General features: G+C 37.7%; 7 protein-coding genes and 1 long non-coding RNA gene across 18 annotated transcripts in view; 5 read left to right on the top strand and 3 right to left on the bottom strand.

The window, feature by feature from the left end:
- The window catches only part of pop4 (POP4 homolog, ribonuclease P/MRP subunit), a 14,458-nt gene extending 8,513 nt beyond the window's left edge, over positions 1-5,945 (bottom strand). For both annotated transcript variants that reach the window (XM_030162280.1, XM_030162271.1), the window contains exons 1-5: positions 5,796-5,945; positions 1,628-1,683; positions 774-1,003; positions 536-613; positions 383-444 (exon numbers count right to left, since the gene is read on the bottom strand). In XM_030162280.1, the coding sequence (XP_030018140.1) occupies positions 383-444; positions 536-613; positions 774-1,003; positions 1,628-1,683; positions 5,796-5,802 (433 nt within the window). In that variant the 5' untranslated portion in view covers positions 5,803-5,945. The remainder of the gene's footprint in view (positions 1-382; positions 445-535; positions 614-773; positions 1,004-1,627; positions 1,684-5,795) is intronic.
- A 470-nt stretch (positions 5,946-6,415) lies between these two features.
- rab8b (RAB8B, member RAS oncogene family) lies at positions 6,416-42,155 on the bottom strand. 2 transcript variants are annotated; one of them, XR_003938114.1, is made up of 9 exons: positions 41,837-42,155; positions 28,451-28,511; positions 22,867-22,927; positions 22,635-22,712; positions 21,185-21,274; positions 19,261-19,326; positions 18,581-18,631; positions 17,462-18,069; positions 6,416-6,434 (listed from the first exon to the last, which is right to left on the bottom strand). XR_003938114.1 is itself a non-coding variant. In XM_030162322.1 (8 exons), the coding sequence occupies exons 1-8, from the start codon at positions 41,958-41,960 to the stop codon at positions 17,980-17,982; spliced, it is 621 nt and encodes a 206-aa protein (XP_030018182.1). In that variant the 5' UTR covers positions 41,961-42,155; the 3' UTR covers positions 17,028-17,979. The 2 variants fall into 2 exon arrangements, 1 of the variants encoding a protein (XP_030018182.1); XM_030162322.1 differs by lacking the exon at positions 6,416-6,434 and having other exon boundaries at positions 17,028-18,069.
- A 2,270-nt stretch (positions 42,156-44,425) lies between these two features.
- LOC115438552 (isocitrate dehydrogenase [NAD] subunit alpha, mitochondrial) lies at positions 44,426-60,283 on the bottom strand. Its single transcript, XM_030162235.1, has 11 exons — positions 60,167-60,283; positions 58,335-58,397; positions 55,861-55,944; positions 53,941-54,055; positions 53,678-53,865; positions 49,615-49,748; positions 48,457-48,559; positions 48,265-48,329; positions 48,106-48,190; positions 46,434-46,586; positions 44,426-45,060 (listed from the first exon to the last, which is right to left on the bottom strand). The coding sequence occupies exons 1-11, from the start codon at positions 60,191-60,193 to the stop codon at positions 44,977-44,979; spliced, it is 1,101 nt and encodes a 366-aa protein (XP_030018095.1). The 5' UTR covers positions 60,194-60,283; the 3' UTR covers positions 44,426-44,976.
- A 5,382-nt stretch (positions 60,284-65,665) lies between these two features.
- hdgfl3 (HDGF like 3) lies at positions 65,666-78,752 on the top strand. Of its 4 annotated transcripts, none has more exons than XM_030162301.1 (6): positions 65,666-65,961; positions 68,133-68,209; positions 69,081-69,219; positions 71,465-71,617; positions 75,190-75,319; positions 78,191-78,752. In XM_030162301.1, exons 1-6 carry the CDS (start codon positions 65,878-65,880, stop codon positions 78,229-78,231), a joined length of 624 nt encoding a protein of 207 aa, XP_030018161.1. In that variant the 5' UTR covers positions 65,666-65,877; the 3' UTR covers positions 78,232-78,752. The 4 variants fall into 4 exon arrangements, with proteins under 4 accessions (XP_030018161.1, XP_030018169.1, XP_030018147.1 ...); XM_030162309.1 differs by having other exon boundaries at positions 71,468-71,617; XM_030162287.1 differs by having other exon boundaries at positions 65,670-65,961; positions 71,456-71,617.
- Positions 78,753-85,098: 6,346 nt separating this feature from the next.
- Positions 85,099-104,311, top strand: LOC115438548 (histone-binding protein RBBP7). Its single transcript, XM_030162220.1, has 12 exons — positions 85,099-85,259; positions 87,767-87,911; positions 89,012-89,157; positions 92,857-93,033; positions 93,128-93,243; positions 94,450-94,610; positions 94,724-94,850; positions 98,200-98,277; positions 99,073-99,149; positions 99,880-99,937; positions 100,892-101,002; positions 103,320-104,311. The coding sequence occupies exons 1-12, from the start codon at positions 85,244-85,246 to the stop codon at positions 103,386-103,388; spliced, it is 1,281 nt and encodes a 426-aa protein (XP_030018080.1). The 5' UTR covers positions 85,099-85,243; the 3' UTR covers positions 103,389-104,311.
- A 2,850-nt stretch (positions 104,312-107,161) lies between these two features.
- Positions 107,162-119,541, top strand: txlng (taxilin gamma). Of its 5 annotated transcripts, none has more exons than XM_030162184.1 (11): positions 107,162-107,239; positions 110,024-110,132; positions 110,971-111,118; positions 112,091-112,182; positions 114,210-114,380; positions 115,594-115,788; positions 115,884-116,003; positions 116,096-116,170; positions 117,265-117,357; positions 117,450-117,545; positions 118,367-119,541. In XM_030162184.1, exons 2-11 carry the CDS (start codon positions 110,040-110,042, stop codon positions 118,715-118,717), a joined length of 1,434 nt encoding a protein of 477 aa, XP_030018044.1. In that variant the 5' UTR covers positions 107,162-107,239; positions 110,024-110,039; the 3' UTR covers positions 118,718-119,541. The 5 variants fall into 5 exon arrangements, with proteins under 5 accessions (XP_030018044.1, XP_030018067.1, XP_030018050.1 ...); XM_030162207.1 differs by having other exon boundaries at positions 110,971-111,085; XM_030162190.1 differs by having other exon boundaries at positions 107,187-107,234; positions 110,021-110,132.
- Positions 119,542-127,283: 7,742 nt separating this feature from the next.
- ccdc102a (coiled-coil domain containing 102A) lies at positions 127,284-236,203 on the top strand. 2 transcript variants are annotated; one of them, XM_030162163.1, is made up of 10 exons: positions 127,284-127,392; positions 184,174-184,624; positions 185,456-185,860; positions 193,976-194,211; positions 195,293-195,401; positions 200,036-200,152; positions 200,234-200,443; positions 228,018-228,188; positions 230,267-230,370; positions 234,692-236,203. In XM_030162163.1, exons 2-10 carry the CDS (start codon positions 184,271-184,273, stop codon positions 234,822-234,824), a joined length of 1,839 nt encoding a protein of 612 aa, XP_030018023.1. In that variant the 5' UTR covers positions 127,284-127,392; positions 184,174-184,270; the 3' UTR covers positions 234,825-236,203. The 2 variants fall into 2 exon arrangements, with proteins under 2 accessions (XP_030018023.1, XP_030018031.1); XM_030162171.1 differs by lacking the exon at positions 127,284-127,392 and adding an exon at positions 138,044-138,179.
- Positions 236,204-240,106: 3,903 nt separating this feature from the next.
- LOC115438616 (uncharacterized) lies at positions 240,107-240,995 on the top strand. Its single transcript, XR_003938115.1, has 2 exons — positions 240,107-240,549; positions 240,593-240,995. It is a non-coding gene; the product is annotated as an uncharacterized LOC115438616 (long non-coding RNA).
- Positions 240,996-288,358: the final 47,363 nt, after the last annotated feature.

Here is a 288,358-nt window from a genome sequence, read left to right on the forward strand (position 1 = left end):
TGTGGTTATAATGAGGACGTATGTAACAGTTATGAAAGTGAGCAGAACTAGATTATCATCAACACTTTGTCTTTTACTGAGTGTCCATTAGAGGCTGATTTTTTGAAGAAACTTTAGTTAAAAATGCACTCGTTTCATAATCTGTTATTTTCTTTATTAGGTTTATATGTTGAACCTGTGTCTGTTTTTAGTTTGTACTGTTTATTAACTGTGTTTTATATGTTTTTTGGTCATTTTACAGTTTATTATTCTTTGTCTTTATAATACCATACTATTATAATACTATTATAATACTATAATGACACTACAATAATACCATAATAACACTATAATAATACTATAATAATATTATGTAAAACTCTGTAGAATACTAAACCGGTACCTGTGATGATGGCTCCATGGAAGTCGGCCTTCACAAGCTTCTGCTGCACAAACTGTGGATTACTTCAAAAACATCAGAAACAGTTAAAGTATGAATGTCCAACTAAAGGTGTCACTGTGTCACTGTTAGGGGGGGGTGGTCACAGATATTTACCAGGAGGCTTTTAATCCACCACACAAATCAATGATGTATTGTCTCCAGAGGTTGTGAAGAGGTAAGAAGAGTTCATATCTACGACAGAAAAAACAGAAACATAATGAGAAGAACAGGGTATGATTAAAGGTTCAACACAACTGTAGATTATATGTGTTTAATATGGGAACCTTTACCTGGACTCAGGGGGTAAAGGGTTCAAGGGTTAAAAAGTTAAAGGGTTCAAGTCTGGACTGACCTCTGGTGTTCAGGTCTGATGTGGAACACCTTCATGGCCCTTTTCTGATGGGCGTTCAGCCCTTTGGCCTTCTTCCTGCTCCTCTTGTCCTGGTCCTGGGTGGTCCTGGCGTAGTTCAGGATCACGGCCTTATGGGTCAGCATGGCCTTCAGGTCTTGGCGGGTGTTCCATGGGACGCTGTTCTCCAGGAAGGCTTGGGTGAAGGCCTCGGCTTTAGACCTGGACTGGGACTGAAATGGACCCAGATGGAGGACATGTGAAACAAATGAAAGGAAAAACCATGAAACACCTTCGCGTCTAAAACAGGGACAACCAACTGACTTCAGTTCAGGTTCTACATTCAGCCCAATATGATCTGAAGTGGACCGGACCAGGAAAAGAAGAACAGAATAAACTATAGAGATTAGGAATGAATGATAACTATCAGCACCAATAATTATCGGTCCGATATTGAAGAAAATGACATCATTCAGATAATTCCCTTAATTAAAGTTTTCACTGATAAATGCAGCCCATAATAATAAATCTAAATTGCTTAGATTTGGTGCATTTCACCAGTACACAGTGGACGTTCTCGCCTTGGCAACCACCATAAAAACCACGAAGAAGAAGAAAAAGAAGGAAAAAGAAAAAGCAGAAGCAGAAGTCTGGGTCAGTCCACTGTTTGTAAGTCAAAGGGTTTTCAGTTCCATGAAATAATAATACAAGAGTTTGAAGAATGGAAACTATTGGTATTGGTTTTGAGAAGCAGGAGGTTATTGAATATAGATAGTAAATATAAACATATTATATATATTCTACAGGTGGATAATGGACATTCTATGTGTCATGTGACCAGTGAAACAGCTGCTCACCTCAACACCCAGGACCTTGGACAGATGTGGAGGGATGACGGTCTGGACCAGAGCTTCTGTCAGAGACAAAACAAACGACATGAACCATGACATTCACAGAGGAACCAAACCCTGAGTCTGAGGAACACAACTGAAAACAGTAACGTTCTGAACCAGAAACAGTTCATTACAGCTGCTCTGAGTATGAGCTCATGTTCCTGTTCTTCAGTTCTTCTGCTTCACTGTGTGTTTTAGGACATTAAATATTTACCAGTGGAACAACATTATTTTTTCCTTGTGTCTTTTTTTTTTTTTTTAACACTTTTTATTTATAAGCATTTTAATTCTTACGAATCAAGAACAAGAAAGTGAGGTCTGGGGATGACAATTATAACATAAACATGCATACAGCCTCAGCTGTTTTTAATTAGTATTGTCACAGTTTGTAAAGACTGTCCATTTTCTCCAGCTCCTCCTGGAGCCGCAGAGTGAAAGTCATGTGTTCCATAAGTCTAATGTTTTCTACAGTTGAAATGAAAAGTTCCATTGTGGGTGTTTCTTTCTGCAGCCAACATTTCGTTATGGCTTTTTTAGCTGATGTCAACAAAATCTTTAGGAGGTAAACATCATCTGAATCCAATTCATCTGGGAAGAAACCAAGATACAGTACTGTAAAAAAGCAGCTGATGGTAAAGCCTAGCATTTTTGATATTATTTTGGATACCTCCGACCAGAAGGGCTGAATAAGTGGGATCCTCATGTCTTTTTGTTATAATTAAGGCTGAAAATCAATACAAAATGGTGATTAAAGTGGTGATATTTTTCATTTTTCAATGGAATTCTTCCTTTTCCCACATTTCCCTGTGGTCTCCATAAACTGTAAATGCTCTGCTTGGGTCTGAATTCTTCATTCATTCAACTCCACAGGTCCATCTTCAACCCTATTTCTGAGTAATGACACCAGAAAGGTGGTTTGGAGCGCTGGCCCTTTAAATGCACATGAGCCACTTCAGGCCCCGCCCCCTCCAGGTTGTCAGCTGTGCTGTTCTGTCCCGTTCAACCAACAACTGAATATTTTAGGTAATGCGCTAAAGTTTGGACATATTTTCAGTCTGGACTACAATCGCTGCTGCTGACAAACAATTATGGAGAAATACTGGAGAAATGTTCGTCTGAAGTCTGGACCTTATATGTGCAAATGTGGAGACGGAACTAGTTATAGATGCAACTAATTAAGAAGGAATTCAAACAGGTTGGAGAAATCCACTGAATTTTTGTCCAAATGAATATAAAGATGGTTTTGCAGCAGCTGGAGGGTTCAGATTCAAACTGTATGAACTATTAGGGTCCAAATACACAAAGAAATGAACCACAGACTTAAAAAAATGGGTTTAGACAAATATGAACCATTTAACTGTTTGAACCAGTTCAGGATAAGCTGAATCTGGTCACTGTTTCCATAAAACCCACCAGAAGTCATAATTTAAAGGGTTATTTTGCAATAGTTTTCGGTCAAAACACAGTGATACCCCGTAAGAGAGTGAACTTTAATTGATTGCCATTCCAACATTTATTTCAATATAAAGTAGCTCCTTGTTTTGGATAATCCCTTATGGTCCAACTAAAGCAAAAATTAATTTAAAAGTAAAAATGTGAGTCATTTAGCAACACTAATCTGTCAAATTGTCTCTAAAATGTCCTGTCAGAGAGATTTCTAATAGCGTGTTTTGACTCTTATTGCAACAGCCCCCAGACCCCCCTAGTGTTGCTAGGTTACCAAAACAGCACTCCTCAATGCATTCTTCAGATAATATGATTATGTCATTGAATGGAAAGACGGACAGACGGATGACAAAACAGTTAATAACTAGAAAAGAACTTGGAGAGTGCAGACCCCCGCCAAGGCAGATCAGCCCCCCCTCGTTGTGCCAGTATCAACATTTCCTGACAATTTCATCCAAATCCGTCCATAACTTTCGGAGTTATTTTGCTAACAAACAAATAGACCCTGATGAAAACAGAACCTCCTTGGTGGAGGTAATAAAACCCTCTTTGACCAGACGTTGGCTGAGGTGTAAACATGTCTACCCGAGTGTGTTCATGTTGGGTTTCTCTGACATGTTCCTGTTCTACTATACAGGTTCTTCCTCCTTCCCCTCTGTCATAAATGTTCTGTATATTGTTTCCAAACAGCTCAGATTCTACTGTTACAGGTTCCACCTCCATCACCTCAAGGCTGTAATGAACTCAGATGAAGGTTCTGAGGCCTGAGGGCAGGAACGGTACCAGACTGTTGTTCCAAGTATCAGGACTGAAAAAGAACATCAAACCATCCCCGGGGGTCAGTGGGCGGGTTTATGACAGACCAGTCAGACCAGTTCAACAGGATTCAACTGGAAATTATTCAGTTCAATGAAGCGGAGCTTCTTCAGACGCAACACCTCCTCACAAAGACACTGCAACGAACACAACCTCATTAAACTGGTCCTTTAACCCGCTAACTCCTGAGCCCTGATTCCAGGTAAAGGTTCACATATTAAATACAGTGGTCCGTCCTGGTGCTCTTTCTGTTATATCTGTATTTTAACTGTGTCCTTGTGAATATTGTATTAATAATGTTAACTTATTGTAGTGTTTTTGCTGTTTGTATCTTATTTTTGCTCCTTCGATAGCCTCTGTCTTTTGCCACAGTTGTAAACTAGAAGCACTCGGAGAGCGCAGACCTCCGCCAAGGCTGATCAGTGGCCCCCCCCGTGGGCCTCCCCACGCCAAGGAGGTTATGTTTTTGCCAGGGTTTGTTTGTCTGTCTGTCTGTCTGTCTGTTTGTCTGTCCGTTAGTGTGCAACATAACTCAAAAAGTTATGGACAGATTTTGATGAAATTTTCTGGTCTGCGCCCCCCCCGTGGGCCCCCCCACCCCCAATCACCACCAAAATTTAATAATTTCTTCCTTATCCCATTTCCAACAAACCCTGAAAATTTCATCAAAATCTGTCCATAACTTTTTGAGTTATGTTGCACACTAACGGACAGACAGACAAACAAACAAACAAACCCTGGCAAAAACATAACCTCCTTGGCAGAGGTAATAAGAAGGTTTTTTAATCTGTCTTGGATGATTAAATAAAGGTTAAATAAAATTAAAAAATAACAAGCAGTTGAAAAACATCTTTTTTTTTAACCACCATTATTTTTGAAGTTAGCCACTGAAACTGAAACAATTCAGAGCAAAAATCTGAAAGAAATGATTAAATGATTTCTTTTTAAATGTTATCATTGGTTAATTATCATAAAATATTTAATATACTGTAGCAGTTAATGTTCAATATATTAGGTATTCAGTCGTGTCTATTGATTATTGCTATTTACCAATAAATGTTAAAAACTTGTTGCATATATTTCCTTTTATTATATCTTTATATTCTTATATATTTCTTATCTACAGTATAGAGTTAGCTTTTCACACATATTTAATATTTTGTCTTTGTAGTTTTTGTATATGGCCAATATTTCTAAGTATTTTGTGTGATTTTCCTTTCTTTTTTTTTTTTTTGGTCTTTTTGCACTTTAAGAGTTTGCAACTAAACAGATTTTCATTGTTCCTGTAACTGACAGTAAAGATCTATTCTATTCTATTCTGTGTTTGTTTTAAAGGTGGTAAAGGTGGTTTTAAAGGTTCATTAATCCTGCTCTGTGCAGAACCTGATCCTACCTGGACTCCCTGACCCTGATGGACATAATGGTCAGGAATTTTAGATTAGGGTTTTACACAGTTTTTGATTTTTTTTTGAAAGAAAAATTGTTATTATTTTGCAGCTAGTTGATTGTATTTTCTTTTATTTATTTATTTGTCATTTGTTTTTTCCCCATGTACATTGTCAGTGTTAATACTTCTGAACTTCTGCCTCTGGTCGTTTTTGCTGTAGTTGAACTTCTTCTAAAGTTGTTTCTCCAACACTGACTTTAAGTGGAAAATATTAGACTTTATGGATAAAACAGACGCTAACGGGTGAATGAATCTAACAGCAGCTGCATGAATGAAATTCAGAACAAACCGAGTGGATTTACAAGTGTTAAATGGGATTATAACATAAAGAGTATTTAATGATGTAATATTTGAGGTGCAGACCCTCAGATGAACAGGAAACTCACATTTATCTCTATTTAAGGAAACAGAAACACAACTCACCGTCCATTTGTCCGTTTCCGTTGGAACACTGAAGATAAAAGGACTAAACTGAAAACCTTTTACTGAAAAGAACAACTTCAATAAACTAAAACACGTGAACTAAACCTAAAAATGTTGGACTTCCGTCCTAAACAGGACTGTTACGTCACTTCCGCCGTTTATCTTCTTCTGCTTCTTCTTCTCCTTCTCTGGAGAGCTTCCGGAACTTTCTGGTTCTTCCCCCTGCAGTTTAAAACATGAATTACAAGTCACTGTAAGTAAGTAAGTAAGTAAGTAAGTAAGTAAATAAGTAAGTAAATAAATAAATAAATAATTTTTTGCTCGAAAAAATCTACTTTAACACTTTTTATTCACATTTTTTCTGAATATAATCTTCAGGTTTTATTTATCTGTACATTTATTTGCAAAAGCTGGATATTTATAGTCTCATGTCATTTATAATATGGATTTTTAATATACATTAAATACATCATTCTAATACTATAACCATGTATCTGTCTGTACTGCTGCTGTTTTTGACCTCTGTAGTTACACACACACACACACACACACACACACACACACACACACACACGCGCGCGCACACATACACACACACACACACACACACACACACACACACACACACACACACACACACTATCATCATCAAAGTGTTAAGATGCAGATTAAAGATGATATATTTTCCAATAACATTTATAATATTTTCATCTGTTCATCTATAAAAGATGAAGACAGGAACGTTTATGAATGTTTACATTTGACCTTCCAATAATTAAATGAATAAATTAATTTGAATAAACAAACAGTTGTTATTGTGAAAAATATTGATTGAAATCTATTTTAGAATCATTTTTATACATAATTTCCAAAAGTACAGTGTCAGTTTCATACGTTCCAAACCCAATAATACATTCAGAACATTTACTAAACAGACTTTTTTTACACAAACATACATTTAAACTGTTCAGTAACATTTGTTTGTATTTTGTCTCATTTACAACAAAGAAAATAAGTCAAAGAAGTGAGTCTGTCCAGAAAACATCTTCATTATATAACTTTGTTCATTTTTGGCTGAAGGCCATAAACACAGTGTTTTTACTGGAAGTTCTCAGTATGTTCTTGATAACAGGTTTATTTCCTGATTCCTGCTGAATCTTTGTCATTCCACTTCAGATGAAACAATAATCAGAACACGTTCAAGAATGTGTCACATCGTACCATCTCTGTCATCAAAGCCCTGCTGATGTGGTTGTCTAACCCAGTTCTGTCAAACTCATGTTAGTTCAGTTGCACATTCAACCAAATTTGATCTGCAGTGGGCGGGGCCAGTGAAATAATAACATAATAACACATAAATAATGTCAACTCCAAACTTTCTTCAATGTTTTAGAGCAAGAAAAGTAAAAATTATGTGATGAAAATGTTTACATCTATCAACTATCCTTTAAAACAATGTGAATAACAAGAACGAACTGAAATTTCTTAAGAAAACTAAGTGCAATTATAACAATATTAATCCTCAGTTTATCATTTATACATGTTCATTCTATCGTACAGATACAGTGGATCTACAAATACACACAACATTTAATAACAGATATAATAAACTTACACTTCAAACATTTCCAAATGTTCATATTTGCTCAGGTTATTCACATTTTTGTGAAATAATAGTTTGTTTTAGTGTAAATACAGTAAAATTACATGAAAACGTTTATATTTACACAGAGAAACATTTGGAGTTATGAGTATCTATAGATTATTATGACGACAGTATTTGACTGATCCCACCCACTGCAGATTAAATTGGTCTGAATGTGGAACCTGAACCAAAATGATTCATATTCTACAAAAACGATACATATTATTAATAAAGCCGGTTACTATGAACAGACTAATCAATTGTTTATGAGATTTACTAATTTGGTTTACTATAAAATAATGCAAATAATGTATAAAACCAAATTAAAGTGACTTCCTGTCTGTGTACAAAGGTTCTTCTCAACACATGAGTCTAACTGTGATTTGTGAGATGTTTGTACATTTGTTGGACAAAAAACTGTTGTTGGAGTTAAACTATGGATTTACAAATGTATAGCTCATTATTGTTTTTTAAAAAGATGGTATGTATGGCAATTTTGGAAGGATACAGTTGTTAAGATCTAATTATTAAGAAGTAAATCATTTATTTTCCACTCTATATTAAATTAACATTAATTTGGTTGGTTATGTTTTCTGTTTTTCTGGTTTAGTTTCACATCTTTATGTTTTTGTTTGTTTGTTTGTATTTTTCTTTTTCTTTTTCCTATATTGAACGCTGGGTAACTTCATTTGTCATGTAGGAGGCATTAATATAAACATTCTGCTTCTGCCTTTTCAGTCTCTAACCTGTTGGTAATGTTTGGAGTGTTAACAGTGGGTGGATTGTGGGATGAATGAGTAAAAGATTTCATCATCATCATCATCATCATCATCTTTTCAGTGTTATTTTTGTATTTCACACATTCATCCCAGACGGGACCCTTTGGGGGGTCAGATATGGCCCCCAGACCACATGTTTGACACCTCTGTTGCAATTATTGGCCAGATGTTTTCTTCACTCTATCTACAGTCTCAGGTTTATCGGTTCCACTAAGTCTGTTCACAGCTGTTTTTGGGTTCTGCTGCCCCCACTCTGCTTCTGCTCCTAAAAAAACACACCCCAGCCTTTTCCACCCTTCTACATGTATAAGGCCCAGTCCAGTTCACTGCTAGGCCAGGTCTGGGTCTGGGTCTGGTCGAGATCCAGATCTGGGCCTGGTCTGGGGCCAGGTCTGGGTCTGGTCCGGGTCTGGTCTGGGTCCAGGTCTGGGTCCGGGTCTGGTCTGGGTCCAGGTCAGGTCTGGGTCTGATCTGGGTTCAAGTGTGGGTCTGGTCTGGGTCTGGGTCCGGGTCCAGGTCCAGGTCTGGTCTGGGTCCAGGTCTGTGGGCCCAGTGGCATCCCTCAGATCTGTAGAGGAACATGAAACTCTGCTCCCATCTGGTGGAGACAATGAGTACAACAGTTTATAATAATAATAATAATAATAATAATAATAATAATAATAATAATAATAATAATAATAATAATAATAATAATAACAGTTTATAATATCTGCCCAATGGAAAAGCCACTAATGTTATTTAATCTTGTCCTTTTTTAAATTTCCATTTAAAATAAGAACAAACTTCCGACACACTCTTTGTTTCTTTTCTTTAAACTTTAATGTGATGGAAATGGTTGTGTGGCTCAGTCGACGCCTGCAGATGCTTTGAATACATTCAAACATGTTCAACTCCACCACCAGTGGAACTCACAGTGGCTCTGTTTACACTCACACACTTTCATTGGTTTGAACTTTAAGTTCACACTGAAGGGAAATGTGTCCAAATGTGACCTGGATCTGATCTGTTACAGACAGACTGAACAGCGCTAATCTGACCCAGACCACCTTCATATGTGGTCCTAAATCTGACCCAGACCACTTTCATATGTGGTCCTAAATCTGATCCAGACCACTTTCATATGTGGTCCTAAATCTGATCCAGACCACTTTCATATGTGGTCCTAAATCTGATACAGATCTGATATTTTCCAATGTGACTTCAGGCTGAATGTCCAGGTCGCATTTATCCGACCTTTATGTCATTGAAATGCGACAAACGTCACAGTTCTGCGTCCTCCATATTTCCTTCTGTAAGCACAGTGTGTGTCTGCGTGGTCTCGTATTCCATCAGGACCTCTTTAGTGCATGGGGGTCACTTCAGGGTCACATTCAGTTCAGACTCAAAACTGATAGAAGTCGTATTTAATGTGGAATATGAACCAACACACAAAAAAAATCAGATTTCACAAAAACTCCAGATAGTGCATTAGACCTGCTGTGAACAGAGCCTCAGTCACTGCACTGAAAAAAACTTTAAAATAGACGTTTTATTTTGAGCCTCATTTTGAGCAAAAAGACAAACTGAAAAGAACAGGCCCCGTTTAGGTCGTCGACATCTGTGAAAACAACTCAGACAGAAAACATAAGATTTTTACACTTTCATAAAATGATGTTTGTGAACAGAAACTTCTGCTGCCGCATCTGTGGAGAATTTACACCAAAACAGAAACAAACTGAAGATTCTCTGTAAACAGATTCTGATGCACTGACAAACACTGAGTCTGTTTACATGAGCAGAAAAAGACGATAACTGGGAGTACTCTGATAACTGAGAGTAATCTGATAACTGGGAGTAATCTGATAACTACGAGTAATCTGATAACTGGGAGTAATCTGTTAACTGAGAGTAATCTGATAACTAGGAGTAGTCCATTAACTGGGAGTAATCGATAACTGAGAGTAATCTGATAACTGATAGTAATCTGATAACTGGGAGTAGTCCGATAACTGGGAGTAATCGATAACTGGGAGTAATCTGATAACTGGGAGTAATCTGGTAACTGGAAGTAATTTGATAACTGGGAGTAATCTGATAATTGTTGCAGTCAGATCTGATGCATTTACAGTCACTTCATAAATGCGACAATCGTAAACTCTGGTTTACATGTTTACGTCCATTATTTGATTTCTTTCAGAGTTCGTACATACGTTATGACGTCAGACGTCATATGTCATTTGCCAAACATCCGGTCTTGTCTTGTTACCACGGCAATGCCTATGGTGTCAGCGTGAGCTGTCCTAATGTGGGAGGAGCTAATAAGACGACAGAATAGGTCACATGTTGGGGCTATGCTTCATTGTCTGTTTATGTTTTTCCTTTGACTCACAGTGTCGATGTGTAACTTTATATGATTAATTTAATGTAAAAAAACTAAATAAATCAGATGAACCTGTTTCCATGTGTGAAGACATCAGAGTATTGGGGACAAATCTAGGTGTGTTCATCTGAGTTATTATAATCAGATTACTGCTGTTATCTGATAGAGACGACCAGATTATCCTGTCTACATGATCAGTAGTAATCTGATTACTCCAGACATCAGATACTGATGGGAGTATTGGTGTGGATGTAAATGGACTCAGTGTGATTTGCAGGTAGTTGTTCGGTTACGTTTTGTGTATTTTGTTTTAACATAAAAACTGATCCATTGTTGTCACGGCTTCAGCCAAAAAAATATTAATAAAAAAACGAACTTAACAAACATCAACAGAAGAACTGAGTTATTAGTTTTCATACAACTGAAATGTCAATTATTCATATTTATTTTGAATTGAGTCAGTATTTTCCCAACATTTCCATTTTCCCGAGCTGTGGAGGAACCTGAATGCAACACTGAATAAAAAAAACCCACACAGTGAAATGAATAAAACTGTACGACAGCGTATTAGGCTACATCGGAAAAATTAAAACCCCTGTTATTACGAGAATAAAGTCGGAATATTCTGAGAATAAAGTTGTAGTTAAAAAAAAACCTCATAATTGAACGAAAATATTGTTGCAGTTTTATGAGGTTAAAGTCATAATATTTTGAAAATAAATCCACAATAGTATAATAAAAAGCCGTGATTTAGAAATCGTAAACCTTAAACCTTGTTGATGACAGTTTCCGGTTACAGCGCTAGCCCTTCAGCCGACTACTTCAGTCAGTTCCACCAACACAAAAGACGTAATTTGAATCCGTTCGGTTCTTACAATGAAACAAACCCAAACGTGTGTGAACGTGTCCTTTGACTAATGCTAATGTGTTGATGGTGGGCGGGGCTAATAGGCTCAGTATTTGGCCATAAGTTCTCTATTATGCGACAAGTGGGTACAAATTTGTTCTTGGAAATTATATTTTTCTGCCTGTTCTTAAATTATGACGTTATTCTCCTAATTTTATGGCTTTATTCTCAAAATATGACGACATTATTCTGATAATACTCTGATTTCCTTCTCGTAAAATTATGACTCTTTTTGTATTCGCTTCATTCTCATAAAATTATGGGTTTCATCTGGATATTTTACGACTTTATTCCTGTAGTGACAGTTGTTTTTATTTTCTTATGTGGCTTTAATATGCTGTCATAAAACTGAGCTCAAAAGCACATTTGGCAAAAAAAACAAAACAAAAAAACAGCAACGTTATGGTTCATCAGTAGAAGCACAAACAGGATGAGAAGTGCAGCCAGAGTCGATAATAATAAAATAATAATACTGTAATGAGTCTGTAAACACAACACACAGTTATTTCATCTATTTTAAACGCTGGGAAACCCTTCATATGCAACCGTTTCACTGCAGGAAAAACAGACTTTAGATGTAAAATAATGACTTTTTTTTACATAATAATACTGTATTTTTACTGTTGAAGCCTCTTAAATCTAATTTTATCTGAATATCTTCGGATTCAACTCAGTTTTAATCATGTTGGACTAATAATAATAATAATAATAATAATAATAATAATAATAATAATAATAAAAACAGATTGATAATAAATGCTTTCCACAGAATTGCACATGTAGGAACAGTTTTAGTACAAAATGAACACAGAAAGAAGTCAAAATAACATTAATTCAGAATAAACAAGTGAAAAACACCAGATTATCTTAACGTTAAATGTTTCAGAGCAAATAAATCCTCCAGATGCAAAAACACATTTGTCTTAAACCTTAAAGTTACAGATAAGACGCTTTTCCTTCAGACGTAAAAACACTGTTATCGTCTGGTTCAGAAATATAAAAATACAGTTATTTTAAGACACAAATGTAATGACGTGGGTCAAACTGGTGTCTTTTCCATCGTCCATCTGTGCTAAACTTTGCCCATATTTCCTAAATGTGTTCAAAACAGAAGTGTGTAATGTTTTTGGTCATGTGACTCTAGTTGGACTAAAAGGTCTTTCCATTACAGTTTTACGACAAAAAAAAACAAAAAACAAAAACACCTCTTGCCAGTGCAAAAATTTTTAATCAGAAATCAAGTTTTGGTGAAATTGTCGTTTTTCCATTTGACAAATTTTTATGCATAAGTTATATTCATGTAATTTGAGGGAAAATGGAAAAGAAACTAATGTTATCATCTGGTTTAAAAACATAAAAATACTGTTATTTTAAGATGTGAATGTAAGGACGTGGGTCAAACTAATCACTTTTTTTCTTCTCAAATTGCATGAATATAACTTGAGCATAAAAATTTGCCTAATGGAAAAACTCTTGTTTTCGATGAAAAGCTTTTGTTATTGTTACAGGTGGTTTTTCAGGTGTAGTTATATTGGTATATCATACAAAACTGTAATAGAAACTAAAAAATTTAAACTAAAAAATTTAGTTTAATTTTTTATCTAAAATATAATATAATAACAAGTGTTCAGAGAACACAAACCTCCGCCAAGCACACCGAAAGGTGTGCATGCGTGGATCGACTATTTCTTTTTAAATTAAACAGTTTCAAGGTTGTTCCATACAGCAGAAAAAGTTGAAGCTTGGTACCAGTCATGTGTCTGTCAAATTATATTCAATTTCAATCAATATTTGTTGAGTTATAATGAAAAATGTGTCATAAATTGGATTTTCAATGTTTAATTCAAATGTCCACAGAGTCCACATTCCACAGTGGATGTGGACAATTTTGTGCCAGATACAAGATATTGTTATAAGCTACGGGTGGATTAAATTGGAGGCTAATTGGAGTCGTTTTGATTTTTTTATGAATTTTCGAGAATTGCTCAATGAGAGGAAAATTGTAGATTTTGTGACCTTGCTGTGACCTTGAATTTTGGCCTACTTGGCCCAAAATTTAATGGGTTGGTCCCTGGGCCTAGGCCTATCTATGGGTAAATTTGGTAAAGATGGTTGGAAGAGTTTTCCCATAAAGTTGCTTACAAACACACAAAGCAAAGTGATCACAATACCTCCTGGCGGAGGTAATAAAATATAATTAAAAATAATTTTTTAAATTTAAAAATGTAATTTAGTTTAAAAAAAAAAAACCTAAAAACTAAAAAATGCAAACTAAAAACCTTTGAGTCCAACTAGAGTCACATGACCAAAACAAACAGATGTTGATGGATGTTAGAAGAAGAAGAAGAGTTTAAACCAAATGTGTGTATGTGTGGACACACCAAAAAACCACATCATTTTAGAATTTAGTAGGAGATAGAGGGGGAACGATCATTCTAAATTCAGAACAACACAGATTTCTGTTCATGTTTATGGAATGACTTCTACTGACATCTACCACAAGAAAGAAACTAATCAGCACATTTGGGATTGAATGGAAAAACCAACATTACACACTTCTGTTTTAAACACATTTATATAAATATGGGGACAGTTTAGCTCAGATGGACGATGGAAAAGAGACTAGTGTTTCCCGTGTCTTAAATAAAACCGAAAAATCTTTGCGGCTCAAAAGCAAAAATGACGCATTAAGTGGTTTTAACCTGAAGTGGTTTTAAATCAGAGAAAAAATAACAGTAAAAACAGAAAAACAAACACTGTTCAGTCTGTTTCACTCAGTTTGTATCAGATTCTTGTAGAAAAAAACCCCAAAAGTGTTTGCTTCATTTCCTCATATTTATCTGATGTTACAGACGTGGGTTCAAACACAGCGTACGTTTGAATATTTGAACATTAAATCTGTTTAAGTATTAACTAATGTTTACGACTGAAATAAACCTGTTTATCAGTTTAATCTGCATTTTATTAATACTAACGATGATTAAGTTTTCAATTTATAGGAAACATCAAACTGATTGGATTCATACAAGCAGCTTCATAAGATCAAATGTTAAGACATGGGTGTTAAACATACGGTCTGTGGACCAAAAAAGGGTCCAATCCGACCCCTGGGACAAACATATGAACAATAAATGAGGTTAAAATCCTGTTAGTTCAGACCAATATGAGCTAAAGTGGGTCAGAACCAGTCCAATAATAACAGCATTAACTATAAATACAGACAAATACACAGAAAAATGACCTGAAATGATCTACATTCATAAACTATCCTAATCTGAACAAATATGAACCTGAAAAAGAGAAATAAGTGGAATTTGAACAATATCTCGCCTCTTATTAATGTTTTGTGTCTTTGTGCATTTTAACGTCCAATAAACTGAGGCAGAATATTAATAAAATTCACTTATTTTTCACATTTTTAATTAAACTTTGTCGACGTGAACATTTTCATGATGTAACCGTCCTTTTCTCACTGGTATTATTTTCCTGGTTTTGGTCCGTTTCAGGTCATATTGGACTGACTGTGGGTTTTTATAGTCCTGGGTTCAGACTTAAAGGATCAGTCCAGGGTTTTTGGGATTTTCTTCGCTATACATGAATTCATCTTCATTTGATTGATCTGAAAACTATGAAAACTCAGGATTGTCGTTTCCAGTGACACTAAAACCTAAAGTACTCAGATACGAAACTGGAGGATGAAAAAAGAAATGGATGGGTTTTCTTCTCTTTCCACAGGATTTTTTTTATATAATAAAAGCACTGAAACTGACCAGAGTTTAACCCATAAAGCTTAAATTTAGATTTAAAGGTTTTACTCTGAATGACGTATGAATATCTGACGTTAAATTTAAGGCGTAGGATTAAAACCTTGTAACTGCAGATGCATTTAACACATTTAAAACATTTAACGTCTCCACAAACTGAATCCAGAGTCAGAATACATTTACACATTATGACAAAAATCAACCATGTTTCAAACACGTGGACGATAAATAAACTAAAATAACAGGAATAACATTGGACATTTGGATACACAATTAAAATGTAAATATATGAATATATTTTAAAATATATTTTATCTTCTGTTGTGTTTTTTTGTGTGTTCTTCAGGTTTAACAGGGAACATTCAACCTGTATGTTGAATTATTGATGCATTATCCGTCTGTTAAACCTTCAGGGAAAATAAAACTAAAAATAACTCATTCCTATTTCTGTTTAAGAATGAAATAAACATTTCATACAGATGAAGTTTATACCTAATGTTCAACTGTTTTATCAAAAAGCTCTGATGGATGTAAACTGTTTTAACATGACAATTAAAAGATTTTATATTAAGTCATAAGTTTATTGAAGTGCAGTCAAATAATACTAATATATATCTGTCGATATTTGGTGAACTGCACTTACCTTCATGAATAAGTATCTAATATCGTTCTCTTCATATTCATAATTATCTCAAACACATATGGACCAAAGTCTGTGGACCCGTTGAATCCAGGTGTTTCTTCTCTAACAGGGGTCTGAGATCCAAAACAATGACTAATGTCAGAATATAGTTTTATATAATGGGATAAATATCCTATTGATTATTAATACTGATGTTTCTGTGTCCAATCCTCATAAACAGGACATCTGACAGCTGGAGATGTAGATGTTCTTCCTTATTAAATTACCTATAAGATGCATGTATAAGGTGAACGGTATTGGTCCAAGAACTGAGCCTTGAGGAGCTCCATGACCAACTGTGGTGCACTGAGAAGATTCATCATCATGCTGTCAATCAATATTTCATTGTAGTTCAATGGTAGATTTTTCTTCCTCAGTCAGATGTGATGAAAGTAGATGGAAATTATTATTTACAGTCAGAGCAGGAAAAATATTAGAAACATTTAGAGGAAGAACATTTAAAATCAGTCAGGTGGAAAAAATTTAGGGTTGTTTAAGATGGTTTTTGGGTCGTTTTTGGGTGATATTTGGGTCATTTTTGGGTGATATTTGGGTCGTTTTTGGGTAATTGGGTAGTTTTTGGGTGATATTTGGGTAGTATTTGGATAATATTTTGGTAGTTTTTGGGTGATATTTGGGTAGTATTTGGATAATATTTTGGTAGTTTTTGGGTGATATTTGGGTAGTTTTTGGGTGATATCAGGGTCATTTTTGGGTGATATTTGGGTAATTTCTGGGTAATGTTTGGGTAGTTTTTGGTTGATATTTGGGTAATATTTTGGTACTATTTGGGTAGTTTTTGGGTGATAATTTGGATAATTTTTGGGTAATTTTTTTTTGGGCGGGGGGGAGGGGTGATTATTGAGTTGTTTTTGGGGAAATTTTTGGGTGAATATTAAGTGGCTTTTGGGTGATCATGAAAGAGCACAAAAATATTTTAAAAAATTTAGAGGTAGAACATTTAAAATCATACTCATCGATACAAACCCCCCCCCCAAAAAAAAAAAAAACAAAAAACAAAATCAGTGTTGATATAAATTCAGTCCAATCCATCTGTGAGTCATTTTGGAAACAAAGATAATAATTTAACCCAAACTAACCAATGCACTGATATTTATTCCATAATATAAAACTATATTCTGACATTTATCATTATTGTTTTGGATCCCAGACCCCTGTTAGAAAAGAAACACCTGGATTCAACGGGTCTACAGACTTTAGTCCATACGAGATTAACGATATGTAACTGATAAGAACATGTAGATTTACACAAACCTACACGTGTTGATGCGTAAATACTGAGTAAACATATAATATCTGCTACATTTGATCGATACTGAAGAAAATCTCATCATCTGTTTCTTTAAAGGCTTCAGTGTTTGGAAGAAAACACCTGATTGGTTTTCTCTAAACTGCACTGAACTGTTGGAACATTTTATCGACTCCAGACACTTTAAGAAGAAAGATATGCAAACACAAACACACACACACACCAGGATAACTGACCGATAAATCCTGCTTTGGTACAAATGAAATGTGATGGAAAGTCTTGTTTGCGTTAAAGTGTCTCAGCTTCTGCCTTTCTGTCGCGTTTCACCGTGACGTTGAAGTCTTCATTACTAAGACGTTCTCCTTTTCCTTCTTTAAACACATGGATTAATACGCTGCGTCTGCCGGAGTCTCCTTCATGACGGCAGTAAAAATGTAAAAAAAACAAAACAAAGCAAAAACTCAGAGAGAAAAAGGAAGGCGTGAAAAGTCTGAGGTGACAGAGGCAGTTGGAGCTGAAAGCAGAAGGCGTTTCCTGGAGAAGAACCAAGAATATGATGGAGAAGAAGAAGAAGAAGAAGAAACAGGAACGTTTGTTTGGTTCCTTCTGTCGGCTTCCACTGTGGTTTTCTGTTGAAGCAGGACAGTTGGACACATCGTCCCTCTGCTGACGTCCTCTCCGTGTGTCGGCGTCCGTCCGACCGTCCGTTCGTCCTGGCGGCAGGAGGTTTGAGGACGAGGACAGGGAACTAGGGGCGGTCCCACACAGGCTCCGCCTACAGCAGCGTACACCTGAAGAAGCTCTTCTTAGGACGGGATTCAGTGATTTTGACCTGACCGCCACCACCGGACGGGTTGGTGTCATTCTGGAGGAAGAAAGGAAAAAAACAAGACAAAAATGACAAATGAACCACACATGAACAAGAAATGAACGACAAATGCACCTGTGAACATCAGACTGATCAGACAAACCCGCCAACAGATTCAATCATTATCAATGAGTTGGATCCATTCATAGACATTTAGTTTATTGGATTATATTATTATTTATCTTTAGTGCATGTGGGTCACTTCAGGGTCACATTCAGTTCAGACTCAAAACTGATAGAAGTCATATTTAATGTGGAATATGAACCAACACACAAAAAAAAAATCAGATTTCACCCCAAAAAAATCTGTGTATGTGCATTAAAACCTGCTGTGATCATATTCTGTTATAACTGCACTGATGCCCAAACTGTCAGACTGAAACTGAAACTGAAACCTACTGAACACTATCATCAATCTGAGTCTGAACACTTCAATCAGTGTCACATATAAACTACATCTATCTTCACCTGTTGTTGTCGGACTGTTTCTGTTTGTGTCTAAACTCACCATTTTCCGGTTCAGTCTGGTCATGATGTCTCTTGCGAGTGTGAAAAAGGCCTGAGGAGTAAAAAACACACCAGCTTTAACCCACCGTCCTACACACATCCGCTGTTGTACTGCCACTAGTCACTTGTCCATCGTCCATCTGAGCTAAACTGTCCCCATATTTATAATACATTTGTTCAAAACAGAAGTGTGTAACGTTGGTTTTTCCATTCAATCCCAAATGTGCTGATTAGTTTCTTTCTTCTGATAGATGTCAGTAGAAGTCATTCCATAAACATGAACATAAATCTGTTGTTTTGAATCTAGAATGCTGGTTCCCCCTCTATCTCCTACTAAATTCTAAAATGATGTGGTTTCCTGGTGTGTCCACACATACACACACGTTTGGTTTAAACTCTTCTTCTTCTTCTAACATCCATCAACATCTGTTTGTTTTGTCAACATCTGTTTGTTTTGGTCATGTGACCCTAATTGGACTCAAAGCTCTTTTCATTAAAGTTTTGTGTCATATACCTACAAAAAAACACCTCTAACAACAACAACTATTCAGAGAAAAATGAAAATTTGGGCAAAATTGTCATTTCTCCATTAGACAAATTTTTATTCTTTAGCTATATTCCCACAGTTTGAGGGTCAGTGGAAAAGGTTGTAGTGTTAAAGCAGTAGATGTTTCCACTCACCTCTTCCACGTTGATGCTGGACTTGGCGCTGGTTTCCAAGAACTTGATTCCATAATCTATGGCCAACTGGACGACAACACAAAGACAAGAGAAGACAAGCTGCAGGTGAAGGACACAGCCTGAACATCTGTGGTCCAGGTATCTTCAGATTATCCACAGTGGAACCAGTTAAAGGATCTGATCTGATTTATATGTCATTAGCCCTTTAACCCCTGACGTATCAGTGGTGACATGTTCTGAATGTCTGATTTATTTAAATATAAATGCAACCGTTTGTTCAATAGTTAAATTTCCAGTCGTGCTGATAGAATAAACCTTGATCTTTCCATAGACATCTGAGCATGCTCAGTTCACCCCCCACCCCACTGTGGAATGGGGGGGTAAAACACAGAGCAGTGAGTGAGACCAACTCACTATAAAAATAGATGGTTTGGGCTTTTTTTTTTTTTTTTTTAACACCGTTTTCCTTGGGTTTTTTTGTTTTTCCTGTCATTTCCAGTGTTGTGGTGATTTTCCTTTATTTTTTTACTGTGTTTTTACTGAAATTTGACCGTGGAACTGATGTATGGAGTTAAACAGGTGTCAAAAAGCAGCTGGACTGATTTAGAAAAAAAACAGCCCCATATGATAAAAGTTTAATCTCCTCATTAAAAATATTTCAAGTCTCCATAAATCTGCTTCAAACAGGATCTCTACCTAAGGCGGTGCTAAATATATGGCCTGAGGACCAGAACCGGTCCTCCTAAAGGGTCCAATCCGACCCATGAGAGGAACATTAACACCCAAGGACGTTAAAATCCTTCTAGTTCAGGTTCTACATTCAGACCAAAATGATCTAAAGTGGATCAGAACCAGGAAAAAAATAACAGAATATAGAAATCATGACAACTCAGAATTTTCTCTTGGTTTTAGTGTAAAAAAAAAAAAAAAAAAAAAGGGAAATTACATGAAAATATTTACATTTACAAACTATTCTTTCACAAAAAATAGGAATAAACTGAAAAACTATGAATAATATGAAATGTCTTCATATAAATCAATGTATTTGTACCAATATTCTGTCTGTTATTAAATGTTTTGTGTATTTGTAGATCCACTGTATCTGTACGATATAATGAACATGTATAAATGATAAACTGAGGCAGAATATTGGTAAAATTACACTGATTTTTCAAAAGAAATAGTTTTTTCATGTTTGTTCATTTTTCTATAGGAAATTTTGTCGATGTCAACGTTTTCATAATGTAATTTGACTTTTCACTGTTATTATTTTACTGGTTATTATCGAAAACTAACAAAATGACGAAAACTAGAATTGAAAAAACACTTTCGTTAACTGAAACAAATAAAAACTATAATCAAAAGAAAAAATGAAAACTAACTGAAACTGAATTCTGTGTTTACAAAATTAACTAAAACATATGAAAATTATGGATAAAATTCCCTTCATTTTCATTTTTGTCAATGTCAGAATAATACGAAATCGATTTATTTCGCTTGAGCAATTTTAGCTGAACCACGGTCCGACACTTCACGGTCCGACACTTGTGGTTTAGAGTCAGCTTCTCGTTCCCACTTAAACTGGAAACATGAAGACTGAAGTCGTATTTATGTGAATACGATAGCGAATAAGATAAAAGATATGAAAAAACTAAAACTAAACTAAAACTAAGCATTTAGAAAAAAACAAAAACTAATAAAAACTAGTAACCCTGCTCTAAAAACGAATTAAAACTAAATGAATTAAAGAAAAAAAAGTCCAAACTAAATAAAGCTAAACCATAATGAAAAATCCAAAATTATTATAACCTTGGTTCTGACCCAGTTCAGACCCTATTGTACTGAATAATGAACCCGAACAGGAGTTGGACCGGTTCACAGATTAAACTGACATTAAACAGGACTCATGAAGACACACACACACCTTCTCTCCTTTCTCTTTGGACACTTGTCTCTTGTCGTTCATGTCACATTTGTTTCCCAGAATCATTCTCTCCACGTCTGATGAAGCATGCTGAAAAAAGACACAGAACAAAAACACACACTCAGGTTTTTCTTTATATTCTTTAACATCCACAACAGAAATAAGTCACCAAATATAAATATACGATCAGCTATTGATGATTATAATAAACACACCTGACCTGTTACACAAACCCACAGCTTTAACATAATCAGAGCTAAAAGGGTTCAAATATATAAGATATATAGAGAGATAGATAGACAGACAGAAAGATAAAAATTAAGAAAATAATAAAAATTTTACAAAATAAAAAAAATAAACAGAAATTAACAGAGATAAACAACAAAATGAACACAATAATAAACAAAATGAATATAAATGGACAAAATAATAAAAAAAGTCATATTGATGGATAATCAACTAAATGAATCCAAATTACAAATATAAGCAACAAAATTATTTTTAAAAACCCAAAAATGAACAGAATGAGGAGCAAAATGAACTAACATAAGCATCAAAGTGAGTAAACATTAAAAAAAGCAGCAAAATCTATGAAAAATGAACAAAATCAGACAAAAAACAAAACAAAACAAAACTACCATATAGGCAAGAAAAATTAAGAATGGCTGGATGAAAAAAAAAATTAGGCAAGAAAATGAACAAAATAAACAAATAAGAAACAAAATGAACAAAAAGAACAAAATAAGGAACAAAATGAATAGAAATGGACAAAATAATGAAAAAAGTCAGATTGATAAATCATCAACTCAGTGAATCCAAATTACAAATATAAGCAACAAAATTATATTTTTAAAAAAATGAACAGAATGAGAAGCAAAATGAACAAATATAAACATCAAAATGAGTAAACATAAAAAAGCAGCAAAATCTACGAAAAATTAACAAAATCAGAAAAAAAAACAAACAGGCAAGAAAAATGAACAAAAATGAACATAAATAAACAACAAAATGAACAAAAAGAACAAAATAATAAACAAAATTAATAGAAATGGACAAATAATTGGAAAGAATAAAAGTTAAAAATAGAAGGAACAAAAGGAGTAAAAAAAATTTAAAAAAAGAAGTGAGTAAGGAACAAATGGACAAATATAAACATTAAAATGACTAAAAGAAAGGTGAAATATTCAGTCTCATATATATATAAACGGTGCTGTGTTCATACTATAAAACTTATTTAAAGTCTAAAACCTGTTTAAAGTCTGTTTGTGCACTTTCAGTTTTTGCTTTTATTCTAAGGATTCTAAGGATTATTCCAACGTGTACCTCCACCCTCCGACCACCTGAGGGCAGCACCGACACACCCATGTGAGCTGTGATTGAACCACCCACATGAGCTCTGCCCATATGTGTACGGAGGCCGTCCCCTTGTGTCATGTGACGTCACACTCACCTCCTCGATGTTGCGGATCCAGTTCCTGATGTTGTCGAAGGACTTTTCGTTGGTGATGTCGTATACCAGCATGATGCCCTGAAACAAAAGACAGGAAGTGACATCAGCACAGGAAGTGACATCGGCACAGGAAGTGACCGCCCGCTGGTGTTCAGCTGTACTCTGACTGAATCCATCAGTGCAGTTGTAGACAGTGTGTGTGTGTGTGTGTGTGTGTGTGTGATGGCGTTACCATGGCGCCTCTGTAATAGGCTGTGGTGATGGTTCTGAACCTCTCCTGACCCGCCGTGTCCCTGAAGGGAAAAAAAACACAAAACACAAAATACACATGTTCACTATTTTTAACATTTTATAAGTCATTTATCACTATTTATTCTAATATTATCCTCTGTTTTTAGCATTTTTTCAGTATAAATCCTGTGTTTTCTTATATTTAATTCACTGATCATGTAGATGTTTAATAAAGCTCAGATTAAAGTTGATGGTTTTTCTATCAGAAACAGATCAAACTGAATAAACAGTGTCTTTTTCAGTCCAATCTGTCATTAATTGAACATAAACCCAGTGTGTCCATCCACTGTCATTGATCCAACTCCATGGGTTTTACTGGTCAATCAATATTTACATTTCTATTTATTTTGTTCAATTTGTTGCTTATTTTCTCTATGATGTTTAATATTTTGTACATTTTCATATTTCCTTTTCTTCATTTTGTTCATTTGACTTATTATTTTATTTTTATTCATTTCATTTATTATTTTACCTGTTTTTGTTCATTTATTATTCATTTTTCATTCATTATTTTGGCTGTTTTTGTTAATTTTGTTTCTTATTTGATCTTTTTTTTTTATTTACTTTTTTGTGTTTTACTTTTAGTACATTTTTGGCTTATTTTGTCCACATTACTTATGGTCCATGGACTCTGTAGAGAGTTTTAAAAAACACTTCAAAACACTTCTGTTCAAATAGGCTTTTTAATTTCCCGCCTGACTCAGGGCCACCACAAACTGATTACACTTTATGTATTCATCATATTTTAAACTGTTTTAATGGTACTTTATTGTGTTTTACGGGCATTCTAACTGTATTCTACTTGCACTGTTTTATTCGTTTCTCGCAATGTAAAGTTGCTACTTTACAGTGTTACATGTACTCCATGTGTCTCCCCCTACCTCCCCCCTCTCCCCCAGTCTCTCTATATCTCTATCACACTCTCTTTTCTCCTCCTCTACTCTCGCTCTTTAACCCCAACTGGTCAAGGCAGACGTCCATCCTTCAGGAGTCTGGGTCTGCTCGAGCTTTCTGCTGTTAAAGGGAAGTTTTTCCTCGCCACTGTCACCAGTCACAAGTGTTTGCTCCAGGAGGATTCTGTTGGGTTTCTGTAAATTTCATTTGATTTTGATTTGATAAAGCACTTTGTGACTCTGTCTGTGAAAAGTGCTCTATAAATAAAATTTACTTACTGTTTAGTAGATTTTTTTTTTTTGTTCATTTTATTTATTAACATATATAAACCCAGTGTGTCCATCCACCGTCACTGATCCAACTCCATGGGTTTTACTGGAGAATCAATGTTTACATTTTTTATTTATTTTATTCATTTTGTTGCTAATTTTCTCCATGATATTTAATATTTTGTAAATTTTCTTATTTGCTTTGGTTCATTATGTTCATTTCATTTATTATTAGGGACCGAGCAGAAAGGTAAGGCCCTCTCACACAGTGAGAGGCCTTGCCTGCAAGCAAGGCCCTATTGTTTTTCGTTCGTTTTTATTAGGGACCGAGCCGAAAGGTAAGGCCCTCTCACGCAGTGAGAGGCCTTGCCTGCAAGCAAGGCCCTATTGTTTTTCGTTCGTTTTTATATTATTATTATTATTATTCACACACCACTTTGACCTGGATTTTGACCCCCTAAACATGCTCGAAAACTCATCAAATTTGGCACACATGTCAGGCCTGGTGAAAAATTTGATAAAATGAAAAAATTAACCCAATAGGTGCCAAAATGGGCTCTCTGGCGCCACCTATGTGAAAAAAAACGGAAATAGGCCTAGTGGCCAGTAGGAATGTCATAGAGACATGGAACCACTGCCAAAATATTTGTTGGATCAAGCACTAAAAGTGATACACAGATGACCCTACTCTAACTCCAACAGGAAGTTCGCAATTTGCCTTTCAAAATAAAATTTCTAAAACTAACTCCGATGACACCGTTTGTTGTATTGACTTCTAAATAGCGCCAAAAGATAGAGTGAACCCTCCTTAATACAACGATTTCACACCTTTTCCATAACTGTCTTAGTTTCTTTTTTACAAGCCAGCAAAGTTGCGATGTTTTGAACTCATTTTTCATTTTGCAGTTTTTCCCAACATGTAACATATCTACACGTTCACGGGACTCACCACAACGCTCACATGCAAAAAATTTTGGGATATTATGTACGGTTATTGATTTATAACAATTTGTTAATTTTCATACTTTTTCGGCTTTAGACTGCCATTTGACCCCCTTAACATGCTCCAAAACTCACCAAATTTGCCATGTATGTCATGGCTGGTGAACACTTTGATTCAGTATCAAAATTAACCCCTTGGGTGCCAAAATGAACTCTTTAGCGCCACCTATGTACTAAAAAACACACAAAATCTGCCCTAGCGGCCAGTAGGAATGTTGTAGAAACATGAAACAAATGCCAAAATGTTGGTCTGATTGAGCCCGACAAATCATACACTGACACTCATGAGCTAACTCCAACAGGAAGTTGGCAATCTGCCTTTGAAAGTTACTCTACGTTTCTGCAATTACTGCTTATTCATTTCAGATTTTTGAATAAAAAGTTATACCTCATTAAGTTCCCAAAAGTCTGCAGAATCCAAAAGTGAAAGAATTTTTCAGATACGACCTGCGGTTATGGAATTATGGCGATTTTTTGAAGACTAAGTTTAGTTTCACTTTTCACAATGACAAAGATCCCTATTTAAAGCACACTACTGCCATCTGGTGGGTGTCTGACAATATACCAGTGGTTACAGAAGTGTTCTGTTATACAGGAGTCCTGGGTTCAAACCCCAGGCAGGGAAATAGCTTTTTTTTTGTTTTGTTTTATTATTCTTCCCTCCATCACATTTTAAAACAGGTTTTGCTGCATAATATTGTGGATATTGAACATTTTGCACACATTACAAAGTACACACAGTACATTTTTTTCTAAATAAAACCCTTATTAAACATAATACATACTGTCTGTTACATAACTTCTTTTCATTTTTCTGACCAAATGCTCAACTGTTTGTACAATGTTTCTTCATTCAAAAGTACTCTTTCTCACAGACACACATGCTCACACAATAGGGTTTTTCCAAAATAAAAGCCTTAAATGTGATAAATCATCACTTTTATGCTCAATTATTCATACAATTTCAATTCATTTTTCTGACTGATTCTTTCTCTCACATACAAAACAAATGCACATACACACAATAGGGTTTCCAAAATAAAAGTCTCATTTAAAGGTGATGGTGGTTTCAGCAGAGGGTCGCTGGTGTTCTGTACAGATGTAAGGAGGACAGACACTAAAGGGTGGGAACTGGTATGGGGACGGAGAGGTGTGAGTGGAGCTGAGGTGTGGACGGTCACGGGAGGCGGATCACGGGGGAGGCGGATCGCCCGGTGCGAGGTCCCGCCCAATGCTGCTTGCAGCTTTAATATTATTATTATTATTCACACACCACTTTGACCTGGATTTTGACCCCCTGAACATGCACGAAAACTCACCAAATTTGGCACACATGTCAGGCCTGGCGAAAAATTTGATAAAATGAAAAAATTAACCCCATAGGTGCCAAATGGGCTCTCTAGCGCCACCTATGTGAAAAAAAACGGCAACTGCCCTAGTGGCCAGTAGGAATGTCGTACAGACATGAAACCAGTGCCAAAATTTTTGTTGGATCATGCTCTACAAATCATCCACTGACACTCATGACCTATCTGCAACAGGAACTTCGCAATATGCCTTTCAAAATAAAATTTCTAAAACTAACTCCGATGACACCGTTTGTGGTATTGACTTCTAAATAGCGCCAAAAGATAGAGTGAACCCTCCTTAATACAACGATTTCACACCTTTTCCATAACTGTCTTAGTTTCTTTTTTACAAGCCTGCAAAGTTGCGATGTTTGGAACTCATTTTTCACTTTGGAGTTTTTCCCCACATGTGACATATCTACGCGTTCACGGGACTCAGCACAACTCTCACATCCAAAAATTTTTGAGATAGGATGTACGGTTATTGATTTATAACAATTTGTTTCTTTTCATACTTTTCCACTTTAGACTGCCATTTGACCCCCTTAACATGCTCCAAAACTCACCAAATTTGCCATGTATGTCATGACTGGTGAACACTTTCATACAATATCAAAATTAACCCCTTGCATGCTAAAATGGACTCTGTAGCGCCACCTATGTACTAAAAAACACACAAAATCGGCCCTAGCGGCCAGTAGGAATGTCACAGAAACATGAAACAAATGCCAAAATGTTGGTCTGATTGAGCCCGACAAATCCTACACTGACACTCATGAGCTAACTCCAACAGGAAGTTGGCAATCTGCCTTTGAAAGTTACTCTACGTTTCTGCAATTACTGCTTATTCATTTCAGATTTTTGAATAAAAAGTTATACCTCACTCAATTCCCACAAGTCTGCAGAATCCAAAAGTGAAAGAATTTTTCAGATACGACCTACGGTTATGGAATTATGGCGATTTTTTGAAGACTATGTTTACTTTCACTTTTAACAATGACAAAGTCCCTACAAAATTCTTCTTGGTGGGCAGCTGTCTATGGCTGTCCTTAGTGTAGTGGTTCATGTAGCTGCCTATGGAGCAAGAGGACCTGGGTTCAAGTCCCAGACAATCCAAACTTTTTTTTTTTTTTTTTTTTTTTTCTCCATCTTAAAACAGGTTTTACTGCATTGTATTTTGGATACTGGAAATTTTGCACACATTCAAAAGTACACGGAGTACATTTTTTCAAAATAAAACCCCAAATACCAATAATACAAAATTTCTATTACATAACTTCTTTTCATTTTTATGATCAAACGCTCAACTCTTTGTACAATGTTTCTTCATTCAAAAGTACTCTTTCTCACAGACACACATGCTCACACAATAGGGTTTTTCCAAAATAAAAGCCTTAAATGTGAGACATCATCACTTTTATGCTCAATTATTCATACAATTTCAATTCATTTTTCAAACTGATTCTTTCTCTCACATACAAAACAAATGCACATACACACAGTAGGTTTTCCAAAATAAAAGTGTCATTTTAAAGGTGATGGTGGTTTCAGCAGAGGGTCGCTGGTGTTCTGTACAGATGTAAGGAGGACAGACACTAAAGGGTGGGAACTGGTATGGGGACGGAGAGGTGTGAGTGGAGCTGAGGTGTGGACGGTCACGGGAGGCGGATCGCGGGGGAAGCGGAACGCCCGGTGCGAGGTCCCGCCCAATGCTGCTTGCAGCTTTAATTTTACCTATTTTGTTAATTTCATTGCCTTTTTTTAAATTCTTTTCTTCATTTTACTTCAGTTTGTAGTGTATTTTGTTCATGCTACTTATTATCTTTGTACCAATTTTCAGTCTGTTACTAATGTTGTGTGTATTTGTAGATCCACTTTATCTGTACGTTAGAATGAACATGTATAAATTATTAATTTCTCCAACTGCAGATGTTGATCTTCACCAACAGATTCATCTGTATGAACGTGGTAAAAACAGGTAAAAACAGGTGGAGGTTGGAGTCAGACTCACCAGATCTGCAGTTTGATTTTCTTTCCGTCCAGTTCTATCGTTCTGATTTTGAAGTCGATTCCTAAAAGAGAACAAACATTAAAACTTTAGATATAATAATAGATACACACTTTTCACACACTTTAAATCTTATTCAACCCTTAAACACAGAAATACTTTTGTAGTAACTTCTATTTTTCTATACTTTCCTGTATTTATTATTTATCCTCTTCATTATTCAGCGGTTTTCTTATATTTAATTAACTGATCATTTAAATGTTTATTAAAACTCAGGAAACTGAAGAAAAGATGAATTTTAATACAAAATGCATCATTCATTGAACACAAAAACAAGCATCTACCACCAAACTCCACAGGCTTAATCTATGAATCAATGTTGTAGAAGATGACAGTGTTTCCACGGTAACTACGGAGCCTCTGAACGTCCAAATGGGTCATATCTGATGGCCATGAAAAGATAAAGAACTGTATTTTACTGGAAATATTTCTATATATTAATCGGATTAGTGGTTGAACACTTTAGATCAGTGTTTGAAAACAGGTCTATGAGGGTTAAAGGGTAACAGCTCCAAACTTCAATCAATTTAAACCGAAAATCAGTTTAGATCGTCCAGTGAACGGTCCGAATTCTGGCTCCGACTCTACATGTCAAAGTGTCCTCGAAGTGACACTGAACCCTAAACTGTTCCTAGTGTGTGCATGAACAAGTGAATATGAGGCTTTGTAAAGTGCTTTGGTGTAGAAGAAGGTGCTGAAAGGGTGCTATATACCATTACCATTTGAATCTGGAGTGACAGTAAACAAATAAATAAATAAATAAATACTGTATATATACACACACACATATATCCTCCTGAGACCCGACAAAGTGTCTCCTTTTGTAGGGGGACAAGACTTTCAGAGCTTCATTGAAAAAAAAAACAACAACAAAGAAAAAAAAAAACCGCTGCAAAGGACATTCCATAAAAAAAAACTAGAAAAGTACTTGGAGAGCGCAAACCACCGCCAAGGCAGATCAGCCCCTGCCCCCAAATCATCACCAAAATTTAATCATTTGTTCCTTGTGCCAGTATCAACAATTCCTGAAAATTTCATGAAAATCTGTCCATGACCTTTCGAGTTATCTTGCTAACAGACAGACAAACAAACAAACAAAAAAACAAACCCTGATGAAAACATAACCTCCTTGGCAGAGGTAAAAATGCATCTGAAAAAACTGTTGCATCGTGCTGTTTCCAAAAAAGGCAATTATTTAATGTACAAAAGCCCAAATGTGTACTTTCCTGGGTCTCAGAGAGTAACAGCAGTTATTCCATTTTCCAGGTAAACCTGTGTCCACAATAAAACTGTCTATCCATACAGAATTACATTTAATACAAAATAAAGATTAGACAAAATATGAATGTATGTAAATATGAAATAAAAACCTTCATGAACATGAATATTTATTCCAGTCAAATACAAATTATAATTAATTCCACTGGACAGATTTAATGTCTGATCCACTTTTAACTTTAGAATCTGTTCAACATCTACAGATTAAAGGTTTTCTCTATTTTTAAAATAATCTTTAAAGTCATAGAAATGTCACAAATTATAAAAAAAAATAACCCCTCAGAGTTTAAAATTATTTGTCCTGAATATTCATTCCTGTTGTTGTGAGTAAAACCCAAAGGTGTTTGTGTGGTTTGTACCAAATATAAAACAGAGCATCTTCAACTTTAAGAAAGAAGAATCCAAACATGTTGCACAGAAAATGAGTCGTTCTAGATAAACGTTCGACTCCTTGGTTTAGTTTTCATTTGTTTCAGGAGGGTCCGAGGTCTGGGCTACATCTGGGTGAAGGTTCAAGTGCCTTGCCAAATGACACTTCAACAGGAAGACAAAGTGCTGACCACAAACTTCCATCAAGGTCCTTTAAAACACTCCGAATCCTTCTCCCTGCAGAGCACAGAAATGTGTAAACCCCACCCATGTGGGCATCCGAAGTGACTGAAATGAACACTGGGAGGACTGGGAGGACTGGGCGTGTCCCTGTGCAGCGTCAAAAGGATGTGAAGGATATTTATAACCAATTGGAGTGACCGAACGTTCCTTCCTGCTGCTGAGGAGGAAAAAAATAATAAATGTTTTTTGTTGAAGGTGTGGACGTGAAAGTCTGAGCGCTGCATTTCCTGTTCAGAGCTGAGGCGGAGGTCAGAGGGGTGGAGCTACGTCAGGACCAGGAGGATGCTGGTTCAAGTCCCTGCAGCCGGACCACGGGTTCTGTTTCCTCATGTCATCATCTGGAGGTCACTGGGACCCTCTGGGACGCTCAGACCGGGATTGGACGGCAGTTATTAGAGGGAGGAGCTAATGATGAACCAATCAGCCATAAGCAAAGTGGACTTTAACCCTTTAACCCCCGATGTGTCTGTGGTGAGCGTTCTAAATGGATGATTTATTTAAAATATTCATATAAATTCAACTGTTTGTTCAATTGGAAACATTTCTAATGGTGCTGATAGTACAGTGTTTTTACTGAGGTTTGACCGTGGAACTGCGTCATGGAGTTCAACCAGGTATTAAAACATTTAAATGATAAAAACTGAAAAAAGAAAAAAAAGAAAAATAAACAGAATCAAACAAATGTTATCAGAATATTTCAGATATACAACAAACTCAACAAAAATAATCAGCAAATGAATGAAAATTAGCAAAAAAAAAAAAAAAGAAAATGAACATAATAACGCAAAAAAAAATAATGAAATCAACAAAATTGACAGAAATAAACAAATACGAACCAAAATCAACAAAATGAGTGAACAAGAACAAAAAAAGTAAAAAAAAAAAAAAAATCAACCAAATCTACTGAAATGAACAATTACAGATGTTCCAGTTCATGTTCAACATTCTAGTGTTTTCAGGATTTTCCTTCAACCAGTTCAACCAGGCATCTAAAAACAGCTGGATTTGGAAAAAAAAAAAAAAAGAGCCCAAAACTAATACTAAGCTAAACAAAAACTGAACTAAACTAAACTAAAACTAAACAGACTAAACTACAACTAAACTAAACTAAACTAAAACTAAAGGGACTAAACTAAAACTAAACTAAACTAAAACTAAAGGGACTAAACTAAAACTAAACTACACTAAAACCAAAACTAAACTAAACTAAAACTAAACGGACTAAACTAAAACTGAACTAAACTAAACTAAAACTAAAGGGACAAAACTAAAACTAAACTACACTAAAACTAAACTAAATTAAACTAAAACTAAACTAAACTAAACAGACTAAACTAAAACTAAACTAAACTAAAGGGACAAAACTAAAACTATACTAAACTAAAAGGACTAAACTAAAACTAAACTAAAACTAATACTAAAATGAACTAAACCTAAACTAAAATAAAACTAAAGTGACTAAACTAAACTAAAACTAAAACGGCTCAATCCAAATCCTAGTTGCTTATTCTAGTTAATTTTTGCACATTTTATTTATTATTTTATAATTTTTGTTTTTGTTCATTTAGTTGCTTATTCTATGTAATTTTCAACCTAACTTGGTCTGAATTCAACCCATAGTTTTGCTGCTAAAGTCTTAAACAAACACACCCCTTGGCTCTCCTTTGGGGGGTGGGGTCATAAATAAAAGTCCAGGTGTGAAGGTTCTAGATAACAGTTGACAGTAGAAGGGTCTGTATTCATTCAGATCAGATTATTACTGGAGACAACCTGCACTGATGATCACTAAGACGAACGATGACATGGATGTAAGTCACATGATCAGATGTGTTCGGCCTCAGTCTGTGAAGTACAAACTGTTATTTTTCCGTCTAATCTGTCGTTTCCACCAGTCCACTGCCTCTCCTCTTCCCTCCATTCTTTACCAGCACCACGCCTCCCTCTGTCTCTCTCTCTCTCTCGTTCTGTCACCAGGAAGTGAAACCAAGTTGGCGCTGGTTGTTACGGAAACGTGCAGCTCAGTAGGTCAGTGACCCCCCCCCTCCACAGTTACCACAGTTCAGACGCTTTAACACCACACTGCAAAAAATGATTTCCAAAGTAAAAAAGCCTTATTTTCTAGAACATTTGTCTAATTTTTCATCTAAATAAAAAAAAAAAAAGTTTGCTTTAAATAAATCTATCTCCTTTTTTCTTCCTCCTATTTACCATCTAATATCCAGCTGGATTTTCCCCGTACCAAGGTTTATTCATATTTTAAGTGATCCCATCAGAGGATCCTGATAGTTTCCCTTATTTTAAACTGAAACCACTGGAACAACTTCTACATTTAAGAATAGAATTTACAGAATTAACTGTTGAAACGGTCATTTTCACCTCCATCAGCACAATCTACTGTTTATTTTAGAATGTTTTCCTCCTTGTTCCTCTTCTTTTCAGACTTAAATTCAACATTTAAACTCATTCTGTCTTAAATTAGTGGAATTTTAATTATTCTACTAACCACTGTTTGATTTCATTTTTGTCTACTTTTAAGACATATTATGGTTTCTTTTTAGTCCATAGACTTTTTTTTGCTTGTTTTTAGAATTCTACCCAGCTTTGGAAACCACTGGAACAACTTCTACATTTAAGAATCTGAACTAATGACCCAAACTAACTTCACTGACCCATTTATTGTTCTTTACACTGAAAAAAATGTCCTGCTGGAAATCAGTCTAATATTCCTAAATCTGGTCCACTTGTTTTACATTAAATAAAACAAATGTGTCAATGGGGTCAGAAAAACACTGGGTAGAATTCTAAAAACAAGCATAAAAAGTCTATCAAGTAAAAAAAAACATAATGTGTCTTAAAAGTAGACAAAAATGATAGAACTGGATCAAACAGTATTTAGTATAGTAAATAAAATTCCACTGATTTAAGACAGAAGGAGTTTAAATGTTGAATTTAAGTCTGAAAAGAAGAGGAACAAGGAGGAAAACATTCTAAAATAAACATTAGATTGTGTTGATGGAGCTGAAAATGACCGATTCAACAAGTTAATTATTTAAATTCTATTCTTAAATGTAGAAGTTTCAGTTTAAAATAAGGGAAACTATCTGGATCCTCTGATGGGATCATTTAAAATATGAACAAACCTTGGTACGAGGAAAATCCAACTGGATATTAGAGGGAAAATAGGAGGAAGAAAAAGGTAGATCTGTTTAATTTAAAATAAGAATATTTTTCTTATGTAAAAATTGGTTAGCTTTTTGTTTCTATTTAGAAACCAGTTCAGTCCCAGACTCACATTCAACAGTTAAACTCATTCTGTCTGAAATCAGTGGGATTTTAGTTCTTCTACTAAACATTGTTGGATCAAATTCACCATTTTTGTCTAGTTTTCAGGCACATTATGTTTTTGTTTTTTTTTAGCTGATAGACTTTTTTGCTTGTTTTAAGACCTCTGACCCCTTTGACAGATTCTTTTTGTTCAATATAAAATAACTGGATCAGATTTAAGAATATGAGGCAGATTTCAAACCAGGGCTGTGTATTGGCAAGAATCTGGTGATACGACACAAATCACAATACTAGGATCACGATATGATATATTATGATATATCATGATACTATTAAAAAGGCAATTTTTTTATTGGTTGTGTTTTTTTGTTTTTTTTAAGATTTTTTCCTGGAAGAATTGAGTTACACCAGAAATATGCACAAATACTAAACACATTTTTATTTGATCAGAACAGGATCTAATGCTATATCACCAAATGTTCCTGTGTTAAAACTGAAATTCTGTTTTTCAGACATTACAGTTTAAGATCCTGTTCAAATGTTCATATCGTATTAGTTCAGAACTAACATCAGAACATTATTTTAGTTCAATCCCAACAAAGGAACTACCATGATTGAATAAAAGAGTGTTAAGTAATAATGAATAAAAGAAAAACAAAAAAACAAAACAAAAATAAACCTCCACAATATCTGCATTTGAATAAATACCTACAAATATTGATACAGTACTTTTTAATATAAATACAGTATTGTGAAATGAAATATTGTGATATATTGCAGAACCGATATTTTCTAACACCCCTACACATAAGGTTTTTTTTTTTAGCTGATAGACTTTTTGCTTGTTTTAAGACCTCTGACCCCTTTGACAGATTCTTTTGTTCAATATAAAATGATTGGACCAGATTTAAGAACATGAGGCAGATTTCTAACAGGACATTTTTTGCAGTGTAGCAGCTCTCAAATATCCGTCCGCCACACGTCAGCTCTGATTTCTAGACGTTCCCGTGTAATTACAGGCCGTGTTTGATGTCATGTGCATTGACATGGCGTCTAATTCTCTAATAGAACATGTTTACACGAAGCAGAGACGAGGCGACAGTTCATCTGCCGCTTGGTGACATTTAGACTGAAACTGAGACAGGAAAACACGTTCCACTCACTAATGGATTACACAGCATGAAAACGAAGATGTCTGAAATGTTCCACTGATCAGACACCGTTGGACATGTCCTGAGCATGAAGACCAGTTCAAAACCACCACTGAAGAGTCTTTAACTCCATTTACATCCACTTCTCAGGTTTTCATAGTCAACAAGAAGAACTCAGACTGCACTAGTTTGAACCAAAATAAACAGAAATCACCAAATCATGTCTCTGATGTTTCAACTTGTTGCTTTTTTTTTTTTTTTTTTTTTTTTTTTTTTACAGTTTTCACATTTTTGCAACTTTGAGGAAAATTTCAACTAGAGGTGTTACAAAATATCGGTTCTGCAATATATCGCGATATTTCATTTCACAATACTGTATCAATATTTAAAAGTACTGTATCGATATTTTTAGGTATTTATTCAAATGCAGATATGGCGGAGGTTTATTTTGGGTTTTCTTTATTGTTCATATCTTATTTATTATTATTTAACACTGTTTTATTAAATAATGGTTATCTGAAGCATCCTAAAAGCACTTTTGACTGAGAGGCAGATGGTAGTTCCTTTGGAAACTAAGAGAATTAGAAAAAAATTGAGATATAGCATTAGATCCTGTAGGGGTCAAATACAAATGTGTTTATATTTGTACATATTTCTAGTGTAATTCAATTCTGCCAGAAAATAATCCTTAAAAAAAAGAAACAAAAAAATTTGCCTTTTTAACAGTGTCATATGTCATAATATATCGTATCGTGATCCTAGTATTGTGATTTGTATCATATTGCCAGATTCTTGCCAATACACACAGCCCTAATTTCAACCACAGATATCTTTTTGACTTGTTTAACTTTAACTCAGGACCAAAAAATAGCCTTTAAACAACAATTATCATGATAATTATTGACTTCAACTGAACATTTTGGCCATATTTTTGGCCCAATCTTCATTATTTCTTTTTTTAACCCTTTAACCCCTAAGCCCTGATCCCAGGTAAAGGTTCACATATTAACCCTTTAACCCCTGAGCCCTGATTCCAGGTAAAGGTTCACATATTAATCTGATGTTCATATTTTAGACACTATGACTGAAAACTGAATATTCACATCATCAGTACATTTGAACTGGTTTTAACTGGACTTAACAGAACCACTGGCCTTCGTTTTCATTGTATTCACCAACAACACAGTTTCATTCTTTCACTAAACTCAGTAAATTATCCACATGACACAAATCTGTTTCCAGTGTGAACCGTTTCTTTGTGTTTTTCTGTCAAATGTGCCGTTAAATCCATTAAATCAACTCAAGCATCACCCTGACACACTCTTCATACATCTGGACTGAATGGACACTTCCCACTTTATGACACACGCACAGACACAGAAGGGTCAGCTGACACTCACGAGACCCCTGGCAGCGTGGTGACAGTGCGGCCTCTGTCCGGCCACAGCCCCAGAGCATCATGGGAGCTCATTTCATATTCACCCAACAGATGGAAGTGGATGAAGACCAGCAGTAGGACCTGGACTGAGGCCAAACATCTGACACTTATAGAAGAAGGAAGACTTCACCTGCAATAAAAGCTTTATTTAAATTTTTAACAGATTAATGTAAAGCTTTTATGTAACGTTTTATGGTTGATATTGAAAAGGTTTTATCTGTTATATTTGATTTATTTGAGCACTTTACCTTCTATACCTTTGTATTGTCTGTGATTGATGTTGTGTTCATTGCTTTAATGTACTTTGACATGCACTGATTTATTTGACAGGTGAATATGAATTAAATTTGATTGATTGATTGACTGATTGATTGATTGATTGATTGATTGCCCTATGATGAACTGGTGACATGGTGAACCCCACCTTCGCCCATAAGTAGCTGGGATAGGGTCCAGCAACCCCCGCGACCCTAGTGAGGATAAAACAGGTTCAGAAAATGAATGAATGAATGATTTATCGATATGTGAAGATAAACACTGATGAAGTAGATATTTGACTAATTCAGACGTTCTCACACTTTTTCAATGTAAAACTGTAAATAGGACCAAGGCTCCTGTAGTCCAACAGCATATTTAAAGATATTAACTGACATTAGTTTGACCTTTCAAAGTCAGTCAAGATCAAAGGTCATGGCACCAAATGAAAGCCCATATGTGACTTCCTATCTATTACCAATAGTAATTATATCAACATCTTCAACTGTTTTGCAGTTACAGCACTTTGAAATGTGTCCCATTATAAACCAATGGGATTTAAACATTTTTAAAAATTCATAAAAAAATCATAAATCAATATTTCCCAATTCTTTGAACAAACCTGGTAGATGTTACCCCAAAGGCGTTCCACAACAAATATCAAGTAATTCTGACTGACGGTTGAAGAGAAGACGATTCTGGAAAATCATCTGCAGACCATATCTATGTCTATTAGCGGTGTAACGGTATAGAAACATTTCAGTTCGATACATTTTTGATTGGTTTTCAGTACAGTGAAGAAGACCAGTGAACTGGGGGGGGGGGGTATGGGCTCTGTAATTACTGAAAACTGAAAGTGGAAGTTAACAAGCTTTGAACGTCCAACCCGACTTCTGTGTCTCTGTTATAGACTCTGTTGTCATGTGTTCAACCCCCCCCTCCCAGAATAAAGTGTTTTGGGTTTAGACCCACCCTTTGTTTTCTTCAGTTTCTTGTTCATTTTAATACCTGGTCCAACTAAATGTCCATTTGTTTGGACAAATATAATGATACCAACAAAAATGTCTCATAGTAGTTTAATTTCAGAGCTGATATCTATCCATTTAACATGTTTTCTTGATAATAACCAAAATCACTTCAGTTCTTCCATCAGTATCTATGTCATCGTACTGACAAAAACAGTGGTTCTAGACATTCCATGTTTTCTTTTCTGTCTGTTTTAGTCACATGACACACAGGAGTTAGAACTGGATTAAAGAACCATTGTTTTGGATGACTTTGGATGGACTAAGAATTTTGTCTATGAATGAATAAATGAATGAATGAATAAATGAATAAATAAATCACTCACTCACTATCTATCTATCTATCTATCTATCTATCTATCTATCTATCTATCTATCTATCTATCTATCTATCTATCTATCTATCTATCTATCTATCTATCTATCCTGGTGCCTCCTCCTCCTCCTCCTCCTCTGTTTCCGTCTTCATATTTGTGTTTATTATTTAGACTAAACCTGAAAAGTGAAAACCCTGATGTGCACCAAACAGCCCAGCAGACCAGCGCAGACTGAAGACAGTACCCACTTCCTGTTTCCACTAGGAAGACAGATGAGCAGCGTTCGCTCTGACGCACCGGAAACACACACTTCTGTGTTTGGGCCTATGTTTTGTTAACCTTATGAGGACGTAAATCTGTTTACAGACACTTGTGGGGACTAAATACAGGTCATTATTCAGTATTATATTAAAAATGTTTAGTTTACAGTGGTTTTAAGGTCAGAGCTGATGTTAAAATAAGTACAATTTGGCTAATGTTAGTGTAGATCTGAAATAAATAAGTCTGAGTTAACATACTGTCCTCTGTATGTGTGTGTTATTGTGGATCAACTGTTCAACAAAGACACTATAAACTGGTTAATGATGGCGTTTTCTACTCACTGACTCCACTTTAGCTCCTCCCATCAGTGCAGGACGACAGACTTTAGCTGCATTTATAAAAATATTCATTGTGGAGCTGGTCTGAGGTGAGTCTGATGACAGAACTCCACCTGAACTGTTTACATGAACGTTAAATAAACTGATGTGTGTTTACAGGCCCTGAAGTATTTAATCTGAATTCAACATGTGAACGGACTCTGAGCATCCACAAACAGAACAGACACACTGGGTTTGAATCCACCTTCAGGGTTCTAGAGTCTGAACTGGTCACATTGGACTGGGTCAGTTTAACCCATACAGACCCAGTTCTACTTTTATGTCAGTTCACAAATGAATTATTCGCTAATTTTAACTTTTCTTAAGTCATTTATCACCATTTATTATAATATCTTCTGTATTTTGCATTTTTCACTGTAAATCCTGTATTTTCCTATATGTAGTTTAAATGTTCATTAAAACTCAGAGTTAATTCAAAGGTTATTATTTCAAAATAGATCAAACTGAATAAACAGTGTCTTTTTCAGTCCAATCTGTCATTAACTGAACATAAACCCAGTGTGTCCATCCACTGTCATTGATCCAACTCCATGGATTTTACTGGTGAATCAATGTTTACATTTATTATTTATTTTATTCAATTTGTTGCTTATTTTCTCTATAAAATTAATTATTCGGGAAATATTCTTATTTACTTTTGTTCATTTTATTAATTTCATTTATTATTTTACTTGTTTTTATTCATTTTCTTGCCCTCTGTTTATGTTACTTCTTATTTTGTTGATTTATTATAAATTTTAGTTTATTTTATTTATTACTTTGGCTGTTTTTGTTCATTTTGTGACTCATTTTATTCTTTTTAAATTTATTTTAGTAAATATTTTTGACAAATTCTATTACATTATCTATTATTTTGTAGGTTTTTTATTCATTTTTGTGCATTTTCTCCACTGTCATTGATCCAACTCCATAGGTTTAACTGGTGAATCAATGTTGTAGAAGATGATGGTGTTTCCACGGTAACCATGGAGCCTCTTAACATCCAAATATGGTCATATCTGATGACCATGGAAAGATGAAGAACTGCATTTTACCTCAATTATTGACATGGATTGATAGGATTAGTGGATCAACAGGTATTAAACAGTTTAGATCAGACAATGGTTTAGGTTAAAGGCGGACGTTTGGGTCTTTAAGGGTTAAAGGCGGACGTTTGGGTCTTTAAGGGTTAAAGGCGGACGTTTGGGTCTTTAAGGGTTAAAGGCGGACGTTTGGGTCTTTAAGGGTTAAAGGCGGACGTTTGGGTCTTTAAGGGTTAAAGGCGGACGTTTGGGTCTTTAAGGGTTAAAGGCGGACGTTTGGGTCTTTAAGGGTTAAAGGCAGATGTTTGGGTCTTTAAGGGTTAAAGGCGGACGTTTGGGTCTTTAAGGGTTAAAGGCGGACGTTTGGGTCTTTAAGGGTTAAAGGCGGACGTTTGGGTCTTTAAGGGTTAAAGGCAGATGTTTGGGTCTTTAAGGGTTAAAGGCGGACGTTTGGGTCTTTAAGGGTTAATATATAAAATAATACAGAAACTGACCCTTTTACTTTCACTTTGCCTGTTGTTCTCTACAGTGTTGCATAACTTTTTACTTCAACATATTAAAAAAAAAAGAAGTAAAAGCTGAATGAAGGAATGAAATCAAATGACAAATGGTTGCTAAAACACAAAAAAGTGAAAAGTAAACCTAAAGTCAGAGCCAAATTAAGACTGTTTTTCACTTTAAATATAGGCTACTTATACTTAAGTTAAAGTATAATTATTCTTATGCATAAAATTCAAGGAAATCCACAGTTAAATTCAACACATAATCCTAATCATGATCTAAAAAGCTGACATAAATACCCTTGTATATAATTTGTTATTAACGATCATATCAGGAACGTCACTCAAAATAGACAACAGTGTATCTGATCACCACTGAGGGTTCAGACAAACCCAGATTTACACTATTATTTGTCATTTAACAGGTACAAACAAGTTATAGAAGATGATGTATTCAGTTTATAAAGTCCTTTAAATGAGCTCAACCTTCACCATCCACAGCAGAAAACTAAAACACACTAATGAACGCAGCAGTGAAATGACTCAGACACCTCAGATAGTAGAATAAAACTACTGTGACTCCCCTTATTTACATACTTTTATTTAACTGAGTAACTTTTACTTACAGTGGAGTACTTTTACAGTACAGTAGTAGTACTTTAACTGATGTAAAGGTCATGAATACTTCTACATTAACTGATTATCCCTGGTATTAGTTGCAGATATGCACTAGAGAAGCAAAGAGAACAGGAGGATGTTTGGTGGTTTTATTTGGTTTAAAGCACAGGTGTCAAACACGTGGCCCATGGGCCAAAGTGGCCCACCAAAGGGTCCAATCAAGCCCATTGGATGAATTTGCAAACAGTGAAAATTACACTAAATATATTAAGCTTCAATGGTGTGGAACGCATTTTAGTTCAGGCTCCACATTCAGACCAATGTGATCTACAGTAAAATAATAACCTATAAATAATGACTTCAAATTTTCTTCGTGTTTAATGTGAAAAAAACATTACATTATGTCTATAAATAATGACAATTCAGTGTCAGTGGGAAAAAATAATATTAAATTCTGAAAATATTTACATTAACAAACTATCCTTTACTGATAAAATGTGAATAATCTGAACAAATATGAACATGAAATGCCTAAAGAAAATTAAGTCCAAAATTGACAATATTTTACCAGTTATTAAATATGTTGTGCCATATATTATTTTATTTTTTTACAGCTGTACAATGTCTTTTAATCTATTCTTGTATTTTACTGTTATTTTGGTTTTTATTTATTTTTATGTACTGCACTTTGGTCCACTGTGGTTATTTTAAGGTACTTTACAAATAAAGTTGGATTGGATATATTGAGTTGAAGCAGAATATTAAAATTGCACTTATTCTTCTGAAGAAGTTTCAGTTTTTCAGGTTATTCACATCTTCTTTGTTTGGATAGTTTGTAAATGTAAACACTTTTATAATTTAATGTTTTGGGGGGGTTTTGCATTAAAACAGTAAAACTTGTAGTTGTCATTATTTATAGTTTATTCTGTGTTTATTTTACTGGTTCTGGGCCGAATGTGGAACCTGGACTAAAGTCAGCTGGGCAGTTGTGGACCTATGGGTTCGAACTGATCAGGGGTCAGTGTTTTCTTCATCTGGGGTCAAAGGTCAGCTGCTCTGTGGAGCTTTGCTAACTTTCACTTTCCCCGTTAGCTTCGTTAGCATTAGCCGGTGTGCAGCCCCGTTAACCGGCGACCGTGCCCCGGTATGAGTGTCCGGACCGGACTCACCGATAGTGGAGATGAAGGTGGTGTTGAAGGCGTCTTCGCTGAACCGGAACAGGAGGCAGGTTTTACCGACGCCGCTGTCACCGATCAGCAGCAGCTTGAACAGATAGTCGTAGGTCTTCGCCATGTTTGAACCGGAACTCCCGCTGATTTGAGCCGAACCTCCGGCCTCCTGCGTTCTGCCGGACCTGCCAACACCGTCCTCTGGGTGGTACTGGGTTTACTGGGTGCACGGCTTCAGGACAGGGTTTTCCCGAAACAGTGCGGAGACGGAGCAGGAAACGGTCCGACATGAAGCTGAACTGGTTCAACACAGTGACTTCCGGTGTGAGACTTTCACAATAAAAGACGTTCAGAACAGAGGTAGTGTTTTATATTAAAGGTCGAACCTGGTGTTTTCAGCGCTTGAACGCAGGCCAGGGGTTCCAGCCTTTTTTGACTCATGACCTCATTTTTACATCACAAATTTCTGTTGACCTCATATTCAAAACGGAGACCTTTTTTGTTAAAATTAATTTGTTTTGGAGCATGTTATAGTTTGCTATATGTTGGAAATAAATGTTAATTTTAGATGACATTTAGTCTATATAATGTATATTATTCTGGACGGAGGCAGAAAAGCCAGGTGTAGATTACTGCACAAAGGGAGAATTGGATTTTCCTTGGTCAGGATATGTACAGTTAGTCCAGCTTGGATTTACAAGGCTGACAGTTACTACTGAACAAACAAGAACTCAAACTATGAATTATGAAAGAGCTGCAGCATCTGAAACTGACCACAATGAACATTTGACAGATAAACAGTACTACAGTGCTTCAGTTTCAGCTTCACAGTTTGTCATGTCTTCTATGGATTGGGATTGTCTCTGTCAACTCACTATATGTTTTTATTTGTAAGTTTTTTTTGTTTATTTATTGTAATTTGTTTTTTCAATTACTAGAAATTTCAGGTAACCCCACGTGGAGTCCCAACCCCAAGGTTGAAAAACACTGACCCAGGGGTTCCCAAAGTACCCCCAGGGGTGTTTAGAAGAAGCCAAGGGGGTACTTGACATTTAATGGGAAAAATACATAAACTACTACTGCTTAATATTTGTATTCCATTACATATTCCTGGTAAATATTGTACAGATAAATCAACTCCATTTATTCAACACTTTTGTAAAATAAAAAATGTAAGATATGATGCAGTACTTCTACTCTTCTTTCTTCTCAGTAACATTTAAAACAGGCTCCAAGTCCATAAGCTACTGCAGTAAATGCTCATCCATGTATTTTTTTTTAGTAATATAACATACTTCGTACTATAATAATCTGAAACGAGCTATTTTGCAAAATAAATACTTGTTGCACAAATTGATCAGTTTTAATTGTATATTAATTTGTTTCTTTACCCCTTTCATTCAACTGTATCCACCATTTATTAATGTCAGTCTACATCTTTTTTTCCCTCAGACTGACAGAAGTTTTATTCTGAAGCTGAATGTGTAGTTGTTTCCAGGCTGTAATTTCCTGCTTGACTCTTGGGGGCGTGGCCTGTGACGTGAGTAGGCTGCGCGGGGCGCGTCCTCTCCTGTGGGTTGCCTGTTTGAGTGAACATCCTGCCCCTGTACTTCCCATGTAGTACAAGTACACTGACTTTTACACAGTTGGACAAAAGACTTAAGAGGATTAGGTTCAGTTTAAGACATGAATTCATTAAATAACAATAAAAATTTAGCTTTTTAAAAAAATAATAAAATAAATAAATTTAAAAAATGTATATGTATATATATATGTGTGTATTTGCACTGATATTCTGTATTTCCATTGAAACATTGAAAATAATGTTAAGTTTCCAGTTCCAACCTTAACTCTGTCACTTTTTGCAACATTATAGATCAGACTGTGACTTTTTTTCTGGGGGGGGTCCCAGTTGTTAAACACTGTCACATTTTGAAGGCATTTCCTTTTTCATTTAGTTGCAACTTCAGAGTTAGATTTAGATGCATCGTCATCATGGAGAACCTCACCCATATGATGTTCATTTATTTTTTATCTGTGTTTGAAGTTGCATTATTGGTTCAAATTATGCAGATTCATCACTTTTAAAACTAAAAACAGGACCAAGGCTCCTGTTGTCCAATGGCATATTTAAAGACATTAACAAACATTCATTTGACCTTTGAAGGTCACTCAAGGTCAAAGGTCATGGCACCAAATCAAAGCCCATATGTGGCTTCCTATCTATACCCAATAGTAATTATATCAATATCTTCAACTGTTCTGAAGTTAAAACACTTCGAAATGTGTCCTATTATAAACCAATGGGGATTTTTAAAATTTAAAAAAATTCATAAATTCAAAAATCAATATTTTCCAAATCTTTTCTTTCTCGTAAAATGACTCATTTTGTATTCGACTTTATTCTCGTCGTGACAGTTGTTTTTATTTTCTTACGTGGCTCTAATACGCTGTCATAGTGTAGTTACAGATCATAGACTTTGAGTGGTTTTTCCCTGTTTATCTGTTTACATAAAAGGCCTGTTATTACATATGTTTGTCTGTATTTTAAGGCGTCAGTGACAGAACGGAGGCTCCAGGACACGTTGCGCTCTGACTTCCTTTATATATTTTCAGTCATACTTTTAAATCTGGGTCTTTCAAACTGAAGAGAGCAGCATAAGACAGTAACAGGAAGTAGAAACAATAAATAAAGAGGACATTTAAAGCGGTAAAACATGAGTCCACCGTTGAAAAAATAGCAAATATCCAAACTGTTCTGACAACACAAGCGGAGTGATGATAGACAAATATTTAAGATACTTTTGGTAAGAAACTCTTTGAAATGATTCCTTTCCAACTTGGTCATGTGATGGAAAAATTGTGCGCATGTTTCTGTGAATGTTTCATCATTGTCCGAAGCTGCACTCAACAAACAACTCAAACTAAACAGGAAGCCACCGCAGAAGCCCCGCCCCCTTTCCCTTTGACATCCTAGAATACGTGTTACAGAGGACAAAAAATATATATATGTAGATATGCTGGTGGGAGGTACAAAGCTGTGATGGCGATGGCAGCGGTGGACAGAGGCAGCAGTATAGAGGTTAGATGTCAGGGGTCAGAGGTCAGGGGTCACAGTGACTCTGCTACTGATGGCGATTTCATTCCAGGTCCTGAACACGACGGCAGATCTCCGCTGTGAACTCTGAACACTTGGAGTTTCCGCCCAGATCTTTCGTCAGCACCTGAAGAACATATTCAACATCAGCACGTGTGTTTCCATGGTAACAGACACACAATCGTGACATCATCACGTGTTTCCATGGTAACAGACACTTTATCTGCTGTCAGTAGTCACTTTTCCAGTGGACACCTATGCAAAACTTTGCTAATATTTACTAAATGTCAAAAAAAAAGAAGTGCGTAATGTCAGTTTTTCCATTAAAGCAGTGATATTATTCTTTCTTAAATGTTATTCTTTCTTTTCCCACATTTCCCTGTGGTCTCCATAAACTGTAAATGCTCTGCTTGGGTCTGAATTCTTCATTCATTCAACTCCACAGGTCCATCTTCAACCCTATTTCTGAGTAATGACACCAGAAAGGTGGTTTGGAGCGCTGGCCCTTTAAATGCACATGAGCCACTTCAGGCCCCGCCCCCTCCAGGTTGTCGGCTGTGCTGCTCTGTCCCGTTCAACCAACAGCTGAACATTTTAGGTAATGGGCTCCAAGTTTGGACATATTTTCAGTATGGACTACAACCGCTGCTGCTGACAAACAATTATGGAGAAACAGTGGAGAAATGTTTATCTGAAGTCTGGACCTGATATGTGCAAATGTGGAACTAGTTATAGACGAAAGTAATTAAGAAGGAATTCAAACAGGTTGGAGAAATCCACTGGATTTTTGTCCAGATGAATATAAAGATAGTTTTGCAGCAGCTGGGGGGTTCAAATTCAAACTGTATGAACTATTAGGGTCCAAATACACAAAGAAATGAACCACAGACTAAGAAAAGTGGGTTTAGACAAATATGAACCATTTAAATCCCAAATGTGCTGATTAGTTTCTTCCTTCTGGTAGATGTCAGTAGAAGTCATTCCATAAACATGAACATAAATCTGTGTTATTTTGAATCTAGGATGCTTGTTACCTCCTACTAAATTCTAAAATGACTGGGTTTCCTGGTGTATCTGATATGTGTCGGATTTTTGAGTTACTTATGGAATCAGACAGAGGAGTTTAGGGTCAGTGAAGGATGGACTAAGGGGGCGGGACATTATAAATTAAACTTCATGCCACTCTTTTTCAAATGGTTTACTTTCTTTTTTATATAATTCTTTGGTGGTTTGACTTTATTGCAAATATTCAAAATAAAAAAAAAAAATCATTGTGACGCTTCTGACGAAGGCTACAGGAAGTAGCTGAAACTAGTAAAGCAGGTAAAACAACTACCCCTGTTTGATAAATGAGCCATCTACAATAATTATGTTCGGAAGACAGTTGTTGACTGAATTGAGCAGTGATCACATGTTTCTGACCCTTTTCCTCAACACTGTCCAGACATCAATTGTTTTACTCCAGTTTCTTTTTTTATTATTCTAATATTCAGGACTCACCTTCTTGTCTCTGATGGTGTCGAAACAGGCCATCTGGATCTTGTGGGCGTGGTCATGCAGGCCCATGTGACGCAGCATCATGACGGCGCTCAGCAGGAGGGCAGTGGGGTTCGCCATGTCCAGACCGGCGATGTCAGGGGCGGTGCCGTGAACCTGCAGGGGGCGGGCCAAAGAAGTAAGGTTAGACACCTCAGGACACACCAAATACACCAGGATGAACCATCGGACTCAGAAGAACATCAGATTAAAGGGACGATCAGGTGAGAAAATAGAAAAACCTGGAAACTGTCACTTTGGCCTGTCCTACTTTTAACACCTCATTAAAATCAAACATATGCTACATTTACTGTGTTCTTGTTGCGTTTTCTCTCTATCCTTCACTATTTTTCTTCTGTTTTATTGTTCATTGTGTATCATGTTTGTGTTTTATATACTTTGGACCTTGTCTGTCTGATACTCTGACCAGGTCTCTACTACAAAACACATTTCTAATCTCAGTGGGACTTCCTGGTTAAATAAAGGCAAATAAATAACTATAATTTTCAAAAAAGGTAATCCTTATAGACATGGGTCGTATAATGAACTACATACATCTGAGTAAAACTGGATTCAGCTGTGTCATAAAAACACACTCCTGAGTCCTGAAGCAGACAAAGTGTGATCTAGTGAACAAAACAAACACCTATGTGGCACAAACAACTGTGGTTACTTGAGTATGCTAACATCTCCGCTACCTAGCAAGCATCCAGGCATCGTTCATTAAATGAGTTCATAAATGAGTTCATAAATGAGTAAACTTCTAAGTGTTGTATTCGACCCTAGTGGGAAGGAGGAGAGCCTCCATTGTGAGGCTGCAGGTACAAAGGGACATCAGCATTTATTTTGTTTGAGGAAGTTCTCCCACTTTCATATCAAGAAGACAATGATGACCCTCTTATCAAGCTTTTAATGAATCTGTTTTAGATTTTTCTTGTGTCATAGTTTGGACATTTGTCTCTCAAAGAACAGAACTCACTCAACCAGATAATTAAGAGGTCCAGTCGACTGATTGGGCAGTCACAGCTGAGTCTGGAGTCACTATACTCTAGGGTTGTCCCGATCCGATCTACAGATTGGTATCTGCTGCTGATCTGGCATTTTTAGAAGATCTGATCGGATTTAGTCACAAGATTGGGCTGATTGGGGGTAGGGGGTGGGGGACAAATGTCCTGCCCCCTCAAATTAAAGTTTCCGAAGGTAGGGAAGAGCTGCACAACAGCGGGGGGCTCAGAGGAACTAGGTAAAGCATCTATTACTTTCACTTTCACTCCAGTTGTGATGCGCGAGTGTTGTTGTTCTTAACCTTTTACTGAGGTCCTCTAGTGACTGCAGTTTGACATTTTCTTCGTCCTTGTATCTTAATCTGATATTTTATTTTTATGACTCCAGATTAGTGAGCCTCTATCAGTACTTGCCCATGTGTATTTGTATTGTCCTGTGTGTTTTGTTTTAATGTGATCTAATGCTGATGTCCTCTCCTGTTATTGCAGAACTAACCCACCTACAGCTACAAATAAAGTTACCTTGACCATTGTCCCCCAAAAGACATTTAACCATCACTATCAGTTTGAAGCTATTTAATGAAGGTAAAAATCTTGCATAGTTCCCCTTTAAGTGAAAAAAGAAGACGAACCGATTCGAAAATGGCGACGCCGTTGGCGCCGATGTTCCCACTGGGTGTGACGCCCAGTCCTCCGATCAGACCAGCACACAGATCACTGCAACACAAACAGGAACTCAGACTCATATTCAGCCCATTCTGTCTTTAGTCAGCTGTGGGATCGGACTTTACCTGAGAATGTCTCCATACAGGTTGGGCATGACAAGGACATCAAACTGGGTTGGATCCTGCACCATCTGAACAAACCAGAGCATCAGGACACGTCAGAGCAGAACCACCACAAGACAACCGACAGGAGAGGAAATAAAAACACACATGAACACAAAACAACCGACAGGAGAGGACATAAACATGTGAACTCACATTGAGGCAGACAGTGTCCAGGTACATCTCTGTGAACTTGATGTCTTTATAGTTCTCAGCGACCTCACGACACTTTCTCAGAAACAGACCATCGGACATTCGCCTGGACAGACAGAAAAGGACAGACTCATATAGGATGTAGGCCAAGATAGAAATATATCATTTGAAATGGAGCAAATACCTGTAATCTTTAGATCTCAAAGACTAAGAGCATTCACACTGAAAAAACAATGATCACAAACCTTATGTATGCATGTGTGTATAATATGATTAGACACCTCTGTGTAGATATTTATGGTGTATGTATAGATTATATATTATACACATGAATACTCAAAGTTGATGTGTGTGGGATAAAAGCCACAATATCAATATGAAGACCCCTTCTGGTTACAGGTCGGTAATTTACCAATGCTCTAATGTTAATATTTGATGTGTGATGATGGAATATGTTTGGAGAAGGTTAATAAAAACGCAAGTCAAAAAAAAAAAAAGAAAAGAACAGACCCAGTATATGTTCTGCATCTTTAACCCTTGAGCCCTGATTCCAGATAAACGTTAACATATTAAGTGGCTTTTTTATATTCAACTCTAACTGTGGAACAACTTTCAGAAAAGTAAGACGGTAATTTTAATAAGCCTCTACATTCACATCTCAGTTTATTGTGTTTTGGCTCCACTGGTCTGTAACAGTATGAATCTATTAAAAAGACCTGTTAGTCATGTTATGACACATTCAATATTCAGCAGGGAAAACTAATTAGTGTCAGAATTGGGCGGGGGGGGGGGGGTTTCACAAGAAAGTTCAACAACCTTTTTTTTTTATTAATAATTTCTTTCCTTCTACTTTTTAAAATCATACTGTAGCACAATCATTTTCTTCTTAGATTAATAAAGTACTCAGATTCTGATGAAACCAGCTCATTTTTTCAGGAGCTGTTTTCATAAATCCGAATCAAAGTATTAAAACGGTACTTGTCAACTCTGAGTATTAGTGTGTCCAAATGAAGGACAATCAGTTCCAAACATGGACAAACAGGAAGTGACACTCCAAATCCCACATCCTCCTTCAACGTACAACTGGAGGACCAGTTGCTATGACAACAGATGATGCACGTGTCAATGGGGCAGCGGTGCAGCAGACGGCGTCGCACTCACATGATATTTGCTTTGTGTACGGCGGTCACACTGTTTCTTTGGTTGTTTCTGGCGTATTCGAAGGCGTACTCTGCGATGCGTCTGCTGGCCTCCTCTGTGATCAGTTTGATGCTCTGAACGACACCATCGACAATCTGCAACCACAACAAAAGATGCTCAGAAATGGAGGATTCTAGTCACATCAACACCACAAATGCATTTATACGACAGCCTGCCATCAGGGTTTCACCTGTTTAAATATAAAAACTACAACAGTCTCTAATGGACTAAGTTTAGTTGTAGATCAGACATTTATCATCAAACACAGAAAACATGACAATTTCAGTTTAATCTTGACATGGTTTGGAGGTTTTCACACATCCATCCATCATGAATTTGATAAATAACTGATGAAGAAAAAGGAGGGGGAGGAAAGGATCATGGGGGTTTGGAGTGAGTGAAAACAGTCATTTACGTTGGGAATGTGCAGGAAGTGACATCACACACAGACTGGGACGTCAACTGCCAGCTGATAGATCCATACTGATAGTTTGGCATCATTTCATTCATTTAAATGGAAGTTAATGGAGGGTTTATTTTTCTTCAGATGCTGCTGTGGTAATAGTTCCTCGCTGCTTCCAGTTTTTTGAACTGGACACAGATTTAACCTACGCCTCTGATCCAATGGGTCCAAATATGAACAGTCAGAGTCCAGATTAGAGCTGACAGTGTGAACCTGGTATCCAGGCTGAACACACATCAGGGATGTGCTAGGTCAACGGCACATTCAGGATCTGAGGAAGCTCCAGTGTGTGTATGCACCACTGAACAGCTTCCTCCTCTGTCTTACCCTGAGGACGACAGGGACCAGAGCGTCCTGTCCCAGCAGCTACAGCCTACAGGAACACAGGTCAAAGTCAAACACCGTCATCACTGCAGGTCACATGACCAACACACCTGATCAGACTTAATACACCTACATCATTTACAGCTGAAGGTTCTGATCATGGCCCCTGTAGAGATATCAGAGAGACGGATCTGGATCAGCACTGACCAGATGAGCTGATGTCAGTCGCCAAAGGATGCTGGGACTCATTAATACCTAATTAAATTACATTATGGATAAAATATGTGCATTTACTTATTATTATTAGGCCTGAACATAGCTGAAGCCGGCGAGGGTCTACTAAAACTGCATGGTTCCGATATTATTATCATCCTTTCACCCCTTTGAACACAAATTTGACCCCCTCAACATTAATGAAAAGTAAATTTTATTCGACCAAATAAAAAAAATTTCACCAGGTTTGAATTTTTGAAGTCCCAAAGAATAAAACATTGAAAATGACTCGGCTCCGCTCCCTCAAAAATCTAAATGCAATACACAGATGGGAGCCCACACCAAACTATTTTCCACCTACAAAAATAAAATTTGGTACAGACATAGCCCATGATTGGAGAAGTAAAAAGTTATATTATGGTCCCGCCCTAAACCCAACAGGAAGTCAGCCATATTGGGCACAAGTGTGGACCTATAAAATCATACCCCTCATACTTTCAACATCTCCTCCTGGGGTTTCTTCCAATTTGCACCAAACTTGGTGAAATTCACCTACACGTGTGATCAAAAGTTATCAATGACATTTTTGATCAAATGATGGGCGTGGCTGTGATGAGCTCACAATGACGCAGCCATTTTCAGAAGTATAAAAGTGTGTGTATCTCACACATAGTGTTGGATTGAGTGTATGATATGGGGTCCTCTCACTGTCAGGTGGCCTCACTGGTCGCAAGAGAGGGCGAGGCCCATTTTGTTCCACATGTCATATGTTGAATGACAATAAAGAATCTTGAATATCTGCAAACATGTAAGGTATTAATACTTATCTGTGGAATCCATCTGTCTTCCCACCACCCATAATATGCTTGAAACATTACATTTATCATAAAATTATGTCAAATTGGACTCAATTTGAACTGAAGGATGAACTGAAACACCACAAACCTGATTCCTGACAGAAACCTACTGTTGCTATGGTTACAAGGTCACTTCCACATGACTTGATTATTCATAGGCAGATACTCTAAGTTATGATTGGTGAAATACGACTGCTGTTGGCTAATGAAGTAAGCATTATCCTCAGGTGATAATGTGGTTATTTAAAATTCTGAAGAGGATTTACCAAAATAAAATATACTTGAACATTTTATCAACAATTTTAAAGAGTTCCTCGATCCATCTGCATCACCAACACTCAACGTGAACAGGTCAGAACCCAGAGCGTCATCAGAGAACAGTTGTATATTAGAAAGGCCCACAGCCTGACAGATGAGGAAGTTATAGCCAAACTGTTTATAGAAACATCCACCCAGTTCCTATTAGCAGAACAGAAGAGGGTCATGTGACTGGGATGGGTTTTAGTTTGAAGCTGCATCAGAGACATGAAAAAATGTCCAGACGTTAAATACTCAAACAAAATAAATGATGAGGACGATCAGTTCCATCATAAGAACATGTTAATCCTTCATAAATAAAAAGTCCCAGTGTCCCTGAACATCAGTGTCTGTTCTTCTGTGTGAAGTTGTTAGGTTCTGTTCTATGTTTCAGTCCTGTGGTCTGGATGTACATCAATCTAACAATAGAAGTGGACTTCTATGACTGGAGGAGAACTGAACTCATCCAGTCACAGTCCATATATGACTTCTATCAGCGATCAATAGGAACTAGACTGATATCTGGAACCATTTACATGTTCTAAACCATCAACATATGGACCAGTAGAAGGAAAGAAACAGAATATTTACAAAAATTGGCAAAAACTCAAAAATCTAAATTTCTCAAAACTGTGAACACACTTTATCGACATTGTCCTACAGATACATAAACATAACGTACTGTTCACTTTTAATCCCCTTCAGACAAATCTAGTGTCAGATTCAGTTAAAGTTCCTGCCCAATAATTTAGATTAAATTGTCTTTGTGTAAAACTTATTCCATACATATTTATTTGAAAGTACTCAGATATTATAACTGCACATGGACTTGTGACCGGGAAATAGTAGGTCAAAGGTCACCTATGTTCAATATTCTTCTGCTCCAGGACAAGATGCATCCACAGGATAAATGAGGAGCAGATATCTGAATGAATTCTACAGATAACGTGATTATGTCGTTGAATGGATGGATGACAAAATGATTAAAATACCCCTTCAGCCTGGAGTTGGCCAAGGGGTAAAAAATTAGAAATGAATCAGACCAGTAGTTTCAGAGAAGATGTTTGAAGAAATGGCAAACGAGAACGATGACAACGCCGTCACAGTGTCTCATGGCCGACTGGCTGGTGACATAAAAAGGTGTCGTCTGAGAGTTTTACTAATATCTTTGAGTTTGAAGGTTTGGGGAGATGGAAAAGATGAACATCTAAAGGTTCAACTGTTTTCAACCTAAAGGACTGTAAGCGGAAAAAAAACAAACAAGCTATCCAGCAGTTTGGTAGAGGATGCTGGGAGCTGTAAACACTGACAGACTTCAAACAGGTGCTACCAGAGCAAAATCAGCTGTCAGTGATTTCAAATTCAGGCTATGTTTAGACGGTAACAATCTGAACTGAAACACAAAAGTGGTGTTGTGTCTTCACTTTTAATTCTGTGTTTAGACATGCGTTTTGGGAAAAAAGCTGCATGCACACGGACACGCACAAGTGTGTGAAATGTCCTGTTTATGGTTGTAGTATGTACACCAGGCGGCATCAGCACCACCAACACCAAGCACCTGCCTCGAACCGTTCTAGTTCTCTTCCTGTTCTCTCCTAGCACCAAATACAATCACAGAACAGGAAACAGAACATGACATGACTCTTGGATGTAAATTAGAGCGGCTAGGGCAACTTGAAGGTCTGTCACAGGGAAATAATCCCACATGTTGTCGTTTTCCTGTACAGGTGCGTGCCTGTGATGGAAACTACGTGACAAGAAAATGCAGTTTTGCATTTTCAACTGTGGGGTCGCCTGAAATTTTTGGTAGCTGATAAAAAAAAACCTAATAAAGAATACTTTTTATTGCTGTAGCCACGCCTCCACTCACCACATGTTCGATGCCACTGTACTCGCCCTCCGTGTTCTCGCGGATGGTCACCAAATTGACGTCGGTGTAGGGGGTCTTGTAGCCCTCGATGGAGATGCAGGGTCTGACGTTGGCGTACAGGTCGAAGGTCTTCCTCAGCAGCAAGTTCATGGAGGGGTGGCCTGCAGCGATGGGGGTCTTCAGGGGCCCTGAGGATGATGGGAAGGTTAGTATTCTGCTAAGCCCTAAAGACGCATCAGTTCAAACATAAACGTTAACCAGACCTTTGAGTCCGATTTTGCTCCTGTCCATGGACTCTTTAGCGTCAGGTGGAATCATCCATTTGCCACCAGGTCCTTTTATGGCTGTGACGTTACGCTCCTCCCATCTGATTGGAGCCTGAAGTTATAAAAAAAAAAAGAAAAAAACAACAACTATTAACATGAAGGAAAAGGTCAGGCTTGAATTTTAACCCTTTAACCCCTCAGCCCTGATTCCAGGTAAAGGTTCTGCTGTGAATCTGTGTCTGTTTCAGGTTCATTAAAGCTGCTGTGAGTATGTACCTGTGTTCCTTTTCTTCAGTGGTTTTGTTTTACTATGTGTTTTAGGGTCAAAAAAGGTGGAATAACAGAAAAAGACAAAGAGAGGAATTGAAGTTTGACAGGTTTGGACTAAATAAGGCACTAGAATGTACATCAGTAAGAGATTTAGGAGGATGAACATCAATTGGGAACTGGAACACACTGGACAACAACAAGGATTTGAATTTGGTCCCAGTAGTTTTAGCTTTGGCTCCATCCATCCATCCATCCATCCATTCTCTTCCGCTTATCCGGGGCCGGGTCGCGGGGGTAACAGTCTAAGCAGGGATGCCCAGACTTCCCTCTCCCCAGACACCTCCTCCAGCTCTTCCGGGGGGATCCCGAGGCGTTCCCAGGCCAGCCGAGAGACATAGTCTCTCCAACGTGTCCTGGGTCTTCCCCGAGGTCTCCTCCCGGTGGGACATGCCCGGAACACCTCCCCAGGGAGGCGTCCAGGAGGCATCCGAAACAGATGCCCGAGCCACCTCAGCTGGCCCCTCTCGACGCGGAGGAGCAGCGGCTCTACTCCGAGCTCCTCACCCTATCCCTAAGGGTGCGCCCAGCCACCCGACGGAGGAAACTCATTTCGACCGCTTGTATCCGGGATCTTGTCCTTTCGGTCATGACCCAAAGCTCATGACCATAGGTGAGGGTAGGAACGTAGATTGACCGGTAAATCGAGAGCTTCGCCTCTCGGCTCAGCTCCTTCTTTACCACAACCGACCGGTACAGCGACTGCATCACTGCAGACGCTGCACCAATCCGTCTGTCAATCTCACGCTCCATCCTTCCCTCACTCGTGAACAAGACCCCGAGATACTTAAACTCCTCCACTTGGGGCAAAGACTCCCCACCGACCCGGAGAGGGCAAACCACCTTTTTCCGGTCGAGAACCATGGCCTCGGATTTGGAGGTGCTGATCCTCATCCCGCTCGCTTCACACTCGGCTGCAAACCGCCCCAGTGCACGCTGAAGGTCCAGGTTCGATGAGGCCAACAGGACAACATCATCTGCAAAAAGCAGAGATGAAATCCTGTGGTCCCCAAACCGGACCCCCTCCGGCCCTTGGCTGCGCCTAGAAATTCTGTCCATAAAAATTATGAACAGAACCGGTGACAAAGGGCAGCCCTGCCGGAGTCCAACATGCACCTGGAACAGGTCTGACTTACTGCCGGCAATGCGAACCAGGCTCCTGCTAGCTTTGGCTCTTTTTTTCTAAATCAGTTCAGGTGCTTTTTGACATCTGTTTAACTCCATACATCAGTTCCACGATCAAAACTCAGTAAAAACATTTTTTTAAAAAATAAAGGAAAATCACAACACTGGAAACGACAGGAAAAATAAAAAAAAAACCTCAAGGAAAACGGTGTAAAAAAAAGTCCAAACCATCTATTTTTATAATGAGTTGGTCTCACTCACTGCTCTGGTTTTTACCCCCCATCCCACAGGGGGTGGGACTTGAACTGAGCATGCTCAGATGTCTATGGAAAGAACAAAGTCTATTTGCTCAGTATGACTGGAAATTTAACTATTGAACAAGCAGTTGAATTTATATAAATATTTAAAATAAATCCTACATTCAGAACATGTGAGGGGTTAAAGGGTTAAATCATCTTTAATCACCTTTGCAGCCTCAAAGATTTTCATGACGGCGGTGGAGATCTCTGGTCCGATACCATCTCCAGGGATGAGTGTGACCGTCTGCATCTGTGGAGTCGACACAAACATGCAGATGAACGAAGACTCACACTGACCACAGATTACACCCATTCACCTTTGACCTTTTATACTCAACAGGTCATTGTCAACTTCAGATTAAAACCCAGAGACATGAACATGGAGCTCATCACCCTTACAGATACAAACTAACCTGTATACATTAACACTGAACAGATCAGATTTATGTATTTCATACATACACATAATGACAGAACAAGTACCACATGCATCATTTAGCACCAAATCCAAACACCTGCCCACAAAAGGGTTTAAAAGATAGAAAAAAGGAAGGGCAACAAAGAAGGAAATACAGATGGAAATAGAATACATGTAAATAAGACACTACAGTCTAAGTAGGAGGTTTAGATGTGAGCAGAATGAGTCTGTCATAATTAACACCTCTAAAACCAACACAGTCCTACTCTACTGGTCAGCTGGTGTCTACAAACCCATTCTAATGAATCTAATCAACCTCTCAAATGTTCAGAGGCTCCGTAGTTACCATGGAAACACCGTCATCTTCTACAACATTGATTCACCAGTAAAACCCATGGAGTTGATTCAATGACAGTGGCTGGACACACTGGGTTTATGTTCAGTTAATGACAGATTGGACTGAAAAAGACACTCTTTATTCAATTTTTATCTCTTTTTATATAATAACCTTTGAATTTGCTCTGAGCTTTAATGAACATCTACATTTTGGAGTTTTTCTTTGCAGAGAAGGAGGGTCTAAGGATAGGGGATGACCGGGACATGGCTCCATTTGCTTCACCGACTGTTTACAAACTGATTACTTCACTGTTTGCTCATTTTCATTGTGTTTTGTTTTTTTGTTGTTTTTTTTTAAATCAATTCAACAATTTCTGTGAAGCCCTGTGAGGCAACTTTGTTGTGATTCTGGGCTCTATAAACAAAATTGAATTGAAATAATTTTCTGACATTCAGGCTGGATATCCTTGGTGTGAATGTGATACCGATCCCCCTTTAACACCAACACCTGTGACCCCAGAGGGAAGAACCCTATCGGTTTGGAGTGTTCCATCAATATTATCACTTGTCCAAATGGGGGCGCTTCTGCTGAAAAATCAGGTTTGTTTTTCACATTATTAATAGATATAGTAGGACAATCAGACTCGATTTGGTTCATATTGATCACCCAAAATTAAGTTGGTATCTTTTGTACATTGTCCTTTATTTGCTTTATTATATGGATGCTTCTATGAAACTGGGTACATTTTGGTACCCGTCACTTTTCCATCTTTTTAGACCCAATAATAAACAGCAAATGTAGACATATTTCCCCCCAGGATGAACCTAATGATGACCTCAAATAAATGCACAAAAATAGCCTCTTGCTCTGAACCATCCCATAATTAATGAATTTATCATCAAATATTGGGTCCAAAAATAGGACCCAAATATGGACATTAAATCTCCCTAAGTGTCAGTGCATTACATGTGAAAACGTGTGTAAATGGTCTTCTATAGACTATAAATAAAGACAGTGTGTTAAATGTGTCGATCCTAGTGGATTTTCTAATCCACACGTAAGTTTTTCATCAATCTCAGTCTCATTCCAGGTTTGATGTGGAACCCATTGTGTCCACTGGTGTTACATACAGAACCTGAACATTTAAACACAAATAAATCGCAGATGATTTTTCAACAGTGGTCATTTTTGTCAAACACTCTGCCTTGAATAATTAGTTAAATTCCCAAAATGTACCTGTGAGAGAATAAAAAGATATTCAAAAAAATAGTAGTGTGCACTTTTGTGCCCTTTTTACTGTGTTACATACAGAGATTTTTGTATTAAATATAATGTAAAATAATATAAAAATGTGATTTTATCTGAAAAATAGTTTCTCTTTTATCTCAGTAAGTATTTATTTTTAAATAGACCCAAAGTGCTTCCAAACCTGCTTCATAACATTCATCTACATCTGGTTTGAATGTTTAGCCCCTCTATCCTGTTTTTAGGACCAGTTTCAGAAAAGAACCCATATGCAGAGGATTGGGGGGATTTCAGAGGTATACCCTTGCTGTTGACCCCTTACAGCGCAAGCCTCATTTACGGTTGACATGGACTACATTTTTACATTACCCCTCCTCAGAGACATTCTGGCTGAGTTGTTATCCCCATTATAAGTGGAATATCAGCGTCTGTGCCAGTTAACTACCCAGCTATGAAGAGCTTTTAATCTGAACAATGAGCTGAAATCAATACGGCTCTCTGTCTACAGAGTCTGTGATGGTTCTGTATGGTTCCACTGGTTGTCTTCTGTGTTGGTAAACAGGCTTGGCTGCAGGACTGTGTGTGTCAGAGGAGCTATTGTCAGTGTTGGTGTCAGGTTTGTGTCCTCTCCACTACTCACCCCTCTGGAAAAGGACACTGAAGACAGAGCGGGTCTCTTCACCGCCCCCACCACCTGGGACAGCTGAAAGATGACGTAAAGGTCAAAGGAAATTACAGACTCAACACAAACAACGCCAACCTGCATCAACTCACAAAGACGACTCAGAATAGTTCAAATAATGACAAAATAACCATCTGTACATATTTTAGATTCAGCAGAATTTAAAACAATAAACACTTTCATCTCATCTTTACTGCACCCATTTAGCAATCCTGACCTTTGTGTTGTTTGCAATGTACTTATGGGCATGTATTTTATTTGTTCTTTCATACAACTCAAGCAAATATTTGCTCTCATCCAGATAACCCTGATTTATGTCTGTGTTTTATTCCTGTGCAGCAATTTAGCCATTGCTTCTTGTTTTTCAATGCACATCTTACTGTAATTTTCTATAGATTATTCAGAGGAGTGATGTGATCTTTAAACATAAATTAAAATTATTTCATTTATTAAATCCTAATCACCTATGGTTGGATAAAACCTAAACTAAATTAAACACTTTCAGATTAAATCCCTGTCATGCTATTTCAACAATTCACTGCACTGAACAACAGCCTCTTAACTCATTTGACCTTAGCTAAATCCCTTTGCACTGAACACATTTAAATACCCTATTACTTTTCCATTTTTATGTCCATTTTTTAAAGGCAGTTGCAGATGCAGTGAATCATCTCTTTAACCTCCTGAAACCCGAGAAAGTTCAGATTTTAGCTTCTGTTAATTAAATAATTGCCTATATTGGAAACATCATCATACAACCATTCTTTCAGAGGCATTTTTAAAACATTTTTATGGAATGTCCTTTGCAGTGGACAGTTTTTGGGTTTTGTTTTTTTTTTTTGTTATATAAAACTGTGAAACTAAAACCCATAGCTGGGTCTTAGGAGGTTAAAATGCAGGGCTGAGCATGAGAGAAGCTCCTCCATCTAGACCTCAATCAGACTTTACAATACGTGACAGACTGATGACTGCAGTTTGATTTTTTTTTTTTTTTTTTAGTTTTTCTTTAACTGATGGAAAAGTTAATTTCTCCCTTTGGTTAAATGCAGCTTATGGGTATGTGTAACTGTTTTGGCTAAAAAAGCAACACTGTAACTATGTGAACCAAATTCAGAAGTAGCCTTTTGGATTTTAGAAGCATTTATTATATTTTCTATTTATTATGTCCTGGTAAAGATAAATATAAAATATTGAACCTCACATTTTTATATTACTTCTATAATAATAATAATAATAATAATAATAATAATAATAATAATAATAATAATAATTGTACTCACATAACTGCTTGTTGGCTTTCATAGATACAGAATAAACACATGAGTACTGAGATGATTTATCAGATTTCATTTTGTTTTCTATCTCTGTGTTATTTGGTTTGTTAACTTTAAATAAATGATTCTCCAACACAGATTTGTTCACGTGAGCCAATTGAATGGGTGTTATACGCACAAAATAATGTGTTTCTATGGAATAAAAAAAACACATAAGGGCTTCTTAAACAGTGGAAGTAATATGGATACGTGTCTAAAGTCTTAGTTTTTCTAGTGTCCACTGACTGTGTGAAGAAACATGTTACTTAGTGAGTTAAGAACATTAACTGTCATCCGCTGAAGGACACTGCTAACCGGCTAGCTGACGGGCTAAAGGCCGCACAAAAAAACACTTCTGAGGGACTTCAAGACACATAACAGCGGTGAAAGGTTTGAGCAAACACTGCGGACGCTGTTCGGGAAGAATACAAACACAGACAGGACGTTTTAATTGAATATCAAACTAATTTTTCTTACCATTGACCTCCACGCGCTGCCTGCCATGCTACTGAGGTAAAAACGGAAGTGGATGTACAGCCGGCGGAAGTGGAAACAAAGATCCTCTACGGAGAAGAGCGACCACTCTGCACACACAGCTCATGTATATAGGCTGGTTAGAGCGGGGGGGGGGATCAAAGTTACGGCCCATGGACCAAAACCGGCCTCTGCAGTAGATTTCTGAAATGCAAACGTTACACTGAAGGTATTAATAATCATTAGTGTCACAGATTTTTACAGGTTCTTGCAGTTGAGAAGTTATCTGATGCCAAATAAATAATAGACCTTTTACACAACTTCTGTTTTTGTTTTTTTTCACAACTTTATTTATCATTTTTCCTTTTTAACAACATTGACATCATTAAAGAATTTCTTACAAAAGTTGTGAACTCCCCCCCAAACCAGGTGGCATCCCCACAAATACATCCACATAAACACAAGTGTATCAAATGTGAATGTGAACGTAGCAAATGTGAAAAAAGGTCTACAGCCTTTTCTTGAGATGCAACCTTCTGACCTGGAACTTTTCTTTATTAAGAAAAATGTGAAAATTTTGTATGACATCTGTATAAATGTTTACGGACAACTGTTCAGGGAACACTCTAGAAATAAAGGAGAAGTGGGAATTAGAGATAAGTGTTGTGATTGAAGACCAAATGTGGGAACAAGTCTCTGAGAATGGATATAAATTGACCAATAGTTCAACATGGAAAGAATTTACCTTGAAAATGAACCTCTGATTTTTAAAACTCCATTTATCGTCTCTAAATTTGACAAAACTAAGACTAATCTTAATGTGGACAAATTGTTGACCACACCAAGGTTATTATCGTTAACGAAAACTAACGAAATGACAAAAACTAGAATTATAAAAACATTTTTGTTAACTGAAATAAATAAAAACTATAATTAAAAGAAAAAACAATAACTAACTGAAACTGTATTGTGAGCTTACAAAACTAACTAAAACGGATAAAAATTCTGGATAAAATTCCCTTCGTTTTCGTCTTTGTCAATGTCGGATTGATATAAAATCGATTTATTTCCCTCAAGCAATTTTAGCTGCTGGCACCATATGATATTTAAGGGTCCGTCACTTCTCATCACTTGTTGTTTAGTCGTCTTCTGGTCCCCACTCTACCTGGAAACATGGAGACTAAAGTTGGGAGAAAGCAGCAGAGTCCTGTCTGGGATTTATTTGAATATGACAGAGAAGATGTGAAAAAAATAAAACTAAACAAAAACGAAACGAAAACTAAGCATTTAGAAAATAACGAAAACTAATAAAAACTAGCAAACCTGCTCTAAAAACGAATTAAAACTAACTGAATTAAAGAAAAAAGAAAAGTCAGAACTAAATAAAACTAAGCTATGATGACAAATCAAAAACTATTATAACCTTGGACCACACACACATATCTTCTTGGATTGTTCTAAATTGAGGGTGTTTTTTGAGGGGATCTGGGTACAACTTTCTAACATTTCACAAATGAACACAGGATGGGATCCACTGGTCTTTATTTTTGGAGTGCTTCCTTGCAACATTTTGTGTAAAAAAAACAACAACATTTATTTATTCAAAATTCTTGTATCAGTGACAGAAATGATGATAACTGTGTGTTTGTGTGAGCCAGGGCCCCCTACTGTTGGTCAACGGAAAGAGCGACTCATCAGAGTAAATACAATGGAAACAGTAAGAGCAGAGTTCCACCTGAACATGGACTGATTTCAGAAGAGGAGGAACCCAAGGACTTATTCTGAACTGACTTTATAGCACATTCAGAAGGTTTTGTATCATATGGACATTTATATGTTTGGATTTATTATGGCTGGGGCTGTTTCTTGTTTTTTTTCCTTGGCTCCGCCTCCTGTTTGGCTGATGGACAACACCTGCCAGTAATACCACAGCCTATAAATCCAGGAGCCACCACAATGAAGATGACCTGTAGGTCCATCGCTGCAGTGTTTTGTTTGTCTAATTTTCTGTTAGTTTGTTAGTAATTCGACTGTATACAACTGTTGGCTTTTCTTTTTTTAATTCTACTATATAATACACGTTCTGTGTCCGATCGATCGATCGATGTTGCAGCACAAGAGGGCGTTTGTACAGATTTTCCTCAGTCTTCACAGGCCCGATCGCCGCCAAATGAATAGAAACATTACCTGACTATCTACTAGGCACAATTTATGTCCGTATTCAAATGTTGTGAGGTATGCGGGGCCATTTTAGCCTCTCTCTACTTTGAATTCTTCATCCCTGCCACCATACTCCATTTTCAGAAGTGGTTATCCTGCCGTTCATGAAATTTCTACTGCTACCAGACAATGCTACACTGTGAAGGCTGCATTTACAATAATGTATAGGCACTTTTCACACACAATGGCACCACGGGTACAATGCTGCTAGTGTATAATAAATTCCAAATCTTTTTTGTTACAAGCGACCTGCTCTCCAAGTGTTTCTTTTTGGTCTTCACCTGGAACATCCTTCTTTGTTCTCTTGTCAGCACCCTAGACCTCTTGGCACGCAACAGGATTTGTGAAGTAAAAGGGTGTGTTTCTGCACAATTATCAAACACTGTTGTCAATTTATTAATTTAAAAAAATTTTTTAAATTTATTTTCTGATCCCTGACACTGTCATAAGAGTAAGATACCACTTTTCAGAGGGTTAGGGTTAGGGGGAAGAAACTGTTCCTAAATCTGGTGGTGTGGGGTTTGATTGAGCTAAAGCGCCGCCCAGAGGTCAGCAGGTCAAACAGGTGATGGACAGGGTGGGAGGGGTCTCCAGTGACAGCCTTGACTTTGCTGAGACAGAGGGACTGAGACACGTCCACTAGGGAAGGCAGAGGACAGTCCATGAGTGTTTGGGCTGTTTATGACCCTCTGTACAGACTTCCTGTCCTCAGCCGTGGAGCCGGCAGCCCCCCCCCCCCCCCCACACACACACACACATATATAAATATTATATATATATATATATATATATATATATATATATATATATATATAATAAAACTAGAACATTATCTGCTCCTCAGATGTATGTCTAGATCTGTAGATGAGTTCAGAAAGGGCGGGAACATTTACAGATCCAGACATTAGAACCTTCCACCACATCTACCGACTGAACATTCAGATGTATCCAAAGCATCCACATCATTTCAATTATTTTTAACAGAATTGAAAATCTATGTTGAGTCTCTAAAACATATTAAATTTAATAATTATTTAAAAAAAAAAATGTTTATCACCACTTCAGTTTTACTACAATTACCTTAAGTAAACTGGTCTACCACTTCATATTGTAATATTATTTTTATAAACTGTACCTTTACTTATTGTTGGATCTTCATTTTTATTCTCTTTAATTTATTTATTATTTACTTTTATGTTGTCTATATATGGTTAATTTTATTTATTCTTGTAGTTTTCATGTCTTATTATTAGTTTATGGTTATTATGGCTTGGAGTTTTGTATATTCTTGTTATATTCTACTTTTTGTATGTTCTATTGATGAATAATAAAGAAGTTCTTGGGAAAAAAAAAAAAAAACCCTGTCCATTCATATGTGGTGCAGAGGCAGAAACACAGAGGAACAGCGCCCTCCTGTGGTTCAATAAGCTCATATACAGGATCCTACTGTGAACCAAGATGATGTGGAATTATTGTTTCAAATTTCTGCTAAAAATATTTCCATTAATCTCTGGTAGTTAATATTTAACTTTTAGGTTAATCTAATAGAATAACCTGAACATAATAAGCAAAGTATCCAAAGGCAACAATAACATGATATCTGAGAAATAAATATGAGATATACTACTGTTACACATCCTTTACATTTATCCAGACTGAATCTTAAAACAGAGATTAAGACATTATTATGAGTGGACATTAAAACTTTACTAAACCAACAGACATAATGTTGGACTAGGACTATTTGAGGCTAAATGTGCTTTTTATTGCAAAAAGTTTTATTTTAAACTATTGACCAGGTATTAATATAAATGTCAGAAATGCCAAACTTTTAATTATTTTTTTCCCCAACTTTATTGAAAATATATGTGTATACAAAACATGAAGAAATTCTGAACAAACATCAAGATGCAACAGGAAAAATGAACCAAACAAATAAATTAATATAATGCACAGACTTACAGAAGCAAAGAAGAAAGGACAAATAATAATAATGATAATAATAATAATAATAATAATAATAATAATAATAATAATAATAATAATAATTTAAGACATAAAGATCTAAGAAAAAAAATACATCAGAGAGTAAATTTAGTCCATTTTTAGTCCAGTGATTTAATATATTTTTCAAATTCATAAAAAGTCATAAAGACTTTAACATGTGGGCTGTTTTGACATATTTACTTTTGTGTATGTGATCATTTTATTTGGAAAATTCCAAATAAAATGATCAAATTAACAATAAATTCAAACTTATGTATGTCATTAATTTTGTTTGTCTTCAACCAGATGCGTTTTTTCCCCTTATTTTCTTTATTTTTATTCATTGATGTTGAAGCCAACAAACTTAATTAACAGTGAAAACAATGAATGAGGTGATAATTACTGTTTTGGACATGAGCAACGTTATAACCCTTCTAGAGATAAAACATTTAAAAATATATAAATAACACAATAATAATGTTCAACATCAAAATATGAAAAAGTAAAAATAAGTGAAACAAGACATTTTGCTTTGATGACATAAACTAAATATAAACTTTTTGTTATGTCTGATATTTCGCTGCTCAAATGCACATCTCCACCTTTGAACTGTTTTTCCACTGTGAGGAAATAGAATACAAACAGACAGTTTATAAAATGGAACAGAAACTAATAAACATGTCAAAAGATCTTGAGAATATATTCTCTGGTGCACTTTTTTTATTGAACAATGAACAATTGAACAGTATATATACATAATAACATTACATCAAAATAGGATTTTAAAAAAAGTCACAGTTCACAAAATATTTTACATTTCCAATACATAGATACTAGAAATAAAAGCCTAACTGACACAAATATGAACATCTGTTTTTGGTTTTTTTTTTTCACCTACATTTGTATCCTACGACTGCGTATTTGGGCCACATAAGAAAATAAAAACGCTTGTTAGTACGAGAATAAAGTCGTAATATTTCGAGACTAAAGTCGTAGTTAAAAAAAACTTTTTTTTTTTTTTCAAAACTACGACCTTATTGGCATTAGATAATGACTTTATTCTCGTAATGGCAAGCGTTTTTATATTTTTTATGTGGCCCTAATACGCAGTCGTAAGATAATAATAAATAAAATAAAATAAAATAAAATAAAATAAAATAAAATAAAATAAAATAAAATAAAATAAAAACCCAGATGCTCATTTTTGCGTCAGTTAGGCTTTTATTTCTACAACCGGATGTTTGCTTTTTCCCTGCTCGTGCCGTTTCTCACAGGTACCTACGTTAACTTTGGCCATTCTCGACTGCGTTTACGCCTGATTTCGTGCGTAACAGGATCGCCGTCTCCCAGGCCCCGTTTTCCGCGTCTTTTATTTATTTATTTCCGTGTAAACTGCAGTCTTGATATAAAAACATTGATGGTCAATAATTTATCCGTGCGTTGAGGGCCCCGGTGTGAACGGTAAAGGACTGTAAACCCACTCGAACCCCCGTGAATCCTCCTCCGACATGGCTCGACCACGGCCGCGGGAATATAAGGCGGGAGACCTGGTTTTCGCGAAGATGAAGGGATACCCGCACTGGCCGGCGAGGGTGAGTCTGGATGCGGCCGGGCTGGGAGCGCAGGGAGGCGGGGTTCAGTCCCACCGTACAGCCGCTGCTTCACCGGAGGAACCGGACGGATGCGACGGTGCATTCACGGCCGCGTTTACTGCGCATTTATTCCCACCATTAAAACCCTGCGTGGATGACTTCAAAGAATAACAATAATACTAATAATTATAATAATAATTATAATAATAATAATAATAAAAAGTGCGGAAAGGAGAAATAAACGTGACACACTGTGGTCTCCATTTGCTCATTTCTGCTCTTTTCCGTCTTCACTGAGTTCTAACGTATTTTAATCTTTATTTCAACATGATGCCATTTTAGTTCAAAGTGCGTTTTGGATGAGATGTTTGCGTCGGATGAAATGAGCCGTGGTTGACCTCAGGTAACCCGCAGCGGCTCTTCCATTATTAATACACTGCCTTAGAATAAAACAGAACACGGTGATGTAATATTTGTATTTGTTTATGAATAGGAGACAGTGAAGGGGTTCTGCTGAGTGTCCACTGGGGACAGAAGTCCATCTGTCAAACCCATGTTAGTCCAGTTCCACATTCAGCCCAAATATGACCTGAAGGAAAACAACAACAGAAAAAAAGTACAATTACATTATAATCATGTTTACATCTAAAAAAAGTTTCATTAAAATGTGAATAACATGAACAACCTGAAATGAGTTAATAAATATATGGGTATTTTTAATAATATGATGCCTCTGTTTATCATTTACACATGAAAATTGTATCTTACAAATACACAAAATATTTAATAACAGGCAGAATATTCAGGTTGTTCATATTTGTTTAGATTTTTCATATTTTTGTGGAAGGAAAGTTTCTAAATGCAAACATATCTATATAATTTAACTTTTTTATACTAAAACAAAGAGAAAAATGTGGAATTGTCATCATTTATAGGTTATTTTAATATTTTACTGGTTCTGATCCACTTTAGATTCATTTGGTCTGAATGTGGAACCTAAACTAAATGATAGTCCAAATAGGTTCATACTGTCTACCAGAACTTATACAGATTTCCTTTTTCCATTCCACAAATCCACCCCATGTTCCAGATCAGACCTTCTGGTGGACCGGTTTTGGTCCATGGACCATATGTTTGACATCTGTGTTCTATAACTTCTTGCTGTTCTGTATCAGTTCCATCACACAGGTGTCACTGGCTCAGTCATAAGTGTTTTTTGTACTTTTATTTGACTGAATATCTGTATATTTATGACTTGGACTAAAGTTCATAGTCTGTAAAAGTGGAATCCAACCTTTAACTAAATAGTTTAATCCAAATGAATTCTATATCAGCTGTTTACTGACGACTACATTTTGGTTATATTAACTATAAATGCATACAATATTAATTACTTTTCTTTCTTTTTTTTCTTTTATGAGTATTTTCTTATCTGCATTAACTTAGACCATTAGAGTAGTTTAGCTAACCATTTTTATTATTTGTAAGTTAGTTAATTCATGTACTGTTTATTGCAAAAACCCTTTTTTTTCTCTTTGCTCTTCTTTTTTTTTTACTGAATATATTCATTATTAGTGCTGTCAAATGATTAAAATGTTTAATCAGATTAATCACAGAGTTGCTGTGGATTAATTTTGATAAATCATGATTATATATATATATATATATATATATATATATATATATATATATATATATATATATATATATATATATGCCTCTTTGAGTGTCCAAAAAAGCGCTATATAAGTGTGATGTGTTATTATTATTTATTATTAAATGTCATTCATTGTTAATCAATATTAATCATGTTTCATGTGCCATGTCAACTATTAGCTGATTGTTTGTTCACTAGCTAACAGTTACTGATGCTAAGTAACTCTACTACCAACTGAAACATGTGGTGTTTAAAGGGTTTTAACTAATAAACTGACTACTGTTATTTTGCACTTATTAATTGGTGTATGATCCATATTTGACTGTTTTTCTTTAAATAACACATGTATATATTTGTACTTGATGATATACTTACACTGTATGTCTTATATGTGTATCTGTAGAAGTATAAATACTTCACTGGGGGTCACTGGTCTATTTATAATGAATATTAACAGACATAAACATTGTGAATATTAAAAACACAGTTGTTGAACCTGTTCTTTGTTCCTCAGATCGATGAGCTGCCTGAAGGAGCTGTCAAACCACCGGCAAACAAGTACCCCATCTTCTTCTTTGGAACCCATGAAACGTACGTTTGAGAACGTGAAAGAAAAAGTAAAGAAAGAAAACAGAAAGAAACGTCAAATGAATATGAAACTGTACAAACTGTTGACAGTGTCTGACTCTGCTGACACATGAAGATGAGATGATTTTAACAGTAATAGAAACACAAACACAGATAAGGTTTTTAATGTTAGTTAACCCTTTAACCTCTGGGACAGGGTTGTCCCCCTTTCACAAACCTGGTTAAATAAAGGTTAATAAACCCCTGAGCCATGATAAGATAAGATAAAGTTAGACTAAGATAAGATAAGGTAAGATACAGTAAGATATGGTAAGGTAAGATAAGACAAGACTAAGGTTAGACTAAGATAAGATAAAACTAAGGTAAGATAAGATAAGACAAGATTAAATAAGATAATATAATGTAAGACAAGATAAGAAAAGAAGAGATACGATAAGATAAGAAAAGGTAAGATAAGAAGACTAAGGTTAGACTAAGAGAAGATAAAAGTAAGATAAGACAAGATAAAATAAAATAAGATAAGGTAAGGTCAGGTAAGACAAGACTAAGGTTAGACTAAGATAAGATAAAAATAAAATATGACTATTTAACCAAACATGGGGAAATTTCACAGTTAACAGAAACATTATAATAATCAAGTGCAGAAAAAAAGACAGAAAAAACACAAACGAGTGAAAAATGAAAATATAAAGAGAAAAATAAGACATTTGATATTTATATGAATATTTATATAAATATAGAATAGAATCAGACTTAAATTGAATATTATTTCCATATGACCACAGTAGTTGCACATGGTCTGATGTTTCCCCCTCAGTGGTTTGTTCAGACTTTTTTGCTGATTTTAAATGTTTCTTCTTTATCTTTTCTTCAGTGCGTTTTTAGGTCCAAAGGATCTTCTTCCATATAAGGAGTATAAAGACAAATTTGGGAAATCCAACAAAAGGAAAGGCTTCAATGAAGGTCTGTGGGAGATCGAGAACAACCCTGGAGTCAAGTTCACAGGTTATCAGGTCAGTGGGTGTCGACCACCACTGTGGCTCACACACAAACACACAAACGCACTAAACATTACACAAACACACACTAGTCCCTTTTCCATTGTCCATCTGAGCTAAACTTTCCCCATATTTCCTAAATGTGTTCAAATCAGAAGTGTGTAATGTTGGGTTTTCCATTCAATCCCGAATGTGCTGATTAGTTTCTTTCTTCTGGTAGATGTCAGTAGAAGTCATTCCATAAACATGAACAGAAATCTGTGTTGTTTTGAATCTAGAATGCTGCTTCCCCCTCTATCTCCTACTAAATTCTAAAATGATGTGGTTTCCTGGTGTGTCCGCACATACACACACATGTTTGGGTTCAACTCTTCTTCTCTTGTTCTAACATCCATCAACATCTGTTTGTTTTGGTCATGTGACTCTAGTTGGACTCAAAGGTCTTTCCATTACAGTTTTGTGTCATATACCAATTTAACTACGACAAAACACCTCTAACAACAACAACTACTTTACATCGAAAAACCAGAATTTTAGCAAAATTGTTGTTTTTCCATTAGACAAATTTTTATGTGCAAGTTATAGTCACACAGTCTGAGGGCCAATGGAAAAGAGACTAATGACACTGAAAACCCAAACCACTGTTTACAGCTGATCACTGACTTACACTGGAAATGGAATAAACAGTCAAACTTTTTTTTTTTTTTTTATAATTTTATTTGTGGATTTTCAACAGAATAACATGGATGCATCATACAATGTGTTCATTTTTACTGTCTTTCTAAACATAAGTCTCCATCCCCAACTCAAACATAAACATGTAAATATATCTACGAAAAGACAACAGTTGAACATTTAACCCTTAAAGAACCACAGATATTTTCATATCAGTTCACAAATGAATTTTACTCTATATTTAACTTTTCTGAAGTGATTTATCACCATGTATTGTAATATTATCCTGTCTATTTTGTGTTTTTTCAGTGTAAGTCCTCTATTTTCTATATTTAATTCACTGATCATGTAGATGTTCATTAAGCTCAGATTACAGTTGATAGTTATTCTATCAGAAACATCAAACTGAATAAACAGTGTCTTTTTCAGTCCAATCTGTCATTAACTGAACATAAACCCATTGTATCCATCCACTGTCACTGATCCAACTCCATGGGTTTTACTGGTTAGTGTTTACATTTTTATTCATTTTGTTCAGTTTGTTGCTTATTTTCTCCATGATATTTATCATTTTGTCCATTTTCATATTTGCTTTTGTTCATTTAATTTCTTATTACCTCCGCCAAGGAGGTTATGTTTTTGCCAGGGTTTGTTTGTTTGTTTGTTTGTCTGTCTGTTTGTCTGTCCGTTAGTGTGCAACATAACTCAAAAAGTTAAGGACAGATTTTGATGAAATTTTCAGGGTTTGTTGGAAATGGGATAAGGAAGAAATTATTAAATTTTGGTGGTGATCGGGGATGGGGGGGCCCACGGGGGGGGGGCATTTCCAACAAACCCTGAAAATTTCATCAAAATCTGTCCATAACTTTTTGAGTTATGTTGCACACTAACGGACAGACAAACAAACAGACAGACAAACAAACAAACAAACCCTGGCAAAAACATAACCTCCTTGGCGTGGGGGGGGCCCACAGGGGGGGCCACTGATCAGCCTTGGCGGAGGTCTGTGCTCTCCGAGTGCTTTTCTAGTTTATTATTTATTTTTGTTCATTTTATTCATTATTTTGGCTATTTTTGTTCATTTTATTTCTTACTTTATATTTTTTTACTTTATTTTAGTAAATTTAGTATTTTTTTTTCCACATTATTTATTATTTTGTAGATTTTTTTAAATCCTTTTTTGTTTATTTTATTTATTATTTATCATAAACCCAGTGTTTCCATGGTAACTATGGAGCTTCTGATCGTCCAAATGGATCATATCTGATGACCATGAATGGATGAAGAACTGCATTTTACACCAGTTATTTCATCGTATTAATAGTTTTAGTGGTTCAGAGGTTATTAAACAGTTTAGATCAGTAGATGGTTTTGGTTTCCAGTGTGTGTTTGGGTCTTTAAAGGTTTCAGTGTCAGTGTCAGTGTGTTTACAGGCAGTTTTTCCTGCTGTTGTTTCTGTTTAAAGTTGTCTTTCTTTGTATTTCCTGTCGATAAACCACAGTGAAACCTTCCTTTTTATTCAGCCTTAGATGCATTTACTGACCTCCGTTAAATTGAAGTGTGTAAACATGCACAGGTGGTCCAGCAGCAGAGTTCATCAGAGACAGAAGACGGAGGAAACGCCGCTGACGGCAGCAGCGAGGGCGAGGAGGGCGACTCTGTGGAGGAGGAAGAAGATAAGGACAAGCTGAAGGAGGACAAGACGGGCTCCAAAAGGAAAAAGACTGCCTCCTCCAAGGTACTGGACCTGACTGGACCAGGGTCTGCAGGGTCCTGGTCTAAAACTCAGTCTGTGTCTGTGGGGAACATTCCACTGACTTTAAACCAACACCATGGAATTTCTGCTGGAGGGGTCCTCCTAAAGCAGGGGTGTCCAAATCTGGTCCTCCAGGGCCGGTGTCCTCCATGTTTAAGGTGTTCCCTCTTCAAACACACCTGGGTCAGTTAAGGATCAGCTCAGCATCATGTTCTGCAGAAGAATGATAATGATGTAAAGGCCCCCAGGTGTGAAGAGGGAAACATCTAAAACAGGGGGGGCCAATCCTGGTCCTCGAGATCTACTATCCTGCATGTTTTAGATGTTTCCCTCTTCCAGCACACCTGAAGGTTATTATCAGGCTTCTGCAGAGCTTGATGATTGGCTTATCATTTGAATCAGGTGTGTTGGAAGAGGGAAACATCTAAAACATGCAGGATAGTAGATCTGGAGGACCAGGATTGGTGACCCCTGCCCTTCAGCCATGACCAGAGTGGAACTGAGCCTATAGGGAGTTGTTGTTGTTCCACCAAAATGACCTGAAAATAGAGTTTGAAGGCTGAAAAACTCCATGGTGTTGCTTTAACACCTCTTATATCAGAGTCTGTCCACACCTGAAGTCACCTTATAGGTTTGAAAACGTGTCGTATGCACTGGTTTGTGTTTGACTTTCCATCTGAACTCGTGTAAAAACCCCAGAGTCAGGAGGAGGCATCTGCACAAGTGTTCCTATTGTTGGGTCAGTCTCACTGATCTGAAAAGCACTTCAGGGTTCCAGTTACCGGGCAAAACAAGAGTGGATGAGGGATGAACGGATGACAAAAAGGAAATGAAAAGAAGTGACTATGGACATACACTTATACTAGTACTGCATTTAGGAGATAAAGCCAATAAAAACAGACCATCATAGTCTTAGACTCATAGTGGAATGACCTAAGAGTCATCCACAAACAGGCTAAAGTATGTGGACACGTTGAATCCAGGTGTTTCTTTCAGCAGGGGTCTGACTAATGTCAGAGTATAATTTTATATTGGGATAAATATCAATTGATTATTAATATTGATGTTTCTGTCAGATCCTCCTTGTTTTTGGATGATTTTTGAGTGATATTTGGGTAGTTTTTGGGTGATATTTGGGTCATTTGTGGGTGATATTGGGGTGGTTTTTGGGCTCATATTTAGGTAGTTTTTGGGTTATATTTGGGTAGTTTGTGAGTGATATTTCAGTAGTTTTGGGGTGATATTAGGTTGGTTTTTGAGTGATATTTGGGTAGTTTTTGGGTTATATATGGGTAGTTTTTGAGTGATATTTGGGTAGTTTTTGGGTGATATTTGGGTAGTTTTTGGGTGATATTTGGGTAATTTTTGGGTGAGATTAAGGTGGTTTTGGGTGATTATTAAGTGGTTTTTGGGTGGTTTTAGATTGATTTTTGGGTGATCATGAAAGAGCATAAAAAATCTTTTACAAATTTAGAGGCAGAACATTTAAAATCATAGTCAATGTTGCTATAAATTCAGCCCAAACCATCTCTGAGGCATTTTGGAAGCAAACATAACAATTTAACCCAAACTAACCAATGCACTGATATTTATCCCATAATATAAAACTATATTCTGACATTAGTCCTTATTGTTTTGGATCCCAGACCCCTGTTAGACAAGAAACTACTTTAGTCCATTTGTGTGTGTGTAATTATTCTGTGAGGTTAACGATGTGTGTTTGGTGACATATTTCAGTGAATCCCAGCCATGAACACACAACTGGACTCACACTTCTTCATGTATTTCACTGCATCTGGAAACATTTGGAATAAAACCAGCATCCCAGAGTCACTGTTCATGGACTCAGCCTGTGTTTTCATTGCCCTTTTCTGTGTCACCCTGCTGAGAATGCGTCTGTTTCTTCGCTCTGTGCAGCTTTCATTGATCCAAACACACATCAGTATCGATGACAACCTCTGCTCCTTCACTGTGTTCATAACGGCTGCTGCACAGTCCTGTGTTACTGTATCAGTGCTTGAGCCGTCGCTGCTGCTGTAAATGGAAGCAGGTTGAAAAAGTCACACGCATCTCCCTCCTCGCTTAGCAACCGCTGTTGCCTAGCAACTGGGCTCCATTACGCACTGCACATGTGGTGCATCTGAAGGAATGTGGCGGAGCTGTGGAGTGGTGTGTGTGTGTGTGTGTGTGTGTGTGTGCGCGTGTGTGTGCGTGTGTGTGTGTGTAGAATAAGAGGATAGAACAGTTCTTCTGTAACATGTATGAGCTGCTTATCACTGATGCTTTTCTGAAACATACTATTCCCCAGAAAACACTTGAACTGCACCACTAAACACTTCAAATACGACGGTACATGATTCTACTCTTAATGCATATCATCTTTTATTGTAATTTTACACCGATTATTGGCCTCGGCAGTTATCACACTGGACTTGTTTAAGATTCACTGCATTTACACTTTACATTTAAGTCTGTTAGGAAAAAATAAATAAATGAATTAGGCCTAAATCAAAGGTCCAGTGTGTATGATTTATTGATGTTCAGGGAGATCTAATTACATGGGATTTAATATTCATATTAATTCAGAAGTTTCCTCAAAGTATAATCACCTTATACTAACTGTTATGTTTTCATGAACTTAGAATGAGTTGTTTATACAGAGGGAATAAGAAGATAGATAGATAGATAGATAGATAGATAGATAGATAGATAGATAGATAGATAGATAGATAGATAGATAGATAGATAGATAGATAGATAGATAGATAGATAGATAGATAGATAGATAATCAACCAAATGAATCAAAAACACAAATATAAGCAACAAAATGAGTAAAAAATAAAAGAAAGAACAGAATAAGGAACAAAATGGACAAACCTAAGTGTCAAAATTAATTAAGACAAAAAAGCAGCAAAATCTATGAAAAATGAACAAAATCAGACAAAACTAAAAAACAAAACAAAAAAAACCCCTCAACAATATAGGGAAGAAATGGATGGATGGATGGATAACATACAAATTTTATGAAATAGGACAAAATGAACAAAAAATAAACATAAATAAGCAGCAAAATTAATACAATTGGACATAATAATGAAAAAAGTCGTATTGATACATAGATAATTAACCAACAGTAATTACAATAGTGACTTCAACCAATGTTCTGCTTCTGTTTTTAGTTTTATGTCTGTTTGCATTAATAATTCAAACCTTAAATCCATTGTTTCTAAATACAAACAGTAAATGAACCAGTGTGTTCATGAGTCAGATCAACAGCAGCTGTGTGTTAAATAAACTGTTAAATCTGATTACACTGTTAAATAGACAAAGACATTGAATGAAACATTAGTAAATGAGCTGAAGATGAAATAATAATGAACTGGATGAATCCACTCAGAGTGATCCAGTAAACAACTGTAAACTTCCGTAAATGTCAGTAAACTTCAGTAAACATCAGTAAACGTCAGTAAATATCAGTAAACAACAGTAAACGTCAGTAGTAGATGTGGCTCTGATATCTCTGTTCAGTGTTTTTTCATGTTTGTCGTTGTAGAAATCATCTAAGCTGTCGAGGATCTCATCTGGAGAAGACGACCTGGAGAAGGACGGGAAGGAAGAGGACCAGAAGAGCGGATCAGAGGGAGGAGACCCAGACAACGACATCATCCAGAACACTACCGACAGTAAGGTCAGACACACCAACCAATGGCACAACACACACACACATTTATTTATCACCGACCAACACCACAGTCTAGTATATTCAATCATTTTCTGAACCCGCTTTATCCTCACCAGGGTCACAGGGGTCACAGGGGTCACTATGGGCGAAGGGCTGACATATAGAGACAATCACTGTCACACCTATGGACAATTTAGATTAATCCTTTATTGGGGAGATTAACGACTGGATGTGCCACAACTTTCTTCAGCTGAACAAAAACAAAACTGAGGTAACTGTCTTTGGAGCCAAAGAGAAATGACTTCAGGTCACCACAGAGCTTCAGTCTACAGACCTAAAAACCACCAACCAGGCCAGAAATCTGGGTGTAGTGATGGACTCAGACCTAAATTTTGGAAAGCACATCAAGGCAGTCACAAAATCAGCCTACTATCACCTTAAGAACATCTCAAGGATAAAAGATCTGATGTCTCAGCAGGACCTGGAAAAACTGGTCCATACATTCATCTTCAGTCGGCTTGATTGTTGTGACAGCGTCTTCACAGGTCAACCTAAAAATTCCATTAGAGAACTGCAGTTCATTCAGAACTCTGCTGCTAGAGTCCTCACTAAGACCAGAAAAGCGGACCACATTAGTCCAACTCTGAGGTCTTTCCACTGGACCACATTAGTCCAACTCTGAGGTCCTTCCACTGGCTGCCTGTCTGTCAGAGGACAGACTTTAAAGTTCTGTTGCTGGTCTATAAGCTGTGAATGGTTTAGGACCTAAATACATCACTGATCTCCTGACCCAGTATGAACCCACCAGACCCCTCAGGTCATCTGGATCTGGTCTGTTGTCCTTTTCCAGAGTCAGAACCAGACATGGAGAAGCTGTGTTCAGCTTCTATGCTCCACATGTCTGGAACAAACTTCCAGAAAGCCTCAGATCAGCTGAAACACTCAGTTTATTTAAATCCAGGTTAAGGACCCACCTGTTCTCAGCTGCATTTGAATAGAGTTGTTATTCATCAGTTCAGATCTGCACTGTTCCTTTCAAGATTAAAGCAGTGTTTTTCAACCTTGGGGTCAGGACCCCATGTGGGGTCGGCTGAAAGTTCTAGTAATTGATAAAAAAAAAAATCTTACTTTTAAAAAATATATGTTGAGTTGACAGAGCCAATCCCATACAAAAAGACATGACAAACTGAGTGTGAAACTGCTGCAGCACTGTGGTTCTGTTTATCTGTCAAATGTTCATTGTGGTCAGTTTCAGATGCTGCAGCTCTTTCATAATTCATAGTTTGAGTTCTTTTTTGTTCAGTATTAATTGTCAGCCTTGTAAATCCAAGCTGGACTGACTGTACATATCCTGACCAAGGAAAATCCAATTCTCCCTTTGTGCAGTAATCTACACCTGGCTTTTCTGCCTCCGTCCAGAATAATATAAATTATATAGACCAAATGTCCTCTAAAATTAATGTTTATTTTGCAACATGGTATAGCAAACTATTCCATGATCAAAAGCAAATTAATTTTAGTAAAAAAAAAAAAAGTCTCCGTTTTGAATGTCTGGGGTCGCCAGAAATTTGTGATGTTAAAATGGGGTCAGGAGATAAAAAAAGGTTGGAACCACTGGGTTAATAGGTCTTATTTATTTTATTTGTTTTATTTCTCTCTTTATATCTCTCTCCTGCCTTCATCATCATCACTCACTTATCCTCAACTGCCTCCATGTGTCTCCCCCTACTCCCCCCTTCTCCCCCTCTCCCCCAGTCTCTATCTCTATCACTCTCTCTTTTTCTCTTTCTTTACTCTCTCTCTTTAACCCTAACTGGTCAAGGCAGACAGCCATCCTCCAGGAGTCTGGGTCTGCTCCAGGTTTCTGCTGTTAAAGGGAAGTTTTTCCTCACCACTGTCACCAGTCACAAGTGTTTGCTCCTGGAGGATTCTGTTGGGTTTCTGTAAATTGGCTGAGAGTCTGGTTTTGACCAACTCTATATGTAAAGTGTCATGAGATAACTGTTTTGTTGTGATCTGGCGCTATATAAATAAAATTTGATTGATTGAATGATTTGATTGGTTTTCCCCTGTAAGTCGCTTTGGAAAAAAGCGTCTGCCAAATGCATAAGCATTTTATTGGAATTTTTTGGTTGTTTGTGTGTTTTTTTTCCTCTCTTCTGCCCACTTTACTCAATTCTGGTTCTAGTTACTGATACGATTATAATTATCACCATGGTTGGTATTGTTGGTACTGTTGATGGTTTCTTGTGAGGGTCTTCACCACCTTCTTCTTCCTTTTTCTCCCCTCTTCACTCTTTCCTTCTCTTCTCTCCCTTTCTCCCCCTCCCCCCTGTTCCTTCATGTCAGGTCCGGCATCGAATTGTGGTTCAAAAAAGTCATAATAAAGACAGTAGAATATGAAGGATAGCCTCATATACTTTAGGAAGTTTCCTTTGGCAAAGTAAATGTGTTCAGCACCAAAAGGAGCCAGACTACCATTCTACTGTTAGGATGGTGGACAAGACAAGGTAGAAAGAAAGAAAGACAGAAAGAAAGAAAGAAAGAAAGAAAGAAAGAAAGAAAGAAAGAAAGAAAGAAAGAAAGAAAGAAAGAAAGAAAGAAAGAAAGAAAGAAAAATTGGTCTGAATGTTGAACCTGAACTAAAATGATTGTTAATTTCTTCAGTGTCATTTTTTCATTTTACAAATTCATCCCACGGGTCGGACTGGACCCTTTGGTGGGTCGGATTTGGCCCCTGGACCTCATGTTTGACGCCCCTGCCCTCAGTTTTTCCACCCTTTTCTCTCTGTTCCCTGCCTTTCCCTGCTGTCGTCTACTGTTAATAAATAAAACTGTGTCTGTTTCTTTTTCCTTTATTTTTTTGTCACAGAACCAGCTGCTCATAGAGGAGCATTAAGTGATGAAGCATGAAATCATCCTCTGCAGCTGAGATGTTTCAAGGCTGAATCTATGACATGACGTCTCATCACCGCCACCTACTGGTTGCCATGGTCACCTCCATTTCTCTGTTGGACTTAAGCGGTGTGTGTTTGTCTGACAGATGCACCCATACTGATACTGGTGTCTGTTATCAGGGTAAGAGCGGGCATTAAGTCACTGCTTTGTTCAGCACTTACATTTAAACACCATTCAGAAACCACCCGGAAGACACGCCCCTTTTCCCCCATTTCACCATGAACTTAATTAAGTGGGTAAATTAAAGTTTTTAATGTAGAATCTGTTTTATCCAGTGACTGTGAAGGGTTGTAGGTTTTTATTGTATAAGTCTAGATTATTTAAAAGGGCATTAAGTATTTTAAAAGTTCATCCACTGTTTAGACAAATGATAATCCAAACCAGTAGTAAAGTAAGTCTGTAGGACGGGGGGGAGTTCAGGGGGTTCAGGGGCCACATACTGACCAATGTGATCTAAAGTGGGCCGGACCAATCAAATAAAAGCCAAGTTTATTTGTATAACACATTTCATGTACAGGACAATTCAAAGTGCTTTACATAAAACATAAAAGCATCACAGGAGAGGCATAAAAATACATTTAAGATGAGAGAAACTTGAAATATAAAAACATTAGAATTAAAATAGACATTAAAATCATCAACAATAAAATGTGATTTTAAAGTTTGTTTAAAAGACATTATTTAAAAGAGTTTAAGGGAACGCTGCAGTAAACACTAATGTTTTCAGGCCTGATTTAAATGAGCTGACAGTTTGAACAGACCTCAGGTGTTTGGGAAAAGCATAAGAATCTAGAAATAAAGTCAACTCCAAGTTTTTCTCTGTTTTAGAATGGGAAAAAAGGCAAATTAAATTAGGCAAATGTTTAAATTTACTAACTATCTTTTAAAAAAAATTGAATAACTCAAATTTCTTTAGAAAAATAAGGGCCGATTTTACAATATTCTGCTTCAGTTTATCATTTATGCATACTGTATGCATTAAAACATACAGATCACAGTGGATCAAGTACAAATACACAAAGCATTTAAGAACAGGCAGAATATTGTCAAAACTGCACGTTTTTCAGGTTTTTCACATTGTTAGCACGAGAGTAGTTTGTCTTGTAATTTTACTTTTTTACACTAAGAAACAAACATTTGGAGTTGTCATTATTTATCAGTTTTTATTAAAGCGTTTTACATTAGATCCTTTTGTTCTGTATGTGGCCTCTGAACTAAAAAGACTACCCCACGGTCCAGTTTTGGCCCATGGGCTGCATGTTTGACCCCCCCTGCTGTAGGTCGGACCCCCTCCTAACCTGTAAATACACACCCTTAAAAGTTTGAACTGTTGGTGTATCAGCTCAGTAACTCTCACCTGTTCCATCATTGTAGTAAAATGCCCAGGTTCTTTAGTTTGGATCATTCCAACGCCACCAAAACTATAAAAGAGAAGCAACTTTAAGGTCTGGTGTGTGATGTAGGAAGATGGAAATGACATGTAAAACTGATATATGTGTTTTCGATAGTGTATAATCAGCTGAACATTAGACTGAGGATGTGTTTATTACCTTAGAATGAGTTCATATGTCCAGAGGGAAGGGGGTGGTCGGGTGGGGGGCTTCTGCTGTAGTGACTCCATTACCATCACCTTAGGTTGGTACAGACTTTATATTTGAGCATGGAAAATGAATAGGATGTTTGGTTTTTGTACGGTTTTGAAGCTGACTCTGTAGTAGATGTGTTTTCTCTACGGTCTGGTTCAGTGGTAGACACATGTCCATGACCCACGAAGACCCACACGGACTTCTATGTACGACACCAAATACATTTATACGTCTGTTGAACCTTTCTTTTTTTATTTTATACTTTATTTTTGACAGATTTTACATTTGTAAACAAACAGACAATAAAACAAAAATGCAGAGACATATAAGAAGCAACAGATGTCACCAAGCACAGACAGGGCAAGATCAAAATTTAAAGTACAACGGAAAAGAAATGGGTCAGTGAGTCACAGTATGATCCCATCATGATCAGAGGGTTGAATTAGCGTAGGTACTGTCCTGTTTTAGTCCATGTCAGATCATACAGATATATTCCCATGTTGCATCAGATCATGTCCAGGTGTGCGAAGTGGTTCCTCTGTGACATCACTTTGTATTCATTAAGGAGTTTCATACATTTTGCTATTACATGTAATTAAGAACATACATCCACCTACAAGTCAACAAATATAAGCATATAAGCACCATCAGTAGATTCCTGTGGTTCCGAGGGGCTGTTTGGGTCTTTATGGGTTAACTGGACTTAACTATCGAGCTGTTGCAGTTCTGTAATTCCAGTGTTTGTCTGAACTGAATGTATATTTGGAAAAGGATATTCTCTGGATGTTGATGCAGATTCAGTCACAGATATAGTGTACTGCGTCTGTGGAAAGCAAAACAAGCACTTACATGGACAGGCTTATGGTTAGAATAATAATGTGAAGACATGATGTTTAATGGTTTGGACTGAACTGGTGATAAGCACAGGCCTGTTAAAGGCATCTGGACCTACAGTTCGTGGGTTCTGTTTGTCCTCCTGCAGGTGTGTTTCATACAGAACATTTAAAAACAGGACAATTAACCCTTTAGTCTGTACTGAAAATAACCCCCACTGAAGTCCATTTGCTGTGTCACAGAATTAACACAGTTTAAACACAGTATTAACACAGTTTAAACACAGTATAAACATAGTATTGGTGCATCTCTGCTCTGTTTGTGACATGTGTGGTGGTAAACGTCAGGTCTGGGGGTCGACAGGTTTTAACAGCTGATTATTGTTATTATTATTAAATTCGCAATTAATGAAGTAACTAGGTGTTTGTTGGGTATGTATCATATATGATACAAGGGTCATTGAAGGGTTAACATCCACAGATTAGTATGAGGGGGGGCATCAGGTCTATGTGTAAAGATGGCCCTGGGTGGAACACCAGATAAAGTGTAGACATGTAATCAGATTACCTCAGACTCCAACACAAACATCATATAAACACATGCAGATCAAACAGAAAACCTTTAACAGCTTTTATCAGGTAACAACAGCGCCTCCTCGTTTCTGTTTCCTGACTTTTTAAAATGATTGACAGCTGATGCTCTGCAGTGATTGGCTGGTGGTGTTTGGCCATCTGATGACCAGTCGACCTGTACCCGTGTTAACCCCTTCCATGTGTTCCAGATGAAGCAGAGGGTCCTGGGGTTTCTACCCACACAGTGTAGATAGACATCAGTCAGTATTTGTACTGGTCTGTGCATTTATCTGTAATCTAACACTCATCATCACCTGTCACTGTGTACAAATGCTTTGATAAGACCTCCATATATTCATATATATATATATATATTCATATATATATGTGTATATATATATATATATATATATATATATATATATATATATATATATATATATATGTATATACTCTCCTACTGTCTATGATATATGTTGGGTATTGCAACGTGCGGATCACTCTAGGTGTAGCTAGAACTAGCTTTTTTACAACGGTAATTATGGGCGGGGCTTATGGAATCTTCAGTAAGTATCAAACATTACCCATCACTCTATATGTTACTCTTTTTATGTAACCAGAAAAGACGAATGGAATACATAGATACATGTATGAAGTGGTGTGCACAACTGGGTTACACATTGTAACTCAATATTAACTCTATCTGTATATTTTCCTTCCATCGTAGACACTAGGACCACAGTTGTACTTGGACTGCTCTAGAAAACAGCTCATCTTTTTATGGACATGTGATCCATCTGTTCCTCTGTGTATCTGTGAAATAGAACACTGTATATTTCAAAGCTTTTTATAGTGGCATGCTCTACTGTTGTACTTTAATATGTTCCTTTAGGAGTGTCCACTGACCTTTAGGCTACGTTCACACTGCAGATACTGTAAATGTGGCCCAAATCGGATTTTTCACCCATATGTGACCTGTATCTGATCTGTTAAAGGGCTCATATTTGTCTAAACCCACTTTTCTTAGTCTGTGGTTCATTTCTTTGTGTATTTGGACCCTAATAGTTCATACAGTTTGAATTTGAACCCTCCAGCTGCTGCAAAATTATCTTTATATTCATTTCGACAAAAATCCAGTGCATTTCTACAACCTGTTTGAATTCCTTCTTAATTAGTTCCGTCTCTAACTAGTTCCGTCTCCACATTTGCTCATACAAGGTCCAAACTTCAGACGAACATTTCTCCAGTATTTCTCCATAATTGTTTGTCAGCGGCAGCGGTTGTAGTCCAGACTGAAAATATGTCCAAACTTGGAGCCCATTACCTAAAATGTTAAGTTGTTGGTTGAACGGGACAGAGCAGCACAGCCGACAACCTAGAGGGGGCGGGGCCTGAAGTGGCTCATGTGCATTTAAAGGGCCAGCGCTCCAAACCACCTTTCTGGTGTCATTACTCAGAAATAGGGTTGAAGATGGACCTGTGGAGTTGAATGAATGAAGAATTCAGACCCAAGCAGAGCATTTACAGTTTATGGAGACCACAGGGAAATGTTGGGAAAGGAAGAATAACATTTAAAAAAGACTAATATAACTGTTTTAATGGAAAAACCCCGTTTACGCGCACTTGTGTTTTTTCGACACTTAGTAAATATCGGTCAGTTTGAACAGCACTTATCCGACCCAGACCACTTTCATATTGGTCCTAAATCTGATACGTATCTGATATTTTCCAAAGTGACTTCTGTCTGAATGTCCGGGTCGCATTTATCTGATCTTTACATCATTGAAATTCGACAAACGTCACAGGAGTGTAACTTCCATAAACACAGTGTGTGTCTGCGTGGTCACATATTCCATTAGGACGTCTTTTGTGCATGTGGGTCACTTCAGGGTCACATTCAGTTCAGACTCAAAACTGATAGAAGTTGCATTTAATGTGGAATATGAACCAACACACAAAAAAATCCGATTTCACCAAATAAAATCTGAATTGTGCATTCAGACCTGCTGTGTGAATGTAGCCTAAGTCTTTAATCACATGTCTGTATAAAACCTGGAGAAATAAGAAAAACAAGATCCACTTTTGTTTATGTTACAATGATTCAACCTGGAAATAAAAATGAAGCTCTGCTAACTTTCACAGAGACTGAGAGCTTGTGAGGTTTTCATATGACATTGTCAGTTGTATGTGAATGCCTTTTAAAGTCGCCAAACCTATCGTTAAATTGCATCTTTGGGTTTACTGACAGATTAAAGATGTCACCAGATGGCTCTTTTTTTGAACTTCTGTGCCAGTTGCCTTTACTTTGCTTCCACTATTTACATGAAATATAGACTTATTTATTTTTTGATGATACCGTCCGTATGTAAATCATGCTGTACTTTATTTTTCCTTTTTAATTTCCTTCAAATCTTTGTTATGCTCGTATTTGGAACATGTTTTGCATTTTCAAGGTTTGTAATTTACTGTAAACTGTTTTTGCTGTTTATGTACAAGACTTTTACAAAATAAACTAATTGGAATGCATTCGTTAGGCTGAAAAACTCATTTACACCTTATTTAATGAGTGATGTAGTCATTCATTCATGTTCTTAATTGCTTAGGCCTCGACAGAGTTTAACCCTTTCATCTGTGACGTCCACACAGTTCAACTGACTTTCTAAAGGGTTCTGAAGGTAATATTCTCCAAACCACATGGGAGCAGTCTATATAGACCCTCAGCAATACAGTGAATAAAAGGATCATCTTTGTAGAATTTGGACTGATCTGTGATCAGCTAAAGTTAACCTCCTAAGAGTTTCACAGCTTTGTAGAAAAAAACAGCTGTCCACTGCAAAGGACATTCCATAAAAATGTAAGAAAATGCATGTGAAAAAATTGTTGCATTATGATGTTTCCAATACAGGCAGTTATTTAATAAAAAATAGCCCAAACTTGACCTTTCCAGGGTCTTGGGAGGTTAAATATCTTCTTAATAAAACCATATCTAAAAAAAAAATTGAAAATGCATTTCAACTTTAGCCTAATTTTGAGGAATAAAATCAATCTTTAAAAAAATAGATACTTTTTTTTCATAATTCATGCATAAAAGGGTTAGTAAAATAATAAAAATTGAAATTAATCAATGACTGGAAATGAAGAGAGGCAAGTGACAAAGGAGAACACAAGGGCCAGAGGGTGTTACTCGGAAAAGAACCTAAAAAGGACCCCTAAGTCTACAATTACATCAACTTTAAAACAAGTATTTAGGTAGAATTACTATTCACCCAGAGAGTGACTAGATATATGTGTAGATATTTAGATTTTGTATTAAACCTTTATTAATTTTTAATACTTTAATGAAGCTGTTTATGTTATGGAGGAATCTGAAGAACTGAACCTAAAGAATATGATATTTACCATTAGTGTGATTAGACTAAGAAAATTAAAGGTTTATTACAGCATTCAAATGTAGTTATTATTTCCCTTGGAGATATTGAAATGTGTTTTTTGATTTTGTTAAAATAACTATCTCCAGTTCCCTCCAACACATGCTAGATGAGGCACAGTCACTGTAAAAAAAAAAAGTGCAAAATTGTTTCTGGTTTTTCATTTTTACAGAAGGTACAATTTGAGGAAGGAACTGCAGGAGTAGATGTGATGTAAAATATGAAAAAAAAATCTCTAATTTTTTTGGAGATACAAAATTGAAAGGGATTAAGCCACGATAGACGCTAATTTCTATTATTAAACTTTGAATTCCAAATAGATATGCGTTTAGAGTTTCTGCGCAGCTCTGACGCAGTCTTGGCTCTCGTCGGGAGTCTTAGGTGAACGCATGCGCAGTGTGTCCGGACTGATTCCGCGCTGAAAAGGAAGAATCCAGGTCTAGCTGTGATTCAACAGCTAAAGCGACTGGACAAACACAGTTTAGAACAACAACGAAAACGAGTTGCTTTGCTTCCGAGCATCGTGGCACTGCGCCGAAGCGGGAACATGGCTGATAAAGAGGGTAGGTGAAGTAGACGGAGCTTTTAAAAAGATGGCCCGGTTTCCTCGTGTGCCACGGCCGGCGGTGTTAGCATAACACAGAGTTAGCATCGGCTAAGCTCCATCAGATCAGGAGGGTTAAAGCATTCAAGCAGCCTGGTGACCCCAAAACCTGACCCACTGTACATAGTCTGTTTCAACTTAGTCAACTATTCACCTAGGTATAAATATGAGGGGATTTAGCCTCAGTCTGTGGGTCTCATGTGTTATTAGCTCCGTTACATTAGAGACACTGTTAGAACTGCAGGATGAGCGGAAATTTAAACATTAGATCCATGAAGGCTGGGCTGTCAAAGTCAGCTTAGTCCAGGTTCTACAGTCAGACCAATATGGTCTAAAGTAGGCCAGACCTGTAAAATAATAACCTGTGAATAATGACAACTTTTCCTCTTTGTTTTAGTGCAATAAACAACATTAAATTATGGAAAGATTTCCATTTACAGACTCTCACAAAAAATATCTGAAAAAACTGAAATTTTGTAAGAAAAATAAGTGCAATTTTAACAATATTATGCTTCAACTCATCATTTCTACATGTACATTACACACAATGTTACACAAACATGTGGTAACAGGCAGAATATTAAAATGCTGGAGTTTGGAACGAAAATAAGAACAATGTCTACAATATTATATCGCAGCTTCTTTTTAACACAACGTACAGATCACAGTGGATCTACAAATACACAAAACATTTAATAACAGGCAGAATATTGGTACAGTTACACAGAATTTTCTTCAGACATTTCAGGTTGTTCATATTTGTTTGGGTTATTCACATTTTATTGTTAGAAGATAGTTTGGAAATGTAAACATTTTAATAGCGTAGTGTTATGTTTTTCACATTAAATCAAGAAGTAAATTTGTAGTTGTCAATTATTTGTAGATTATGTTATTTTACTAGATTACATTGGTCTGTATGTGAAACCTGAACTACAACCAGTTGGACATACTGTACCTTAAGTGTAATTTTTACACTGTACAAATTCATCCTGTGGGGCGGATTGGAACCTTTGGTGGGCTGGTTTTGGCCCACAGGCCAATGTTTGACACCCTTGTATTAAACCAAAGTATTAAACCTTAAGGTTAAAAATGTCAGTTTAATTATAGAAATATAAGACCTTAAAAGTCATTAATAAGTCTTACATTAGAATCTGTTTGGTCTCGATGACCAGAAACATCTGGTCCAACTTGAATGTGACTTAACTTGGACTAACTATGGATGCACCGATCCAACTTTTTCAGTTCTGATGCTGATGCTAGGGCCTTGTGTATTGGTTGATACCCGATACCAGTCTGATATCATTGTTGATTTAAGAAGCGCCAAGTCTTACCTGGAGCAGTGTTTCCTGTGGAATTGATCTCTTGGTATGCAGGTCGGTCAGTTTCTGTCCTACTTACTCAATAAGTACCCCACGTGTACCTCACAATTTTGTCTACTGCACTGACATCGGCCATTAAGTGTCCATAAGTATCTGTCCCATACACCCCTCTCTCTCTGTCTCTCTCTCTCTCTGTCTCTCTCTCTCTCTCTCTCTTCTTTAAAGAGGTACTCATAAGCCGTACAGACATGTGGTTGCAGGCCCCAATGGTGGGTGTGCCACGGCAAAACCTTACCAGTGGAAACGTTGCTGGTGGGGTAAGTGGGCCCAGTTGTAGGGGGGGGGCAGTGCCCCCTTAAACAAACATCCTGCCCCCTCAAATTAAAGTTTCCAAAGGTAGGGAAAAGGAAAATGAGCAGCACAATAGCGGGAGGCTTAGAGGAATTAGTAAAGTGTTTTAAGCGTCACTTTCACTTTGTACGATCATATGGTCTGCGTGTACTCATTGTGAGCTATGGCACGGACCCAATCTGTAAGACCCAACAATCGGTCTTACAGATTGGTTGCTTTTACTGATTCCCAATCCAGCTAAAATATTGATATCAAGAGCCGACATCTGATCCTAATATCGGATTGGTGCAACCCTAGGGCTAACTATTTTAATCTGTTTTATTATAGATTTCTTAATGTGAATCAAGCTCTTGTACATCAAGCTTCACTTTTTGTGTTTGTTAAAATTAGGGCTGTGAGTAAAAAAACACCTGATAATTATTGCCATATGTTATGTTAACTGTCATTGTTGTCATATACATTTGTCTTTTGTCCTGTTTGCGTATGTTATCAGCTTAAAGACAGAATGTTTATGTCCTTTTGTTCAATGTGATTCTACTGATGCATCATTTAATGTTTTTATCATTATACTAGTTTTGAACGCTGTGCCTTGTTTGTGATATATTGAGCAGATTAACAAGTTTTCATCATTTTCAGATCAATATCAAACATTTAAAGCCAGAAATAATCCCCTGGTTTCTCCAGTTTTCATTCAGGATCAAACGTCTGCATTTTGAAACTAGGAACAGATACTAATTTGGCATCTGATAAGTATTAAGTAATTCATGTTATGTTTTTTTTTTTTTCCCTGCTGAAGTATATGATGATGCTGTGGAGGAAAGGGTCATCAATGAGGAGTACAAGATCTGGAAGAAAAACACACCATTCCTGTATGATCTGGTGATGACCCATGCACTGGAGTGGCCCAGTCTGACGGTCCAGTGGCTTCCAGACGTCACCAGGTAACATTAAACCGGTGAAATCTGCTTTACAGCAGCATGAAGCAGAGGTTATAGTGTTCAGGGTACTCAGTTATTATTTTAGGATAGTTTTATTTTATGTCGACTTGGGCTTTTTAAGACATTTTAGGGTAAAGTGACTTAACAGAACACCTACTACTGCATCTAAAAATGGGATCACACACAAAACATGTTACGATGATGTAAAGGTCAGATAAATATGACCTGGGTTAGTGTATCTGTTGGTAATTGGATTTTCTTTTCAGAAACAAAAGAAAAACTAGTGGTTAATTGGTTTTCATTTTAAAATGCAAGAATTAAGATTGAATTTCAAGGCATTTTTCTTTTTCAGTGTTAAAACAGATAAACCAAATTTAAAAAACAGATTGATTTTCGTTTTCTCTTTCAAAAAACAAAAAAGAAAGTGCCTACCTGACAGAAATGGAAAACTGACCAAAAACACCTGTTTTTTCATTTTTTAGACTGGATGTTGTTCTTTTCAAGGAAAGAGCGCTAATGCCGGTCACAAAGATTCTTATGAACAATGGGTTTGTACAAATCTTCCAGTTTGTACAAAATCTGAAGTTCACAGACATTCATGGAGGGAGCATGTCTACGATGTCCAGATTTTGTACAAACTGGAAGATTCGTACAAATCCATTGTTCGTAAGAATCTTTGTGACCGGCATTAGCGCTCTTTCCTTGAAAATGACAACATCCGATCCCTGGAAAAGAAAAACGCCTTGAAATTCAATTTTAATTCCTCTATTTTAAAATGAAAATCAATTAACCACTAGTTTTTCTTTTGTTTCCCAAAAGAAAATCCAATTACCGAAAGATACACTGACTGACCTGGCCGTTCAGACGAAAGTTGTATTGAGAAATATCAGATACGTATTGGCTTTAGGACCACATGTGAAAGTGGTCTGGGTCAGATTAGTGCTGTTCAAACTGTCTTCAACAGATCAGATGCAGGTCACATATGGACACATTTACCTGAGTCTGAATGGTGCCTTAGAGTCCTGCTGTGAACTGTCCTGCTGTGAACTCTGCGCTACTGGAAGTGACTAGAACGTCATCTTATTTGTGTTGTTCCTCCACAGACCAGAGGGGAAGGACTACGCGGTGCACAGGCTGGTTCTGGGGACCCATACGTCAGATGAGCAGAACCACCTGGTCATTGCCAGCGTCCAGGTACCAAACGACGATGCTCAGTTTGATGCCTCCCACTACGACAGCGAGAAAGGAGGTAAATATTAGGACACTGCTGCTGCTTATTTAGTTTATACTGTTTTTACCACGGTGCCTTTTACAGTTCTTTTATATACACAATGTACATATTGTAGTGTGGGATATTTTACCTTGTTATTTTTGTATTTAATTTGCACCTTAGTTGAGAACTACCTGCCTAAATTTTGGTATGTACATATTTTACTATTTATTTATTTAGTTCCAGGACAGTGTGTATTGGCATTAGTTGCTAAGAATAAGATGCACGCACCAGATTTAGCAGAAAAGCTAATTTCCATCTGTTGTCTGGGACAAACGACTAACATAATAAAACATCACGTGGATTACGAGGTATTAATATACTGAAAGAAAACCGTTAAACAATGGCAGATATTGGAAAATATGCTCAAGCTGAACGTTTACAGCCAAATACATAAAAAGAGGCTTACATTCTAAAAGTATAATAACATTTTCCTAGAATAACAATAAAATATGAAATAAAGAAGAGAGCGAAGAGAAAAAAGAGGAATAAATAAATAAATAAATAAATAAATAAATAAATAAATAAATAGGCTAATCATACAATAGCAATGACATAATGACAGTTAAAATTCTTGAATCTTAAAGTAGTACAAACATGGATCCAGTTCAGATATATCTGAATATTTAGGTCTTATCGTATGTCTGTGTAAGGTCATGTGATTCCAACACATTTTGAAAGTCACTCAGGTTGGTTTATATTATTTTAGATACTGATCAGCTTTGTAGGTTGAAAGAATAACCTGTTTGTTTATTTGCGTGTTTGTGTAAAGCTCACACTGTGTCCTTGTGTCTTCCAGCAGGTACGTTGCAGACTTCCCTGTTGACCCACTGCTCCTTTGGTGACCTGTTAGAGGTAGTGGGAGCATGTTTGTTTGACCTCTGCACATTTTAAGGTACAGTCCAAGTCTAACAACTCAGACAGGAGGACTTAAACGAGTTTAGCATTAGCCTCATAGCACAAAACACAAATGGACCAAAGTCTGTGGACCCGTTGAATCCAGGTGTCTCTTTTGTAACAGGAGTCTGGGATCCAAAACAAAAATGACTAATGTCAGAATCAGAGGTTGCACTAGACATTTTTATTGTCCGTCATTTTGACAGACAGGGTTGTAAAAATTCCGTCATAACATATTATTATCCGTCATTTAAATTTAAAATTTTTTTAGTGATAATGACATATATTTAGTAGTATTTAATGTTCAAAAACATCTCAATGATGCAGCAACTGTAGTTGCTGCTGGCTGATAAACCAACGTAATATTACAACTCGCATAATTATATACGCCACTTTTAATTGGTGTGTTATCTGTAGACATTCTAAACTTTCCTTGTGTTTGTTCATGCAGTGTTAAATCCCATGCACTGAGGGTTAGGGTTCGGGTTATGTGAACCACAGATCTGGGCACAAATTGACATGCCATCAAATAACACATGAAAGGTAGAAAATGCGTACATATAGCACACCAAATGATATAAGAACTGGCGTATTCCTTGCTTGTCCATCATCCTTCACCACATCAGTCCCACGTGCGTGTGCGTATGGTGTGAGTGGTCGAGCAAGGTGGGGGAGCGGCAGTTTTGAGTATGAGTGTGTAAGAGGGACAGAAGGAAAAAAGTGTACTAACATCGATATACTGTGCATAAAATAAAAGCTGCTGTCTGAGAGCAAGGACCCCAGTCTGCTGTCTTCCACTACTGGTAGGGGAGTTAACCCTGACATCAGCCCTGGAGGAAATCTGCCCTGTGCTCGCTGACTATGGTCGGACGAGCCGAGCAGGAAAGGTTAACAGTAGATTACCCTCAGTATTTTAATCTGTCAAAATGGCGGACAGCCTACAGAATTTTCTGTCATTTAAAAAAAAAAAAATCCGTCAATGACGGAATATTTTCGGTTAACACGATCTCTGGTCAGAATGTAGTTTTATAGCCGATGGCCAATATCTACAGCCGATATTTAAGGCTGATTTAAATTTTTTTTTTTAAAGCACACTGACCGTAAAATACAATTGAAACACTCAGATAATTAAGATTTTTTTTTGCAGCGATATAAATGAAAGAAGTGGTGCCAGGCACAACAAGCCCCGCCTCTCAAACATCTTATAGCTTATTTTGGCATCGATCCAGTTGATGTCATCATATCAATTGCCTCCACATATTGTCGGCTTCCTGATAAAACCTGCTAAGTGACATTTTTGGTTGGGAATAAAAACCTGCTATCTCCCCTATTATAGCTTCAAATTTCAGTCTCCTGTGAAAGTTGTTTACATTCCATCATAAGTACCAACATTAAAGGAACAGATATTTTTTGTCATATTTCATAGTTTCCTGTTATTAAAACAGTTTTGTGTTTCTCCTGTAAAATTTGCCTAAAGTCACATAGCAGGTTTTATCAGGAAGCCGATGATATGTGCCAAGTATGAGGTAAAGGGAAACAAAATTGATGTTTTTATAGACATTTGAAATTTCAGTCATTATCAGTAAATGGGGAAAAAAAAGATTTAAAATTTTGAACAATGGGAACTTTGACCTACTTTTCCCAAAATGTAATGACATCTGTTCCAGGTCACTGGCAATCTATAAACCCAATTAAGTATGAATTCAACCAATAGTTTTGCTGCTAAAGTGTAAACAAACAAACCAAACCAAAAAGAATAGCCCTTGCCTCCCCTTTGGGTGGGGGGGGGTTGGGTAATTATTAATACACGTACACATAGTGCTGCCCACACAGGTGCCTGATCAAATATCTGATAACATTTTTACTACTGATCAAATATGGGCTTCCAAAAAAATATTTAGGCCAATGGCAGATATTGAAAAAAAATTTATGCATCAGCCGGACAATATGTTGGTGCAATATATATGCGATGTTACTATACTGTGTTGAGTTTTCTTATTATTTTCTTCAGTCATGTTAGTTATGATGTGATGGTGTCTTACTGATACATATAAATTTTTATTTACTTTATTACTTTTCTTTTTCCCTATGTTCAGTCCGAATTTCAGTCCTCCTCAGTGAAATATAAGCCTTAGAATACACATATATTAAGGATGAAGTTGACCTGGGTGGGTTAATCTAATTAAATATTTGGATTACAGTGTTAGTATTTTGCAGGATGCATGTCATGAACACTGAGGCTGTAGATGAGGGTGTATGGAATGATCACTTATTAATACTGCAGATAACATTCATATCTTCATAATGTCGTCTGTTTTCTCCCTTTGGCAGTGTTGTTTACAGTGTTTACATTTTCAGCTGGGGTATTGTTTATGTACCTTTTCTCAATATTTGCACATATTTCAGACTGTTCATGTCTGACAGTTTGAACAATTACTCATACATTGTACTTTTATGTAAATACATATTTATTTACTTAATGGTAGTAGTTTATATGTGATCCTCATTCTCTTTTCCATGTCATTCTTAAATACCGCTTTGTTTTGTTTATTTTAGTTTCCTAGTTGAATTATTCTATTTTTTTTTTTTTATATATACATAAATTCTTTTGGACAGAAAAGTCAGATTTTCCTTGTACAGGAAAACGTTCTTTACTGTACACATGACAATAAAAGCCTTTGAATCTCCCAGTGATGGTAACATGTAAAATATAGTCTAAGTTTTCAGTTATTATAAGTGTATTTTCTACCCTTTATGTACTTACATGTGTTTGTCTGTTGTCAGAATTTGGAGGATTTGGGTCAGTAAGTGGGAAAATAGAAATTGAGATCAAGATTAACCATGAGGGCGAGGTGAACCGAGCCCGTTACATGCCCCAGAACCCCTACATCATTGCCACCAAGACCCCCACCTCCGACGTGCTGGTCTTCGACTACACTAAACACCCGTCTAAGCCCGGTGAGGTTACTAAGGTTCACGTAGTCATGACCATGTCAACATGTGTTCGCTGTCATAGTGATTGTGAATGGAGTGTGTGTTTGTGTGTTTTCAGATCCCAGTGGAGAGTGTAGCCCCGACCTGCGACTGAAAGGCCACCAGAAAGAAGGCTACGGCCTGTCCTGGAACCCCAACCTCAGCGGGAACCTGCTCAGCGCCTCTGACGACCACGTAAGTGACGCAAACCCAAACGGAACTAAAGGAAAGACAGCGGCGATGCATGGTGATTTATTATATAGTTCTCTTCATATTCATAACTGTTTAACTCAAACACAAATGGACCAACAGTCTGTGGACCCGTTGAATCCAGGTGTTTCTTTTCTAACAGGGGTCTGGGATCCAAAACAGTACTGACTAATGTCAGAATATAGTTTTATATTATGGGATAAATATCAGATTGATTATTAATATTGATGTTTCTGTGTCAGATTATCATGAACAGGACATCTGACAGCTGGAGATGTGATGTGTGGAACCTCATTTCACTGACAAAAACATCCATAATCTGCTGCTTTTACAAATACTGCATCTCTGTCTGCCCCGTCTACCTCTCTGCATATAGATTTACATACACACACAGTCATGGAAAAAATGATTAGCCCATCCCTTGTTTTCTTCAGTTTCTTGTTCATTTTAATGCCTGGTCCAACTTAAGGTCCATTTGTTTGGACAAATATAATGATACCGACAAAAATGGCTCATAGTAGTTTAATTTCAGAGCTGATATCTATCCATTTAACATGTGTTCTTGATAATAACCAAAATCACTTCAGTTCTTCCATCAATATCTATGTCATTGTACTGACAAAAACAGTGCTTTCAGAGATTCCATGTTTTCTTTTCTGTCTGTTTTAGTCACATGACACACACAGGAGTTAGTACTGCATTGAATAACCATTGTTTTTGATGACTTGATGGTGTAATGATTTTTTCTGCGACTGTACGTTTACAGATAAAATACAACTATCAATGAATTATACTAACCAGAAAAAAGCAGATAAAAATAGTGGGGAAAAAGGCAGGAATTCACAACAAGAATTCACCACAAAAACACTGCTAAAATGCTGCTAAAACTAATGAGTGTCTCTCTTTGACCACAACGCTCCAGTCTGTTACTCTGTGCTCCGCCCACTTCCACCCCTCCCCCACAGGTAATGCGGACCTCTACCGTAAAGTGTTACATAGTGTTGGAAAGCTCAGAATCCCAGGTTTCGGATGTCGTTTGCATTTTTAGGAGTTATGGTCCTTCGAATGCTATAAAGTACAAAATCATCATCCTCTAAAAAGGGTTAAAGAACTAAACTGACATGATGACGAATGCACAGTGAGGGTGTGACGTGACTAAAACTGAAGGTTGTTCTCCTTGTTCTCCTGTAGACCATCTGCCTATGGGACATCGGGGCTGGGCCAAAGGAGGGGAAGATTGTCGATGCCAAGACCATCTTCACTGGACACACGGCGGTGGTGGAAGACGTTTCCTGGCATTTGCTTCATGAATCCCTGTTTGGCTCCGTTGCCGACGACCAGAAACTCATGATGTAAGAGGCTCATACAGACGCCATGTTTTAGTCTGGTGAATATGAGTAATACAGCTACCAGCTGACAAGCTCCATTTAATGTTTTTATGTGTTTTCATGTGTTTGTCCACCAGCTGGGACACACGGTCCAATAATACATCCAAAGCCAGCCACGCCGTCGACGCCCACACCGCTGAGGTCAACTGTCTGAGCTTCAACCCCTACAGCGAGTTCATTCTGGCCACTGGTTCTGCTGATAAGGTACAGAACACACACCAGCTCGGACCTCTGAGGGTTCTAAGGGATAGACGTTATAAAAACAGCTGGAGTGACTAAGATTAAGACATTTTATAGATGAGGGGCGTCAAACTCAGGCGAGTTCAGGGACCGCTAGAGGGCCAGACCAGTAAAATAAAATAGAATACTAACCTATAAATAATGTCAACTCCAAACTTTTCCCTGTTTTAGAGTGAAAGAAATAAAATGGCATTATGAAAATGTTTACATCCATCCAATTTAACTGAGGCGGACCAGGAAAATAATAACATAATAGCCTATAATTAATGACAACTCTATATTTTTCTCTATTTTTAGTGCAAAAAAGTTAATTTAATCATGAAAATATTACAAACTATCTCTTCACATAAAATGTGAATAACCTGAACAATCTTCTTCTCTGAAACTACTGGTCGGATTCATTTCTAATTTTATCTGTTTCTTTGTTGGGACAGTGTCTACAAAGGTTGGTCACAGTTTTGAGAAATGTAGGATTTTTGTAAATATTCTAACTGTTCTTTTCCTTCGACTGGTCCATATGTTGATGGTTTATAACATGTAAATGGTTCCAGATATCAGTCTCGTTCCTATTGATCACTGATAGAAGTCATATATGGACTGTGATTGGATGAGTTCAGTTCTCCTCCAGTGAAAGTCCCGCCCACTTCTATAGTTAGGTTAATGTGCATCCAGACCACAGGACTGGAACATAGAACAGAACCTGACAACCTCACACATTCAACTGGTTCTGATCCACATAGAACAGACAATGATCCACATAGATGGACAGGGACGCTGGAGACTATATTTTTTTTAGATTAAGTTTTATTTTTACTCACACATTTATATGTTTTACTGTAATAACAGTCATTCTTTCATATGATCGTTGGCTTCTTGGTTTTCGGTGTTTTACATCTAAATGTTTGTCTATTGAATTTATTTAAATGAACAGATCTGTGTTTATTAAGTGGCTGGGTGGCTCATTCCCTGCTGTGTACTGTACAGGGTGACCCAAAAAAAAGTTTACACTGCCAAAATACAACTTAAATGCCATGTTTATTCAGCTTAGAATTAGAATTTAACCACAAATCATACATTATTGTAAAGAGCATGTACAGTAGATTCTACTTTTCAATGTGTCCTCCCTTAAGTGTCACAACAGCCTCCAGGCACCTGCGGAATGCTTGACAGGTCTTCTTTAAGTAGGATGCTGTCATCTTTTCCCAAGATCTAACAATGGACCTCTCCAAGGCTGCCACAGAAGGGTGTGGCTTCTTACAGGCACTGTCCTCCACAGTTGCCCATATGCTATAATCCAGGGGATTAAGATCTGGACTCTGGGGTGGCCACATATCCTTGGACCAGAATGCCTGAAAGTTGGCATCCAACCATTCCTGAGTCCTTTTGGAGGTGTGTGCTGGTGCACCGTCCTGCTGGAACACATAATTCCCATCCGGGTAGTTGGCAAGGATCCATGGCTTGACTTTATCATTCATAATATCCAGATATTTGTTCGTGTTGATGCGCACTCCTGAAGGAATGAACACTGGAGGCATCTTCTTTCCATCTGATGACATGAGGCCAAAAACCATGACAGAAGCTGGGTGTTTTGTAGTGTTGGCATACTTGACATTATCAGGGACATCTGAAGGATCACCTCCAATCCATCGGTCATTTCTGCGGTTGAGGATTGCATCCGCAGTAAAAATCTTTTCATCTGAGAACAAGATCGCACAACCTGCTGCAGCATGCTTGACATCTTTCAACAACACCTTGGACCGACTGACCCGACTTTCTTGTTGAGCCTCAGTAAGCAGTGGAACCTTTACTCTGGCCCTGGACTTAATGTTCAGATCATTCTTGATGAGCCATTGCATTGATGAGCGGCTCCCATCAAGCTCACGTGCCATCTTTCTCATGGACCTCACAGGATTTGTCTTAATGGGCCGTTTGACCTTGTCAATCAAGTTTTTGGTCCGCACAGATCGGGGACGACCAGACCCAGGTTTTCGTGAGGCTGTTCCAGTATCTTTCAGCTTCTTTTTAATTTTGTAGACTGCACATCTGGATACTCCCAGCTGTGCTGCAATCTCAGTAGGTGTCAGACCGGCACGCAGCAATTCAGGTACAGCTAAAGTTTTCTTCATTTTCAACAGAAGCACATGAATTGGAGAGAAGAAAAATTACCAGCTGCATTGAGTGACCTTAACTCTTTCGGTGCCAGACAGTTAAGGGGCTAATAAGCCTTAAAAGTGCCACAGATTTTGGCCGTTTTTCAGTATTTCGCATCGTTTTTATAATATTTGAAGAATCCTGCAGGAAACCGCTCGGTAACATCCGACCGATTGCTAATTAGATTCAAAACGCACCGGACGCAGCCGATTCATTATTGATCGTAATTTGCATAATTCATAATAATAATAATAATAATAATAATAATAATAATAATAATAATCTTTATTTATATAGCACTTGTCATACATTAAAAACTGTAGCACAAAGTGCTTTACATATGAGTTTAAAAATCAGTACCGCCCCCCACCCACACCCACCCACTCACCCGCACACACACACACACACACACACATACACACACATATACATGCAAACCCACAAGCTCACACATACTTAAGAAGACTGACTGAGCACGGGTAGACCAGAACAAAAATGTACAAGTAAAAGTAAAACATCAATTTAGGAGGCGCTGTCTCAGGGAGCCATCCGCACCAGGAGGCAGCCGCCGACCCCGGCGACCAGGCACCAGCGACACAGCCCCGCAGCCCAACTAGTGGGAGAGGGCCAACTGGGACCCCCACCCACCAGAAAGGAGCGGACCCCAGTGAGAGAAGGCGCCACAGCCCCGGAGTCCACAGCCGCCCCCCGGCATGGAGGGCTCCCTCTGATGAAACACCGGAGAATAAGAAACATTAAAAAGATATAAAAATATTATTCGGTCGCGTGACCTCAAATTCCCGTCTGATTGGTCTCAAAAGGGGGACACAGAAAGAACGTCATCGAAATGTGAGAAAGAAATGGGGGTGGATGGTTTGTTTGTACACAAATATGGCGTGTTCTCCAAAGCTGATCTGATCGGCCCGTGGCACTTTAAAGGTTGTATTCGTAAAGCCGATTTAATCGGCCCATGGCACTGAAAGAGTTAATGAATCACTGAAGCATGACAACCTATTTAGATATGCTTCAATGGCTTTTAAACAAACAGTCAACTGAGTGTAAACTTTTTTTTGGGTCACCCTGTAGTAATAAATATCCTCAACTGATGATGTCTGCTTTTGGTTTGAAGGTTAAATACAAAAGTGTCTTCTGTTTCTCACAGACTGTTGCATTGTGGGATCTGAGGAACCTCAAACTGAAGCTCCACTCCTTCGAGTCTCACAAAGATGAAATTTTCCAGGTAAGAAATTGGACAGTTCTGACTTTTTACAGTATTTGAAAATATGCTGTTGATTTATTTTTTCCACCACAGCTTTCTGTAGTGTTTGCTGCACTTAAAAAGCTATTTTCTATCTAGTAAAACCTAACAGCAACCATGATGATTTAACCCTTCGTTGTAAGAGTGTCTGGACCTACACTCTTCCATAAATGAGTCAAAATGACCTGGGTTACAATCAGTGTGTTTTTATGGCACTTTTATCATTTTGTCATGTTAAAAATAATCATTTGTATCACATTTAGTCCCTAAAAAAAATAATTTCATATTGAGAAATTTGATATTATTCATTTTTTAAAAATATTTTTAACAATTTTGAAATGTTTTTTTATATATATTTTGAAAAGCAAAATATGTACAGTATATAATATATAACAGCAATAGAAGAACAACATCCATTCAGTGAGTGTGTCCTTTGGTTTGACTGTCGAATGGATCAAAGGTTCAGATGTTTTATTATATGTTCTGTCATAAATGAATGTGGGTCATTTGGACCCAAATATGGCAGGTTGAGGCAGTAAAACAAAAACTACAATTACATAACATCTATAAAAGGTAAATTAAAAATTGAAATGGCATGACATCAGTGACATGTTTTTTGAGGAATACCTGGAATATGAAATAATAACACCTTTTAATTTCAGTGATTCCACTAGAACCCCTGAGCGGTCATTTGGGGCCACTTATGCCTCTGAGGGTTAAACATATCTCTGTTTGAGTCGCTGCTGACCTGCTGTTGTTCTACTGAATGTTCAACAGGTCCAATGGTCTCCTCATAATGAGACCATCCTGGCCTCCAGTGGCACCGACCGGCGCCTCAATGTCTGGGATCTCAGGTACAGCCTGCTCATAAAAAATATAAAACAGAATCTCAGACACTGATGAGTGTTTTAACATAGACACGTGCCTGTTACTGATCAGATGGATGGAAACAGCGGGAATTTCATCATGGATACATTTACTGTATGTACAGAGTGTCCATTAAGTCTGTTTACACTCTAACAAAGTCATTACAAAAGCAAATGAATTGACAAATCTGTGGAAATTATTACAAAATGCAAAGTAGATTTTGAAGAATGAACATGGACTGAAAATGGACCAATGATCTGACTGCACATGATCCCACAACATGATTAAAAACACACATAGAACTAATCTGATTAACACATTTGATCAACTGCTTTTATAATAAATGTTTTAAATTGTAAACAGACTTTATGGACAAACTACATTTCCTGTGACGTCCCCTTTGACAGTTCTATCATTAGGAAACCTGAGTGTTTTCATTTGTTTAATAGTCATTTATTTTAACATACTGGATATCCACAACACAACCTTAAGTCTCCAGATATATGATCTATACTTCTAATCATGTCATGACCAAACAGTGACTGGTTACAAAGACTCAGGTTCAACCTTCGAACGAGAATGTGAGATTAGTGTATAAATCCATTTTGTTTTAATATTGATCTTTGTGTGTTTATAAAGTGGAACTGAGACATATGACCTAACAACAGATGTGTTGTTTTAATTTAAATGAAGTGACTTAAACGTTTGTGTTTTTAGTAAAATCGGGGAGGAGCAGTCGGCAGAGGACGCTGAGGACGGACCCCCAGAGCTGCTGGTAAATAAGATCACAGTCTGATATAGATTATAGATTCTATCCATAATGGGCTCTTCCTTTGATCAAGGTCTTTTTATTTTCAATTTTCAAATGTAGAACAAGAAACATTAAACTTGAATATGAAACTGTTGGATGAAGTTTCTATTCAACAAACCCCAAACACCTTCTGAACTCTGAGTTCAAGCTGCTTCGTTCCCATAGTCATTAGCATTTAAAAGAACACTTTATTATTTATAGTAATTTATAATTACTAGATTAGATTAAATTATATAGAACTTTATTAATCCTTTGGGCAGAGCCTCAGCACCGAATATACACACAGAAATACCACAAGAAAATAAAACAATAAAAACAAAAATGGTATTGGAAAAAAACAGGCAATTACACATTAAAAAGAACTAATAGAAACAACAAGAAGCAAAGTAGTAATAATAATAAAATAGCATATTATGCTTTATGTATGTATATTATATATATATATATATATATATATATATATATATATAAATGTGTGTATGTGTAGTTTAATAATTACAGGATAGAAGTTATAATAAAGTGATAGCAGAAATAATCAAAACCACGATATACAAGTAATATAAGTATGTTAATAATAATAATGATGATAATGGGTAAGTGAACTACTGTATTTGAGTTGTCTGACCTCTGTATTTTTTTTTTTGTTTTTAATTTAACCAGGAAAAAAGATCCAATTGAGATTAAGAACCTCTTTTCCAAGGGAGTTCTGGCCAAGAGGCAGCATGAAATATAGCACACAGTTACAACATACAATAATTTACAAGACAATTTATTTATGAGTTGTTCTGTTGTGTTTAGTTGGTGTTTTCCTGCTGCTTTCACAGACTCTGGGATCATGAAGTGTCTTTATCTCTGGTGGTAGTTTATGTATGTGTGTAACATCCACTTGTGTAACGTCCACCTTCTCGTCTCCGTCAGTTCATCCACGGTGGACACACAGCCAAGATCTCTGACTTCTCCTGGAACCCCAATGAACCCTGGGTAATCTGTTCAGTGTCCGAGGACAACATCATGCAGGTGTGGCAGATGGTGAGTACAGCCACGGAATGGTTCTACACACCTGGAGGAACGTGTGTGTGTGTGTGTGTGTGTTAGAACCAGGACTGTGTTTATATACAGGGTTTATTCAGCCTTTGAATGGACACAACATACATTTAATGCACAAAGACTTGATGAATATTTACCATCACTGTTTGATAACAACTGTTTTCTTTTTTTGTTTTATAAATCTCTTTATTAAACTGTCGTTTATAAAACACATTCACTCTCATACATACATTTATTTAAGGTGAAAGTTACTCTCAAGGCAATCTTATTATATACTGTTAATTGCCTGTGTTTTGTTGATAATGGCAATAAAGTAAAAACAAAAAAACACATTCACAAATAAATACCACAGTAAACATCAACAAGAGGATCATATGACCTGACATCCCTGTCAGTCACATCAGTTCAGTATTCAAACATCTGCAGCATCAAAGACAGACATGTTTGATCTAATATTTACAGCCCCCCCTCAGTAAAAGTCTGGTGTTTTCTACCTGTAAATGTTTCATTATATTTTATAATAAAGTCTAACAGGTGGGGGTGGGGGGTCCATTTGAACAGATTCAGTCTAGTCACGTCACAGAAAGTATCGTATTAACATGAGTGAAAGTTCAGCAGTCGCTCTAACAGCTGTTTTCTACCTGAACTATATTTATCATTTTACCTCGAGGAAATGAGGATGTTTTATTGGTCAGAATACTCCCACGGTGGTGTACAGAACACACAAAAGGCTTCTACACGTTTTTATTAATGATATGATGTTAAATAATTTGAAAGTAGGGGTAAATACATGTATTTTTGTGTTTTATAGTTGTATGAGTATATAAAAATACAAATGACATGAAAAACAAAACTAAAGAGATGTGTTAGAACATGTTTTGTAATTTTTTGGAACAAAAACAGGGTGTTGAAACCTTAAAGAGTCTTAAATGTGATTTTCCTCAAATTAAAGCCTTAATTCTCCTTAAAACTGATAATTACTCCTTAAATCTGACACTTAAGGGCCTTTAAAAGTTCTACAGAATAGTGTATTAAAAATTCACAATCAGATTAAGTGTGCTAAATGTTCCGTATTTTAATCTGATTAATTAATAATACATTTTATTTTATTTTATATTATTGAAAACTAATGACCAAAGTGCTGGCTTGCTGATGTTTTCCAAGTATATGATGGTGTGTTCTTCCACATACAGGGTGGGGAAGCAAAATTTACAATATTTTGAGGCAGGGATTGAAAGACAGTATATGACCAGTTAGTTTATTGAAAGTCATGAGAATTTATTTGCCACAAGAAAATTTACATAATAGAAAATGTTTTTATTCTATGTGTCCACCTTCTTTTTCAATAACTGCCTTCACACGCTTCCTGAAACTTGCGCAAGTGTTCCTCAAATATTCAGGTGACAACTTCTCCCATTCTTCTTTAATAGTATCTTTCAGAAAGTCGACATTGCTGTGTGATGTTCTATTGGTAGCATGTTCTAAAACGCCCCAAATAGCATAATCCAGAGGGTTTAGATCTGGGCTAGAAGGTGGCCATAAACATGATTCCCAAAAATTGCTAAAGTTGGATTTGTTGCTGTTGTCAACAAGTGTTTTGGTGTTCTTGTGTAAGATTTTAACTTCAAATCATATTTTACTGCATTTCTAACGGTCTTGTTGTCTACCTCAAGTTCAATTGCCATTTTTCTCATGGATTTGGTTGGATCCTTTAGGATTTTGGATTTGAGAGCTTTAATAAAAGCTTTGGTATGTTTTTTGTTGCTTCCTCCACTTCCAGACTTTCTCGTAATAGTTTTGCTCATAGTCATTCTCTTCTTTCCATTATAAACAGTCTTTATGGACACTCCAACTATTTTTGAAATCTCCTTTGGTGTGACGAGTGCATTCAGCAAATCACACACTCTTTGACGTTTGCTTTCCTGATTACTCATATGGGCAAAAGTTTCTGAAACGGTATGGATAATAGTGTTAGGTATGATTATGACATCAATATATGTTTGGTTTCAAAACAATTGACGTAGTGCCTGCTGAGAAAAAACAACTAAATGTTCATTGTAAATTTTGCTTTCCCACCCTGTATATGTTGGTTTATGTATTTGACCTGTAGACCAGTGAATATTAGACCGGTTACTACTCTTATTTATGTGAATTTAATGTCTGAAATTTGACCAAAGATGCCTTTAAAAGTGACTTAAAACGTCATAAATTTGTCTTCCTCCTCAAACCTGTAGAAATCCTTAAAACCAAGCCGAGGTGTTTATACCAGTGTCTGAATGTTTGAACGTTCTGGTTCCAGGCGGAGAACATTTACAACGACGAGGAGCCGGACACCCCCGCATCAGAGCTGGAGGCCCAGGGATCGTAACCAGGCTCTGCATGGGTCCTCCTGACTCCACCCCCTTCCCTCCTCCATCGCCCTCCCACAAACCCAGCCCCCGCCCAGCCTGCCGTTTCCCTCACCGGCTTAATCTCAAGTGCAAAATGACAGATCTGCGCTCCGTGGACGAACAAACCCAGCGGAGAGTGGACGCCACGGACTCATCTACGCTAACAGCGGGCTTCGGTCTGATCTGAGTAACCCTTCACTAAGGCCCAGGTACCCAAACGCACTTAAAGCACTTGGAAGAGTCCCCCCCAGAGGTTCACAGTGGATGGGGGCAGATCTTTCACCTGCTCAGGTGAGAGTGTCTCCAGTGTTTGGGCAAAGGGAGTGTTTTTAAAGGCTCGTAGAGCGCATACCCGTTTATGTGCACAATTCCAAAGGGCTCATGTACGGAAACACCAAGTGTTCTGTTCCATTTTTAATGTAATATTAGTCAGAAACCACTAGATATTTGACTTCCCTCCTGACATTCTCATAGATTTCGATTCCCAGACAGTGAGACACAGATGACCTGAGCACTGATCTGCTTCTGCCATGTGTCAGCAGTTCAAACATGACCACATTGGTTTGACTCCAGGGAAGCTCCATCACATGTTTTTTTTCTAACCTGATTAACTCTTTGTTTTTTTGTCCAAACACATTTAGCAGACATGTCACGGGCGTCCTTAGAGGAAACATTCCCTGCTGTGTTTCCCTCTTTTGTCATTGTTTTTGAGGTTCTTTCAGGTACAAAATCTCTTCAGTATTTAGTTTGAGTGAAAGGTGTGGGACTAAATTAGTGCACTTAAGGGAAACACAGGTATCTTTTCCTCTCCCCCTTTTCTGTTGTTACATAATGTGAAATTGTCATGTTTTGTTTCTTGCATCACAAATTGCAATAAAATTTTTTTAACTGTTCAAAATCAGGTTTTGGTTTGGTTGTTCTTTGTCATTTCATCAGTGTATCTGGATTCTTTTCTGAAACTGGTCCCTAAAACAGGGCAGAGGGCCTAAACAAATCAGATGTAGACAAATGTTCTGAAGCAGGTTTGGAAGCACTTTGGGTCTATTTTAAAAAATAAATATTTACTGCGATAAAAGAGAAACTATTTGTTTGATGTGCTCATACAAAAATCTGCATGTAACACGATAAAAAGGACATGGAAATTACTCTAGTATTTTTTTAAAACATCTTTTTATTCTCTCACAGGTGCATTTTGGGAATTGAAGAAAACATTTGAGGCAGAGTGTTTCACAAAAATGACAGCTGTTGTAAAATCGTCTGCGATTTATTTGTGTTTAAATATTCAGGTTCTGCATGTAACACCAGTGGACACGATGGGTTCCACACCAAACCTGGAATGAGACTGAGTTTGATGAAAAACCCACATGTGTGGATTAGAAAAAAACACTAGGATTGACACATTTAACACAGTGTCTTTATTTATAATCCACAGAAGATCATTTACACACGTTTTCACATCTAATGCACTGACACCTAGGGAGATTTAATGTCCATATTTGGGTCCCATTTTTGGACCCAATATTTGATTAAAAGTTCATTAATTGTGGGATGGCTCAGAGTAAGAGGATAATTTTTGTGCATTTATCTGAGGTCATTATTACGTCCATCCTGGGGGGAAATATGTCTGCATTTACCTTTTATTATTAGGTCTAAAAAGGTGGAAAAGTGACAGATACTAAAATAAACCCAGTTTCATGGACAGATCCATATTTAGACTGAGGACAAATTTCTAAACATTAAATATTTCAGTTGTTTATAAAGGTTTGATGTTTTGTCTTTTATCTGAGGTTTTTTAATCAGAGATGACCATGTTGAGATGTGAGGCTGAAACTTCAACTAACAAACTAACGCTAATACTTGAATTAGGTGCATTAACATACAAACAGGTTTAGAATAAAGTAAACTTTGTGATGCTTTGGGCTGCATTACATGACTAATACATTTCTGGCTGGCATTCATTTCTCACTGACAAATTAAACACTTGGAGCTCTACAGTTTCTCAAGGGAAAAACTGTGACAAACTGAAGAAAAAAATGTATTAAAAGAACTATTAGGACTCCCTTCTCAGGAAATGTCCTAATGGAATAACTATCAAGTCAAAAAGCTGCATTTTTTTTTTTTTTTTACCTCCATCAGGAGGTATTATGATCACTTTGCTTTGTGTGTTAATTTGTTTGTTTGTTTGTTAGCAACTTTACGGGAAAACTATTCCAACCATCTTTACCAAATTGTACCCACAGATAGGCCTAGGCCCTGGGACCAACCCATTAAATTTTGGGCCTAGTAGGCCAAAGTTCAAGGTCACAAAATCTCAAATTTTCCTATTTCATCATTAAGCAATTTTCGAAAATTCCTAAAAAATTCAAAACTACTCCAATTAGCTTCCAATTTGATACACCTGTAGCTTATAACAATATCTTGTATCTTGCACAAAATTGTCCACATCCACTGTGGAATGTGGACTCTGTGGACATTTCAATTTAACATTGAAAATCCTATGTACGACACATTTTTCAGTATAACTCAACAAATATTGATTGGAATTTAATATAATTTGACATACATGTGACTGGTACCAAGCTTCAACTTTTTCTGCTGTATGGAACAACCTTGAAACCGTTTAATTTAAAAAGAAATAGTCGACCCATACATGCACACTGTTCGGGGTGCTTGGCGGAGGTTTGTGTTCTCTGAACACTTGTGTTTTTTTGTAACTCACTTTTTTGTTTCACCCATTAAACATTTTCCAGTGATACAACAGGACAGAATTAAAAGAAAATGTATCAATAAAAATATGAAAATCAAATGTTAAAAAAAGATAAAACAGCAACTAAAAAAAAAATTCACAAAAACACACTCACAAAAAAGCTGAATTTTGATCAATAAAGCAATAAACTAATGGAAACGTTTCATTTGACTTAGTGAAATGGTTATGATCGTAATTATGACACAGTTTAGTTATTGACCTGAAGCGACAAAACTCCCATTTTAATTAGTTTTTGGTTGTGTAACATACAAACCACTGCTGTTTTATGTTTTAGAATATAATCACATTATTTTATACTCATCAGATGGCTCAGCCTTCATACCATAAAATATGGGAATACTAGTACTTAGTTATATTAATTAGTAGTAATTTGTTAATGTTACTCAGTTCTCCGTGACATGTTCCCTTACTGTGTTTTCCAGAGAATTCCAGAGGAACATTAAGGGCTTTGAAGACCACTAAGTGGGAAAAATCCATTTAAATGCAAATCATTATCCATTAATTACTACGTCTGTGAAACATGGACTACAGTCTTTACAAGGCTCTATGTCATGGTCTTCTGTGTTTACATCCACGATCTTTCTAGTTCCATTTAATCATAATTATGACTTCTGGACATGTGACATTAACCTGAGCATTAGCATGTCCAGGGTAAAGGATCATAGGAAGTGGGTAGGATGAATTAAGATAAAGTGATGAAGTAATGATAAAACTAATATGTAACTTTTGATGGGCGGCTCCGGAATTGCCGTATATGGTTAAAATGCGTCATCAGACCCTAGCCGATTAAAAAAAAAAGAAAACTTAGATGAAACGCATGAAACGGTGAGTTTACCTTAAATTAATCACCTCTTTTTACCGGTTTTAACCATATTATAGCACGAATGTAATTTTGATGTCCATGTCTGTGTTGACGTCTATGACAGAATTTTTGAACGACCTCTGGGCATGCGCAGCAGAGGTTGTATTTTGAAGGGCTTTAACCGGAAGTTGCACTTGTTTTCTGACAGTCCCAGCTAGCTTCATAATAAGCCTGCTACCATCCACAGTGAAAACACACAGGTAAACGCTCTGGATATTTCACTAACATTTTCAGAACTTGAATTTATTTGTGGTGATTTTACACTTATTGAACGCTATGTGTGATCTACAACTGTCATCGCGCGCATGCAGTTTTTACATTTTCTGTCCCACATGTTGGATTTGCCGAAGTAAAGTTCACTTGGACTGTTAGCCACCAACTAGCTAGCTTTAGCACCTGATTAGCACCGCTAACAATAGCAAATTAATGTCAGCCAAAGCTGGGAATTTGGTTTCCGTTGCCACCGATCCATTCTTTAGCACCGAAGCCAGTACTTAAGTATTTTTGTGTCGCAGCTTTTGACAGTAGTTTGTGAAAATGCGTACATAGAATCCTGCTGTGCGGTTAGCTAAGGAGCTAACGTGAACAGGAACCTGCACGCGCCGTTCTCTCGAGAAGAACGTCACACCAAGCTCCCTTTACTATGTTCAATATTTAAGAAGTCCCTAGGTGATTTACAAAAATAAATCTCTTGTTCTACATTGACATGGGTCAGTTTATATGTTAGAGAAATAGTCTTTAATTTCGGCGTTACTTTTAATCTACAGTCAGTAGATAATCTTTCTCAGTTCTACTTTTTAAAAGTTGTTTTAATGCTCACCTTTAATTACTAGGAATCAACTAATAAAACCCATCAAATTTAGCACTGAATCATACTAGATCATGTAACTACTCTTCTGTCACGTTCTTTTATAGCCCAGCTGTTTGGTCTGATGAAGCTACAGACCAAGGTTTTCCTGTTTCCAGTAAAGCCGCCAAAGCTAACAGCTACATATTTCACGTGCTTTCCAGCTTTAGCATAATTATGCAAACAATAGTACAGGAGTTAACTCTAATGTCCTAAGAGCATTTGAGGGATTTTGTCCCCATAACAGTGAATTACCTGTTGTACAGTAGTATTTACAGTCAAAGCTACATTACCTGTGTCTCCTACATGTCATAATGTAGATATGATTGGTCTTTATTATTTTTTTTATTAACCTGTAAACACCTTATGGTTTCACATCCAAGTGTCATTCAGGGACGGTGAGGTCTAAATGTGGCATAAGCTTTGATATATCCGGGTTGATGCTTCAAGTACACAAGTAGTTAAAGTAAAATAAGGAGCCAAAGTGGTTTTTAAAGGAAAACGCATGCAGAACTGTGTTAGCTGTGTCGTGATGTACTGACCCTGAGCTCATGTAAACTGCTAGTGTTACTACATTTTCTGACATACTTTATAATATCCATTTAGCCTGTCTGTCATTAGTAGTGTTCTAATTAGCATGCTGCGTTCTTCCTTAGCTAGACATACAGTTCATAAGTGTAGATTAATGCCATCATGAGTCTCTTTGGGGAGAAAAACAGAGCCTGACAGTCAAAATCACTCGACTTCCCACAGAACATGAACGCAGCATTAGCAACAGCAGCTAACGTCAGTTGAAAGTTAAACCCGTACATTTAGTTGACAACATACACACCAATTAGTTAACCTCCTCATAAATCTTACATGTATTGCTACTCTACTCGTAGTACTACCTGGCTTTCGCAGTGTTTAACTTCCGTAAGTTTTCTGGCTCGGTTTAGCATGGTACGGTTAGCATTAGCCACCTGTTCCATAGCTTTTAATGCAGGCTAATTACAACGATTTAACATGTAACGAAATGTCATAAGGTAATAAAATAAATGTTGACTTTAATGTTTGTGGCTCCTACATGAATAATGAAGTTAGTAGACCCTGTGAAGTCTATGTAATCTGCGTCTAGTTTGGATGTTTAATAACTATAATCATGTTTTTAAAGGTAACTCATGTAGATGTTAATGCTAGTTTAATAGTTCTGTCAAACTGATCTATGCTGTGGTTTATAAAGGCAGCTCCTTACACTGGACACATGTGGTTCCCCTCTGTGTTGGAAACATTTCACTGCATTGCTTATAGTCAGTACTAATAGGACCCCTTCCCCCTAAAACTCTGTAAAATCTAATAAGATCTTGTGTTTGTGTGGTTGTTTCTATAAATAAGGTATATCTATAGAAACTTCCATACACTGTTGTTATTATGATTTTTTGGCTGACCTATTTTAGAGGTTATGTGGTCGATATTCTTAACTACATGTTCCTTATAAAGTCTATTTGATTGGTGTTTTTATTGGCAGTTGTTGGCTTTGTTCGGTTATAATGTTTTTTGTCTTATGTGTAATTCTTTTTGTCATTACTGTTCCTTTGGTGTGAACCACAATCAGAAATAATCCTGAAACAGTCATTGTTCCTAGAGATGCATGGATGTGCTTTTCCAGTTGGCCAAAGAATAATGGCCCTCAGAGTCATGGATGTATTACTCAAACACGGCCTCATTTTTGGATTGTATTCAGACCTTTTTCTGTAAGAAACAAAACCCAGGCCTTTTATTGAGTTGAATAAAAACAGGTTTATCTAATAATGCAGTGAGTTGGAGCAAAATGATGCAAGATTGAACCTGCCATAACCTTCAACTCAACCTGACATTATCCATCAGAGTGCTGTAGAAGCACACAGCAGAGGTGGATTAAACCAAGTCATTTAAAATCATTAAAACTATCCACAACTGTAGATTGAATGATGTTTGTCTGAATGTGGTAATAATGAAAGGGGTTGTGATCTTCAGCATCTGTTGACTGAAGTTTCTTGTTACTAAATCTTAACCTGTATGTTTAATGATGTTTTTTTTTTTTTAGCCTTGACAAACATTTTTTCTTTTAAATAATTTCCATTATATTTTTTGTGTCATCCTTTTTGTGAATGTGCAGTTTTTGAACTCTACTAATGGAGACATCAGGAGTTTGTGACATTGATGTGGCGACCAGGAGAATAGTGGGAGGCAGTGACTCTCCACCTGAACTGGACAGCCCATGTCAGGTAAAGCTGTCAACTGGACTTTTTTATGTGTGTGATAATCAGAGTTCCTGCAGGGTTTTAAAAAGTCTTAAAAGTCTTGAATTTACAAATCCGCTTCTAATATCTTTTTAAAAAGTCTTTAAAAGGTATTAGATTTGATCTGGTAGGTCTTAAATTCTGTTTCCATGAACTTGTTCACTGTGTATTGTGTTTAAATGTGTCTGTTAAATGTCCAAACTATTGTGAAAGTAACACTAGTCAACTCATTTCCACCAAGTTATATTGAAATTATGAACCAGTTATTGTAAATTTTGCAGCCTCCAGTGAAAAATGATTCAGAACGGTGGAAATCAAGGCATTGGAGTAAATAAATGTCTTCCTAAAAAGTAGGAGTCATGAATTTTTTCCAGTATGGCTGTGAAATGGGCATTCAATTCTGTTTAAGTATTCTTACAGGGTCTTCAAAAGTCTTAAATTTAATTGTAGGAACCTGTAGGAACCCTGGTTAATGTTTTCAGATTCATCATAGCAGTTAATGTTTGTATTTTGATCGCTGAATAAATGGTTTTGTTAATCCTCAAATATTGCAGGACTGATACTGAAGTGGCTCCCAGGTATCTGACATCACAGACAGGTTTAGTTTATCTGTTTAGTTTATGTACCTGCCTTTACAGTAGCACAGAGCAGAGGGACAGCTGCAGAAAACACAGAGCAGTTAAAGTTTAACCTGAAACTGGAATGGAGACGTGTTGAAATGTTACACACACACACACACACACACACACACACACACACACACACACACAGACTCATGATGAAGACGATCTGTGCTTCATAGTTGTTTGTGTTTGTGTGTCAGGAGGAGGAGGGGGAGTTCGGCTTGGGCCTGTGCTGTGCCGAGGAGGAGAGGGGGGAGACTCCAGGCAGAGAGGACAGTCCCACTGATGTGGGGGAGGCGGAGCTTGACCCCGGAGGTGAGACCAAGGCTGGAGAGGACCAGGCCTTTGGTAAGACCGGTCATTAGGTTTATGAGAAACACAACCTCGTTTATATATTCAACTGAATTTAGACAAAAATGTGAATCTACATATACAGTCAGTTTCTATATCATCAGTGTTGGTTTTAAAACATCAGTGTAACTCCACTAATTCAGGTAGTATCTAATGTAACATAATTTTCAAATTAAAAATCCAGTTCCAAAAATGTTTACTATGCATGATTGAAAATAGTAGGTTAAAGACATCAGATCTGTGCATCCTTTCCCTGATCTGAACAGACCTCCTTATTATGAGGAGAATTCACCGGTATCAGATCCTCCACTAATGGCACAAAGTTCAGACAGTGTGAGTTTATAGAGTTAGAAATAAAGACATGTCAGTACAACACATGTCTACTAAACTAACCCTGAATGCGTCAGTGCTAGGTTCACTGACCAGGGAAGAATCAGACTGTCCTCAGTGGTCAAATGGAAACAGAATTTTACTGCTTACTCTGTAAACAAGGCAAAACAAAACACACCCATGGTCAGGTTTAGGGGACGAAGACATGATGTTAATGTGAGTCCACCACCTCCAGACAATGTCCAACATAAGGGAACATGTGACGCTGTGTGAATAAAGGCTTTGTGTCCTTTCTGTCCCTACCTGTCCCACTGTCATAGACTCACTCAGAAATAGCTGAATGTTTGATTCCAGAAGGATCCATCTACTGGTGTCACATACAGTTGTGTTCATAAGTTTACATACTCTGACAGAATGGGACAGTCTTGGATGTTCCAATATGACAGTGACCACAAGGCCAAGTCCACCTGTCATTGGCTACAGCAGAAAACAGTGAATGTTCTCATAAAGTGTTTATTTCTTATATATAAGTCCGTATCCATCAGCCTCTGGACTGTTTTATTTCTGTCCTTCTCTGCATTAAACTCCTCTTTGTTAGATTCAGTTCTTTCTTTGACTTTGTTGGGGGTTTTGTTCCAGGGAAGGAGGTTGTTCTGTTGATGCAGGCACTCAACTCCTTGGCCACTCCTGAGGAGAAACTGGCTGCTTTGTGCAAGAAATACGCAGACCTGGTAAGATCTGGACATGTGACCTGAGAGCAGACTAAACATCAACACAACCATTACTGTGTCCAGTTAGTTTGGCATTTTAAATGAAGCGTGGTGGTACAGAGATGGTTTGACTGACAGATTCTATTATGCACACTATTGAGATCAGACCCCAGCAAAAAAAAAAAAAAAAATCACCTTCTTTTTTTTGTAATTACCTCCGCCAAGGAGGTTATGTTTTTGCCAGGGTTTGTTTGTTTGTTTGTCTGTCCGTTAGTGTGCAACATAACTCAAAAAGTTATGGACAGATTTGGATGAAATTTTCAGGGTTTGTTGGAAATGGGATAAGGAAGAAATGATTAAATTTTGGTGGTGATGGGGGGGTGGGGGGGCCCACGGGGGGGGCCACTGATCAGCCTTGGCGGAGGTCTGCGCTCTCTGAGTGCTTCTAGTTATCTTTATATTATTTTTTCAGTCAGCATTATCTTATCAGCATTTTACATCATATACATAACTTCTATATGTAAAAAAAAATAAAACAAAAACATGCTCATATGGGTGAGCATTAACAGAAATAGTAAAATATACACAGAAATCTAAATAGAGTTAAAAAGGAAATAACAAGTGTATTTCCCATTCTATTCTTTTCTTCCAGAAACCCTTTTCCCCTGAATAAGATGAACACCGAACATTTAAAATGCGTAGCATGAACCCAGGGTTTACATGGGTCTATATGCACATTACTCTTGTCAAGTAAAATCAGCTCTTAATAGTGTTACAAAATCAATCCAACCTTCTTCAAGAACATGGAGGGAACATTGCTAGAAAATATAATTCAGTTTTTCATAACTTCTAAAATTACAGCTAAATACGTGTCCAGAGTTCAACCTTGTTGGAGAGAATGTGCAGATGTCAGTGTAAATCATGCACATGTCTTTTGGTTTTGTCCTAAACTTGCATCATTTTGGGCTCATTGATATTCAATAATTGTTCAGATATTGGGTTATGCAATTCCTAACACGTTTGGTGATGTATTTTGGATGTATTATTGGTAATAGTGTAAGAAAAAATAATAGATATTTGTTTAAAATTCTATTAGCAGCCTGTGAAAAGGCTATTACCAAAAAAATGGTGCAGATTAGAACCACCGACAAGTAACGACTGGATACAAACTGTGAATGGAATATTTGAGATGGAGATTCTGACGCATAGACTGAGGACTAAAGAAGAGCAGAGTCATGATACATGGAAGAAATGAACAATTTTCATTTCAACATCACATTATTAAAACCAATTGTTAGTCACAAAGGTTTTTTAAGGTCAATGTGTTCCAAATGTCCCTCGTGTTTATTTTGTATTTTACAGAAATCAACAATAAAAATAAAGTGAAAAAAAAAAAAAAAAAATCGACCCAGTTTTTCCAATAATTGGTGAATTTATCTGAATCAAGTCTGGCAGAGAAAGAAAATCACCATTTATATATTTGTTCAGAGCAAAGGATCCAAAAATGACTCTAGTTTTTCCAGGTTGTGGAAGATCTGCAGACATTTTGGGTCATAAGTTGATTTAGTCCAGTCTGACCAGTGTTTGAATAATATGTGGCTGTAGAGCTTTTATATGAGATCATACCTGCTTGTACTAAACTGTAATTATGTAATAATAACTGTAATAAAAGTCCAATAATAGCTGATGGCTCATTGGTGTATAAAGCCTAATTTGCCCTGGTGTGCTGTTTAAATGTTCAAGGGTTTTTGAAGGTGGACACTTTATTGGTAGTTTTTATAGGATCTATAATTATCTGTGCTTGTCCCAAGGTTACAATGAAAAAAAAAAACTACATTGAAAGTCGCATCTGCTACCTTTATTTTTTTTAAAAAAACAACCTTATTTGGTGCCTCTGTGAACCTGGACATGTGGAACTGAGTGGAGCTGATGGAACTGTTCCTTCAGTGTTGTTACCGTCTTTAACTGAGCTCTTAAAGCAGATGGTGCCTTAGTGAACGGGTCTTAACGTGATCCGGTTTGGACTTGTGTTTGTGCTGTGTGTTCAGCTGGAGGAGAGCCGCTGCATGCAGAAGAGACTGAAGGCGCTGCAGAAGAAGCAGTCGCAGATCGTCAAGGAGAAGATCCATCTGCAGGGGGAGCACAGCAAAGCCATCCTGGCCCGGAGCAAACTGGAGAGTCTGTGTAGGGAACTGCAGAGGCACAACAAGACCCTGAAGGTGAGTCCAGTCCAGACCACGTCCACATCAGGACTCTGACACCACACAGGGGTGTTTTATAGATCTGTTCCCTCCGGTTCATTTGAAGTATTCTTCTGAAACTGCTGTCCTGTCCATTCCAGTAGACATTTACATTTGTACATTTAGATCTGAATATCACTGGAAGACAAATCAGGACGTGCATAGGGCTGGGCGATATGGAAAAAATTATATCACAATAATTTTTTTCATATCAGACAATATCGGTATGTATCACAATATATATCAAATCACTATTTTTGTCCATCTTAAATGTTCCATTCCTCATAACTTAGTTGTGAAGAAATCAGAAGGTTATTTTTGATTTAAAGCTGATTTATTTTCTGTCAGAGGTTGAACATGACAGATGTGCTGAAGAACATTATCCAACTATTTCAGATCAATAAAACAGGTCCATATATTTAAAACTAAACTAACAAAAGCCCCGCGGGTTGGAAAAAAAAACCAAAACTCACACATCACTGCCGGACCATAAAGTGAAAGTGAAACCTATAGACATTTTACTAATTCCTCTGAGCCTCCCACTGTTGTGCAGCTAATTTTCTTTTCCCCTACTTTTGGAAACTTTAATCTGAGAGGGCAGGACGTGTGTTTACCCGCCCCCCCCCGCCCCAGAACCAGGTCCGGATTGGCCCAATCTCGTGACTAAATCCGGTCCGATCTTCTAAAAAAGGGCAGCCAATACTGATCTGTAGATGGCATCCCTAGCGTCAACCTAACTTGCCGTGGCTCTAGTGTGATTGGTTCGATGCGGTGCTACTTAATTCTGATTGGCTGTTTTTATGTCAGTCAAAACATCAACCAATGAATTCTATCGAAATTGTATTGAGCATGTCTCATATTTCTATCGAGGAAAAGTTCGTTTGCGTTGTATATGGTTATCATTTTATCGCCCAGCCCTAGATGTGTATAACTACTTATGATACAATCAGCTCATAATGTGTCCTATTGATCATCTGTGGAAACGAAAGTCTGTGAGGACGGTTTGTTTTATTTAATATTCATCAGAACTTTCAGATTCATGACCACAGGAACAGATAATAATGGATTAGATTTAGTTTCTGGTTGCAATTTTGTGTCTGTTTATCCTAAATGTCTACATTCAGAACAGGTTGAATACTGTGGGCTTTTCTGATCTGACCCCCCCACCTCCTCCTGTTCCTGTGTTTGTCAGGAGGAAAACGCCCAGCGCTCCAGAGAGTACGACGAGCAGAGGAAGGAGGCCATGCTCCACTTCCAGATGACCCTGAGCGACATCGAGGTGCAGATGGAGCAGCACAGCTCCCACAACACCAAGCTCCGACAGGAGAACATGGAGCTGGCCGAGAAACTCAAGAAGCTCATCGAACAGTACGAGCTGCGAGAGGAGGTACAACATGAACACAAACATGGGGGTGGGGTCTGTTTATACCCCTGTGTGTGTGTGTACAGTGTAATGTTCATGTGAGATGTGTCCTCCTGCAGCACATAGACAAGGTGTTCAAGCACAAGGAGCTCCAGCAGCAGCTGATGGACGCCAAACTGCAGAGAATCACAGAGATGATGAAGGAGGTGGAGGAGAAGCAGCAGAGGGAGAGGGACTTTGTGAGTGCTGCATATTTTTACCTAACTGACCATAAAAGTCCAGGATTCAACAGTATTTACGCTCATGTCCACTATTCCTGTCTGTGTCTCAGCTGCTGAAGGACGCCACCGAGTCCAGACGGAAATGTGAACTGATGAAGGAGCAGGAGACGCAGCTCAAACAGCAGGTGACCGCACACTTTGAACACCGCACAGACGCTGGGTTAACCCCGTAATCCACTGGTTCCAGCCTTTTTTGTCTCCTGACCCCATTTTAACATCACAAATTTCTGTCGACACCAGACATTCAAAATGGAGATTTTTTTTTTTTCTGTCTGCTATGGACTGTGATTGGCTCTGTCAACTCAACACAGATTTTTGATTAGTAATTTTTTAGTGTTTGTTTGGTTTTTTTTTTGTTAATCAATTACTACAAATTTCAGGCGACCCCATTTGAATTCCAGGCGACCCCAAGGTTGAAGAACAATGCCTTAGAGGTCTGAGTGGGTCCAGATGACCCACTCAGGTGGTTCTGTTGGAAGATCTCTGTGATGAAAAGTTATTATTGTTTCATAGTCCAGGTATTCCTCAAAAAACATGTCATTGACATCATGGTATTTACATTTTTAATTGACCTTTTATTTTTATTTATTTTTTATTTTACCTTTATTTAACCAGGAAATCCCTAAGATTAGGAATTAGAGATTAGGAGACCTGGTCAAGGTATCAGCCATACAAAGTCCAAATAACATAAAACACAAACATGATACACAATGAACAATAAAAGGCAATAACAACTAGTCAACCGTAATGGCATCAAGAAAAACAGTGACGTTCCTCCTTCACTGCATTTTCCATGATACTTTTAAAATCATTAACAGGTATTTATAGATTTGATGTAATTGTAGTTTTTGTATGACTACCCCATACTTCCATAAGTTGGTCCAAATGACCCACATACATTAGAATTACATCAGACCTTTGATCCATTCAACAGTAAAACCAAAGGACTCACTCACTACATGAATGTGGACATGGTTCTATTGCTGTTATAGTTTATATACTATATATAGTGTAGTTGGTATTCTTATTGTAAACTGTAGTGATGTGACTGTTTCACTGCAGTCTTCTTCAGGTCTCCTCCATCTCAGTGGAACCAACCTACTTAAATAAATAATGTGTCCTTGAACTTGTTGAGAGCTCCATGTTACCAGGATTCCTTCTGCCTTGGTCCTACCACCCTAGTGTCTAACCGTCCTCTCTCTCATTCCTTGTGTCTCAGCTTTCTCTCTACATGGACAAGTTTGAGGAATTTCAAAGCACTCTGGCTAAAAGCAATGAGGTCTTCACCACATTCCGACAAGAGATGGAGAAGGTAGAGACGGCACTCAAACACCCAGCTCTGACTGTTGAGTATCCACCCCCTGTTTGTCCTGGTCACAGTTCAGTCTGTGTGTTCACCTGCAGATGACAAAGAAGATCAAGAAACTGGAAAAAGAGACGACTCAGTGGAGGACCAAATGGGAGAGCAATAACCAGGCACTACTGCAGATGGCAGAGGAGGTACATACACACACACACACACACACACACACACAAAAACAGTTTCATTAGGGTTGTCTCAAGGTAAACCATCTGTCACTCCATTATGTAAATTACTGACCGCTTAAATCAATTTACAATTCTACAGAAAATAAATATTTTGTATTGTTGTCAATCAGATTCTTAATGAACCCTTTATAGTTCACTCACAGAAATACTCTACAACCTTAGTGTGTTACTGCAGGACATAACAAGACTTTTTGTGAGATGATTCAACATTTTTTATTATGTAGGAAATCAAGGTCATTGAAGTTACCATATTTGGTTCCTTGCCCATAAGTGCTCAGATGTCTATGGAAGGAACAAGGTCTGTTCATCTGTACGATTGGAAATTTACAATTGATCAAACAGTTGAATTTATATGAATATTTAACATAAATCATACATTCAGAACGCTCACCACAGACACGTCAGGGGTTAAAGGGTTCAGAGAAACCCACCATGCAACAGTCTAAAACCTAAAGATATTTCACAGAAAAGTAAATACATTTGAGAAGAATTTGCTTTAAATCATCACAGTGAAGCAACTAGTTGATCTAAAAATGGAGGATTAATCTCTTTAGTAGATGCAGCTGCAAAGGAATTAGAACTCAGACACAATATTTAAAATAAATCATACTTTCAGAACGCTCACCACAGACACGTCAGGGGTTAAAGGGTTAACGCTGTCATATTTCCTGTATGGGGATTCGTCACCTTTTGCACAACTGAAACTGCTGAAGCTGTAACGATTAACAAAAACTTATTAATGATGATGATGGTGGTGGTTTGTGATGTGGTAGAAAACGCTGCGTGATGGCCACTTCAAGGCGCTGCAGGGGAAACTGGAGCTGCTGGAGAGACTGTGTCGAGCTCTGCAGAAGGAACGGAACGACCTCAACAACCGGCTCAGCCTCCTCCAGGAGCAGGCAGGGGACAAAGGGACCGAGGACACGCCCCCTGACGGCCAGCCCACGGGGTCCTCAACCGGGGAGGAGGAGGAGGGAGACGACGAAGAGGAAGAGGAGGAGGAGGAGGAGGCATGTGTCCACCAAACCCCCAGACCATCTGAACTGGACCCCGTCGATAAAACCACTACCACAGCCACGCCCAGCGACGAGCCCCAAGAAACACCAACCACAGAGCAGGACTGAGTGAGACAGGGTGTTGGCCCCGCCCCCGGCCACACACCCCCAGCCTAGTTCTATAACTAGTCAGAAAAAAAAACATCTTCAGTGGAGATAAGATTTCTTTTTCTTTTCTAAATTCTGGACTTTACTCTCCAGGTTTGTACTCAGAAACTCAACCCATACCTTTTTGTGCGATAGATCCGAAATTACACTCATCGAATTTATCAAGGATTCGGTCTAAAGAAACACAAATTGTCCCTGTTTCCATCGGTTGTCATAATTGGCTTTGGGATGAGCGCTTCGTACTCGCTGTTTTCTACTAGATCTGTATTTTCATAGGAAATCTGAAGCTATTCAGAGTCCAACGGGCCTTTTTAGTTCCCGCCTCCTCCTGCAACGTCAGCGCTCACAGACTCGTTTATTTGGATTAAACCGATCAAATCAAGCATCATGTTGGAGGTTTGCTCTGTTTGAAGGTGACGGTGGAAGTTAGACGGAGACATCAGGACTGGATTAGAAACAGTTTGGAGCCGGTTTCTATGACAACAGGGTATTAAATGTATTCAACAGGACTGATAAATGAACCCACGTACATGTGTTTGGAGGCGGAGTCAACAGACATCTCCACCAAACTGACGACATGCTAACTAGCTGGTAGCATGCTAACGCGAGCCGACCATAGTGCCCACACGTCTAGCTTGCTCGGCTAACATGGCTGTCACTTTATCATCATTCCATCGTCCTGGTTAACCTCTTGTTAACCTCCTGTTAACCCATTAACCTGTAGGTGTCATGATCATTATCGTTGAACACCAGGTTAAAGCTCCACGAGGCAGAAACCAGAAAAACAAAAACACCAGAATGAAAATACAAACCCTCCTCCTGTTCATCTGACACACTGACCCTGTTTACACTAATACTCTGATCAGTGTCTGATTATTATTGATCATGTAAACAGTCTAAACTGATCAGATAAGAGCAGTAATACATGTCTTCATGCGTGTAAACAGGTGAATCTGATTTATTTAGTTCTGTTACATCTGAACATGTGGAAAAACTATTAAATCAGAGAAAACAGAAGTGACATAGACGACAATAAGAGGAAGTTGGGTTCTACGTCTCTAGACTCAAAACAAACCAAAAATTTAGGAAAAGCCTTAAAAAAATTTGCAAAACTGAACAAAACTTGAGTAAAAAATAAAGAAAACTGAAGAAAAACTGAATACAATTATGTACAAAATGAGCAAAACAATAGGAAAATGTAAAATAATACAGAACAACATGAACCAAACCAGACCAAAATGGATTAAAATAATGAAAATATGAACCAAACTGAACAGCGTGAGTTAAAGACAATAACAAGAAGTCTACCATGTAGTAGTTACCATGGAAACACTGTTGTCATCTACAACATTGATTTACCAGTAAAACCCATGGAGTTGGATCAATGACAATGAATGGACACACTGGGTTTATGGTCAGTTAATGACAGATTTAACTTTTTATTCAGTTTTCTCTGTTTCTGATAGAATAACCATCAACTTTAATCTGAGTTTTAATGAACATCTACATGGTCAGTGAATTAAATATAGAAAATACAGGATTTACACTGAAAAAATACCAAATACAGAGGATAATATTATAAATAAATGGTGATGAATCACTTAAATGGAGAGAAAATGTAATTATGTTACTGCTGTAAAAGTAGCTCTGGGTCTGTAAGGGTTGAAACTGTCTCTATTAATTATCAAACTGATCCCAAAAAGCACTTGTCACCTGGTTAGAGGAGGTGGAGTTGAAAGATGTCACTGTGGGCTGGTAAAGTTTTTATTTTATTTAAGGCTGATTTAATAATTGACATGAATCAATGCTGGTGTTTTCTGTAGTTTTATCCCTGGAAAAGGTGATTATCACTAAATAATGTTTGTAATATTTTAGTTTTAAAGACTATGTTTGGACGAGTGGATGGAGACAAACCTGGGAAATAACCTCCAAAGAACAGCTGTTTGTACAAACATGAATCTGTGACTGACGTAGAATCCACTCAGAATGTAAAGTGTTAAAGGTTAGAGTTGACTGAAGTGGACCTGAAGGACTGGGTTACTTCAGACCGACGGTGTATCAGAGTCACAGAAGAAACAAATAAAAACACTTACCACTATCAGAATAAAGATGGAAAATATCAAGAGAAAACCCAGAATACAAAAAGAGTCATCATTTTACATAACTAATGCACTTTTATGAAATTAAAGTCATTTTACAAAAAAAACTCATAATTTAACAAAAATAATGTCGTAGTTTTATGAGATTAAAGCATAATTTTACCAGAATAATGTAATTTAAAAACGGGCCGAAAAATATGATTTCCAGAATACAGTCGTACCCGCTGGTCTCAAAATGTAGAACTGGGAACATTCTGTGAGGTTCTACTTTCATTTGGGGTTAATGCACAAAGGCCAAATACTGAGACTATGACTTTATTCTTAAAATATTACGACTTTATTCTCATAAAATTCCAGGTTTTATCTCGATATTTTCCAACTTTATTCTCATAGTCACGTATTTTTAGTTTCTTCTGTGGCCCTGATACGCCGTCATAAATTCAAACTAATTGAATCGTCCTTTAAAGTGACAGCCCTGTTACTACCCCCCCCCCCCATGTCCAACCCACATTCCTTGGGTCTAGTTTTGGACTGATCACATCCTTTCGTCCACATCCACAGGTCAAACGGATCCAGACTGTTAATTAGTCGCTCACTTCGTCAAAACACCGAAGTTTAATCTGTAACATTTGTTCCCACTTTGGCAATCGTTCGTTTTATCGGTGAACGTGGACGTCATTAACGTGTCGTTGTATCGGCGTTAAATGACTCATCAGCGTCAGATTAAACAGACGTATCATGTGTGACTTCTGCAGTTAATGCTGTGACATTAACGACGGGCTCAGTTAAAAGAACCCCCGTCAGAGAACTGCCTCCATCCACTGGCAGAATGATGGAACCAGTTTGAATAGAACCGGAACAGAACGGGCCTGGGTTAATCCTTGAAATTTTATTAAAATGAAATGTGATCATGTTCCTGATGTGTTGGAATAAACAGCTGCTGTTTAAACAGTAGTGACATCAGCTGGGACCGAGGTCAAAGGTCAGCGTCAGGGTCATTTAAGACCAAAGTGAACCTGAGGTATGGGTTTAAAGTCTGTTGGACCCTGACCCGGTTCCACGTATCTGGACTCCTTTGGTTTATTTAACCCATAAAGACCCAAACCTCCAGCACCGACCAGAACCATCTACTGATGGAACTGTTGAATACCTGCTGTGGATCCACGCACACACAGGTGTCAAACGTATGGGCCAAAGGGTCAGAACCAGCCAAAGGGTCCGATCCGGTCCAATCTGTTCCGATCCAGTCCATGGGATGAATGTGTGAAATCCAAACATTAGACTGAACACATGAACAATAAAGGACGTTAAACTCATTTTAGGTCCATTCAGTCTAAAGTGGATCAGAACAAGTAAAATACTATCATTATGAACTATAAATAATGAAAACTGCAAAATATTTGTCTGTTTTAGTGTAAAAAACAGTTACATTTACAGACGAATGTTTTACAAAAAATATGAATAACCTTATCTGTCTTCATATAAATCAGTGTATTTGTACCAATATTTTGTTATTAAATGTGTGTATTTATAGATCCACTATGTCTGTATGATAGAATGAACATGTATAAATGATAAACTGAGGTGTAATATTGTTAAAATTACACTTATTTTTCTTGAGAATATTCAGTTTGTTCATATTTGTTCAAGTACAGTTCGTAGATGTAAACATTTTCACAACAGAATTTGACTTTTTTCACTCAAACATTTAGAGTTGACATTATTGATCAGTTCTTATCCTATTATTTATATTATTTTACTGGTTCTGATCCACTTTAGATCAGATTAGACTGAATGTGGAACCTGAACTTACATGAGTTTGACAGTCCTGTGTTAATCCTTTTAATCCATGTCAATAATTGGTGTAAAATACAGTTCATCTTTTCATGGTCATCAGATATGACCATATTTGGACGTTCAGAGGCTCCGTAGTTACCATGGAAACACCGTCATCTTCTACAACATTGATTCATCAGTAAAACCCGTGGAGTTGGATCAATGACAGTGGACGAACACATTCAGTTATTGATATTTTTGCTGAAAAAGTCACTGTTTATTCAGTTTTCTCTGTTTCTGATATAATAACCATCAACTTTAATCTGAGTTTTAATTAACATCTACATTAATTAATTATAGAAAATACAGGATTTATACTGAAAAAACACCAGATACAGAGGATAATATTATAATAAATGATGATAAAACACTTAAAAGGTAAACTGAATTAGTCCTACAGAAGTGTCAGTGGGTCTTTATGGGTTAAAGGTCAGTGAACAGTCACTCAGTGTTTGTCCTTTAATTCACCTGCTCCTGTTTGAGCTCCTGTCGGTCCTCAACCGACTGTTCTTCATCTTCTTCATCATCATCATCATTGTCGTCGTCTCTCCTTTTGCTTTGTCCCAGACTGACTCTCAGGTAACGTCAGAATCTACCTCTGCAGGTGAGACTTACTGTGAACGAAGAGGCATGAGTCACCGCGGCTTCAGGAGAGCTTTATTTTTACTAAATGACAGAAAACCCACCAGTCCAAACCCACGTCTGATTGTACATGTTCTGACTGTCCTGTCCGCTTTTCAATAAAAGTTTTGTAGAATTTGCAGCAGTGGTGGAGTCACTTCTGTGTTTGGACTGTTTTATGTGACGCACAAGTGGACGGGTGTCCAACAGAGGGTCTGCAGGCCACAACCGGACCACCAAAGGGTCAAACCTGGACCACCATAGGGTCAAAACGAACCACCATAGGGTTTAAACCGGACCACCAAAGGGTCTAAACCGACCCATTTAAAATCCTATTAGTTCAGGTTCCACATACACACCAATATGATCTAAAGTACAATATTAACCTATAAATAATGAAAACTCCAAATTATTTTTGTTTGATTTAGTGCAAAAAGAAGTAAAATTACATGAGAATATTTATGTTTACAAACTATCCTTTAACAAAATGTGAAAAACTTGAAACAATACAAACAGCCTGACATGTTTTAATATAAATCAGTGTAATTGGACCAATATTCAGTCTGTTATTTAATGTTTTGTTTATTTTAGATTCACTGTATCTGTATGTTAGAATGAACATTAAATGTTGGTCCAATTACACTGATTTATATTAAAACATTTCAGGTCATTCATGTTCATATTTTAATGAAACTTTGTAGATGTAAACCTTATTATAATGTAATTGTACTTTTTCTACCGTTATTATTTGACTGATTCTGACCCAGTTCAGATAATTTTGCACTGGATGTGAAACAGAACTAATGTGAGTTTGATGTGGATCTAATAAACTCTTCTGTTTAGTCGTCATCACAGTAAATAAGCAAAAACATCCACCTGACTCCTCCCATCTTAATATTTTCAGAAGGAAATTCTTAAAGGGAAAATAAAAGCTTGTTCAGGGTCCTGGTTTTACCACCAGAGGGCGACACAGGGTGTTTTATTCCCATCTGTCAAACTCCTGTCATAATAATAGAATATCAGGAATTAATCAGACTCACCTTTAATTAAGTATGTAAACATGTACAAGGAACTATTTGCTGGTAGATTTTGTCTTTAGGAAATTATCAGTAAAATAAGAAAAAATATGCACATACAGTACTGTTTAACATTTTGTTCATCCTTTAGATTAGTTGTTTTTTCAGTGTTGAAATGAACACACATATTTATTTATTTCAGTCTCTTTTCTTCAGATACAACAAGAAAATACAGGAAGCATGTGCACAGCCTCAAAAAACACAAAAAACAGAACTGAATGGGTCAAAGGTTAAAGTCAGTATTTAGTGTGACCTCTGACCCCAGGACAAGAAGAAGCAAAAACCATTAGAACCATCTGGAATGTGATGGATGAAACCTGGAATAAAACATCAGAAAGTGAACAAAAGGATTAAAGACATGTTAAGGTCAAAGGAAGGTCAGACTAAATACCCCCACTTTGGTTTAGAGAAATTGTTTTTACTACAGTAAAGTATGAACAGACGTACAAACAACAGTTCCAGTTTTACTCTGAACATGTCTTTAATCCTTTTAAACAGTTCCAGGTTAAAAACAGCTTCTCTAAACAAAAGTGCTCATATTTAGTCTGACCTTCCTTTTACTTTTATCATGTCTTTAATCCTTTTGTTCAGATAATTTGACATTTTGTCTGAACAAACAAAACAACTGTATGGTCTGGTTTTTAGAGCTGTTTGATGGACATGTGTTGGAAATATGTTTTAAAAATTAGTAAAATATATTCTGAGTCATTTTTCATGATACTATCTGAAAAGTGAAGGTGAAGCCGTATGAAGACCTGTGATCGGACAAAATCCAAAACCAGTAAAAAAGAAAAAAAAAGTGCAATAGATCAGTTCCTTCTCAGACCCACATGAATCCTATCAATCCATGTCAATAATTGGTGTAAAAGGCAGTTCTTCATCTTTTCATAGTCATCAGATATGACCCATTTGGACATTCAGAGGCTCTGTAGTTACCATGGAAACACCACCATCTTCTACAACATTGATTTACCAGTAAAACCCACGGAGTTGGATCAATGACAGTGGAGAAAATGAAAAAAAAATTGATTAAAAAAATATACAAAATAATAAATAATGTAATAAAATATGCCCCAAAATTTATTAAAATAAAGTAAAAAAGAGTAAAATTTATAGTAAATCAAAAATAATAAGTAACATGAACTAACTGAAGTAAACTGAGGAAGGAAAAAAAGGCAAGAAAATGAACAAAAACAATTAAAATAAAAAAAATGACTTTAACAAGATGAACAAAAGCAAATAAGAAAATTTACAAAATAAATATTGAGAAAATACGCAACAAAATGAATAAAGAACTGAAACACTGAGTGATCAGTAAAACCCATGGAGTTGGATCAATGACAGTGGATGGGCACACTGGATTTATGTTCAGTTAATGACAGACTGGACTGAAAAGGACACTGTTTATTCAGTTTGATCTGTTTCTGACAAAATAACCATCAACTTTAATCTGAGCTTTAATGAACATCTACATGATCAGTGAATTAAATATAAGAAAATATAGGATTTATACTGAAAAAATGCTGAATACAGAGGATAATATTAGAATAAATGGTGATACATCACTAAAGAATGGTTAAATAAAGACAAAAATTATTTTTTTTAAATGATTTTTAGTGATTTTAATGATTTGTTCTGAATGTGCAATGAAATTTAACATATATGCGAACAAGCAAAACAGACATAATAATACAAATATCAACAATCATAACAATCTGAGACAGAAGAACAGCACAATAGTTCCATTTACATTTACCTGAAAAGGGGCGGGAACAAGTGCAATTTATTTAATCCCACCCCCTCTGCCTAAAATATTATAAATAATATATATGTCCCTCTTACTTTTATGTAACTCTTTTATATTTATATATCTATTCACACACACACACACACACACACACACACACACACACACACACACACACACACACACACACACACACACACACAAAATCATACATTTATTCATATACCCACAACATACAAGTAAACATACACACATACAAATACACATATAGTCTTTTACCAGTGCGTATCTTATTAAATAAATGATAAAGAAGTCAAAGAAAGAAATATATACATTAAAATATACATAAACCTTAGTAATCACCATTAAAATAGCCCTGGGTTTTTATGGGTTAATACTCTCAGGTGGGAAATAGCAAACTAATGCCTGTTGGCTTTGAAAACCCAAACCCCCCCAAAAAATAAATGAATAAATACATAAAAAATATCCACATATAATCTAATTACTTCTGTGAGTCATTAGTAGGTTAATAATAGTGGTCATTTTTACATTAAACCTGTATTTAATGTTTATTTTAAGAGCATCTACTGAATAGAATTACCCTGTCACTGTTTCTTTTAAAGCTCAAATTTGTTATCTGTTTTATCTGTTTCATCTATTTATCTGTTTGTTTGTTTTTTTAAATTAATCAATTTATTGTTTAATCTCATGCCTATGCTTTTCATTGCTTTCCTGCTGTAATGCTTTTAATGTTTTATGTGAAGCACTTTGAATCGTCTTATACATGAAATGTGTTATACAAATAAAGCCGTCTTGCTCTGGATGCTGTTGTATAAAGTGTAAACTGTGCTCATTGTTTCCTGGAGCGGCTCTCTGCTGCTTTTGTTCATCATCTGGAGGGAAGTGAAGTGATCTGAGCTCACATTCCAGCGGCTCCGCTCCCGGTGCTGAACCAATTTCAACTGGGAGGTCTTAGCTCGGACAGCCAATCAGCGCTCGGCTGGGCAGGGTGAGCGGAACGTGATTGGCTGGCTGGGGTCGGTTGTCGCCATACTCATCGCTGATTGGTCACATCGGCTGTCAAAATGTTGTTGTCCCGCCCATTTTCTTTCCCCTGCGAGGGCGACGTTTCCATCCACACCAGAGGAAAAAAGCCCAAAGAGGAGCAGCACCGGACGGACGAACCGGAGCCTCGGCGGTCTACCGTGGATAAAAACAGACCTTTGTGGAGGAGCTTCGGCCGCAGCTATCCTTCCGGTACGTGCTGCTGTGTTTTTGTTCTTTTATTGGACTGAAGACACGGCGGGTGTTAAAGAATTCATCCCATTTTTCCTTTTTGCTTAAATTAGCTTCAGTAAAATAATGTGTTATCGGTAATGACAGACTTTAACGGCTCTACCGGGTTCTTGTCGGTATGTTGTTGTTGTGAGGTTAAACACCGGAGGTTCTGTGAAGTTTACACAGTTTGTTTTCTTTGCTTTTAATGGTTTGGGAAATGTTTGAGGCGCTCGTGCGGATTTAACACAAGCTGCAATGGAACTAATGTGTTCCAGAAAGTAGTCTGTACCAGGGGTTCCCAGTGTGGGGAATCCCAGAGGTAGAACCGATAAGAACCACAGACCGACCACCCCTCTTAAAAAAAAAAAAAAAAAAAAAAAAAAAAAAAAAGTAGAAGAAGAAACACAGACACAGCTACTGAACAGAACAAATATAACCGATCTGGAGTCATGGACCACAGTTTACAGACATACTTCCATATCAACCATTAGTTGACTTTTTTTTTAAAAAGAATATATTTATTAAATTTTTATTTTTCTTCTCTTTTTTTTATTAACTTTCTTTATTGGAAGTAATTTCACAGGTATGACAGTGTAATATGATAAAAAAAGATTTCCATTCTTTCATTTTTCTTTTTCTCCCTCCCACAATCCCACCCTAACCCCAAAGAAGACAATCCTTAATGGAAATCCAATATTGACAAGTAATCAATACGAAATAGATACAACAATTGTCTAATTACAAAAAAAGGAGCTGAAATAAAACAAACAAACAGAGCATTACTTATTGTTTTGTAGATCTTTTAAATTTCTTTTTGGTTAATTTTATTTATTAACACGTGTAAACCAAGTGTTCATTTTATTTGTTTTTTTGTTTGTTTTTGTTAATTTTCTTGCCAATTTTATTCTTTTTTTTCTTCATTTTCGATTATTTTATTGATTACTTTGGCTGTTTTCCTTCATGTTGTTGCATATTTTATTCTTTTTTACTTAATTTTAGTTCCTTTTTTTTTTTTCTTTTTTCCACATTATATCAAGCGTCTCCACCCACTGTCTTGGATCCAACTCCATGGGTTTTACTGGTGAATCAGTGTTGTAAAAGATGACAGTGTCTCCGCGGTAACTACGGAGCCTCTGAACGTCCATCTGATGACCATGAAAAGATGAAGAACTGTATTTTACACCAATTATTGAAGAACTGTATTTTACACCAATTATTGACATGGATTGATAGGATTAGTGGATCAACAGGCATTAAACAGTTTAGATCAGTAGATGGTTTAGGTTAAAGGAGGACATTTGGGTCTTTAAGGGTTAAAGGTGGACACATGGGTCTTTGAGGGTTAAAGGAGGACGTTTGGGTCTTTAAAGGTTAAAGGTGGACGTTTGGGTCTTTAAGGGTTAATGGTGGATGCTTGGGTCTTTAAGGGTTAAAGGCAGACATTTGGGTCTTTAAGGGTTAAAGGAGGATGTTTGAGTCTTTAAGGGTTAAAGGCAGACATTTGGGTCTTTGAGGGTTAAAAGTGGACGTTTGGGTCTTTATGGGTTAATTAAGGCAGCAACAGGATAAAGTGCATGCATAAAGATAGAGAAAGAAACAAACAACGGAAAAAATACTAATAGTAAAAGTAGAATTTCAGTCAGACAGTACAGATGGGAGACAAACTCTCACTAAGTTTTTTTGTTTTTCTTTTCTTGAGGAAACTATTTCAGATACTCATGCAATGTAAGGGAATCCCCTCATCAAACTGTATATTGTGGAAAAAAAAAACCAAACATCAAGTGCGTACTAAAATGTGCTTTCCTGCAGCAGAGGAGAACCTGTTGGATTAAAGTTAGTGTCAAAGCAGCTCTGACAACATGTCAAACTGTAAACCAAGTGCTTATACACTGCAAAAATATAAATCTTACCAAGTCTCATTTCTAGTCCAAATATCTCATCACACTTAAAATAAGACAGAATCACCTAAAGAGTAACTTTTCAGTGAGATATAAGAACTGATTTTTAGACAATAGATCTGGAAAATCTGATTTCAACAAATCTGACCAAGATAATTTTCATTTGTTCCATTGGCAGATTTTTTTTTTTTTTTTTTTTTGCTTAATTCAAGCAATAAAATCTGCCAATGGAACAAGTGAAAATGATCTTGGTCAGATTTAGATTTTTGCAGTGCAGAGCTCCTCCAGGCATACAGATGTAGAAACAGAACTGCTCCTATATGTGTCCAATAGGATTAGAGCTGCAACATGAAGAAGATTAGGTGGTAACTATTAATAATCAACAAATCATGTTAGTTATTTTAGTTTAGAGCAAAGACTGAAATGTGAGCAGTTGATTCTCGTCAGATGATCTAATGTGAGGGTAAATGGAACATGTGTAGATCTGGTCTGGTCTGACTGTGCAGAGGACGAAGCTCCAGCAGCAGCAGAAAAGAAAAGCTGCTGTTTGGTTTTAATTTAGTGGGTGAGATGTTCTGGGTGGTCCTACAAGGATAGTGTGTGGAGTTCACATGGATGAAAGTGTGTTTGGTTTGTGTCGATGGAACCACACTGTCACCGTTCTGTCAAAGTTAGTACAGATCAGGTTCCACATTCAGCCCAGTAGGATCTGAAACAGATCAGAACCAGTGCAATAAGAACAGAATAATATAGAAACAATGTCAACCACAAAGTTTTCTCTATGTTTTAGGGTGAACAAAGTAAATTTACATTATGAAAACACTTACATTTACAAACTATCCTTAAAAAAAATGAACAAAAATCAGTCTATATTTCTCTGGAAAGACTAAGATTTTATATTAACGATCAGAAGGACGTTTTTACTGCAAAGTTTGGCCAAATGTTGGTGTATCTGAGAACTAAGACTGCAACTACCTGAAATATAATAATAACTGATAAGGACTTTTGAGATCATTTATGTGGACAAATATTTTGGATTTGCTATATATTTCATACAACCTGTATGTACTTTAGACTGTGCTGGAATGTGTAATTTTGAAACTGTTCAATAAAAAGAATATCTATCTATCTATCTATCTATCTATCTATCTATCTATCTATCTATCTATCTATCTATCTATCTATCTATCTATCTATGTATATATATATATATATATATATATATATATATATATATATATATATATATAACATGAACAAGACAAGAACAAGCATGAAAAAACTGCAAAAGTGTAATTGTTCCAATATTCTGCCTCAGTTTATCATTTATACATCTTCATTCTAACGTACAGATACAGTGTATCTACACATACACACAACATTTAATAACAGACAGAGTATTGGTACAATTACACTGATTTATATGAAGACAGTTCAGGTTGTTCATATTTCTTCAGTTTATTCAAATTTTTTGTGTACGGATAGTTTGTTGATGTAAATATTTTCATGTAATTTTACTTTTTTTTTTACACTAGACCAAAAAATTGTCAAATTATGTCAGTATTTATAAGTTATTATGCAACGTGATATCATACCTTGTGTAAATATATACACCGCTTTTAACTGGCGTGTATATTTATGCATTATATACTTTCTGTGTGTATGTTCACGCTGTTATTATACCCCTGTCCAACCTGTCGATGAGCAAACACAGCACACTGAGGGTTTGGGTTATGTGAACTGGAGATCTTGGTGTAAATTGACGCGTGATCAAACGGCGTTGAAAAACACACAAAAAAATGCGTAGGTATAACACGACAGATGCCATATGAACTGGTGTGACGTACAACACTATTGATTGATCCGTCTGATATTATGATTGTATTGTACTGGTTCTGACCCACCTCAGATCATACTGCTCTGAATGTGGAACCTGAACTAAAATGATTGTTAATATCTTCAGTGTAATTGTTGCATTTCACAAACTGATCAGTCGGGTCAGACTGAACCTTCTGGTGGGCCGGTGTCATATGTTTGCGCTAAGGTTCTGAGCTGTGGGAGAGTCTTTGCAGATTTGCTGCATCTTCTTCTGTCGCTGCTTCCTCTGATGTGTTCACGGCCTTTGGTGTTTGGATCCTATGAATCCTCTCTGTGACTAATAAGGATTTAACGTCTGCCAAGAATGTATGATGGCATGGATATAGGAAAACAACTGGCACCAGGATAATGAGACTGAAAAGAAGAGTTAACTCTGTGGACGGGTCTGGACGGTAACTGACCCTCAGGACAAAAACTGATTCATATAGAGTTTTATTTGTCTTTGTAGATCCACTCTGATCTGTACATTCTATTGAACATGTGTAAAAATAAGCCCAAGAATAATATTGGTCAAATTCTACTTATTTTTCTTTTTTTATAATTCAAGTTTTTATTTTGAGTTTTCACTTGGTACATGACAATCAAACTATGTTGCTTAATGTTAACAACTAGGGCTTTTATACATAAATGAAAAGTATCAAAAAGGCTACAAAGCATTGAAGTTCATAAAAAGAAAGAAAAAAACTGTTTATGTACTTGTTTTTCTTAAGAAATTTCAACTTTTTCAGGTTCTTCATATTTTTTTGCAAAAGGATAGTTTGTAAATGTAAACAATTCCATTATTTAATTTTACTATTTGCACTAAAGCAGAGGAAAATTGAGAATTGACATTAATTATAGGCTGTTAAACTGTTATTTTCCTGGTCCAGTCTGTTTCAGATCAAACTGGACTGAATGTGGAACCTGAACTAAAATGAGTTTGATAGCCTTGATCTAAAAGGTCCCATAAGATGATGAAACCCACCATGTAACAGTCTACAGCTCTGTTCACACAGCAGGTCTTCATGAAATCCGATTTTTGTGTGTGTGTGTGTTGGTTCATATTCCACATTAAATGCGACTTCAATCAGTTTTGAGTCTGAACTGAATGTGACCCTGAAGTGACCCACATGCACAAAAGAGGTCTTGATGGAATACGTGACCACGCAGACACATACTGTGTTTATGGAAGTGACACTCCTGGAACGCAGAACTGACTTTTGTCGCATTTCAATCACGTAAAGGTCGGATAAAAGCGACCTGACCATTCAAACTGAAGTCACATTGGAAAATATCCAATCTGTATCAGATTTAGGATCACATATTAGGGCTACACAGTACTGGAAAAAACTGACATTGCGATTTTTTTAAACCAAGCGATATATATTGCGATATGAAAAACTACTCAGGAGGATATAATATCTGTGTGGTGCCGACGTAAATGGTCAAACACGTTAGTTGTGTTTCCTGTTGTTGCGTTGACAGGTGGAAGACACTGTGGACACAGAACATGTGTTTCAGTTTCATCCTTTTGTAGCTGAAATAATTCCAGATAACTAACGCTGCTTTTCTTTTTGGCACAAAGTCTTTGTTTTCGGTGATTTTCTCTTGTTCATTGCTCATTTCTCAATGCTGTTACCAGTGACTCACTCCAAACTGATTAAGAATGTTTGTGATTGGTGGATCGCTGTGTGCAGTGTGTGTGTCAGGTACCCAGGATGAACTTAAATGAGAAGACACTGAGTTAATTTACCTCCTACACTGCAGGACCTGTGATGTGACTATTGTGCACATGTACATTGTGATGTCGATGCTCAAGTGATATATAGTGCAGCAGCTTTACCACATATGAAGGTGGTCTGGGTCAGATTAGTGCTGTTCAGATCAGACACAGGTCACATTTGGACCACATTTACCTGCAGTCTGAACAGAGCTTTAAACCTAAAGATATTTCACAGAAAAGTGGGTAAATACTCACATTTGAGGAGTGAACATTTGTCATCTGTGCTTTAAAAGATCACAGTGAAGCAACTGGTTGATGTAAAAGAGCAGAGTAGATGTAGATGAATAACAACTGAAAGGGGAAGTACTAGGGTTGGACATGTAGAAGGAATGGAAATGTTAGATGTGAAGGTGTCAAGGATGTTAGTGTGTGTGTGTGTGTGTGTTGTGTGTATGTTTGTGTTAGTGTTGTGTGTGCGTAGGTTTCCCACAGCAGACACAACCATCTGTCTGACTGCCCACATCTGCCTCCACCGTCGCCCTCACAATTCAATTCACTCTGTTTTATTGGCTCTGATTGTTGAAAATCTGTCGCCGTTGTAAACACACTCACTCACACACACGCACGCACACACACACACGCACACACACACACACACACACACACACACACACATACACACACACAAACCGCCATGCATGGCACACATAACATCCAGACTGGGTGGCTTCTTGTGTGTGTGGTTGTCATGGAAACAGGCCCATGTGCTCCCAGTTCAGATGTCTGATCTGTGGCTGTGAGAGTGTGCAGCTGTAAGTCCACTTCAGAATGGAGGGTTTGTCATTAATTATCCTCTGAACTGATCTAATGAATAAATATCTTCTGTGATTGTCTATGAGGGAATTATTAGAGCAGCTCTAGGTTCAATAAATACTTCAAGGAGAGGGTCATATTAGATTAAAGCTGCCAATTGGCAAGGAAAAAAAACCTGATTCTGCAGTCAGAGTACAGTTACTGTGTATGTGCAGGTTTATAATAGACCAGGGGGGGTCCAACTCATCTGGGTTCAGGGTCCAGTGTGATCTGAAGTGGGTCAGAACAGTAAAATAATAACAGTGAAAAAAAGTAAAATTACATTAAGAAAATGTTTACATCAAAAAGTATCCTGTAAAAATGTGAACAATAAAAACAAACCGAAATTTCTAAAGAAAAAGTGTAATTGTACCAATATTTTGCCTCAGTTTATCATTTATATATGTACATTATAACGTACAGATCACAGTGGATCTACAAATACACATATTTAATAACAGACAGAATATTGGTACAATTACACTGATTTATATGAAGACATTTTAGGTTCATATTCCTTTTTTGTGATAGAATAGTCTGTAAATATAAACATTTTCATGTAATTTAAGGTTTTACACTAAAACAAACATAAACTTTTGCAGTTGTTGTTATGATTTGTAGGTTATTTTGTTATTATTTTCCTGGTTCTGGTCTGCTTTAGATCATATTGGTCTGAATGTGGAACCTGAACTAACATGACTTTAACATCATTGATTGTTAAAGCTTAGGGAGACTTTCATCACCAATTTTTCATCCCATCTGTCCATCCTCAGTCATATACTCAGTATCATGAATCTGTTAGTCTGTCATGACTCATCTGAATCTCTTCCCTCTCAGTGAACAGTTTCTTAGTGTACTCCAGGGAACTGGGCATCTGAGGAATTTTGTCGCGACATGCATTGTTGGAAGTGGAGGTTCGCGCAGCGGCAGTTCAACCATATGATATAATACGGCTGTAACAAACATGACATGGAAACGGCTGGAGCTCCGCTTCCCACAATGTAAACTCGTGCATAAAAATTTACCTAATGGAAAAACGACAATTTCGCCAAAACACCAGTTTTTTGATTAAAAGTTTTTGTGCTGGTAAAGGTGGTTTTTCAGACATAGCGCAAATAGCAGGCTATATCACGCAAAATTGGAATGGAAAAACCTTTTTCTGCAACTAGAGTCACGTGAATACAAAAAAAAAAAAAACTGATGTTGACAGACGTTACACCAACAGAAGAAGAAGAGTTTAAACCAAACATGTGTCGGTATGTGTGGACACACCAGGAAACCCAATAATTTTTAATTTTAGTAGGAGAAAGAGGGGTAATATATAATAATAATAATAATAATAATAATAATAATAATAATAATAATAAAAAATATATCTGTAAATCAACACCATATTTATGTTCATCACCATGTTTATGGAATGACTTCTCGTGTCATCTCGTGATAATAAACAAATCATTTTTAAATCGTTTGTGATTTAATGGAAAAACCAACATTACGCGCTTCCTTTTTTTCCACATTTAGTAAATATCAGTAAAGTTTTGCGCAGATGTCCAATGGAAAAGCCATTACTATGACAGCCTCACATGTGCAGTGTCTTTTCAGAAAATCACCTACTTCAAGTGTTCATGAACGGTCACTTTGTTGTAAAATGCACAGTGGTCCCAAACTTTTTTACCTTAAATGACATAAGTTTAGAAGAGTTGATCTTATCGAGTCTGTTCGAGAAGAGTTTGTTCAATGAAGCTCCAGGACAAAGGCTGATGTTTGAATTCCCATGGTTCAGTGTTCTGGGTGGTCCTACAGTAAACCCTAAAGTCAGTGTGCTTTTGATTCCTCAGACCTCCATCTACAGACGTTGTTTAGCCTTTCAAAAGTTATTATTTTCACTTCGCCCACACATGTCGTCCTGTACCACAGAAACACTGTCTCTGCGTACATCATGTGTTCATCATAACGGGTATATTTTCTGAATTGGAACGGGACTGTTTGCTTTGTGTGTGTTGAGTTGTGTTGGGAGTGTACGTTGCATGGATTTCAGTGATTATTTAGATGGTTTGTGACAGAGGAATGTTCTGCTGCCCTGTGGTTTCAGACACACATTAAAGAGTTCACATGGAGCTGCAAGAAGTGTCTGACTGTTACACACAACCATGAGGAAGTTTATCAGTAAGACGGGATGAAACCACACATAAATCTACTGTTGCACCGGTGGCAGTGGTTTGGTGGACTTCAGTTCAGCTGGAAAATTAACGAGCCTCCTACGACTGCTCTCATTTTGGCTGCTCCTACTAAAGCTAATGCTGCGCTAGTGAGGTTTTCATTAGCCTCATAGCATAACTGTCTAACTCAGACAAATGGACCAAAGTCTGTGGACCCGTTGAATCCAGGTGTTTCTTTTCTAACAGGGATCTGGGATCCAAAACAATAATGACTAATGTCAGAATATAGTTTTATATTGTGGGGTAAATATCCTATTGATTATTAATATTGATGTTTCTATGTTTGATCCTCATGAACAGGACATCTGACAGTAGGGCGGGGTCAAGGGCGTCCCAGATGGACTGCCCACTACTGTTTGATTCAAAACTGTAGAACAGACAAGTTTAAGACAAATATTCCACATAATTGTAAAGGTCTAAATGCCATCTGAAAGGGCAACATTTAGTTTCAAGTGTTTTTAATTGAAAAATATCAAAAACTACTTCATTCAAAGTTCTCCAAAGTGAAGTTCCTCTGACATTTTCATCCTCAAATGTATTCAGAGTATACTTTTTTTTTTCTTTTTATTTATTTTGAATATGGAAATGGTACAAGCTTCTTGATTGCTACTAATTAACTTCTTTGCACAACATAATATAGAAATGAAAGTTCAAGGAAGCAAAAAATAATATACACAAAAAAAGAGAAACAGTCATATTCGAAAAGGTGTGAGAAGAAGCATAGCTTACCTAAAACCCTCTATTTTACAACCCAATAATTGGTTAGAGGAAAAAAATTTTGGATCAAACCTAAATAGAAAAAGTTTAAACAAATGGCAGCATCACTGATGGACAACAAAAGTAAATATCAAATTAAACATGTTTTCTTTCAATTATCAATATCATATACATTTATTTACAATTTTTACAACATACAAATAATATTAACACTATATTTAAATGTATTTTGCATAGATATATGCATTTATTCATTTTAAACACTGTGTGTTTAGAGTATGGCATAAATAATATAATAGTCAAATATCAATGTATTTGGAATAAATGTAGTTCACTTATAGAGTTTATCAAAGGAACCCAGAATGACAGCACTAAACTGGGTCACTTTACAAACATTCACTCTCACAAAACTACTCAAATTTTTTTCCACAAATTTTTTCTTATTTCAAAATACATTTTCTTGAAAATATGAGTAATTACCTACCCCAAAAATATAAGTTTGGTGATTATTGTAATTAAATTTTTTGGACCAGATGTTAACCTTCATCTTACTTGGCTCTGCTGTAGACATGATGTGTCCCAGTATGTTTGTTATGACTGTGAACTGTGTCATATCATCATCACAGTATTGAACATGTCATCACATTTGTCTGCTTTCTAATTTCTGAAATGAGTATTACATCAGTGCAAGGATTACATCCATTTGTTCTCTGTTGCATGTAAAATACTGAATGTTTGACTGATCAAAGATCTGTTGTCGATTTACTCTAAAGTTGTTCCAGACATTCCTGTTCTCCGCTGGAAGAATTATATTCACCTCTCATCTATTGCTATCATCGGTCTGTCAAATGTTTTGGAAAAATGGTGACATTATCATCTGTTTACAGACAGAATTATGACTGTGCAGATCCATGTGAATGTTTCTGCAGATCTACACAGAACAGAAGGGCATTATTGGTAGCTGTTGCACATGCATTGTGTGGACAAGCTGATTGGTTGAGCTGGTTTCCTGCCAGGACGCTGAAACGGAAAGGAGGATTTGGTGACCTAGGGCTATTTTTATTAAATTTTTTTCGCGATAAAGGTTCTGTGTAGAAAAGTCAGACAAATTGCAGGTGTGAGTGAGGAAACTAAATGTCGAACCCACATCAGAGGCTTTGAAACCTCCAGCTCCAGGAGGTAAACCCCGCTGGGTCCCTGTGAGAACTATGGTTTGGTGTGTTCTTTCAAGAATGTGGCCTAAGTCTGTCCTGCAGACCTTTTGTTTGTCTGTCTTCCTGTGTGGAATATCAACATCCTCTCATTTGTTGCTCCACCCTCCACCACTCAGGCCAAACCAGAGGAGCTGTGCCTTTGTCTCATTCCTCAGGACCATCACTTATCTTCATGTGCTCGTTGTGTTTCTAGGACAATAATAGTGTGTGTGTGCATGGAAGGAGGCGGCACCCTCCCTTCACCTATCAGACCAGATGGACTCTTGTGGACTGTAGCACCGTGGTAAGAATGCTGTCATATTTGCTCTGTTGGAGTCGAAGCAGTTGATGTGTAGTCGACAGCCTGTGTGCCTTCCTTAAACACATTCCAATCTCCTGGCTCTGTTTACCTTTCTCTATGTATCCCCCTTTTCCCTGGCTCTTTGTTTTTCTTTGTCAGTTCACTTGCTCCGCTGTTTCTGCCTCTAATTTCTCAATCTGTTCCTCCGTGTTTCCTTCTCCTCCTCCTCTGTGTCTCTCTCTTCTTTTTTCCTCTCAGAGTCTTGGGAGTCAAGGCCTTGTCATTATGGGATCTGTAGCTGATTTACTGTGTGACGATTGTGCAGAGCTGCTTCTACAATGATGTCATATATTATCTTACATTCCAGCGTCCTGCGCATTAATTCACATCAGGACAGGATGCCATGATTTGGAAGGAGGTTTTCAGACTGACATGAGTCTGGGTGAACTCCCCTCAACCCCCAACCCCCTTTGTACAACTGGTTTCTGTGGATGCAAATATGTCATTAGCTGTGGTTATTAGCGGTGTAACAGTGCTCTTGTTTGTACCAAACCGTTTAGTTTCGGGGCCTTCGATATAATACGGAAGGGTACCCAGCGAATACATGTAGAATATGTGAAGAACAAAAACACTGGGCTTAATTTTCCACACACAGTATGAACAGGTGGAACAAATGGAACTCGTGCAGTATTTGATATCCTAGATGGAGGTCTAAACAGTCCAACACCATCTACATGCTGAAGGTGAACCATGGCAGCTCAGAGCAGAGTCACAGGTACAAAGACAGAGGTGAACACCTTCTGTCTGCTCCAAGGTCTGTGATTTAGAAGATCAGTCATATTTCTGGTAACACGTCTAATTTTATAACAAATTTGAAACGACACCACCCAACTGTTAATATTACCACTACCAAGAGAAAAATGGTAACCCAACTACAGACACCAGCAGTGTTTAAACAGCCTTTAGGCAACGGTTCTAATCCAGAAAATGCCATAAGACCCACACAGTAGGATACAAACTTAAGCTGTAGAGTGACAATTCTTCAGAATATGTTGGACAGTGTTTCCTGTGGAATTGATCTGTTGGTGTGATGGTGTGTAATTGGGTGGGGTGGGGGGCTGTTGTGCATGCATTTCGGTCAGTGGGGGGAGACTTGGCCACATTGTGTGTCGGTCGGTAACTGCGCGTGTGCGTCAGTTTCCGTCCTACTTTTAATACTATGTGGACACAGGGCAGTGTGTCTGTGCCCCCCGCAGAAGTGAAAGTGAAACTTTACGTTCATTTATCTTTTCTCTGCCGCCTGAGGCTTCAGAAATTTTCATGGGAGGGGGCAGGACAGGCAAAATCTATACCAGCAGAAACGCTGTTGGATTTTTACTTCAATAAAGTTTTTTTATTTAAAATGAAATTGGTCTCCTTCACTGTACCGAAAACATACTGAACCGAAATGTTTCTGTGCCGTTACACCCCTAGTAGTTATACAGACAGTATTTCTTCAGCTCAACTGGAATCCATCTGATTACAGATGGCAGCTTAACTGTTTACAGGGATGCAAAATAAAATGAAAATGTGTGTTTGCATGAAGTAACACGGTTAATCAGAGTAGAGCTTTTCTTTTTTTACCTGCACAGATTTCTTCCACCTGTTGTAATGCGTCTAATCTATTACAAATACCGGTACAGCAGATAAAGTTTCTTAACCACAAACGTGTCGGCTTTGTTTGTCTTCACAAATACTTTCACCTTCTCCACCTTTGAGTCATTCATCCAGGGCTGGAGTTTTTTTTTTTCCCATGAAACCCATGTACACGCAAGTTGAAAAGTTTAGGAATACAATAAAAATGTATCAAACAATGTGTTTTCAAAGAATACAGTGAGATTTTTACAACCAAAAACATTTATGATGTAATTTGACCCCAATTCTGACTCCAATCCACCCAACACATGATCCTGAAAACTGTTAGGATGTCAGAAAGAGGCTAAGATGGAGGTTTGGTTTCCAGGTGTGGATGTGAGACAGCAGTCGTTCAGGGATGTCCACATGAAAGACAATTACAACATGCGTATTGTTGGCCTCATGGGATAACAGCCTAAGTCATACTCAAATGGACAACATGGCATTTTAGAAGCAAAGATAACAATTTAGACCAAACTAACCAGTGCAATGATATTTATCCCATAATATAAAACTATATTCTGACATTAGATTATTGTTTTGAATCCCAGACCCCTGTTAGAAAAGAAACACCTGGATTTAATGGGTCCACAGACTTTCTTCTATGTAGAGTATGCGTTAGGTAATTATGCTTTGAGGCTAACGATGTGCAGAACCACATGAGGCTCTGACAGAGTTAGTGTGAGTTTGTGCTCTGGTTCTTCCACCTAATTAAAGCCCCCTGTTTGGAATATTCTTGCTACTTCTTCTTGCTGTCATGCAGTCCTTTACTTTGGGGAACTGAATCTCTTAAACCGACCAGAGTTCACCGGCTGCAGTCTGTGTTATTGTTCCACTGTGGTGTTTAATACGTTCTGTTGGGTTTAAACTGACAAAGGAATTAACTGATCAGAACAGAACCTTTAAGAGGCAAACTCACATTCTTTATGTAAGTGTCTTGGATCTGAACAGAGAAATGAAATAGCTTAAATTCAAGGTTTGGTAGAATCTGAAGGATTTAAATGGACTGAACACTTCTGATCAGAGGCAGAAATAGTGTTGTTTTCTGTTTGTTTGTTTTTTTTAAATTTTATACTTATTTTTTTTTGTTTTATCAACAGACAAACAAAACAACACACAAACTAAAACTTGGGGTCACTGGTTGAACACAAAATATTTAAATGACAGACTGTAGTAATTATGCATTGTTTTGTTTATAGTCCAGCCATCTTCTCCAGCGCTTCATGAAGATATGTTCCTTGAGTTGTAGGTAATAAGTCAGTCTTTCCATTGAGTAGATTTCCTCTATTATAACCACTGATCCTCCCAGGGTGCATCAGTTTTAAGCCAGTTCCTTGTAATGGCCTTTTTGGAAGCAATTATAAGAATTTTGAAGCGGTATTTGTCTTTTTTCTCTAATACAGTTTTCTGTTTTTTTAAGATAGAAGTGTCATGATATGGTGTCATACTAAAAGTTGGATTCCGTGTGAGGAAGTGGGTGGGAAGGCTCTAAAAGATTTTCAAGCAGGGAGTGTTAAGTTGAAAAAATGCATTTTTTTACATGCACTATCTGCAGCATTGATGCGCTTCATTTCAGTCCAGTCATATGACTGTGTTTACAGCTCAAACATGTTTTAGTGCTTAGTGTCACTTGAATCTGTACAATACATGTCAGTCTGAATCACAATGGTCTCAGAAGAAAACAAAAATATGCTTAAAATATCAACAAGGTGGTGTTGTGTTTGTCAGAAGTTTCAGTTCTAAGGCATTATCTTCAATATGTCCAAAAAGTGTTGCAGAATTTAAAAAAATAGGTAATTAAATAATGAAAAAGATAGACATTAGGCATTACTGAACTCAAACGTGTTGTGTCAAAGGGAAGAAAAAGATCTCAAATTGTCGTCCAACTTTATACAACTATTGAAGAATTAGCGCCAAAAGTTGACTACATGCAGCCACATAAAACTGTAATGTGTGTTTTATCACTGAGCTGCAGTGTTTAATATTAGTTATATGGTTAGATGTGGGCTCATTGGAAAAACTCATACAGGATTTAAGTGGATGGATTTATGTCACATGATTTATGACACCAACAGCTGTAAATAAGAGTCATTTATCCATAGGAAGGTAATGGTTTCTGTCCAATGTGTGGCTCTTGACTCAGTTTATCCATATCCACGCTGGTATAAATGCTTTGAAAGGTCACTAACACCTCTGTACAGTGTTGTTTCGGAGCCTGGTCCTTCGCTCAGACACTTGGTGTAAAGCTGAACTCCACTTGGCTCTCCTTGACGTCGCCTACAGTGGCTTGGTTTCCTGTTTATAGCTGTCAGATACAGGCTACGGTTTGTGCAACGACCACTTTTCTCAGTCACAGGATGAGCGGGAATAGGACGTTTGTGTTGTCAGCCTTTTTGTTGGGGGGGAATAAAATTAGAGGATGGTTGGGTTGAATTTTGCAACAGTTTTTCTAAATATACATGCCCAGTATATTTACATCCATTCAGTTCGCCCACTTTTATTTTTATTGGCAAATACAAATGAAACGTTCCTTGACTGGGACCAGGCTCTTATAATTGAAGTTATAACGTGAAGACGTTTGGGCTGATTTTCTGTTTAGTAACTGGCCACGTAAACACTGTTGGGTTAGGAACAAAACACTGAGACTGGAGCAGAGTGGAAGGGCCAATCCCATTTCACCCCTTGGCCCCTCCCCCTCCATTTTCCGCGTTCATGTGAAGGGGTAGGGGTGTCCCGATTCTCGACAAGTTGGAGGGGAGGCACTAAGGCGGAGGGATGTTTGCCCCTTCCAGGACCACACTCCAAACACGGGGGTCTGAGAAATCTGCCATAATTCAGTTCCAGTCATCGGTCAGATGGAGGTAAACACAACAAAAAAGAGCAGCAGTGACCATAGAAACATACAGACGTACAGATTTACTTCGTAAACAACTTAATCATTTGATCGTCTGTTTAATGTCGTTTCAATGTGTTATAGATCGCATTTCTGTGGTTTGTGGTTGATAGTCATAAACAGGTGTCCAAAGCCCATGAAACAGAGACAGTTCCAGCTGCTGACGACATGGAGAATTCTGTCACAAACAAAGTTATAACATCTGTTTAGTGACGTCGATGACTGATGATGACGGAACAGGTCTGGAAGGGGTGGACCATTTCATAGGGGAATGTTTACACCCCTACCCCTAATGCCAAGTGCAAGGGCCAAGGGTAAGGGGGAGGACCAGGGGGTGAATTGGTTTGGGCCTATGTCTTATCCACTTTGGGAATTCCACAACTTGTCATATTGTTAGTAAAGCTGCAGGTGAAAAATTGTAAATTTTTGAGATTGATCTCATGAAATCACGTTGTACATCACGCCAGTTCTTATGGCAGTTTGTTAGCTTTACATAGACATTTCTGACCTTACGCCATTTGATCGCGTCTCAATTTATGCCAAGATTGTCAGGATCTGTGCCTGTGTGACTCTCAGCTCCTCCCTTTTGGTCATGGATCTGTGTCTGTGTGACTCTCAGCTCCTCCCTTTTGGTCATGGTCTGTGCCTGTATGACCCTCAGCTCCTCCTTTTCCTAATTATGTTCATCTGACTCACCTGCTGGCGCTGCATGGCTGCAGCCAATTACCTCTGGCCTATTTAAGGCTTTGGTTTGCAGCCATGCAGCGCTGGTCCATTTCTTTCCATTCCATTCCATAACCCGGACATTCACTCATCTTATCTAAGGACTCTGACCCAGGTTTTGTATGTTTTTTATGGACTCTGTTTTTGCTTTAGTTTTGGTGTTAGGTTTTTTCGTTGTGTTGTTTTCATTTTTGTTAAATAAACTTTTAATTTTTTCTCTTCAATACCGTGCACTTGAGTCCTCTCTTTTCCCCCCCGTTGTGACAAAGATCTCCGGCTCACGTAACCCTAACCCTCAGTTTGTGATATTTGCCGCAGTGTGAACATACGTGAAAGCTTATAAAGCATACAGATAACACACCAATTAAAAGTGGTGTGTATATTTACGCGAGTCATGATATCACGTTGAATATTTAGTGCGTGGATTGGTGCGAAATCTTTTACAGAACATACTGGCACCCAGTTGATTCTTTTCCATAATCATCATAAATCTCAGTCATTTGTATCAAACCAGAGCCACTCAGAGGGCAAAGGTCATTTTGGCAAACCCTCTCCATCCTCTTCATGCAGAGTTTCAGCTTCTTCCATTTAATTGAAGTTACACTTTCCTCTGCAGAGCCAAATCAAACTCATATCTCGAATCATTTCTCTCATCTGCCGTTAAGTTTTTAAATAGCCTGTGGACGAGCTTGTTGGGAACAATGCACCGTTAACTATGATGACTTATTTATTTACTGTATTTATTTTATTTATTGTACTATGTGAGATTGATTGTTTTGGTGATGTGTGAGATATGTACACTTCTGTTGCAAATCAAATTGCTCTTCGGAGACATGAAAGATTTTTCAATTCAGTTCAATTGGTTGTGTTTTTTAGTGAAATGTCTCAATAAAATTTGGCTGAATTGCGATATATCTGCACAAACTCCACACAAAAGCATCAAAGTAAGCTGCTGTGCAAGAAGAGGCGGTGTTTTATTCTTGGAGGGAGTGTGTTTCCATCTTAGTGGGAAAATGTGTGTGTCTATGTTTAGCCGGGTTTGTTTAGGACTGCGTAATTATGGCTGCAGAGTCTAAATTAGAACAAGAATAGAAATGCCTCTGGTCTGCTGTCACTGAAACTCAACCGTTATCTTTGCAGATGCTCTAATCTGAGTGTGTATGTGCACGTATCATGTATTTAGGGTGTGTTTTTTTTGTTTTTTTTTAGTGTGAAGATATGAGTTTGTATGGTGGAGTTGTTTCTAGTCCAGTTCTTCCAAAGTGACCGCTGACTTCTGTATTTCTGAGGTTTCCCTTTCCAGCTTCGATGTGTCCAGTTACACACAATAAACATCCGCACATATAAAAACACAGTCCGAGTGTGTGTGTGGAACCGCCGGGTGACATCATTGGCTGCTTCTGGTGGCCTCTACGTGATGCGTCTTCCAGATGTAGTGAATGGGAGCAGCAGATGGCGATGGCGGGTGGAGGGTGGAGTCAGGGGACCTCTCGGACTCCTCACGCTGACGGTTGGAGGTCACAGCCATCATGTTTTGAGGCCTAGTTTAGGTCCAGAAGAATGGAATATATAGTACCTGGAAAGAGTAGCTCATGGGGGTTTTAACAAAGGACGTTTGTTGAGTGTCAGTGGATCAGACTTTGATGGATGATTGTCTGGAATTGACCATGTTGTATCACACAGGGTTCCTGAAGGGTCTTAAAAAGTCTTAAAAGTCTTGAATTGACAAATCTGCATTTAATACCTTAAAAAGTCTTTAAAAGGTATTAAATTTGATGTTATTCTACTCAGTTCCACCTGTTCCAACCCAGTAATTTATATTAAAGGTGGGGTAGGAGATGTTTTCCTGTGGCATTTTTTACTATATTGCTTAAAATCCCCTTCACACCCCAATTACAACTAATTAATTAAATGCTATAACACAAAAATAAAAAAATGTAGTCACCTTTGGAATGAACAGGACTGAAAAAATACCATCCAATCATTTTAACCGGCCCATCAAAATGATTGAATGGTGATATGTCTATCAAATTCAACTGCCATTTATCTCTCCCCCCTCTGCGAGTACAGTCTGGTACTCTGGAGATGTCGCTTCGGGGGGAAGTCTGAAGGAAGGGGTTTGGACTATAGAATTGTGTATTTTTAGCTTACCAGCCGACAAGCCGTAAGCTATTGTTGTCATGCGGCGTCCGTTGTCGTCTGTCGTCGTCTGTCGTCCGTTACAAAAATTTCAGTTGTCTTCTTCTCCGAAACTACAATTCCGATTGACTTCAAACTTGGTATACAGCTTCTTTATGATCATGTCAACAAAAGTTAGTGAAATTATTTGGATCCGGATCTGATTCTGGATTTGGTGCCACTTTGAAAAATGTCCCCATTATAATCGATAGGAAGTGGATTGATGCAATAACTCAGTAAATATAAATGATATCAACTTAAAATTTCTACACTACAGACCTGATGGGGAGATGACCAAAACATAATGACCACATGCTGATCAGGATCTTCTTCTGGATCTGGAACTGACGCAAAATTTAACATGGGCTGTTATGGGGAAAAAATTTCAGTCGTCTTTTTCTCCCAAACTACAGTTCTGATTGACTTCAAACTTGGTATACAGCTTCTTTATGATGATGTCAACCCAAGGTATTGAAATTATTTCAGTCCAGATCTGATTCTGGATTTGGTGCCAATTTGAAAAATTTTCCCATTATAAGAGATAGGAAGTGGATTGATCCAATAAATCAGTAAGTATCAATGATATCAAGTTGGAATTTGAATTTTTTACAGATCTGATTGGAATATGACCAAAACATGGGCTATTTCTGTAATATAATAAATACACAGAACTGGGTGATAATAAATGGCATCTGGATACATTTCCCAAAGCTTTTAATTTGGCCAGTAAGCTACAGGGCCATTGGTCCTATTTTTAAAATGTTACTTGCTCAGACTGTTTTTCCAGGATCTCCTACCCTACCTTTAAAATTAGGAACCAGTTATCACTAACTTTGCAGCCCTCTGTGAGAAATGACTCGGAACATCGGGAATGAAGGTTTTGGAGTAAATAAATACATTTTTCTTAATTCTAGGAGTAAAATGGGCTTTACATTCTGTTCTAAGTAGTTTGAAAAAGCTCTTAAAAAGTCTTAAGTGTAACTTGCAGAAACCTGTAGGAACCTTGATTACAGGACTCCAGACCGGGACCAATTGTTCGCACTTTACAACCAATTTTTGCACTTTCAAGTAGTTTTGTATGAGGCATTTATCCACAGTCATTGTATTATCAGCAGCTGTGGACCGGGGCACGGCAAAACAGCCAAACCCATTCAACGTATGCTCTATTTAGATGGTTTTAACCCTTTTTTTCCACACCCTGTTGTTGAGTTGATGAGTGTTGGAGGATGTAGTCAGTGACATAAAACCATGAGTACAGTACTCTGCAGAGCTGATGACAGTCATCAGTTATATGTGAGGTACCACTAACAGTGACTTAGCTCTGCCTTTAGTGTTAATAAACTTAACTCTGTCTTAATAGAGTCAGATTCACTGTATGAGTGGCACCACTTTTCATAACGTAGGAAAGTGTTACAGTAGGAAAGAAAATTGTCATGCTGTTGTGAATGTCATTTAGGGGTGAACAGGAAGAGCAGCAGAGTTAAATATTAACTCCCATAGTGTTGATTTTAACACCTCAGCAGTGGTTCCCATATAACCACCTGGTGAGTGTTGACTTGAACTGTGAAGGTGTTAAAGTAGTTTTTCCAAATTTGCAGTGGGCTGTCTGTTTCCTGTCCACTCTGTGTGACCTCTGTTAAATCTGTCCATCAGCTGCAGCAAAAACAGCTGAAGGCAGGACAAACGCTCTGATTTAAACCTTTTCATGGTAATAAATGCAGTCCTTTCATTTTTTTTTTTTACCTTTATTTAATTGAAGGAGATTTACAAAGTATTACAAAACACTTGCCCTAAACCCACCCCACATAAATATACTCATATGTAATTAATATCCGTATACATATTCCGCACCCGTATAGTTTTTGTACACCCACTCATAAAAATATACATACAATTGTCCATGTTTACAATAGTGAATAAAAATAAAATATCTGTACTTTATGTCCCAAAAAAAATTGCAATCAGATTTTCTGCAATGATAACTTTAAAAATAGTTAATCAATCAAAATGCAAATGTCAGGACAGGAAACTATAACTTGTTTGCTCCATCTTGCAGAAAACCCCTTTCGATTTGCTTCAGCGTTCACAGAGAAAAGGGGATCTTTGTAAAGCATGTCAGAAGTGCCGTCCCTCCAAGTTTTGTAAGGAGACACGTTTCCTTTCTCTAAACTCCTCCCTTACCCTGTCAAGATAGTGTACCTTAACACAATGAATCTGAACAGGAGTTAGTTGCTGACCAACCAAACTGAATTTACAGTTTGAGAATTCGATCGGTAAGAATCAAAGTGAAATGCTTGTCAACAGATGTTAGCTTCTTAGGAAACAAATGCAAAATGGTAATTGACAGATCAATACATCTTTCAACAACAAAACCTCACACGAGTACACACCACAGATATAATGTTATGCACAGAATTTGAATTCATTTGTTCGTTGCCCTGTCAGTTTTGAGCAGAATATTTTCATTCATATGGATGCAGAAGAGCATCCAAGAGCCAAACTGGGAAGAAATGAACCCATGACATGCTTTACACAGATCCATATTTCTCTGTGACCACTGAACCAAATTAAATGGGTTTTTCTGCAACATGTAGGAAAGAAGTTATCGTTTCATACCCTGAAATAGCATTTAGATTGTTGAATTATTTTGAAAGTTATCGATGCGGAAAGTCCAAATGTAATTTTTTTGGAACATACAGTATATACACTCACACATAAATATACAAAAACACATATGTTTACAATAACAAATACATACGCACTTACACTAACACACATACCTGTCTATACACACACACAATATACACAAACATATACATCTACATAGAAACATACTTTTTTCTCCTCTTTTTTCAGTGAAAACAGACTAATGTGTGTTTTATTTGTATATTTACCTGTAATAACCCACCCACTGCTGTCTGTCCCATAGAAGAACATGGCAGCACCGTTTGTTTGGAACTATTGAGGCTTACATGAACCACCTGATCACTGTAGCAACAACATCAAAGTGTGTCTCAACTCTCTCTCTCTATGGCTCTGGGAGCTCCACCTAAACCTTATCATGATAAAAGAAACACTGCAGTCACTTCCTTGTGTTTGAGTCGATGTCCTGGTTGACCTCATCGAATTGTCGTATCCATCCACTGCCGCACTGCCACGTTTACACGTCTGACTGCTTTTACTGATGATGTGACCGTTAAAAGTATAAACCCAAACTGGACTTTTAGTGGCGTATATTTCAGGAGTATTTATTGGGCTCCACCCCCTTCAATATCCAGTCTTTGCCTCTGGCCTCAACCAGATAATGATATTTGGCGCCAGCAGGACCAACCCTGCTGTAAAACGGGTCTGCTTTCATTTATAATCTCCATACTCCTTTAATGTGTCCGTATAGATATATAGATATATATATATATATATATATATATATATATATATATATATATATATATATATTTATGCTATTGAACACTTGGCATGTGTGTAATGATGTAAGTATTTCATGATTTGAGGCCAGCGTCAGACTGCAGTTGTACACTCACTCTCACATGTTTGGTCGGTTGTTACTGGTCTGTATATGTGTGTGGTGATCATATGTGTGTGTGCTCATATTTGACTCTATTCTGATGGTGGTTGGGTGATAAAACAATCCTTAAATGTGACTGTGACACTGGTGATAACATTTAGACTTGATATGGATAAAGCTGAAATCACACTAAACTCCAAAAAGTACAAACTCTGGTGTTCTTCTTCCTGTTCAACCACTTCCTGCTATCTGTCCTCATAAAATCACCTCCTATAATGAGCAATAATCCTACAAATATGAATTATGTGCAGTAAGTTTTGCAGTAATCTTCTGTTCTGCACTAACAATGTTATTTATTCAATATTTATCAAAATATAAATGCACTATTTTTATATAGTCTTGGATTCATAGATACACATACTGTTAATACTGTTAATATTGTTCATAGATATACAATAAATGCTGTCTATTTGTATTTTGTCTTTTTTTGGTTTTTATTCTACTTCAGCTCTATTCTTATCTTACTTTTGTGAAATTTTATATATTTTTTTGTAATCTTATTTTTAGTTTTTGTGAATTTATATTCGCTCTGTTCTTGTTTTCTTAAGTGTTGGTGTTTTATTGATATTGTAGCACCGACTGGAGTAGAACAACGACAATAAAGGCTATTCTATTCTATTCTATTCTATTCTATTCTATTCTATTCTATTCTATTCTATTCTATTCTATTCTATTCTATTCTATTCTTTGCTATGCTATTCTTTGCTATGCTATTCTATGCTATGCTATTCTGTTCTATTCTATTCTATTCTATTCTATTCTATTCTATTCTGTTCTATTCACACTGGTTGGTAAATATTTGTACTAAAGTAGTCTTATATTCAGTAAAAGTGCAGAAGCTACTGTTCTGTGACTCTATTCTCTGTCAGATCACTGTAGTTACGAGACAAACCACATAGAAGGGATTGTATTGAGCAGCTTTTTTGTGCATAGCAGAATGGGTTAATGTGTTTTTATAGACGTTCCTTTTCCACTACAGGAACCTCCAGGCCCATAAACCCTGGTCTGAGCTCTGCCTTTGTGTCACAGACTCATCCATGATTGGTCAAACAGCTGCTGTCATGATCAGAACAGATGTGTTGTCGTATTTCAACTATGACAGGAAACACAACAGAACACAGGTTCAACTCCCATGTTCTGTTTTTGCCTTTATTTGACAGTATAGACATCTGTTCTACGGTCACCTTTAAAATGGAGTCCATCAGGAGCTTATGTATTTTATTTAGTGGGATCCTTCACAGTTGGACTCAAAAAGAAGACAATAGAATACTGTGTCAAAGTCATGTTAGTTCAGGTTCCACATTCCGTATGAGCTCAGTTTAATAATAGACCTGTGGAATAACCTATAATAATAATCCAGTGTTCTTTTTGTTTTAGTGTGAAAGTTAAATTACATTATAAAAATGTGAATAACCTGAACAACCATGTACACCCTGAAATATGTGCAATTTCAACAATGTCTCATCTTATTATTAACACAATTTACAGATTTGCAGAAAAATATTTAGGCTAGTATCAGGCAGCATAATGTTAAAATTGCACTTACTTTTTGTAAGACATTTCAAGTTGTTCATATTTGTTCATAATATATATATTAAAAAAAAAAAAAAAAAAAAAAAATATATATATATATATATATATATATATATATATATATATATATATAATCATTATTATAGATAGGATAGTTTATAAATGTTCATATATTATAAATGATATGTACCACTGTTTCCACTGGTAAGGCAGAATCCTAGCTGCCACACCATACATTTCATTCATTCATTATCTGAACCCACTTTATCCTCACTTAGGGTCGGGGGCGTTACTGGAGCTGACATATAGTATCATGGGTAGTACAGAGGACCCAAAAGCAGGTACACCAATTAAAGTCTTAAAACAGTTTATTAACAGACAGACTTTAAGCAGACAGGGAGCAGGCAGCAGGAGAGTCAGAGACAGGCGGTGGGTCGGGAGCCGGGGAATCCAATCAGAACCAGATGGGTGCAGGCTGAGGACGTGGTCGGGGACAGAAGGTGGTTTGAACATCCGGGGCTCAGGTGAAGAGGCGAGGTGAAACAAAGGCTGGTCGTTACTGGGGATGAGGACAGGCAAGCGGGGTCGAATCCAGGCGGCAGACGGGTCAGGTCAGAACGGGCAGGGTCAGGAACTAGAAACAGGCTCAGAGAATAACACTGGAGAATACACACTAGGTGAGACAATCTGGCAAATGACAAGAGCAGAGAGGGTGAATATATACGCCCCCAGCTAATGAGCCGCGGCTGCGACCACAGGTGGAATGGGTTAGGATGATTAACAGGAGCGGCAAAGAGAGAATGAGGAGGTGTGGCCAAGGGAGAGAGAAGGAAAAGAGAGCAGAGTAGATAGGGATGTGACATATAGAGACAAACAAACAATCACTCTCACACCTATGGACAATTTAGATTAACCAATTAACCTTTGGATGGTGGGAGGAGCCTGAGTACCAACAGAGAACCCAGAACCTTCTGTCTGTGAGGCAACAGTGCTATCCACTGTGTCGCCCCACCATACATTTGATACAAAAAATCATCACCGTTGCTTTAGATGTATTATACAAATGTATAATATATTAAAGACCTCGCGGCCAGTTCTGGGGGGGGCAACTCAACCCAGATGTGATCAGAGGCTGATATTGGTCATTTAATCAGTTATTAGTTCGATCTGTTTCCAAACTGTTATTATTATATCAGCTGTTTTTTTCACTGTTAACACTGGAGTTCAGAACAGAAAACTACAGGCTGTGACCTTTCAACACCAGTATCCTTCCATTATCCTTCTATCTGTGTTCACCTTTAACAGACCACTGCCTTTCCTGTCCATGTTCAAGGAACTGGAGCTGTGGACATTTCCTGTCCTGTTCCAGAAGGTGAAGGAGAACAGGAATGGAACTGTGTGAAAGGACATTCAGTCTGAGTTACACTGAGTCTGCACCACTGTTCACAACTAAATATATACATCTGTTCTGTCTGATGGGCCTAGTTTAAGGAGATCTTTCTTTCTTTCTTTCTTCATTTATTTATTTATTTAAGGATGCTTTGTCTGATGGTTCTAGTTGAAGGTGCGGGATTTATTTATTTATTTAAGGATCCCCTTTAGTCTCTACCAGAGTAGAAACTGTTCTTCCTGGGGTCAATTTCCAATATTAAAGTGTCACAATTTATACATTTACAAAGCACATACACAGAAAAAACAGAGTTACATTAATTTAGCATTGTTTCATTATCGTTTATTGTTTTCTTAGGATTTATTTTAAAAACAACATGATTACTTATCAATCTAAAAAATTTTACAATTTATACATTTACAAAACACATAGACAGAAATCCCCCCCCAAAAAACCCCCCCGACATAGTTACATTAATTTAATATTGTTTCATTATGGATTTCTTAAGATGTGTTTTAAAACAACATAATTACTTATTAACATCATTTCTGGGGGTGGTATGAACCAGAGGTCGCGTTAACCGAAAATATTCTGTCATTGACAGATTTTTTTTTTAAATGATGGAAAATTCTGAAGGCCGTCCTTCATTTTGACAGATTACAATACTGATGGTAATCTACCAAATAAAGTTTTCACACAACACTGTGAACAGAACCTGCTCGCAGGATCGCTGGTCTGTCTCTCTCTTAACAAGGCATCAAACATTCCGTAACAGCATCCTACCTGTATATAATACAACAGCGCCACTGTTCACAACTACGCTGAATACAACAGCAGTACTTCAGTCAAATGACTCACCGTTAGTTCACCTGTAGTAGACCCCCTGTCCAATTGATGCTGAGTGTGCATATTAATCAGTCAGTGTCAAGTCTTGTGTCGTTGTTTTGCGGACTTTAGCCAAAATTATATGCTACTTTGCTAGTGCAAAATGTGAAGACAGCCGAGTCTCCTTAGTTATTTTAAAAAGCCCAGTAAATGTGATGGCATTGATAAACACGGTGAAAAAGAGGGACTGATGTGGTGAAAGATGACGGACAAGCAAAGAATACGCCAGTTCTTTTGGCATTTGGTGTGCTATATGTATGCATTTTCTACCTTTCATGTGTTATTTGATGGCATATCAATTTGTGCGTAGATCTCTGGTTCACATAACCAGAACCCTAACCCTCAGTGCATGATAACACACCAATTAAAAGTGGCGTATATAATTATGCGAGTCGTGATATCCTGTTAGTTTATCAGCCAGCAGCAACTACAGTTGCTGCATCATTGAGATGTTTTTGAACATTAAATACTACTAAATATATCTCATTATTATTAAAAAATAAAAAATTTGAAATGACGGATAATAATATGTTATGACGGAATTTTTACGACCCTGTCCGTCAAAATGACGGACAATAAAAATGTCTAGCGCAACCTCTGGTATGAACCCCTCTTCCTTGGTGTGTATTTGAACAAGTGTTACTGAGGTTTGAGGATGTAAAGCTCTTTAATCAGTTAATCAGTTAATTGTGGGCATGTTTATCCTGGTTTCTGCAGGGTTTAGGTTCTGGGCAGGGGGTCCCTTTGGGTGGGGGGTTTAAAGGTCCTACTAGAAAAACTGCACTGTGACCAAAAACTACACATTTTCTTATAATTTTATTGAAAGTATTCAGACATTAACTATTGTGAATTTGATCTCAGTTTGTTCACTGAAGTTCTAAACTCTATCCATCAGTAGAATAAGACTAGGACTTGAACAAACCCTGAATATCTGTAAATGGATTTATGAAACACCTTTGTGTCTTAACAGTATCTGAAGTGTTGAACCATGTGTTCCATTCATCCATTCACACCCGTTAACACACACATGCACCAGTAGAACAGTCCAGGTTTATGGTTCCCAGGACACAAACATCAACCTTCTGTCACCGTGGCAATGATCTGAGCTCTGTGTACGACTTTATACCTACACTGGCTGCAAAACAACATGTGAGAATGTGTGTAAGTCAAAGGAAACGACTGGTCCTAAAGAATCACAATAAATACAGTAGAATACTCAGACACACAGGTACGATATGAAATTAACATTTAATATGGTTCATATTCAAATTTTGCAAAAAATTACTCTTTCAGAAAAAGCACAGTCTATTCAGGCCTATCTGGTATTTTGGTAAAAGAGAGGAACTGAAGTTTGACAGGTTTGGACTAAATAAGGCACTAGAATGTACATCAAGAGATTTAGGATGTTGAACATGAACTGTGAACTGGAACACACTGAACAACAACAAGGATTTGAATTTGGGCCCAGTAGTTTTAGTTTTGGCTGTTTTTATATAAATAAGTCCAGTTACTTTTTGACACTGTTTAACTCCATACATCAGTTCCACGGTCAAAACCCAGCAAAAACCCAGTAAAAAAAATAAAGGAAAATCACCACCAAAAAAAAAAAAAAAAAAAACCACAAGGGAAACAGTGTAAAAAAAAAAAAAAAAGCCCATACCATCTATTTTTATAGTGAGTCGGTCTCACTCACTGCTCTGTTTTACCCCCCATTCCACAGGGGGAGGGGGGGTGAACTGAGCATGCTCAGAGGTCCATGGAAAGAACAAGGTCTGTTCTATCAGCACAACTGGAAATTAAACTATTGAGCAAACAGTTGAATTTATATGAATATTTACATTTATTCCTACATTCAGAACATGTCACCGCTGATACGTCAGGGGTTAAAGGGTTAAATAAATGTCATTGTAGTTTTTCTGTTTCTGTAGTTCTGCTCAAATACACATACACAGGACTGTCAATGCTATGACAACCCTCCTTATGACAAAATGAAGTGTTAAAAATTCAATGTAATGGTTGAGGGTTGTTTAAGGGTAAGGTTTTCAGACACTAGCCTTAAATAAATCAATTCGTATCACCTGAACACAACTGACAGCTGCTGCCCCCCCACCCCCCCACCCCCGGTTTGGTTACAGACAGATTTACTCGGCTTTAACGCTCAATTGCCCTCGTGGTTCAACACCAAACCCCCATGTTCCTGGTGCATCTGCCTCAGATCAGACAAACAAAGGTGGTATCAGGTCCTTAAATCCACCTGTGCCCCCATAACACCCCCTGAAGTGAAACTAACCATGTCTGCATCTGCAAAGATTTAAAGGATATGTAGTTTAACACAGTTTCTGTTCTGTAAACGCAGATCCACTGGAGAAATAACTTATACATTATGTAACACAGTCCATAACACATTTATCTGCACAGTTTGCAGCAAATTCAAGCATTAAGAGGGTTTAAGTGATCTCTTATTACAGCATATAAAAACAGGAAAGGTACAAACTGATAGATAGATAGATAGATAGATAGATAGATAGATAGATAGATAGATAGATAGATAGATAGATAGATAGATAGATAGATAGATAGATAGATAGATAGATAGATAGATAGATAGATAGATAGATAGATAGATAGATAGATAGATAGATAGATAGATAGATAGATGGACGGACGGACGGACAGATAGATAGATAGATAGATGCTAATTACCCTAGGTCCTGGAAAATTGTATTGTACTGACAAAAACGGTCCTTTTAGACATTCCGCGTTTTCTTTTCTGTCTGTTTTAGTCACATGACACACAGAAGTTAGTACTGGAATGCATAAGCTTTGTTTTGGATGACTTTAGATGGTCTAATCATTTTGTCTGTGACTGTAAATTCTAAAATGATTCAGTTTCCTGGTGTGTCCACACATACATGTTTGTTTTATACTGTTCTTCTTCTCTTGTAACATCCATCAACATCCGTTTTTTTTTTTTTTTTTTCACATGACTAGTTGTGTAAAAAGGTCTTTCCATTACAGTTTTGCACGATATACCAATTTCACTACACCATAAAAAACACCGCTTGAAAGAACAAAAACTTTTCATTGAAAAATGAGAGCTTTGGCGAAATTGTCATTTTTCCATTAGACAAATTTTTATGAACAAGTTATATTCACACAATTTGAGGGTCAAATGGAAAAGCGATTATAGACGGATTTAAAAGGGTGGAAGTTTCACAGTCACATGTCAGTTAGCACAGGTTGAATGGACGCTCATATTAAGTCCATCTCATTTAGAGCTAACAGTGTAAATGTGAACAGGAGGCAGTGATGTATGACTCACACCTGACCTTTGTCCAAACCTGCCTCAGCCATTAATTAACCTCAAACTACTGTGTAATTAATGACTCTGCAGAGAGTCTTTACACACTCAGGCTGACAGCAGGGTTTATGTGTTTACACCCCCGCCTCACCAACACACGGACCACTGCTGTTTACTACCCTGTGCACTGCTGCATTCTGGGATACAAGTGGAAAACAGTTTTGGAAGGTGCTCAAGTGTTACCGTGGAAGAAATAGAAATGACAAGAAAAATCTGTCAGATATTTAACAATCATAAAAATAATGATTCAAACTGATATCGTTAGCCTCATAGCATAACTGTCTAAGTCAGAGGTTCCCAAAGTGGGGTACGTGAATTTATTTATTTATTTTGTTAAATCCATTAAATAAGTCGTCATGTACTGAATACAAAATAAATAAATAGAATTAAAGCTGAAATATAAAACACAATAAATACATTCATATAATAGTTTTATTGTCAATCATCTTGTTGAAGCTTTGGTAACATTTGAAGAACATTTATATTTTATGTGATTCAAATTGAGTTTATTTAAGTAGATAAGGAATTATTTTTTGTTGATGAAAGGTTCATTTATTAATTAATGACCAGTTTATTATTTTTTCTTATCAATGACAGAGGGCACTTTTCAGTTTATATTTTACACAAAATTTACTTGAAAAAAGTTGTTTTTCATATATTACAGTTGAATATATGTTGTTTGTTTACACAGTTTTGTAAATACAAACAGACACCTTTGGCACAGGAACACATTTGGACTCATTTTTTTCAATCAAAAATGCTGAAGTGAGAGTTGGAGATACTTGGATAAAACAGTCTATTTCAGGGGTACTGCAGTGTAAAAAGTCAGGGGTACTCCACTGCAAAAAGTCTTTTTCAGGGGATACTCCGTTATAAAAAGTCTATTTCAGGGTACTCCACTGTAAAAAGTCTGAAAATCACTGTCTAACTCAGCCCCAAATGGACCAAAGTCTGTGGACCTGTTGAATCCAGGTGTTTGTTTTCTAACAGGGGTCTGGGATACAAAACAATAATGACTAATGTCAGTGTTATTAATTGAACATTTAAACTACTCTGTTTTGCACTTATACTTACCTTGTATTCCATATGATGTCTCTATATTTCTATTTTATATACATTTATTATATTTACTCTGTCTACTGTATAACCTGGTTAACGGAGCTGCTGTCAGGATCTTATTGTAAAAGGTATTTTAGTCTTCCCAGGTTTGATAAAGGTTGAATAAATAAAAACATACAGCATGTCCTTCCTTTACATACCATAATAGTTGGATGATTTGCATGGGTTTATTCTGTTAAATGTATGTGAACCAGCCGGGGGATGGGGCAGCCTTGGTATCGGTGTCATTGATTCAGTGTCCGGTTTCCGATCATTACACCACTAATCAGCTGGAATGGATCTGTTGATGCTCACATTCCTGTTTAGTTTAAGTACTGCCTTGAACAGCCTTTATTCTGAACATTAAATCTCAGACGTTGCTGTGTGGACGTCTGTTGGAGCACATGCTGGAAGTATCTTTGGATTTATTGAACGCTGGAGCACTAACATCACAAATCACCCCATTAAGTCATAATGATTATCTATGTGGAAATAAATGTCCCTGTGTGGATAAAACCACCTCTGCTGCTGCTGTTCTTAAAGCTGCCCCTGCATCTTTTCTGTCAAATCAAAGTAAATCTGGCAGCTCCGTGTACGGTCAAACTGTAAAAGCCTGGGTTCATTTTTACATTCAAGACCCTGAACTTATATCACTAACTCATTCACTATATGAACTGAAGTCTGTGGACTTGTTGAATCCAGGTGTTTCTTTTCTAACAGGGGTCTGGGATCCAAAACAATAATGACTAATGTCAGAATATAGTTTTATATTATGGGTTAAATATCCAATTGATTATTAATATTGATGTTTCTGTGTCCGATCCTCATGAACAGGACATGTGACAGCTGGAGACACGATGTGTCCACATATTTATGTCCATATAGTTTAGAAACATCAATATTTCACTATAGTTTAATCGTAGGTTTTTCTTCCTCAGTCAGATGTGATGACAGTAGATGGTTAGATGTGGAAGAAAATGATTATTTACAGTCAGAGCAGGAAAAATATTAGAGACATTTAAGGAAGAAACACCTGAATTCAACGGGTCCTCAGACTTTGGTTCATTTGTGTATGAGTTTGATTGATTGATGTATTTATTTTGAATATGAATGTCAAAACAGAAGAAAAATAAATAAAGCATTTACACATAAGACATATAATACATATTTGAAAAGGAGTAAGAAGAAGCATAACCAAACCCCAGTGACTCACACAGATGTGGTGAGGATGAGGATGGCACGTTAGCATGTTAGCATGTTAGCATGAGCATGCTCTGACTGCACTACGTTACATCTGCTCCTGTTTGTGCCCATTTCATCTGAACACCTGAACTCAACATGTCCGAATACTTTTGTCCGTATGGTTTATGACTTCAGAAATTAAACTATGAGTCTAACGGTCTGTTATCAGTTTGGATCATTATTTTTAGGATTAGTTATTTAGTATCTGACAGGTTTTTCTTGTCCTTTCTGTTTCTGTTTACTGTCTGTTGATGTGTTCCTCAGTCTAGGGCTGCAGCTGTTGATTCTTTTTGAAGTCGAGTATTCTACTGAATATTTCAGCAGTTGATCGAGTAATCTGATTACATCAAAGCCTTCATCCAGACTCATTATTAAAGACGCTGACAGATGCATTCCCTCCATTCTAACCAGTGCTGCTGTGTTTTCAGTTAGTGATAATGTTAAGTGAGCTAATGTTCAGTTACTGTTGAATGGAAGACAGACATGGACCTTGGACTGGATTCAGATTTTAACTTAAACTGGACCAGATCCTCTGTTTTTTATCCTCAGCTGAGGAGTATTGGAATCCTTTTGTAGTCTGTCTGTCTGTCCATTCAACAACATAATCCCATTCTCTGTTGAATTGATTCAGATATCTGCTCCACATGTATCCTGTGGATGCATCTGGAGCAGAAGAATAGTGAACATAGGTGACCTTTGACCTTCTGTTTCCAGGTCACATGTCCTTGTGCAGTTCTAATATCTGAGTACTTTCACATATAAATATGGATGGAATAAATTTGACACAAAGACAATCTAATCTAAATTATAGGGCAGGAACTTTAATACAATCTGACACTAGATTAACCAGAGAAGGATTAAAAGTGAACAGTACGTTTTGTTTTCAGTTTGAAGTGTTTCCAAACTTTGGACGTGTTTTCTTTTACAGACACTCTCCTCTCTCTCTTCCATTGAACCAACTTTTTGACTCTTGAGTCTCATGCATCACTGTTTACAGTCCGTGTAGAACACGATCCTAACGGCGGAACACAAGCGACTACTTAAATGAAATTAATAATTAGACAAATACTTAAGGAGAAATGATTCAAGGATTTTTTGTTCTTGAATTCCTTGAATTTCTTGAGTACTCGTTGCAGCTGTACCTCAGTCCTGTTTGTCTTCCTGTTGAATAAATGATGGATATGTGATACTGCAGCAGCAGACGGTGCTGAGCTGGACACTCTGAGACACAGATACCACTGACAGCAAGGACAACACACACACACGGGACACTAACACACTAATAGAGCTTTTCACTTTTAACTGTGCCCTTGGTACACACAGACTAACACACACACACACACACACACATACATAAACACACACACACACACACACACACATACACACTTGTCGTCTTTAGTGCGTTTGTACATCAGTGTTGTTAAAGTGACCCTGACTGTGGGTCCAGTTCATGGTGGAGTGTGTGTTTTTGTCTTGGCATGCAGGGCGTTTTCTGTGTGTAACCACAGGACTGTGTGTGTGTGTGTGTGTGTGTGTGTGTAGCGTCATGGTTCAGGAATGCACTGTATAATTTGCTTCAGCGGAGCCTCTTGCAGTAATAACACCTGGGGCCCCATGGGAGATGAAGTCTGAGTGTTTGATATTCCTGCAGAGGTGCGTGTGTGTGTGTTTAATCTAGAACACAGAACATTCTGCATGTTCTTAAAGAACAACCTGCACAGCTGATGTGGAGGAAAATGGTCCAATAAGTGGATTTTAAAGTATGTATATGTGTGTGTGTGTGTGTGTGTGTGTGTGTATATATATATATATATATATATATATATATATATATATATATATATATATATATATATATATATATATATATATATATATATATATATATGTATATATTTACAGGGTGGGGAAGCTAAATTTACAATGAACATTTAGTTGTTTTTTCTCAGCAGGCACTACGTCAATTGTCAGAAACTTTTGCCCATATGAGTAATCAGGAAAGCAAACATCAAAGAGTGTGTGATTTGCTGAATGCACTCATCACACCAAAGAAGATTTCAAAAATAGTTGGAGTGTCCATAAAGACTGTTTATAATGTAAAGAAGAGAATGACTATGAGCAAAACTATTACGAGAAAGTCTGGAAGATACTATTAAAGAAGAATGGGAGAAGTTGTCACCCGAATATTTGAGGAACACTTGTGCAAGTTTCAGGAAGCGTGTGAAGGCAGTTATTGAGAAAGAAGGAGGACACATAGAATAAAAACATTTTCTATTATGTAAATTTTCTTGTGGCAAATAAATTCTCATGACTTTCAATAAACTAATTGGTCATACACTGTCTTTCAATCCCTGCCTCAAAATATTGTAAATTTTGCTTCCCCACCCTCTCTCTCTCTCTCTCTCTCTCTCTCTCTCTCTCTCTCTCTCTCTCCTCTCTCTCCTCTCTCTCTCTCTCTATATATATATATATATATATATATATATATATACACACACATATGTATATACATATGTATATGTGTATATATATATATATATATATATATATATGTATATGTGTGTGTGTGATTCTTCTGTAGAAATTCAATCAGTCAACCCTTTGCATGACTTTTTGATGTTCTGTTCATCGAATATTATTTGTTTCTACAATTATTATTTTATACATCAGATGCTCCCAGATGTGTTTTTTGTTGTCATGTATTTGAAGACAGATTATTTCTTTATTCAATTTGTAAAAGTACAAGTTTTCTTGTGTGTTTCTCCAGATGTTTATTTTGTATTTGTACACCAGAAAATCTGAATGTTGACATTTCACTGCTTCGTTGTTTGGTCCAGTTGGGATTCATACACAAATCTGAGGTCTTTGACCATAATGATGTTTAAAATATAAAACTATGAACATATGATAGATCCCAGGGTTTGTGTTTTGAGCCTGTTGGCATCAGAATGTCCCAGAGCAGATAAGAGCAGAAGCACATGTTCCACCTCCATCCACAGACCGAATATGTGCAGCTGATATCGTTCTGTTGAGTAGAACCGAAAACAGCTGATCCATATTTCAGTCAATGTTTGATCAGTTTAAAACAAAGCTTAGACATTATTAGACACTTAACCCTTCAAGACCCAGGTCTACTGTGATGTCAGTTTTCAAATATATTTTTCTTTCTATTTATTCTTTCTTTGGTGGTTTATTACCGTTTATCATAATCTGTATTTTGAATTTTTTTTCAGTGAAAATCAGGTATTTTCTGATATTTAATACACTGATCATGTACTTTAACCAACACTCTGAGGTTACATTCAAGGGTTATTATATCAGAAACTGACAAAACTGACAAAAAAGTAACTTTTTCAGTAAAAACTATCTTTAACTGAACTTAAAAACAGGTGTGTCCACCCACTGTCATTGATCCAACTTCATGGGTTTATTATTTTTCTTCACTTTCGTTCAGTTTGTGGCTTATTTTGTTCATGTTACTTAATATTTTGTTGTTTTATTACACATTTTTGTTCATTTTATTGATCACTTTGGCTGTTTTTGTTCATTTTGTTGCTGTTTTTTCTTCTTTTACTCAATATTGGTTAATTTGTTGCTTATTTCTACTTGTTATTTAGGATTTTGTAGATATTTTATGCATTTTTGTTCATTTTTTTATTTAATATAAACCCGGTGTGTCCAACCACTGAATCTGGGTTCAGTGTCTGTTCATCCTTCAACCCGTTTGTCTACATTCTCTGATCCTCACTGGTAAAGGATCCCTCATCCCCACAGCTTTAACTGAGAACAGATCTTAATTACACTTGTAAATCAGTCTGATAATACTGTCAGTAGAATTCTATCTTTTCCACCCCAGGGAACACCACAATAACTGCAGATAAGAACATGAATCTAAATGCAGAGGGGGTGTTTGATGGGTCTGGGGGTTCATTCATAACAATAGTCACTTTTTCATTGATGCACAAATTACATGAATATAACTTGTGCATGAAAATTTGCCTAATGAAATTTTTTTGCCAAAACTCATTTTTCTCTGAATAGCTGTTGTTGTTGTTGTTGGAGGTGGTTTTTCATAGTTAAATTGGTAAATGACACAAAACTGTAATGGAAAGACCTTTGAGTCCAACTAGAGTCACATGACCAAAACAAACAGATGTTGATGGATGTTAGAACAAGAGAAGAAGAAGAGTTTAAACCAAACATGTGTGGGTATGTGTGGACACACCAGGAAACCACATCATTTAAGAATTCAGTAGGAGATAGAGGGGTAACGAGCATTCTAGATTCAAAACAACACAGATTTCTGTTCATGTTTATGGAATGACTTCTACTGACATCTGCCACAAGAAAGAAACTAATCAGCACATTTAGGTTGAATGGAAAAACCAATATTACACACTTCTGTTTGGAACACATTTAGGAAATATGGGGAAAGTTTAGCACAGATGTGCGATGGAAAAGAGACTATAGATATGTTTATGTTATCTGTAAGTGGTAAGTTGAAAATGACCCTTAAAAGTGCTTGAAAAGTCCTTGAATTTGACCTTGAAAAATGTTACGAACCCTCTTATTTGTCAATCCAGATTTCACATCAAAAATAACATTTAGATGCAGCTGACTCAGCAGTAATAAACAAAACAGACAATATATACAGGATTGAATAAATCTGAATATAACAATTATGTGTGAAGCATAAAAACTATGGTTCTCTGATTCAAAATATCAGCGTAGAATGTGAATGTTGTGCTGTTTATGTCCAAACAGCTGAATAAATATGATGGCGTCTTCTCAGTAGAAACATCTGCTGCTGAGAACATACAACTATAAGATGACCTGCATTTTCACACTCCACTATTATTATCTGTGCTGTTTCAGCACATTCAGTCACAGAAATAAAACAGCCCTAAAGGTACTTTATTATACAATGTATATAATGTGTATTATATGATTATGAATAATGAACTATGATATATAATGCATACCATGTATTTGGGCGTGGATGGTTTCTTTTTGATTGGATCATGGGACTTTTTGTCCAGTAGAAAAATATGGGGTGGGGGGGTTATATAAGTTCCACTTCATCCAGATCCTTTTTACCTCCGCCAAGGAGGTTATGTTTTTGCCAGGGTTTGTTTGTTTGTTTGTTTGTCTGTTTGTTTGTCTGTCCGTTAGTGTGCAACATAACTCAAAAAGTTATGGACAGATTTGGATGAAATTTTCAGGGTTTGTTGGAAATGGGATAAGGAAGAAATGATTAAATTTTGGTGGTGATCGGGGGTGGGGGGGCCCACAGGGGGGCCCACAGGGGGGCCCACTGATCAGCCTTGGCGGAGGTCTGCGCTCTCCGAGTGCTTCTAGTTGAATATGTTTTTTTTTTTTTGCTGTTTTTCATTTAGATTCGAAATAAAGAATAAAAAACAAACAGTATGTATACCCATGAAGCAATTCTATACAAAATAGTGCATTTTAATTTGAATAAATATTTAATTGTTATATGAGAATAAATCCTCTTCTATCAGTTTGAGCAGGTTCTGTTGTTCTCACGGCTGTAGATGATTCTTCAGACGGTGGGGGTGGGGGGCTGGGGGGGTGGTGGTCTTGGCCATCGTCCAGTAGAGGGATTTGTGTGCATTTAGTATAAAGGTCAGACGTCCACACTGCAGCCAACAGAATGAAACCTTAGGGTGAACAGTGTTTCTGCATGATGTGCACTCACAGCAGTCCAATAAGAGAGCACACCATAAAAAACCATAAAAAAGTAAATGTCACGACAACAAACCACTATCTCTGACACTGAAATAGTCTATTATAATAAAGAATGAGGATATAAAAACATCAGAGATAAGCAGAAGAAGACTGAACAGCTTGGACTAAAGGTTGGATAATGACTGCAGGAAACAGTCTGGGTCATGTGACAGGAACATCACATCGTTTTATTTTGTCTCCTAATGAGTTCTACGTCTAAACTTAACAGAACTCACTAACTTCTGCTGAGATTGAAGAAGTCGACTGACTGTTGTGGAATATCACTGAATAGTAAATGAAGTGAACATGAAAATAGAACAAAAAACTCTGAGTCTGAGAGGAATGAAAGGAGGCAGCGGTGCTTGAAAACGTCACCATAATGAGACAGATCTGAAGTGTTGACAGAGGGTTAAATGTCCAGAACCAGACTTGGCTCTGTAATGGAGCGATTAACCCTTAAACACCCACTTCTACTTTATGTCAGCTCCAAAATTGATTACCTGTCTATATTGAACTTTTCTTGAGTGATTTATCACCATTGATTATAATAGTGTCCTCTGTATTTTGTATTTTTTCAGTGTAAATCCTGTATTTTCTATATGTAATTCACTGATCATGTAGATGTTCATTAAAGCTCAGATTAAAGTTGGGGAATATTACATCACAAATAGAGAAAACTGAAGGAAAAGTGTCTTTTTCAGTCCAATCTGTCATTAACTGAATATAAACCCAGTGTGTCCATCCACAAGATGATGGTGTTTGACCATGATATTTATTATTTTGTAAATTTTCTTATTTGCGTTTGTTCATTTGTTAATTTAATTTGATTTTTACTTGTTTTATTTTGTTGCCCTTTTTAGTTCTTATGTTTTTGTGTTAAATTACCTCAGTTTGTGGCGTATTTGTTCATGTTATTTATTTTATTGATTTATTATGCATTTTTTTTATTGTTTTGGCTGTTTTGTTCATTTTGTTGTTGTTTTTTTTTACTTTATTTTAGTACATTTTTTGCTTATTTTTTCTACATTTATTTATTATTTTGTAGATTTTTTTGTTCTTTTTTGTTCATTTTATTTATTAACATGTATAAACCCAGGGTGTCCATCCACTGTCACTGATCCAACTCCATGGGTTTTACTGGTGAATCAGTGTTGTAGAGGATGATGGTGTTTCCATGGTAACTACAGAGCCTCCGAACATCCAAATGGGTCATGTCTGATGACCATGAAAAGATGAAGAACTGTATTTTACACCAATTATTGACATGGATTGACATCTTTTGTAGATCAGAAATTCTTAATAATTTCAGATCAGTAGATGGTTTTGGTCGATAGTGTCTGTCTGGGTCTTTAAGGGTTAAAGGTGGACGTTTTGGTCTTTAAGGGTTAAAGGTGGACGTTTGGGTCTTTAAGGGTTAAAGGCAGACGTTTGGGTCTTTAAGGGTTAAAGGCGGACGTTTGGGTCTTTAAGGGTTAAAGGTGGACGTTTGGGTCTTTAAGGGTTAATGGCAGACATTTGGGTCTTTAAGGGTTAAAGGCGGACGTTTGGGTCTTTATGGGTCTTTATGGGTTCAGATCTTTCTACTTGACTATATGGCTCACATAACAGACTGTGAACAAGCCTATTCATATAGATTTTTCCTGTGAAGAACTCAGTCCTTCTATAACAGAGAGAAGAAAAAAAAAAAACCCTCTGTCTCCAGGTCAGCTTTGATGTAGAGGAAACATCCCCCTCTGGCTCTGTTTCAATAACTCTGCGACTTGGAATGGGAGCAGGTTTGATGTAGGAGTCTGGAGCCGATGCTGAAATAATTAGAGCCAGATAGAAACATGCACTCAGCCATTTTTAATAAACCTGGACTAGTTGGAAAAGAGCCGCTGTGTCAGTCCAGATGAAATGGGCACAAACAGGAACAGATGATTGAGGGTCCATGCTAATGCTAACATGCTAATATGCTAATGTGCCATCCTCATCCTCACCACATGTTTGTGAGTCTCTGGGGTTTTGTAGACTCTATCCAACAGAAGCAAAGGTTTCATCTGCAGTTTGTGAAGCTACAACGCCATATTAGGACCACATAAGAAAATAAAAACACTACGAGAATTAAGTCTAAAATATCTAGATAAAACCCCTAATTTTATGAGAATAAAGTCAAATACGAAAAGAGTCATAATTTTACGAGAATGAAGTAATATTATGAGAATGTCATATTTTGAGAATAAAGCCAAATATTACAAGAATAATGTCGTAATTTAAAAACAGGTGGGAACAAGTGAATCCAGGCACAACAGGCCCCGCCCCTCGCATGTATTGTATCTTATTTTGTCATGGATCCAGCTGATGGCATCATGTCTGTGTGTGCTGATGTCATATCAGTTGCCTCTATATATGTGACAAGTTTGAAGTAAATTGAAACTAAATTGATGTTTTTAGAGACATTTGAAATTTCACTGATTTAAAAGGAAATGAGAGAAAAAAGATTTTAAAAAATTCATAAAAAATATAAACTTTGACCTACTTTTCCCAAAATATAATCACATCTATTCTGGGTCACTGGTAATCTATAAACCCAGTTAGATATGAATTCAACCTATAGTTTTGCTGCTAAAGTGTAAACAAACAAACTGAACCAAAAACAATAGCCCTCGCCTCCCCTTTGGGGGGGTAGAGTTAAAATATTATAATTTACAGAATACAGTCGTACCCACTGGTTACCTCCGCCAAGGAGGTTATGTTTTTGCCAGGGTTTGTTTGTCTGTCTGTCTGTCCGTCTGTCTGTTTGTCTGTCAGTTAGTGTGCAACATAACTCAAAAAGTTATGGACAGATTTTGATGAAATTTTCAGGGTTTGTTGGAAATGGGATAAGGAAGAAATGATTAAATTTTGGTGGTGATCGGGGGTGGGGGGGGCCCACTGGGGGGGCGCAGACCAGAAAATTTCATCAAAATCTGTCCATAACTTCTTGAGTTATGTTGCACACTACCGGACAGACAGACCAGACAAACAAACCCTGGCAAAAACATAACCTCCTTGGCGTGGGGGGGCCCATGGGGGGGGCCCACTGATCAGCCTTGGCGGAGGTATGCGCTCTCCGAGTGCTTCTAGTCTCATAATGTAGAACTGAGAACATTCTGTGAGGTTCTACTTTCATTTGGGGTTTACGCTCAAAGGCCAAATACTGAGCCTATTAGCCCCGCCCACCTTCAACACATTAGCATTAGTCATCTGCTCCAACAGAAGTGAAAGTTGATGCTTTACTTGTGTTCGCTGTAACTGGAAACTCAAGTCGCTTTTCCATTGGACATCTGCGCAAAACATTACCAATATTTATGAAATGCTGCTAAATGTCGAAAAAACAGAAGTACGTAATGTTGGTTTTTCCATGAAATCACAAAAGCAATGATTTGTTTATTTATTATCATGAGATGACAGTAGAAGTAATTCCATAAACATGGCAACAAACGTAAATATGGTGTTGATTTACAGATATATTCATTATTATATATGTTACCCTCTATGTCATACTAAATTAAAGAAGGATTGGGTTTCCTGGTGTGTCCATGGTTGTTTTAAAACTCTTCTTCTTCTCTTGTTGTAATGTCCATCAACATCCGTTTTTTTTTTTTTTTTTTTTTTTTTTTTTTTTTATTCATGTGACTCTAGTTGCGGTAAAAGGTCTTTCCATTACAGTTTTGCATGATATACCAATTGTGCTATGCCTGAAAAACCACCTCTTGCTAGTGCAAAAACTTTTAATCGAAAAACGAATTCGGGCAAAATTGTCATTTTTTCGATTAGGTAAATTTTTATGCACAATGTATAGTCACGCAATTTGAGGGTCAATGGAAAAATGACAAGACTTGAGGCTTACAGTTTCTAAATTATGACTTTTTATCGAACTATTGCAAATTTATTTTCAAAATATTACGAATTTAATCTCATAAATGTACGACATTATTTTCATAAAATTATCAGTGTTTTTTTGAACTACGCTTTTATTCTCATAATATTATGACTTTATTCTCGTAGTGACAGGTGTTTTTATTTTTCTGATGCTAATATGCCGTCGTATGCATCAGAGGGAAAAATGAAGTTGAATTTGTCTGATTAAACACAGCTGATGTTTTTTCCAGTTTGTTCAGTCCCAGTTCATTTACACACATACCTACACAACATGTCCACACACACAAACACTGGATTCTGCATTTTCCCATAATTCCACTTGATAATGTGAGTCATGTGACCCTCTCTGCCTCGTAAATGGTTTTTAGTTTTTCCTCATCATTGAAAGTGACTGAAACCAAACCAAGAAAAACAAAACACGTTCTATTCAAGTGTGTGACTGATTTAAATCTAAGTTAAGCCAGATCAGACTGAGGGACTAAAAGCCTATTCCACACAGTATAGCTGATCTATGATCCAGCTGATCTACCATTCAGCTGATCTGTGATCCAGCTGATCTGCCATCCCGCTGGTCTGTGATCCAGCTGATCTGCCATCCAGCTGATCTACCATTCAGCTGATCTATGATCCAGCTGATCTACCATCCAGCAGATCTACCATCCAGCAGATCTATGATCCAGCTGATCTATGATCCAGCTGATCTATGGTACAGCTGATCTACCATCCAGCTGATTTACCATCCAGCTGATCTACCATCCAGCTGATCTATGGTACAGCTGATCAGTGAAGCTGAGCTTCAAAACTTTACTGGACAATAAACTGGGACTGTCAGTTTTGGTCAGAGTCGTTAAACTGCAGCAATTTAGAAAATGACTGAACCTCAGAAAAAGGATTAGAGGTTCTACTGGTGTTCTGTGAGTCAGAGGAAGTCCGCTGCACCACCTCCTCCTCCTCTTCCTCCTCTTTCTCCTCCCCCTCCTCCTGCTCCTCCTCCTCCTCTTCCTCCTCCCTCCTCCTCTTCTCCCTCCCCCTCCTCCTCCTCCTCTTCCTCCTCCTCCTCCTCCTCCTCCTTTCTCAGCTCCTCCTTTGAACACATGCTCAGTCATTCATTCCCTTCTACTTCTGTCATCGACTCTGATGAAACACCACCTCCTTACATCCAATCACATGTGGCAGGAGTCAAAGGAGGAGAGGAGTTGACTCTTCCTGACTGGCTCACATCTGCTGGGACATAAGAGGAGGATGGTGATGAGTCATGTTTACCTGGAGATCAAAGAGTCAGATGTGAAAAGTGCTGGTTGACATGATGGACCTCAGCAGTAAAACCTTCAGTTTTTGCTGAATGTGCTGTGGTTTGATCTGTAGGAAGTAGAAGCAGGACGTTAGCCTGGACCATGTCTGTGCACACTGAGTCTGTTTACATCCACACCAGCACTCCCATCAGTATCCATATATGGAGTAATGAGATTACTATTGATCATGTAAACAAGATAATCTGATCGTCTTTATCCGATAACAGCAGTAATCTGTTTATTATAAATCAGATTAACACACCTAGATTTGTCCCCAATACTTCGATGTCTTCACACATGGAAACAGGTTCATCTGGTTTATTTGTTTTTTTTACATCTATACATGTGGAAAAAAAATCTATATAAACAGAAGTTGCACAGTGACACAGTGGGCCGAAGGAAAAAGGTAAACAAACACCTAGATCTAAAGACCTATTTTATAGTCTTATTAGCTCCTCCCACATTAGGACAGCTAACGCTAAGACAGTAGGCATTGCCATGGTAACAAGACAAGGCCGGATGTTTTGAAAATAACAGGAAGTGTACGTCTGACGTCATAACATAGGAACGAACTCTGAAAGAAATCAATTAATGGACTGAAACATATAAACCAGGGTTTACGATTATCACACTTATGAAGTGACTGTAAACACATCACATCTGATTACGGTAACAATCGGAGTAGTCCCAGTTATCGGATTTTTATGGTCATGTAAATGAACTCGGTGTCTTTCTTGTGTCAGTGAAATTATGTGTAATGTAAAATACCTGTAACTGTTATTTATAAATGTATAAATGAAAAACAAGTGTTTGACTCTACTGACGATAACAGTAGATGAGTTGACCTTTGACCTTTATCTTACACAATACAAGAACACAATCGCTGTTGCACATTTTCTCACTTTTAGATGAGACTCAGAAATGCAATAACATGATCTGAATCAGGATACTTTTTTAATTACAGGGGAAATTATTGAATCAATACAACAACAACAACACTATATGTGTGTGTGTGTGTGTGTATATATATGTATGTATATGTATATGTGTGTGTGTATATATGTGTGTGTGTATATATATGTATATATATGTATATATATGTATATATATATATATATACATATATATATATATATATATATATATATATATATATATATATATATATATATAAATATATAAAAATAGAAAGATTATATTATATTACAATTTCAGCCTGGTGGTTTAATAATTTTATTTCATTTTCTTTAAATCAGTCCATCTGCTTTTTGACACCTGTTTAACTCTATACATTGATTCCAGGGTTAAAACTCAGTAAAAACAGTAAAAAATAAATAAATAAATAAAGGAAAATCACCAGAACACTGGAAACAACAGGAAAAACAAAACAAAACAAAACAAAAAACACAAGGAAAATAGTGTAAAAAAAAAAAAGTCTGAACTGTCTATTTTTATAGTGAATCGGTCTCACTCACCACTCTGCGTTTGACCCCCCATTCCACAGGGGGTGGGGGCTCAACTGAGCATGCTCAGATAACTATGAAAGAACAAGGTCTGTTCTATTAGCACAAATGGAAGTTTAACTATTGAGGAAACGGTTGAATTTATATGAATATTTAAATAAATCCTACTTTGAGAACATGTCAGGGGTTAAAGGGTTAAACCTGTAACTGCAACAAGTGAATGAATCCTGTGAGTATGATTCAAGGGGAGTGTCTCAGATTTTTCTTCCACTGTGGTTTTAAGCTACAACATCAGCCAACATCGCTGAGCACGAGACGAAGACCTGGTTCTGATTTAGAGACAAGAGTGCACATGCTGACTCATGCAACACACATACACACACACACACACACACACACACACACACACACACACACACACACACTTGGGGAACTCCTTTGTATCACCTCTGTTTGTCTTTTTGGTCTCGTCTGTATAAATCTAAGCTGTGAACCTCCTGTCTCCCGTGGTTTGTGTTGTTGTGTTGGTCCTGACCCTCTGTTCAGAGCGTTACTACACACATTTGTGTTGATTTGTGCATGTGGGGTGGGGGGGCAGAAAACCCACCTCCAGCTCAGGGTCACATGTGGTCTGATGATGTGTTTGTAATGTTTAATATATGAGAGTGAAGTTTAAACATAGGCTGAGAAGCATATGGACAGAGAGGACAAAGGGTTTATGGGTGGGGTGGGGGTGTTTTATGGGTGTGTGATGACAGAGGGTGGGGTTCACATGGAGGTTGGGCGAAGAAAGGGGAGAACCAGGAAAAGTGAGCAGAACCAGAGTGAGAGAGGAAAAGGAATGTTAGAAAAGAAAAGGAGAAGCTGTAGTAAAAACTGTTTGGACTCAGAAGTTAACCCTTAAAGACCCAAACGTCCGCCTTTAACCCTTAAAGACCCAAACGTCCGCCTTTAACCCTTAAAGACCCAAACATCCGCCTTTAACCCATAAAGACCCAAATGTCCGCCTTTAACCCTTAAAGACCCAAATGTCCACCTTTAACCCTTAAAGACCAAAACGTCCGCCTTTAACCCTTAAAGACCCAAATGTCCACCTTTAACCCATAAAGACCAAAACGTCCGCCTTTAACCCTTAAAGACCCAAATGTCCACCTTTAACCCTTAAAGACCGAAACATTCACCTTTAACCCTTAAAGACCCAAACGTTCACCTTTAACCCTTAAAGACCGAAACATTCACCTTTAACCCTTAAAGACCCAAACGTCTGCTTGTAACCCTTAAAGACCCAAACGTCCACCTTTAACCCTTAAAGACCCAAACATCCACCTTTAAACCCAGACCTCATCTGAGAGGGAACAGGAGGGTGTGTGTGTGTGTGTGTGTGTTGCGCTGACAGGATCTCTGATGGATGCTCCCTCTTACATCAGTACCTCCTCAGTCGTCCTCAGTTCTTCCAGGTGGATAAATCCTCTCCGTTGGAATGTGTACTGTTCATTATTAGCCTGTACTAACATGCACTGGAACGGCCCCTTTTCAGACCTACAGTACAACTGTTCTATTGGTGTGTGTGTGTGTGTGTGTGTGTGTATGCGCGTGTATGTGTGTGTTTAACAGGGCAAGAGGCAATGCAGATTCTTGGTCATGAATAATACAGTGTGTGTGTGTGTGTGTGTGTGTGTCTCCATTACATTCTGCTTCTAGACTTTAACCCCTGACGTGTCTGTGCTGAGCGTTCTGAATGTAGGATTTATTTAAATATTCATATAAATTCAACTGTTTGTTCAATTTGTTCAAACCTTGTTCTTTCCATAGACATCTGAGCATGCTCAGTTCACCCCCCCACTCCCTGTGGAATGGGGGGGTAAAACCCATCACACCCACTCCTTTTCCATCAGTTCCAGCAGTTTGTCTAGTTTCAGCTGCTTCTCTCTGAGTCGACCTTTTCCATCTTCACAGCAGGAACTAAACTCACTGATCTGTGGGGTTTGGATCCTTTCTGTGTGTGTGTGTTTGTAGTTGGTCTACAGGCGCTGGACTGAACACAGATATGATCTGACAGGGTTTGACAGGTACATGAACATCAACCAGTTAGTAGGACAGAAAACCAAAAGGACAAGACAGAAGAACACTGACACAGATACAGTCAGACTCCAGTGCATCTAAAATGAGATTAGAGTTGATTAGATTAGATTTGATTAGATTAAATAAGATTATATTAAATAAAATTAGATTGGACTAGATTAGATTAGATTAAATAAAACAAAATTAAATAAGATTAGATTACACTAGATTAGATTAAATGAAACAAAATTAAATAAAATTAGATTAGATTAGACTAGATTAGATTAGATTAAATAAAATTAGATTAGATTAGATCAAATAAAATTAGATTAGACTAGATTAGATTAAATAAAATTAGATTAGATTAAATAAAACTATATTAAATTAAATAAGATTAAATTAGACTACATTAGATTAGGTTAGACTAGATTATATTAGACTAGATTAGATTACAGTAGATTCAATAAAATTAGATTAGATTACATTAGAGTAGATTAAATAAAATTAGATTAGATTACATGAGAGTAGATTAAATAAAATTGGATTAGATTAGAAATTAACCTCAAACATTGGTCGGATTCATTTCTAATTTTATCTTTATCTTTTTTGGGACTATATCTACAAAGTTTTTTCACAGTTTTGAGAAATTTAGATTTGTTAGATATGTTGAGGGTTTAGAACATGTAAATGGTTCCAGATATCAGTCTAGATCCCATTGATCACTGATAGAAGTCACATACGGACTGTGACTGGATGAGTTGATTTCTCCTCCAGTGAAAGCCCCGCCCACTTCTATAGTTAGATTGATTTGCATCCAGACCACAGGACAGGAACATGGAGATAGAACCTGACAACCTCACACATTCAACTGGTTCTGATCCACATAGAACAGACGATGATGTACAGGGACATTGGAAACATTTAATACAAACATAACAGGACAGTATGTTCAGTGTTTCAGGGACATGTGAGTTTGTATATACACTACAAACAAAAAGTTGAGGATATTTTTAATTTTTGGGCTTTTTTTTTCAGTTGGGTTTCTTGCACAGCGCTTTTTACTTTTTTGTGTGTGAATTGAATTAAAATCCATTTTTTTAATGACCAGACAGTTTTATTTACAGATGGCAAAAATGACCAAAGCAATGACCAAAAAAAATTAAATATCCTTAACTTTTTGTTTGTAGTGTATTAACATCACAAGTTTCACACACATAAACTGGCTGAGATGAAAGGACATAAGTGTTTGAGAACATTATGGGATGTAATTTTGTGTAAACCAATCCAAAGGCCTCATTTCCTGTCTGTGTGTCAAACCTCTGTTGTCTTCTCCAACCTCAGTGTCTCCAAATAAAACGTCCGTGTGTCAACGCCGTAGTGTGGACGTACGTTCCCACATATGGATCTGATTTCAGGAGAAACCTGCTTAAAGAGGGCTTTTTATTGAACTGGTAGAAGTATTTAATTTGCGCTTGGCCATCCGTGACACCAGCGCCTTCACCTTGATTGTGTTGAAAAGTAAAAACATCAGCTTTTCATTTTTCGGTGACATTTCTGTGGTGAAACGTTCACCCCAATATTCACCCTGGACTCATGTTACCGTCCCAAAGTTCCACAGAGGGTTGAGATTCATCTGGAATAGACTTGTGTGTGTGTGTGTGTGTGTGCGCGTGTGCGTGCGCGGTTGCTAGATCCTGCTACTGTCCTGGTTAGAGTTGCACAATATATAGTTTGAGCTAGGGCTACTCGATTTTGGCAAAAAAAAAAAATCCCGATTTTTTTCCTCTGAAAACTCGATTTTCGATTTCGATTTTTGGGTAAAACTACAAAAGACAACAGAAGTCAGCATGTCGTTTTCATGAGCAGCCTACAATGCAAGGCACTACTCTGACCTCAAATCTGTGATGGTAACACGTGATGAACCCACAGAAGTTTATTTTTTCTTAATTAAATCTTTATTGAATGAAGTAGAGTGTACAAACAATGTATACAACAAGAAAATAACATAAGTTTGCCAGGGGGAATACACTATAATACAATGTCCAAATCAGAGCAAATACTTCTGTTTTTTTTTTATAGCCTTTTAGTTTCCGGATATATCTAACAGCTTTAAATAAAGTTCAACATCTTTCAAAAAATAAATTATATTTGGTTTTGTGTTACAGAACTTACCTTTGTGAATGAAAAATTTAGCAAATAAGAGGACTAAATTAATTGTTAAAAAACATGTTTTTTTTTTTTTTTTTCCTTTTTGGGGTATGTGGGCCACAGCAGTGATACCAGTGTAAGTCAGTGACAGGCATCAGTCATGCGTGCGTGGACCACGGAATATGAGTGATCCCCATGTGGTTCTATTTAAACTGGGGGATCCGTGCGTGGAACAGACCGACCCAGGACACGCTGGAAGGATTCTATCTGTGGAGCTGGTGGATGTGTGTGAGCACAGGGCTGTCTGGGCTCCTCTGCTGAGGCTGATGACCCCGAGACCCGGACCCGGATCGGAAGAAGACAGTACGGTACGGATCCGGGACAACATAAGATGAGTGATCCCCATGCAGTTATATTTCAGTTGCAGGATCTGTGCGTGAAGCCACGGTTTACATTGCTATAAGCACTGCAGGCTCATTAACATATTTAAAGTCCGGTCATTACACGGACTTCTGTGACAGACCACTGTCACTGATAGGAGGAGGAGCCTACGGTAGCCCCCAAGCGCACGGCCCAAAGGCACGAGAGAGATGAAATCAATTTTACGATTTCCCTTTTTTAAAAATCGTCCTAATTAAAAAGTCTGATTTCGATTTAAAATTGATTAATCATGCAGCCCTAGTTTGAGCATCGACATCGCGATGTACGTGTGCGCAATAGTCACATCACAAGTCCTGTAATGTAAGAGGGAAATGAACTTAACATGTTGTCATCTTTATTTATTCATTTATTTGGGACAGTACATGTTAATGAACATCTACAACAAGTGCAGCTGTAAATATGCCAGATTGTATCAACAGTGCTAATTTCCATTGGTAGTCCCGAGGCAGGTGACAAGAAAGACAATCAACAAACGGCAAAACATCATAAAAACACACAGAACAACACAGGGAGGACAATCTACTGATGGTCTCAGACTTGGTTTTCCTTCATCCAATGTTTAAATTGTGATTTGAAGGAGGCATCTAAGTTCAACTTGGGTGCCCAACACACACACTGCACACAGCCATCCACCAATCACAATTGTTCTTAATCAGTTTGGAGTGAGTCACTGGTAACAACATTGAAAAATGAGCAGTGAACAAGAGAAAATCACCAAAAACAAAGACTTGGTGCCAAAAAGAAAAGCAGTGTCAGTTATCTGGAATTATTTCAGCTATAGAAGGATGAAACTGAAACGTGTTCTGTGTCAACACAACCAGAGGAAACACAACATATTAGCTTGAACATTTATGTCAGCACCACACAGATATTTTTCATATTGCAATAAGGGTAAAAAAAAAATGTGCAGTGTCCGTTTTTTCCAGTATGGTGCAGCCCTATTTTGAACCCATTACCCCCCCCCCCCCCCCCCCCCAGTGGCCAGACCAGACCCACATTAATAACAGTTAAATTCCTCAAGTGTATTTAATAAACAGATGTTGTGTTTTGAACCTGAGATGATCCAGAATATCACTGTATGCAATGTGATATCATGAACTGCATACAGATAATGCGCCACTTTTAATTGGCGTTTTATCTGTACGTATTATAAGCTTTCAGCGTATATATTTACACACAGACCAGTTTAATGATAAACCAAACTGACCAACAGGTGGTGATGAAACATATGGAAATATTCCTTTTAACACTGAATTAGGTCCATTTGACCCAAAACTAAACATGAACTCAGTTAAATTCAAAGTTCATTCAGTCACTTAATAGTCGCATTTCCATTGACCCTCAAATTGCGCAAATATAACTTGTGCATAAAAATTTACCTAATGGAAAAACAATTTCGCCAAAACTCGTTTTTCGATTAAAGTTTTTGCACTGGCAAGAGGGGGTTTTTCAGGTGTTGTGTAAATGGTATATTATGCAAAACTGCAATGGAAAGACCTTTTCACGCAACTAGAGTCAGGTGAATTAAAAAAATTGATGTTGACGGACGTTACAAAAAGTGAAGAAGAAGAAACGTGTCGGTATGTGGACACACCAGGAAACCCAATCATTTTTAAATTTAGTTTGAGATAGAGGGGTAATATATAATAATAATGAATACATCTGTAAATAGACACCATATTTACATTAGTCACCATGTTTATGGAATGACTTCTCTTGTTATTTTGTGATAATAAATAAACAAATCATTGCATCTGTGATTTAATGGAGAAACCGACATTACGCACTTCCGTTTTTTCGACATTTATTAAATATGGGTAAAATTTTGCACATATGTCCAGCGGAAAAGGAACTATTGTAGAATTAAACCCACTGAGGTTTTAGTCCAATGGAGAAAAACCAGATCTGATGGAGTCACTGTCAGACTTGAGTGTAAACATGATATGAATAGGAACTGTTGGTTCTTCTTTTATTCTGTTAAATGTCTGGCATTAATTATCATTACAGTGCATTAGTGCCCCCTACTGTTGGGGAGTGTGAATGGACAGGGCTCAGATCCATACAAATAAAACCCAGGTTTGGTTTATTAACATTATTTTAACCCAAAGGCCCAGAGACCCACTGGAAACAGGTTTGGACCCACTTTAGGGTCTGGACCCACCAGTTGAGAACCACTGATGTAGAAAATCTGCTGCTGACATTTAAAGGATGATTTTAAGTGACTTTGAACGTGACCTGGTTGTTGGTGCCAGACGGTCTGAGCTGGTCTAAGAACTTCAGAACCTGCAGATCTACTGGGACTTTCACATGTGCAGGGTTTAAATGTCAGAGTCTGAGGAAGTATCAGAGCAATGGTTCTGTGGATGAAACCGTTCTGTTGGTGTCAGAGATCAGAGGGAACAGTGTGAGTGGTCTGAGCTGAAGGAAAAACCACAGAAACACAAATAAACAATAGAACAACAGCCACGACATGTCAGAGTGTAAACACATGAATGACTCTGGTGTTTTTATATATACTTCTTGGATTTCTTTTTTTTGTTTTACACATATGGGAAAGGAGCCAAATACGGTAACTTCATTGACTTTGGTTTTCTACATGACAATAAAAAAAACTTTTACAATACTAACAAGTGTTCAGAGAGTGCAAACCTCCGCCAAGCACCCCGAACGGTGTGCATGTGTGGATCAACTATTTCTTTTTAAATTAAACAGTTTCCAGGTTGTTCCATACAGCAGAAAAAGTTGAAGCTTGGTACCAGTCATGTGTATGTCAAATTATATTAAATTCCAATCAATATTTGTTGAGTTATAATGAAAAATGTGTTGTAAATGGGATTTTCAATGTTAAATATAAATGTCCACAGAGTCCAGATTCCACAGTGGATGTGGACAATTTTGTGCCAGATACAAGATATTATTATAAGCTACAGGTGGCTCAAATTGGAGGCTAATCGAAGTCGTTTTGAAATTTTTATGAATTTTGGAAAATTGCTCAATGATGAGAGATAGGAAAATTTGAGATTTTGTGACCTTGCTGTGACCTTGAACTTTGGCCTACTTGACCCAAAATTTAATGGGTTCATCCCGGGGCCTAGGGCTATCTGTGGGTAAAATTTGGTAAAGATGGTTGGAATAGTTTTCCTGTAAAGTTGCTACCAAACAAACAAACACACAAAGCAAATTGATCACAATACCTCCTGGCGGGGGTAATAAAGTCTTGTTATGTCCTCCAATAACACACTAAGGTAGACATTTTGAATTTCAGAGTATTTCTATAAGAGCCTTTTAAAGGGTTAAAGCTCAGCTCATTCCACTTTCCTCTTTCATAAACTCAATACAAACATTACAAGATCATTGCACTTCCTTTCAGCCACTTTGTTTTTAATACATGTCACCATATACAGTCGTGGAAAAAATTATTATTCCATCCAATGTCATCCAAAACAATGGTTCTGTAATCCAGTTCTAACTCCTGTGTGTGTCATGTGACTAAAACAGACAGAAAAGAAAACATGGAATGCTTAAAAGCACTGTTTTTGTCAGTACAATGCCATAGATATTGATGTAAGAACTGAAGTGATTTTGGTTGTTACCAAGAAAACATGTTAAATGGATAGATATCAGCTCTGAAATTAAACTACTATGAGCTATTTTTGTTGATATCATTATATTTGTCCAAACAAATGGACCGTTAGTTGGACCAGGCATTAAAATGAACAAGAAATTGAAGAAAACAAGGGTGGGCGAAGATTTTTTTCCGTGACTGTATTTGAATGCCTCAGTTTTATCATTCAGTCTTATATTCTTACCCGTCCAACAGTTCGGTCCAACCCATTTCTCTGACACTATTCACCTGTTTCTTTTCTAATTTCACATGCATGGTTTTTACCACTAGGACAAGTGTAGTGCACCATTTAGTGGCTGAATTTAAATTTTTACATTTTTTAAATACATATTTTATCATTTCAACTTTGACGATTTGTCCATCCCATTTCTTAGACACTTTTCACCTGATTCTTTCATTATTTCACGCACGTGTTCTTTTTACGTGCCACGTCAGTTTTTGCATTTTTTAATTTTATAATTTTGATCATTTATATTTTACTTTCATAATAATATCTAATGTTCTCCACGTGTCCTTGAAGTTGCTGTCCACCCTGTTACTTTGGAGGAACCGCCCCTTTAATAATCTGGTTGATGACATCACTGATGACATCATTATTTTGAGTGTCTTTATTTGAGAACGTTTATTATTTACATTTGAACATTTTCATCATGTTGTGTTTGTTCTTAGATGTGTTCTCATCATGTCCACCCCGTCACCACAGAATATGGTTTCATTTAAACCTGTTCATTAATTTTACATATATTTGTTGGACATTCCACAGTCCTGTTCAAAGATGACCTACTTTACCAACTCCAGGTCCAACATGTGGACTTTAAATGCTAACGTTAGCCTAAACTGTCCACCCTGTCACTTATATTTACATGGATTTGTCCGTAACAGGGTGGACATATCTGTTTCATGTGTTTTGGTCTGAGCCTACAGTCGACTGAACACATTCATACAGTTCAGAGGAACATCTGCAGGTGTTTTTGGGTCTGAACATCTCCTTATACTGACATTGACCCAGTTCTATTACGTTCACTGAAGGGTGTTGTTTTGCTCTAATGTTTTATTCTGTTATATTAGATTATTAATAGATTCAGTGTGTGTACATGTTCATGTTGGTTCTGCTGGAGGTGGAGCTGCTTTGAACTACTTTATATCCACATTTCTACACAGACATCAGCCCCATGGAAGGGTTTATTACCTCCGCCAAGGAGGTTATGTTTTTGCCAGGGTTTGTTTGTTTGTTTGTCTGTTTGTCTGTCCGTTAGTGTGCAACATAACTCAAAAAGTTATGGACAGATTTTGATGAAATTTTCAGGGTTTGTTGGAAATGGGATAAGGAAGAAAGGAAGAAATGATTAAATTTTGGTGGTGATCGGGGGGGGGGGGGGGGGGGGGGGGGGGGGCACTGATCAGCCTTGGCGGAGGTCTGCGCTCTCCGAGTGCTTCTAGTATTAGAAGTGTTTAACCCTTAAAGACCCACACATACTTTTATATCAGTTCACAAATGGATTTCTCTCTATTTAAGCTTTTTAAAGTGACTTTTCAACATTTATTGTAATTTTATCCTCTGTATTTTGCCTTTTTCAGTGTAAATCCTGTATTTTCGTGTATTTAATTCACTGATCGTGTAGATGTTCATTAAAACTCAGATTAAAGTTGAGTGTTATTGTATCAGAAACAGATCAACTTGAAGAAAAAGCGGTGTTTTCAAATAAATATTATCATTAACTGAACATAAACCTAGTGTGTCCATCCACCGTCATTGATCCAACTCCATGGGTTTTACTGGTGAATCAGTGTTTTAATTCTTTATTCATTTTGTGCATTTTGTAGCTTATTTTCTCCATGGTATTTATTATTTTACATGTTTTTGTTCATTTTCTTGCCTTTTTTTATTTTGTTCTTCAGTTTACTTCACTTTGTGGCTTATTTTCTTCACGTTACTTATTTTGTTGATTTATTATAAATTGTTCTCATATTATCCATTACTTTGGCTTTTTTTGCTCATTGTGTGGCTTGTCTTATTCTGTTTTTACTTCATTTTAGTGAATTCTTTGGCTTATTTTAACACATTATTTATTATTTTGTAGGGTTTTTTTTTTAGTAATTTTTGTGCATTTTCTCCACTGTTATTGATCCAACTCTATGGGTTTTACTGGTGAATCAATGTAGAAGATGACAGTGTTTCCACAGTAACTACAGAGCCTCTGAACGTCCAAATGGTCATATCTGATGACCATGAAAGATAAAGAACTGTATTTTACACCAATTATTGACATGGATTGATAGGATTAGTGGATCAACAGGTATTAAACAGTTTAGATCAGATGTAAAATGTTTCCAGTTGTCTGGTAGTAGTAGTTTATTCCATTTGTTCAGAGTCTGTTTGTGTGTTCAGTGTTTGTATTGTCACTTCCACTTAGTCTAATACCAGTTTATGTGTGTGTTTAAATTGTCAGGTACAGAATAGGATCTGCAGTAATGGTTTTATGTTTGTGCTTTCACTGTGTCTAAAGGGTTTACAGGTGTTTAAGTGTTTAAAACTGTGCACAAACCATGACTTAAAGGTGGAAGGAAATGGATTTAAACAGATCGATAAGTGAGTGGAGCGTGAAAGAAGGAGCAAAGAACTAAAGAAATGTAATAATAAGAGTGGAGAAAGGGTCCTGCTGGGAAAACTGAGAACATAAGTGGAAGAACAACAGAGTATGATCTGAACAGAGTAGGACAGAGCTTCTACTGCTGTCAGCTGTTAGGAAGAATGATCCAGCTCCAAACATGTGTTTGCTACAGGATGACTGTTCACCTGTTCATGCACATAAAGATGCAAACATCCACCTTTAACCTAAACCATCTACTGATCTAAACTGTTTAATACCTGTTGATCCACTAATCTTATCAATCCATGTCAGTAATTGGTGTAAAATACAGTTCTTCGTCTTTTCATGGTCATCAGATAAGACCCATTTGGACGTTCAGAGGCCCCGTAGTTACCGTGGAAACACCATCATCTTCTACAACATTGATTGACCAGTAAGACCCATGGAGGTGGATCAGTGACAGTGGATGGACACACTTGGTTTATGTAGATTAAAAAAATAAAATGAACAAAAACCCAGTAAAAACCTTTCAAACCCAAATATTCTCTGTAAATAGTTCCTACAGGGGGAACTGGACTTTTCAGGTTGTTTGAATCCTTTTATGTCTTACTGCATTTAGGCTTATTTTATGTTTAGTTTATGATCATATTTTGTTGAAAGTCACATTTTCTTCAGTTTTTTTTGTTTCTGATATTATGACAATCAACTTTAATTTGAGTTTTAATGAACATCTACATGATCAGTGAATTAAATATAAGAAAATACAGGATTTTCATTGAAAAAACACAAAATACAGAGGATAATATAATAATAAATGGTGATAAATCACTTATGAAATGGTTAAATATAGACAAATGGATTTGAGAGCTGCCTCTAAAGTGGAACTGGGTCTTTAAGGGTTAAACCCATTTTGTTTGTGTTTGATGTGGAGCTGCTTCACATTTAACAGTAGAAGAAGAATTGTCCTCAGTCATGTGGACCAGCTGTCTGTCTGTTAGTCCTCTGGACTTAGATTAAGTCCTGACAGCAGATGGGGGGGTTTCATCTTTTCTGCCAGTCTTTTCCTCAGACTGTTTTTTAACATTAGATGTTTTTTTTGTTTGTTTTTTTTTTTGTTTTTTTTTTTTTTGGGGGGGGGGGTTGTGTCGTTTTGTCCTCCAGTGTTTTAGAAACACACTAAACCATGTGTGTTTATATGTGTACATCAAATAAAAAATGAGTTAAAAAAAAACAAAACAAAACCAAACAAACAGATGCACATGGACTACATTAGGAAGGCTACAGATGACCAATTACCCCCAAAAACAAAGTAAAATATAGATAAGTATTTAATTTATTCTATGAATGTAATGGAATCCTAACATTAAGTGAACAATAAAGCTGAAAAGTCCTTATACTTTTGAGACTAATATTATAACAGGACTACATTTCATAGTTTTGTTTTGTAATGAACTTGTCAGAAATTGTCTTTTCTTTTGTACTTTTTCTTTCAGGATGAACTTAACTTTCAATATCTGTCCATTAATTATCATTATTATAGGTAATAAATGCTTATAAAACAATGAGTTATAGTAAAAAATAAAAAAGTGGACTTGCATTTTTTATCATTTTTATTATGAAAAATAATTGTAAATGTTAATATTGAAACTTTATGAGATTCTAGAAATAAACTTTCATCTATTTTCCATGTTTATCCGTTGTAGTTGTTCTAGATCATGGTGTGTCTGTGCTCTTCTTTTTGTCAACGGGTTCATTGATGACAGTTTTCTGAATCAGTGGATGGAGCTCATCAGACATTTTCTGTGTTGTTGTGTTAAAAGTCTTTTTAGGTTCCAGTGTCACAGTTGGTGCAGGTTTGGATCTAAAGGACATGACATGTATCAGAGTATCTGGGCTTTGAACCCACCTCAGGTCTTTGTGTTTTTTCCAGCAGACACACCAGAGCCCCCCAACGTTTATGAACAGTTTATTTATTAAAGGGTCCGTTTAGAATGTCCAGTCGTCTACTGTCCAACCGTCTCATACTGAGGTTTCACTAAATGTGTGAATTAAACAGTTTTTTTCTCAGATCATGTGTCAGATTTATTTATTAATGTAATGATGTCACATATGTTAATTTTCCTGCTGAGCTTCATGTGTTCCTCTTGTTGTTGTGTTTACAGGCTGACCAGTGTCTGAGGAGGACCATGTTTTCCTGAACCTCTGTGCTGGAGCCCCGCCCCCTTCATCCTCCTCATCGTCATCCTCTGTGCCTTCATCATGAACCACACCCCTAGCCCCCACCTGTCTGACGGCGGCAAGTCAGGCGGAGGCAGCCTTCTGTGCAGTCTGGGTCTGGGGTCGGACCGGGGGATCCGCTCCCCCGACAGCCTCACACACACACCCAGCCCCACAGGGGGGACCCCCAGCTCCAGCCCCCCCCTGCTGCTCTCCCCCGGGTTCGGAGGTCTGGGCCTGGGACCCATGGGCGATGGAGCCGGGGCCGACTGGGAGAGCAGGGAGGAACTGAGGCTCCGGGAGCTAGAGGAGGCCCGGGCCAGGGCGGCCCAGATGGAGAAGACCATGAGGTGGTGGTCCGACTGCACGGCCAACTGGAGGGAGAAGTGGAGCAAAGTCAGTCCTTTATGTTTAGAACAGGACATGGCAGGGCACTACAGGACAGGGGTTATTTAGGACGAAGTAAATGGTTCACATTTTAACAGAAAACAGCACTAAAGACAGAGGCACCATTTTAAGAAAAACCATCAAACTGTTTTTAAAAAGGGGGGTTTGCATCAGTAGGTTTTGTCTTTTTGTTTTCAGTTTTCAAATGTATAACTGTTCTGTTGTTTAAAAAAAGGATAAGAAAACAACAGGTGAAGGCACTGGAGATATAGACAGAAAAATAAATGTAGATTGTTTTGTTCTTTTCTGGAAAGAAAAGAAAAATATAAAAATACCCCACTGTAAAATATTATATATACATGTGAATCCTCTGTTACAAAACCAAATAAAATAAGTACTTTCAATCACATTAACAAAATGAACAAAAGCAAATCATAAAATTTACAAAATAATAAATGTCATTGAGAAAATAAACAACAAACTGAACAAATTAAATAAAAAATGGATGGACGCAGTGGATTTATGTTCAGTTAATGACAGATTGGACTGAAAAAGTTAAAACTGTTTATTCAGTTTGATCTGTTTCTGATATAATAACCATCAATTTTAATCTAGCTTTAATGAACATCTACATGATCAGTGAATTAAATATAGAAAATACAGGATTTACACTGAAAAAACACAAAATACAGAGGATAATATTAGAATAAATGGTGATAAATTCTGTTTAAAGGGTTAAATATAGAGACAAATTCATTTGTGAACTGACATAAAAGTATCTCTGGGTCTTTATGGGTTAAAATATATTTTTAATCTTCTTGGTCCTGTGTGCGTTTGTAGGTCCGCGCTGAACGTAACCGAGCCCGTGATGAGGTCCGTCAGCTCCGCCAGCGCCTGGACACTTTAACCAAAGAGCTGACCGGTGTCCGGAGGGAGCGGCAGGAGCTGACCGCAGAGAACGACACGCTACGACAGGAGATGATGCGTCTCCGCGGCGACCACGTGGCCCCTCCTTCGGCCACCACGCCCCCTTCCTCCTCCTCCCCTGCACATCCGCCCCTTGGCCCCTCCTCCTGCTCCTCTCCGTCCATCCCTCCTTCGTCTCCGGCCTCGTCCTCCTCCTCCTCCTGTCAGGTCCACGCCGACGGAAAGACGGACAGAGTGGGAGACGGTCCACCGGGGTCTCCAGAACCAGAACCAGTCAGGGATGGTGACTTGGAGAACCAGAAGATGGGTCAACAAAAGGTCAGTCAACAGGTCATTTAGAGGTCATTAACCCTTTAACCCCTGAGCCATGAGTCCAGGTAAAGGTTAACATGGCTAACAGGTTAACAGGCTGTGTTTTATTATTATTATTATTATTATTATTATTATTAGTTTTAGTTTTGTGTGTGTGTGTGTGTGTGTGTGTGTGTGTGCTAGCTGGACCTAAATAAGGACAGTAGAACCAGTCTGATGAGCTCCAGTCAGTGTTCCAGAGTAAATGTAGGGCAGTAGGTTCAGTAGTTGAACCCCTCAGCTGTTTTTTTACTCTGTTTGTGTCTGTGCTTTGGTTCAGTTTTATGAACTGAATAAAACTGATAATGAGACTCAGTGATGAAAAGACTGGAAATCTGCCTGTGGGTTTAATCTGACTTGTACCACACACTGGACTGGATCTGGTTCAGTTTAGTTTAGATTAGTTTAGTTTAGTTTAGTCCAGTGTAGTCCAGTTCAGTTTAGTTCAGTTCAGTCCAGTCCAGTCTAGCTCCCTTCTGTTCTGTGCTGTTCCGTTCTGTTCCAGTTCATGTATGGTATCACCTCCACTGGGGACAGATTTACAGGTGAATCAGTGGTTAGTGGTTTAAATATGTGTGTGTTGTCTTCATGTCCTACTGGTCTATCTACATCCTGTGTCTTCGTTCTGACCCTGGTTTGAATCCTCTTGGGGACCGCTGTAGATCCTCTTTTTTGGACCCTTATAGATCCTCTTTTTTAGATCCTTATACATCCTCTTTGGGACCCTTGTAGAACCTCTTTTTTGGACCCTTGTAGATCCTCTTTTTTGGACCCTTGTAGATCCTCTTTTTTGGACCCTTGTAGGTCCTCTTTTTTGGACCCTTGTGGATCCTCTTTTTTGGACCCTTGTAGATCCTCTTTTTTGGACCCTTATACATCCTCTTTTTTGGACCCTTGTATATCCTCTTTTTCTCGTCTGTGTGTCATCACTGCCTCTGTGTACAGTGTCCGTGTCCAACTGGTCACATGGTCTGACTCATACCTACCTACTCTGATCCACTGTGGGGTATAAATGAGACCTGCTGGACCCTCTTAGACCTGCTGGACCCTCTGAGGTCTGATGTCCCATCCAGGGGGGTCATGTTCTGTCATCCTCTGAGCCATACAGGGTCTGTGTGTAGACCTGATCCACATCCGTCCCAAACCCAGACCAGTTTGACCTGAGCCTCAGCGAATGTGGGCCACACCAGGTCATGTGACTGCGCCTCTGTTCGGGGGGGGGGAGTTGTCGTAGAGGGGTTTCCTTTTATAGAGTGCAGGTCTACATGTACACGCTCTTTCATCATATCCTGTCCCTGAGGGCCCTGTGATGCTGCAGCACTTCTTCTTCTCTGTCAAATAAACCTGCGTCTACACCGTATGTTCTGGTTCATACAGACACAGTAACCTCTGCGGGTGTGTGTGTCCCTGAGTTTTACCTGTCAGGATACACAGGCACATACTATATGGACCAAAGTATTATTAAAAGTATTAGTGTTCTAACAGGGGTCTGGGACACAAAACAATAAGGACTAATGTCAGAATATAGGTTTAATGTGAAGACTGATGGAAAAAGTGGACAACAGACAGGATGACAACTGACACTATGTTCTAAAGGTTTGTGTTGTAAAATCTCAAAAAATGAAGCAATAAAGTATAAGTTAAAAAAAATGTAAAAACAAAACAAACATAGTTTTATATTGGGATAAATATCAGTGCATTGGCTAGTTTGGCTTAAATTGTTATCTGTGTTTCCAAAATGTCTCTTTTCAACTTTTTTTAAATCCATGATTCTGATTGTGTATGTTCTTCCTCTAAATTTATGAAACATTTTTCCTGCTCTGACTGTAAATAATAATTTAGAAAAGTAAATTTAATAAAGGTGAAATAAAGGTTAAATAACTGTTAAATAATGGTTAAATAAAGGCTAAATAAAGGTTAAATAAAGGTTAAATAAATAAATAAAAGCTGTCTTGTACAGTAGTTGCAGTAAACTCAATAATAGCGCTCAGTCGTTCCATCTGATAACACTTGACCTCTTGTGTTCTAGTCACTTTACATACACACACGCACGTGCGTGCACACACACACACACTGTCTATGTTAAAATACCAGTCACTGCAGATCCCTGTCGTTGTCTATCAGTCCTGACCTTCATCTAGGTCGGGTGGGGTTTCCATGGTAACGCATACACACTAACACACATGTGTATAAATGCATGTTTATGTCTATGTGTTCTGTGTAAACCCTCATGGTGTGTGTGCAAGGGCAGCAGAGGTAGTGTTAGAAGGCAGAGGTGGTCTTGGAAGGCAGAAGTGGTCTTGTAAGGCAGAGGGGGTCTTGGAAGGCAGAGGTGGTCCTGGAAGGCAGAGGTGGTCTTGGAAGGCTGTGCAGTGTTGCTCCCACCGCCCAGCGCTCATTTCCTGTCTGCCTCCATTGTTCTGGTTCTCACACACTGAGTGTTTCCACATGTGTCTGTGGACGGTTATTCCCAGACAGACACAGCCTTTACACACTGGGGCCCTCTGGTGGTCAGCACCTGCAATGACAGCAGCAGCAGCAGCACAGAAACAACACACAGACATGAAAAGTGGAATTATGGAGGATTTACACATTTAATTAGTTTAGTTTGTCTGTGAAATACTGCAGGAATCAAGAATAAAAAGTCTTATTATAAAATATCATACCTGTTTAAAATGAAAATAGTCTTTAAACACATAAAAAAAAATGCTGCATCAGTTAAAGCTGCAGTGTTTGATCAGTTTTTGACGTAATGACCAGTTCTTGTTGAGATTCAACCAGTGTTGTCTTTACTGGTGGTTGGACATGGACACTTAAGGATGCTTTTGTTTTTTCTTTTGTTCAAATAAGGTTTGTTTTAGATGTTACTTGTTTGACAGTTTCGACTGTGACTCCAGTCAAACAGGTAACATCTAAAAACTATACCTTATCAGAACAAAAGAAAAAATAAAAGTATAATTCCATTAACAGAAGACAAAATGAACTTCATTAGCCTTAAAGGTGCGGGAGACTTTCATGACCAATTTTTCATCAAATCTGTTAAACCTCAGTCATAGCCTAAGTATCATGAATGTATAAGTCTTCCTGGGATTACTCACCTGAATCTCTTGCATTACGGTGAACAATTTCGAAGTGCCATCCACCATAAACAAAATGTGTGTTTATGTTCAGAGCCAGTAGGTAACTCGGGCATCTTCAGAATTTTGTCGCTACGTGCACTGTGGGAAAGGGAGGCTCACGCAGCCACCTGACAGCGGCGACTGCAAAAGACTCGACGTGGAAACGCTGCCGTACTTAGGCTATGACTGAGGTTTTACAGATTTGATGAAAAATTGGTCACAAAAGTCTCCCGCACCTTTAAGGACACTTAAGATTTTGATTTAGACTCAGATTCTAATGTCGACTGCAGCTTTGATGGGTGAGTTTTATCTGGAGGAACTCTCAGGACAGAATCTGAAGACTTTCAAAAGATCGTATTCATCACCGTCTTTGTTGCTGTTTTCGTCGCCGTCTTCATCGCTGTCTTCATCGTGGTCTTCATGTCTGTCTTCATCTCCGTCTTCGTTGCCGTCTCCGTCTTTGTTGCTGTCTTCTTCGCCGTCTTCGTCACCGTCTTCGTCACCATCTTCGTCACCGTCTCTGTCACTGTCTCCGTCTTCGTCGCTGTCTTTGTCGCTGTCTTTGTCTCCGTCTTCGTCGCTGTCTTCGTCGCCGTCTTCGTCGCCGTCTTCGTCTCCGTCTTCGTCGCCCTCTTCGTCTCCGTCTTTGTCGCCATCTTCGTCTCCATCTTCATCGCTGTCTTCATGCCCGTCTTCGTCCCCGTCTTCATCTCCGTCTTCGTCTCCATCTTTATGCCCATCTTCGTCGCTGTCTTTGTCACTGTCTTTATCGCTGTCCTCATTGCCATCTTCGTCGCCGTCTTCATCTCAGTCTTCGTCATAGAGACAGAACTTGACCACCTCAGACAGTCAACTGTGGACTAATTCAGATAGACCATGGTGCTGACGTCCAGGGACACTGGAACTATTTCTTTTATTTTATTGGGCTCCTGGTGGTTCAGCTGGTAGATCACATCCCACCTGGCCCAGGGCCTGTTTGTGGGTTTGATTCCCTGCCCAGGAACCTTTGACCCTCTCTCTCCTCATTTCTCCTGTTTCTCTACACTGTTTCTAGTAAAGGTACAAAAGCCCTAAAATATCTAAAAAACTAACTGCAGTAAATGTAACTGTCGTAGAATAAAGCGACAGATGCGTCTGATCGTATAAAATCGTCTCGTAGGAACCATGGTGTCGTATTGTTGAACCCTTAAAGCTCCCAGTTTCAGATTTACTGCAGGCATTTATGAGGAAGTCCAAAAAGGCTGCGTGATGATTATCTTAGAGAAACATAGAGTGTTATGAAGCCTGTGGGACATGGAGGGGGGGTCAGTGTGGGGGGGTTACCTCTGGCTGATGGTGTAACAGATATAAAGCTTTAGAAACGTTGGGAGGGTTCCTGCTGCGGTGCCAAAGCAGACAGATTTACTGTGCAGAATGCAGGAAAAGGCTCCATGGTTCCAGTTTAATTTCTGTTTAGGCCATTAAATAAAACGAGCTGTGTAAATGTTTGGTTGTGAGAACCCACTGTGAGTCTGTGGTTCTGCTGTGACACAGAACTGGCAGAACCGTAGATGAGTTCACTGATGGATCTGTTTGATTTGTAGTCTTTGTATGAGGGAACAGAGGGAAGAGAGGGAGGGGTTGGAGGAAGAAGCCAGGGTTTATGATAGTTTACACACTGGGGATAAGGGGGTGTTTTCTGTCCAGGCTGAAGAACGCCTTTATCTGGAAGATGTTTCTGAGTGTGTCTCCTAGGATCAGTCTGAGGATGTGAAGTCTGAGACGTTAAAGGTGGGGTAGGGGATCTTGGAAAAATGGTTTGAGCAGCTGCATTTTGGAAATACTCCATTCAAAAGTCCAAACCCCCTTCTTCAGACGTCCCCCCGAAGCTATGCCTCCAGAGTACTGGCATTCACAATGCTTGTTCCTGAGGGTTCACAAGCGCTGTACAGCAACAATTCTCCGGCCCCGGCTCGGACTCCGGCTCAGGCTCTGACCCCGCCTATAGCCCCGGTTTTGGGTCCAGCTCTGGCCCAGCCCCGGTCCCGGCTCCAGCTCCAGCTCCAGCCCCAATCCATGCTTACCTCATTCAATCTCCTCCAGCACCCCCACTCTGACAGAACAGCCCCAGTTCATACCTATCTGATTAACGGTACATTTCCGGCTAACTGTTCTGTCACTAACATAAATAGTGACAGAACAATTTGCCGGTGAACTTTCCATCCTAATATACCTAATATAGCCTGGCTCTGGCTTTGTTTCCTGTACCAGTTGCTCCAAACCTCTGAGAACGCATGATTCATGCACGAAGAGGGGTACGCACAGAGGGGGGAGGGACAAATTTCATTTGAGTTTGATAGACATATCCCCAGTTCAATCATTTTGATGGTCAACCTTACAATTTATACTGAAATTAGGAACCAGTTATCTGTAACTTTGCCCCCACTGAGAAATGACTCTGAACAAAGGGAATCAATGCACTGGAGTAAAAAAATGCATTTACTTAAATTCTAGGAGTCATGAATTTTTTCCAGTATGGTTGTAAAATAGGTGTGAAATTCTGTTCCAAGTCGACTTAAAAAGGTCTTAAAAAGTCTTACAGTGAACTTGTATAAACCTGTTGGAACCCTGTAGACTATACTATGTTTGTTTTTAATGTAACCTTAATTTAACCAGTAAAAGTCCCATTGAGATTAAAAACCTCTTTGATAAAGGAGTCCAACAGTAAATACACAGAAGATTACACAGTTAAAACACATAGAACACACACATTCGACATTTGATAAATAGTTTGTGCAAATAACATTTAGAAGCAGATTAAGAAAAACAAGTGTAAGTTATGGAGTCGACCACAAGAACTGTCAGTTTGGACTTAAACAGGGTTCCCATGGGGTCTTAAAAATTCTTACATTGACCCTGTAGAACCCTGTATAAACAGAGCTGTAATGTAAACTATCAGCTCCTTCAGAACATGAACATTAGAACCTCCTGAGACCCTGGACTTTTTCAGTGTAATATGGAAGTCTGCCTCTGTAGTTCATTTATTTTGTCATTTATTTTTTTCTTTTATTTCCTCTCATTTATTTATTTTTTTTTCTTTTCTTACTTCTTCATATATTCTGTTCTAAATGTCACTTTTTTCCACCACTTTAAAGGAACATGAATCCTGGTCTTATTTTTAGCTTACCGGCTGACAGGCCGTAAGCTATTGTCGTAATGCGGCTTCCGTCGGTGTCGTCGACGTCTGTTGTCCATTACAAAAATTTCAATCGTCTTCTTCTCTGAAACTACAATTCCGATTGACTTCAAACTTGGTATACAGCTTCTTTATGATCATGTCAACAAAAGTTAGTGAAATTATTTGGATCCGAATCTGATTCTGGATTTGGTGCCACTTTGAAAAATTTCCCCATTATAAGAGATAGGAAGAGGATCTGTGCAATAACTCAGTAAATATAAATAATATCAAGTGCAAATTTCTACAGTACAGCCCTGATGGGGAGATGACCAAAACATAATGGCCACATGCTGATCAGGATCTTCTTCTGGATCCGGGAACTTATGGAAAATTTATCATGGGCTGTTATGGGGAAAACATTTCAATCATCTTCTTCTCCGAAACTCCAGTTCTGATTGACTTCAAACTTGGTATACAGCTTCTGTATGATGATGTCAACACAAGGTATTCAAATTATTTCGATCCGGATCCGATTCTGGATTTGGTGCGACTTTGAAAAATTTTCCCATTACAAGAGATAGGAAGTGGATTGAATCAGTAAGTATCAATGATATCAAGTTGGAATTTGAATTTTTTACAGATCTGATTGGAATATGACCAAAACATGGGCTATTTCTGTAATATAATAAATACACAGAACTGGGTGAGAATAAATGGCATCTGGATATATTTCCCAAAGCTTTTCATTTGGCCGGTAAGCTACAGGGCCATTGGTCCTATTTTTGTGGCTCTGGCTGGTGTTTGTGTTGGGTTTAGTCATTTCTATTGGACCTTTAATTGTTCTACTCTGAACACTGATGAAAACAAAACACCATGTCGACCAAATGGACTGGGACGTCTGGACGACTGCTCTGCTGAATAATGTCAGAACTATTAGAGAGAATGTCCAGACCTGCAGAAAGAGTTTGACTAATGTACTCTGGACTGGACTGGACTGAAACTGGACTGGAATAGACTGGACTGGACTGAACTGGACTAACTACACTGGACTGAACTGAACTGGACTGAACTGAACTGGACTACACTGGACTGGACTAAACTGGACTGAACTGAATTGAACTGGACTACGCCACACTGGACTGGACTAGACTGGAATAGACTGAAACTGGACTGGACCGTAGAGTAAATGAATTATGGATCCATAATGTAAAGCACTTTAGGTGCTTTTAAAAACACTATAGAAATCTAATCCATTATTATTATTATTATTATTATTATTATTATTATTATTATTATTATTATTATGACTCTGCCCCTGAAGGGGAGGCAGGGGGTATTGTTTTTTGTTTGTTTGTTTGTTTGTTTACACTTTAGCAGCAAAACTATTGGTTGAATTCAGACCTAACTGGGTTTATAGATTACCAGTGACCTAGAATAGATGTGATTACATTTTGGGAAAACTAGGTTAAAGTTCACATTTTTCATGAATTTCTAAAATCTTTCTCTTTCCCATTTTCTTATAATGGGTAAAATTTCACATCAATAAAAACATCAATTTTGTTTCATTTTACTTCAAACTTATCCATATATATATATATAGAGGTAACACCAGTACACGCATAGGTATGATGACATCAGCTGGATCTATGACAAAATAAGATACAATCTGTGCAAGGGGCAGGGTTTGTTGTGGGAGAGGGGGGCTTGTTGTGCCAGTAACCACTGGTTTCTACTGTTCCCAGTCCTGTTCTAACTCCACAGATGGACCTTATTCATCTCATGTCCGTCTGTCCTCTGTCTGTCCAGGACTTGGAGCTGCTGGAGGCGGTCCTGCACTCTAGCACCCCCGGTGGTGACACACAGGAACCGTGGGACAGTCGCAGTACCCAGGCTACCTCCCGCCTGACCTCAGGTCTGAGCCGACAGGAACGTAGCAGGCAGCTGTGGGACGATATCAGCACCACAGAAGAAGACTGCAGTAAAGTCAACGCTCTGCAGCTCCGCCTGGATGAGTCCCAGAAGGTCCTGCTGAAAGAGAGAGAGTAAGACCTGCTGAGACGGACGTGGAGGACAGTCTGTCTCTGAGTGTGTCTGTGTGGTTCTGCTGCGGGACGTTCCAGAATTTAGTCTGTTTTTGTTTGTTTTTATAACTACATCCACTGCTGTAGTTAAAGGAGGAGGATTTATGGAGTGGAAAAGCACCGTGTTGGAGCCAAAACCACATTTCAGTCAAATTAGTTTGAACCAGGGACGTCCAACTCATGTTAGTTCAGGTTCCACATTCAGCCCAATATGACCTGAAGTGGATCAGAACCAGTAAAATAATAACAGTGAAAAAGGTACAATTATATTCTGAAAATGTTAATTTTATTTTTATTTTATTTTATTTCAAATATCAAAAACCAAAAAACAAGGTAAAAAAAAAAAAGCTTAAAAAAAAAAAAAATTGAAATGGATGAAGTACCACTTACATGTACAAAGTTTCCTTAAAAATCTGAACAACATGAACAACCTGAAATGTCTTAATATAAGTAAGTGCAATTTTAACAACATTCTGCCTCAGTTTATCATTTACACATGTACATTAGAACTTACAAATACACAAAACATTTAGTAACAGGCAGAATGTAGTTAAAATGACACTGACTTCTCTTAAAACATTTCAGGTTGTTCATATTTTTTTGTAAAAGGACAGTTTGTAAATGTAAATATTTTCATGTAATTTTACTTTTTTAACACCAAAAAAAAGAGAAAATTTACAGTTTTCATTATTTACAGGTTATTATGATAATATTTTCCTGGTTCTGACCCACTTTAGATTAAATGTGTCCATAATTGGAACCTGAATTGAAACTGTTTTGACTCCATTGATTTTCAGTTTCTTCAGCCTGATCACCCTTATGAGTGACAGGTCATTTGTATCACGTGTTTGATATAAAGTCTAAATGTCCTCCAATAGAACTTCAGCTCCAGATAATTAGTGGTTTGTCCTGATGGACAGTGACTGTCCCACTGTCCAAAGAGTGTCACTTTGGACATATTTATGTCAAATATACATTTACAGCAGAATGACCAAGTGTTAAACCCACTAATGCACTGTGTCTGTCTGTCTGTCTTCTCCAGAGACAAACTGGCTCTCAGTAAAAGCATCGAGAGGTTGGAGGCTGAACTCAGTCAGTGGAAACTGAAATATGAGGAGCTGAGCAAGAGCAAACAGGAGGCACTCAAACAGGTGAGACATCTGTCCACACCAGTGTCCACTCAGACGGTCAAACATAGGGATCATCCACACCGGTGTCCACTCACACGGTCACACACATTCGGACCGTTCACACTGGTGTCCACTCAGTCACACATACGGACTGTCCACGCCGGTGTCCACTCAGACGGTCACACACATTCGGACGGTCCTCACTGGTGTCCACTCACACGGTCACACACATTCAGACTGTCCACACCGGTGTCCACTCAGACGGTCACACATATTCGGACTGTCCACACCAGTGTCCACTCAGACGGTCACACTTACGGACCGTCCACACCGGTGTCCACTCACACGGTCACACACATACGGACTGTCCACACCGGTGTCCACTCAGACAGTCACACATTAGGACCGTCCTCACCGGTGTCCACTCACACAGTCACACAAATTCGGATTGTCCACTCAGACGGTCACACATACGGACCGTCCACATTGGTGTCCACTCACACAGTCACACACATACAGACCATCCACACCAGTGTCCACTCAGATGGTCACACACATACAGACCGTCCACACCGGTGTCCACTCAGATGGTCACACATACGGACCGTCCACACCAGTGTCCACTCACACGGTCACACACATTCAGACCGTCCACACCGGTGTCCACTCACACGGTGTCCACTCACACGGTCACACACATTCGGACTGTCCACACCAGTGTCCACTGACACGGTCACACATATGGACCATCCACACCGGTGTCCACTCACACGGTCACACACATTCAGACTGTCCACACCGGTGTCCACTCAGACGGTCACACATACGGACTGTCCACACCGGTGTCCACTCAGATGGCCACATATACGGACTGTCCACACCGGTGTCCACTCAGACGGTCATACACATACGGACCGTCCACACCGGTGTCCACTCAGATGGTCACACATACAGACCGTCCACACCAGTGTCCTCTCGCACGGTCACACACATTGGGATCGTCCACACTGGTGTCCACTCAGACGGTCACACATACGGACCGTCCACACCGGTGTCCACTCACACGGTCACACACATACAAACCGTCCACACCAGTGTCCACTCAGACGGTCTCACACATACGAACCACTGAACGTCCGTGAACTGAGCATGCTCAGATGTCTATGGAAAGAACAAGGTCTATTCTATCAACATGACTGAAAATGTAACTATTGAATAAACGGTTGAATTTATATGAATATTTCAATAAATCCTACATTCAGAATACTCAACACAGACACGTCAGGGGTTAAAGGGTTAACTTTATATCTATTTGAATCAGATCATTGTTTAAAGAGGACATATCTGGTACAAAGTTCTGCTTCGGCTGCACTTTCTCAGGTGTTGAGATCAAGTCACTGTTTCAAACCCAATACCTTTGATAAGAAAATACAATCAGAGCTGAGGTTTCCTGTGTGTGAAGGATCTGCTCATGAGTTTAATGTTCTAAACTCACCTCTGAAACCAAACAAACCAAACAGGAACAGGAGCAGATTTGGTCTGCCTGAACAGATGCTTTCTACAAAGATCTGCAGTTGGTTTTAGTGGAATGATGCCGTTTCTGCTTTTATTACAGTGGAATATTCATGATGCTCGGTATAAATTATCTGTATAAATAATGTCAGTCTGTTCATATTTCATGCATGTTTAAATATGCACCATGTGATGAACGCAAAGCCTTAAATCCAATCATATGGAAGTAATATATGTGAACTACAGATGTGTTTATGACACATTTACAGGGTTTTCCCCTCACAATATAGAAGGGTTAGGTATCAGATCCAACTCATTCTGCGCTCCACATAAGCCAAATGAATGTAAAATGAAAATGAATGAATGGAAAATGAAAATGAATGAATGGAAAATTAATGTTAAATCAACATAAATAACAATAAACCTCACTTTCTTTAATCTGCTTTTGCTGTGACACCTTCTCAGACATGGTAACAGTATCATAAACATCTCATAAACTCTGTAAAGCCCACATAAAATCCACCTTTTCCAGACCTTTATATATTTTTTTTTAAGTTCGTTAATTTCATCTCTATAGGTTTGTAAGTAAAATCCAAATCGTCTCCTGTTAAAATCGTCCTTTTTCTTCAGGGATACGTGAGCTTTATGAACTGAACGCATACATCTCTGACATTAGGTCAATGAAGACTTTACAGACTGTTATGGTAATCTAACATATACATGTATCAGTCAGAATAAAACTGTACTCATCCAATCCAATGGTTTTTAAATCAAATCAAAATCAAATCCAGTTTTATTTATGTAGCGCCATATCATAACAAAAGTTATGTCATGACACTTTACATATAGAGCCGGTCAAAACCAGACTCTCGTATTGAATTACAACACAGCAAAATAAAATAAACACAAAGTAAATATAATGAACTTAACATATAACCCAAATTCTGAATAAAAGTTGGGATGAAATGAATAAAAACAAAATGCAATGATTTACAAATCTCATAAACCCATATTTTATTCTCAATAGAGTATAGAAAACATATAAACTGAAAAATGTACAATGTAAAGAAAAAAACCCAAAAGTAATTCTGAATATGACGACCATAACATGTCTGAAAGAACAACAAAAGCTCAGGAAAAAGTCTCCAAACCGGCCCATTAAATGAAAAAATTACAGATTACTGAAGATATTAATAATCATTTGAGTTCAGGTTCCACATTCAGACCAATATGATCTAAAGTGGATCACATTCAGACCAATATGATCTAAAGTGGATCAGAACCAGGAAAATAATATCATAATAACCTATAAATAATGACAAATACACATTTTTCTCTTTGTGTTACTGTAAAAAAGTAAAATTACATGAAAATGTTTACATGTACAAACTGCCCTTTCACAAAAGATGTGAATAACCTGGACAAATATGAACAACCTGACAAGTCAGTGTAATTGTTCCGATATTCTGTCTGTTATTAAATGTTTTGTGTATTTGTAGATCCACTGTATCTGTACTTTATAATGAACATGTATAAATGATAAACTGAGGCAGAATATTGGTAAAATTACACAGATTTTTTGTAATAAATTTCATATTGTTCGTGTTTTTCACATTTTTAAGGAAATTTTATAGATGTAAACATTTTCATGATATAATTTTTTTTTCACTGTTATTTTTTTTTTTTTTACTGGTTCTGACCTGTTTTAGATCATATTGGACTGAATGTGGATCCTGGACTACACTGGGTCTGCCAGCCCTGCTCTAGGATGACACCAGCATTTGGACGGTGTTCGTCCACCAGGGGGCAGTGTAGCTCTGCACAGATCAGACTGTGACAGCTGTGGTCTTTTGGAATGGTTCACCACAGGAAAAAATGAGTTAGATTTTTTCTGTTTTTTTAAATGACTGTAGAGAAAGGGTCTCAGCGGGTCTGCAGATATGAAAAGTGTAGGATGACGACGGCATCTGAAGATAAACCGGTGAGGAGAAGAAGAGATGCAGATGAAAGTGGGATAGGGCGAAGAGCTGGAGGCGAGCAGAGATGCACAGACCTGATAAGAACACAGGAGATGGACTGGTCCTTATCTGTTCACCGGTCGAACCAGGCACTCCAGGATCACAGGGAAGATGTGGTTTCAGAAAAGACCACCATTAGGAAGGAGAAGGGACCAGTCCTCAGACTAAATGTCAACTCATTTTACCTGCGGTTCTGTTGGAGGACAAGTGGTGCAATTCGAACTTTTATTGACAGAAACATCAATATCGTATCAATACTTTTTGCTGTATCCTGATTAATTTCTCGTTCAAATTAAAAATAACTTAGACTTTTGTTTGAATAATACAAATAAACTCAACTAGACTGCTCCGAGACAATATTTATCCAAATAAAAATAGGAAATGCACAATTATCTACAACTAGGACAATAAAGTTACTATTTTTAGAGTAAACATATGTTGGTTCCACAGATGAACATGTCAGAATCAGAATAGCTTTTATTGTCATTTGACACCACAGTACAATGTACAGTCCATCAAACGAAATTAAGATCGATGTTAGGGACATCGAGCCGCTGCAACCTAGTCGCGCCGCCACACACCCCCTTCTTCGAAAATTACAGTGAAGAACAGAGAGGATAATGCAAGTGACCCACATGGGAAGACTTAACCCCCCACCCCAGAGGACCCACCCCACAGTTTGACCAACACTGCACTGCACATCAGATAAATGTGACCTGGCCGTTCTAATACGAATCAGATTTAGGACCACATATGAAAGTGGTCTGGGTCAGATTTAGGACCACATATGAAAGTGGTCTGGGTCAGATTAGTGCTGTTCAAACTGTCTTTAACAGATCAGATACAGGTCACATATGGACACATTTACCTGCATCTGAACAGAGCCTTATAGAGCACCAAAAACAACCTGTAACCAAAGACACAAAGACAGTAGGTTAATGAGTCAGTGGAATCATACATAGAAATAGAATAGAATAGAACTGAATAGAATTGATTAGATTAGATTAGATTAGATTAGAACAGAATAGAACAGATCAGTTCTGATGAATACAGATGAAATAAAACCGTCCTTATATCATGTGTTTTATCAGACCTTATGGTTGATGGTGGTTTGTTCTTTTCCAGTTGAACCTGTTGAAGGAAATGCACCAGGATGAACTGGGACGCATGTCTGAAGACCTGGAGGATGAACTGGGAGCAAGAACCAGTATGGACAAGAAACTGGCAGAACTGCGATCAGAGGTGAGGACAGTGGACCTTCACAGTGTCCTGAGCAGACATCTGAGGCCTGTGTTTAACTCCAGTGTGGTCTGTTGTCATCAGATGGAGCGTCTGCAGGTGGAGAACGCAGCAGAGTGGGGTCGAAGGGAGCGTTTGGAGACCGAGAAACTGGCCCTGGAGAGGGACAACAAGAAGCTGAGGGCTCAGGCCGAGGACCTGGAGGAACAGCTGGTCAAGAAACGCCGCCAGGCCGCCTCGGCGCTGGACACTGACCTGAAGGCCATCCAGGGGGAGCTGTTCGAGAGGAACAAGGTGGGTTTGGACCAGGACCACCACTGGGTCATAAAGGACTGAGTCAGCCTGAGCAGGTTCAGGTCTGTCCTGTAGTTTAGACCATAAAACGACCTCAGAGGGAGGGTCAAGGATTTACTGATGCACAAAGAACCTTTAAAGACCAGGTACCACTTACAGGGAAATGAACTTCAAAGTTAATACAAACACTAGATTAGACAAGATTACATTAGATTAGATTACATTACATTAGACTAGATTACATTACATTAGATTAGATTACATTACATTAGACCAAATTACATTAGATTACATTAGATTAGATTACATTAGACCAAATTACATTAGATTACATTAGATTAGAATACATATGGCATGTCATCAACATTTAAGAAAAGTCTTTCAGAAAGCTAAAAAAGAATTCTGTTTTTCTTGAATGTTGACAAAGCCACAAGTCAGAGCATAGAGGACACAATGCTTAATGTGCTTGTACATTTTTTTGATGCTGCTGCTGCCAGAGTGACTACTCAACATCTGCCCCCCCCCCCAGCAAAAAAAACAAGTTTAGGCTCAGGATTATTTTTCCTTTTAATCCCTGTATACATATTTAATTATATATGTACACTATATCACCAAAAGTATAATCTGACCTGCCTTGACTCACATATGAACTTCAGTGCCACCCCATTCTAAATCCATGTAATGTGAGTCCACCCTCTGCAGCTACAAAAGCTTCAGCTCTTCTGGGAAGGCTTTCCACCAGGGTTAGGAGTGCATTTATGGGAGTTTTGGACCATTCCTCCAGAAACACATTAGTGAGATCACACACTGATGTTGGACCGGAAGGCCTGGCTCTGTTTCTGCTCTGATTCATCCTAAAGGTGTTCTGTTTGTTTGAGGTCAGGACTCTGTTCAGGCCAGTCTAGTTCATCCTCACCAAACTGTCTCATCCATGTCTTCACGGACCTTACTTTGTGTGCTGGTGCACAGTCATGTTCGAACAGGAAGGGGCTGTCCCCAAACTGTTCCTATACTGTCCCCAAACTGTTGGGAACATGGAAGTGTCCAACATCCCTTTGCTTCAGCAAACCAAGACATTTTGGACAATTCCATGCTCCCAACTTGGTGGGACCAGTTTGGGGATGGTATTTGAGATGGACAGGTTCATAGTGTTTTGTGTTGAATCCATGTTATTGATCCGTAGAATATGAAACTGATGGAGTGATTAATCCACAGAAAACACACTCAGACATGTCTGTACTTGTGAGGACACTCCTACATATAATGTGTTTCCAAACTCCTTCCAATACCTGAAATGAACCAAAAAAATTATCATCTCAGTTTTTAAACTCTGTGGTAAATGATTAGATATTTATTTTGATGTATTTATATATTTCTAATAAATCTGTCCAAATGTTTTAAGTCAAATGTGCGATTAAGTTGAACTGTGGTCAGAATAAGATGCAAACACAGGGTTTCATTCCCTGTTTGAGCATATTCAACAGCAAAATGAGCCATAAGTAAATAATAAAAAACTCTAAACTCTTCTAACATTCATTTGAAACAGTCACATGACAGTATTTTCAATCGATTGTTGTGTTGTGGGCAATTTTGCAGGAGCTTGTGTTTCATGGTTTTTCAGCGTCAGAGGAAGTCAAAGGCTTCAGATTGTCTTACACCAGTAAGTCAGTGGTGGCTGTGACGTCAAACTGTAAACGAACTGTGGTTTTACACAGATGCTTTGTCAAAGAAATGGAAAAACACAATGTTAGAAATCAGCCGAGTGTGAAAATGTTTTTGGTTCATTATGTGTTTGGCTGCAGAGAGAGAGGAGATAGAAACACTGACACAGGAGGAAAGACGCATCAAAATATGTTAATGTGAATATATATGTATACTCTGAATATAATAGTATTGTTACATTATATACCTTAATATAGAAATATATCGTAAAACTGATGCTTCTAAGGGTCCATTAAAATGCCAGTTAAATCGTCTATATGTAGTGTTTCTACTTTCAAATATGATAAAGATGATCTAAAATGATCATTAGTGTTTAGAATATGGAGCTGTGAAGTTCTGCCAAAGATGCTGATGTATTTCATTATAGCAGTGGTTCCATCCTTTTTTTTATTCCAGACCTCATTTTAACATCACAAATTTCTGGTGACCCCAGACATTTAAAACGGAGACTTTTTTTTTTCTCATATTAACTTGTTTTTGATCTTGTAATAGTTTTCTATCCTATGTTTCAAATACAGTTTAATTTAAGAGGACATTTAGTCTATATAATATATATTATTATGGACGGAGGTAGAAAAGCCAGGTGTAGATTACTGCACAAAGGGAGAATTTTATTTTCCTTGGTCAGGATATGTACAGTCAGTCCAGCTTGGATTTACAAGGCTGACAGTTAATACTGAACCAAAATAACTCAAACTATGAATTATGAATTCCAGGTGACCCCACATGGGGTCCTTACCCCAACGATGTAAAACACTGGATTATAGAAATATGAATTGAATTTATTTACACTGATGCTGAAATTACAGCATTTCTTCTACACTGGGGAGTTTATTAGGAAGCTTATCTACAGAGTTATTCAAAAAGAATGAACCAATTTCATGATGCATTGCTCCAGTTCTCAAACATCGTCATGGAATGAGTCAGTGACCATTTGAAAGAGGAGTTTTATGAGTTTGAGCTTTTTTAAATGACAAACTGCCCTGGTGTTGGACTGGTCTGAATGGGGTTCTAGACCTTGGTCTTTGTGCTTGAGATCCCCAGACCTCAACATGTGTGATTTTTTTTTTCTTGTTAGGATTCGCAAAAGATTGTGTTTATGTTCCACCGCTACCCACTGACCTGGATGACCTTAGACCAGTGGTTCTTAACCTTGTTGGCGGTACTGAACCCCACCAGTTTCATATCCGCATTCACTGAACCCTTCTTTATTAAAAAATACAATATGATTTTTTTCAAATTCAAGACACAAGCATATGTTTTACTGTTGCCCAAAATGAACATTACGTGCATTAACCTTTTCACAAAGACATGACCTTTTTTAATACTACCACACTGAAATGGTTTTAATTTTTAACCTTATGTATTCCAATAATGAACTTATTGTATTTATGCTATTTATCATTTTGAACATTTTAACACACACCCATCACCTAATTTCCATCAGGCTACAATAATAATGAATATTTACTGCAAATCAGTGTGACTTCTGCTGTTGTGTATGTGTATGTGAAGGCCATCATGTCAACCCGGTTTTCGTTTCATCTCGCTCCGAACTTTCTGAACCATGCAATTTTGACATAAAAAAAAAAAAATTGCATGTAGTGTATCAAAAAAAAAAAGTTCTCGTTATACTCCTTCAGTATTTTTGTGATCGTTGTTTTATTACGGCACTAGCTCGGCTTTAGCGTAATACGATTTCTCCATCTGCGACGGTGCGTCGGTTGTCACATGATTGTAACTGACCAATGCGGTGACCGAAAAATGTAAACAAACGCTACACATGGATGCCTCTGTGGTTAACAGGAAATAGCAAAAGTCATAACAACAATGTGGAAAATACTCGAATAATTCACCGTCAGACGAGTGGAAGAGATTATAAACACTTCCGGATGTGTTGTAGTGCTATAAGCAACAACAGTACACCGCATATATTGGATGTCAATCAGAGAAAGAGTCTCCGAAGCCATTTGTTTACATACACGGACCTAGCCCGACACACACACCTGACTAATGAGTTGAGTGTGTGTCTTGACCTCTGTCGAACCCCTGAGACTGACTCACCGAACCCCTAGGGTTCGATCGAACCCAGGTTAAGAACCACTGCCTTAGACATAGAATAACAACAGCATCAACTCAGTGGATGGTGATATGCGGATACGCATCTGGGAGGAATTCTCTTATCGCATTGATGTTGTCCGTGCTGCAAGTGGTGAACACATTGAACACTTGGAAGACAGGAAATAAAAGTGGATTGTGAGTAGAATACTAGTGACTTGGCTGGAGTTTTCTATTGGTTTTCCTTATTCAAATATTGCGTACTGAAATTGGTTCATTCTTTTTGATTAACCCTGCATCTATGTCATTTTACTGACAAAAACAGTGCTTTTAGACATTCCATGTTTTCTTTTCTGTCTGTTTTAGTCACATGACACACACAGGCGTTAGGACTGTATTAAAGAACCAGTGTTTTTGATGACTTTGGATGGACTAAGAATTTTTTTCCATGACTGTAGAACCACTTCAAAGTTCAAGAGGAGATAAATGTTCTCCCAAAGTTTGAAAATACTCAGATTTGTCGACACATCTTTACACACACACACACACACACACACACACACACACACATGCACAGGTTGATTGATCACTGAATCATCTTCATCCACCGCCAGGCTGTTGGACTTCACCACTACTGAACAGATTGATGTCCACTATCATACGCACACACACACACACACACACACACACACACACACTGGACTGTGGGTGTGTTTGTTGTTTCCATCGATCTTTGAGGCCGATGATAAATGCAGGACTGTCCAACATTTGAGTGTGTGTGTGTGTGTCTGTGTGTCTGTGTGTCTGTGTGTGCGTGTGTGTGTTCCTCAGGGCCTTCCACTGGGGCCTCCTGTCTTTTGTGCGTTCCTGCTGAACAGACAGTTGTTGTGTAATCTCTGTTTGTTTATTTGTTTGTTATTCCACACATCCTCATCCTGTGTTTTCCTTCATATCCGTCCTTGTGTCTTTGAGTCCATATGCTGCTGCTTCCATCAGGGGAACATTCTGTTATCCTTCACTGACACGACACTTCATTGTCTTTGTCAATGACATTTGGACGGTTTGGAGACAACACAGCTCTAACTGTGTTTTAGTCACAGACGGAACAGTTACAGGATCACATTAGAGACACACTGCTGTAAAGGACAGGTCCATGTCCACACTAACAGTGGATGTTCAACACAGTTCAGTGGTTTAACAGGAAAACAAGGTGCACTTCAGTACTAGACGTATGACATAAACTTCATGACTGTGGAACCGCACAGCAACCAGGTCAGAGGTCAATCCAGACAACATTCAACATTCCTTTTGTTGTCATTGTTAACACAGAGCATACACAATGAAAATCTGATTATATATATATATATATATATATATATATATATATATATATATATATATATATATATATATATATATATATGTACAGGGGTTGGACAAAATAATGGAAACACCTTAAAAAATCAACAAAATATAATTTAATATGGTGTAGGTCCGCCTTTTGCGGCAATTACAGCCTCAATTCTCCGAGGTATTGATTCATACAACTTGTGAATTGTTTGCAAAGGAATTTTAAGCCATTCTTCAGTTAGAATACCCTCCAACTCTTTTAGAGACGATGGCGGTAGAAATCGACGTCTTACTTGAATCTCTAAAACTGACCATAAATGCTCAATAATGTTGAGGTCTGGGGACTGTGCCGGCCATACGAGATGCTCAACTTCATTAGAATGTTCCTCATGCCATTCTTTAACAATTCTAGCTGTATGGATTGGGGCATTATCATCTTGAGGTGAAGGTGTTTCCATTACTTTGTCCAACCCCTGTATACATACATACATACATACATTTATTTATTTATTTATTTATTCATTTATTTATTTATTTATATATACAGGGTGGGGAAGCAAAATTTACAATGAACATTTAGTTGTTTTTTCTCAGCAGGCACTACGTCAATTGTTTTGAAACCAAACATATATTGATGTCATAATCATACCTAACACTATTATCCATACCTTTTCAGAAACTTTTGCCCATATGAGTAATCAGGAAAGCAAACGTCAAAGAGTGTGTGATTTGCTGAATGCACTCATCACACCAAAGGAAATTTCAAAAATAGTTGGAGTGTCCATAAAGACTGTTTATAATATAAAGAAGAGAATGACTATGAGCAAAACTATTACGAGAAAGTCTGGAAGATACTATTAAAGAAGAATGGGAGAAGTTGTCACCCGAATATTTGAGGAACACTTGCGCAAGTTTCAGGAAGCGTGTGAAGGCAGTTACTGAGAAAGAAGGAGGACACATAGAATAAAAACATTTTCTATTGTGGAAATTTTCTTGCGACAAATAAATTCTCATGACTTTCAATAAACTAATTGGTCATACACTGTCTTTCAATCCCTGCCTCAAAATATTGTAAATTTTGCTTCCCCACCCTATATATATATATATATATATATATATATATATATATATATATATATTTTTTTTTTTTTTTTTTTTTTTTACAGAGAGAGAGAGAGAGAGAGTCTGGAGTAAAAGTATGTATAAAAAAAAAAAAGGAAATATACGATGGCAAATATTTAACCCTTTGACCCCAAACGTATCATATTTGATCCATGAGTTTTGAAGCCCTCTACATGATCAGTGTGATATTTTTTGTCTTGAAAAACCTGATGTATACAATTAGATACATGCAATACACAGATAATCCACCAGGGGGAGGAGTTCATTCACCAGAGGCCTTTCCAGTAAAAACGACACAAATTCAACATTGTTCTTCCAGAAGGAGCAGAGCGAACCCTAAAACTAACCCTGACCCTCAGAGAAGAACCCTAACAAATAAATGAAGAATACTAGTGCATTTATTTGTACCTTTTCTGTCTTAAAACTCCTTTAAAAGGATTTTAGGGTGTTTTTTTGGTGTGTGTTTTTCTGTTTTTTGGATATTTTTTTATGGTTGTTTTTATGGGTTTTTTTTGTATTTTTTTGTGATTTTTATTTTAAGTTTTTTTTATTGTGTGTGTGTTTTTTAGGGGGTTGTTTTGGGTATTTTTTATGGAGTTTTTCTGTGTTTTTTGGGCATTTTTGTTATGGGTTTTTTGTGGTGTTTTTTTATGTTTTTTTGGGCGGGGGTTTCTGTGTTATTTGGGTGTTTTGTTATAGGTTTTTCTAAGTTTTTTTTTTTGTGTTTTTCTGTGTTTTCTGGGTGGTTTTTTTGTGGTTGTTTTTGGGTGTTTTTTATGGGTTTTTGTGTTTTTTGGGTGGTTTTGAAGGGTTGGAATAGATGAATTATATTTCAATTCATTTCAATGGGAAAAATAGATTTGTAAAACAAGTAATTCGTTAAATGCGCAATGCAATGGATGGAAATAAATCTATAGTGTGAGGTTTTCATTTGTTTCATATGTATATACAGGCTTGTCTAGTAACATTAAGAGACTGTCATTAATGAGGAAGGAGGAAGAACTGGGACCATTTAGAAAAGGAATTAACAATGTGTTAGACATGTTTGTGTTATATTATGTTTTTGTTTGTTCAAAAATAATAATATTTGAGCATTGAGACCTGATGGATCAAATATAATACAAGATTGAAACTCATACATGGAAATTTATATTTGGAAAAAAAAAAAGGGGTTGTTCAGAAGGATCAATAAAGGCTCCAGTTTCAAAGAACTGGAATTTTCTGTCAATGGTTTAATGGTTCAGTCTTTACTGGGTTAAATAGTATTAAATAGTGAAACAAAAAACAGTAAAAAAACACAAACCTGTATCTTTTCTCTGATGGAAGTCGATCATATATTGAACCGCTGGAAACTGTCCTAATGCTCCATACTTTTGTCTTCTAATCACTTCCTTTAAAATGAAGCTGTGATTGTTCAGTAGGAGTGTGGGTGGTGTGTGTGTGTGTGTGTGTGTGTGTGTGTGTGTAGTCGTCTTAAATGGTCCTGCTTGTGTTTGGCTGGTGAGGATGTGTGTAAATGTTTGTGGGTCTAAGTGGAGCCCATTACCACCTGTCCTACAGCCTTATTTATGAGGCTCTCAGGTTTATTTAATGCGCACACACACATACACACACACACACACACACACACACACTCTTACTGCAAGAATTCTAGCAAAAATTAATCAAAGTTGGAGGAGGAAAGTAACAGTAAATTAGTCTGCAGCCTTGGAGGAAAGGGGGAGGAGTACGGTGACGGAAATGAAGATCAAAGAGGAAGATGAAGAAGGAAAAACTGTACGTGTGTGACTGAAACAAATACATGAACAGTAGAACCTGACAGAACAAACGCACCGTAGTACGAGCACGTCCACTGAACGAACCCAAATACCAGCACGTTCAGATGGAGGAGGGGGTTAGGAAACACCATGTGACAGGGAAGCTCCGCCCACCACCGTACTTGTTACCTTTTAACACTGGGTCCCCACTCAGCACACTGGGCGTCAACATGCACATACACACGCATTCACATTTTAGTTACACACCACAAATTCAACAAAGTTTTACCTGAAGGAGCAGAGTTAACCCTAAAACTAACCCTGACCCTAAAACTAACCCTGACCCCCAGAGAAGAACCCCAGCAAATAAGGGAAGAAAACTAGTTCATTTGTTTGTACCCTTTCTGCCATAAGCCCCTTAAAAAAGATCTTGGTGTGTTGTTTTTGTGTGGTTTTTTTTTTGTGTGTTTTGCATGTTTTTCTGTGTTTTTTAATTGTTTTTTTTATGGTTTTTTTTTTTTGTGTTTTTAGGTGTGTTTTTATGGTTATTTTTATGGGATTTTTTTTGTTTTTGTGTGATGTTTTTCTGTGTTTTTTGGGGGGTTGTTTGGGTGTTTTTATGGTTTTTTTTGGGGGGGGTCTGTTTTTTTTCTGGGGTGCTATCATTTTTTTGTGTTGTTTTTGGGTGTTTTTATTGTGTTTTTTTGGGGGGGGGGGTTTCTGGGTTTTTGTTATGGGTTTTTGTGGGGTTTTTTGGGTGTTTTGTTATGGGTTTTTGTGGGGTTTTTTGGGTGTTTTTTGTGTTTTTTTGTTGTTTTTCTGTATTTTGTGGGTGTTATGTTTTTTGTGGGGTTTTTTTGTTTGTTTTTTGGGTGTTTTTTTTTTGTGTGTTTTCTGGGTTGTTTTTGGGTGTTTTGTTATGAGTTTTTTTTGTTTTTTGTGTCTTTTTTTAATGTGTTTTTCTGTGTTTTCTGGGTGTTTTTTGTGGTTTTGGGTGTTTTTTTGGGGTTGTTTTGGGGTATTTTGTTATGGGTTTCTGTGTTTTTGGAGTTGTTTTGGGGGGGGTTATTTTGGGTGTTTTGTTATGGGTTTTGGGTGTTTTTTTAAATGCGTTTTTCTATGTTTTCTGGGTGTTTTTTGTGGTTTTTTTGGGTGTTTTTTTGGGGGGGTTCTTTTGGGTTCTTTTATTATGGGTTTTTGTGTTTTCTTGGTGGTTTTTTGGGTTGTTTTTGGGGTGGTTTTTTGTGATTGTTTTTGGGTGTGTGTGTGGGGGGTTTGTGTGGTTTTTGTGTGGTTTCGAGGGGCTGGAATGGATTACCGTAAATTCCGGACTATAAGCCACTACTTTTTTCCCACGCTTTAAACACTGTGGTTTATACTCTATCGTGGCTTATACGACGATTTTACCTTATTGCCTGCCACACCCCAGGGAAGAATCTGTCTACTGTTACCAGGTATGCAGGAATGGATAACATTAACAACTTAACCTTTATAAAGTTAATATTAACACACACAAAAGGGGAATTTTTAAGGAAAAATAGTAAACCTTAAAATGTTAATATTGTTTCACAAATGTACAGAACAAAACTCTGAATGAAAACACCCAATAAAGCTCTCCAGAGACCATCATAAATTTAAAGCATCTCAGAATTAATGCGCACGTCGTGCGTAATGTTAAATGAAAATGAAATTACAACAGACATAATTACTTGTTTTTAATATTTATATTTTAAAAAATAAATTAAAAGTCCTACTCTAACGAAAAACAAAAATTTGCTCACTTTCAAGTGTCTTTCAAGTCATTTTAAGTCTGTGAATCCACAGCCGGTGCAAAAGCAAGTCAATCCCGTATTGGTACGAATCCAAAGGAAACCCTGATAAGTCCACCGACAAAAAAAAAAGAAAGAGAAAATGTGCTTTTATTACTATCCTTTTATTGCCTTGTTTTTTGTCTTTTGTTTTTTAATCATCATATTAACAACGAATCAACCAATAGATATGACAGCAAGCTCACACATATCATACCCATGTACATACAAGGAATAATTTCATTTGAACTCAAAGAAAACCTTTATCCAATTACCGGCTCGAGTGCCGCACGAGGTGCCGCGGCACCGAGCCGTGGTACCGGAAGTGAGCCACCGGCGGTGTCAGTGCCTCAATATGCACTCGCTGTCTCTCCAGTTTTGACACAATGAAAAACAAGGTTCCACTCGGTCCCATAGACTCCCATAGAAGCCAGGCTTGAGCGGGGAAATGCATTGACCATAGATCGTATGAGGAAACAGCGCAACGGGAATGTATGAGAAGTGAACAACATCGAGTCTGATGATTTGTGATAAAGCTGATTCTGAACGAACTCGTCTGTGAGATGAACGTGTTTTAAGACATGTGTAGTCAATGAAATGTCAACACAACCAAACATATTTAACCATTTAATTTTCGTAATGATAGGGGAAGCCGGGCTTCTCTTGCAGTCTATGAGAAATCGCCACTGGTGGACACCCGCGGCTAATAAACCGGCGCGGCTTATACATGTATAAAATTGATTTTCTTTCTAAAATTAGGGTCTGCGGCTTATATTCAGGTGTGGTCTATAGTCCGGAATTTACGGTAATTATTTTTCAATTCATTCCAATCGGAAAAATTGATTCATAAAATGAGTAATTCATAACAGGAACACGGTCATGGAAGGAATTAAATCTGTAGTGTGACATTCTGTTGTATTTCACATCTATATGGAGCCTTGTCTTCAATTCTATTTTTCAACTTGATATTTATTCATATAAAAACGGACAAATGCAGTTAAACCTTTTGCATCATGAGGACAGTGTAGACAGTAAATGTACCTCTGTACAGCTGGAGGAGGAGACGACACAGTTTTATCATCGTCTAAAGCTTAGACACTAAAACCCAACAGTCCCATGGAAATCCAAAAGGCTTAGTATCAACAGAGCTACTATTTTATTTTTTTATCCTGCTGAATTTGTATTAAATCCTCTGGTTCAGTTTATGGCTCAGAGCAACAGGACGGCCCAAAAGACTGGGAGTGTTTGTCTGGTAAACACTGGCACCGACAGCAGATGGAGGGTTTGGGGTTCTTCCCCTGAGTCACAGAACACCACTGTGAACGTCTGTTTTAGCTCATAAATGTTTTAGGTCTTATATGGAAGGAGCTGTGAGCAGGACGGCTGGACTGGGATTATTCTGGTTTTATTTGTCAGCGTCAACACTGATGGAAGGAAGGATTGATTGATTGATTGATTGATTATCAGTGACTCTGCAACTTATTTTCTAATTCATACTTTTATTTATTACATTCTTTTACTCTTTGTACCTAGTGTTTGTTTCTTATTTTATATATTTAAATGATATTGTGAATGATCTGTTAGAACATGTGGAAGAGTCTATCTGTGTGTTTTATGTCCAATAATCATTTAAAAATAACCTCAAAGTCAAAACGATCCAAGACATTAAATCACTCCAAACAACAATTAAGCAGATTTTGATATTATTGAAGCTGGAATGAGTAAATGTTTGGCTCCTTCTACTAAAATTAAATCAATAAAAAGATCATTCTGTTTTTACTTTTTTAATGTGACTTGAGATAATCATCAGAGTATCGTTCCAATCTCCTGTTTAGTCGACTCTAAAATACGCTGCAGGTCATTTCCAGTTTATTACATGTTTATTTGTCTGATGAATCAGAAAAATGATTAAATGATAACAATTATCGTGAACTCCAAATATCCTCTCAGCTGACATGTCTGTTTCTGCACAGGAAATCTGACACCATGGCAACGTGGCCCTATTGTTTATCTGTTGCTAGGTAACCCACTTCAGTGATGATTCAATGATTCTGGCCATAGCAACATCATTATAAGTTTATTGGATTCAAAATTACTATTCATTCATTTTCTGAACCCGCTTTATCCTCACTAGGGTCACGGGGGGCGCTTGGAGCCTATCCCAGCTACTTATGGGTGAAGGTGGGGTACACCCTGGACAAGGCACCAGTTCATCGCAGGGCTGACATATAGAGACGTAGGGAGAACATGCAAACTCCACACAGAAAGGTCCCATCCCCACAAACTGGTGTTGGAATCAAACCCAGGACCTTCGGTCTGTGAGGCACGAGTGCTAACCACTGCACCACTGTGTCAAAATTACTAGTATCTCCTAAAATATTGGTCCGATCAGCTTACTGTTTTCACTACTCTGTTCACTGAGCAAAAATACAGAAGTATGACGAACTGCAGCAGTCAGCTGTGTACGGAGTTAGTGTGACGACCAAGACACACACACAGAGTCCACTTCCCTTTTATAATAAAGGATAAACCATCAAAATATGGACCATTTCATATTGAAGAAATTTCATAAAAAATTCTAAAATCAAAACTAGGGATGCACTGATACCGATACCAGTATCAAGTATCGGGTCTGATACTCAGCATGTGTACTTGTACTCCTACTCGTAAAAGTACTCTGATACAAACGCACCGATGCCACTTACGTCAGCGTGACATTCCCAGTTCAGTGCAGCAGGTACGCAGAGGAGGAGTAATGTCAGCAGTGTGGAGGTTTAACGAAATAAACGACGGAGACAAAAGTAACGTTAAAGTTACAGACGGATTCGGAAGGAGCGTTCTGTCCGTCCTCTGCGTACATTTCATCCGTTTTCCAGGTACTGGTGGATGCGTACCCAGACGGAGAATGCCAGCAGGAACCGTGGAGGTAGAGGATCTGTTCAAAGAGCGACTGAGTGGGTTAGAGAAAAACTACTGACACATTTAGGACAATTACCCTCACAAATATCAACATTAGTATCACAGTAGAGTTATCTATGTCAGCTCCATGTTTATTATTACTGACTTTCTTCTTCTTCTTCATAAAACTTTACTCTTCTTCGTGGTATTTGTCCAGCATGGTTAATTCAGAGCAGCGCCCTCTGGTAGATTGATTGCCAAACGCTCACTCCAACACATTAAATGTCAGTAACCGCACTTTGTTGCAGTCAGACTAATGACAACGACAATAAAGCACATTTACAAAAGGATCTAAGAACTGGAATGGGATTATTAAGTACTCATATCGCTACTCAGTATCGGCAAGTAATCAAATGTAAGTACTTGTACTTGTACTCGGTCTGGAAAAAAGTGCTATCGGTGCATCCCCAATCAAAACTGTGAACAATCTGGGGGGGCGCTAGTGAGCGACACATGGAGTAAGACGTCTTTTCATGTGCTCCTGCAGAATCGCTAATACATCCGTCTAAAACCACCTATTTTGCATGAAGAACTCGTTTAAAGTATAATTAAGACTATCCAAAACACACCAAGAGCCGAACAAACTGCGGAAAGCAAAGCTGAATGGATAAAAAACTGGAGAAGTTCAAATACACAGCTAGCGGCCAACGAGCTAAAAGGACCCTGAGGCAGAACCAACCTACGCTAGCTAACCTGGTCCAACTGTCACCGACAGAAAGTACTGAAAGTGTAACTATGTCCGCCGAAAATATCAAAGCCGACATCCTCGACACTGTGAGGGGAGAAATATCGAAAATCCTCAGAGAGGAACTTAAAAGTGCCCTAGCGGAGGACTTCGACACCCTCAAATCCGAGCTACGAGCTGTGCGGTCGGAAATTGCTAACACCTCAGCAGCTATCAGGTCAGAAATAAACCAAATGAAAACGAACATTCAAGATGTGACTGAAGGACTATCGACGTGGTCGGATGAGGTGGCCTCACTGCAAACCACGGTAACTAGCCTTCAAAGCCAGATTGTGACTTTGAAAGACAAGTGTGAGGACATGGAGGGCAGAATGAGACGGGGAAACATTAGGATTGTTGGTGTGGACGAGCTCCCGAATTCCAGTGCGCCAGAGTCGGTGTCTAAAATGCTTAAAGAAGTGCTGCAGTTGGATCGGGAGATAAAGATTGACCGCTCGCACCGTACACTTGGCCCCAGAGGAACTCCAGGACACCAGGTAAAGCCACGAGTGATGATCGTTAAACTTCATTATGACGGAGACGCGGCGGAAATTCTGAGGAGAGCACGAGACCGAGCCCCGCTGATGTACGACGGGAAACGGATTGCAGTATTCCCCGACTACACTTCCAACGTCGCCAGAGCTAGGGCTGCATTCACCGACGTACGTAAGGAGCTTCGAAATCGGAAAGGAGTCCGATACGGCCTGCTCTACCCGGCCAGACTCCGGATCACCTTTAATGACCAGGACAAGGAGTTTGTGGACCCGAAAAAAGCCATGGAATACGTCCAGAAACTACGCACAGAGCCTGAAGAAGGCTGAACGATGAACGTTTGTTTTCCGGAGTAACATTTTCATATGTCATGTTTGGGTAGCCTTTTCATAATGTAAGGCTGTTTAACTTGATGCTTGTTCTGCAGGAGCACAAGTGAGTATTTTTTCGCACACTTGTAGACAGTCTATATCATCTGAGACTGTTTTCTTGCCATTTGTTTAGTGGCTAGGGACTAAGTCCACCACTACCTTGCTGTTTAACTAATGTCAGCTAATGTTAGTGTTGTTTGTTTTCTTGTTTTGTTAGTTCTGGTCCCTCTGTTCCCCAGGGACCCTGCCTTAATCATTAGTACAAGAAGGTTATCTTTCTTTTCCCCTACTTGGTCTGATATTGACTATGCTGAGATAGAAATGCTATTCTGCTGCTGTATTAGTAACTTACATTTACTTCATTACCTTTGGTTTTATTATCTAAATCCACTCTTTAGAACTTACACCTCCATACATATACTATATTCACAAATTTTTTGCCTCTGCTTCCCATCGCCATCCCATGGTTGTCAATACTGGGAAATCTATCCACAAATCCTATTCTTTAATTAATGGGAACACTCAAAATTATAAGCTATAATGTTAAAGGTCTCCATAGTCCTGTTAAGAGAAAGAAAATTATGCACCAACTGAAACAAGCCAACTGTCAGATAGCTTTCCTACAGGAAACCCACTTATCTGATGCAGAACACGAAAAGCTAAAAAAGTCGTGGGCAGATAAAGTATATTATTCCTCGCATCACTCTGGGAGGAAAAAGGGGTATCTATACTCATACATAGACATGTCAATTTTGTAAAAACTTCTGCACATAAAGACACTGAGGGCCGGTATATCTTGGTTAATGGACTGATTGATGGCATAAAAGTATCCTTCATTAATGTATACGCACCGAATGAAGATGATCCTGGCTTCATTAGAATGCTATTTAATAAAATATTACAATATAGCACTGGACTAATTTTGATAGGAGGAGATTTTAATTGTGTAATGTCTAATATGTTAGACCGGAAACCCCCCTCTAAAGCTACCCTTTCCCAAATGAGTAAAATGCTCAAATATCAATGCGCAGAGGCTGGCCTTGTTGATGTATGGAGGAGCAAATTCCCTGGAAGTAGAGATTTCACATTTTACTCAAACAGACATGCATCATATTCAAGAATTGATTATTTCTTTACGTCTAAGAAAGACCAATATAGAATATCTGATATTAAAATACTACCTATTACATTATCTGATCATGCACCTATAGAATTAAAGTGGGATATAGGCCAGAGATCATCCTCTAAACAATGGAGACTAAATGCATCCCTCCTAAATGACAGAGAATTTAACTCCTTCATCAAAACAGAGCTTAAGAATTACATGGACACTAATATTTCATCGGTAACATCCCCCCTTATCATATGGGACTGTGCCAAAGCATTCCTTAGAGGTCGCATTATTTCATTTACATGTGCTAGGAAAAGACAGAAGGAAGCCAAACAGCGAGAATTAGAAGATAAAATAAAAGAATTAGAATATAATCATAAACAGTCTGCATCAAATAGTTTACTAAAACAATTAAATACAACACGTAGAGAACTTAATAGTCTACTATCAGATAAGATTGAAGGAAATTTAAGATTTACCAAACAAAAATATTATGAGCACGGCAATAGGGCAAGCAGATTATTAGCTTTCCAATTAAGAAAACAAAAGTCATCTAATATAGTGCAAAAAATAAAATCACAAAGTACTTTTGTTACAAAACCAGATGAAATAGCAGAATCCTTTGCACTTTTCTATAAATTCCTATATAAAAATACAGATACTTGCACTGATGATAAAAAAATTGCAGATTTCTTAAAAAACATAAAATTACCAGAATTGACTGAAACGACTGCTAGGGATCTAGATAAACCATTTGAAGAATGGGAGATCAAGCAGGTGATCTCAACACTAAAAAATAATAAAACCCCAGGGCCAGATGGCTACATTAATGAATTTTATAAAACTTTTAGTGATATACTTTCCCCCCTATTGTTAAAAGCATATCACTACGCACTTTACTCTAAAACCGTGGCACCTTCCTGGGCAGATGCAACCATCATAGTAATACATAAAGAGGGCAAAGATCCGACCGAATGCCAGTCCTATAGACCAATATCACTGCTAAATGGAGATGTGCGAATATTGACAGCAATATTGGCTAAACGAGTCAACCAAATGATAACTCAAATTATTCATCCTGACCAAACTGGATTCATTGCTGGAAGATATTATGGGGATAATTTACGACGTCTGCTGAATATAATATCATATCAAAAAGATAAGAAATCAGAGTCAATGATTTTATCTTTGGATGCTCAGAAAGCATTTGACCGTGTGTCATGGCAATTTTTATTTCAAACTTTAAAACGCTTTGGATTTGGACCTAACTTTATAAACTGGATTCAAACACTCTATTCAGACCCCCAGGCTTCCGTTAAAGTCAATGGCTATATATCACAGAGATTTAAACTGGAACGCGGCTGTAGACAGGGCTGTTCTCTATCACCATTGCTTTTTGCCATCAGCATTGAACCATTTGCCCAACTCATCAGAGATAATATTAACATAAAAGGAATTATGATAAATACTGAGGAACATAAATTGTCACTATATGCAGATGATGTATTACTATATCTAACAGAATTGGCATCTACAATACCACATCTTAAGACTTTAATTAATGAATTTGGATACTACTCAGGATATAAGGTAAATATTGATAAAACAGAGGCTATGGACATCAATGGCAAGATACCCCAAAACGTAAAACTTCAGACTGGTTTTAAATGGCCCAGTGATGGTATTAAATATCTTGGTATATTTATTCCCTTATCCCTACAGAACCTTTATGATGCTAATTATATCAAAATAATCCAGTGCATAAAAGGAGACCTGGATCGTTGGTCTGTGCTCCCTCTTTCTCTGCTGGGACGTATTGAAAGCATCCGCATGAACGTTCTGCCACGACTTCTCTATTTATTTCAGATGTTACCCATAGATATTCCTAAGCTTGTTTTCAACAATTTGGATAAAATGTTGTCAAAATTCATATGGCAAAATAAGCGTCCTAGAATTAGACTTAAAACTCTACAATTATCAAAGTCCAGTGGAGGCCTCAACCTACCAAATTTAAAATTTTACTTTTGGGCTGCACAAATGAAACCCTTGATAGGATGGATTCAGGACAACACAAACACACGATGGGTTAATATTGAAAAACAACAATGTCAAGATCCCTTACAAAGCATGCCCTTTCTAGATGCACCCACTGGAGAGATGTCCGACTGGACCAGGGTCACTTTTAAAATATGGAATAAAATAAAGTGTGCATTTAAGCTCCCAAAGTTAATTTCACCTTTGATAAATATTGGCTACATGAAGTCTTTTACACCCAATAATCTAGACAACAGCTTTAAAAAATGGTCAGAAAAGAGATTGATTTACCTGCATCAGCTGTTTGATGGTGGGATATTTAAGACATTTGAGCAGTTGAAAGATGACTTTGATCTCCCCAGTTCAAATTTTTTTAGGTATTTGCAACTTAGAACTTTTCTGATGACTCACAAGGAATGGGATAAATTCGCAAAACCTTCACCCCTAGAAAAGTATCTGATAGAGTTACAAACTGGTGATGGAGAAAAGAAAGTAATTTCTAAATTGTATAATATTTTCTTATTTATGAATCAAAATAACTCCTCGCAGATAAGAGGGAGATGGGAGGCAGAGGCGAACGTGGACATATCTGAGGATGACTGGCGCGATGTATGTACGGAGGCACATCTGGTTACAAATTCTAATACATGGAGGGAATTCAAATGGAAAATAATCATTAGATATTTCAGAACACCAGAAATAATGTCTAAAATGGATCCCCAACATCCCAGTTCATGCTGGAGGAACTGCGGAGCCCATAGAGCTAATCACACTCATATATTTTGGGTTTGTCCTAAGTTAAGTGTGTTTTGGAGGGAGGTGTTCAATGCCGTGAAGGAGGTTTTTAAAATGAACATCCCACAAAGCTTCACAGTGGCAGTTTTGGGAGTAATACCTGAAGGTCTGGATAGAAAAGCAGATAAATACCTTTTGAATATATTATTCACCGCTGCCTTAAAGTCTATAACCATCAGCTGGATGAAACCAGAACCTCCCTCATATAATACATGGATTCAAAAAGTTTGGGATATTTACCAGATGGAGCAGATCACACACCTGCTCCGGCTTCAGAAAACCATATTTACTAAAAGATGGGAACCTATGTTACCTTTACTACTGCAATAATATTTACTGGTGTTGCAAGAACACTCCATGTTATCAAAGTGCTGTCAATCTACCTCTGTCGAAGATCTATATCTACAGCCTTTTTTATTTTTATTTATTTATTTATTTATTTTGTTTTTTGTTTTTTGAAGTAATTATTGTTTGCTATAATTATTACTGCTTTCTTAAATTTTATTATATGTGTCTGTGGAGGTGTATGAGAATATATTTGCAGCTGTGTAGGGGGAAAAGAAATTAATTGAACTGTGTAATTGAATGTGTAATTGTACTGTACTGAAAAAAAAAGAGAAAATTTAATAAAAATTAAGTTTAAAAAAAAAAAAACTGTGAACAATCTTTGTAGACATTGTCTCAAAGAGGCTACATATAAAATTTTAAATGAATCCGACCAGTAGTTTTGGAGAAGAAGATCTAGACATTGGTGACCTTTAGTTTGACCCTTCAAGGTCAAAGGTCATGGACCCAAATGAAAGTTCATATATGACTTCTATCAGTGATCAATAGGAACTATATTAGTATCTGTAACCATTTACATGTTATAAACCATCAACATATGGACCAGTAGAAGGAAAGGAACATTTAGAATATTTACAAAAATTCATCAAAAATCCAGAACATAAATTTCTCCAACCTGTGAACAAACTATATAGATATTGTTTCTTCACCGTACCCCATAACCTGTGGACCGTACAGATAAAAACACACTGGAATTCGAACCAAAGTCCAAACATACTCAGATGTGGAGCAGCAGAAAGAATAGAAACAGTTCTGTGTCATAAAGCATGTGAGCCCTAATGCATTGTGGGTATTATTTTCCAGGTTTGCGTTGTGCTGATGTGATTCTAAACCCAATTGGACTGTTTGCTTTGTGTGTGTGTCCAAGAAACAGACGTTAGTGCCTAAATTAAAGCTAAATTCAGGATGGCACGGGGGGAAGGGAGTATTCTAATGACTCTGGGGGGTGGTGGTGGGGGGGTTGGTGTGTGTGTGTGGGGGTGCAGATATAAATGTGTCATGTGCTCTCTCTGTACACCGTAGACATCCGTTATTTCTGTGTGATTCACTTATTTTCCTCACATTAACAGCCCTGTTTGTCTTAGTGATGAATGGGTACATGGGATTCTAGGGCCGTGTGTATGTACATGCAGCCTGCATTATGGGGACATTAACCTGTTTTGTGAGACTCCTCCCACATTGTGTACCTGTTTATACACATCCATGAAATATCATTCGCTGAAGCGCCTTTTTATAGGTTGTATTGCCTCTACGTCTGTAAACTAGGCTGGTACTAGACCGATACGAGACCGATATTAGACAGGCACTAGACCGATACTAGACAGGTACGAGATGGATACTAGACTGATACTAGATAGATACTAGACAGGTACTAGACCGATACGAGACCGATATTAGACAGGTACTAGACCGATACTAGACAGGTATGAGATGGATACTAGACCAATACTAGATAGATACTAGACAGGTACTAGACCGATACTAGACAAGCACTAGACCGATACAAGGCCGATATTAGACAGGTACGAGACCAATACAAGACAGGTACTAGACAGATACTAGACCGATACTAGATAGATACTAGACAGGTACTAGAGAGATACTAGACCGGTACTAGACAGATACTAGACTGATACTAGACAGGTGCTAGATAGATACCTGAGAGATACTAGACAGATACTAGACCCATACTAGATAAATACTAGACAAGTACTAGAGATACTAGACAGGTACTAGACTGGTACTAGACAGATACTAGATAGATACGAGACAGATACATGACAGGTACTAGACAGGTAGTAGACAGATACGTGACAGGTAGTAAACGGATACTAGACTGATACTAGACAGGTACTAGACCGACATTAGACAGGTAGTAGACAGATACTTGACAGGTACTAGACGAATTACATTTTGTTTACATTACAAACATGGCATTTAAAGGGTTAAAAATTTGACGGTTATTGAGTATTTGTTATTTTTCTTTTTGGCTCAAGTTGATGAAAAACAGGAAAATGTTTTTTAAAAAAAAAGTTAAAAACAAACTGAATCTAAAATATTTTTTCTATTACTATGACACTGTGTAGATTCTGCGCATTTGGTGTTTAGGAAGGGCCTCTGTGGGCTGAATACCCCAGGGTTCAGTGAATTTTGGTGAATTTCTGTGTAAACGTACCGGTGGTGTGAAACGGCGTTAAGTGTGTGAGTCGATGTAAAGCTCCTTAAAGGCTTTAAAACTAGAGTGTGTGTCTTTGATTTAGTGGAACAGATGCAGTGGCAGACTTCAGGGTCTTTCCAGTCAAGGAGAAACATTTACCAGGCAGCGTGGCATCACACACACGCACACACACACAAATACAGACACATACACACACAGACACACACATACAGACACGCACACACACACACACACACACACACACACACACACAGGCCCAGATTCTGAACAAATGGATGAATGTGTAATCGTATAAACACATGCACTTAATAAACACACACACATTTATAGATGCAGATACACAAATGTTAATGCGTAGAGATTGTTCAGCAATCCCTGGTGTGTAATAGAGTTGATGATACCCCCCCCCCCCCCCCCCCTTCACTCCCCTCTCAGACATTCATTACATTGCCCTGAAATTATAAAACTGGGGGGAATTCTGTGGTTTTCAGCCTCTATGTGTGTTTATAGAAGTAGACCTGTCAGATAAGAGAAGTGTCTAGAACCAGGATTAACCCTTTAACCCCTGAGCCCTGATTCCAGGTAAAGGTTCACATATTAACCCTTTAACCCCTGAGCCCTGATTCCAGGTAAAGGTTCACATATTAATCTTTTCTTTGGTTCCTTGTTGTCAATCTCCATCTTCCATCTTTCTTGTGTGTTCTGGTGTTTTCTTACCCACTGGTGCCCACTGTGATACTGGTTATAGTGGGTTTTGTTTTCACACCAGCAGTTTTTTTTTTTTTTTCTGAGTGTCACATTTCTCAGGATGTGGATATTTTGGGATTTCCTGTCCGCAAAGTGGATGAAACTTTAATGAACTTATGGGGAAACTGAGCTGATGAAGCCATAGAGAAAGATATGAAAAGAATGAAGAATTAATATCACAAAAGAGTAGAAGTCAGACTACCATTAATGATGTCTCCATTGATTTCCTCAGTTAATTAAGTAAATGTTCAGTCGTTAAACTCTCAGAATATGGTTTTAACTCCCTACAGCAGTTCCACGGTCAAAAAAAAAAGAATAAAATGAGTGACAAAATGAACAAAAACAGCCAAAGTGATCAATAAAATGAACAAAAATGAATAGTAAACCAACAAAATGGTAAGTAATATGAACAAAATAAGACACAAACTGAACAAAAACTAAAGAAAAAATAAAATGATAAACACAAAATGTAGAAAAATAAACAATTTAATGAACAAAAACTAATAAAATATTTACTAAACAATAAATAACATGAAAAAATATGAGAAAAATGAACTCAAATGAAGTTTAAAAAAAAAAACATTCATTTTGGTCCCAGTAGTTTTAATCTTGGGTCTTTTTTTCTAAATTAGTCCAGCTGCTTTTTGACACCTGTTTAACTCAATAAAGCAGTTCCATGGTCAAAAAAAAAAGAATAAAATATCAACAAAATGAACAAAAACAGCCAAAGTGATCGATAAAATAAACAAAAATGAATAATAAACCAACAAAATAATAAGTAACATGAACAAAATAAGACACAAACTGAACAAAAATGAAGAAAAAATAATAAAATAAAAAACAATGTAAAAAACAAAAACAAAATGAAAAAAAATTGATAAAATATTTACAAAATAATAAATAACATGAAAAAATATGCAAAAAAAAACTTAAATGAAATTTAAAAAAATAAATAAGTATTTAAATTTGGTCCCAGTAGTTACCTCCACCAAGGAGGTTATGTTTTTGCTGGCGCTGGCCCAATCTGTCTATTTTTATAGTTAGTTGGTCTCACTCACTGCTCTGTTTTTTACCCCCCCATTCCACAGGGGGTGGGGCTTGAACTGAGCATGCCCAGATGTCTATGGAAAGAACAAGGTCTATTCTATCAGCACAACTGAAAATTTAACTATTGAACAAACAGTTGAATTTATATGAATATTTAAATAAGTCCTACATTCAGAACGTGTGTCACCACAGACACATCAGGCGTTAAAGGGTTAAAGTTTGGTTCTAGATGTTTCTGCTCTGATGCTAATCGATGGTGCATCTGAGGAGGATAATGAACCTATGGAACACCTAGAACTACCCCTTCCTTGTCTGTAAATGTTCATCTCTTTGTTCATCTGTGGTTTCCATCGTCTCCGTTTCCTAAACTGTCAAATGTCATGTCAGACGTGCGGCTCGTCTCATTAGTTTCCTCTCCTGTCTCTGAATTGCGTCTTGTTCTTCTGTAAGCAGCTGCGTTCTGTCAGCTCCTCTTTGTTCTCCTGCTTCACCTTTATTGTCCTGAGGAAATACCAGCCGTCCAATTACCCATCATCCCCCCACGCTGCTCCTCATCTGTCTCCTCATGCCTTCATCACAGTCTTCCTCCCCAGACCCCGCCCCCTCCCATCCTCTTTAATTATCCCCCTCTGCTGTTTGTGTGTGTGTGTTTTGGCATTTGGCCTTATTTATCATGTCAATATTCAACAAAGGATGGGGAGTTTACAGAGCATGTCTTAAAGGGACCACAGCTCTTATATCTACTGTCAGATATTCAAAATGACCTCCGATTTTCTTTACAGTGTTAAAAATAAACAGATCTATAGTTCTGTCATCGACTCCAGTGTATTGGATTATAGAGATATGAACAGAATGCATTTACAGGGACAGGGTGGAGGATTTATGTGACCACTAGAGGGAGAAGTGAGTCACTGTGGAAAACTGTGACCAAAGCATTAGAAAGTGACCAGATGGGATGAGAATTACAAAGAAACAACTTTTAGAATCAAAGGAAAGCAGTGATACAAATAGAAGATAGTGTTTTTTATTATTATTATTACCATTATTATTATCATTATTATTATTATTATTACCCTGCCCCCCAAAGGGGGGGCAAGGGGTGCTGTTTTTGGTTCAGTTTGTTTGTTTGTTTACACTTTAGCAGCAGAACTATTGGTTGAATTCAGACCAAATTGGGTTTATAGATTACCAATGACCCAGAATAGATGTGATTACATTTTGGGAAAAGTAGGTTAAAGTAAACATAAAAAGCAAACAGACCAGATGTGTAGGAGAAGAACCTCCTTCAATGCATCTGTGGAAATCTTTGACATCAGACTGTGTTTCTATGGAAAGACTATGACTTTGTATTGATGATCGAAGGGATGTCTTTGCAGCGGAGTTTGGCAAAGTGTTGGAGTATCTGTGAACTAAGACTGCAACTACCTGAGACAGACTTAGTGTTGACTTTTCAGATCACTGCTGTGGACGTATATTTTGGATTTGCTGTGTGTTTCGTGCAACCTGTGTGTGCTGTGCTGGACTGTATAACTTTGAAAATTTTCAATAAAAAGAATGTTCAAAAAATAAGAAAGCAAACAATTAGGAAAACAGCAGCAATGCAGGAGGGGGTGTAGTCACATGAACGCCAACCACTCCCATATGTTTTGAACATGTGTAAAAATGTAAATGTTTTGGAACCGTGTTGTTCAGACAGTGGAGGTCATTTTAAATTATAAAATTCCAGTGGATCCCCAACTATCAGACCATCTACCTGGGTCTAATACCTGAGCATGTAACTAAAAGAGAAGACACTTACTTAAAATATTACTTCTTGCTGCAAAACGATTGTCGCAAGGAACTGGTTAAAAAGTGACCGTCTACGACCACAGTAATGGTTGGACATTATGGAGGAAATGTATAGCATGGAACAAATTAACGTTTCATCTGAGGATTAAGGTGGGAACTTTTAATGGAAGATGGAAGAAATGGACCATATTCCAGGACAATAATTCTTGGTACCAGTGCATGGAACAGCAACCCCCCCACCCCACCCACCTTGTTGTTTTGTGCTCTGTTATTGTTTTTGCTGTGCTGTAACAGTGTTTTAAAAAAGTTAAAATATAAAAAATAAGAAAAAAAGTTGGTCAAAGTTCAAAATTTTTATGCATTTTTAAAATGTTTTTTTTTCCATTTACTTATAATGGGTCAAATGTGTCTATGCTGAGATCAGCACACGCACAGATATGATGACATCAGCTGGATCGATGCTAAAATAAACTACAGTACGTGTGAGGGGCGGGGCTTGTTGTGCCTGGATCCGCTTGTTACCTTTTAGTTCATTTTTTCCATCTTTTAATTCAGTTTCACCAACATCTAGTCTGTTCAAACCATCTGTTAGTTTGGTTTTACTATTTAGCCTAGTTTAACTGGCCTTTAGTTGGGTGTAACATATTTTGCTTTGGTTTTTTTACCTTGTAGTTCATTTTTTCCATCTTTTACTGTAGTTTTACCCTTTTTTATCCTGGTTTTATTCTTCTTTCAGTGACTGATCCAGTCTGTGGTTACACGGCGTTGATTTGTTTTTAAGTTCTGGTTCTGGTTCTGGTTTGATCCTAGAATATCAGTACTATCAAGAACCACTGAAAGGATTCCAACAATTAACACAGGACGTTTCTAATCTAATAAACTCTATATGTCACATGAATAGCTGGAGGTAAAGCTTGTATCTTTAGCTCAGAGGTTCCAGTTTTTCCCACTTCAGTACAGATTAGATGCAGATGAATAGAACATACAGACATAAATACATGAATAAATGAATTCGTTATCACCCTGCTGCTAACAGCTCAGTGTTCCCATCTCCCACCGCTGGTCTGTCTTTTATTGTTCCTGTATATATCTCATTTCTCTCCACCATATCGGCATATAAGTACCAAATAGCTTCTTGGAAGCGGCGCTCTCAGCGGGGGCATTAGGTGTGAGACGGTAGAGGGAGGCCGATCCAAAGTACATGAAAGTGCACTGAGTGACAACAGTACATTATTGATGATGCTATTAGCTCCAAGTGCAGCCTTTCCTTCTCTAATCCCACTGCAATCCTTTAGACTGGAGCTTTTTTGTCCGTTCAAACCTGACCACAACCGCAGCCCCCCCACAGTACAGCCTTATGAACAGAACACACACCTGTTTGGAAGACCACCACAGGGGGTCCATTCAGGAAAGTGTTATTGTTTGTATTGTTGATATTTTCTTGTGAGGGTCTTCACCACCTTCTTCTTCCTTTTTCTCCCCCCTTCACTCTTTTCTTCTCTCTTCCCTCTTTCTTTTTCTTGCCCCTGTTCCTTCATGTCAGGTCCGGCATCAAAATGTGGTTCAACAAACTCATAATAAAGACAGTAGAATATGAAGAGGAGCCACATATACTTTAGGAGGTTTCCTTTGTACTGCAATGTTGTGGAAGAGCCCAACTGGGGACTGGAGTTAAGAATTAGCACTACTTATAATTCCGTAACTGGCGTGAAACTTAACACCCTTTGACTGTCTGACTCCTGCTTCTGTGCCTCTGTTGTACCTGTTGTCCACCAGATCTTACACCAGACGTTCACACCTTCTAACCTGTATCCACTGGACCCCCTCCACTGCTCTATGCCCCCCTGGGAATGCTGGGCCCCATTAACTCGTCATGTTTACCCCCCCCTTATCGGCGCCCCAGAGCACAATCTGTAGAAAGGAGTTTTCTTTTCACTGAAGCACTTCCAGGTTCAAATACCACATTAACACCAAACATACGTTAGTCTGGATTCTGCTAACACTACAGCTAACAGTCCAGTTTGGACAAACACATTAAATGCAGATATATTCACTTCTGTATTGAGTCTGTTTGTTCATGAAAAATGAAACACGATTAATATGGATTAAAAATGAATGATATTTAATCATGATTAATTGACATTAATCCACAGCAATCCTGTGATTAATCTGATTAAACAGTTTAATCGTTTGACAGCACTAATTATTGCTCATTTTGGTTATTCCATGTGTTTAGTTATTACAGTTCTGTGTAGAACCTGTTTCCAGTCCTGTTCATCCTCTGATGGTCCTGTATCTTGTCTCTGATGGGAGTTGTGAAATACAAAAATTACACCGTAGATTTTAAGAATCAATGGTGTAAAAATCATTTCAGTTCTGGTTCCACATTCAGACCAATATGATTTGAAGTGGGTCAGAACCAGGAAAATAATAACAGAATAACCTATAAATAATGACAAATACAAAGGTTTCTCTTTGTTTTAGTGTAAAATGGTCAAATCATATGAAAATCTTTACATTTACAAACTGTCATTTTATAAAAAATGTGAATAAACAGAACAAATATGAACAAACTGAACTGTCTTCGTATAAATCAGTGTAATTGTACCAATATTCAGTCTTTTATTAAATGTTGTGTGTATTTGTAGATCCACTGTATCTGTACAATAGAATGAACATGTATAAATGATTAACTGAGGCTGAATATTAGTAAAATTGTATTTATTTTTCTTACGACATTTCAGTTTGTTCATGTTATTCACATTTTTTCAAGGATAATTTGTAGATGTAAACATTTTCATTATGTTATTTGACTTTTTTCACTTATTATTTTACTGGTTCTGACCCACTTCAGATCAACCCATAAAGACCCAGCGCTACTTTTATATCAGTTCCCAAATTATTATTTTTTTCTATATTTAACTTTTCTTTAGTGATTTATCATCATTTCTTCCAATACTATGGCCAGTATTTTCCATTAAGTGAAAATCAGGTATTTTTCTACATTTAATTTACTGATTATGTTTGCTGTCCATAAAGGCTCAAATTAACGTTTATGGAACAGGATAAAAGCTGTGAAACAGACGAGTGCAGGTGAATCAGCAGGAGGTCCAACCCAGCAGAGTTCCTTTGGCAGTAAGTGTCCGTGTCCTCTGTGTGTCCTCAGGAACTGGCCGACCTCCGCCACGTCCACGCCAAACTGAAGAAACAGTTCCAGGAGAAGACGGCAGAGCTGGTCCACGCCAACAGGAGGGTGGAGGGTCACGAAAACGAAGTCAAGAAACTACGACTGAGGGTGGAGGAGCTGAAGAAGGAGCTGGGACAGGCTGAGGACGAGGTAGGGACGAAGACGGACATGAGGGAGGACGGAGTCAGACTGATAATTAGGAACTGTTAAACATAAAAATAAGAATTATATATAAATATTCATACTTACACATATACACAACATAATAATATTATATATAACATTATTAGCTATGTATTATTGTTTATTTTTATTACTCCTTTACTACGTGTTGTTTCTATTAGTACTTTCTAATGTGCAATTGCCTATTTTTTTTCACTACTGTTTGTTTTATATTTATTATATTAATATTTTCTTTATTTACTTTTTATATTTTTTATTTGTCTATATTTGGTGTTTGCACTGCTATTGGAATTTTAATTTTCTGAAGGTTCTGCCCAAAGGATCAATAAAGTTCTATCTAACATAATCTAATCTAGTCTAATCTAATCTGATCTAATGTAATCTAGTCTAATCTGATCTAATCTAATCTAAAATCTAAAATGACACCTGTTTATTAACACTTGAACCTAAAAGTATGTTACTGTCTCTAATTGAACGTCACATTTTCATGCTTAAGTTTATATTTATTTAGAGTCAGTTTGTTTCTATTATGGATGTTAAACTCATGTTAGTTCAGGTTCCACATTCAGCCCAGTTTGATCTAAAACCAGTAAAGACCAGTCAAATAATAGATCATAGACCGTGAGTAATGACTACTGCACAAAAAAAAAAAAAAAAAATATATATATATATATAAATATATATATATATATATATATATATATACACACACACACACACACACACACAGGGTGGGGAAGCAAAATTTACAATGAACATTTACTTGTTTTTTCTCAGCAGGCACTACGTCAATTGTTTTGAAACCAAACATATATTGATGTCATAATCATACCTAACACTATTATCCATACCTTTTCAGAAACTTTTGCCCATATGAGTAATCAGGAAAGCAAACGTCAAAGAGTGTGTGATTTGCTGAATGCACTCGTCACACCAAAGGAGATTTCAAAAATAGTTGGAGTGTCCATAAAGACTGTTTATAATGGAAAGAAGAGAATGACTATGAGCAAAACTATTACGAGAAAGTCTGGAAGATACTATTAAAGAAGAATGGGAGAAGTTGTCACCCGAATATTTGAGGAACACTTGCGCAAGTTTCAGGAAGCGTGTGAAGGCAGTTATTGAGAAAGAAGGAGGACACATAGAATAAAAACATTTTCTATTATGTAAATTTTCTTTTGGAAAATAAATTCTCATGACTTTCAATAAACTAATTGGTCATACAGTGTCTTTCAATCGCTGTCTCAAAATATTGTAAATTTTGCTTCCCCACCCTGTGTGTATATATATGTATGTATATATATATATATATATATATGAATAAACATTATGTGTATTAGTGTAGTCCAGGCCTACAGACCCTTTGTCCTATTATCTACTATAACACTGGTGTACAAGTAAAATACCTCCAGAATAAAAGTAGTTGAACTTTACCAAGTTAGAGTCACTAATACTGAAAAATTAGGTAAAAAATGCTGTTTGTCTGTAGTTTCAGTTTAAAACATAGACAGCATTAGATAAAAGTAGATTAAAAATAGCTAACAACAATAGAATAGAATAAAAACTGTTATTAAAAACCACTAAAATAAATATAAAATCTCTGAATATGTATAAATATTGCATATATAATATATAATATACAGTAGCAGCAGCAATTTATCAGTGGAAATAAAGGATAAAATATGACGTTCTGAGCATTAATGTTAGAATGAGTTTTATTGTTTGTCTCAGTTTGACTGTCTGCACATGACAGCACATTCACTGTACAGGTTCTGTCAGTGGAACATTTATAAATCTACGGGATAAATGGACACAAACCAACATATATGTGGAAGAACACTTATATTTACAATGAAAGCATCAGATAAAAGAAACACTTTGGTCGTTAGTTTCCAGGTCATATATAAGATGTAGTCCATTTAATCAGAGGCATATCATTTCTAATAAACACTGTAGATGATTGTGTTTTATACAGTTGTGTGTGTGTGTGTGTGTGTGTGTGTGTGTGTCTGTGTGTGTTTGTTTGTTTGTTTGTTTGTGTGTAGTTGGATGAGTCCCATAACCAGACCAGGAAACTGCAGAGGTCTCTGGATGAACAGGTGGAACAGACTGAGAACCTGCAGGTACAACTAGAACATTTACAGTCCAGGTGAGTCCCTTTAGTGTTTAAAGTTAACCCTTTAACCCCTGATTCCAGGTAAAAGTTCACATATTAAAGATGCTTTGTCCTTTGTTTTTTTCTTTGACTTCAGCGTGGTTGTTATTGAATATCCCAGTCCACTTCTGTGCCTCATTTCCAAATAAACCTGTGTGTTCCATCTGAATGAGTGGGTTTTAAATGAAAACCAATATGTGGGTATGAACAGCCGTCACTCTGTGTTCTAATGGAAACAATATTAGTTTTGGTAAGTGCTCCGTCTGGACTGTCAGGAACTCAGACCACATGTTGAACTCACTGCCTGTTCATGAACAACAAATGGACGGTAATAAAATACATCAGTTTTTTTATTAGCTTACCAGCCGATAGGCTGTAAGCTATTGTCGTCATGCAGCGCCCGGTGTCGTCGTCTGTCATCGTCTGTCGTCCGTTACAAAACTTTTAATCGTCTTCTTCTCCAAAACTACAATTCGGATTGACTTCAAACTTGGTATACAGCTTCTTTATGATGATATCAGCGCAAGGTATTGAAATTATTTTGATCCAGATCTGATTCTGGATTTGGTACGACTTTGAAAAATGTTCTCATTATAAGAGATAGGAAGAGGACTGATACAATAAATCAGTAAATTTAAATTATATCAAGTTGGAATTTGAATTTTTTACAGATCTCATTGGAATATGACCAAAACATGGGCTATTTCTGTAATATAATAAATACACATAACTGGGTGATAATAAATGGCATCTGGATACATTTCCCAAAGCTTTTAATTTGGCCGGTAAACTACAGGGCCATTGGTCCTATTTTTACTGATGATCTATGATGTCAAAGGAGGGGTTTCTCTGTCGTTAGGATCAAAAACCTGCTGATGGAAAAGGAAAAGGCCAGAATCAACACTGTTTATCATTAACACTCACTTTATAATTGTTAATATTTAGGTTTTTAGACAGAAGACAGAACAAGCATCTGAACATACAACATGTAATTAGATTAGATTAGACTAGATTAGATTAGGTTAGATTACTATAGATTAGATTAGACTAGACTAGATTAGAATAGATTAGACTAGATTGGTTTAGATTAGACTAGATTATATTATATTAGGTTAGGTTAGGTTAGGTTAGGTTAGGTTAGATTAGATTAGACTAGATTAGGTTAGATTAGACTAGATTAGATTAGGTTAGATTAGATCAGGTTAGATTAAATTAGATTAGATTAGGTTAGATTAAATTAGATTAGACTAGACGAGATTAGATTAGACTAGATTAGATTAGGTTAGGTTAGATTAAATTAGATTAGGTTAGATTAGATTAAATTAGATTCGACTATATTAGGTTAGATTAGATTAGATTTAACACACAAACACACGCTAACAAACACACACATATACACATACGCTAACACATGCACGCTAACACACACATACACACACACGCTAACACACACACATACGCACTAACACACACACCTACACACACGCTAACACACACACACACACACACAGTAAAAGGCTAATCCCTATCTGTACTGTAAAGGATGAGTCTGGCAGCTACAAGTAGGACGTCAGCTTCATATCATATACACTAACACACACACACACACACATACACACACACACACACACGTCAAAACGCTGTGTTTGGAGTGTCTGTACAGTTATCTGGAGGTGTGTGTGTGTGTGTGTGTGTGTGCGTGTGTGTGTGTGTCACTCTCTTCCTCTCTCGCTCTATCAGCTCTACACACTCCTCCTCCTCCATCTCCTCTTCTTCTTCCTCTCTTCTCTCTCTGCACTCTCCCCGTTTTCTCCGCGTCGTTGCCGTGGCGCCCGGCAGCCAATCGCTGAGCTCCCAGTCCTAGGTTACCGTAGTAACAGAGGGCTCTCTCATTGCTCCGCTATGTGGAGGAGTGACAGGCATGTCGGCATGGTAACGGCCTCAGACACTGACACAAAGCGGTGTGTTCTTCAGAGTGTGGAACCCAAACGTTCCTTCATTCAGCTTTTTTTGAACCAATGGAATCTTTTCTTTACGTTGACGTGTGTTTGTTCTCAGTAACAGAATATAAACACGTACATCACACATCAGAAACAGATGTAACGATTAGAGATTTTGGTGTTACAAATATAATCAGAGACATAATCGCAGTTTCATGATTACTACGATTATTTTTAAATTCATTTGAAAACAGTACTTATAAAGGCTGTCACTTTTTATTCAATCATGAGGTGAATAGTTCTTTTTTTGTGTCAAATTGGATTTATTTTACTGACATCTGTGGAAAAGGTTGTTCCTATAATGTCGTCTGCAGTTCTATGAGCTGAGGATGTTATTACTTTACTGCAGCATAAACAAGGCTGGACTGGTTTCCTAGTTTTGTCTTATTAATAGTGAGGGATGCATCCCTAACTAATAGTGAGGGTGGCTGAAACCTCAAATTATATTATCCCCACTCAGCACCTGTCGGCGAATTACATGGATTTTTTTTTTTTTATTTCTTTTTCACATGTTCATGAACATAAAATACATCAAACAGTACAGTTAGGTCAGTAGAGGGTCACAGTATTCAACAGAAAATATGAGGTGAACAGTTCTAGTGTGACCTGGACTGACCTGTGTTGGAGTCTGTTCAGGTTCATCAGACTAGTTTATACAGTTTTACCTTCTGATCAGACACCGTGTGTTTAGTTCATCAGTTCACAGGTTCAACCTCCAGAAGCTTCTGAGTCTGAACTGGAGGAGAATGGCCTTAGTCTACTAAAGCTCTGCAGACAGACTGGTGTGAATGGGTCGGACAATGGGAGCCTGAAGGTGTGGAGTTGATGGTAGTGAACGCAAACTGTACGGAAACGACACTGACCTCACATCCAAAATATACTTATATATACTTATATACCATTTAAAACACACGGTCCAAACATGTGGTGTACTTTCCAGAAAATGATTTGCTTCATTCCATGTGTGAAGCCTGTATTGTTGATTCTGATTTGAACTGATAAAGCACTTTGTGACTCTGTCTGTGAAAAGTGCTCTATAAATAAAATTTAACTTACTTACTTACTTACTTACTTACTTACTTACTTATTGTCGTGTCTTTGGTTCTGCTCTTATGCCGCGTCTCCACTGCGTGGTACCAGCTTGACTCGACTCGACTCAGCTCGGCCTTTTTGCGTTTCCATTACGAAAAAGGACCTGGAATCTGGTACCCGGTACCAGTTTTTTGGTATCATCTCCGCCGAGAAATGTTGATGTTTGTAATATTTCATGACATTTTTGAAATACTAAAAATTTGACTTATAATGATTATTTTGTTCATGTTGTGGAATTTTTTGTAAATTTTTGTTCATTTTGTTGTTTTCTTTAAATTAATTCGTTCATTTTTGTTGACCTATTCTAACTGTTTCTTTCCTTCTACTGGTCCATATGTTGATGGTTTAGAACATGTAAATGGTTCCAGATATCAGTCTAGTTTCTATTGATAACTGATAGAAGTCATATATGGACTTATTTTATTCATTTTGTTGATTATTTTTTTCATTTTGTTGAATATTTTTTAATTTTTTAAATTATTTTGTTCATTTTTTGTGCATTTTTGTCCATTTTGTTGATTATTTGGTCATTTTTTTCATTTTATTGATTGTTTTGTCCATTTTGAGTAATTTGTTCATTTTTTAAAAATATTCTAACTGGTTCTTTCCTTCTACTGGTCCATCTGTTGATGGTTTAGAACATGTAAATGGTTCCAGATATCAGTCTAGTTCCTATTGATCACTGATAGAAGTCATATATGGACTGTGATTGGATGAGGTCAGTTCTCCTCCAGTGACAGTCCCGCCCACTTCTATAGTTAGATTGATGTGCATCCAGACCACTGGACTGGAACATAGAACAGAACCTGACAACCTCACACAGTCAACTGGTTCTGATCCACATAGAACAGATGCTGATGTACAGGGACACTGGAACTGTTTTATATAGTTTTTTTCCCCCACATGGAAATACAAACCCAAGGGTTAGAAACATCCCTACATTAAAACAAGAGGCCAATAGAAAACCAACTCAGAGGTTTAGTGTCTGTAGGTGAATACACACTGACAGACACACAACAGATGATTCAGGTATTCAACTATATAGTGTTTTTAAGGATAATTATACATATGTAGTCATTAACTTCTAGGTCTGATGACTCTAATGGTTCTTTCTTCTGTTCCTGTGGGTTCTTGTCATGTTTACTTCATGTTAACATGCTTTACTTTGTGTTTTCTTGACCTGTTTCAGTGAATCCTGTTGATTTTTGTCTGTTTTTGTTCAGACTTCGACGTCAGCAGCAGAGTCCAGGTCTGTTCGGGAAGATGAGGTCGAGTCGATTCAGCCCCGAAAACCCAGACGGACCATCCAGCGACATGGATGAGGAGGAGGAGGACCTGCAGCTCCAGATCCCATGACACACACACACACACACACACACACACACACACACACACACACACAGACACACACAGACGGATGACGCATAGAAAGGGTTTTATCCAGAGTCAGATCAGTCACAGACATGTCCAGTTCATCAGTGAAAACAAACTGTTTATTCAGTTTCATTTTCGAATGTTATGATTGTTCACATCTGATATAGAATACAAATCAACATAAAGTCACTTAAGCTCTAAAATGAATCTAGTAACTTCCCCTGCTCTTCCTCTTCTTCTTCTAATTATGTTAAAATATATGAAAAAACACTAAAATCACCCCTGAAGACTGGACTTTACCAGTATTACTAATGCTGCCTTCAGGTGCTGTCAGGAAGACGAGCCTTAATCCACTTGTGATTTCAAAATTACAAGTGCGTTGTGTTCAAGTGTTTTTGTCATAGTGAAATGAAAAATAACACACTATTTGTTTGTTTTTTTATAATTGTTTGTACTATACATGTGTAAAATCATCAGCTAACAGCAGCAGAACATCAATAAAAGCATCCGTTGTCATTGGCCGTGAATCCCTCTTTGCTTTTCCCAGTTCTCCAGTGGAAAACGACGTGAGGGGGCGTTCATGTGCAATTTACAACTTCGTAAGGAGTATTTACCACAGTTCCCATAGCACATGAAGGCAGCATTAGATTTTATATTTGTACTTCATTTTATTATCGCTGTAAGAAAATTCAGTCTCTGCATTTTACACATTCTAATACACACACTTAGCATTGACATTAGCATTAGCATTAGCACATGAGGTTTTACCGTTAGTATTTGCCAGAATTCCCACGGCACATGAAGGCAGCATACTTTACAACACAGCTTTACCAGTTTTAAGATGGAGACTAAATGGTTCTGATCTGACCCTGGATAAGACACACACACACACTCACACACACTCAAACCGGAGGACGGACAGTCGATTAAAGGCTGAAAACATTGCTGTGTTGTTGTTCAGATGGACCGGAGCAGAGGCCGACCCTCCACGTTTCATATTTACCTCATATCGACATACGGCTCAGATCTGAACTGTTCTGCTGAACTCAAACCAGCCTCTTCACAGCGTCCGCATCAGTATTTATTAGAACATTTCAATGGAACATCTGTCTTTTCTGTAAAACCACCGTCTCCTCCTGATTGGACGTCTTCTGTCCAGGTTGAACTTCTCGTCTGTTCGTCTGCAGATGTTAACGGTGGATGTTGGAAAGAAGGTCGTCATTTTACCTCCGTCAGGTTAAAAACAAAAACAAAATAAAACCTTTGGAAACAGTTTACTGCATCGTTTTGGAGGTCGGACATAAACGTCACATAAAAACCACCATCAGTGTCTTTTACAGGAAGGAGGAGGGACAACAGGCTGAGAACAGGCTGAAAACAATGAAAACAGGGCTGAAAACAGGCTGAAAACAGACTGAAAACAGGCTGAAAACAGGGCTGAAAACAGACTGAAAACAGGCTGAAAACAGACTGAAAACAGGGCTGAAAACAGACTGAAAACAGGCTGAAAACAGACTGAAAACAGGGCTGAAAACAGACTGAAAACAGGCTGAAAACAGACTGAAAACAGGCTGAAAACAGACTGAAAACAGGGCTGAAAACAGACTGAAAACAGGCTGAAAACAGACTGAAAACAGGCTGAAAACAGGCTGAAAACAGACTGAAAACAGGCTGAAAACAGACTGAAAACAGGGCTGAAAACAGACTGAAAACAGGCTGAAAACAGACTGAAAACAGGCTGAAAACAGACTGAAAACAGGGCTGAAAACAGACTGAAAACAGGCTGAAAACAGACTGAAAACAGGCTGAAAACAGGCTGAAAACAGGCTGAAAACAGGGCTGAAAACAGGCTGAAAACAGACTGAAAACAGGCTGAAAACAGACTGAAAACAGACTGAAAACAGGCTGAAAACAGGGCTGAAAACAGGCTGAAAACAGACTGAAAACAGACTGAAAACAGGGCTGAAAACAGGCTGAAAACAGACTGAAAAGAGGCTGAAAACAGACTAAAAACAGACTGAAAACAGGCTGAAAACAGACTGAAAAGAGGCTGAAAACAGACTAAAACAGACTGAAAACAGGCTGAAAACAGACTGAAAACAAGTAGAAAACAGACTGGAAACAGGCTGAAAACAAACTGAAAAGAGGCTGAAAACAGGTTGAAAACAGACTGAAAACAGGGCTGAAAACAGACTGAAAACAGACTGAAAACCGGCTGAAAACAGACTGAAAACAGGGCTGAAAACAGACTGAAAACAGACTGAAAACAGACTGAAAGCAGGCTGAAAATAGGTTGAAAACAGACTGGAAAAAGACTGAAAACAGACTGAAAACAGGGCTAAAAACAGGCTGAAAACAGGCTGAAAGACTGAAAACCGACTGAAAATAGACTGAAAACAGAGCTGAAAACAGGCTGAAAACGGACTGAAAACAGGCTGAAAACAGATTGAAAATAGACTGAAAGCAGGCTGAAAACAGACTGAAAGCAGGCTGAAAACAGGTAGAAAACAGACTGAAAACAGGCTGAAAACAGACTGAAAGCAGGCTGAAAACAGGCTGAAAACAGACTGAAAGCAGGCTGAAAACAGGTAGAAAACAGACTGAAAACAGGCTGAAAACAGACTGAAAGCAGGCTGAAAACAGGTTGAAAACAGACTGAAAACAGGCTGAAAACAGACTGAAAGCAGGCTGAAAACAGGTAGAAAACAGACTGAAAACAGGCTGAAAACAGACTGAAAGCAGGCTGAAAACAGGTAGAAAACAGACTAAAACAGACTGAAAACAGGCTGAAAACAGACTGAAAACAAGTAGAAAACAGACTGGAAACAGGCTGAAAACAAACTGAAAAGAGGCTGAAAACAGGTTGAAAACAGACTGAAAACAGGGCTGAAAACAGACTGAAAACAGACTGAAAACCGGCTGAAAACAGACTGAAAACAGGGCTGAAAACAGACTGAAAACAGACTGAAAACAGGCTGAAAACAGACTGAAAGCAGGCTGAAAATAGGTTGAAAACAGACTGGAAAAAGACTGAAAACAGACTGAAAACAGGGCTAAAAACAGGCTGAAAACAGGCTGAAAGACTGAAAACCGACTGAAAATAGACTGAAAACAGAGCTGAAAACAGGCTGAAAACGGACTGAAAACAGGCTGAAAACAGATTGAAAATAGACTGAAAGCAGGCTGAAAACAGACTGAAAGCAGGCTGAAAACAGGTAGAAAACAGACTGAAAACAGGCTGAAAACAGACTGAAAGCAGGCTGAAAACAGGTAGAAAACAGACTGAAAACAGGCTGAAAACAGACTGAAAGCAGGCTGAAAACAGGTAGAAAACAGACTGAAAACAGGCTGAAAACAGACTGAAAGCAGGCTGAAAACAGGTTGAAAACAGACTGAAAACAGGCTGAAAACAGACTGAAAGCAGGCTGAAAACAGGTAGAAAACAGACTGAAAACAGGGCTAAAAACAGGCTGAAAACAGGCTGAGAAGAGACTGAAAACAAGCTGAAAACAGACTGAAAACAGACTGAAAACAGGCTGAAAACAGGCTGAAAACAGACTGAAAACATTGAACGATAAAAGTATTGATACGATAAAGACTACATATCGCATCATTATTTCTGATTGAAACTGATCAGAACAAACGACAAAGAACAAATACAACTGAAGGGTCTCCTCCTCCTCTCTCTCCTCTCTCTCCTCTCTCTCCTCTCTCTCCTCTCCCTCCTCTCCCTCCTCTTCCTCCTCTTCCTCTGATGAGGATGGTGTTGATCTAATCCTGGATATTCTGACATTAGTCATTATTGTTTTTATCCCAGACCCTTAAGAACAGAAACACCTGGATTCAACGGGTCCACAGACTTTTGTCCACAGACTTTTGTCCACATCCTTTTGTCCACAGACTTTTGTCCACATAGTTTATGACTTAGTTAAATATGATATAAAGACAATGACATGTATTTATATATTTCCTCTTTACGTGAGAGGACCCTTTAAGTTCTGTTCCAAAAGTAGGAAAAATCTAAATCCCATTGATATTTGATTTATTTTTAGTTTTCTTTTAAAAATAAATTAGTTCAGTCTGAAAGTGATGAGTTCAATGTACACGATGGAAAAATGAATAATTATTGGTTGGTTCAAAGCAGAGCTGAAGAATCTGTGGAGTGTTTGTGTCTTTGAATCCGTTCATTATTTGGTCTAAAAAATGTCAACAAGGTGGAAAATGTTGATCAGTGAAGTCCAGCGTGTCCTCAGAGCTGTAGTTTGGTCCAAAACCCAAACACGGTGACGGGAGGACAGAACGATGAGAACCTTAGAGAAACAACGACGTCCTCAACATGATGAACCAGAGCTGAATGACAGACCTAGACCGAACCCCCTGGATTCATAAACAACAGGTTTAATGTTTGTTTTCTTTTTTATTGTTTGGGATGTTTTGGTTCCTGCGGATTAGAACTGGACCAGGGGGGTCCAACCTACGGCCCCTGGACCAGAACCGGACCAATAAAGGGTCCAATCAGGTCCATGGAATAAAAGAACTACACTGAAGACATAAACCATCGTATTAGTTCAGGTTCTACTATATGATCTAAAGTGGATCAGAACCAGGAAAATAAAAACGGAATATTTTCACTTTATTTTAGTGTAAAAAAAGTAAAAATACATGAAAATATTTACATTTACAAACTGTCTTTTAAAAAAAAATATGAACAAATATGAACAACATGAAACATCTTCATAGAATTAAGTGTCATTTTAACATTGTTTTGTTTATGTTTCTCAATTTTTTGTTCATTTTTGTTCATGTTGCTTAATTTGATCATATTTGTTGTTTTTGTTCTTTTTTTCTGGTAATTATGTTCATGTTTCTCAAATTTCTCTAAAGTGCTAAATGTGTGTATTTGTAGATCTACTGTGGTCTGTAACGTACAATGAACATGTGAAAATAAACGGACACAGAATGTTATTAAAGTTATACTTATTTATATGAAGACATTTCAAGTTCATGTTTTTTCACATACTCTTAATTTTAAAGGATTGTTTGTGATGTAACATTTTCATTATATAATTTTATTTTAGGACCCTGCCCCCAAAGGCGAGGCAAGGGCTATTGTTTTTGTTTGTTTGTTTGTTTGTTTGTTTACAGTTTAGCAGCAAAACTATTGGTTGAATTCAGACCATATTGGGTTTACAGATTACCAGTGACCCAGAATAGATGTGATTACATTTTGGTACAATAGGTCAAAGTTCTGTTTTTTATGATTTTTTAAAATCTTCCCATTTCCTTATAATGGGTGAAATATGTGTGAGGGGCGGGGCTTTTGTCAGTCAGTCAACAGTTGTTTTATTTTTTCTGAACGTAGATAAAAGCTTGTGTTTTACATCAGTTCTAGGTTCTTCTGTTCTTATTTAACTGGTTCTGATCCACTGTAGGTCATATTGGTCTGAATGTGGAACCTGAACCCGGTTCTGTTTAGATGTTTATTTCCATGTTCCACACGCAGATGTTCCAGATAAACAGATGTTCCAGTTTTTCACCCAGTGGATACCATAACTTCATCTTTTATTTGAATGTTCTCCTACAAATGAGTGGAGTTTTTATTCAGTACTAGGCTTTAAAGCAGAAGGAACCCATGAGGAGATCAAGTAAAGCCCAGACTGAGGAGGTTCTCCAAACGTTAACCCTTTGTTTTCCACTGGTTGAGGAGGTTCTTCAAACGTTCACCCTTTTTTTTTCCATTGGATGAGGAGGTTCTCCAAACGCTAACCCTTTATTTTCCACTGGTTGAGGAGGTTCTCCAAACGTTCACCCTTTTTTTTTCCATTGGATGAGGAGGTTCTCCAAATGTTAACACTTTTTTTTCCATTGGTTGAGGAGGTTCTCCAAACGTTAACCCTTTGTTTTCCATTGGAGGAGAAGGTTCTCCAAACGTTAACCCTGTGTTTTCCACTGGTTGAGGAGGTTCTCTGCAGTTCTGTGTAAAAGCAATAACATCCATGTGCTCATGTTCCATGGCCTCAGACTCGGATTCTGAACGGGACCAACATATTTGTACTGATATTTATGTTGTTGTTGTGGTTCTGGTTGAGTTTTTATAACAGATCTGTATCAGTGGTTTTGTATTGGTTCTATAAATGTTCATGTACATATGAAGAGAACCAGCGTCACCGTCTGTTTATATTCAACAGGTTTGATGAAGACACGGAGGCTCCTCAAAAAACATACGATGACATTTTCACATCAATTTAAATATATGTTTAAAAAAAAAAACTCAGACCGAACAGAATATCCTGTGAGGGTGAAATCAACCTTTTCAGTCACTTGTGTTTTTTCTCTCATTTGTGACTTTTTAATCTCAGAGAATTTCTGTTTTGTCTCAAATATTTGATGTTAGAACTTTAGAAAAAATCTGATAAATGTACGACTTTAATCTCCAAACATTCAAGTTAAATTTACTGTTTTAATCCCACAGAAAATATAACATTTTTCCACACACATTCCACCTTTAATTACAGCCAATAAAGTTTATTCATGTACATTTATGACTTTAATTAGGGACTGAGCCGAGAGGGCAAGGCCCCTATTGTTATTCATTCATTTTTTATTATTATTTTTCTGCCGCCACTTTGAACTGGATTTTGGCCCCCTAAACATGCTCAGAAACTCAGCAAATTTGGCACGTATGTCAGGTCTGGCGAAGCACCCCGTAGGTGCCAAAATGCGCTCTCTAGCGCCACCTATGTCAAAAAACACGGAAACCGCCATAGTGGCCAGCAGGAATGTCTGAGAGACATTAAACCAATGCCAAAATGTTTGTTACATCGAGCACTACGAATGCTCAGGTGGACATCAAAGAGGTCTCTCCAACAGGAAGTCGGCAAATTGCCTTTCAAAGTAAAACCCCCAGTTTTTTTAATATATATGTGTGTGTAATATATATATATATATATATATATATATATATATATATATATATATATATATATATATATAATGTATATAATTTTATATATATGTATATAATTTATATATATATACATATATATATATATATATATATATATATATATATATATATATAAAATTAGAATAAAAATGAGGACATGATAAAAATGTGAATGGTACATACGTACAGACACACACACACACAATAAAGTTTTTCAAAATAAAAGCCTTAAAAATGGTAAAGTATGAGTTTTACACTCAACTGTTTGTACAATTTCAAGTCACTCAAACGGATTCTGTCTGTCACACACATATGCATACACACACAGCAGGCTTTTCAAAATAAAAGCCTCAAAAGATGATGGTGGTTTTAGCACAAAGAATTAGAATTAGAATGTCTTTATTGTCATTGTACAGGTACAATGAAATTAAAAAGTGCAATCGTCTTAGGTGCCATAAAAAAGTAGAAATAATGTATATAAAAGAGTATAAAAACTAAAATATAAAAAGAAAACCCTGACGGCATAAATATCTAAAAAGCAGCATAAAAAAAGAGTGTTACTAGAAGTATAAAAGACACATAAAACATCATATACTCTGGACAACATTCAGCATTCCACACAATTAATTAATGTCCAGCAGTATTCAGTGCAGTTATGGCCCTGGGATAAAACTGTTTCTTAGAGGGTTCGTGCTGGCCTTTAGTGTTCGGAAATGTCTGCCAAAGGGTAAAAGTTCAAAAAATGGAAAGCCAGGGTGCGTTGCATCCCTGATAATATTCCGCGCCCTGCTGAGACAGTGTGAACTGTAGAGGACCTCCAGGGAAGGAAGGGGGCAGCCGGTGGTCTTCTGGGCCATGGTGATGACCCTTTGGAGCGCCTTTCTGTTCGCTGCCGTACAGCTCGAATACCACACACAGATGCAGTACGTTAGGATGCTTTGTATGACGCATCGATAAAAAGACACAAGCAGTTTCTGGGAGAGATAGTTATTCCTGAGAGTCCTCAGAAACTAAAGTCTCTGCTGTGCCTTTTTAATGATGGCTCTGGTGTTGGCGCTCCAGGTCAGGTCATCCTCGATGTGCACGCCCAGGAATCAGAAGTTGGAGACCCTCTCCACATATTCCCCAAGGCGCAGGTGTTCTGTAGGGATGAAAGGAGGACGGACACAAAAGGGTGGGAGCTGGTACCAAGACGGAGAGATGAGAGTGGAGCTGAGGTGTTGATGGTCAAGGGAGGCGGAAAGCACAGGAGGCAGAATGCCCGGTGCGAGGTCCCGCCCGATGCTGCTTGCAGCTTTAATTTAGTTTGTTTCTTGTAGATTTAAAATGTTAATGTATTATTGTAAATGTAATAATCTATTAGTGAATATTAAATATTTTAAATGTAAATTCACAACTACTTTTAGGCTCTTTTTTCTAAACCAGTCCAGTTGCTTTTTGACCACTGTTTAACTCCATACAGCAGTTACACAGTCAAAAAAATGAATAAGCAACAAAATGAACAAAAACAGCCAAAGTGATCAATAAAATGAACAAAAATGAATAATAAACCAAGAAAATAATAAGTAACATGAACGAAATAAGACAAACTGAACAAAATTGAAGAAAAAATAATTAAAAGCAAAATGCAGGAAAATAAACAAAAGAAGCAACAAAGTGAATAAAAATGAATATAATATTTACAAAATAATAAATACCATGAAAAAATATGCAAAAATTAAATTAAGTAAAAATAAAATAAATAATCAACAAGTACTTGAATTTGGTCCCAGTAGTTTTAGGTTTGTTTCTTTTTTTCTAAATTAGTCCATCTGCTTTTTGACACCTGTTTAACTCCATACATCAGTTCCACAGTTAAAACTCAGTAAAACCACAGTAAAAAAAAAATAAAGGAAAATCACCACAACACTGGAAACAACAGGAAAAACAAACAAACAAACAAAAAAACACAAGGAAAATGGTTTAAAAAAAAAAAAAAAGTCCAAATCGTCTATTTTTATAGTGAGTCGGTCTCACTCACTGCTCTGTGTTTTATCCCCCATTCCACAGGGGGTGGGGGGTGAACTGAGCATGCTCAGATGACTATGGAAAGAACAAGGTCTATTCTATCAACACCACTGGAAATTTAACTATTGAACAAACGGTTGAATTTATATGAATGTCTAAATAAATCATACATTTAGAACGATCACCACAGACATGTCAGGGGTTAAAGGGTTAAACTTATGGATCTGAGTTTTTATTTGTTTTAGAAAATGTCCCCACTGTGTCCTGTGCATTAAACATAAGTGTGTATGGAAGTAGGAAGTGGATCAGACTGAAGGAGAACAGTAGGGTCATTACTGAAAGGAAGGAAGGAAGGAAGGAAGGAAGGAAGGAAGGAAGGAAGGAAGGAAGGAAGGAAGGAAGGAAGGAAGGAAGGAAGGAGGAAGAAAGAAAGAAAGAAAGAAAGAAAGAAAGAAAGAAAGAAAGAAAGAAAGAAAGAAAGAAAGAAAGAAAGAAAGAAAGAAAGACAAAGGAGTCAGAACAAGCTCTAGACTCACACAGACACACTGATTTGTGTTTGTGTTGCATTGTGTTTGTGTTGTTGTTGTGGTGCAGTCAGCTGATTAAGTCGTCGTCATGGTAATGAGACTGAACCTGACTTTGACTGACTCATATTTAAAACCATCTGACAGAAAAAACAAGACATAATGAAGCCTTTAGCCTCATGTAGGACAGACTGACAACCAGTGTGTGTGTGAGGGTGTGTGTGTGTGTGTGTGTGTGTGTGTGTGTGTGTGTGTGTGTGTGTGTGTTTTAGACCAGGACTCTCAGACTCATGTTAGTCCAGGTTCCACATTCAGCCCAGTTGGATCTAAAGTGGATCAGAACCAGGAAAACCATAAAACCAGACAGACCAGTTGATGGTACCAGTATTCTGGCAGATATTCGTCATGTTGGATACAGTGGTCTTATGCTGCGTTCTAGGACGTTTTTTGAGCCCGTAAGTCACGGCTTCAAATCACGACTCACGACTTTGTAACGTTCCAGGCAAGTCACTCCAAACTGCCTGAGCGCAAGGAATTGTGGGAGTTAGATGTAAACAAACCAGCATGGAGGCCTGTACTTTATGCTCATTTACAATCATTTCTTTCGCCAAAGGTGTTTGTTTTTTGCTTATTTGAGGGAAACAGAGGAGGAAAAATGGCGCATAAGGCAAGAGAAGCTGTTCTACCTTTTATGTTATTTGTATATTTGAATACGTATCTGGTTTTAATTTACTCTTGCACTCATTAGACTGAAAACTAACTAACGCTAGAGCAGCTGCTGATTATGCAGAACATTTGCAGATAAATAATGTCAGAGCAATACCTTGTTTTAATAAACAATTTGCATAAACACCACATCCATGGGGGACGCCATTGCTACGTGATGTCAGAACTCAGAGCTGGGAGTACATGGATCTAGTACGAGTTCACAGGTGGGAAGTCACAGGTTTGACTGACATTCCAGTGCATTTTCACCAGTAGAAGGTTGGAAAAACAAGAGTTACAGGATGCCTGGAACCTAGCATTATAATGTGCAGTACCACACTGCATGATGGGAAATGAAGTTAAAAACAGGAACAACACATATACTAAGATCGGCCCCTAGGTATGGGTATTAATATGAACACACTAGTGTGTGTATATATGTATATAAACACTAGTGCACTGACCCGTGTGGATCCTCAGGTTCTAGATGTGCTAGTTTATCCGCTGCTGTGTATTCGTACATGCTGTACCACATTTGTCCAGCAGTCACCGCCAAAGCATTCATGATTATAAGGATGTTGTGTTAAAAATTACTAATACCTGCTAAAATATTGGTCCGATCAATTTACTGTTTTCACTAGTCTGTTCATTGACCAAAAATCCATCAGTATGACAAACTGCAGCAGTCAGCTGTGTATGGAGTTAGTGTGATGACACACACACACACACACACACACACACACACACACACACACACACACACACACAGAGGCATCTTGGCTTTTATAACAGATATATTTTTAAAATATTTTTATGCTCTATTTCTTTTGCATACCTTTTTTAAATGCCACTTTGTTTTGGTTGTAATAGTTAAATTATTCTGTTTCTGTTTTTATACTTTTATATGTTTATAATTTTATATTTTTCTTAAATTCTCTTGTTCTTTCAGTGTAAACGGCAAAGTCAGAGTTTCATTGTACAGAGAAATGTGTGTGTGTGTGTGTGTGTGTGTGTGTGGTTCATTATGTTAATTTTCTCCGTCTCTTTCTCATTAGGCTGTAATGGCTGACAGCAGGAAGGCACAACATTACACTGATCCCCCCATAATTATTCCACAGTTACCTCAGGATCGCCTTGTACTGTGTGTGTGTGTGTGTGTGTGTGTGTGTGTGTCTGTGTGTGTGTGTGATGTATCACTACAAAACAAACACAACGGTGTAAATTATTCATCGTGTTTGGAGGAATAAGTGAACAGTGGCAGGTCTGATTTCTTGGACAGTTGTTTTATTGCGTTTTTTTTTTTTTTTTTTAGTTCGACTGCGTAAGAACAAGGCAATAAATGACACACACACACACACACACGCATCATTAACGCTGATCCAATCTGTTTACCTCACACACATTAAAACACCAGTCGGTTTATTTGGGTTTTTTCTGCTCATTTCTATTTATTTTGTAGATTTTTTTGTTGTCATTATTGTCCATATTTTTGGCAAATTTTTTCCACTTTTGCTCATTTTTGTGTTTTTTTGGATTCTTTTGCTCATTTTTGTTTGTTGTTGTGGTATAAAAGGTATAAATAATCTTGCACATGTGATGTTGGCTGTGCGTTAAGGTGATCCCAGATAAATCAGAGGAATCCTCAGTAAACTGGTCTGATCCTTCAGTGTAGACCTGGACCTCCATGGACCCTCCTACAGATGATCAGTTCCCCTGAACACGGAACAAACTGTACATGTTCAACTTTAATGCAGATTGTTTTATATTTATGTCATCACTGCAGTGGATTCAAACGGTCCTGTTCTTAATTCCACTTCATTTCCTGTTTCTCTGGTTGTTACTGTAAATATAAGACACACTTTAAGTCTGTTTTCACATTTGAACCATTTCAATGAGACTTAATGATTTTATTTTCATTAATCACCTTCAAACTCTGATCATTACAACAGTGACAAACTATTTTCCACTCAGATACTTAGATTCAGAACCAAACTGTTCCTCTTTCGGCTTCTGTCGTTAAACCTTTATGACTCCGCCCCCCAAAGTGGAGGCAAGGAGCATTGTTTTGGGTTCGGTTTGTTTGTTTGTTTACACTTTAGCAGTAAAACTATTGGTTGAATTCAGACCTAATTGGGTTTATAGATCACCAGTGACCCAGAGTGGATGTGGTTACATTTTGGGAAAAGTAGGTCAAAGTTAAGATTTTTTATGAATTTTAAAAAATCTTTTGTCCCCCATTTACTTAGAACGGGCAAAATTTCACATGTCTGTAGCAGCAAAACGATTGGTTGAATTCATATTAAATTTGGTTTATAGATTGCCACTGACCCAGAATAGATCTCATTACATTTTGGGAAAAGTAGGTCAAAGTTCAATTTTTTAATGAATTTTTAAATAAATTTTCCCATTTACTTATAATGGGTGAAATATGTGCGAGGGGCGGGGTTTGTTGTGTCTGTCAACACTGGTTTAATTTTTTCACTCTTAACCGTAGATAAAAGTTTGTATTTTACATCTTCTAGGTTCTTCTGTTCTTATTTTACTGGTTCTGATCCACTTTAGATCATATTGGTCTGAATGTGGAGGGGCGGGGCTTGTTGTGTCTATCACCATGCTAACACATGCTATATGCTAACTGCGCTGATGCTGTCGACTCTAAAGCAGGTAGTAAACACAAAGAAATGATGGAGTTCTGTTTTTTTTTTATTCCAGGCCAATACAGAAGCAGGTCACATATCACATGTGGGTGGAAGTAAATGTGATGCTATGATTGACAGGTGAGGGCGTGGGTGCCATCTGTCCATCTCTGCATGTGGGCGTTGATTGACAGCCAGCTCACCCGCTGACGCCCACCCCTGTTTATTGGTTAAAACGTTCTTTTTCTCTGACAAAAAAACCACTACTGTCGTCATGTTTATGAGACCGTTAGAGGATGGATTCACAGTAATAAGGTTAATTAGAATAGAGCTGAAGCCCCGCCCACATCTGAGCTTATTCTGGGAAAAAAAAATGGTTTTACAAACAGTCTTGAGAGACACGGAATGTTTTGATCCTGTTTGAATAATTTACACATATGATGTTTGTCAGTTTATTACAAGAAAGTCACAGTTTGTTGTTAATCTGTTGAACTATCGGAGAAGATAAGACATGATAAGATAAGATAAAATATATGATATGCTAAGATATGCTAAGATAAAATATGATATGATATGATAATAAGATAAGATAAAACATGATATGATAAGATAACACAAGATAAGATAAAATTAGATAAAATAAGTTAAAATTAGATAAAATAAGATAAGGTAAGATAAGATAAGATGAAATAAGATAAAGTTAGATAAAATAAGATAAAATTAGATGAAATAAGATAAAGTAAGATAAGATTAAATAAGATAAAGTTAGATAAAATAAGATAAGATAAATTAGATGAAATAAGATAAAGTACGATAAGATTAAATAAGATAAAATTAGATAAAATAAGATAAAGATCAAATTAGATGAAATAAGAAAAGATAAAACAAGATAACATTAGATAAAATAAGATAAGATAAAATTAGATAAAATAAGATAAGATAAAATTAGATGAAATAAGATAAAACAAGATAAGATAAAATTAGATAAAGTAAGATAAGATAAAATTAGATGAAATAAGGTAAAATAAGATAAGATGAAACAAGATAAGATAAGATAAGATAAGATATGTCTTTATTAGTCCCATAAGGGGAAATTCCAGGTTTACAGCAGCAAAGTACAGAAGCACACAAGAGCAAAGAAGTACAAAATCAAAAATAAAGACAAATCAGAACTAAAAAGCTAACTACCGTTTACAGCTGTGCATATGCTGATCATGGCACAGGTCGGAGAGTGTAAATATATGGACAATGAACAGTGAAGGTACAGAGGTGACATCAGGTAACATTCATCCATCATCTGTTCAGGATCTGCAGCTTTCATTTCCTTTCCTTTATTTGCTTCATGGTTGTGCATTTCACCAGCAGACATTCAATAATCATCAGATGAACAGACATTTACACACCCATGATCAAAAAGGAGCAGGATGAAGAAAATCTTCTATTTCCTGTCCCCTTCGAAATAATAACAGCCTTAATGGTTAGTGATGCAGAACTAGATATAAAGTCAGACAAACTAAACTAAATACATCCATAGATAATAGAAAATGAATCCAAAACCAAGTGCAACACTACATGTCCAGGAAGTAAAAACACAGGTAAATATATACCTGACGAAATGATGCAAAACCATTACGATCCCAGACCAAAATAAGTAAATAAATATGGGACAAGATGCAAAACAAATACGAAATAAAAAGTACAGACTTCTAACTGTTCATCTAATCTCATTGTACTGTCTTTATCCACTTTTTTTCAGTTGGAATCAGTTTTTTCAGTCCTTCAGTTCATTAGAATAGATTCAAATGGACCTGAATGACGAAGACGTTCGCTGTTTTAACCCTTTGTTCACTCATTCTTTAAGGTTGAGTTTGGGTCCGACTAAAGGCTGCTTTGATCATGTGTTGAATCTGTGATCAGCTGTTCACACTAAACTACTTACTTTCATACCGTCTTTAACCATGACTGAGTTTTTGGTCAAAAAATACAATAATCTGTAGTTGACGGCATCATTTAAATAATATATAATTATTTGTCTCTTTCCAGTGGACTGCAAAAAAAAATATTTCTAAGAAAGCGAAAAAAGCCTTATTTCTAGAACATTCTTCTTGCCAAAAAATTTTTATATGACAAAAATATTCTTATTTTAAATGTATATATCTAAGTCTTTTTTCTTTTCTAGCTAATATCAAATCAGATTTTACTAATAACAAGATTTGGCCGTATTTCACAAATGATCCCAGGAAAGGATCAGATTATTTTCTTTATTTTAGACTGAAACCACTTGAACAACTTCTACATTTTATATACATGTCATTTTATGATTCATTTGAATCTGATTCATTTTATATACTTATCACAATTTGTCCACAAGTATGACTATGCTAGGGGCGGGGCCCTAGCGCCCTCTATTGACTCCTCCTTCTTATCCAAATATGGACATTTCCAAAAAAAAACTTGCGGCTTCAAAACTCCGATCCTCAAACCACATAGGCTTCGTCTGCTTTTCAGTTCAGTTCATGATTAGATGAACTCGAACACAAACGCATTAAAAACCTGTGGATGTGGAGCTGGAACCTTCCATTTCTGCTTCATCAGCTGATCGACTGATACAGACGACGGAGCCAGAAGCTCTGCCGCAAAGTCATCTGTATGTTCTTGTCTTCATGTGAGTAATGACACGATGCAGGACTCAGAGGTGGAAGAATCTGACCAGACTGTTTTTACTGGACAGAAGGAGGAGAAGATGACCACCAGACACTGACCGATGATGAAGATGACCGAAGGAGGAGAAGATGACCACCAGACACTGACCGATGATGAAGATGACCGAAGGAGGAGAAGATGACCACCAGACACTGACCGATGATGAAGATGACCAAAGGAGGAGAAGATGACCACCAGACACTGACCGATGATGAAAATGACCAAAGGAGTAGAAGATGACCACCAGACACTGACTGACCATGAAGAGGATGAAGAGGACAGGAGGATGTTTCTATTGTGTCTTTTTGAGGTCTTGTATTTGTTTTTAACAGACGCTGCTCGTTCATCATCGACTCTAACGGAGCCTGAAGACATTCGTCTGTCGTCCCTGAATAGACGTTAAAACTGCGTCAAACTGGAAAAACACACTAATAAATGTAATTAAAAACAACACAAACATCGCACAATCATTGCACAAACATCGCACAAACACAACAAAAACATCACACAAACATCGCACAAACACAATACAAACATCACACAAACATCGCACAAACATCACACAAACATCGCACAAACATCACACAAACACAACACAAACACAACACAAACATCACACAAACATCGCACAAACATCACACAAACATCGCACAAACATCACACAAACACAACACAAACACAACACAAACATCACACAAACACAACACAAACACAACACAAACACAACACAAACATCACACAAATGCAGTAACTGAACAGTTGGATCATAAACTAGAACAGACAGAAGTGAACTCGTTGTTGTCGTTGTTGTTGTTGTTGTTGTTGTTGTTGTGTGCTGTTGTGATGCTTTATGACCTGGTTTTTACCCTCCCATGAACATGATCTGATCTGATTTCATCCACAGTTCTGTCCACATCCATCGTTACAGACTCATTACAGACTCATTACAGACTTTAACAACCGTCTGTTCTTCACATCTGACCCCTGAGTTCAACCCAGAGCACTACAGAAAACACAGTTACCACACTTCCATAGACTCCCACTGTCAAAAATGAAAACATGGACCTCCTTCTGGGTTCTGGAGGCGGGGCCAATTGTTCCAAAGAGGCTTACATGAACCATGTGATCACTGTAGCAACGACAACCAAGTGTGTCGCAACTCTCTGTCTCTGTGGCTCTGGTTCAACCATGTGGATGTAAGCACGATGACACTGACTGTTCAGTGATTCGACTGTGTGTGTGTGTGTGGGTTTGTGTGTGTGTGTGTGTCTATGTGTATGTGTTTGTGTGTGTCTGTGTGTGTTTGTGTGTGTTTGTGTGTGTCTGTGTGTGTGTGAGGGTGTGTTTGTGTGTATTTGTGTTGCGTGTGTGTCTGTGTGTGAGCGTGTTTCTGTGTGTGTGTGTTTGTGTGTCTGTGTGTGTGTTTGTGTGTGTCTGTGTGTGAGTGTGTGTGTGTGTGTGTCTGTGTCTGTGTGTGTGTCTTTGTGTGTGTGTTTGTGTGTGTGTGTCTGTGTGTGTGTCTGTGTGTGAGTGTGTGTGTGTGTGTGTCTGTGTGTGTGTCTTTGTGTGAGTGTGTTTGTGTGTGTGCGTGTGTGTGTGTGTGTTTGTATGTATCTGTGTGTGTGTGTGTGTGTGTGTGTGTGTTCAGTCCTGTCTGTCTGTTTAAAGCTGTAGACAGGTTGTCGGGGTTCGATGACTGTAATTACAGGCCCTGTCACCTGACTGCACTAACCCACTATTACCACACACACACACACACACACACACACACACACACACACACACACACACACATCTGTACTTTTCAGACTGTAATCAGAACCAGTGTTTCATCTGCCAAACAGAACACAGCATTGTTACACACACACTCATGTCTACATGTCCTTATGAGGACACTAGTTTATGCACATTTTGAAGCTTTATCCTGGAAAATCGTCATAGAAACGACAAAACCTCCTCAGTTTGACAGAAATCTTCTCATGTTTCCTGATTTTATGTCACCAGCTGATTGGTCCTGAGCTGTTGTGAAGGCGCTGGGTCCAGTGTCAGTCTGTACGTTTCCATGACAACTGTTATTCCTGGTTTAATCTGATTAAAGGTTCGATCCTATTTCAGATGACCATGGAAACACACTGTTCCAGCTGAAAAAGAAAAGTGGGGATTAAATGTAGAACCCTAAAGAACCACAAAGAACAATGAAGAACCACAAAGAACCACAAAGAACCATAAAGAACAATAAAGAACTACAAGGAACCACAAAGAACCATAAAGAACCACAAAGAACCCTAAAGAACAATAAAGAACCATAAAGAACAATATAGAACCACAAATAACCGTAAAAAACCACAAAGAACCATAAAGAACCTATAAACTGGAGGCAGGTCTACAGGCCTCTGAGGAGCTGGGCCCCTGCACTCCTTCACTCTTTTACACCTTCCCTCCTTCTCTCCTCCCCTCCTTCACTCCTTCTCTCCTTCCCTCCTTCAGGTTCCTGTTTCTTTTCCAGGCTCTGTTTTGGGTCCATCTGTTCTCTCTGGATGGTTTATGATATGAGTCCCAGTGCTGTGAGTGTTTACTCTGCTCCAGAGCCTTTAATGGCAGCGTGAACATCCCCCATCCATCCCTCTCTCCATCCCTCCATCCATCCCTCCATCCCCCTGTTGATGCTTCTGTCATGTGTACATTAAAACCACAGTTTCATCCATTTAAATATGCACAACTCTTTATGATCCAGGACTCATGGTTTAATTAATTCTACATTATGATCCTAATTACTTTGTTCACTGGCTCCTCCTGCCTGAGTTGTGTTTAAAGAAAAAAAGAAAATGTCGTCATAAGCCTTTTAGTCTTGTAGACATGATTACAGTCCACTATAAAACCAGTTCAGTTCATAATCAGTGGTTCCAGGCACAACAAGCCCCGCCCCCTTGCACAACAAGTCCCGCCCCACATATTGTAGCTATTTTGTCATGGATCCAGCTGATGTCATCATGTCTATGCATGTGCTGAGGATCAGCTGCCTCTATATATGAGCCAGGTTTGAAGTAAATTGAGACAAAATTGATGTTTTTATAAACATTTGAAATTTCATCAATTATAGGTAAATGGCAAAAAAAAAAAAAAAGATGCTAAAATTCATAAAAAATTTGAACTTTGACCTACTTTTCCCAAAATGTAATCAGATCTATTCTAGGTCAGTGGTAATGTACAAACCCAGTTAGGTATGAATTCAACCAATAGTTGTACTGCTAAAGTGTAAACAAACAAACAAACTGAACCTAAACCAGTACCCCTTACCTCCCCTTCAGGGGACGGGGTTATAATAATTCCAGTTTCAGAAAATTACATTAAACAAGAACAATTTGAAACAAGAAGAATAAAACAGTGTTTTTCAGTGTCTTTTGTCACTGTGGTCTGAGAAAAAGCAGGAATTTAACCCTTTATTGGGCAAGTGACTATTTTTGGTCATTTCCACACATACTGCAAGACAGTGTCATCACCAGTTCCAGTGAGGACAGAGTCCAGACCTGAACCACAGAGTCCACACCTGAACCACAGAGTCCATACCTGAACCGCAAAGTCCACACCTGAACCACAGAGTCCACACCTGAACCGCAGAGTCCAGACCTGAACCACAGAGTCCACACCTGAACCACAGAGTCCATACCTGAACCGCAAAGTCCACACCTGAACCACAGAGTCCACACCTGAACCGCAGAGTCCAGACCTGAACCACAGAGTCCACACCTGAACCACAGAGTCTAGACCTGAACCACAGAGTCCAGACCTGAACCACAGAGTCCAGACCTGAACCGCAAAGTCCAGACCTGAACCACAGAGTCCAGACCTGAACCGCAAAGTCCAGACCTGAACCACAGAGTCCAGTTTTATAAAATTATAAAAAATACAAGTTTTAAAAGATAAACCTAATGTTCTGTCCTGTTTACAGTTTTGTAATAAACCCAAGAGGGTTTTTAAGTTGATTTAGTTTAAGAAGGAAACAAACTTTCTGGATTCATACAATTGGAGATGGAAGAAGATAAAAAACATAAATATAATGGAGTAAAAAACACAGTATCTGCCTCTGAGATGTAGAGGTACAGTGGTGTATTAAAATATAAAAACAGTCACTACAAGAATAAAGTTGGAATATATTGAGATAAAACCCATAATATTATGAGAATAAAGTCAAATACAAAAAGACTCATAACTTTACGAGAATAAAGTTGTAATATTATGAGAACAATGTCATCATATTTCGAGAATAAAGCCATGATATAACGAGAATAACGTCATAACTTAAAAACAGGAGGGAAAAATATCATAATTTACAGAATACAGTCGTACCTACTGGTCTCATAATGTAGAACTTGGAACATTCTGTGAGGTTCTACTTTCATTTGAGATTTACGCACAAAGCCCAAATACTGAGCCTATTATCCCCACCCACCAAATACTGAGCTTATTAGCCCCGCCCACCAAATACTGAGCTTATTAGCCCCGCCCACCAAATACTGAGCCTATTAGCCCCGCCCACCATCAATACATTAGCATTAGTCAAAGGACTTTGTAATAATTTATAAATTATGACTTTTTATCAGACTTTTGTGAATTTATTTTCAAAATATTATGACTTTATTCTAACAAAAGTAGGACATTATTTTCACTAAATTATGAGTTTATTCTCATAATATTATGATTTTATTCTCGTATTGACAGTGTTTTTATTTTTCCAATGTGGCCCTGATACACCATCATATAGAGCATTAATAGAGACGCTGAAGTAAATATCAGGGGATATTTCTGCAGCCAATATTTGATTACCGGTGAAAACCTTCTGCACTGGTTCTTCTCAGTCGTACATGTCGCTGTAGTTTAGTATAAAAATGCACATCCTGTCTGACAAAATCAATAGTAGGGTATATTCTAGGCCAGAGGAGGTAATTTCTGCCATTCGTCATCTAAACAGCGAGGAGTGAAAAGACAATTAAGGACAAGGAGTCAGAGGACAGAGGCGGAGTTCAGGTTGAACACGACATGAACGAGGTGAGAGTATTGAGCTGTAGATGTTTGTATTAGTGGAGAAACAGGTTTGTACGTTTGTCTGGGAAACACTCATCCTGCACCGTTTGACAGTTTATGGGAAAAAAATATAGAATCAAAGTAATAGGACGACTGTTTTATGCTGATTTCCTCATAAAACGTCCATTCTACATGAATGATGCAGGTCTGTGCTCTGGTCTTAGATCACCTTCAGCATTGTTGTTTTTTCAGGGTTATGGATATTTATTTTTCAGTGTCTGAGATACAACAAGAAAATACAGATATGTGACTGAATAGCTTTTTGTACACTACTGGCCTGTCGTATGATTCTCTTTAAGTGGAAGGAACCTCTGCCACCCACCTTTGTGCAGTGGGTGCATGATTTACTTTTCTTTTTAAAGTTGGAAAAGATTAAGCTTTCCGTTCATGGACAAATTATTTGTTTTATCAACAATGGAATCCTTTTTTCTCTACTGTCAATAAGAGTGTCCTGCTGTCTCCTATGTCCTTTTGATGGAGAAATGTGTTGTTAGTTTACATTATATTAACTCTTAATCAGCCCTGAGTATTGTAAAGAGGAGTTGATAACATTATTTATCTTGTTGTTGTTGTTGTTTTGTTTGTCTTTTCTTCTTTCTTGGGGGTTTAATAGGTTTGTGGGTTTGTTGTATAATTTCTTTGTAATTACATATATATATATATATATATATATATATATATATATATATATATATATATATATATATATATTAGAGCTGGGCAAGTTAACGTGTTATTACCGCGTTAACGTATTCATTAAATATCGCCGACAATTTTTTTTATCTCACGTTAATGCCCTTTTATTATAACTCTTGTTCTTCTGCCTCTGCTTGTGTGCGTGTAGCGATTTGCTCAGCAGATAGACCCAGGTTTACCAAGAAAAGCTGGACGCCCAAATCTTCTCTCCAAATCTTTTACTTGAGACTCACCGTAAAACTGCAACATACAAACAAAATATGTCTTAGTTCTGTTCATTGCCTTAGTACATTTACATGGCATTATACATTTAAATGAATGGGAAAAAGATCACTAGCTTGATGCTAACTTGAATGGGAAAATTCATAGACACGCTAACGATTAGCATTTACAGATTAACTTAAGATTTACAACGTCTTTTTATCCAGCAACAAAAGTTCACATCAGAGATATTTTATACTATTCATTCTTACAACTGAACATAAAATACTCGCAGGCAAACGTTTTTCGGGCCATACAAATAGAGTGAAAGAAACGTGTCTGTTAGTTCCTTCTTATGTCCGAACTGACTACGGGAACACCGCAAGTACAAAACATATGTTAGTGCAACTTATTCTGACCAGTAGAGGGCCCCCTTTGCTTGCTTTGAACAACTGAACATCACATATTATTGGTCTTATAAGTATTAGTACTTATTAGTGGGCTTAAGACTCTTGTCAATCACTCACAAGCAGAAATAAACTGGTGAGGACATAAACATGGAGAAAAGTACCAGTCTGTTCCATGGACATTTTCATTTTAAATGTCTTCAGATGGTGGGGTTGAGAAGGACACAGTTGTTTGGAAGCACTGCGGTGTGGAATTATTTTTTATCACCAGAGTACTTCCAATCTGAAATATCACTGAAAGGAAATACACGCTGTTGATGCTGGCAACGCCCCCCCCCCCCCATATAACTATGCGATTAAACGTGATTAATCGCAGAAATCCACGAAATTAATTGCGTTAAAAAATTTTAATTGCTGCCCAGCACTAATATATATATATATATATATATATATATATATATATATATATATATATATACATACACATACACACACACACACACACACACACACACACACACACACATATATATATATATATATATATATATATATATATATATATATATATATATATATGTAGTGTCCGTATTTTTTATTATTTCAAATTGTACATTTATATAAACATGTTCTTATACATAAGGAACCACACAAATACAAATATGTGCAGAATATTAAAAATAGATGAGTTCTACAGGCTCAACTCTGCAGCAGGACCACTTTTACATAACAAATAGTTGTCCAGTGAATAGCATTTGGTTTAAGAAAACAATGACATAAGGTCCACTCAACCTGTGCGCTCCCAAACATGTATTCACCAGTTTATGTGGGAATACATTTTGGGAGCTCATAGGTTGTGCGGACCTTATGTCATTGTTTCCATCTACTTTTTTGGGATCCTGCACACCTTTGTTTACTGGATGTGCGTCGATCACCTCTCTTCATGACATTTGGTTTAAAACATCAGAAAATCAACCCATTAAATCTGATATTGTCTGAAGAACAGAGACATTTAAATGCAAAGGGAGGTTCAGTTAAATGTTTGACCCTTCTGAAACAGACCACACTTCCATATTCACATGTAAACACCACCTCCAGTCTTCACATGCAGACCACTGATAGAGAGCTTCATCACATGGTGCACTGACAGTCACCTGACGCTCACTCCCAGTAAAACCAGTAAAACCGCTGAGCTACCATGGCGCCCAGCTCAGAATGTGTCCAAATGTGACATATGGTCCCAATCTGTCCTTCTGTCACTGAGTTCTGGTTGAACGACGGCCAGAAATGTGTTTCTGCATAACATGAAGATGTCACAGACAGACTAACCCTGGACTTCATCATCATTATAAGAATTATATTCCATTAAACGTCTGAAAAACACATTTGGGATTAGCCATATATGACCTCCAGATCAATATTTAGATAAGGTAAGATAAAATAGATGAAATAAGATAAGGTAAGATGAAATCAGATAAGATAAGCTGAAAGAAGATAAGATAAGGTAAGATAAGGTAAAGTAAGATAAGATGAAATCAGATAAAATGAAATAAGATAAGATAAAGTAAGATAAGATAAAATAAGATGAAATCAGATAAGGTAAGGTAAAGTAAGATAATGTAAGATAAGATGAAATCAGATAAGATCAGATAAACTAAGGTAAGGTAAAGTAAGATAAGATGACATCAGATAAGATAAGATTAAATCAGGTAAGGTAAGATGAGGTGAGGTAAGATAAGATAAGATGAAATCAGATAAGATAAGGTAAAGTAAGATAAGATGACATCAGATAAGATAAGGTAAGATAAGATTAAATCAGGTAAGGTAAGGTAAGATCAGGTAAGATAAGATGAGATGAAGTGAGATAAGGTTAGGTAAGATAAGACTTTATTTACTCCACTGTGGGGAAGTTACACAGATAACAGCAAATACAAACGACAAAGAAGTTCAGAGAAAAGACAGAAAAACCACAAACGAATGAAAAATGAAATAGAAGAGAAAAATTAGGTATTTATATAAATGCTTCTATAATTATAGAATTAAAATTAAATGTTATATTTACATTGTGGTTGCACATGCATATGGTGTGGTACACTGTAAGCCTGGATAAGTAGAGTTTACTCAAAAAATTTGAGGCAAGTGATTGCACTTAAATGATTTGAGTAATGATCGACTGATCAATTGGTTTAAGTAGGTTCAACTTTAATGCTAAAAGTATTGAACTTAAACTATTAAGTAGAAAACACTAAAAGACAAGTTATTTGTACTTTAAATCTGTTGTAAAATCAACCCCACTATCCAACCATTCAACTCTGCATTTTAGGTTACACTGGGTAATTTTCTCAATTGCAGCCAGATTAATTTATCATTGATTAAACAACTTCTTTTTTAAGATAATCAAACTCAAGATACTATTCCTGATCATAACAGCTATGAAATTGTTTGATTTACAATATTAATGCATGAATGGAAGTTAGCTCTCTGTCATTTGTCAGTATAAGAAGTGCTATTAATTTGACAAATGTTGAGAATTCTATTATACTATAACATTTTTAGATGAACAGGAAAGCCATTGTTCTTCCTATGGCTCTGACTCATGGTGCAGCTCTACAAAAATACAAAAACAAACACAAAAAGGCCAATAAACACTGACATACACACATTAAATCCAAATTAACACTAACACCACAACCCCGCTGAACCCCTGCACAGAAAAATAACACATTTTCAACAACATGCCCAATACCGACAATGCAATGCGAAGATAAAAAGGTGGGGTCATGACTAAAACTTAGTGATTTAATTCCATTCAACTTAAACTTTTTTGTACTTTCAACTATGTCTACAAATTAGTAGAATATACTTAACATTTTATAGTAACATCATAAAACTTACATCATTTAAGTGCATTGTAATTAAAGCATTTTAGTAAATACAAATTCCGGGCTTACAGTGTATAGGGGTATGAGGGGCGGGGTTTACTTAAAACTGGGCCTGAGGTGACTGAAAGTATGCCTGACTCAGAAACATCAGAGGAACTGAGTGGTGGTCTTATAGAGAGAAATTTTAGCTCCATGTTCCTCACAGCAGTAGAGGAGAGAGAGGTGGTTGAAAGGGTTTTAAAATGTAAGAACAAAAAATCAGCTGACTGTGAAGATATTGACATGTTGAATGTGAAGAATGTAACTGAGGGAATTTCACAACCACTAACATATATCTGTAATTTATCATTTCAAACTGGTACAGTTCCAAGCAAAATGAAAATAGCCAAAGTCATTCCATTGCATAAGTCTGGTACCAAGCACCTGTTCACAAACTACAGACCTGTCTCACTACTCCCACAATTCTCACAAATATTAGAAAAACTGTTCAGTAATTGGCTGGATAAATTTCTGGACAAACACAAATTACTCCATGAAAGTCGATATGGTTTCAGGTCAAATAGATCAACATCACTGGCATTAATAGAGTCAACAGAAGAAATCATTAATTCACTGGAACAGAAACTGTATAAAATTGGAATATTCATAGACATTTAAAAAAAGCTTTTGACACAATTAACCATAATATATTACTCATGAAATTAGAACGGTATGGCATCAGGGGAAGGGTACTGGACTGGATGAGGAGTTATCTGTTTGACAGGAAATAGTTTGTGAAGTTGGGTGATTACTCTTCAACATGTTTGAGCATTCCTTGTGGTGTCCCCCAGGGGTCAGTGTTGGGCCCAAAACTGTTTATTCTGTACATCAATGATTTATGCAAAGTGTCAAGTACGTTAAAGCTGGTCTTATTTGCAGATGATACCAATATTTTTTGTTCGGGCAGTGATCTACAACACCTAGTAGAAGATATAAGCATTGAATTGATTAAATTAAAAATGTGGTTTGATATAAATAAACTAGCACTAAATTTAGGTAAAACAAAAACAATCATGTTTGGAAATTACAGAAATGATAGAACAATACAGATTCAGCTAGATGGGGTAAACATCGATAGAGCTGAAGAAATCAAATTCTTAGGGGTGACAATAGATGAGCAGATCAGCTGGAAGCCACATATAAGATATATACGATCCAAATGATCAAGAAGCATAACAGTATTAAATAAAACAAAACAGGTTCTGGATCACAAATCACTCCGCATTCTCTACTGTTCCATAGTTCTACCATTTATAAGTTACTGTGCAGAGGTTTGGGGCAATAACTACAACAGTACAATCCATCCACTAATCATTCTACAAAAGAAAGCAGTAAGGATCATTCATAAGGCAGGTTCCACAGATCACACAAATGCCTTTTTTTTTTTACAGTCAAAGTGACTAAAACTCAAAGACATCAAAGAACTACAAACAACACAAATAATATTCAAAGCCAAAAATAGTCTACTACCAGGAAACATACAGAAATGATTCACTGAAAGGGAAGGGAGTTAGAATTTAAGAGGTAGATTTAATTTTAAAATTCAGAGGGTGCGCACTACTAGGAAAAGTTTTAGCATATCTGTGTGTGGTGTTAAAGTCTGGAATAGACTGAGGGAGGAGCACAAGGAATGTTCAAACAGGAGACAATTCAAAAACACTTATAAGAACATGTTCTTCACAAGATATAGGGATGAGGGTTAGTAACTGTCACCAAATGTTCACTGTTGTTTGTATATATTTCCGTCCTTGAGTTAGTTATTATTTGTTTATTTATTCGCCAGCACAACTAAGAAAGGCACTGGTAAAAGATTATATGTGTATTTGTATGTTGTGTATGTGTATAAACCAGTGGCGGCTGCTTGTCTTTCAGAGAGGGGAGGCTCATTGTCGGCTTACATTAAAAAAAAAAAAAGTCAAGTTATTTAAACATAAATTCGGCCCTCCGTTCCTTTTTAAGAAAATGGTCAGTGACCTTATCGTACCAACTAAACAAGAAAATGTTGAAATTATGATAAATTGAAACAAGGAAGTACAATGAGTGTGTTTTATTTACAGTGCAAGAAATGAACAAGCAATTTCATAGTGGTTTCTCTCTCAGTATCACAAGCAGAATGCACGACAGTATTAAACTGAACTCTGTCAGTGAAGGAGTAGATCTGAAAATAGCTGTCAATCAAATGGGATTCAGCCTTTCCACAAATCCTCCAATCAGCATGTGGAAGCCTGGCGTCCAGCCCAGCCAAGCTCCACCCACAGCTCCATTCACCCCCAGAGACGCCGGGGGCGGGACAACATCGTGGCATTTATCCAGTTACCGTCCAGTTTTGAGGCAATGAAAAAAACTGTTCCACTCAGTCCTATAGAAGTGCATGGACGCTGAGCGTCTACAGACAAATGCATTGAGCAGAGATCGAATGAGAAAACAGAGACACGGGAATGTATGAGAAGTGAACAACATCGAGTCTGTTGATTTGTGATAAAGCTGATTCTGAACGAACTCGTCCCTGAGATGAACGTGTTCTAACACATTTGGAGTCAATGAAATGTCAACACAACCATACATATTTAACATTTAATTTTCATAATTTTAGGGGAAGCCGAGCTTCCCTTACAGTCTATGAGAACTCACTACTGATATAAATGTATATATGTGTATATGGATGAATGAGTGTGTGTGTGTGTGTGTTTGTGTGTGTGCATATATATATGTGTGTATATATATATATATATATATATATATATATATATATATATATATATATATATATATATATATATATATATATATATATATATAGAAGAGTAACGTAAAAGGAAGTGGGACATATGTTATTGATAATATTGTAGGGTGAGGGGGTGGGATTAAATAAGTTGCACTTCTTCCCACCCCTTTTCAGGCATGTAAATAGAACTATTGTTCTTTTCTTCTGTCTAAGATTGTTATAATTCTTGATATTTGTATTATTATGTATGTTTTGCTAATGCATTTGTGTTAAATTTCATTGCATGTTCGGAATAAGTCACTAAATCACAAAAATCACTAAATCACAAACTGTTGTATATATATATGTTGTATATATAATATTTCCGAACTCTGTGACTGATTCTTCTTTTTGTTTTCAGTTTATCTTTCAGAATATCAGTAGTGTTAATATTTAGTGAACAGGCGTCCTGCTGTTGAGTTGTGTGTGCTCTGTGTGTGTGAGCAGAGTGAACCTGAGCCCCAGCCCATTAGAGCAGCCATCAGCCTGAACTGGAACAGATGGAGCCCCCCCCTACGTGATACCCCGAGAAAGAACGAATAAAACTACAACAGTCCAACGACACCTGGGAGGACACAGCACTGTTTAGAGGTGTGTGTGTGTGTGCGTGTGTGTGTGTGCCCTGTATGTGGGCTGCAGGATAATGGGTGGGTGGGTTTCTAAAGCCCAGCGCACACATTCACCAGGCAGCCATGATTACAGTGAACGGTGCAGCGGGTGGCGGTGTTGGCGCTAACGGCCACGGTCACATGTCAGATTTATCTCCTTCTGTTTAAAGCGATGACAGTGTTTACGACGCTTTGCTCTGTTTTACTGTCGGCGTGCGGCGAAGGCGGTCGCTGAAGCCTGTTGACTCTCAGCGCTGATGTTTGGATCAAAAACACCTTAAACACGACCATTAATGTGTGACTGTGGGGACCTGAGTGGGCGTGGCCTCTGCTGGATCACAGCTGTGGTGGGGTTTCAAATGCCGCATTTCCACTTCGTGGTATCAACTTGACTTGACCTTTTTGCGTTTCCATTACTAGTTTTTTGGTACCACCTCTGCTGAGGTTCCAGGACTGGGGACCAGATACTAAAACATGACGTATAAACACTGCAGACCACTGATTGGTCAGAGAGTTGTCTCTGTGACCCGCCCTTTTACAAAAACCAGATGTGGGAGTTGACAGTAAATATGTCGGTAGGTTAATCCACATGATGACAGCCTGTAAAACTACACCATGGTTTGTCGAGGAGGTTCAGACGTAAAAATTCAGCATGAGCTTGACGAGACAACACGAAACGAACGAGTTTATCAGCAACTCTGAGCAGACGACACAGAAGTAACGCACTGCATCGCTATGACGACCAGGTACTGTAAAGTCTGTAGTATCCTGTAATGGAAACGGTCTTCAGGAATAGGACCTGGTACCAGAGTCGAGTCGAGTCGAGCTGAGCCGAGCTGACCCAGTTCCACGTAATGGAAACACAGCAAAAGTCAACCGATGGGGCCTCGTTTACAAAGATCGCAAATAATAACAGCAAATTTGCTTCCTCGCGCTAAAAAATGCACGTGCTATTGATTTGCGTGTCACAGGTGATCAGCTCAGGTTACCTGCACAAATGACAACAGGTCAAAGTCTTAGAGACCACCTTATTTAAATGAGGGGTTTGTGTGCGCTGCTGGTTGTCGTCATGGAGACAGTACACTGTAAAACTGCTCTGGGATACCCCAGCACTAATGGGAACGCACAGAAATGTACCGTTAGAGGAGTTTAGTCATAGAAGGTGTTGATGACTCCTCCTGTGACTGGACCCAAATCATTCCCTAGTTCATCCAGGGGGGGTTGGGACACCACTGGGGGGCAGTTGGAAGGAGAAAGCTGAGAAGGGGGCGCTGAGACCGAAATGGAGCATTAGTGTGTTTAAGTATCAATATCAAGCTACATGTAATGTCAGTGGTGAATTTCTGTGCCCCCCCCCCCCCCCCCCCCCTTGGTCTGCGGTGGCAAAAGCCTGACCTATCCCCTCCACCCCCCTGGTCATAAGGGGGACACTACCTATGCAACATACTGGGTGACCATAGAGGACCAAACATAAGGACCAGGACAAAGGGGTTAAATTAGGAAAAATGATAATTTAATAAAGTTAGAAAAAGTTAATGCAAGCTCCAAAAAATGTCAATTAAGAAAATGAACATAGATGGGCCCAGCTGAGGTCAACTAAACCAAACTGCAACAGAACAAAACTGACCTAACCAGACAAAGAACCAAGGTGGGCTGAAATAGAAAGGGACTAACCCAAATCAAACACAAGGGGAGGCATTACACTAAGAAATTAAACAAAACCATTAACTTAGTCAAAATAACATAAAAAAACAAATAATCATAACTAGACACAAAATACTAACCATGTGAAACCAGTGATTTAAACCAAGAATTTAAACAACTAACTTAACACAAAGAAACAAACAGTGCCCCCCCCCGAGTCTTGTGATATTAGTTCCTTCTCCCGTCGTAAATACTAGCCAAGCCACTTTTTCTGGTCTTTCATCTGCAACTGAAGAACAATGTGAGTAAATAATTCAAACAGAACTAATATGTGTGCACCCACATTAGAATGTTTAAATGAAATACTTAAACTAAACTGTGTTGTGTTATCATTAGCTGTAACTTAACAAAAACTCATGAAACAAAAACTACTAACACAAGATAGTGGTGGCAAGGGATCCACCACAGGGACCAATTTTAGGCCCCCTGAAACATACTCATGTTCGGCCTTTGCTACAAGAAAGTCTCTAGAAACAATCTGTTGGGGGTGGGGTGGGGTGGGGGCAGTAGTGGTCCATGATTGTAAATTGGCTCAGAGTCTGGTTTCAACCAACTCGATATGTAAAGCATCATGAGATAACATTTGTTATGATTTGGCGCTATATAAATAAAATTTGATTTGATTTTGACGATTATCAGAGTGGTGCAAAGTGAAACACCCATATTTCATATTCATCGAGGCAAACACGTTAAATGGGTTGGACGAGTTATTTTGACCATTTGAGAGCCGTGCCCCTGGGTCCTGTTGGTAGATAACCTTCGATGTGGTTTTGTGTGAACAGTCAAGTTTGTACATGTTTTTCCACGTGTAAACCTTTAGTAAATCAGACCCATAGTGTTTTAAAGGTGAAGTCTGACATTAATGAGTTTCTTCTTCTGCCACTGAACCTCCTGTTAGAAAAACAAACAACACATTTCTGTTTTAGAAAACTAAACACAAGTTGGGTGTTTTCGTGCAGAATGCTATTAGTTAACTACACCCAATCAATAATACACTATTTATTTAATTATTTATTTATTTATTTATTTACAAAGAGTTGGACAGAGTTTGATGTAGTTGTGATTAATACGTTACCCCAGGGCTGTCAAACTCATGTTAGTTCAGGTTCCACATTCAGCCCAGTGCGATCTCAAAGGGACCAGAGCAGTAATAACACAATAATCTATCAATGATGTCAACCCCAAACTTTTCTCTGAGTTCAAGAGTGAAAGAAGTAAAATTACATCATGAAAATGTTTACATCTACAAACTATCCTTTAAAAAATGGGAATAACAGCAACAGCCTGAAATTCTGCCTCAGTTTATCATTTATACATGTTTATTACAACGTACAGATTATTGGATCTACAAATACACACAACATTTAGTAATTAGAACAAGACTGAGAAACATAAACACAATTAATAGGACAAAAATAACAACAAAAAACAACAAATATGAACAAGATAGATGGACGGACATCCTTACTTTACTTTACCTTACCTTACCTTACCTTACCTTACCTTACCTTACCTTACCTTACCTTACCCTGGGACATGTACCTTTCTTCTGGCTCCATATGTTGCTCATATCTTTCTATAGTTGAACTGTTCTCTGTTCCTCCACTAAACAGCTGTAGCTGCAGCTCCGTTGTGTCGTGAACTTGTGGACTCTGGACGTTGTGAGTGTTTTATTAGAGTTCAATTATCAGAACAAACGTATCAGGATATTCAACCCCAGTGTACCGCTGTCAGCACTAACTGGTGTTCAGCAGTGGGATGTAAACGTACTGAAGGTTGTGTGTGAATGCTGGGAATGTGGCCGACGGTGGTGCATCTGTCTGGGAACACATCCAAGGCTCATTTGGATTCCAATCCAGCCCTGTTCAGGACTGGTACTGTTGCACTAATACTACTGTAAAAGCACCACCACCACCACCACCACCACCCCCACACACAGAGGAAACCACTGGGAGCAGAGTACTGAGCTTATACACCCACGCTGTGACCCTGTCATCTGTCTGTAAATGTGTTTGTAGAGTCACACTGTGGGCGGGGTCAGTCCGTCAGCTGATGCTCATGGTTGGTTAGTTCACCACTGACCACAGCTTATTGTGGGATGGTGATGTATTGCTCCTTGGGTCCATATAGGCCTCACATCACTTCTCATACCCCCCCCCCCCCCCATCTATCATCGCATTTGTGATTTAATGGAAAAACAACATTTCTGTTTTTTCATCATTTAGTAAATATCAATAAAGTTTTGCGCATTTATCCAATGGAAAAGTGACTATTGTCTGGTAAAAATGACATCTCCTGTGCTTCTTGAAATAACTTTGCTCATGAAACATACAGAAAAGGATTAGGGCCACTGAAAAAACCCAAAAAACGTAAGGTCCAATCTTTTTTTTTATTGTTATTCTGACTGATTATTCTAATTCTGACTTTTTTCCCAGAATTCTGACTTTAAACTCGGAATTCTTTCCATCCATCCATCCATCCATCTGTCCGTCCATTCATCCATCCATCCATCCATCCATCTGTCCGTTCGTCCGTCCATCCACCTGTCCGTTCATCCATCCATCCGTCTGTCCGTCCATCCATCTGTCCATTCATCCATCCATCCATCCATCCATCTGTCTGTCCGTCCATCCATCTGTCCATCCATCCATCTGTCCGTTCATCCATCCGTCCATCCACCCATCCGTCCGTCCATCCATCCATCCATCCATCTTAATCCTGATCCTAATCTATCTGTTTAAACTGTATTGGTTAAACCACCTAAAAATGAACCCACAGGTGCCTAGAGGGAACATGTGCCGAGTCCTGCAGATGCAGAGAATATGAACAAATCTAATCCAGAGGACACCGGTTCAAGGCCTTCAATAAGAAGAACCTGAACTTCCAATCAGAATGTTCCCTTCAGGCTTGTTATGGAACAGCAGAGTTCACAGAAGCTCCAGCCGAGGTTAAACCATCCAGTCCGTCTACAGAGGGGTGGGCTGTTTATTCTGGACCAACGTGAGATCTGAAGGTTAATTACAACTCTAACCTTTCCACCTTCCTCCTCCACCTCTCTTCATCTTCCTCCCACACTCACTTTATTTCATCTCCTTGACTTTGAAGCCACACAGGAATCGAAGCTGATAGGACAGACAACACTTATTTACATGTCATTTATCTGATAACTCTGCAGCTTCTGTCGTCCTCATCCTCTGTTTCATCTCCAGTTCCTTCATCCTTTTGTTTGCGTCTTCCTCTCTCTGTCTTTTCTTTCCTGGCCAGACTCATACATTCACCCAGAGACCAATAATGTCTGTGGATGTGTTTGTGTGGACTGTGTATTAGTAACAATACTCTTTATAGCTCCATCTCAGCTCTGCTCTAAAGTGCAGTCCAACTCACTCTTAACTCCTTCCTCTACTTGGAACAGAAAATACTGGGAAGAACTACAGGAGAAGTTTTACAACATAAGATTATGCTTTAATTGAAAATACTTTACAGGGTTTCGATGTCAAAAATGTTACAATAATAACAATAATAATAATAATAATAATAATAATAATAATAATAATAATAATAATAATAATAATAATAACTAGAAGCACTCGGAGAGCGCAGACCTCCGCCAAGGCTGATCAGTGGCCCCCCCCATGGGCCCCCCCACCCCCGATCACCACCAAAATTTAATCATTTCTTCCTTATCCCATTTCCAACAAACCCTGAAAATTTCATCCAAATCTGTCCATAACTTTTTGAGTTATGTTGCACACTAGCGGACAGACAAACAAACAAACAGACAGACAAACAACCCCGGCAAAAACATAACCTCCTTGGCGGAGGTAATAATAATAATAATAATAATAATAATAATAATAATAATAATAATAATAATAATAATAATAATAATACTCCATTGGTTTTATATCGTGCTTTTCTCAAAGACTCTTCACAATAATAATTCATACATGTATTCCTAATAATACAAATATGGAAGTGTCTCTGTCCTCAGTCCTGTGGGACTACCTTTGTCATGTGTCTCTGTCCCTCAGGTCCAATCAGTGTCCAGGTTCTGTCCTGTGTAGACTGGTACCCTGTCCCCCTGCTGACACAGTACTGTGCACAGAACCATCACACATGGGCCTATCCGGGTTCAGGACAAGGACCAGGGACCAGTTACCCATGACAACGCTCCTGGTATTTTTCTTTAGTGGATTTTAACAATTTTGTGTCCATACATGTATCATTTCCATAACTAGAAGCACTCGGAGAGCGCAGACCTCCGCCAAGGCTGATCAGTGGGCCCCCCCGTGGGCCCCCCCACCCCCGATCACCCCCAAAAGTTAATCATTTCTTCCTTATCCCATTTCCAACAAACCCTGAAAATTTCATCAAAATCTGTCCATAACTTTTTGAGTTATGTTGCACACTAACGGACAGACAAACAGACAGACAAACAAACCCTGGCAAAAACATAACCTCCTTGGCGGAGGTAAATATCTGCGTCCAGGTGGAAACGGTCAAACTGGGTTAAACAGTGTAATACATATGCCACGCCTACATGTGGCGCTGTACACAAACACAGACAGAGCCTATGGTCACATGGTACAATGGTGTCATTGTTGTTTCCATACAGCGGTGTTGTGCCTGTCTATATGCCAACGCCAGGGTGGTTCCATGTTTGAATTTTTTTTTTTTTTTTAAACATTTTTAATTATCTTAATTTTGTATATATATATATTTTGAAAATTTGTAAAGCAAACTATATATGGTATATATTATTAGGGATGGGAACCACAGGTGCACAACAGGAGACACAGACAAATTAATAAAGCGTCTTAACTTTCAGTTTGACTGTATGGTGCCCCCTCCCTGAACCAGGCACAGCATCATCTATTCTTATTTTCTGTGCATACTGTATATGTTATATTGTCTGTGCAGATGGAAATATAAAAGACAGTAGATGCAAACACACCTGTTTGTACTCTTTTATTACCTCACCCAATGAGAATCAATAAGGAATCGGAATTGCTAAATTCCTATTGATTCCCATCCCTATATAATATAAAACAGCAATAGAACAATGTCCACATCCATTATCATTTGAGTGAGTCGTTTGGTTTGACTGTTGAATGGGTCAAAGGTTCTGATGTAATTCTATTGTAAATGAATGTGGGTCATTTGGACCCAAATATGGAAGATTGAGTTAGTCATACAAAAACTATAATGACATCTAATCTATTAAAGTCAGGTAAAAATAGAAATGGCATGATGTCAATAACCTGTTTTTTGAGGAATACGTAGAATATGAAATAGCATGTTTTCATTACAAAGACTTTCCATTAAAACCACCTGACCGGGTCATTTGGACCCACTTCTGTATGTAAGGGTTAAGATGGTCCCGATCCTAAAATGAGTCCAGCTGTGTTCTGAATTTAGAATCAGTCTGGGACCTCAACAGTGTAACATCGTACACTAAACTTACCAAGTCCTGTAAGAAGAACAGATGTATAAATGTCTTTTCCATGAACACAGCTGTGTGTTCACCAACAGTTAATTAGAACTAACAATGAACTGAATTACAGAACAGGAGCACACATGTGTTCTGAGAAGGTCTGTTCAGAACATGACACTCATATGGTACAGACAGTCATGGGCACGAAATACTGTCTAAAGGACCGGAAGAACTTCCTATTGGACTGAAAGGTTTGGGCAAAAATAAAGGCTCAGACTTCAGCCCATCATCAACCACATGAACCTGATCCATAACAGGTCATGGTCTATCATTGGCCCAGATCCATCTGGTCTGAATAGAGAAGGAAACATCTGCCTGAGAGCAAACCATTCAACACTGATTCAACAGATACCTCTGTTTACCACGTAGTCAGCTTTGGCAGTCATCTTCACTGGTGTCTCTGTTGTCATCATCGGAGTTGTGGTCGTCTTTGTCTTCATTAATAATTTGTTCAAACATCTTCTTTAATTCAACAGGTCAGACTCAGTTCATAATTTATTTGTATCTTTCTCGGGACAATGTCTGCAGAGTCTGTTCACAGTTCAGGGAAATTTTCAGTTTTTAATTTTTGACAAATTTCTGAAATATTCTAACCAGACAAATTTCTGAAATATTCTAACCAGTGCCACCCACACTGGTGTATGAATGTTCGGTGGTGGTCGGAGGGGCCGTAGGCGCAAAATGGCAGCCACGCTTCTGTCAGTCTGCCCCAGGGCAGCTGTGGCTACAGATGTAGTTTACCACCACCAGAGGGAGAATGTGAGCGCGAATGAATAATGGGTCAATAATGTAAAGCGCTTTGGGTGTCTAGAAAGGCGCTATATAAATCCAATCCATTATTATTATTATTATAACTGTTCCTTTCCTTCTACTGGTCCATAAGTTGATGGTTTATAACATGTAAATGGTTCCAGACATCAGTCTAGTTCCTGTTGATCACTGACTGAAGACATATATGGACTGCGATTGGATGACTTAAGTTAAGTAAAGGGAACAGACTATTGTGAATAATTGAACACATCTTCATAAAACAAATGTAGGGTGTAAATGTTGGTCAGTGTTTGTGATTCTTTAGGCCAGTGGAGAATCCAACTTCAACCAAATAAGTACAGACACGAATATATCCACCTGTTCTACGCTTTTGGTAAATGAAGTGTTTAGGCCGGAGGGTTGACCCAATTTATGGTTCATGATAAATGTAATGACATCCTTCTATATTCTCAAATTAATTTTTTTCCCCTGGTTTTCCTTGGTTTTCTCTGGTTTTCCCCTAGTTTTCCCTAGTTTCTCCCTGGTATTCCCCTAGTTTTCCCTTGATTTCCCTGGTTTTCCCTAGTTTCCCCTGGTTTTCCCCTTATTTTCCCTGGTTTTCCCTAGTTTTCCCCTGTTTTTCCCTAGTTTCCCCTGTTTTTCCTCTGGTTTTCCCCTGGTTTTCCCTAGTTTTCCCTGGTTTTCCCCGGTTTTCCCCGGTTTTCCCCTGGTTTTCCCCTGGTTTATCCTTGTTTTCCCCAGTTTTCCCCTGGTTTTCCCTGGTTTCTTTTGGTTTTCTCTGGTTTCTTCTAGTTTTTTCCCTGCTTTCCCAGTAGATGTTTCTTTGGGTGCAGAATGCTGTGACTGCTGCAGAATTAAAAGTATGAAATATTCACGTCCTTTCCTAGTTAGAAGCCATTTGATGGGAAGAGACCATTTGTCTTTGTCCTGAACACACCGAGCCTCTTGTCAGGAAGCTGAGCACAAACGACAGAAAGGAGTAATTAGGTATCTCGACAGCCTCCTATTGTTTGTTGCTTTTTGTTTTGGCGCTCTCTTTACTTTTGATGGGAAAATGAGACATCCTGGCATGACGACCACAGGCTTTATGTTCAACCCTGCCAGTTTTTTTGGTCTCATAAATTGCCCAGACAGTCAACAAATAGAGCTTCATTCACTACCAGTTGATTCAATATTGTTGGAAATATCCTAAAATGAAGGATGATGTTCACTCAGCTGGAGTTTATAATAATGATGCATCACTTTCTGGCAGTGATAATGGAGCCCCCGGCTTTAAACTGCACTGCAGGTTATGAAAACTCTTATAAAATGTAAAGTTTTTTTTAAGGAAGTAAAATTGCCAGTGTCTGTGGGCTGGATATGGTCTTCTGAAATCCTCTGACATAAATTCTCCGTCCTCTGCTGATCTCCACGCCATCCGAGGGGATGGCGTCTGCTAATCTGCTTATACTGTGCATGCCCATTAAACCTGACACGGACATCCAGCTGCATACAAATGTGCAGAGTGTGTTCAGACAGAAATATATACACTGGAAAAAGGACAGAATGGTTGGATTGACTGTTCACCACCGGAGTCACACAATAGACTGAACAGATCAGCTCAGACCTTCCACTGCAGCGACTGCGAATAATGGTAGGAGTTAAGAGAATTTAGAACAACCTTTAACCCTTTACCACCAAACGTATCATATTTGATCCATGAGTTTTGAAGCCCTCTACATGATCAGTGTGATATTTTTTTTCTTGTAAAACCTGATGTATACAATTAGATACATGTAATACACAGATAATCCACCAGGGGGAGGAGTTCATTCACCAGAGGCCTTTCCAGTGACACTAGAAGACTGTCATTAATAAGAGAGGAGGAAGAACTGGGACCATTTAGAAAAGGAATTAACAATGTGTTAGACATGTTTGTGTTCTATCATGTTTTTGTTTGTTCAAAAATAATAATATTTGAGCATTGAGACCTGATGGATCAAATATGAGACAAAATTAAAACTCATACATGGAAATTGATATTTGGAAAAAAAATTTTTTGGTTGTTCAGAAGGACCAATAAAGGCTCCAGTTTCAAAGAACTGGAATTTTCTGTCAATGATTTAATGGTTCAGGCTTTAAAGGGTTAAAGTGGGCCTATGTCATGTTGATGTTCCAGTAACATACAAGACATTTAGGACGAACACAAGTTTGAGTAGACTGACAGACTGACTCACTACTCCCTTTAGTGGTCACATAAATCCCCCAGCCCACAAATATGAGTCAACTCAGTTCATATGTCAGTGGATTAGAAATACTTCATGTGGTCAGTGGTGTTGGTCAAAGCTGCGGGAGACTTTTGTCACCAATTTTTCATCACATCTGTCAAACCTCCGTCATATCCTCAGTATCATGAATCTGTAAGTCTGTCTGTCATCACTCACCTGAATCTCTTGCATCACAGTGAACAATGTCTTAGTGCCATCCAACATAAACAAACCATGTGTTTACAAACAGAGCCAGGAAGTTACCCGGCATCTTCGGAATTTTGTTGCGACGTGCATTGTGGGAAACGGAGGTTCACACAGCCACCTGGCAGCGGCAGCTGCTACAGACAACGAGGTGGAAACGGCAGGAGCTCCCTTCCCTCTATGCTTATTCCTCCAGCTGCTTCGGCGTCATATTTGTTTCATCCGTATAAAATCATATGGTTGTGCTGCCGCTGCAGGCAGCTGCGCAAACCTCTGTTTCCCACAATGCACGTCACGACAAAATTCCAAAGATGCCCGAGTTACCTCCCGGCTCTGTTTGTAAACACATGGTTTGTTTATGTTGGATGGCACTAAGAAACTGTTCACCATAATGCACTACTACTACAAATACTAGTACTAACAGTGGATATACCACTACTACAAGTACTAACAGTGGATATACTACTACTACAAGTACTAACAGTGGATATACTACTACTACAAGTACTAACAGTGGATATACTACGACTTACATGTGTGCACACATGTAAACACACAAACACACACATACATAAACACACACACACACACACACGCACACACACACACACACACACACACACACACACACACACACACACACTGCTGTAGTTCTCTTTCCTATAAATCTGTCATTTCCAGTCTGTTTGTGTCTCTGGTCTTGGACACATTCGTCCCCACGCTGCTTTTCATCTGTCACTTAAACCCATGCTGGGCTCTTTGTGTGGACTCCAAATACATTATGCATGTCCAGTGTGTGTGTGTGTGTGTGTGTGTGTGTGTGTGTGTGTGTGTGTGTGTGTGTGTGTGTGTGTGTGTGTGTGTGTGTGTGTGTGTGTGTGTGTGATGTGATCAGTCCTCTAACAAGCAGCCCTGCGGTTCCTCTGGATTCAGGGTCTGTGAGTTGTTGTGGTTTCTTCTTGGACCCAGTGGGACCAGTTAGGAGCTGACTAGGTCTATTAGTGGACTGTGTTGACGGTCCATCCACTAAAAAAAAAAGAGGTGGTGGTGGGGGGGTGCTCACCAGGGGTTGGTGTGATGTTAGTTGTTCTCCAGTCTATAGGGACCTGAAATAGTGAGAATAGTACAGCATCTACTGGGAGAACACTGGGTGGATCTGTAGTTTAACCCTTTTTAACCCCTGAGCCCTGATTCCAGGTAAAGGTTCACATATGAACCCAGTGGTTCCCAACCTTTTTTGGCTCATGACCCCATTTTAACATCACAAATTTCTGGTGGCCCCAGACATTCAAAACAGAGACTTTTTTTTTTGCTAAAATTAATTTATTTTTGATCATGTAATAGTTTGCTATACTATGTTGCAAATAAATGTTAATTTTAGATCACATTTAGTCTATATAAAGTATATTATTATGAACAGAAGCAGAAAAGCCAGGTGTAGATTACTGCACAAAGGGAGAATTTTATTTTCCTTGGTCAGGATATGTACAGTCAGTCCAGCTTGGATTTACAAGGCTGACAATTAATACTGAACAAACAAGAACTCAAACTATGAATTATGAAAGAGCTGCAGCATCTGAAACTGACCACAATGAACATTTGACAGATAAACAGAACCACAGTGCTTCAGTTTCAGCTTCAGTGTTTGTCGTGTCTTTTATGGATTGGGATTGTCTCTGTCAACTCACCATATATATTTTATTAGTAAGTTTTTTTTTAATTTTTTATCAATTACTAGAAATTTCAGGCGACCCCATTTGAATTCCAGGCGACCCCATGTGGGGTCCTGACCCCAAGGTTGAAAAACACTGTATTAACCCTTTAACCCACAGGTGTCAAACATGCGGCCCAGGGGCCAAAACCAGCCTGCCAAAGGGTCCAATTTGGCCCCTTGGATGAATTTGTGAAATGCAGAATTTACACTGAAGATATTAACAATAAAGGATGTTCGAATCATTTTAGGTCAATTCACTCTCAAGTGGGTCAGACCGGTGAAATACTATCATAATAACCTATAAATAATGAAAACAACATTTTTCTTCACTTTGTTGTAGTGTAAAAAATGTAAAATTACACAAAAAAAGTTTACATTTACAGACTAGCCTTTTGCAAAAAATGTGAATAACCTGACATTTCTTGAGAGAAGTATGTAGAATTGTACCAATATGCTGCCTCTTATTACACGTTTTGTGTATTTGTAGATCCACTGTGATCTGTAAGTTGTGATGCACATGTATAAATGATAAACTAAGGCGTAATATTGTTCAAATGGCACTTATTTTTCGTAAGAATTTTCAGGTTGTTCATATTTGTTCATGTTATGGTCATGTACGGTTCGTAGATGTAAACGTTTTCATTATGGAATTTGACTTTTTTCACTCAAAAACAGAGAAAAAAACTTTGGAGTTGACATTATTTATAAGTTATTATCCTATTATTTATATTATTTTACTGTTTCGGCCCATTTTATTTCACATTAGGCCGTATGTGGCCCCTGAAGTAAAATGAGTTTGACACCCCTGCTTTAACCCTGAGCCCTGATTCCAGGTAAAGGTTCACATATTAATGCACTGTTCACTGTTAACTGTGTGTAACACTCCTCACAGGTGGAACTCTCACCTGTACTCATGGATGTTGCTCTGGCATCACAGCTGTAAATGTCAGTTAAAGCAGTTTGAGTGAACGTTGGCCTCAGGCCGTGAGCTGAGCTCCAACAGCCTGCTCTGTGTGGAGGTGGGTCATGTCAGCGCTGAGTGTCATTAGGCGCTTTAGCCCCGGGCCTGCCTCCGGAAAAGAACAACATAAAAGAAGGATGATTTTAGAGAAAGGGAATAAACAAAACAAAAGAACAGAGGAGGGGAGATGGTCTTTAAACCCATCTGTAACCGGTGGTGTCTTCTAGAACGGACTGTAAACTGTACAGCTTCAACCAGTTTGTCCAAATAAAATGTCACCACTGGATTTTTCTGCAAATGACGTATATGAGCAGGACATTTTACATTAACATAAACATTCTTAGACATGTCTGTATCATCATTGTCTGATTATCTTTATCAAAACAGGTTATTTTCAAATGCTATTTCCATCTTCCTTTGGTCCCATTAGACCCCCATGCGTTCTGGTCCAGACCCCTGTCCACATCCACATGATCCCTTTGAAGATCATTCCTTACATTAGTTCCAGTACTTCGTGGAACCGAACAAAGCAGGTCCACTAACTGTTCATGCACAGGTGGACCTTACAGACCCTGGAGACCACATTGGACCTGACAGACCCTGGAGACCACATTGGACCTGACAGACCCTGGAGACCACATTGGACCTCAGACCAGAGACTCACTGTCCTCACTGAAACTGTTACTGTCACTATCTTGTAATTTGAATGTGTACAGAAATGACCAAAAATAGTCACTTGTCTGATAAACGGTTAAAACACTGAGATCTGATTAATTCCTGAAGTCAATGACCCAGTGGAATCAGAGGGAGCTGAGGTTTTGAGTCGTCAGAGTTGATCTGTTTGTCTCCGTTCTGCATTTATTCCTCTGTAATGTCATGGACCAACAAACAGAGAACAGAGTCAGTCGAGTGTTTGAAGGAGACGCAGACGCTGAAGCCAAACCAGCGATGAAACCTTCAGTTTAATGGAACACATTTGAGTTTCAGTTTGTAACATTATCTTCTCATTATTCTGTTTATAATTTTTTTTTTTTTAATTTACTTTTTATTTTCATTTTTGTGAAAAACATAACACAAATACTTACAATAACAGAATAAACAGACAACAGGGGGAGAGCCCAACATTAGAGCAGCATCTAGTCCACACATACATACATCAGTATACTCGTATACCCATATTCATTTTTTCCTTTACAGTAAAGTTTGAGGGTCCATTGAAATTCTACAAAGTCCAGCCTCACACTTAAAGCATAAGTGTAATCTGTTTCTAATTTTATGTAGATTACAGTTCCCTGAAACCATCTTCCCTCTGGGTCCAGCCTGTAAACGACTCCAAACCCCAAAAATGGACATTTCTGAATTATGACTCAGATGGATCAGTGTCCAAAGTCATTTCTTTGTATCAATTTTCCTTTGATTAGTTAATCAAATAATCAATACGGTGTCACACCTGTGTGATCCCTGGTCCTCCAGCATCAAGTGTTCAAGTAACTGAATCAATGAGTCAGCTGACACACACACACACACACACACACACAAACACACACACGCACACACACGCACACATACACACACACGCACACACACACACACACACACACACACACACACGCACACACACGCACACACACACACACATACACACACGCACACACACACACAACACACACACACACACACACACACACACACACACACACAACACACACACACACACACACACACACACACACACACACACACACATCACTCCTGGATCGTGGACTCCATTCACTGACATTCACATCTTCAGCTGATTTAGATTTAACTCATTATTTAAAACAGTTAATCTTACGAACTTCCACCAAACTCAACCACCACCCTCCCCACCTGGGGGCATGGGAGTACCCATCCAGTCCACATGTGTTTTGTGTATTTGGATAAGGCTTATGACGGTGTCCCCAGGGTCATCCTGTGTGTGTGTGTGTGTGTGTGGGGGGGGGGGGGGGGGGCTTCAGGAGTATGGGGTGGACGGTCCCTTGTTAGTGGACATTCAGTCTCTGTACTGAAGGAGTGTGAGTCTGGTCCACGTAGCCAGTAGTGAGTTAGACCTGTTCCCGGTGAGGGGTGGATCCCTCCTGGGCTGCCCTTTGGCACCGGCAGAACTTTTATGGACAGAATTTCAAGGCACAGTCGGGCGGTGGAGGGAGGTGGAGTTTGGTGGTGGAGGATCTGGTCTCTACTTTTTGCAGATGATGTGGTCCTCTTAGCTTCATCGAGCAGTGACCTCCAGCTCTCACAGGGGCAGTTCACAGCTGAGTCTGAAGCGGCTGGGATGAAGATCTGCACCTCCAAGTCTGAGGCCATGGTTCTCAAACAGAAAAAGGTGGAGTGCCCACTCTGGGTCAGGGAGGAAGTCCTGCCTCAGGTGGAGGAGTTCAAGTATTTCGGGATCTTGTTCCTAAGCGAGGGTAGTGTAATGGAATTTACATTTCTTTATCTAATTCCCTTCTTTGTTCATGTATCCTTTCCCAAGTACCCCCCACTGCCTGCTAACTTTCCCGTACCTTTACCCAAACCCTCCTGCTGTGTGTTAACTTTCTTGGTGACTGTTTGTTAAAACCTGGGGCTCATCACTCAGTCAAAAGGCCCTTTGAACAGACTGGAGGTGTCACAAATGGGACTGACCCTATAAAAGGTGGATCTTGTGAGAAGCTCTTGGTCTTTTCTTCACAATCGCCACTTGTGTCCAGAACTGACCTTCCTTTGCAAAGAAATAAAATCTTGTTGGCCGGCAGAAGTCTCTATTTCATTATTCACCAGCAGCAGCGCAAAAATTTAGTAGTAATGGATGGAGCAGGAGATCGACAAGTGGATTGGGGCGGAGTCTGCAGTGATGCAGACGCTAAACTGGTCAGTTGTGGTGAAGAGGCGGTTAAGCCGATTTACTGGTCGATCTATGTTCTGACCTTCACCTATGGTCATGAGCTCTGGGTAATGACCCAAAGAACAAGGTCACAAGTACAAGCGAGCGACATGAGTTTCCTCTGCAGAGGGGGTGGGGTCAGCTTTAGAGATAGGGGGAGGAGCTTAGACATTTGGGAGGGACTCGGAGTAGAGCTGCTGCTCCTCCACATCCAGAGGAACCAGTGGAGGCGGTTCATCTAGTGAGGAGACCTCCTGGATGCCTCCCTGGGGAGGGGCTTAGGGCATGTCCATCTGGGAGGAGACCTCGGGGTCGACCCAGGACACAGTGGAGGGATTCAGTCTGTGGACTGGGAACGCCTCAGGGTTCACCTGGAAGAGCAGGTGGGAGTGGTGGTCTGGGCTCTTCTAGGCTGCCCCCCACCACCACCACTACCACCACCACCTGGACCCGGATAAGAGGATGAAGACAGTACTGTACAGTACTGTACAGTACGGTACTTTATTTTAGTATTTTTGGGGGCGTATTTGATCACATTATTTATTATTTTGTAGTTTTTTTAATTCATTTTTGTCCATTTTCTCCACTGTCACTGATGGAGGGGCTCATACTGATGATACTCTTTAGCACAGGTGTCAAACTCTGGTCCTCGAGGGCCACAATCCTGTAGGTTTTAGATATTTCCCTCTTCCAGCACACCTGGTTCAATTCATGATCAGCTCATCATTCAACTCTGCAGAAGCCTGATAATGATGTACTGGCTTCTAGGTGTGATGGAAGAGGGAAATATCTAAAACATGCAGGATATCCGCCCTCGAGGACCGGAGTTTGACACCCCTGCTCTATAGTTTCAGTGTCATGGGGGTGTAGTGGTTTGGTTTGATGTTATGTGCCCCCCCCCCCCACCACCACCACCACCATCAGAAACAGGTATAAGACTCATTTTTCATGTATAAGTAGTAGAATTCTCCTGTCAGTGTCCTTGACCGAGGTACTGATGAGGATCTGGAGTCGGTCCCTGAGCGTCTTCAATGGCAGCTCAGTGACGCTAATGCGCTAGGTGCTAATTTTAATACCAGGTACTATGTGTGTCAGGATGGAGTGAATTTGCCTGCAGGGATAATGAAGTGAAGGAAACCGACCTTTGACCTTTCATTTAGACTCAGCTCATTCCCTTTGTGTCAGTTTTTTTTTATCAGTACTCATATGTTCCACATCCAGGGTAGTTCCACTGATTTGGATGAGAAAACATTTGAATATGACAAAACAGGTCAGACAAACACATGATACAGAGGCAGATGACCATGGTTATGTCAAAAATCAGACATTTATTTCCTTTATCCTTTAGATGGATGGATGGATGGATGGATGGATGGATGGATGGATGGATGGATGGATGGATGGATAGATGGATAGATAGATAGATAGATAGATAGATAGATAGATAGATAGATAGATAGATAGATAGATAGATAGATAGATAGATAGATAGATAGATAGATAGATAGATAGATAGATAGATACCTATGTTCCTATGTTCATAGATAGATAGATACCTATGTTCCTATGTTCCCTGGTACCTATGTCCCCCAGTATCTAGGGGGTGTATCTATGTTCCCAGTACTGTACTAACAGTAATGTTACTAAAACAACATGATGTAAATGTTCAAATGTAAATGTAAACACTAAACACTCTGGTAGACGATGTTTCCGCCTCCAATGAAGATGCTCAAAACAAGAAAAGCACTCGGAGAGCACAGACCTCTGCCAAGACAGCCCCCGATCACCACCAAAATTTAACCATTTCTTCCTTGTGCCAGTATCAACATTTCCTGAAAATTTCCTGAAAATCCGTCCATAACTTTTTGAGTTATCTTGCTAACAAACAAACAAACAAACAAAGCAAAGTGATCACAATACCTCCTGGTGGAGGGAATGATAATGATGTCATCAGTGATGTCATCAACGTGATTATTCAAGGGGCAGTTCCCCCAAAGTAACAGGGTAGACAGCAATTTCAGTTTCAATTTAGAATGTTAAATATTATGATGAAAATGAAATATAAATGATTTGTTTTATCAAAAAAGTCGTTGAGTATAACGACAACAACTAAAAAATATTTTAATATTTCTTTCATTTAACACTTATTAAACTCAGTAAATGTAGAAGGACATGAAAGAGTCAGGTACATTCACTCAAAGAACACTGTCTGAAATAATAGACTCACATTTCACCAGGTTTAAACTTGTACTGACATATGTGTGTTTGAACATTTATAATAAAACATGTTTGTGGTGGCTGTAGATGGACCCAGGTTTTAATAAACACATACACTCTGCACAGGCTCTACTAACAGCAGTATAATTGCATATGCATATATTTTAACCCTTTAACCAGTATATATTGGTGTAAACAGAGCACCCCCCCCCCATGCTCCTCCATTGTATGTCCAACCTTTCACTGATCTGCAGACGTGGGGGGGGGCTCAGAACCACCGACTACACAAACAAATGCTGCATTCACACTTTATCTGCGGCTTTATTGAATTGGCATGGTGGGCCATATAAATGGGATTGATATCCAACAGCGCTCCTGGAATCTATATCTGTGTCTTTTCCATTTGCAAAAGCCCATGCCAGGCAATATTGTCCTAAATGAGCCGATGTGGAAACTGCAAATGAAAGCAATTGTGCATGTGCATAGTTTATTTGCTTTTATTTCTCATGTGTTCAGTCTTGTTTGGCTCGTCTGTGACGTGTTACCTGATGACTTTTCACTGACAGTAGAAGCTTTTCCTGTATGTTTGGTGTTCTGCAGGTCTGACCTTTATTTTAGGAGGTTATCTGGATTCAATATTCCTCTGATCTGTGTTGAATTAGATGATACTTATTAAAATAGACAAATAAGACAAACGACACACACTGATTTTGGCTAATGCTACCATTTTAAAGAAACAACGACATCTATTTATTAAAGTTACAGTTATAGCCTTTAACCCTTAAACACCCAAACGTCCTCCTTTAACCCTAAAGACCCAAACGTCCACCTTGAAATCTGAGGGAATGGACTGATTTGGGTGCCTCCGGCCAAATTTTTCTAAGTCCAACTTTCCCTAGATGTCCTTACAAACCCAAACGTCCACCTTTAACCTAAATCATCTACTGTGTGTGTTCTATGTGTGTGTGTGTTCTATGTGTGTGTGTGTGTGTGTGTGTGTTCTATGTGTGTGTGTGTGTGTGTTCTATGTGTGTGTGTGTGTGTGTGTGTGTGTTCTATGTGTGTGTCTGTGTGTGTGTGTGTGTGTTCTGTGTGTGTTCTATGTATGTGTGTGTTCTGTGTGTGTGTGTTCTGTGTGTGTGTGTATGCATGCGCATGTGTGTGTATTCTGTGTGTGTGTGTTCTGTGTGTGTGTGTGTGTGTGTGTGCGTGCGCATGTGTGTGTGTTCTGTGTGTGTGTGTTCTATGTGTTTGTTTGTGTGTGTGTTCTGTGTGTTCTATTTGTGTGTGTGTTCTGTGTGTATGTGTGTTCTGTGTGTGTGTTCTTTGTGTGTGTGTGTGTGTGTGTGCGTGTGTGTTCTCTGTGTGTGTGTGTATGTGTGTTCTGTGTGTGTGTGTGTGTGCGCGCATGTGTGTGTGTTCTGTGTGTGTGTGTGTGTTCTATGTGTGTTCTGTGTGTGTGTTCTTTGTGTGTGCGTGTGTTCTGTGTGTGTGTGTGTTCTGTGTGTGTGTTCTGTGTGTGTGTGTGTTCTGTGTGTGTGTGTTCTGTGTGTGTGTGTGTGTTGTGTTCCCATTAGTCCAGTAGTGGTTCCTCTGGAGTCCTTCTGCTGAATGGGTTCTTTTTGTTCTGCAGTCGTTTGTTTAAATAACTCAGTCTGTTCTAATCAGATGCAGCTTTTTAATACAGGCACAAATCACCACCGCTGGACTTTATGGATGTTATTATTTCAATTTTCAGTGTGTGAATGTTTGGGCTCCAGCTTTTTATTTTCCCGGAGAGAGAGAGAAAAAAAACTGCAGAGTAAGACGTAACGTTCCAGATGAGATTATTTCCAGACTTAGAGTTTTGTTCAGTTGGAGATAAAATAAAAGTGACCTGACTTTAATAAACAGTAGTTTAGTTTTAAACAGTCACACCAGTGGAGCTTTGGGTCTGTATGGGTTAAAATGTTCCACTGTTCAACCATTGTCTAGTTCTGAATCAGATTCTTGTTGTGAATATTCTGCAAATATGAACATGTTTAAATAAACCTGTGAAACTGGTTGATTTTAGTATCTGTCACTTTTCCATCTTTTTAGACCCAATAATAAAAGGTACATGTAGACATATTTCCCCCCAGGATGGACCTAATGATGATAAATGCACAAAAATTATACTCTCGCTCTGATCCATCCCATAATTAATGAATTTTTTTTTGCTTAATTCAAGATTATTATTATTATTTTTTTTTTTGGCTTAATTCAAGCAAAAAATCTGCCAGTGGAACAGGTGAGATTGTCAGATTTTTTTGTTTGTTTGTTAGCAAGATAACTCAAAAAGTTATAGAAGGATTTTGATAAAATTTTCAGGAAATGTTGATACTGGTAGAAGGAACCAAGGTTATAATAGTTTTGGATTTTTCATTATAGTTTAGTTTTATTTAGTTTGGACTTTTTTCTCTAATTCAGTTAGTTTTAATTAGTTTTTAGAGCAGGTTTGCTAGTTTTTATTAGTTTTCTTTTTTTTTTCTAAATGCTTAGTTTTAGTTTAGTTTTAGTATTAATTTTAGTTTTGTTGTATCTTTTCTCTTCTTCTCCGTCGTATTCAAATAAATCCCAGACAGGACTCTGCTGCTTTCTCTCAACTTTAGTCTCCATGTTTCCAGCTAGAGTGGGGACCAGAAGACGACTGGAAACCACAAGTGATGAGAAGTGATGGACCGTGAAGTGTCGTATGGTGCCGCTAGCTAAAATTGGTAGAACGAAATAAATTGCTTTCGTATCAATCCGACATGGACAAAGACAAAAACGAAGGGAACTTTAATCCATAATTTTTATAAGTTTTGGTTAGTTTTGTAAACACACAATACAGTTTCAGTTAGGTATCCTTTTTTTTCTTTTAATTCTAGTTTTTATTTATTTTAGTTAACGAAAATGTTTTTTCAATTCTAGTATTTCTCCATTTCGTTAGTTTTCGTTAACAATAATAACCTTGGAAGGAACACATGGTTAAATTTTGGTGGTGATGGGGGGGGAGGTGACTGATCTGCCTTGGTGGAGGTCTGCGCTCTCTGAGTGCTTTTCTAGTTCATTCATCCCATTTTTTTGGGGCACTCCTTCCAGGATGTCTTCGGATCACCCACATCTGTGCCAAATGTTACACTTGTATCCACTGTGTAATGATGATTTACTAAATTCCTCCTATGAATAGAAGCCCACATGTATAAACAGGAAACACCACACTGGAATAAATCCTGACTCATTATCAAACAGAATGCGTAGTTTAACCGACCTGTATCACATACTGACTGTTGTGTTATTGTCTGTGTAAATGAGGGGGGGGGGGGGGGGGGGCACAGATTTAAAACACATCCAGCCCTCCCTCTACTCCACCACTGCATCGACTATATGAGAATGACTCCTCCCCCTCCTCCTCCTCTGTCCCTCTTTTATATTTTGTTTCTCCTCCGCCCCTCCCCCTCCCCTTTTTCCTCATCACACCAGTGATAATCGGGCGTTCCGTCCTAATATTCCCATTCCACCACACGCTGCGCAAACACACAAACACAAACACTGTCTGGAGAAAGTGCATCTTTATCCCCACAGGAAGCTGTAGTGTATGTGTGTGTGTGTGTGTGTGTGTGTGTGTGTGTGTGTGTGTGTGTATGTGTGTATATGTATGTATGTGTGTGTGTGTGTGTGTGTGTGTGTATATGTATGTATGTGTGTGTGTGTGTGTGTATGTGTGTATATGTATGTATGTGTGTGTGTGTGTGTGTGTGTGTGTTAAGTCAGTCATGTGTAAAAGGTGGAGACAGGCCTTATATTTTTCCCAGACATACTCTCTGACTTCACCATATGGAGCCCACTTCACCCATTTGTGATCGTTCTACACCAGACACTCACATATGATCACACACTGAGACACACACACACACACACACACACACACACACACACACACACTTCATAACCCCACATTGATGGCATAGAGGGAAAATATGTTATCCCATAAATAAGAGGTGTCAACATTTACACCCGCAGTCTGTTTGCTGTGTGTGTGTGTGTGTGTGTGTGTGTGTGCGTGTAATGATGTGTGTGCATTTGTTTACATGTGTGTGTTGTGCAGGCCCATCAGTGTGTGTCTTCATATCTGTTTGGTCCCATGATCCTCAGTGCGACTTTGCTATGACACCTTTATACTGAACACCTCTTATACTAACACACACACACACACAAACACACACACACACACGCACACACACACAAACACAGTTATTTCTCACTAAAGTTAGTCATTAGTCATTTTTACGCTGCATATTTCTCTGTTTTTCTGCCTTAATTCCATTACAAACACACACACACACACACACACACACACACACACACACACTTATAACTTCTTATAAATATCACTCAGAGCCTGAACCAAACCCCAGTAACATTTATATATGTAATAATATATAAACACTGTACATGTTTCTGTATAATTCAGTTTTTTTTCTGTTATTCTGTTCATCATGTTTCTGTTGTTTATAACTGATGTAAATCTGTAATCAGTGTTTTTTTTGTATCTTATCGTTTTAAACCATTAAGACCCAGGACTATTTTTGAGTTAACCCTTTATTTTAAAATTTTATTAAGTGTATGATATAAGTGAATGATAAACGATGCTTTTATTGACATTCTGCTGCTGTAACTGATGATTTTACAGAATTTGCCAAAAAAAAAAAAAGATAAAATCACCCCCCCCCCCCCCCAAAAAAAAAAAAAAAAAGAAGAAGAAGAATGTATCAGATGAAATAACACGTCCACTTGGTCGCCATCAACTGTTTCAGCCATTTTTTCATTTTGTTACAACAACAAAAGCACTTGAACACAACGCACTCATTATTTCTGATCTAAACTGTTTAATACCTGTTGATCCACTAATCCTATCAATCCATGTCAATAACTGGTGTAAAATACAGTTCTTCATCTTTTCATGGTCATCAGATATGACCACATTTGGATGTTCAGAGGGTCTGTAGTTACTGTGGAAACACAGTCATCTTCTACAACATTGATTCACCAGTACAACCCACAGAGTTGGATCAACGACAGTGGATGGACACACTGGGTATAATGTGGGAAAAAAAAAAAAAAGTAGTTAAAATTAAGTTAAAAAGAACAAAATAAGCAACAACATCAAGGAAAACCGCCAAAGTAATTAATAAAATGAACAAAAATGAAGAAAATAAGCATAAAATTGGCAAAAAAAAGAACAAAAACAAACAAAATCTTTAATAAAATGAATAAAAATGAACAAAAACCAATAAAAAAAATAAATAAAATTTATAACGACAAATAAGAAAATTTCCAAAACAATAATTATCAAGGAGAAAATAAGCACAGAAATGAACAAAAATGAAAGAAAAATAATTAAATAGCCAATAAAATGAACAACAGTGTCAAACCCATGGAGTTGGATCGATGACAGTGGATGGACACACTGGGTTTATGTTCAGTTAATGACAGATTGGACTGAAAAAGACACTGTTTATTCAGTTTAATCTGTTTCTGATAAAATAACCATCAACTTTAATCTGAGCTTTACATGATCAGTGAATTAAATATAGGAAAATATGTGATTTATACTGAAGAATGCAAAATATAGAGGATAATATTATAATCAATGGGGACAAATCACTCAAGAAAAGTTAAATAAAGAGAGAAATTCATTTGGAAACTGACACAAAACTATCACTGGGTCTTTATGAGTTAATACAGAAAAATGTTAAGGATCAGATGTGTGCTACAGATGAATCATTTTATATATATATATATATATATGTATGTATGTATGTATGTATGTATGTATGTATGTATATTACTGTTTTTACCAAACTACAGTCATTTCTGAAGCCTAAGTGTTTTTATTCCCTTCATGTAAAAATGATCTGAACTCTAATGTTTAAATGTTTAAATGAAAATCACATATAAAGTGTGTTATAACTGTAATCTTCATTATTGAGTTCATCATAAAATGACACACACACACACACACACACACACTCGATTAAACCGTCTTTCTCTCTTCATGTCATTATGAGGCCTGGTTGAGTCGACATTTGCTGATCCAGCATTTTCAGATTTTGCATTTGTTGCTGCGTATTAAGTTGTGTGTGTGTGTGTGTGTGTGTGTGTGATTGTTTTGTCTGTTACCCCTACGTACTTGTAAGACTCGGCGGCTGTGTTGCGCTTCACTTCCTACATCTTCGCTGCCAAATAATCCCACTGCCAAAATGTGTGTGTGTGTGTGTGTGTGTGTGTGTGTGTGTGTGTGTGTGGGCATGTGTGTGCGTTTAAGAAAGAGATAGACGGAGAATGAGATAACATCGAGGCATGTGTGTTAACTTTCCACTGTGTCATCACTATATATTTCAACAGACACCTGGGAACACGCATAAAAGCATTCACACACACACACACACACACACACACACGCACGCACACACACACACGCACGCACACACACACACACACACACACACACACACACACACACACACACACACACTCTGCTGTTCCTGCTGTAAAGATGAAGGTTTGTTATGAACCGTACCGTAACTCTTATATTAGATGAGCCTATGTTTATAAATGCCTGTTCACTGCTTCATCGATTAGTATTAGTATTAAAATATAAACAAAATAATAAATAACGTGAAAAATTAGGCAAGAAATGAACTTAAATGAAATTAAAAAAAAGAAAAAGTTGCATTTGGTTCCAGTAGGTTTAGTTTTGTCTCTTTTTTCTAAATCAGTCCAACTGCTTTTTGACACCTGTCTAACTCCATACAGCTGTTCCACAGTCAAAAAAAAAAGGAATAAAATAAGCAACAAAATGAACAAAAACAGCCAAAGTGATCAATAAAATGAACAAAAATGAATAATAAACCAACAAAATAATAAGTAGCATGAACAAAATAAAGTCAAAGTCATCTTTATTGTCAGTTCTGCCATGTACATTGTATACAGAGAGAGACGAAATTACTGGACTCTAAGGCCCCACAGTGCGAGTAAACATAGAGTGCAAATAACATAGAAAAGTGCAAATAACATAGAAGAGTGTAAAAGGTAAA

The sequence above is a fragment of the Sphaeramia orbicularis genome, chromosome 3 (assembly GCF_902148855.1).
Source record: "Sphaeramia orbicularis chromosome 3, fSphaOr1.1, whole genome shotgun sequence".
Lineage (NCBI taxonomy): Eukaryota > Metazoa > Chordata > Actinopteri > Kurtiformes > Apogonidae > Sphaeramia > Sphaeramia orbicularis.

What these genes read in the sequence shown, in the direction of transcription:
- LOC115438552 (XM_030162235.1), bottom strand. Translation starts at nt 60,193, where the DNA reads ATGGCAGGCAGCGCGTGGAGGTCAATG. An exon ending in GCAGCGCGTGGAGGTCAATG is followed by an intron (nt 58,398 to 60,166) that starts GTAAGAAAAATT and finishes GTCATCTTTCAG; the next exon opens with CTGTCCCAGGTGGTGGGGGC. An exon ending in GTACACAAAGCAAATATCAT is followed by an intron (nt 48,560 to 49,614) that starts GTGAGTGCGACG and finishes CTGTCTGTCCAG; the next exon opens with GCGAATGTCCGATGGTCTGT.
- ccdc102a (XM_030162163.1), top strand. Translation starts at nt 184,271, where the DNA reads ATGAACCACACCCCTAGCCCCCACCTGTCTGACGGCGGCAAGTCAGGC. An exon ending in AGAAGATGGGTCAACAAAAG is followed by an intron (nt 185,861 to 193,975) that starts GTCAGTCAACAG and finishes CTGTCTGTCCAG; the next exon opens with GACTTGGAGCTGCTGGAGGC. An exon ending in AGCTGTTCGAGAGGAACAAG is followed by an intron (nt 200,444 to 228,017) that starts GTGGGTTTGGAC and finishes GTGTGTCCTCAG; the next exon opens with GAACTGGCCGACCTCCGCCA.
- LOC115438548 (XM_030162220.1), top strand. An exon ending in TAAACACCCGTCTAAGCCCG is followed by an intron (nt 93,034 to 93,127) that starts GTGAGGTTACTA and finishes GTGTGTTTTCAG; the next exon opens with ATCCCAGTGGAGAGTGTAGC. An exon ending in CTCAATGTCTGGGATCTCAG is followed by an intron (nt 99,150 to 99,879) that starts GTACAGCCTGCT and finishes TTGTGTTTTTAG; the next exon opens with TAAAATCGGGGAGGAGCAGT.
- rab8b (XM_030162322.1), bottom strand. Translation starts at nt 41,960, where the DNA reads ATGGCGAAGACCTACGACTATCTGTTCAAGCTGCTGCTGATCGGTGAC. An exon ending in CCTATTACAGAGGCGCCATG is followed by an intron (nt 22,713 to 22,866) that starts GTAACGCCATCA and finishes CTTTTGTTTCAG; the next exon opens with GGCATCATGCTGGTATACGA. An exon ending in CCAGACTGAACCGGAAAATG is followed by an intron (nt 18,070 to 18,580) that starts GTGAGTTTAGAC and finishes TTCTTCCTCCAG; the next exon opens with AATGACACCAACCCGTCCGG.
- txlng (XM_030162184.1), top strand. Translation starts at nt 110,040, where the DNA reads ATGGAGACATCAGGAGTTTGTGACATTGATGTGGCGACCAGGAGAATA. An exon ending in TGGAGAGGACCAGGCCTTTG is followed by an intron (nt 111,119 to 112,090) that starts GTAAGACCGGTC and finishes GTTTTGTTCCAG; the next exon opens with GGAAGGAGGTTGTTCTGTTG. An exon ending in AGACGCAGCTCAAACAGCAG is followed by an intron (nt 116,171 to 117,264) that starts GTGACCGCACAC and finishes CTTGTGTCTCAG; the next exon opens with CTTTCTCTCTACATGGACAA.
- hdgfl3 (XM_030162287.1), top strand. Translation starts at nt 65,878, where the DNA reads ATGGCTCGACCACGGCCGCGGGAATATAAGGCGGGAGACCTGGTTTTC. An exon ending in ACCCGCACTGGCCGGCGAGG is followed by an intron (nt 65,962 to 68,132) that starts GTGAGTCTGGAT and finishes TTTGTTCCTCAG; the next exon opens with ATCGATGAGCTGCCTGAAGG. An exon ending in AAAAGACTGCCTCCTCCAAG is followed by an intron (nt 71,618 to 75,189) that starts GTACTGGACCTG and finishes TTGTCGTTGTAG; the next exon opens with AAATCATCTAAGCTGTCGAG.